Source organism: Geotrypetes seraphini, chromosome 2 (genome assembly GCF_902459505.1).
Source record: "Geotrypetes seraphini chromosome 2, aGeoSer1.1, whole genome shotgun sequence".
Classification (NCBI taxonomy): domain Eukaryota; kingdom Metazoa; phylum Chordata; class Amphibia; order Gymnophiona; family Dermophiidae; genus Geotrypetes; species Geotrypetes seraphini.
Window position 1 is genome coordinate 301,082,202 of NC_047085.1, and position 288,358 is coordinate 301,370,559.

Sequence of the window (288,358 nt, forward strand, 5' to 3'; positions counted from 1 at the left end):
GGCGTGTACGATGGGGGAATAGGGAAGGAGCAGGGGGGGTGGAGAAGAGGTTGGGTTAGGGGCACTACCACACCGGGCATCTCTCACCCTCGCTATACCACTAGATTTAATGCATTAATAACTCAAATTCAATTTTTAACACCTGCTAAAATATTTAATCATAATTAATGTGGCAGGCAGAACGCTGGTTCTTCCGGACCAAGAAACAGGAAGTTACATCAAACTGATATAATTGTCTTTTTCTGGGTCCAGCAGAGCCAGCTATAGACTACCCCTCCTCCCTCCCATGAAGCATTTGGTCTCACCTCATTCTACCGAGCTGCTTGACCAGCTTTGCACAGCTAGCCTAGTGCAGCACCTTGAGCATCTGCACATGTTTTAGGTCAGCCGGCTGGCTTCGATCTTCTCCAAAATAGGAAGTTCAGTGGGGATGGAAGTTGGCCGGCCTTGAGCATATGCAGATGCTCAGGTAATGCATCAGGTGGGCCGTGTAATGCCGGTGATGCAGTCCTAGTCACTGCCCTGTGGCTGCCTCTATGTGAATTCCTGCAGTTTTTCACCACCCTGGGCCATCCAGCATGCAGTGGAAAGTCCTACTGCATTTGTGTGCCTGCTCCGCTCCAGCCAACAGGTGATCCCTCTTGTTTCTTTTCTTTTTTTTATTAACTACTGTGGAAAAGAGAGGGCAGATGTAGATTGAAAGGGAACAGAGTGCAGAGAAGGAGAGGGTAGACATTGCATAAGAACATAAGAACATAAGCAATGCCTCTGCTGGGTCAGACCTGAGGTCCATCGTGCCCAGCAGTCCGCTCACGCGGTGGCCCAACAGGTCCAGGACCTGTGCAGTAATCCTCTATCTATACCCCTCTATCCCCTTTTCCAGCAGGAAATTGTCCAATCCTTCTTGAACCCCAGTACCGTACTCTGCCCTATTACGCTCTCTGGAAGCGCATTCCAGGTGTCCACCACACGTTGGGTAAAGAAGAACTTCCTAGCATTCGTTTTGAATCTGTCCCCTTTCAACTTTTCTGAATGCCCTCTTGTTCTTTTATTATTCGAAAGTTTGAAGAATCTGTCCCTCTCTACTCTCTCTATGCCCTTCATGATCTTGTAAGTCTCTATCATATCCCCTCTAAGTCTCCTCTTCTCCAGGGAAAAGAGACCCAGTTTCTCCAATCTCTCAGCGTATGAAAGGGTTTCCATCCCCTTTATCAGATGAGTCGCTCTCCTCTGAACTCTCTCGAGTAATGCCATGTCCTTCTTAAGGTACGGGGACCAATATTGCACGCAGTACTCCAGATGCGGACGCACCATCGCCCAATACAATGGCAGGATAACTTCTTTTGTTCTGGTTGTAATACCCTTCTTGATTATGCCTAGCATTCTGTTTGCCTTCTTAGCGGCCGCTGCGCTCTGTGCCGTCGGCTTCATTGTCATGTCCACCATTACCCCCAAGTCCCTTTCTTGGGTACTCTCATTTAATAACATCCCTCCCATCGTATAGTTGTACCTCGGGTTTCTGTTTCCCACATGTAATACTTTACATTTCTCAACTTTGAACTTCATCTGCCATCTCGTCGCCCATTCCCCTAGTTTGTTCAAGTCCCTTTGCAATTCTTCGCAGTCCTCTTTAGTCTGAGCTCCACTAAATAGTTTGGTGTCGTCCACAAATTTTATTATCTCACACTTCGTCCCTGTTTCTAGATCATTTATGAATATATTAAATAGTGGCCCAAGAACCGAGCCCTGCAGGACCCCGAGGAGAAAGTGCACAAAAGGAAAAGGCAGACATTGGGTGGGAGAGTGGGTAAAGGGCAGAAAAAGAGCAGGCAGATGTTTTTAGAGGATGTAGAAAGAGAGGACAGACACTTGCATATTCCATGTGTAGGTGATACCATATATTTGTTATAGGGAATGGAACAAAGATGGGAGATGGTGCCACAGAGGGGAGGGTGGAGATGAAAGGGAGAGATGCAAGACCTGGGGGGCAGAGAGTTGGGGCAAGACCTAGCGATTGGATTACTTGCTCAGTGATAGAAAGCAAATCTAAAATTCAGTGGTCATATTTTAAATGGCCATGTTAGTATTAAAGCAAAGTTGAAATTCATATGGGAACAAGCTAGCAAAGTTCCTGTGGGCAGAGCAAAACCAAAGAACAAAGACAGATTTATGGAGAATCTTGACACAGTGATGAACATACTTACCTGCAAGTGTGAAATAAAGAACTGTACTGATGAGGGATGCAATTTTGCCAGTGTCAATGGAATGCACATACTTTGTGATTGCAGTAGAGAGATGATTCCTGTGATTAAGTTAGCCTTCATAAAAGGCCAAACAGAGAAATTTGAGACTATTGGACCTCATCATGAACACATGTGTACTCATGTATGATATAAAATATGTGTGTATATTGCAACACCATCCCTACTGTGCCCAAACTACACTACTGAGAATGCCTTAGTACATGTATAAGTATACATCAGTTGTCTACAACTTTTCTTTACAGTAAAAGGCCACAGTGTGAATATACAAGAAAGTTCTGAGGGCCATGAAAAATATTTCAAGCTTACACATACAGTACTCCCCCAAAATTCGTGGGGGTTCTATTCTAAGAACACCCACGAATTTTGAAAATCTGCGAATATTGGATGTGGTGCTAAAATGTCTAAATATGCCCTCCAAATAAAATTTAAATAGAGTAGAATGTGTGTTCTCACCAATAATGATGAAGGTATGGACAGGAAAGCAGCAAAGCAGAGGATTTACAGCTCCTCGGATGGCGTCTCTTCTTCGGGCGCATCAGAAGTCATATCTTCTGATGGGTCTTCTTCTGGTGTGGTTTTGTGCTGGCTTTCCTTCATAGGTATGAGGAACATTGTGATGGGAAGTTGCTGTTGTTGTTTCTTCATGGTGGCAAGGAGGGTCTTGTATGTCTGAATGGAAGCATCAATGCCATTATTAACTTTGAGAGCCCGAACCATATAGGGATCCCATGCTTCAATCATCCCTTGCGACTCCCTTGCTGTCCTAATAATCTGGGACAGATGTTCTAATGTCAGACCCTGCTCTCCTCATCCTCAGGATCAGTCACTTCCCCCTCATCTTCGCTGGCAGACATTGTTAACTCTAACAAATCCTCATTCGTCAGGGGCTCAATGAGAATGTTGAACTCATCTTGAGTGATGTTGTCAAAACCTTCGCCACCTAGTATCCTTGCCAGTCTCACAGCCTTATCAACAGCTTCATGCTAAATTTCTTCTGGTGATAAGCCATTGTAGTCACGGACACACTCTGGCCACAGCTTTTCCAGCATGCGTTGAGGGTTGGATGACTGACAGGCATGTTGCAATTGTAAAGTTATGCCAGTAACTCTTTAATGTAAAATTATCATCTGTGTCCATTGAATCCACAAGGTGTTGGAGAGAATTTCTTATATAAAGAGCCTTGAAGACACGGATCATACCTTGGTCCAGAGGTTGGATTTGGGAGGTGGTGTTGACAGAGAGGAACACAATCTGGACTCCTTCATAATACAAATCCAAAGGGTGTCCGCCAGTATTATCTATAATGAGCAACACTTGGAAATCCATGCCTAAGTCATGGAGGTAATCCTTGGCTTGAGAGATGAAGCACTGGTGAAACTAGTTTGAAGCTAGGATTTTGGTAATCCAGGTCTTTGGGTTTTGCATCCAGTGGACTGGCAGCAGGTTTTTATTTTTGTTTTTGAGGGCTCTAGGGTTCGCTGATTTGTAGATGAGTCCTGGTTTCATCATGATGTAAGTTCTGGACGACATCTTCTTCCAGAACAAGCCTGTCTCATCCATGTTGAAAACTTGTTCTGGCTTATAGCCCTTCTCCTCTATGATGTTCCTAAAGGTCTTGGGGTACTTTTCAGTGGCTTCTTTGTCAGCAGATGCTGCCTCTCCATGTAGAGAAATACTTTTAATATTGAATCTTTTTTGAAAATGATCAAACCATCCTTTGCTGGCTTGAAAATCTTCAGGCTCTTGTGTTGTAGATGATCCGGGTAGCTGTTCTATGGCATCCGTTGCAAACTGCTAGTACAATTTCTTAGACTTTTCATGGATGATGTTACCATCCAAGGGGATGTTCTTTTTTCCTGCAGTCAGTGATCCACAAAGCCAAGGCAGATTCCATCCTAATGATAGTCTTATTTCTTACTGTTGTTACCTTTTTGGCAACATCACAGAAACTTACTGATACGGTGCTCCTGATTGCTGCCTCATTCTTTTTTATGTAGCGTACGGTGATTTCATTAATGCCATAATGGCGCGCTACTGCAGCATACATGTTTTGTTCTTGGAACATATCCAGCAACTCAACTTTCTCCTGGAGTATCTTACACTTCTTCTGGCACTTTGGTTCATTGCCATAGGCCTTTGAAGGTGCAGGAAGTTTGGGTGGCATCTTAGGGCTTTCACAGGTTTGTAAAAAAATCGAGATTAGCTACACTCTGAATGGCTATTTTCAAACCTCCCGCCAAACCTTTTCAATCATCCTGATTGGCCACTGTGCTTCAAGACATTTTGTATATGTAAATTTAGCTCGCAAGGGATGATTGAAGCATGGGATCCCTAGACAGTATGGTTCGGACTCTCAAAGTTAAGAAAAATGGCATTGATGCTGCAATTCAGACATGTACAGTAAAACCTTCCTTGCCACCATGAAGAAACAATGACCGTGTGGTACATGGGGAAGAACGAGGCAGCGATTGGAGATACAGTATTAGTAAGTTTGTGTAACGACAATAAGAGATAAGAAATAAGAATTACTGTTCAGTATATGGTTCTAAATTAATTCTCGTCAGGAAAATACAAGAAAAACCACGATTGAGTGAGGGAAATTTGCAGATGAAAAAACTGCGAATGACTGGGGGCGCGAAATCTGAAACCCGAATAAGCGGGGGAGTACTGTATTTCTAATTCAGTAAACCGTCTTAACCTGCTTGTTCAGGCTGGGTTTTAAACATTAAAAATTAATACTAATTTTGATTCTACAACACTTCATGGATATATTTTTTTTTAAACTCACCCTCCTACCAAACTTTCAGGAAATCAATCAAAACCTATCTCTTTGACAAATTTCTCTGACTCCCCCCCCCACCTTTTAACCCTGCCTTGTATCTCCGACATACCTCCAGATTCCCTGACCACTCCCTACTCGCTAAGCTATGCTGATTGACTTATTTGTAACATCACTGTATATGTACAGTCTCTTACTCTGTTAACCGCTCTGAACTGTTATGGTACTGCGGTATACAAAAATAAAGTTATTATTATTATTTATTTGGACTGTCAACAGTAGCACATTCCATAAAAGAAACACCTGAGAAACACACTTAAAAAGATTATTTGCAGTTACTATATCAAGTTGGCAAGATTGAAATGAATGCATTTAAAGGATTTGAAGAGCATTTCAGGGCTGAAATGGATGCTGCATGCGGTCCTGGATCCGTGCGTTGGAGACCACTGGTATACACTGTCTTGTTGGTTTTACCCCACAGTTTAGAAAAATGGACCTTTTCCAGGAAGAGAAATCTTTATAAAATTGCCCAGCCCTCCATAGTGCTGACTACTGCCTTTAAAAACGGCTTGCAGGTTTGTAACTATGCAATAAATTTAAAAAGCACTGCTGAGCTAAGGGGATGATGTCATTTCTAGAGTTGAATGCAGAGGAAATGAATAGCATTGGCAAGCAAACCTCAAAGAGCAGACAGTGAAAGAATAAACTGTCAGAAACTGACTGAAGATGCTTTCATAAAAACTATTAAAGTGACACAGGCTGAGGGGTTTTAGTATAAACAGACAGGTTCAAATCTTACCTCCACGATTGGCCACAATTGCTTAACTCCAAATCATACACAGACTAGTGAGGAGAGCATGTGAGAATGGCTCATGGAACTCTTGTGTCTCAAACTTAAAACACAGGAGGGCTTTGTTTATGGGATGAGAGCACTTGTGAAGATAGTGTAGTTTTAGGGATGGTGTAAATGGGATAATTGTGGAGGTAGGTGCAGGGAGAGGTAGGGTGAGGGGTAATTATGGAGTGTTTGAGGGGCAGGTAAAAAGTAGCTTGCATGGATTAGTACCCTATGTGAGGTGGAAGTAGTTTTGAAGGCTGGGTAGCTGGAGAGTGAAAAGGTAGGCGAGGTTGTTGGGAATAAGGGTGGTTTTGAAGGATTCAAAATATAGGGTCCAATATGGGTTATAAACCGGGACCTGACACGGTCTGCGTTTCGAAAACCCCTCCTTCCTCAGGGGTCCTAAAAGTATTAAAACCACATTCTAGGGAACCATATGGTATACAACTGGATAAAAAGATGCAATTTGGTGGACAGAAAAACGAGTCATGTAAGGACCCCTGAGGAAGGAGTGTTTTTCGAAACACGGACCGTGTCGTGTCCTGGTTTATAACCCATATCGGACCATATATCTTGTACATCATCTCTGCAGTTTTCTTCTTTGTTTGCTGCTTGGCATATTACTGCTGTTTTGTTAGATTTTTTTTGCTTGTGTTTGGTTTTGAAGGATGCCAGCTCATAACTGAATTCTGATGGAAGGAATTACATTCTTGGACTAGAAAGAGCCTCCTCTTTCTTCCCCTCTCTTCGCAATCTCCAACAGCCTAAGGTTCTGCTAAGCCAATTTTCACCTCAGAGTCTAGCCAATGACATGATTCCCCCACTCTCTTTCACAGATTTTACCATTGCAACTCTATAACTCCATTCCTTGAAAGCTCACTTTTCCATTGTGTCATCCCTTCCACAGAAGCTAGGGTAACCATAGCACATTCTCTTCCATTTCATATTTGAACTAGTATTTCAAGGAGGGTGAAGGTGTATGTGTGTGGGTGGGGGGGGGGGGGGTGGTCATCCTTCTTGGTCAATGGCTGTTTTTGTTCATGTCCTATTTATGGCCTCTTTTACATAGGCACGCTAAGGGCTGCGCTGCGCTAATGGCCCCGAAGCCCACAGAGAGATTTAAAGGGTTCGGAGCTGTTGCCGCGCAGCAGCCGCTAGCATGGCTTTGTAAAAGAGGCCGTTAGTGTGTATGTGTGGGGGGAGGGCGGGATTCCAGGGTAGCCTGCATGCTCTCAAAGTATTTCTGTTCAGTGTGGTTGATCTTCTTTTGAATGGTACCCGTCCTTTTAATTTTATTTATTTATTTATTTATTTATTTATTTATTTATTTATTTATTTATTTAGATTTATATCCCGTTCTCCCAGTAGCTCAGAACGGTCTACAAGTAAACATACACAGTAGAAGTAGTTAGGCAAATAAATGTGCAATAGGTTTAGATGCTTGGACATACAAGATTGTGCAGTATTTATCAGGCTACAGACAATTTTTCAGAGTACAGACAATTTATCAGAGTACAGACTAAGAGAGGACTATACTGAAATTTAGGAGAAGTTAAATAGGGGAGAGAAGAGAGAGGTGGGGTTTAAGGGGGGGTGTAGACTGAGGGAGACCTTTAGTTGAAGAGGAGGGTCTTTACCATTTTACGGAATGTCAATAAAGAGTTCTGTTGCCTGAATTGGGGGGGGAGTTTATTCCAGAGATGTGGGATGAAGTGGCTGTAGGATCGTTTGCGGGCAGTTTCTGAGAGGAGGGACCTTCCAGGGGGAATGCATAGGCGTATTTCCGATTTTGAGCGGAGGGTGCGAGTGGGGGTGTAGATGGGAAGCTTAGATTTTATGTAGGAGGGGGTGGTGGCATAAATTCTCTTGTGGGCTACTGCTAGGGCCTTGAAAGCACAGCGCTGGCTAATTGGGAGCCAGTGTTCAGCGCGGAGTGCTGGGGAGACGGGATCATGGTAGTTGAGGTTGTGTAGGAGGCGGATAGCTGCATTTTGGACACGTTGGAGGCGTTTGAGATTATTTTTGGTTAGTCCATTAAATAGGGAGTTACAGTAATCCATTCTGGAGAGGACATATGCGTAGAGGAGTTGGGCGAGGTCAGGTGTGGAGATGTAGGGTTTGATCCTTTTCAGTTGGCGGAGGTAGTAGAAGGAGGTGGAGATTACTTGGGATATGTGGGCAGATAGGGATAGGTGTCCATCTAAGGTTACTCCTAGGCTGCGTACCTGATCTGTTGCCGTTAGTAGAGTGGAGTCCCATGCTAGGGTAGGACGTGTGAATTTGGTGCTTTTTTTCCTGATCCATAAGAGTTCTGTTTTAGTGGCGTTTAGTTGAAGTTTGTTGTTTGACATCCAAGTTTTCATATCAGAGAGGCAATGTTGGAGGTTAGTAATTTGGGACGATCGGTTCTCGCCTAGTGGGAGGAGCAGCTGGATGTCATCTGCATAAGAGTGGATTTTAATGCTATATTTCTGCGCTATATCAATGACAGGCCTGATGTAGAGGTTGAATAGGAGGGGGGATAGAAGGGCGCCTTGAGGAACACCATATTTTATAGGCTTGGGGCGAGATTTGTGTGTTCCTAGTAGGACAGTCTGGGTCCTTTGATGGAGGAAGGAGGTGATCCATTGGAGGGCTGTGTCCTTGATTTTATGGAGTTCCTTTTCATGATAGGTTGTATCAAGATGAGCTTCGTCAGCAGGAAGCCTGAAGTCATAATGCCATTGTACAGAGCCATGGTGAGACCTCATCTGGAATACTGCGTGCAATTCTGGAGGCCACATTTCCGTAAAGATGTGCTCAGAATTGAATCGGTTCAGCGGATGGCCACCAGGATGGTCTCGGGGCTTAAGGGTCTCTCGTATGAAGAAAGACTGAACAAATTGCAGCTCTACATTCTCGAAGAGCGTAGGGAAAGGGGAGACATAATTGAGACATTTAAGTATATCACGGGACGTGTCGAGGTGGAAGATGATATCTTTCTTCTCAAAGGACCCTCGACCACAAGAGGGCATCCGCTCAAACTCAGGGGAGGGAAGTTTCGTGGAGACGCCAGGAAGTACTTCTTCACGGAAAGAGTGATTGAGCATTGGAACAAGCTTCCAGTGCAGGTGATCGAGGCCAGCAGCATCCCAGACTTTAAGAATAAATGGGATACCTATGTGGGATCCCTACGAGGGTCAAGTCAAGGAATAGGGTCGCTAGGGTATAGACTTGAAGGAGCGGGTCAGTAGAGTGGCAGTATGATTAAGGGGGTCAGTAGACTTAAAGGGGTGGGTCTTGATGGGCTATAGCCCTTATCTGCCGTCATCTTTCTATGTTTCTATGACTTTGTTATATTTTGTTTTAATGTATAACGCCTTCACCTGTGTCCTCAGATAAGACGGTATAAAAGTTTGTAATAAATGTAAACAACTTCACTCATATTTGAGAGTTCAACAAAGAGTTTCTTTTTATGCAAAACTTTCAATAATTAGATCATCACATGAATAATCAAACATGCTTATTTGTGTCTTCTTTGTTAAAGAACACTGGGGGGTTACTATTACTTTAGTCTTGTTTTGCGTGAAGAGGCAAGGCTCCAAATTTCAGAATAGTCAAAATGTATCCATTACGTCAGTCCCGTCCTTACAGAAGTTTCCGAATTGCAGGACTTGCTCCATATCCTCCTGAAGGGGCAGCTACACATTTTCTTCTTTATTGCATGTCAAATCACATAGTTTTGATATTACTCCATTCTCTACAGATTAATTCTTGGAGAAAGTGTCTCCTCACTTTTAGTTTTCTTTCTGTGACTGTATGTGGGGAAACAGCCTAGAATTCCTGGATGAAAACAATAACTCCTTCCCCTTCAGTCTCTGGGTTACAGATATATCTGTTTCTTAGTGTGGCTGGGTGAAGATTCAAAAGACATATCATAAAGGGGTAACTTCCCCCCTCAGTGTCCCTCGCATAACCACGCATTACAAGAAAGATGTGGCAGCTCTAGGTTTATCCCTTCACTGCAGAACTGGGATTAACATCCCTGCTCATGCTTACACTAATTTACTGCATAGGAATAGCATTTCTCTGCACATCTCTACAAAGTTGGGGCAGTCACCGTCGAGAGCTATACACTTAATCCATCGAGAGCTATACACTTAATCCAGTGATTTTCCATTTTTTTCATTCAGTCGGAAAAATATAGAACAAAAAAGTGGAAAATCACTGGACTAAGTGTATAGCCCTTGATGGAGAATTTTTTTTAGCGGTCCCTCGTATGTCTCACTCATTATAACTCAGGATCTCAGGTATTTTTCTCCTTTTAAAATGATCAGGTCTTAACTGTATCCTCAGCCAAGGAAAAGGGTCTGCAGACTCAACCACAGCAAACACAGGCTTCCTAATTATCCAGAACGCTAAAGAAGACCACAAAGGGATTCTACTAATATACAAGGAGCATTCTGGTTATATCAATCCAGGCCACATGCTAGTGTTGGGGTGAATTGCATGTTTTGACAGATCCATCCAATTGGCTCATCATTACCAAGCAGCTATATACAGCACATGTAATAGCCTACCATTTCATTCTTCACCCTCAACAATGTCATATAAGACCACCTATTGACCATCCACCATCATTTTGCTAAAGGGCTGTACCAGTCAATGTCCTTTTCCTAGATATTTCATCTACGGGAGCCCCAAATTTGTGCAGTATTTAATGTACTTAGTATTTAATGTTTGTGCAGTATTTAATGTACTCCCAAGAACTCCCGCACAAGGTAATTCAGTATAGTTTCTGGGCAATTGCAAGAAGAGCAACTGGTTCACTCAACATTTTGTATGTTGAGAAGGTATTGAAAATGAGGTGTAAAAGCAGGGGTGTTCATCTGGAATTAGGCAGACATTCTGGATTCATCTGTCCCCTCTCTAATGGACAGTTTTACCAGATGGTTGCAAATCATACAGAATAATTTGAGACCACCTTCTTCTCTTTTTGCCAGTGAAAGATTGGACATTCCCTTAAGACCTGCCAATAATGTAATCAGTCCTTAAGTACACATATTAACAAATAAATAAGAACAGTCATCTGTGCAAACAGGAACTAGTTTCTCACTACACTTTTAGGAAGTCAAAAAAAGGAACCTTTGCATGACTATCCTTTACCACAAAGCTTGGCCCGCCAACTTCCTGGTTACGACTCACTAGCCAATGAGAGGACAGGGACCGAACAGGGTATAGACTCAGTTGCTCTGGGTGATAAGCTTATTTTCATATCTCATGTGGGCTATGTTTAAGTTGTAAGAACTGGGGGAGGGGCAGCTGAAGGAGAGACTAAGGGCTGTGGTTCTCTGCTCACCATGGATGCTCTCATTTTCTGTAATTTATCAAACTGATTTTGAGGAGAAGGGAAGAAAAGAAGAGACAAAAAAAGTTTTGTCATTGTTAAGGAAGCAAGAACCCTACAATCAGTGTCAGCTGTACAAAGATTATAGAGCCCAGTTCTGTCAGGATGGAGTTCTGCCATATTGGTAAGTTACTGCTTTGCTTATATTTAGTGAGCTGTCAATGCTGCTATGAGCAGCAGTATATATTAAGACATGTTTCACTGTTTACATTACTTGTTTTTCTTGTCTTTTATGGCTCTAAAATGTTTTAGCTGGTTTGCAAAGTATTAATTCCCGGTAGATATATGTTAGAAATCCAGGGAAATATTTTTTTTCAACTAAATCTGGTTTATTATTTATTTAAAACATTTATAGTCCGCTTTAAACCAAAGAGGTTCACAATAAACACACAACAGTAAAAATAGGTGTTCTGTCTTAGTCTCGGTGTACTGGTGGGTCCTTTGTGCTCATGCGTTTGACATTACTCTGGGTGCCATTTGTCCCTGATTGTCACTGATAGGTTAATATTGCCATAGGTTTTCTGAACTCACACCCCTCTCCCACATTCTACTGTATTCTGGTATTTTTAATCCTTTCAATTTTCATAGGAATCCTTTTACTAAACTGTGGTAAGCGCTAGTGTATACTTACTACAGCTTAAAAGGGCATACCGCACAATCAATTAATGCATCCACATTACCGCACACTAACTGATTAGCAAAGGATTACTGTGGGAGCCCTTACTAACTACAAAACATGTGTTGGTAAGTGCCCTCGCAGTATTTTTTTTTAATTGCTGCACAGCAATGGCAACCTTAATGCATGGACATTATGAGGAGCCGCTGAAAAGTCCTCAGCCCAACCAAGAAGAGAATGATGTGGAGCCATGAAACTTACAAGTTATTCTACAATTTTCTTGACACTTTGTTTAAATGAGGCAAATGCATCTAGCAATTGGGCACAAGTATAGGGAAGCCAAGCCATTGTGACATCACCGAGGTTGGCTCTTAGGCACTGGTGGAATGAGGCATTATGACATCACAATATGAGGGGCCACTGAAAAGTTCTCAGCCCAACCAAGAAGAAAATGATGTGGAGCCATGAAACTTACAAGTTATTCCACACTTTTCTTGACACTTTTCGTTTCATTTCATATTATTGAAATGAAACGTGTCAAGAAAAGTGTGGCATAGCTTGCAAGTTTCATGGCTCCCCATCATTCTCTTCTTGGGTGGGCTGAAAACTTTTCAACGGCCCCTCATAATTGACGAAATAGAAAATTGGCCATTTTCCGACTGTAGTCTCAAGTTAGATAGATTTAGCCCCTTTGGGAGCAGTGGCATAGCGAGGGTAAGAAGCGCCCGGGGTGGTAGCGTCCCTCCCCTGCCCTCTTCACTACCCCCATGCTTCCACATGCTCCTTCCCCGCCCCCTCCTACTGCATGTGTACCACTTCCTTTCCACCATACCTCTGTAGCATTCCTGGTACGAGCAGCAACCCACAACCTGCTGCCGCACCAGCATCGGCTCTTTCTCTGATGTCACTTCTTAGATGTGGGTCCAGGAAGTAATGTCAGGGGAAGAGCCAACACTGGTGCAAAAGCAAGATGGGGTTGCTGCTCACATCAGAAACGTTAGAGGTACTAGGGAAGGGAAGCCGGGTGCTTGGGGGGGGGGGGCAGAGAGGAGGATGGGTACCCTTACCCCCCCCAGCTTCCCCCTTACTATGCTATGGTCTGGGAGTAAGTTCCAGAGCATGGGGGCTACTCCTAAGAAGGTTCGCTGGTGGGTATCATGTTGTACAAGTTCTTTTGATAAGGGTACAGATAGTGATACACTTTGAGAGGACCTTAAAGGTCTGAAAGGTGTATAAAGGGCTAAAACTGTTCATTAGGTACTGTGGTCCATTTTGTCAAAGGCCCCTGAAAACTTTTTTAAATTTGGTCCTTTAAGTTACTGGTAGCCAGTACAGTTACTGCTTTTTTTTTTCTTACTGCATTTCCCAAACATATTCTATACTTAGTTTAGGCTCTGTACTTGATACATTTCTAGGACAAAGATATTTGCAGACTGGTGAATAAAATTATTCAAATTATCTGTTTAAAAAACAAAACAAAAACCTACAAACACACACTAAACTCAGAAGTACTGAACTGCCTTTCTTAGAAATGGTCATGCGGTGCCCTTTCCATGTCTTTTTAGACAGATCCCCGCTGTACACAACAAATACATTGTCAACCTGATTTCATTGTTCATTAGCTTTGTATTATACCTTATGTAAGTTGTCTTCATGAGATTGCCAGTTTCTGGGAAAGGGCATAGAAAGCACATCGAGGATCTCCAGATATTAATGATAGTCAAAGTAAATGCCTGAAACAAACAAACCTGCTTGAGTGCACCATGATCACCAAACAGGTTTCTTTTGAACATGTTAACATTTATGAGCCCCAACTTGATATGAATCAGTGGGAAAACAAGTAATGAATTTACATAGAATTATAGTAACATAGTAGATGACGGCAGATAAAGACCTCAATGGTCCATCCAGTCTGCCCAACCTGATTCAATTTAAATATTTTTAATTAAATTTTTTCTTCTTAGCTTTTTCTGGGCAAGAATCCAAAGCTCTACCCGGTACTATGCTTGGGTTCCTACTGTCGAAATCTCCGTTAAAACCTATGCCAGCCCATCTACACCCTCCCAGCCATTGAAGCCCTCCCCAGCCCATCTTCCACCAAATGGCCATATACACACACAGACCGTGCAAGTCTGCCCAGTACTGGCCTTAATTCAATTGTTAATATTATTTTCTGATTCTAGATCCTCTGTGTTCATCCCACACTTCTTTGAACTCACTCATAGTTTTACTCTCCACCACCTCTCTCGGGAGATCATTCCAGGCATCCACTACCCTCAACGTAAAGTAGAATTCCTAACATTGCCTTTGAATCTACCACCCCTCAATCTCAAATTATGTCCTCTGGTTTTACCATTTTCCTTTCTCTGGAAAAGATTATGTTCTATGTTAATACCCTTCATAGAAACATAGAAACATAGAAAGTGACGGCAGAAAAAGGCCGAGGCCCATCGAGTCTGCCCACACCGCTGACCCACCCCCCCTATTTAATCACTCTCTGATGACCTTTCCCTCCTAGAGATCCGACATGAGCATCCCATCTGTTCTTAAAATCCGACACGCTGCTGGCCTCGATCACCTGCACTGGGAGCTTGTTCCAGCTGTCAACCACTCTTTCGGTGAAGAAGTATTTCCTGGTGTCGCCATGAAACTTCCCGCCCTTTATTTTCAGCGGGTGTCCTCTTGTGGCGGAGGGTCCTTTAAGAAGGAAAATATCATCTTCTCCCTCGATACGACCAGTGACATACTTAAACGTCTCAATCATGTCTCCTCTCTCCCTGCGTTCTTCGAGAGAGTATAGCTGCAATTCGTTCAGTCTTTCTTCGTATGATAGATCTTTAAGCCCCGAGACCATCCTGGTGGCCATCCGCTGTACCGACTCGACTCTCAGTACATCTTTACGGTAATGTGGCCTCCAGAATTGTACGCAGTACTCCAGATGAGGCCTCACCATGGTTCTGTACAAGGGCATTAGGACGTCGGGCTTCCGACTAACAAAGCTTCTCCGGATACAACCCAACATTTGCCTAGCCCTGGATGAGGCCTTCTCCACTTGATTGGCCGTTTTCATGTCTTCACTGATGATCACCCCCAAATCCCGTTCTGCTGTAGTCCTTGCTAAGGTTTTACCATTTAATGTGTACGTTCTGCACGGATTATTGTTGCCCAGGTGCATGACCTTGCATTTGTTAGCGTTGAAGCCAAGCTGCCAGGTCGAGGACCAATGTTCCAATAAAACCAGGTCTTGCGTCATGCTGTCGGACAGACTGCCGTTACCCACAATGTTACATAGTTTGGCATCATCGGCGAATAATGCTATTTTACCTTGAAGCCCCTGAGTCATGTCTCTTACGAATATGTTGAAAAGGATCGGGCCCAAGACCGAGCCCTGCGGCACCCCACTGGTCACTTCCGTCGTTTTAGAGATGGTACCATTAACCACCACCCTCTGAGTTCTTCCACTCAGCCAATCGTGGACCCATGCTGTAAATGTTTCACCTAATCCCATTGATTTCATCTTGCCCAATAGCCTGCGGTGGGGGACGCTATCAAAGGCTTTGCTGAAGTCCAAGTACACGACGTCCAGGGATTCTCCCATATCTAGTTTCCTTGTTACCCAGTCAAAGAAACTAATGAGATTGGATTGACAGGACCTACCCTTGGTGAATCCATGTTGGTGGGGATCGCGTAGTTCCTCCTCGTCTAGTATCATGTCTAATTTGCGTTTGATGAGTGTTTCCATGAGTTTACTCACTACCGATGTGAGACTTACCGGTCTGTAATTCGTAGCCTCTGTCCTACAACCCTTTTTGTGCAGAGGAACGACGTTAGCTGTTTTCCAGTCCAAGGGCACTATTCCCGTGCTCAGGGACAGATTGAAGAGTATTGATAACGGCTCCGCTAGGACGTCCCTGAGCTCTCTGAGCACCCTGGGATGTAGATTGTCCGGCCCCATTGCTTTGTTCACCTTAAGTCTTGATAATTCGTCGTAGACGTCTCCGGAAGTAAACTCTAAATCCCGAAACGGATCTTCTGAACTTTGCTTTACCTGCGACTGTGGACCTGACCCCGGTGCCTCACATGTGAAAACAGAGCAAAAATATTCATTTAGTAGTTCGGCTTTGTCTGAATCTGATTCTACATATTTCCCATCTGATTTCCTAAGGCGCACTATCCCATCAGTGTTTCTTTTTCTGTCACTAATATACCTGAAGAAGGATTTGTCGCCCTTCTTAATGTTCCTTGCTAGGTTTACCTCAGCTTGATGCTTGGCCTCTCTGACTGCCGCTTTCACTGCTGCAGCTTTGGCCATGTATTCCAATTTAGCCTCTCTTGTCTCTGAATGTTTGTAAGAAATGAATGCTGATTTCTTTTCTTTACAGAGATCTGAAATCTCTGCGGTGAACCATTGGGGTCTATTGTTTCTTCGCCGTTTGCTTGCTGATGTGATGTATCGGTTCGTTGCTACATGTATGGTAGATTTCAAGGTTGACCACATATTCTCCACATTATTGGCCACAGCTTGGCTTTGTAGTGTGTGATGGACGAAATCTCCCATGCGTTTGAAGTCAGCGCCTCGAAAGTTGAGTACTCTGGTTGACGTGCTTGATCTAGTGAAATCTTTCTTGAGGTTGAACCATATCATGTTGTGGTCACTGGAGGCTAACTTATCGCCTACCGAGACCTCTGATACGCTTTCTCCATTGGTGAGTACCAGGTCCAATATCGCCTGTGCCCTAGTGGGCTCTGATACCAGTTGTTTGAGTTGTGCTCCTTTAATTGTGGATAATAGCCTTCTACTGGCGCTGGTTGTCGCTGTGAGCGTGTTCCAATCTGCATCCGGCATGTTGAAGTCCCCTAGCAGTACTGTGTCCCCCCTTAGAGTGATATTCTCTATGTCATGGATTAATTCTATGTCTTTGTTTTCCAGCTGTCTTGGTGGTCTATAAATTACACCAAGATACAGACACTTTTCTTTGCCTCTGGCTAGGTTTACCCAGAGGGATTCTCCGGAGTACTTGACCTCCGTGATTCTCGTAGTTTTAATGTCCTCCCTAGTGTATAGTGCTACCCCTCCTCCTAACTTGCCCTCTCTGTCTCGACGAAGTAAGTTGTAACCCGGTATAGCCATATCCCACCCATGAGAGTCCGTGAACCAACTTTCGGAAATCGCCACCACATCTAGGTCAGCATTTATTATCTCGGTCTCCAGCTCAAGGATTTTATTGCCTAAACTGTGTGCATTGACATACATAGCTCTCCATGCCTTGTGATTGTTAGGACCCTGTGTTATTTTGCCCCCTAATGAATTGTTTGCAATGTGAGCATTTATTGCGGACTCAGAATTAATTGCAATGTGAGTACTTACCTCGGACTTGGTATTGTTAGTATTATTTGCAAAGTGAGCACTTACCTCAGACTCAGAAGTGGAGCTGTGACTCTCCTCCTCAGGATAGTTACCTACTGCACAGGAACCCTCCCCCAACTTACCTAGTTTAAAGCCCTTCTAAGCAGACGGGCTAGTCGGTGTCCGAAGACGTACTTACCCCTGCTGGTTAGATGAAGTCCGTCTGGTCCCTGAAGTCCCTGTAGTGCCTCTCCATGGTTCAGGAATCCGAAGTTCATCTCCCTGCACCATCCGTGTAGCCACTCGTTGGTCCTCTGGATGCGCTCATCTCTGGCTCTTCCCTTGCCTCTAACTGGGAGGATCGATGAGAAGACCACCTGTGCTCCCGTCTGCCTCAGCTTCTCACCCAGGGCTCCAAAGTCAATGGCTATATTCTCCGGGGTGTTCCTGGCTGTGTCGTTCGTTCCGACGTGGATAAGAAGCATGGGGAAGTGGTCCTGGGGCGTGAGTAGTCTATCTAGACAGGCGGTGACATCCCGGATCTTGGCTCCAGGCAGACAGCATACCTCCCTTGACTGTATATCTGGTCTACAGATTGGTCCCTCGGTGCCCCTCAGCATGGAGTCCCCAATGACCACAACTCTGCGTTTCTTCGGGGGGGGATGATCATAAGTCTCTGGATCTGGAGCTTCGGGTTGGACCTCATCCTGTTCCTCATTGGCAGTCCCATCCTGTAGTATCTGGAATCTGTTCTTCAGGGTGAGGTGGGGGGTAGATGTAAAACTGCCCTGTTGGTATAAAAAAGAAGAGGATGAAGAAATTGAAGAAGGGGGGATGGGTCTTCTATGCTTACCTGTGGAGGAGGTCACCAGCTGCCAGGAATCAGCATCTCCAGCCATTTCCTGTACCCCAACAGTCGGTTTCAAAGCTAAATGTTTAGGGGTCCTGAGAATGGACGTGTCATTCTCCTGCTCGGTGACCTGGGACAGTTCTTGGACGACTCCGTCAATGAAGGCCTCATCCTCTCGGATGCTTCTCAAGCGCTTCACCTCCTCCCTTAGGTTCATTAGTTCCTGTAGAAAGTCTCCGTCCAGCTGGTTCACCTCTTCCGTCTGTGAAGCTACTGAGGTGCACCTCAGGGGGATGGCCTCGGTCTGCACAGAGACCTCTTCCCACCGACCCGGGTTCTCCTCCATCTGTGTGCAGGCCGTTACCACCTCCCGGGTCTCCTCAGTGACTGGAGTTGTAGTCTTGATAGAAGTCTTGGTGCTTCTTGTTCTTCCTGCCATCTCCCAGTTGATTGAGGTCACTAGAGTCTGTTCCCTGCCCTCCTGTGACGTGTGGAGCTACCTGTTTGTGAATAATTTAGAAAGAGATTAGTATGGGAGGGATAAGAGATTTGGGTGTATCAGGGGGTTTGTTATTAGAGGAGCTTGTTTGTTAGATCAAAGGATTGGGATAAGTGTAGTGTTGGCTTGCTTGTTAGTCGGCTAGAAAGGCCTTCTTTTTACCCAAGGTGACCCGCTGTATGTAAGTAGGCTTTCCTGAAGGCTCTTCGCAAAGGCGCTCTCGCTAAGGCGAGCGCCTTTGCCGCTCGCCTTCACCGCGCGCCGAACGGCTGTGCGCCGTTGGCTCCTCCCCTTTTATGGGGGGAGTTAGTCAGGTGACGTCGGGGGGTAGGCGGAGCTAACTCTCGCCTCTTCCCCTCTCGGTCTGCTCCTCTACTCCGATCCTCTCGCTGCCTTTTCCTCCTCTCTCTCCGATTCCACTGCCTCCTCCGCTCTGCTTTCACTTCCTCCTCCGCTCCGTTTCTCCTGCCTGCAGTGTCCTCTCTCCAATTCTCGCCCTGCTAGCTCTCTCTCCGATTCTCTGCCCTGCTAGCTCTTTCTCTTATTCTCCGCCCTGCACCCGGCTTTTGCTGCCTCCTCCGCTGCACTCAGCCACGTGGTCACTAGGCTTAGCTTGCCCTGCAACTGCTTGGCTGGCCCAGCGTTGTAGATTCCTCCGTTGGCTCCTCCCCTTTTATGGGGGGAGTTAGTCAGGTGACGTCGGGGGGTAGGCGGAGCTAACTCTCGCCTCTTCCCCTCTCGGTCTGCTCCTCTACTCCGATCCTCTCGCTGCCTTTTCCTCCTCTCTCTCCGATTCCACTGCCTCCTCCGCTCTGCTTTCACTTCCTCCTCCGCTCCGTTTCTCCTGCCTGCAGTGTCCTCTCTCCAATTCTCGCCCTGCTAGCTCTCTCTCCGATTCTCTGCCCTGCTAGCTCTTTCTCTTATTCTCCGCCCTGCACCCGGCTTTTGCTGCCTCCTCCGCTGCACTCAGCCACGTGGTCACTAGGCTTAGCTTGCCCTGCAACTGCTTGGCATTTGAACGTCTGAATCATATTTCCCCAGTCTCTCCTTTCCTCTAAGGCAGTGTTTTTCAACCTTTTTGTGCCTGTGGACCGGCAGAAATAAAAGAATTATTCTGTGGACCGGCATCGGTCCGTGGACAGGCGGTTGAAGAACACGGGGCTAAGTCGTGGGCCAGACCCCCCCCATCTCTACCCAATCTCCACCCCAGACCCCGCCCCCATAATAGTACTAATGCACCTTGCACATCCTGTGCCTCATTTGGAAGCCTTCCCTCTGACGTTGCAACATCAGAGAGAAGGCTTTCGGTTCAGGCGCAGGACGCCCGTAGGAGCCACTGCCCATGGCTTTTTGCATTGAATCAATTAGGAAGAGGGAGCTGGCTCGAAGAAAATGCCGCATCGATCGCACCGTGGACCAGAGGTTGAAGAACACTGTTTTGGGCCTGATGCACGTGCTGGCCCTGTGGACCGTCAGGAAATTTCTGTGGACCGGCACTGGTCCATGGACCGGTGGTTGAAGAACACTGCTCTAGGGTATACATATTCAGGGCTTCCAGTCTTTCCTCATACGTCTTCTGGCGCAAGCCTGCTATCATTTTCGTCACCCTCCTCTGGACCGCTTCAAGTCTTCTTACGTCCTTCGCCAGATACGGTCTCCAAAACTGAACACAATACTCCAAGTGGGGCCTTACCAATGACCTGTACAGGGGCATCGACACCTTCTCCCTTCTACAGACTACGCCTCTCTTTATACAGCCCAGCATCCTTCTGGCAGCAGCCACTGCCTTGTAACACTGTTTTTTCACCTTTAGATCTTCAGACACTATCACCCCAAGGTCCCTCTCCCCGTCCATGCATATTATTAATCCCCAAATGCATTTCTCTGCATTTCTTTGCATTGCATTTTAGTTGCCAGGCATTAAACCATTCCTCTAACTTTTGCAGATCCTTTTTCATATTTTTCACTTCCTCTTCGGTGTCTACTCTGTTACAGATCTTGGTATCATCTGCAAAAAGGCACACTTTTCCTTCTAACCCTTCAGCAATCTCGCTCACAAACATATTGAACAGGATTGGCCCCAGCACCGAACACTGAGGGACTCCACTACTCACCTTTCCTTCCTCTGAGCAACTTCCAATAACCACCACCCTCTGGCGTCTGTCCAACAGCCAGTTTCTAACCCAGTTCACCACTTTGGGTCCTAACTTCAGCCCTTCAAGTTTGTTCAACAGCCTCCTATGAGGAACTGTATCAAAGGCTTTGCTGAAATCTAAATAAATTACATCTAGCATATGTCCTCCATCCAGCTCTCTGGTCACCCAATCAAAAAATTCAATCAGGTTCGTTTGGCACGATTTACCTTTTGTAAAGCCATGTTACCTCTGATCCTGTAACCCATTAGATTCAATGAAGTACACTATCCTTTCTTTCAGCAACACTTCCATTATTTTTCCAACAACTGAAGTGAGGCTCACCAGCCTGTAGTTTTCTGCTTCATCCCTGTGACCACTTTTATGAATAGGGACCACATCCGCTCTTCTCCAGTCCCCAGTCTAGAATCACTCCCATCTCCAGAGATTTGTTGAACAAGTCTTTAATAGGACTCGCCAGAACCTCTCTGAGCTCCCTTAGTATCCTGGGATGGATCCCGTCTGGTCCCATCGCTTTGTCCACCTTCAGTTTTTCAAGTTGCTCATAAACACTCTCCTCCGTGAACGGCGCAGAATCTACTCCATTTTCTCGTGTAACTTTGCCAGACAATCTCGGTCCTTCTCCAGGATTTTCTTCTGTGAACAATGGGTGCAATTTTAAAAGGGACTTGTGTACATATACAATAAAACCTTTTGAGTCTTTTGTGATCATTTTCAAAGCAGAGGACACTTCAAAAATGCATTAAAAAAGGTCCATCTGATAAAAACATCAAAATCCCAATTTGGAAAGTCAGAATTTCACATTGAAGCCTTTACAAACAGCAAGAGGGCCTGTTGTGGGTATGTTTTGAGAGGAACTAGGGAGAGCTCCAGTCATGGTACATGGGCCGATCATGCCACTGGGGCTTGTGCGCATCTGAGAAGCTGAAAGCTATGCCATCGGTAGTTTCACTACCAGCAGGGCCTCCCAAGGCAGACAGGTTTCAGCAGAGATGTCAAATTAATGATATTCTACCCATTTGAGCATCAGAATATGGGCAGTGTTGAAGGCAGAAGATCACGTTTGATGCGACAGCGGTGACAATATTGAATTTATATTGCGCAGAAGAAAGGCCCGGCAATCTACTTCTGTATTCTGTCACGAAAACTTGATGATGTTCATCAAGTCGCTAGAATGGAGAAAAATATCCATGTCTATAAAGAAAGATGCTTTTATCTAGATCTGTTTCAGTTACGTTCAAGTTACAAGAAGGTGTTCTATGTAGCTGACCGCTAGAGGGATTAAGGCATAATTCTCTCCCCTGAAAGTGAAACCTAAAAGGAAAACTAGGTACAAAGTCAGCTGTAGGTATTATGGCTTTTCTGAACAAAATAGCAAGCATGTCAAGAAGAGTAACCTAATTGTATGTGCAATGGACTGTAAACTAAGAGACACAGGTTCAAATACCAGTGCAATTCTATTACATTTTTTTTCTGGGATTCCCTCCAGGAACAGCAAAATACTTACTATACCTACAGATGTAAGACCGTGGTTCTTAAACCTGTCCTGGGGGAGCCCCCAGTCACTCAGGATTTCAAGATATCCCTAATGAATATGCATGAGGCAGATTTACAAATAATAGAGGTAGCATGCACTCATATCTGCCTCATGTATATTCATTAAGGATATATTGAAAATCCAATTGACTGGGGGTCCCCCAGGACAGATTTAAGAGCTACTGATATAAGCCACCTGCAAGCATGTAGGCTACTGAAGTGGTGCACAATAAGAAGGATTTTTTTTGTTCCTGGAGGTATTACAAATACATAATAAAAGACCTAAAGTGGGATTTGAACCTGGTTTCCTTGATGTACAGTCCATTACACTAATTAATAGGCTACTTCTCTACTCTGCAAGGACATCTTTGTGGCCATCTTCATAAAAACATGGTACACCGACAAATCCGCGCAAGACAATTGCGCTCCTGACAAATGCGCCCCGACAGTTGCGCGCAGGGACAAGTGCACGCACGATAATTGTGGTCTGTCAATGTCTCCCCATGATTGAATCTGCCATAAGTGGATATCTGGAAGGCCCTGATTTGCTCAGACTCCTCAGGGCCTTCCAGATATCCACTTATATAAAGGGTTCCCACAATCATGATGGAAACCTTACCCTAACACTAGATAGCAAGTGTAATGGGGGAGGGGGGTCTCCCCTCAAAAAAGAGGGTTACTTCGTAACCTCAAAAAGACAAAATGCTATCCACCATCGGGGTGCTTTTGATGGATAACCTCCTATTTAGTGCGCGCATTTGTCTTAGGCCTATGGGGCGTGGGACCTGATCTGAGGTTTACTGGCTTTGGAGGGAGAGAGGTGAATTGTGATTGGTGGGGGGGAGGGGGGGTAAGGGGGATTGGAGTAGATGAAGGTACCTACTTGTAGTTATACGTGTCCTAGATGAATATCAGCTGGGACCCGCATAAGGTCCAGTGGCTTCTATATGCCGAATTAGTCCAGGATTGTTCATATCAGTGCCCAGACATGGCTTGTCATTAAATATCCAGGGCTAATTCTGCCTGCAGCAGTTAGCATTTAAAAAGAATACTGTCTCAGGCAGAATATTGACCTGTTTATTTCCAGTTAAATTATTAGAATATGTCATCTTGAAATGTGCAGGCCTAATATCTTTATATTTTTACACAGCACAGAAAGAAATATATTTTTGTTTCCCTGTGTTACTTTGCATACAAACTTCTTGGAGTTTTAATTTCTAGTCAATGGTTCATATTCTGTATTTGAAGCTGTATTGTCCTAGTATTTAATTTCTATGTAGAGATCTTAGCAGTCTGCTTGTTCGGTTTTTCCAGCTGGAGGTATATTGGTATGTTGGTATGCTGCAGCAATATTATAAGTCTTAAGATTAGGGAGATCAATGCCATCCCTTTACGAAGAACCTTGCAACACTCTACAGAGGATGCAAATGCGTTGTCCTTACAAAAAAGCCTTCTTAGATCACCACCTTCAAGTGATATTCTAGGGGCTACCTTTTAAAGATAGGCTGTGGTTATTTAGTCCTGGCTCTTAGTGCTGCTTTATTATGGTAGGTTTTCTCTATAGGTCTAGAATGGGTGTTTTATAATATTTGGTTACTGGAGCTCTGAAAGATTCTCCCTTCTTCCAGTATCCTCTACCTTGAAAGGGATGTTGTTAGAGGGGCCTATCTTAACTTTTCTGCCTGGGGCCCATTCAGTCCTAGTTTCAAGTTTCAAGTTTAATATTTATTTGATTAATCGCCTTGTCAGTATTCAAGGCGATTTACACATGAATAAAAGTTATAGAATAAAAAGAATTTTAAAACAATTTAAAAACTGACTAGACACAGACGATAACTAGACAAACTGGAAACAAGAGGAAGGTAGGGGAAGAAGTTACAATGTAATTGAGCAGAGTGGGAAGCCAAAAATGGAAAACACAAAAGGATGGGATGAAAAATAGTTCAATGTGTGGAATGTGTGGAGAAAAGGCAGTTAGGTCCAAAATTTTATTGAATATTGATTAAAAGGAACCAATGATATTAGATTACAAAAGCATCGTTAAATAAGAAAGTTTTCAGTTTATTTTTAAATTTGTCTAGATTGATTTCTTCACGTAAATAGATGGGGAGAGAATTCCAAGTTTGGGGTGCTTTCACTGAGAAAATATACTGCCGGCGTGTATTTATTATTTTTAATGAGGGAATCATTAGTAAATGCTGTTGGTCTGATCTTAGGGTTCTATTGGAGGAATAAGGGATTAATAATTTATGAATAAAGGCTGGAGTTTTAAACAGAAGAGATTTAAATGTGAGCAAACAAAGTTTGTACGTTATTCTGTGGGCTACTGGAAGCCAGTGAGCTTCCTTAAGAAGAGGAGTTATATGGTCGAATTTTTTAGCTTTTGTAATAAGTCTGATGGCTGTATTCTGAATAATCTGCTTTCAGAACATGAAGGAATTCACTATAGCAGAGACAAGGCATTAGGGACAGTCGCATAGCATACTTCTGTTCTCATTGCAGCTTTACAAACTGTTACTTTGGCAATATTTATGACGTCATATGTTGAGAGCTATGATTTAAGATTAGGTGAAAGGATGGGGGCAGGAGCTGATTTCTCCAAGGAAAAGCCTCATAAGAGTGTTTTTGTCTAAACAGAGAATGTGAGCACTGTGAATACAGTCATGTCCTGGAAACACAAGCTGGTCTGTTACTGATTAAGGATTCCCGGAGGAGTTAGAAGCTCATTAATTGTTCAATGCATTGATAACAAGCCACTGGCGATATTCATACCGTTCCTTCTGCAGCAGAGCCGGCCGTCCTTGTCATCAATGACAACTCCATGGTAACAGAGAATTTAGTGCATTAATCACTTAGCAGCATTTCTGACATAAACTTTCTCAACCTTCACTGAAAGTGATTTACTGAACCCAGAGGGAAGATTCAGTCCTGTGGTGGCACACGTCACAATCCCCACAGAATGAGTGAACAGAGTGGTGCCAGAGGCAGGGACTTGGGGAAGAGTTGTTTGATGCCTTTATTGACAGAGTTTATAACAGTGGATGCAACGTCATGGAGGCCTGCATATAGAGGATTTAACAGATTTGACTCTAAAACTAGTTACACATCTTCATGCTGCAATGTAACAATGAATAATTGCTCCGTGTTTCTTTGATAGGATGTTCTCATTATTAATATTGATATCGAAGGATATGGTGATATATGAGCTGTACTAACGATGTCATAACTACAAGGCAGCAAAATACCTAACACCATTGCTGTTCTATGACATCATTCAGGACATACCTATACAGCTAGATTTATAATGTCCAGTGGTATCCACTCCTAATCTTCAAGAGTCACAGACAGTTCATTGCACACAGCAGAGGTAGTAGTAGTCTGTGACAGACACACTGCATACGCTGATGAAACATTCCCAGTGCTCAAGCCATCTCCTATGTTAGGAGATAAAACAGCTTATATTTCTTGTCTTAGTAAGCCTGCTAGTAACCTGATCCCCTCTAGGAACAAGGCTGGGGGGAGAGGAAGGAAAGAGAGAAGCTATGGGGAGTCAGAGTTCCTGCGTAAAACTTTCCCTGACTCAGGAGAATTCAGGTGGGGGAAGCGAAAGTTGCCCTTCATAAACACTGAGAAACATACAGGAGAATTTCTGAAATACCTGACATCTAATGGCCAAAGAAGATTGGGTAAATCAGGTCACACCCTTAGTAGCAAGGAACTTAAATTCAGCTCAGAGGCAGTGGCGTACCTAGCATATGTGACACCCGGGGCCCATCATTTTTTTTTTTATACCCGCACCCCCCCATCTATATGAAAAATATGATTTTTAGTAACAATCCAAATATTGCACAAGAGTGTACCTAGACAAAGGCAGCATCTTAAACACTGCAGTGAGCACTAGAAGACCAACACATACATTGTAAAACTGAACAAGCTAGATCCTACACAGTCAATTGATCCTGTACAGTCAATGCCAACAGAAAACCATGTCCTTTTCATACACACAGAACAGAGATACACCCTCACCCAATATGGAATAATCACAAACTAAAAATAGAAATATGTAGACAAAAGTTAAACTGAACTGCCAAGAAACCAGACTCTGCATACAATGCAACACCACAACACCACAGAAACAGTAACACATGTCCCCTAATACTGTAAAAAATATAAAGCCAGTAGATGTAAATTTGAAAAATCTGATACATAACAATCACCACTTTACAAATTAACAATAGAAATAAAACAAATAATGAGAAATAAGAAAGTAAAGCAACAAAAAAATCTTTCTTCCTTTTATCATTTCTCTTCTTTCTACTACTCTGTTGCCATGTCTAGGTGTCCAGTCCATTATTTTGCTGGCCCCTCCCACATCCAAAAGGTCCTTTTCTAGCTGTTTTTGACTTGGACAAATTTTTGGATGAGAATGGGGTAAAAAATAGATGACTTAGCAATCTGGGTGCTCAAACAGCTAGACGACTCTCGAAAAATAAAATATTTAGGACGTATTTTTCAAGAATGGACTTTAGACACTGCCGACATTGGGCGACTAGCGACTTAAGCCCAAAACGGACTTAGACGTTTCCTTCGATTATGCCCATATAAGTCAATTTTAGATACATCTAAATCCCAGTTTGATTATCGGCACTTGGACGACTTGTCTTACTGATCGTCCAAGTGCTGATTTAGGCCGGTTTTTAGACGTATAAGCCCCATAAGCATTAAGCACTATTCTATATAAGCCACACCCTTATATAGTTTATTATTTATATTCCGCCTTTGTACAAGGCGGATCACAAAAATAAATATATTATAAAATAAAAAAAAAACAAGCAACATACAAAACTAGTCAGAGAGCAATAATCAACAAACAGACATCAACAAAGGCTCATCATAGAAGAACGCCTTAAAGTAAGATGGTCTTAATATTAGTCAACGCCATAAAAGTCCACTGTGTCAGGACGCAGAGGCATATTTCATCTGGCAAAAAAGGTGTTGCTTCAACAATTTCTTAAATTGGGCCAGATCTTTCTGCTGAGGAACGCACTCTGGAAGTTTGCTCCACTCCACAGGTTCAGCACAAAAAAAACAACACCACTTTTTTTCTGATTGATTCATGTTGAAAAGTTTTATATGATGGAATTACTAGGTCAGAATGACCTGCAGAGCACAATTGCCTAGCAGGTACATATGGCACAAGACAATTCTGTAAATATGCAGGAGAAAGTTGATGCAAACTTAGATGTACCACCAATAACGGTTTGTATTTTACTCAATATTCCACTGTCAGCCAACACATCGAAATGAAATACAATATGCAGTTACATGCTCAAACCTACAAATCCCATACAATAAGCAAAACAATTGAATTCTGAACAACCTGCAGGGCTCAGAGACAAGATGATGGAATCCCCCAAAGCATGATGTTACAATAGTCCAAGCTAGCAAGGATAATAGCCTGCACCCCCTGTTTAAATTCAAACTTGAATAAATACATTTGTAACTTACTGAGCATTCACAGCTTAAAATAAACCTTCCTGACTATGTTCTGAACATGAGGGTGAAAAGTTAATTGAGAATCCAGAACCACCCCAAGATAGTTAATTTCTGCAGAGAAACAGAACATATTTTTTAAAACAGTCACACATTTTGGACGTTCCAATCACACATTGGAATAACTTGAAACATGAAACACATCCTTTGCTACAATCATAAGTTCAATTTTAGAAATATTCAACATCCTCTTATTAACAGTTAACCAATTCCTCACTTCTTCCAATACAACATTCAAACGAATGATAGCTTAAAATAAGGAATCTTCAATTAGGAAAAATAAATTGCAAGTCATCTGCATGAAGCCTTTAAGAACCATCCAGCTTTACCATTAATTTACACAAACGCAGCAGATACAAGTTAAACAGCACAGCAGAGAACGCAGATCTTTGCAGGACCCTTGTATTCACTTCTCTACGTCCAGAAAGACATCCCCCCCCCCACACACACATACACACTTCCTACATCCTATCTTTCAAAAAAGACACAAACCAATGCAACACTACTCCTCTTAGAATAGCGTATAGCGCCAATACTCACTCTTAATTTTAGGTGCCAGAGTTACACCTGCTGAAAAGCTAGTCTAAATGCTGATACCCAAGTTAGGCACACTGAGGCAAATTCTATGAGGCAGCTAAAGTTAAGGGCCTTAATAAATAGGCACCCAAGATTAGGTGCCTAACTTACCCCCCCTTTTACAAAATCGTAGCGCGGTTTTAGTGTCAGCCGCGGTGGTAACAAGCTCATAAGAACATAAGAATGGCCTTACTGGGTCAGACCAATGGTCCATCAAGCCCAGTCGCCCATTCTCATGGTGGCTAATCCAGTTCCCTAGTACCTAGCCAAAACCCAAGGAGTAGCAACATTCCATGCTACCGATCCAGGGCAAGCAGTGGCTTTCCCCATGTCTTTCTCAATAACAGAGTGTGGCCTTTTCCTCCAGGAACTTGTCCAAACCTTTCTTAAAACCAGCTACGCTATCCGCTCTTGCCACAACCTCTGGCAATGTGTTCCAGAGCTTAACTATTCTCTGAGTGAAAAAAAATTTCCTCCTATTGGTTTTAAAAGTATTTCCCTGTAATTCATTGAGTGTCCCCTAGTCTTTGTAATTAATTGGGTGATAGATGCCTATTGTCTTAGGCACAATTCTAGAAAAGGTAGGCACCTATCAATGTTTAATGCCACAGTAGGCGTGTTTAGGGGTGAAGAAGGACTTAGGTGCCTATAACAAAAACATAGAAACATGACGGCAGATAAAGGCCAAATGGCCCATCTAGTCTGCCCATCCACAGTAACCATTATCTCTTTCTCTCTCCGAGAGCTCCCACGTGCCTATCCCAGGCCCTCTTGAATTCAGACACAGTCTCTGTTTCCACCGCCTCTTCCGGGAGACTGTTCCACGCATCTACCACCCTTTCCGTAAAAAAAATACTACTACTATTAATTATTTTTATAGCGCTACCAGACATAGTAGCACTGTACAGAGTCACAAAGAAGAAGACAGTCCCTGCTCGAAAGAGTTACAATCTAAACAGACAAGACAGACAAACAGGATATCATGGATACAGATAAGGGGGAACGGTTAATCAGCTGGCTGGAGTAGGGTTAAGGATTGAAGGCTATATCAAAAAGATGGGTTTTCAGTCTGCTTTAAAACAAGGTAAGGTAAGGGGCTTGGCAGACAAACTCAAGTAATTTATTCCAGGCATAGGAGGCAGCTAGATAAAAGGAGCAAAGTCTGGAATTGGCAGTGGAGGAGAAGGGTACAGCTAAGAGCAGCTTATCTGAGGAAAGGAGTTCTCTGGGAGTTGTACAAGGAGAGTAAAGAGAGGAGAGATATTGAGGAACAGCAGAACGCCCATCCCTGCCAGGATCCTCTCTGTCCCCACCAATCACCGCAAGACACCATGTACAGAATTTCCCCCACTCTGTCTGATATTTAGTGGCATTTAGCCAGTCAGGAATGGCTCTTAGCTGACTAAATACTATTAAGCTGGCTAAGCGCCAATATGCAGCAGGAGATAGCTGGCTACCTTCTGCTGAATATCCTGGTCAGTGGTTAGGCAGGTCAGTGGCTATGTTGCATGACAGCTGATTCCTTCCAATAATTTTAACAGTGTTTGAAAAGCATACGCAGGACAACATTGGCATTCACACATAAGCAGTACATTTTCTAAAGTTGCTGTTTATCTGTGTACCGCAGTGTTCAGTACAAGGGTTTTTTGTTGTTGTTTTTTCCTACTTTCCCATTACCCAAGCTTGTGATAGAAAGAAGGAAGTGGATGGGAGGAAGAACCACATGCTTGACAGACAAGCCATTTCTCAATAACAAAGAGAATACATTTGGAAATGCCCACCTCCTTAAGGACACCTCAATGAAAGGTTTGATGGGGAGGAAGGAAGATATAAAAATGTCATTGACACATGCTGGTCAGCAGTGCTACAGCCCCATATGGGAAATGGCCCCAATTCAAAATATTACAATTATAAATCAAATTTTCAGACATATAAATGGTGCCTATCCCTCAAGGTATGGCTTTATAGCCAGAAAGACCGGCCTATAAAGCAGTTCTGTCTTTGGCTGCTATGCCTTAGCCAGCTAGGCAATGAATATTGGCTTGTCCGGCTAAGTTTTTGGTGGCTGATTTTAACCATGAAATTCATTGCTAGTAGCCGAATATGGCCCCGGCATTGAATATCTGAGTTTGCCACTGGCTGCGGAAGGTAGCTGGGCTACTTCCTGCGGTCTGAATATCAGCCTCACTGAGACCGCTATAAGTATGCGTGCAACTTTTCAGAACACCCTGACATTCACATGGCCACACCCATGAGTTACATGCTAGCAGAGTTAGGTACTATGACTTACAGCACGGCCAGATGTGCATACAGATTTTAACTTCAATAATTGTTTGTTTGTCCCCAACTATTGATTGTTACGAGCTCATTAACCATCTCAGCAATGTGCCAAAATTTTGGTGCGATATATAGAATCCAGGGGATAGTTTGTAATATGAGATAAATATGATGGAGATCTGACAGTTTAAGACATTTTTCGTAATATTTCAGGAGACAGGGATTTTGCAGATTTTTTAAAATTCAAATTTGTGTTTCCTTTTTAGCATATGCTATTTTCAACTCATGCAAATTATTTGAAGAAGTAACATTTGCTATTTGCAAACGATATTGACAAAAAAGCAAAATTAAATAAAAGGAAATATTGTTACCATTTTCCCCTGTTTGTTTTATATGAAATGACATACAAGCCCATTTTGTTGCATTTCTCATTTTGTTTCCAAGCAAACACTATCCTTCACTATGATCGATTTTATTTTAACTTGTATTAGAGCAGTGTCCACCCTATGAATCCATGCTCAGTTTGGATGATTAAAGCAGAAAGTTCTGAGTAAAAAAAAATGATCTGAGAAAATATTAACGTTTCGTCATGAGAAGGTCATGTCGCAGAATTCAGCTGTAATTTACCATTACTACTATTTATCATTTCTATAGCGCTGAAAGGCGTACGCAGTTCTACTAAAGATTTCTAATTTGGATGCTCAAGATTATTATAATTATTGGCTGACATGTAACATCTTTTTCAGTTAGATGCTCAAGAGTGATATAAATGACAATACTTTCTAGATAAGGGGGTGGGGTATGAGTTCAGATGAATTCCAAACTGCTTACAAACAGTCAAAAGAACACTAACCTCTGAATTCTATAAAAAAAATTAGCATGTTGCTTAACAGAATAATAATCCAATTAGTACCAGTAATGGGATCTTAGTAAGTAATTAGTTTTAATTAAAATTTACACATGCAAATGTAGCGTGGAGCCCAGTACAACAGGTAGACCAAATTGGGATGAATACGGTTTATTGAAAATGCTCCCAGGAGCAGTGCCCAACACGTTTCACCTGTGTGGCTTCTTCAGGGATCTATAGCTATATGATAAAACATATAAACATAAATACAACATAATTTGACTTAGAAACAGATTAAAAGATAAACCAAAAAATACCTGTCATAAAAAACTCAAAGGGAAAATATCAAGAACTATATCAGAAGATGGCTTATCTAGCTGAAGTTAAAAAACGATTTTGCTACCAAAAGTACCGGAAACTAAAGCTGGTGAAATAAAAGTTTTAAACGAGTGCAGCAGAAACCTTACAGAGTCCTGGGTTTGAATCAACCAGACTAACTTATGCAGGAAAACCAATGTACCAGGAGTCTGGTATCACACATACTAATAGGTAAAAGTTAGTTAAAAATACTCTCAAGGGAGTCACGTGATGACGCGCTGCTGAGCGGTGGCTCTCTGCCTGATTTCTGACCTGTCCCTGCTATTTATTACCTTTTCTAGCAGCATTTTGAGCTTTTTTCTGCTCTAATTACACTGCATCCAGAGCCGCTAACTCTTGGGAACTAGCAGGAGTGACGCTTACCGCAAGCTGGAGCTCCCGAGTGGTGTTATGCCCGCTAAGGCCCTGCTATAAACTAAGGCAGACCACGCTATCTCCAAAAATGGCATCGGAGGGAACCCCAGCGTGATCAACTATTACCCTGCAAGAGGAGACGATGCGGGATCTCACAAAACACATCTACCCTCATTGATGACAAACTCGCAAAATATCAGGCGTCCGTGGATGAGCTAAAGGACTGTATGGAATGGCACGGGTCTTGGCTTACCCAGCTGGATCAGAGTTTCGGCGCAGGAGTACCAGGGTAGCCAATGTGCTGACCTCCTGCGTGCTTTAGAAACCCAGTGCTCTACATTGCAGGCCAGTTTGGAGGATCAAGAGAACCGAGGGAGAAGAAACAACCTGCAGGTCCTTGGGCTGCCGGAGCGGGTCCAAGAGGCGGATCTATGGAGCATCATGGAGCACTGGCTGCCGACTCAGGTGGGCCTTATTATCCTGGGGACTAGAGCGGTGGTGGAGGGGTTCACCGCATTGGGGACTCATGACAGGGTGAGCCTAAACCTCGACCTGTGATAGCCCGGTTCTTGAATGCAGCGATCAAGGATCGTATCCTGGCCCTATACTGGAAGGCTGATTCGCTGGAGTACGGGGGTGTTAAATTACTCCTATTCAATGATTACTCGCTGGCGGTGGCTGTGAGTCGCCACGCCCTGGCTTCTTACTGTGCCGAACTGCGAATCCAAGGTGTCCGCTTCACTGTGCTGTTCCCAGGTAAGGTTTGTATCCATGTGGAATCTGGGCCTCATCTTTGTAACACCCTGGCGGAGTTCAAGACCTACACAGAGGGCCTGCGCGGTGCGGAGGCACCATGATACCCACTCGGTGGAGGCTGTGGGGCTGCGGATTGGCTATCTTCTGGACTGTGCTCTCTTAGTGCTATTTTATGAGCTGGCCTTTCCTTTTGCCTGTGTCTATCCTGGTTCCCTTTTTGCTGTGGGTACCGAGCTTCTTTTCCCTCAGGTGCCCTGGATTTCAGGATGGCTTGTGGCAAGGTGGGAAGTGAAAATAACATCCCCCTGTTCCACTTTGTTTCCATCCTCCCTTCAGAGACCATGTGTGCTGGCAGCGGACACTGATTGCCTAGCGGGGATGGATCTCTCTGACTTTGCTGATTTTTGGCATGGCGGGGACTGTCCCTGTCCTTAGGCCCGCTGATGTGGAGTGGAGTTGGCTCTTCAATATCGCTGGGAGCTGCTTGGGGGCATTTGAGCATGACATTCTAGGATGGCTCTGACACCCTGCTGACAAACACCTGACAGCCCCTTTGCAGTCAGTGTCCCCGTGAGTAACACGATGGATTGCTGTACTGTATCTATTATTTTCTCATCCTCCTCTTGATTATCTTAGGGGGTGGCTGCTTGTTTCCATGCCTGCATTGTGTTTTATTCCCACTGCCAGATTATGATGACCATGGTGTTTTCATGGGAGCAATTTTATTTTTTGCTGGTTTATGGTTGCTGCATATTCATGATGGATTACCTTCTGGGTATTTCTTTGGGTAGGGGTGATTGAGGGTGGGCATTTCTCTATTATCTTACTCTGGTTGGGGGGTGGGGGGTTGCTGGGAGATGTGTGGGGAGGAGTGTGGGAGAGTTTGCTTGGTGTATGGGGAGTATGTTTTTGTGGTGGGTTATGCTTGCAGTGGGGGGTTTGGTTGATTGTATGGTTCAAGGGGGAGACGGGGGGTGGGTGACCCTCAGCGACTGGGGTATTTCTTCTTTCTTTTCCTGGGGGCTAGGCTGGGAGGCCTCCTGGGAACTATGTATTCTGCTTATCTCTCTGCTTACTCTCTGTAGCTCTCATGGCTATGGCTGACCTGCTTATATTACTCTCAACGTGCATGGCCTCCACTCACCTATCAAACGCAAGAAGGTGCTGACCTTTCTGAAGTGGGAGAAGGCTTTGGTGGCCTTTTTGCAGGAGATGCACCTTACTTCTGGTGAGCACTCAAAACTGGTCAGGGATTGGGTGGGGTAGGCCGCATACTTCTTCATACAATTCTAGACAGCGGGGTGTTGCTATTCTTATCAAACAAGGGGTTGTGGCAGTCCCACATAGGATTATTACGGACCCTCCAGGATGGACCAGTGGTTTTGTGCAGTATCTATTGAAAAGGTTTAGGTCCCAATTCCTGCCCCATACTTTCTCTCTGTCTGTCATTTGTAAGACAGATGCACCTGGGGACATATCTTAAAGACCAGAAATCATCTTCCAAACATGTCCGCTTTATTGTCAGCTTTACATCCCTTTTATATCATTTTACATGAATCAGTGTTGTCAGCATGTGTCAGCATGTGACGTAAATACAAACCATATATGGACACAGGTCACATGAAACTTTAAAGAAATTTACAAGCATTTTTCTATCTAAAGACTGAAGTCCACAGGGTGCCTTGGTCAGCAGAGCTTCTTATCTAAAGCTGTTTGCAAATACAGCTTATGAAAACAATTGAATTCACTTCACAACAAGATAAGAACACATCTTTTCAAACATAAATGTCCTTGCAGTATTTCAGAGAAGGAAAAAACAAACAGGGTCTGGTTTTCTTACAGCTTTAAACAGCATATGGAAAACTACAAGACGTGTCCCTTCATCTATGGTCGGAACGTATATGCTCACTCCTTTTTTTCAGCAGTTTTAGCACATCTGTTGACCCTGCCCAATTATGAACTCATCATTGCAGGGGATTTTAATATTACCAGTGACCCCTCAGCAAATTACAAACCTCCCCAGGTGGTGTGGAGTGACAATGAAAGGATTGGCGTGAATTTTCTGATGGGTGAACTAGGCCTGGTCGATGTATGGAGGGTCTATCATCCGGGAGAAGTGGACTTTATCTTTTATTCAGAGGTGCATCACACTCATTCTAGTTTAGATTATATTTTGCTGCCATCCCAGTCTATTGGTCGGGTGGTGCGTTCCCATATTCTTGATGTTCCCTTCAGTAATCATGTCACCATCTCCCTCACCTTGAAATAGCAGGGGCCTGCCCATGATAGTATTTGGTGCCTTAATCCTACACTCTATTTGGACAAAACTTTTCACACATATCTCGCTGAGGAATGGAACCACTATTACTGCACTAATTCGGGCGGAGAGGTCTCGGACACTATTTTCTAGGAGGCAGCCAAGACATACCTCTGGGGGAGGATTATCACCTATACGGTCAAGCAGAGATGGCAGAGGGATGCGGCTTTGGTGTCTCTTACCCAGCAATTGTGCCTTAGTAAGAGTGCCTTTCTTACGCAGCCCTCGGAGGCCTCCCGTGCAGAATACTTTGGTCTGTGTAAACAAATTGACACCATCCTAACCGAGCGAGCTATGACTCATACTGATGTTTATAAGTTCCGGTTGTACCAGTGGGGCAATAAGGCGGTTAAATTATTGGCCAATTTGGTGAGGCCGTTTCGGAAGGCCACTCGCATTTCCCATATTAGGGAGGGTCACCACATTATTCACATGGAGGAGACAGCGATACAGGATCAATTTTTCAGTTTCTACAGAGATATTTATGAACCGGGCCCCTATGATCTGGATGCTCGAGATTCCTTTTTTCGCGATCTTGCTCTACCTCAGTTGTCGGCTTCTCATTTGCAACTGTTAAATGCACCTATCTCATGTGAAGATGTCCTTGCCACGGTGGGGAAGCTGAAGTTGGCAAAGGCTTCCAGACTTGACGGTATGCGGCCCGAGTTCTACAAAATCTTGAAACCTCAGATAGGGCCTGCGTTGGTTGCCACGTATGCCGACATGCAGACCACTAAACACATTCTCCCTGAACACAGCCATGTGCATCTCATGGTTTTCCCAAAACCGGGGAAGGACCCAGATTTGTTGGGGTCTTATTGCCCGATATCTTTATTAAATCAAGATATGAAGATTCTCACCGCGATTCTGGTGAGTCGGTTGTCTCAGATGGTTCCTTCCCTGGTCCATTCTAATCAAGTTGGTTTTGTACCGGGACGCTTTGCCTCTTCTAATATCTTATGGGCATTGGTGGCACTCTGGGAGGGTAGGGGCAGAGCGAGTGACGATCTCTTGGTTAGCCTGGATGCCGAGAAGGCTTTCGATAAGGTGACCTGGCCTAATCTTTTTTGGGTTGTGCAACAATTTGGTATCTCAGGGCTGTTCCATCAATGGATAGTTAGTCTCTACACAGCCCCCACAGCACAGTTGCTTATCAACAAATGCCGCACGGCTTCCTTCTCGCTGCATAGGGGTACGCGGCAGGGTTGCCCCCTATCTCCACTCTTATTCATTCTGCCCTTAGAGCCTCTGGCTCACAAAATTCAGACCAGTCCGGCCATCTCGGGCATTTGAGTGGACACTGAGGAATGCAAAATAACTCTTTTTGCGGATGATATGATATTGTTTGTGAGTAAGGCGCGGGAGACGATTCTCCATTTGACTAATCTTATTGGGGACTTTGGTGCTTTCTCGGGTCTTTGTATCAACTTCAGCAAATCAGAGGCTCTGCCTGTCACCTCCCTGTGTGTCTCGCATACTGACCCGACTTTCCCATTCCGTTGGGCTTGTGGGGAACTAAAGTATTTGGGAATTTTTCTTAGTGCGGACTGGCATATTGTTTACCGATGTAATATATTTGACAAGTTGAAGAGCTTATAAGATTATTGTACCCATTGGGGGGACTTGCCCCTTTCTTTGTCCAGTAAAATTACCCTTGTAAAAATGGTTCTGTTTCCCAAGATCCTCTATCCTCTCCAGATGATCCCTCTCTTGCTTAAGCCTGTGGATGCACGGTTTTACAAGTCATTTATTGGTTCCTTTATTTGGCATCATAAGAGAGCGCACATAGGATGGTGGAAGCTTACCCAAAGCTGAGATGGGGGGGGGGGGGGGTTGGCTTTGCCAGATCTTCAGTTATATAATGTAGCTGCCCTTGAGCTCTTTACCGCTGAGTCTCGCTTCGCTCCCGTGGGACTTTTTAACTCTTGGACGGCTCCTTACACTGCTTTGGCCTGCTTGACCTCCTCAGTGGAGGCGAGCCCACCTAAGAATCACTCATGGGCATCCTTTACAAAATTGCTTCTCTATCTTTTTAAACAGACACCTTACCCCCCGATTCTGTAACTGGTGCTCATGCCATCATCGCCAGTTACAGAATTACGCCTGCCTGATTGAGGGATCCGTTACCATCAGCTGATTGCAGCTTGAACATGTATAAATATATCTCAAGGTCAAGACTTACATGCTCCAAGTTTCAATCATCAATCCTCGAGACTTCCTTCTCCTCATTTTCAAGCTCTATAATTATAAATTTCAATTTTTAAATATTTCTTTCCCATAAAATTCTTCCAAAGGTGGATCCTTATTCAAAGATATATATAAATTATCCTCCACCCAGTATAGAAATAGAAATAACTTATCATAAATAGATGCATAAAATTCTATGCCCGACGGCACCCGTTTCACCTTTTATATTGGCTTTTTCAAGGGTTCAGTCATGACGCTGCATCTTTTTCTAGCTGTGTCACTCCTGATGTAGGCTGCAGAGGCAGACAGTAGTTCGCAGGTTGTTGTGAAAACTACCTTTAATGCTGGGGACTAGTGCTGCCTGTTTCAGGAAAAAAAATTTTGATTCGATTCAGCCTATTGAATTGGTTTTCCACCTTTTCTTAACTACCCTTTCATCCAGCATATCTCCCTCTTCCCCACCATGCCAGAATCCACCATCTCTCCCTTTCTTTTCCCATCTACCCTCCTATCCAGTATCTCTATTCCTCCCTCCACACCATCTCTTTTGTCCAACTTCTCTCCCTTTCTGTTCCTTCCCTCCCTAAATCCCATTGTCCATCATCTCTCTCCCTCTCCTCTATTTTTAGACCCATTATTTATTCCCCCTCCCAAAGTCCGGCATATGCACGTTTCTTTGAACCCCCCCTTCCCTCCCTCCCTCTGTGTACTTCTACACCAGGGCCCCCCTCCCCTGAAGACCTGCCTGTCCTCCCTGAAGGCCTGTGCCACCATCCCTGAAGGCCTGTCCCCCCCTTGAAGGCCTGCATCCCCGCCTGAAGACCTGTGCCACCATCCCTGAAGGTATGTCTCCCCCTTGAAGGCCTGCAACCCCCCCCCCCCCCCGGAAGGCCTGCGTGTTCCCCCTGGAGCACTGAGATAAAACATAAGATTACTGCGTCTCAATGGCCACGAATCTGGACTTGGAGGATGAGATGTACGGTGTCTGCATCTATGAGACAAACATGGTTTTTCTTGTTTGGACCCCTGTTCGATTACAGAAATTAGATAGTTCCAAGTCTAATAGATGCTGGCACTGTCATCTCGAAGTTGGGACGTTGGATCATCTATTGTGCTATTGTCCTCTGATACTTAAATTTTGGAGATCCATTTGGGATCAAGTGAACAAAATATTGGAAAATCCAGTGGCATTGACGTACGATACCATCCTATTTGGTACATTAATGAGGGCTAAAAGCCAAATATCTGCGCGGAACAACAAAACTTCTCTTTATAATGACAGCGGTTGCCATACAACTTATTTTGAGGAACTGGAAAAACTGGGATCGGCTAAATTATACTTTTTGGTGGGAATCTCTATGTCACACTTTTAAAATGGAACGTATGATGGCCATACAACAAGGACATTACAAGACGTTTATGAATATTTGGGAGCCATTGACAAAATTCTGTAAGGAATGATTGTTGATCTTGCCCTTTGATAATACATGTCCAGGGTTGGTGGGTAAGATATATTTTTTTAATTTGAGTGCAATTTTTGGATACGTAGACGGGGGTGATATATGTGTATGTCATAGAATATAGTTTTGATTGAATTTAAGTACTGTTATAGTGTAAAATGACTGTATATATATGTTGCACTTAATTTAGGCGTTAAAATGAATAAGGATAAATTAAAAAATAAAAAAATAAGAAATAATGGAGGGGCTATTTCTGACGGGAGGGGAGACAGGGTTTGGTTGATTCTTGCTTTGTATTATTTATGTTTATACAATGACAATTGTACAGAATATTGTTTCTTTTTATGCTTTAAGAAAATAAGTTCAATATCAAATGATAATTATTCGAGGCTTGTGCGGATGGAATCAGTCCAGGGCTGCCCAATTACGGTCCTCGAGATCTACAGGCAGGCTAGGTTTTCAGGATATCCAATGAAAATGCATGAGAGAGATTTGCATACTACGAAGGCAGCACAAGCAAATCTCTCTCATGCATTTGCATACTAAGAAGGCAGTGCAGGAAAATCTCTCTCATGCATATTCATTGTGGGTATCCTGAAAACCTGGCCTGCCTGTAGATCTCGAGGGGCGGAATTGGGCAGCCCTGCTGTAGTCTATAGCAAATTGTTTTCTTGTAGTTTGTAACGCAACCTTATTTATTTATTTCATGTTTTTGTATTATATAACACTGTTTGCAGCTGTTCTGCTCGAGCTGTTTTAATTATGCTATGGACTATAGTCATATTGATACTACTGTAAGGTGGAAAACTGTGGGGAGGGTGGTTCATTGTATAAAACTGGATGACCAGAGATGTAAATTTCCTTTTTTTTCCTGTTTGTTACACTGTCACCAATAAAAATTGTTGAAACATACTGCAAAATAAATAAATCAGAACAAAAGAGACCTTAGTAGTTTTTATCAAGTGACAAGTTGATGCCTGAAGAATCTGTCTAGTACTGCTGTCTTAAAGGAGAGACATTGTAAAAATATTTATCCAAGACTGTCTGAAAATTGGTTTGGTAGCAAAAAGGTGCAGAACTTGAGGGCTTTACTGTCATTCTAAAGTGGATCTGAGGTTTTAAAAATACTGTGCCATCCTCTGCCTATTTTCCAACATGTAGACTTCTTAAAAAAACAAACCAACATTTTGGGGCAGAATGAACTAAACTTCAGTGTGTGGATGGTGGAGAATAATTTTCAGTGATTTAATGGGTTAATAGCCTTCTGCTCACATTAATCCACCAGTACAGCTAAAAGTATACGTGTTGTTCTCCTAAAAGGCATGCTTGTAGACGCATTGAGGAAGTGTTTCCAGTGTGTTCAGGTCAGAGAAGAAGAGTTATGTGCGTAGATGGCATTTTCCAAACTTTGAGCATATTGTTTCAGCAAAATCTGTTGTTAGGTACCATCGATGCATGCTCGATTCCTGGTGACTTGATGAGTTACAGATCTAAAAAAAAAAAAAAATCGGTTTTATGCTAGTCAGGTAAGGTCCTCCAGTTTCATCCCCATGGTTCTTTTCAACATGTCCAGCCATCTGATTGCAGGTCACCTTCTTCGCCTGTTTCTTTTGATCTTTCCAAATATGATGTCATTCTCCAATGATCTTTCTCTTCTGACGGTGTGACCAAAATAAAAATTGGAACTTTATCATTTGATGGTGTGACCATAATCTGCCTTCAGAAAAAAAGAGGTGCAAGTTACTACAAAGCGAACTTATTCCAACATATACAAGAACACAATGCAGGACAAACCATAGAGAAAAGGACTTTATATAGTAAACAGGGTTTTTCAGTTAGTTATAGCATGGGACAGCAATCTCTTCAGTTATGGAATCATTAAGAATAGCAAGGGGGTACCAAAAATACTTTTTTTTTAAAAAAGCATCATAGGTATCAACATGCTTTTTCATAAAATAGGCTCCTACAATGATACCCAAAAGTGAATTAAGTCTCCTGCAGAAATGTATATATATTTTTTGGTAAATTTCATGACTGATTGGGATCTACTACATTGTAGTAATTCTTGATTTTGCTAGACGTCCCCTTGTTGGACGCCATTTGGGGACGTTTGGTCTGCTGGCTAATACCTTGTTACTTTTGCTGTTCCTAAACTGTTCATTTGTATGTGTGTACCTTATGTATGTATTAAGCATATTTTCTATAATTCTCATGTTTATACTATGGCTCTGGTCCAGCTTTGTACAAACTATGCCTCTGAGAGTGTCTATGCTTCATTTTAAAATGGTGGTGAGCATGGGAGTAGCCTATTGGATGCAGCAGTGGGCCAAGAGCCAGATTGCCTGGATCTCAAATCCCACTGGTGCCCCTTGTGGTTATGAGCATTCACAGCCTTCAGTTGCTCGTGGATTTTGATTTAGCTCACATCCTTATCAGGAGTAGCTCAGTTGTGAGTTACATTTAGGTACAGTAAATATTTCCCTGTCCCTAGCGGGCTTTCAGTTTGATGTGCTAATGCAGAAAGTCTCAGTTTATTGAAACTATTGCTGAAAAACAATTGTGGCATGCTATAACCCATGAATGAGCATGCAAATCACTGCTGTGTTAAAATCATAGTAGTGAAGTGCAGCATATTTCAAAATGACCCCCTAACTGTCTGCAATTGCCTCAGGCAATGAATGGAAGGGTGTCATATTTATAGCATTCAAAATGAAAAACCCAGAGGAAGAACACCTCTATACAATTACTTTTTTTAAAGTTCAATAAGTTTTTATTATATAGAATGAACAATACAAATATCAAATTATACAGCAGTATGACACCATATTAAATGATCCTCCAAAATCTTGTGAAACACACTGAAATCTTTAAGACTTGGCTAATACACAAGCCCACATGCAACCCAAAACAGGTTGTATAGAGAGGTAATTGGGGTCTCAAGCGCTCACAGCTATAAGCCTGTCAATCACATCAAGGCCAATAACTACAAAGTGAGCTATCATCAGTCCCTTACACTCTCTTCTCCAAAAATTTTCATAATTTAAATAATTTTAGTGGTTTAGTGATTTTAACTTATGCAATTACTCTCCCATTGTAATTATAATTGTGAAGTACTTAGCTTCAATGTACATTCTTAACCCGACGGAAGATCTCCATTTCGCTCCTATCAATTTTGAAAGGGCTTCATCAGGAAAAGCGCCAAAAGCCAACACTGTTTGCTCCAACGGTGCTGCAAAGCCAAACTGGCAAATTTAATGAAGAGTCTGAAAGTTTCAGCGACACGGCATAACAAAAAAAACCCTATACACATGCAATTTGTGCACTAATGGCCTCTTTTACAAAGCCGTGCTAGTGGCTGCCGCGCGGCTACAGCCCCGAAGCCCTTTAAATCTCTATGGGCTTTGGGCCATTAGCGTGGCTTTGTAAAAGAGGCCGTAAATTATATAATGTAAAATAAGGAAGTCAAACAGATTGAAATGGCAAATAATTATATATCAAAAGAGGCTCCCATAATTCAGTAAAAAAAACACACAGCATTAGTTCTTTCAGCTTCAACCCTCTCATATTTGGCAGTGAGACAGTGTTCCACCAAGTGTTGTACTCAGCTATAGAGGCATCCTTCCAGTGACTTAAAACAATTTTAATAGCCAAATTTAAAAGAATACGCAGGAGCTTTTCTATTGTGATCTATTATTCATTTATTGGCATAAAGTTTGGTCAACCATTTGTTCTTTATTGCATATTAGTGATACTCTGACCTTCGATATCATCCTGTTAGGTGCCTTTGCCCTTAAGCATATGTTGACAGTAGACCAATCAAAACTCAAGTTTCCAGTTTATTAAAATTTGATAAAATCGCTTATCTGGAATTACTAAGCGACTAACAATTCAATAATTATACAAAAAATTAAAACATGAATTAAACACTTAAAACTAACAATTCAATAATACAAAAAAATAAAACATGAAATGACATTGAAAACTAACAGGGGGACACAAGCAAAATAGGGGAGAAATACAATCTTTATAAGAAGAGAGACAAATAAGGTAAGTAAAATGGAGAAAAGGGGAAGAAAGAAGAAAAAAAGAGAAAGAAAAGAAGAAAAGCACTACGAATGAAAGAAGTAGAGAAATAGCACTACATATTAAAGTCTGTGGTGGAATTGCTAAAATAGTTAAAATACTGATGTCCTAGGATGAAAAGTTGCCAAAGAAAATTTTGCAATTATAGGCATCCTTAAAAAGGAAACTTTTAAGGTAACTTTAGGGACGAGCATATTGATCCTCCAATTGGATCTAAGCATTCATAATCAAATGACAAAAATTTTCCTCTCGCTACCTCTATTAAATTTTTAGAAGTAACTTTGGATCGTCATTTAACTTAAGAGAATCGTACAGAGTTATTGATTTAAAAATATTTTGATATAGTGTCGGTCAGATTAGTAGTGCAGACTTCTATTCTTTCAGTTCTGGAGTACTGTAATATTATCTACTTAGGTTCACACAAAAAGATTTGTCACAAACTGTGTTTAATACAAAATATGGCAGTCCATTTGATTTTTGGCCTAAGCAAATTCGATCATGTGAGTGCTTTTTATCATAAGCTACAATTTTTGCCATTTGAGGTGAGAATCCTATTTAAATTTGGATGTATCTGTTTCAGGCATTGCTTGGTTTAGCTCCTGAATATCTTTCTTCCCTGTTTAAAGTACATAACTCTAATAGGATTACCCAAAATAATAATTTGTTTATGTATCCTTCTTTAAAATCTGTTCAATACATGAGATTTCATGAACGAACGTTTGCTTTTCAAGCAGGAAAAAAGAATGCCTGGTTGAGCTCCCTTATTCCTTCAGCCAATTCTTATTATTCTTTTAGGAAGATATTAAAAACTAAGGGCCTGTTTTATAAAGCTACTCTAGCGGATGCTGCGCGGCAACGGCCCCGAAGCCCATAGAGATTTAAAGGGCTTCGGGGCTGTTGTCGCACGGCAGACGCTAGTGCGGCGTTGTTAAACAGGCTCTAAATTATTTGGATATAGTGTAATTTGAATACCTTTTAATTATTTCTACGATTTGTTAAGTCCGTGGAGGGGCATAATCAAAAGGGACGTCTAAGTCCGTTTACGTCCATCTCGCAAGTCGTCCAAAGTTAAAAAGAGCCAAAGACACATTTTCGAAAGATATGTCCAACTTTTTTTTTACTTTCGAAAATCGTCTAATTATACGTCCTGACGATCTGATCGTCCAAACCGCTAAATCGTCCATCTTTATACCACATTTCCGTTCAACTTTCCGTCCAAGTCCAAAACGCCTAGAACAAGCCCTGTTGGACGTGGGAGGGGTCTGCAAAGTGATGGACTGCACACCCAGACATGCCACCTAAATAGTGGGGTACCTTATAGGGCACTGCTCTGAACTTCACAAAAAGGGTGCCATAGCTTCTCCTCACTACAGCTCCCTTATAGATGACGGTGAGCCTCCCCAAACCACCTCCAGAATCCCTTAGACCCACTTATCTACCACCCCAATAGCCCATATGGCTGCAGGAGCCACTTATATGCCAGTAAAAAAAGGGTTTGGGGGTATATAGGGGAGTGCACATGTTTAAGTATCAATGCAGTGATTACAGGGGCTTATGGGCATGGGTCCTCTTCTCTATGGGTTTCTAACCCACCCCCAAGATGACTTAAGCTGCCTCTGGGCTGGACTAGGCTTTCCTATGCCAGGTGATGATGGTCTGGAGGCTGAAATTTAAAGTTGTGAATAAAATTTTTATGGGGGTGGGGGAGGTTGGTGATCACTGGGGTAGTGTGTGGGGGTCTATGTTATGTGTTTGAAGTGCTTGACTGGTGAGTTTAGGTGGGTTTTTGTGACTTAGATCATGTTTTGCGTGGTCTAAGTCACAACTTCCAAGTTCCATCTAAGCTCTGTTGTAAAACTTTCGGTTTTACGTGCTGTACGACTAAGTCTAAGCTGGCCCACGTCCCGCCCAACTCCCGCCCTCGACACACCTCCCAAAATGCCCCGTTTAGCTTTGGACGTCGAGCATCACTATAAAGGCCTAGGTCATTTTTAAATACGTCCAAAATCCGGTTTTATTATCGGCGCTTGGACGTTTTTGAGAAATGTTCATCCAAGTGCCGACTTAGGCCGGTTTATGGATGTTTTTCTCTTTCGATTATGAGCCCCACAGTTTTTATTCTATGTACTTTGACGGTTTTTAATAATTGTATGTATTACTGAATTGTTCAGTCTTCTTTTATGTTAACCGCCCAGAACTTAAGGTTGGGCGGTATATAAAAATAAAGTTTATTATTATTATTAAAGTGATCTATATTCCTATCTTCTCTTAAGTATAGTGGGAGGGCATTCCAAGACTGCGGAGCAATGACCGAGAATATGTTTTGCCTATGTGTACCTATAATCTTTAATGATGGTACTGTCAGAAGGTGTTGATCCATAGAACGAAGTGTGCATGTTGGAGTGTACGGAATTAATAGATTATTGAGGCTCCTTAAAGGATTGCGTATTCTTTTAAATTTGTCTATTAAAATTAAATATTAAAATTAAAATCCATGAGGTTTTTTGTACTGCGTATACTTTGTTGTCGTAGTATCCAGTGCTGTTTGCTGGATGCTCTGTTTTCTGCTTGTTTTGCTCGTGGTTGTCTGTTCATTTGCAATTGTTAATAAAGATAATTAAAAAAAAAAAAAAAAAAATTGTTTTAAGTCACCGCTACACTATTATGCACTCAGGATGATCCTGTCATGGTGTACTGCATTGAGCCTTTTGCACTTGCATGTGATAAGTATTGAACTCTGTGCGTTTTTCTGCCTTGTGCAACTCACACCGAGGACTTCCAAATCACTAAATTATTATTTATAGTGATATTATTGTGTGAGTGGATTCTGTATCACCCTCAGTGCTCACTTGAAGAACTATTATAATATTTATAACATTGACAGCAGTCATCGGCCTCGATCTGTATGTATAGTTGATCCTGTAAAGTCAGACGACCACCAAACCAACCTACAAATGTCGTAAACAGTTAATTTCTGTAATGAACAGTTAATTGTAGTATTTGTGAAATTGGTCAGCTAAATCAGAGTTTCCTGTACTGAAGAAATCTTATCTGCTTAATCTTCAAGTACTGAGTCAATAAGAGTAGATGACCTTATTTTCAGTATTGTATAGCAATTTCTCTATAAAAACAGAAGCTAAAGTTTCTTAGCTCAGTAGAATATTGTAATTGTATTTCCAAGTTGGTAATTTGTAAAATGTGACAGGCAAATTGCCAGTCAAGTATTTCTCCTCCAGAATTTTAATGTCACGCTCCATTGCTATTAATTTTCGTTTACGCTTTTTAGCCTTCCCTGCACTATAATTAATAACATCACCTCTCTGTGTTGCTTTGTAAGCATCCTCATTCCTTTTTAAAGATCCATCTCTGGTTATGAGCTACTTTGTTTGGATCCATGGCTAGTATGGCGTGGTGTACCCTAGATATATTATGCCTTGAAGCAGCAGTATAATGGAGGGGAATCCTGATGTCTTTTTAGATAAGCAATTTTATGCAATACTAACATTTAAATGATATAAATAGTGTGTGTGATTTTGGAACATGTTTAATGAATATCTGAAGATTTGAGTGAAGGTTTTATTTTATGTGAATGATGGATGATTGGTGACTTGAAGCAGAGCTATAGAGGGGCATAATAAAAACAAACAAACAAGTCCACTTTTGGCCTAAGCCCCAAAACACTGAAAGTAGCAGCAGGGAAATGTCCAATATAAAAAAAAAAAAAAGTCCAAAATGATGTTTTGGTTTTTTTTTAAAAAATAGAATAGCTTACCTCTACATTCAGCAGTTTAATTACCCAGACCACCACTACGTCTAATCTTAAAACACATTCCCACCCCCAAAAAAAATCGCCGAAGTCCTAAATGCCCCAAACAAGACCCTTTAAGCGAAGGAGGGACCAGTCCGCCTAAAAGCTGGATTTTGTAACCAGCATCTGTCAAAAACAACACTGGTTACAGAATCCTCCCACCCCCCAAATAATCATGGCAAGAGAGATGCATAATCGCAAACCCCACCAAACGGCCGCGTACAGCAGGAAGAATCCCAAGACCTCCTGCCAACACCTGCAAACACCCTCACCCAAACCTGTGATTGCGACAGGTGGGATCCTTAACCCTCCTGCCAACACCTGCGAACCCCCTGAGAGCACCATCAGGAGGGATCCCAGGCCCTCCTGCTTAAGATGGCCCCAACCCCCTTGAATCCTCCACCCCCGACAACACTGGAAGGAGGGATCCCAGGCCTTCCTGCCGAAGACAGCCACCATTCCCATCGAACCCCACCAAACCCCCCACCCCTGACAACACTGGCAGGAGGGATCCCAGGTCTTCCTGCCGAAGATGGCCCCCACTCTCAACAATGCCAGCAGGAGGGAGCCCAGGCCCTCCTGCTGAAGATGGCCCCCCACCCCCCCATGAATCCCTGTCTTCAGCAGGAAGGCCTAGGCTCCCTCCTGACAGTATTGTTGGGGGTGGAGGGTTCAGGTGGTTCATGGGGGTGGGGGCCATCTTTGGCAGGAGGGCCTAGGATCCCTCCTACCGGTATTGTCGGGGGGGGGGGTTCACAGAGGTTTGCGAGGGGTGGGGGGCCATCTTCGGCAGAAGGGCCTGGGATCCCTTCTGCCAGTATTGTCAGGGGGGAGGGGTTCGTGGGGTGGGGGGGCTATCTTCAGCAGGAGGGCCTGGGATCCCTCCTGCCAGTGTTGTCAGGGGATGGGGGTTCAGGTGGTTTGCGGGGGTGGGGGTCTGTCTTCAGCAGGAGGGCCTGGGCTCCCTCCTGCCTGTATTAATGGAGGTGGGGGGTTCTCAGGGTTGGGGGGCCGTCTTCAGCAGGAGGCCTGGGATCCTTCTTGCCGGTGTTGTTGAGGGGTGGGGGGTTTGGAGGCTGTGTCTTCGGCAGGAGGGCTTGGACTCCTTCCTGCCGGTATTGTTGGGAGTTCGGGGGTGTCAGCAGGAGGGCTTGGGAACCCTCCTGCCACGATTGAGGGTTCAGGTGGGGGTATCAGTAGGAGGGCTTGGGATCCCTCCTACTGGCTCGCTGCAGTTTAGGGTGGATCACGATCACAGCAGGAGAAATTAGGAATCTCTCCTGCTGCGATCGTTGCGGTGGGGGGGTGGGCAGGTTGCCGGGGCTGTTGAGTTGATCACAGCAGCTGCGATCAGCTCAGCAGCCCCTATTTTGAACATACCTGTTTTGACTTGGTCTAAGTGAGAACATACAAGTTCCTACTGGGTGATCTCCCTGGACTTTTAGTTATACTTGCACTACGACTAAGTCTAGGTCAGCCTACCTCCCGCTCACCTTTCACCCTTTCTCCTCCTCTAAAAACACCTCTTTTTGCCCTAGGTGTTCAGAGGCAGAGTAAAGGCCTAAGCTGGTTTTAGATACGTCTAAAACCAGCTTTGATAATTAGTGCTTGGACGATCTGTCTTTTTGATCATCCAAGTACCGATTTAGGCCTTGTTTTGAACGTTGTTGTTTTTTTTAATGAGCCCCATATAGTGTTTCAGTTCATTTCATAGTGTGGTCTTGGGAGGTTTACTTGAGCTTATCTGAGGCTTTTTTTTCCTTCACTTAACTGATAATGTTTTTGTATGCAAGATATCTTTATTATTACGGGAGAGTATTGTATTTTATATTTACAAGATGTAAGGATTTCCAGTCCTTCATGTTTTGTTGTACCCTAGATTTCCATCATTTCCCCTATATTATTTCATATATTTGCTTACTTTAGGGAAACTGATTCACAATTTTAAGGTCAGGCCAGTGGCGTACCTAGGGTATGTGGCACCCGGGGCCCATCATTTTTTGACACCCCCCCCCCATGTAAAAAATTTTTTTTTTTTTTTTTTTGCAATAACCATGAAATGGAATAAATGGTCAGAATAGAAACAGGCAGTGAAAATTTTCTTTTATTGAACCTCATATATGTAACCATTATTCCAAACATAACATAACATAAATTATGTCTAAATTGTCATGACATTAGAAGTACATATGGAGTAGTTGTAGGTGATGCTTGGGACAGTTCTGATTGTGTTAGTTCGGTTTTATGTGTTTTTTGAATAGAAGGGTTTTTATTTCTTTTTGAAGGTTTTGCAGTCTGTGGTTGATATCAATTGGTTGTAGAGTTGGGGGTCGAGTGTTGCAGCTCGAATGGCTAGGAGGTTGTCGAACAGTTTTTTTCTTTTGACGTTTTTGGTTGGAGGGTGTGTGAATGGTGCACAAGTTCTCCTATGTCTGTTTGAAGTGGATTGAATTATTTAGCTGAAGAAATTAGTTACCCCCCCATTCCACACACATTAATTCTCTTCCATTTTTGTTCCCATTATAAAAAACACTGATAAGTTCCCAGAAAAAAAATACATTAAAATAAGAAGTGAAAACAAAGGCCCCTACAGATGAGAACATAACATAAGAATAGCCTAACTGGGTCAGACCAATGGTCCATCATGCCCAGTAGCCCATTCTCATGGTAGCCAATCCAGGACACTAATACCTGGTCAAAACCCAAAGAGTAGCAACATTCCATGCTACCGATCCAGGGCAAGCAGACACTTCCCCCATGTCTTAATAACAGATTATGGACTTTTCCTCCAGGAATTTGTCCAAATCTTTCTTAAAACCAGCTACACTATCTGCTTTTACCATAACTTCTGGCCACTTCATTTTTAAGTTTAGATCTTTCCTTTCAAACAGAGACCTTGCTAGATGTCAAATACAGCACAAAGTAACTTCACATGGACTTAGCTGTGCAGGAAATGTGAATCTCCTCATACACCCACCATATAGTGCAAAAATGTGCAAAGGTCTGTTTTTTTCTTTCGATCACTACATAGCCTAATGCCACACAAGCAGCGCTGTTACAAACATATTCTGTAGGTCAATGCTAAGGATAACAAAGTTTCCTTCCTTGGACCAGAAGGAGATAAACCACTGGAAGAGATCCCAAAACAACACCTAAAGACCCACTCAGTGTGTGAATCAGTTGAGTGGAGTGGACTAACTGGGGGGTGGAAATGGGCCCGGAGTTTGCTCAGCAGAATTTCCCAGACCACCTCTTCTTCTCAACACATTGACACGCTGCCACCATCACCACTAGGAACACCTCACTGGGTAGGCCAGCTATGCTATAAACTTTATAAAACACATTATTATATTTTCTTATAAAGCACATATTTTAACTGACCTCTCTGACATCCTCAGCCTTTCCATTCACAAAAATAGAAGGAAGAAAAGTTCCCATTTCCTGCTGTCTCATGTCCCCGGCCTATACAATATTTTTTTTCTGCAGACCCTTCAAAAGTCTGACCAAATCCTCGTTTCACTTGCATTATAAAGTACTGAGGATGCCATCTCTCCCCAATCCCAGGTCCTAAAGTCTAAGACAGTAGCGCAAACTAATGCTGCCAGATACAGGAAAAAAAAATTTTGATTCGATTCAGCCCTATTGAATTGGTTTTTCAATTCGATTTTCCTGCCCAGTTGGGTGATTTTTTTCAAAACTCCTGGTGGGTTTTATAGCTTTTTCACCCCCTTTGGCTTCTCCTAACCACACTGGCGCTGTGGTGTAAATAAAATAAAGAAACAAAAAGAACTTTTCCTCTTTCTGTTAAATCCTAGCTCACGTTTGCAGTCCAACACCAGCTCTGGCAGGATACACATTTCAAATCTGACATGTTATAATCACAAAACAGAAAATAAAATTAATTTTTCTACCTTTTGTTGTCTGGTTATATTTCAAATCTTGTTGGTCCAAGGCTCTGGTTTTCATCTGATAACTTGCTTGCCAGGGTCTCCTTCTTTCTGCATGCTAACCATCCATCTGCCAACTCTGTCCTCCCTTTCCATTTCCCTTCCCTTCCCAGGAAGTCTGGTATCTTTCCTTTTTTCATCTCCCTCCACAGATCCACCTTTTCTTAAATACCCTTTCATCCGGCATCTCTCCCTCCTTCCCCACCATCCCAGAGTCCACCATCTCTCCCTTTCTTTTCCTAATTACCCTCCTATCCAGTATCTCTATCCCTCCTCCACACCATCCCTTGTGTCCAATTTCTCTCCCTTTCTGTTCCTTCCCTCCCTAAATCCCATGGTCCATCATCTCTCTCCCTCTCCTCTATTTTCAGACCCATTATTTCTTCCCCCCCCCCCCAAAGTTTGGCATATGCATGTCTCTTTGAACACCCCCTTCCCTCCGTGTACTTCTAAATCATGGTCCCCCCCCAAAGGCCTGTCCCCCCTTAAAGGTCTGCCTGTCCCACCTTGAAGGCCTGCACCCCCCTTGAAGGCCTGTCCCTTCCCCTTGTAGGCCTGTCCCCCCTTGAAGGCCTACCTGCCTGTCCCCCCCTTGAAGGTCTGCACCCCCCGAAGGCCTGCACCCCCCCGAAGGCCTGTCCCCCACTTGAAGGCCTGTCCCACCCCCTTGTAGCTTCTCCCCCCCCCCCCTTGTAGGCCTGTCCCCCCTTGAAGGCCTGCCTGCCTGCCTTTCCCCCCTTGAAGGCCTGTCCCCCCTTGAAGGCCTGCACCCCCTTGAAGGCCTGCACCACCCCCCTCGAAGGCCTGCACTCCCTTGAAGGTCTGCACCCCCCACCGAAGGCCTGTCCCCCACTTGAAGGCTTGTACCACCCCCTTGTAGCTTCTCCCCCCCCTTGTAGGCCTGTCCCCCCCTTGAAGGCCTGCCTGCCTGCCTTTCCCCCCCTTGAAGGCCTGCACCCCCTTGAAGGACTGCACCCCCCCCGAAGGCCTGCACTCCCTTGAAGGTCTGCACCCCCCCGAAGGCCTGTCCCCCCCTTGAAGGCCTGTCACCCCCTTGAAGGCCTGTCCCACCCCCTTGTAGGCCTGTCCCCCCCTTGTAGGCCTGTCCCCCCTTTAAGGCCTGCCTGCCTGCCTTTCCCCCCCTTGAAGGCCTATCTCCCCCTTGAAGGCCTGCACCCCCTTGAAGGCCTGCACCCCCCCCTGAAGGCCTGTCCCCCCCCCTTGTAGGCCTGTCCCCCCCCCTTGTAGGCCTGTCCCCCCCTTAAAGGCCTGCCTGGCTTTCCCCCCTTGAAGGCCTGTTCCCCCCCTTGAAGGCCTGCACCCCCTTGAAGGTCTGCACCCCCCCAAAGGCCTACACCCCCCCCCGAAGGCCTGCACCCCCCTGAGGGCCTGCCTGCCCCCCTTGAAGGCCTGCACCCCTTGAAGGTCTGCACCCCCCCCGAAGGCCTGTCCCCCCTTGAAGGCCTGCCTGCCTGCCTGTCACCCCCTCCCCCTTGAAAGCCTGCTTGCCTGCCCGCCCGCCCCACCCTGAAGGCCTGATGCCCCGACCCACCCCGAAGGACCGCTCGCCCCCCTGGCCTCCCCGCACCACCTATGAAGCAGCCGCAGCAGGATCGCGAAGTCAGCGTCAGCGATCCCTGCGCTGCTTCCTGCGCCATGGTCCCGCCCCTCCTCTGACGTCAGAGGAGGGGCGGGATCGCGGCGCAGGAAGCAGCGCAGGGATGCTGACGCTGACTTCGCGATCCTGCTGCGGGCTGCTTCACAGGTGGTGCAGGAAGGTCAGTGGGGCGAGCGGTCCTTCGGGGGTGGCGGGGGACTGAACGGCAAGGCCGGGAACACCCCCTTAGGGCTGGCACCCGGGGCGGCCCGCCCCCCCCCCCTGCCCCCCCCTAGGTACGCCACTGGGTCAGGCTTTTCATTTTATGTAGACAATATTCAACTTTACCTTCCATTGGATAGAAGATTGTTGGAAGCTTTGAGGAACTTGTCTGGCTATAATTAATTACACTAGGTACTATGTTAGTTTTGCACTTAGTATATGTTAATTTCCTATGTTAAAGCATGTTACGTGCAAAATCTAATGCACTTTAGTAAGAGAGCCCTTAAGTTTCCATGTTGGGAATGTGTGACTTCATATCTACTGTCCATTTATTTCATATGTAATCTGGCTTAGTTTACTTGCTGATAGTAGGCTTTATCTATATGCTCCTTTCAGACCTTCCTCAATTGACAAGGTCATCCTGGCCCCAGTATTTAAAGAATTTATGCTTCTGACTTTGAGAGTTATGTTCTTAAATTGGCCTCTTTAAATCTTTACTAGGGCTGAGTGCCTACTATAAATTTATGCTCAAGATTTCACAAAACTTTTAAAATTAGAATAGAAAATGAATGACAACAGGGGTGGATTTAGGATGGGGATAAAGGTAGTCTCATAGCAATGATTTTCAGCACTAGGCTTATAAATATTGGTAAATGAATGGCATGTCTAAATTTATAAGCAGAGGGCCTAATATTCAAAAGTGTTTGACCAGGCAGAAGGTTTTGCCCAGTTAAACCACGCTGAGTAATACATAGAAAACATTTAAAAACATCTAAGAAAAACAGAACTCACTATCACCAACTGAAATTACTACTACTACTAATAATAATAATCAAATTAATGACAATAGCTCATTAAGTATACAGGCTAGTAAGTCTGCCATTCGACACTACCTTTCTGATTCCCATTAATTTTGTGCCATTGACTTGTGCTCGAGTCCTAGTGATTTGATAAATTGCGGATCTAAAAAGAAATCATTTTTGTCCTAGTCCGGAAAGGTCTTCCAGTGTCATACCCAAGGTTGTTTTCAACATGTCCAGTCCTCTTTGCCTGATTCCTTTAATATTTCCAAATATGATGTCCTTCTCCAGTGATTTCTCTTTTCTGATGGTGTGACCAAAATAAGACAGTTGTAAGTTCATCATTTGGGCTTCAAGTGTCATAGCCGGTTTGATCTCTTCCAGAATCAATTTGTTAGTTCTGGTGGTCCATGGAACACCTAAAATCCTTCTCCAGCATGAAGTTTATTATTAAAAAATTTCACAATGAGTCAATCTTCTTTCTGTCTTGTTTCCATAGTGTCCAGCTGTCACATCCATAACTGACCACTGAGAAAATGAGTGCTTGGACAAGTCTGAACTTTGTTTGAAGTGTTACCTCCTTGCCTTTGAATACTTTGTACCTTAATATGCAGTTAATGCATGAAACCAGTTAATGCATGTTAACCTATGCGTTATTGCATTTTTCAAGGTTTGTTTCTCTCAAAGAGTGTGGCATGGGCAGAGGGTGGGCATGGAAGCTTTAGGCCATTAGTTTGTTATACAGTACTTACCATGCCTTAACTGGCTAACAAGAATTAATGTGGAACTACTTACTACTTTCTAAACAGGAGGCAGTAAGTGGACCCAAATTAACTCTCAGCAGGACCATTAATGCACAACTGCAAAGTAAAGAGTAGGAATGCTGCATAAAATTTGCAGCTACCATGTGGTAAAACCCTATGTTAAGCCGCAGCAACTGCAAGCCTTAGAAATTATCTTTCTGGATTTACAATGCTGGGGCAGTATCTGGCATTGAATATCTAGGTCAAGGTTTAACACCACAGACTTAACTGATGAAGCCATTTTTAACATCTGGCCGGCTGAGACCTAGTGGACAAAGGTAGACCCGCCTTTTAGGCAAGTCTATCTAGCTGCTAGTCTTAGCTGACCAGCCGCTGAATATTTGCAGAGACTGGCTATGTTGTTCAACATAGCTGGTCACTGCCCGATCCTGAAACTCGAATATTCAGTGGGAGATGACAGTATCTCCCATTGAATATCAGCAGCTATGCAGCTATGATGGGCCACTAAAAAGTTATCAGCCCAGCCAACAAAGTTGTGGCAGTCTCCATCAAGGGCTATACACTTAGGCCCTGATTCTGCAAAGTGCCTTCCCGATTTTAGGCAGCTGTAGGCGTCCTACAGCTGTGTAATCAGTCAATCAGGATGCATGTTTTTAAAAAAAATGCTCCCCAGGCAGGCCGCCTATATTGAAGGCGCCTCCGGGAGCCTAGGGAGGCCCGCAAGATGCTTAAGCTCGCCTAAAGGCTTTAGGTGAACCTAGGCGGCCCTACGCATCTCCCTAGTAGAGGAAGAGACGCTTAAAATGTAGGCCAGCAAAATGCTGGCCTACATTGTAAGTAGACGCAGCCGCTATACCTATCGCAGCAAGGGATCTCCCTGTCGTAATAAGTATAGCGGCCACGGCCACTTGTCCAGTCACCGGCAGGAGGATGCCGAACCCCTCCTGCCGGAACACCCCCCCAAACTCCCAATCGCCGGCAGGAGGGTGCTGAACCAATCACACCTTAGGGTTAGTGGGGATGGACGGATCCGCTATGCCTAAGGCCTGATTGGTCCAGGCTTCTAGAGCCTGGGCCAATCAGGCCTTAGACTTAGTGGGGATGGGCTGGGCCCGTTTCATTTCAATGAGGCGGGCCTGTCGGCTGGACGTCAGTAAGACCCATCCAGCCGGCCAACATTTAAAGGTTAGTTGGGGGGAGGTTAGTTGGGGGGAGGTTAGAGGAGTCATCGGGAGGGGAAGGTTGTTAGCATGGGGGGTCCGGAGGGGGTCCGGCTTTCCGTCAGGAGAGGTTGGGCACCCTCCTGCCAGCGATTGGGAGTTGGGGGGGTTCCGGCAGGAGGGGTTCGACACCCTCCTGCCGGTGATCTACAGTTTCGGGGGGCAGGGGCAGCTTTCCGGCAGGAGGGGTTCAGCACCCTCCTGCCGGCGATTGGACAGGCGGTCGCTATACTTATCCCTTACTGCGATAAGTGTAGTCTGTAACATGGAAGCCGGCTACAGAATTGGGGTTAGTGTAGGCCCGATTCTGTATAGGACACCTCTCCCGTGCGTCCTATACAGAATCAGGGCCCGGTCTCAGCAGCCACCTAAATGGCTTTTGAGAATTGCATATGGGTGTCCTATACAGAATTGTGTCTGTTTATTACCCTGCCTAACTACCCTGATTTTTTAACTTGCATCCATGTCACAGGCACCGTTTAGAGAATAATAATAATAATAACTTTATTCTTTTATTTATTTATTTATTTACATTTCAAATTAAATACAAGAATCCTCTTGTGACAGAAATACAGAGCACCATTATTAAGGACTATATATGATTATCATCAAAGAAAAAGTTTAGAAGAAAAAGGTAGACATAATAAATTACAAATCATATAAATATTAGAAGAATATTCAAAAACTCTTCCTTGGACCACACTATATCCCTGGAGAAACAAGTGGAAAAAGATAGAGAGATCTATTCCTATAAGAAAATTTATAAGAAATAAGGCTTTACGCAGTATAAACCGGCCTTCCCTTCTTTCTTTTACAGCTCTATTACTATTGCATTAATTTCTTTGCATCCAAAAAGGTTCGAAGCTGCTGCGGCTCAAAAAATACATATTTTGTACCAACATATTTTATCTGGCATTTACATGGGTAAGATAAGAAATTTGCTCCCATTTTTACAGCTTATTCCCTCAAAGCCAAGAATAACTTTCTGCGGTCTTGTGTTATTTATGTAATATCAGGGAATATTCTAATTTTTTGACCCATAAAAAGACTATGGGGAAATTGAAAAAAGGCCTTCATAATTAAATTCAGGTCCTGCTCAAAAACCAATGAAATGACCAAAGTTCCTCGATATTCGATTTCCTCCTGGGAATTTTCTAATAAATCAGTCAAATTATTCAGGTCAATTTGTTGTTCCATTTCTTGTTGTTTCTCTTATAAGTTCTCTCTCTTTTTTGGTAGAACTTTATTCTTTTATACCGTCAACACCATCAGTTCTAGGCGGTTTGCATTATAGAGAACTGAACCATCAGTGAAGAAATGTAATAGCATAAAAAGTACTCAAATACAATAATGTAACCATCAATCAGGTAATAAATTTATCAGATAGGTCTTAACTAATTTCCTGAATGAACAATAGGATTAGGCTTGGGAGATCATTTCACCTAACCAAGAATGTGATTTGCCTGCCTTAAAGGCAAGTGTCCTATCCAGGAACATCTTATATCAACTATGTTTTGGATTAGGGTAAGCAAAGAACCGAAAGCTTCGAGTGGACTTTTCAGATCTGTACAAATCAAAGTGAGAGGAAAGGTAAATTGGAGAAAATCCAAAAACCATTGAAGCAGATGCAAGGAAATTTGAATAGTACTCTTGCTTCAATGGGTAGCCAATGTAATTGATGATAGTAAGGGCTAACATGGTCTTGTTTTTTCAAGCCAAAAATTAATTGAACACCTGTATTTTAAATTAATATCAATCTTCTTAAGATTTTATTGTAAGATCCCAAATAGATTATATTATGATAATCAAGAATAGACAAGATTAACGCTTGTACTAACAATCTGAAAGAAATAGGGTCAAAATATTTTTTGATGGTCCACAACTTCTACAATATGTAGAAACATTTCTTGACTAATATATCTGTATGTTCAACCAGAGTTAAGTGACGATTTAAAGTAACTCACAGAATTTTGATGGAAGTGGCTATCGAGTATTCCTATCCATTAAGATGGAGTTTAGTATAAGTAATTTTATCTTTAGGACTAGCAAGAAAAAAATCTGTTTTTTTTTTCTATATTTAGTTTCAACATGAAATCTATAGTCCACTGCTCGATCTGATTCAAGATAAACGATATCTGATTTTTAATTTCAACAGTGAGAGAGGTGATAGGTATCAAGATAGTAATATCATCTGCATAAATATGAAATTGTACATTTAAACTCTGCAATAGGTTTCTAAGTGATACAATATAGATGTTGAACAGTGTGGGTGACAACGGTGATCATAGCAAGGGAATCACCCTGCTGCAATGAGCTGATAAAAGTTTGCAAGCCATCTGGATCCATAGATCAAGTATAATTACTGATGGTCACTTTCACAACAACTGGGTATAAGCATCCAAGTTCATGTAGGCCCAGTCTCAGCATTAATAAATGCTTCTTCCTTTACACTATATATAGCCTTAGACACATCAGCAATTTCTTCCTGCCACATGAGCATGAACAATTTTTTCCTGCCACAATGGAAAGGAGCCTTCAATCTAATTGCTGTCAAGATTTCTAGAATTTATTGATATAAGGGAAAGGGATTGGGACTTGTACACTGCCTTTTTGTAGTTTTACAACCACATTCAAAGCAGTTTGCATACAGGTACTTCAAACATTTTCCCTATCTGTCCCAGTGGGCTCACAATCTATCTAATATACCTGAGGCAGTGGAAGATTAAGTGACTTAGCCAGGGTCACAAGGAGCAGGTTTGAATTCACAAACTCAGGGTAATAAGGCTGTAGCTCTAACCACTATGCCACACTCTCCTTATTGATCAGAATCACAGTTGGCTTTGGAAACGTGGTCCCTACTGTTAATCCAGATGGTACTCTGTGGGCCCTTTCTAGCTCTAGTGGTTGTTAAAAAACTTATATTTAAGAGCTAAGGCAGTAAAGATTCCAAACATGAGATCATTGATGCCCTCTGAATTTTTGATTAAGCCAAGAATTCTGTTATTTTGTGTATTCTGATTTTAAATGTCTTCTAAGTCACTCTGCAAGCAGCAAACAGCAGTAAAGATTTTCTCTGCCAACTTTTTAATAGATTAAATTTTCATGTACTGCTCTGTACACAGTATGCTTTTGAGAGAGGTCAAATTGTGCCATGAAGTTCTGCAAGTCTGATTTTGTGCTATTCATTGTGTCCACTGAAGCTTTTATAAACATCAATGCACTGATCACTGCCAGTCCTTATGCCACCACCAGTAGCGTACCTAGCATATGTGACACCCGGGGCCCATCATTTTTTGACCCCCCCCCATCTATATGAAAAATATGATTTTTAGTAACAATCCACATATCACACAATATAGAGTGTACTTAGGAAAAGGCAGCATCTTAAACACTGCAGTGAGCACTAGAATACCAACACATACATTGTAAAACTAAACAAGCCAGATCCCGCACAGTCAATTGATCCTGCAGTCAATGGCAACTCAAAACTATGTTCTTTTCATACACACAGAACAGAGATACACCCTCGCCCAATATGGAATAATCACAAACTAAAAATAGAAATATGTAGACAAAAGTTAAACTAAACCGCCAAGAAACCAGACTCTGTGTACAATGCAACACCACAACACCACAAAAACAGTAACACATGTCCTCTAATTCTGTGCAAAATATAAAGACAGTAGATGTAAATTTGAAAAAACCGATACATAACAATCACCACTTTACAAATTAACAAATAAAAATAAAACAAATAATGAGAAATAAGAAAATACCATTTTATTGGACTAATCCAATTTTCAATTAGCTTTCAGAGGCCAAATCTTTCTTCAGAACAGTACTGTTATGGTATCCTGTCTTGACCTGAGGAAAAGGGTTTAGTCCAAAAAATAGCCTTATTTCTATTTCCTATTTATAAAATTTTATCAATACAGTTACAATACTACTTGATTCTAAGTAAAAAAATCATTCTACCTTTTGTCGTTTCTGCTTTAATCATCTTCTCTTTGCTCTCTTCTTTCTATACAGCGTTTGTCCTCTCTCCCTTCCATGCAACATTTGTCCTCTCTTTGCCCCTTCCACTCAGCTTGTGCCCTCTCTCTCTACCCCTTCCATCTACTGTCCACCCTCTCTCTGCCCCTTGCATCCACTGTCCACCCTTTCTCTGCCCCTTGCATCCACTGTCCACCCTCTCTCTGTTCCATATGGCATCTTCCCTCTTTCTATGTCCCTTCAATAAACTGTATATCCTGTGCCCTTTCTCTCCTTTGTACATGATTCATTTTGGCTTCACCCCCTCCCCTATGCTCTGGCATCTCTCTGTTCTCCTTTCTTTCCTTCCTTCCCATTCCACCCCATAGTCTGGCATCTCTATCTCCATCCCTTCTCTCCCCCCATGCCCTGGCATCTCTCTCCTCTCCTTCCATCTCCCCCTCCCACTCCATTATCTAGCATCTCTTCTCCTTCCTTTCTCTCCTTTCTTCCACCTGGTCTGGCATCTGCCTCCTCCCCCTCCCCCTGACATCTCTCCCCCCCCTCCATGGTCTGGTAGCTCCTTTCCTTTCCTCTCATGGTCTTGGCATCTCTTTCCTCTCCCTTCCCTGGTGTTCCTTATCCCCTCTCTCTCCCCAATTGGGTGCAGCAACAGCACTTCTCTTTTCTTCCCCTCCCCAATTGGGTGGTGCAGCATTTCTCTTCCCCCTCCCTGCCCCCCCTTTCTTTCTTTCTCCCTGCCCTCCCCCATGCCACCACCATTGGGAAACATGCTGCCACTGCCGCCGGGGAATAGACTGCCACTGCCGCCATTGGGAACAGGCCGGTGCCGAGTTCTCCCTGCTTTTCTTCCCCGTGGGGCCGACCAACTCTCGTCACCTGATTACAATTCTAATGTCAGAGAGGATGTTCCGGGCCAGCCAGGCAGCGATTGGCTGGCCCAGAACGTCCTCTCTGATGTCAGAACTGACGTCGGGTGGCAAGAGTTGGTCAGCCCCGCGGGGAAGAGAAGCAGGGAGAACTCGGCACCGGCTTGTTCCTGATGGTGGCGATAGCTTGGGAGAGGTCAGTGAGAAGGGAAGGGAAGCAGGTTGGGCACTCCTGCTGTAGACGAGCCGCAAGCCGCAGTTTGCGGATCACTGCCCTAGGGAGAACACTGGAGGGTGATCAGCTGTGCACCCCTTTGGGGTGTGCACCCGGGGCGGACCAACCCCCCTTGGTACGCCACTGGTCACCACCATTTGCTCTGAGCTAGGCATCTTTTCTTGTGAGTCTTCCACCTCAAAGTCAAAGAATGCTTGTATTATGAGTGATATTTGCAAGCTTTAGCTGTGGCCATTGTAGAAAGGGTCTTGTATTCTGCTGACAAGTTCAGGGGCTTTGGGCGAGTGGTTACAGCAAATGATATGCATGTGCTATCAAAGCTACAGACCTACACTGCCATTCTGGTCATGTTCCTAAGACATTCCTCCTCCTCAAAACGTTGGTATTATGTGTCAAACAAGAAACTCAAAAGAACTATATTGTATATAAATTAGCAAACCAAAAAACTTTAACAATGTAAATCCCTTAGGCAAGGGAAACCCTTGTGAGCTCCAGCAGAAATGTAGGAAAGCTGGAGGCTGTTGAAAAAGAAGCTGTGCCAATGCGAGTCCAGGCTAATAAGCCTATTTCAAAACCAAGACAGAGACAGGGAAAGCTGACATATCTAGGCAATACTTTAAGAAAGGAACACACACAGTCAGATTCCTATTTAGCTTTTTCTCTGCAAGTGCCCAACTTGCTAAAGTCAAGGCAGGGAATTCTTTTTGAGCAAGGAAAGGGTAAACTAGAGCTGGCTTACACTAAAGACACATACTGCACAAAGCAGAAAACTGGGTCAAACCAAATCACTGCACTCAGGAAGGTTCGGCCAGTCAGAGAGAAACACACAGCTGAGGCTAATCTTAATTACCCTAGTAAGCAGAAGCAAAGGGGGGAAAGCAAAGCAGGCACAAGCAACAGAGGTTGAAGGCAGAAGACAAACCATGTTGGCTTTGAGACTTGAATACAGCTGGAAAATAGAAACAAGGCAGACCAGATTTGAAGCCCAAGGTAGAATACCCTGAATCTGAGTGTCAGGAGGAATTCATGTCTGTCTATTCTGAAGAGACTATAGAAATAAATAGAGAAGAGCCTAAGGAATTTAGTGAAAGCTCTTCTGAATAATTCCCCATAGAAAGCATGATGGAGGATTGAAAGTGGTTTAAAAGAATAAAAGTTTATTGCCTAGAGAATTTGCTGTCCTGAAGAATATGCATGCAGGGCTAAAGCTGTGTTTGCTGAAGGCAGAGTGGAAATGTTTAAAAGATTGTGAGTCTACTTCTCTGGGGAATGACCAGATAGTATTAAAGCTGTGTTTATAATGGCTGGTGGAAAATGACTCATTAAGCAATAAGGCACAAGATAAGGATTAGTTCCTGATAACATTGATAGCCTCTAAAGCGGCCAAACAAAAATTGTGTTCCCCGAGAAGAATAAAAAGGAAGGTGAAATAAGGCTAAGCCTGCAAAAGCAATGTAGTGATACAGAACTTTAAAGATAGTAAAGCCTGAATGGGATTGGGTGGGATTACTACAACTGATCATTACAGGTGGTTTGGTCCAAAATCACTGAGCTCTGGCTCTGTGCAAGCTTAGTGCTGTTTCAGGTATATTTGCAATAAACTGTATGAATTAAAGGTGCGGCAAAAGTAGAAAGAATGTACTCGTCATTGCCTGAAGATGGATTCTTGTCTGGACTGACAGAGTTAAGCCAAGACCAATGTGATGCAATATGATAGCATAATAGAAAATCAGTTTGGATTTTGAGAATTTTGAAAGTGATGGATTATTGGAGTGAACTGTGGCAGTCATACAGTGGGATCAAGTTGAAGGGGAAGTTCCCACATTTTTGTTGTTGAACTTGAACTGTTTTGGAAGCACAAGCTTGACAATAATAAAAGTATTTGTTCCAGACAAAGTGTGACTGTAGAACTTAAACTTCTTATAGTACCCTATTCTCTGCCAACTCCAAATATCCACTCGGTTTGGCAAATGTGCTGGGAAATGAAGGCTTGCACTACCAACCAAGCCCACACTCAGTCACACTGTATATCAAATCCCATCCCCTTTCCCTATATGAATATTTACAGTTTTAAAATGGCAATATGTGTATGTTTGAACAATTTCATTATATAAGATCTTCTGATATACTACTGTTAGGTGTACCTTCTTGTAAACATCGGATTGGTTCTTTATTGTGATGCAATGATATATATCAAAGAAGCTCGTTTATGGAATACTTTACTGCTCAATTGACGAACTCTACCAGAATTATTGCAGTTATAGGAGACAGCTATAAAACTTATCTATTTAGAAAAGTTTATTCAGCATAAGGTGCTTATTGATATGGATCAGCAGTTCTGAACTAATTTATTGAAGTGTGATCAGGTTTTAGTGAATAATATTTGTTTTACTTTGTTTTTTCTTTCTGTTTTGTTTTATTGTATACGTTTTATCTTGGTACTACCCTCCCTCCTAGAATGAATAGATAGCAGGATAAATAAATAAAAAATAGAATATCGAGCAACCAGATGTACGCACAGCCCCTAATCTTAATCAATCAGGTTATCCGGGCATCTCTAGATCATGTCAAAATTTGGGCACAAATATTTGGACGCCCTTTATAAAATGCTGGGAATAGTTCAAAAGTCAAAAAGCAGTCACCAAGGCACCATTAAGGTCTCGTTTCAAACCGCAGCTGGCCCTGATAGTCAGCCTGCGGGAGGCAGCCCAGCAACTTCCTGCAGATTGCGGCAATCTCAGATATTCAATACTTAGGTCACAGTTCACCACCTCGGACTTTGCCACCTCGGACTTAACCAACTAAGCCTCTGTATCACTCTATGGTGCGACTTCACCTGGAGTACTACATTCAATTCTAGTCTCTTTATCTCAAGAAAGATGTAGCGATGCTAGAAAAGGTTCAAAGAAGAGTGACCAAGATGATAAAGGGGATGGAACTCCTCTCATATGAGGAAAGACTAACAAGGTTATGGCTCTTCAGCTGAGGGGAGATATGATTGAAGTCTATAAAATCCTGAGTGGAGTAGAATGGGTACAAGTGAATTGATTTTTCCGCGTCAAAAATTTCAAAGACTAGGGGACACTCAATGAAATTACAGGGAAATACTTTTAAAACAAATAGGAGGAAATATTTTTTTCACTCAGAGAATAGTTAAGCTCTGGAACGCATTGCCAGAGGTTGTGGTAAAAGCGGATAGCGTAGCTGGTTTTAAGAAAGGTTTGGACAAATTCCTAGAAGAAGAATCCATAGTCTTTTATTAAGGCATGGGGGAAGCCTCTGCTTGCCCTGGATTGGTAGCATGGAATGTTGCTACTCTTTGGGTTTTGGCCAGGTACTAGTGACCTGGAATTGGCCATCATGAGAATGGGCTACTGGGCTTGATGGACCATTGGTCTGACCCAGTAAGGCTATTCTTATGTTCTTATGACTGGCTAAGGGAAAGCAGCAAAATCAAAAATAACACAAACCCCACTGAAAAATCAAAAATGATAAACTACAAAAATGTGGGGTAGAATAATTCATATAAAAAATCATAAATCATTAAAACTCATTTATGGTGAGACCTCAGAAATTCATACCCCAACTCATTATAGGGCAGCCTGAGCTGATCTATTCGGGGAATTTATTTTCAATCACAGGTCAATCACAACCTCCAGCCTTAATGCAATGTTTTGTCATATTAAAACAAATATAAACATTATAAATATTTTATAAGCATTGTAAATGTGGAACTTAGCTTTGAACAGCAATGAAACTTCACAATCGTGATCTCCTATAACTAAACGTTTAACATCCAGTGACCGATTGGCAAAAAGTTCAGTTTAACCCGTGTCAGCATACAATCGTCCTTACTAGGACTTGTGTTCCGTAAAGACCACGGGAACTTCTGCTTGTAATGGCACTGGTACTCGTAGACACCAGGGCAAAATTAAAGTGCAGCAGCCAGGAGCCATTCCAGGCTGGCTAGGTCCTGCTGAATATCAGGGGGATTCTGCCCAATATTCAGTGCTATTTGGACAGCCAGGACTGACTCCTGGCCAGCCAAATTGCTCATATCTGACTATCCGCCAATATGCAGAGGGAAATGGCCGGCTATCTACTTCTACAACTACTATTTATCACTTATATAATGCTAAAAGATATACGCAGCACTGTACATTTTGACATTTAATAGATGGTCCCTGCTCAGAAGAGCTTACATGACATATAGGGTTAGGGATGCAGAACCCAAGGTGAGGGGAGTCAGGTGTTGAAAGCAATCTTGAAAAGGTAAGCTTTTAATTGGGCCTTGAACACTGCAAGAGATGGAGCCCGCTTGAGGGGTTCAGGCAGCTTGTTCCAAGCATACAGTGTAGCAAGGTAGAAGGGACGGAGTCTGGAGTTGGCGGAGGAAGAGAATGACACAGATAGAAGGGACTTAGTTGAACAGAGTTCATGGGGGGTGGGGAGAGACGTGAAGAGAGATAATGAGGGGCAGCTGAGTGAGTGCATTTGTAAGTCAGTAAAAGGAGTTTGAATTGAATTTGGAAATGGATGGGAAGCCAATGAAGTGACTTTAGGAGAAGGGTAATGTAAGTATAGCGACTCTCATGGAATAGGAGTCGTGCAGCCTAATTCGGGATGGATTGGAGGGGAGTGAGATGGCTAACAGGAAGGTCTGAGAGTAGCAAGTTGCAGTAGTCTAAGCGTGAGGTGATAAGATTGTGGATAAAGGTTTTGGTAGTGTGCTCAGAGAGGAAGGGTCAGATTTTGGTAATACTATAGAGGAAGAAGCAACAGGTTTTAGCAATATGTTGTATCTGGGTGGTGAAGGAGACAGAGGGGTTAATGATGACCTCGAGATTGTGAGCAGACAAAACATGGAGGATGAGAATGTTGTCCACAGAGACAGAGAACAGGGACAGCGGGAAGGTGGGTTTAGGCAGGAATATGAGCAGGTAGGTTTTAGACATATTCAGTTTTAGATAGTGGTGAGACATCCAGGTGTCAATGTCGGACAGGCAATCTAAGTCTCTGGTCTAGCTTTCAGTAGAGATATCTGGTGTGGAGAGGTAGATCTGGGAGTCATCAACATAGAGGTGATACTGGAAGCCGTGGGAGGAGATCAGCGCTCCAAGTGAGTAAGTGTAGATTGAGAAAAGGAGTGGTCCCAGGACAGAGCCATGAGGTACACCAATCGATAGTGGGATGGCTTTGGAGAAGGTACCATCATTGCATACACTGAAGGTGCGATGGGAGAGACAGTAAGAAAACCAGGAGAGAGATCCTTGGAATCCCATCCAGGACAGCATATCAAGGAGTAGGCGGTGATCAACAGTATCAAAGGTGGCAGATAGATCGAGGGGGTGCTGAAAAGTTCTCAGCCCAACCAACCAGCTTCCTAAATTCTGAGCATTATTTTGCCACTGTAGCTGAAAAGAGCATTATCTTATTTTGTTAAGTGCCAATTTGCTGAAACAAAATTTTATGGTTTTGACGTTGTTTCAGATCCATGTCATTCTCTTCTTAGTTGGGCTGAGAACTATTCAGCACCCTTTCATATGTCTCCAGCATGCAGATCTCCTGACACAAGCAGAGAAATTGTCAATTAAATTGAAATGAGACAGACATTAGCCCAGTTTGAGGTTGTCAGAAATTCTGCATATTCCCTTTCCAGAGCCACTGGTAGAAAATAAAGCAGATCTCTAGATGTATTGCTTGCCTAGAGTCTGTATCAGATTTCTCATAGTTCTAAAGCAGATTTTCCTGCAAATATTGATTTCCCTGAGAGAACAAATACAGAAGAAAAAGTGAAAGGATTGTTTACTAAAGTATATTAGAAATCCAAATGGATTTTAATGTGTGTTGTTGCATTCCCTGCTCTGTTCTTGCCCCTGGCAACACCTTCACGTCAAAATGAAATTTTATAAGTATCCCAATGAAACTCAGATTTTCCTTTATTTTCTTTCATTTGTTTTGTGTACCATTTGCAAACAGCATTTATTAATAATGACACTGACCAAATGATTGAAAAAAAATGGAAAAAAGAAAGCAAAATGAAACTCGACAGAAATAGTCAAAATGAGATGGAACCACACCAAGTTTTATTTGCTTTTCAACTACAATCCATCACATATAGTTTGAGAAAGAAAATAGCATAAAAATGTGAAAATCAAAAATAACTCATTGTTTTAAAGAAACCTTTTCACATTTCTGTGCTATATGATAGTCTTTCAAAGAGGGATTCAAGAACCATAAACAGTGGAAGACACATGAAGGAATTAAAAAAAAAAAAAAAAAAAAAATACATTTAACTCCATAAAATTCCCAGAGTTCGAATCCACAGTTAACCCTTACACAACATTCCTAGAATCCAGATAAAAAGCTGAGGAGCATTAAAGGGCAAATTCTATAAGAAGCGCCTAAAAGTTAGGCCTCCAAAATAGGCACCATTCAGCGCGATTCAAGTAAAATTGGGTGCTGTCTAGTGCAGTGATTCCCAACCCTGTCCTGGAGGAACACCAGGCCAATCGGGTTTTCAGGCTAGCCCTAATGAATATGCATGAGATAGATTTGCATATGATGGAAGTGATAGGCATGCAAATTTGCTTCATGCATATTCATTAGGGCTAGCCTGAAAACCCGATTGGCCTGGTGTTCCTCCAGGACAGGGTTGGGAACCAATGGTCTAGTGAATCACGCTGAGCGGCACCTATTTTGGAAGCGCCCAATAAATAGGCCAGCTCTAGGCACAACTAAAAGTTAGGCGCCCATGTGAGCGCTTAGGCACACTTAAGAGCAGTGATTCTGTAACAAGGCGCCTAACACAAAGCAACATCCACGCCTAACATGCAGAGCGCCTATTTTTTTGAAGGCCGCCTAACTGAATTCTGTATGCAACTTAATTGGTTTTGATTGGTGTGGTAAGTTATTTAAGTTTTTTTAAAATTGGTTTTTAATGGTGTGGTCAATTACCACACCAATCAAAAACAATTAAGTTGCATACAGAATTCAGTTAGGTGTTATTAGACATCCTCAATTAAGACACCAAGCGGCGCCTAATACAGGCACCATTTATAGAGTTTCCACCTTAAGGCATCGTTACCATGCTCAAACAGGCTGTGGCAGATACTTGATCAAAAGTGTTGTAGTATTTATGTTTATTTCTTCCTACTTACTCATGTGCTACTGATTTTTAAAAAATATTTTGGGGATGGAGAGTGGGCAGGTATGCATTAGCCAGCTAACGTGTTATAATTAAAGTGTGCTAACTGGCTAACTTAGGGTTAATGTGGGAGCACTTAGGGGGAAATTCTGTATAGGATGCCAGTTTCTGCAGCTACCTAAGAAGTGGCTGAGAATTGAACACCAGTGTCCTATACAGAATCACTTCTGCCCTAAAGCACAGATGTCCAACCTCACCTAACTTGACCAATTCTCCATGTCACAAGCGCCGGTTACAGAATTGTGTCTGATTCCCTTCCCATCAGCTGATTGCAGCAAGGGAATCCCCATGCTGTGATCAACTGAGCAGCTGTGGCAAGGAACCCATGACCCTCCCCAAACTCGGTCAGCAGGAAGGATACCAAATTCCACCCACCCCCACCCCCCAAAGTCTCACTCAATTAAAAATATATTTTTCTAAAATTCATGTTAGGATACATTGAAAGAAAGAGTAGAATGAGAAAAAAAGAAAACTCTGAATTGAATGACCACAAGTTCCTGTTTCCATGCAATACAATACAATGTCTTATATACCGCAGTTTTCTGCGAGGAATCTATGTGGTTTACAATAAGATTTAGCTCCAGTTCTTGAAGTTAAATTGATAGAAGGAGAGCTGTTTTTAGAGGAAGGGGTGACGGATAAGAAAGCAGTTATAGAGAAAAGATATATGTTTTTAGTTTTTTCTGGAATTCAAAGTAGGTGGTAGATTGTCTTAGGTGTGTTAGCAGTTTGTTCCAAATGAGAGGTCTTGGTATTCAAAGGTAACTTCAAATATGTTCTTCCGCCATACTTGTTGAGGTGATTGGGAAGGATTGTTTGTAGCGTTGTGATACGCGTAAGTTGAAGAAGGAGTATGGGACTTTGATAGCCGAAGTTAGTCCCTCCGAGTTTTCCCCTTGCAGGCTACCTTGAACTATTTTTCATTGGCAGCCAGTGCAGTTGTTCTAACAGCAAATTTGCCCTCTCGTATCAATTCCTTTTGAGAATTAGTCTTGCAGTCGTGTTTTGTAGTAGTTGTAGTCTCTTGCTTTCTTTTTCTGTAATGCCACAATATAGTGAGTTGCAATAGTCCAGGTATGGTATTAGGACAGAAACATAGAAACATAGAAAATGACAGCAGAAAAGGGCCACGGCTCACCTAGTCTGCCCACTCTGATGACCCACCCCCTAACTTCCTCCATGAAGAGATCCCACATGCCTATCACATTTTTTCTTAAAATCTGGCACGCTGCTGGCCTCAATTACCTGTAATGGAAGATTATTCCAGCGATCAACCACCCTTTCGGTGAAGAAATATTTTCTGGTGTCACCATGAAATTTCCCCCCCCCCTCTGATTTTCAACGGATGCCCTCTTGTCGCCATGGGCCCTTTAAGAAAAAAGATATCTTCTTCCACATCGATAAGGCCCGTGACATATTTGAACATCTTGATCATGTCTCCCCTCTCTCTGCGTTCCTTGAGTGAATATAGCTGCAACTTACCCAGCCGTTCCTCATATGAGAGATCCTTGAGTCCCGAGACCATCCTGGTGGCCATTCGCTGAACCGACTCAACTCTCAGCACATCTTTTTGGTAATGCAGCCTCCAGAATTATACACAGTATTCCAGATGGCGTCTTACCATGGATCTGTACAACGGCATTATGACCTCGGGCTTACGGCTGACGAAGCTTCTGCGGATACAATCCATGATTTGTCTAGCCTTGGATGAAGCTTTCTCCACTTGGTTGGCAGTCTTCATGTCTACACTAATGATCACTCCCAAGTCTCGTTCTGCTACAGTCCTTGCTAGAGTCTCACCATTTAGGGTGTAAATCCTGCATGGATTTTTGATGCCAAGGTGCATGACCTTACATTTCTTGGCATTGAAACTTAGTTGCCAAGTCTTTGACCAATTCTCCAGTAGAAGTAGGTCCTGGGTCATATTGTCGGGCACTGTGCTTTTGCCTATGTTGCATAGTTTGGCGTCATCGGTGAATAATGTAATTTTACCATGAAGCCCCTCTGCCAAGTCTCTTACGAAGATGTTAAACAGGATCGGGCCCAAGACTGAGCCCTATGGCACTCCGCTGATCACCTCCGTCGTTTCGGAAAGGGTACCGTTTACCACTACCCTCTGAAGTCTACCTCTAAGCCAGTCCTTAACCCATGCAGTTAATGTTTCACCTAATCCCATCGAACTCATCTTATTCAATAACCTGTGGTGTGGGACGCTATCGAATGCCTTGCTGAAGTCCAAGTACATGACGTCCAGGGACTCCCCTATATCAAACTTTCTTGTTACCCAGTCAAAGAAGCTGATCAGATTTTACCCTTTGTAAATCCATGTTTATGGGGATCTCGTAGATTCTCCTCGTTCAGGATCGTATCTAATTGGCGTTTGATTAGTGTTTCCATAAGTTTACTCACTATCGATGTGAGACTCACCGGTCTGTAGTTCGCAGCCTCCGTCCTGCATCCCTTTTTGTGGAGTGGAATGACATTACCATTTTCCAGTCCAACGGGACTCTTCCTGTACTTAGGGAAAGATTGAAGAGCGCGGATAACGGTTCCGCCAGGATGTCCCTCAACTCCCTGAGCACCCTGGGGTGTAGTTTGTCTGGTCTCATGGCTTTGTTCACCTTGAGTCTTGATAGCTCATAGTAGACACTGCTGGGCGTAAACTCGAAATTTCAAAATGGGTCTTCCGAGCTTTCCCTTGTTTGCAGCTGAGTGCCGGATCCCAGCGCCTCGCAAGTGAAGACTGAGGAGAAGTATTCATTTAAAAGTTTGGCTTTATCAGAGTCCGATTCTACATAGTTCCCGTCGGGTTTCCTAAGGCATACTATCCCATCTGTGTTTCTTTTTCTCTCACTAATATACCTGAAGAAGGATTTATCGCCCTTCTTGATGTTTTTTGCTAGATTCTCCTCCATACGGAGTTTGGCCTCTCTGACTGCTGTTTTGACTGCCTTTGACTTGGCCAGATAGTCCTCCTTAGATTCCTGCAATACAGTCCTGAAGCTGGTTTCAGTCAGTACTGGTCTTATTGTCCTCAGCTGTTTCATCTTAAAGAAGAATGTTTTCACTAGAGAGGTGATGTGTGTGTGTGTGTGTGTGTGTGTAAGATTAAGTTAGAGTCTAATGCGACTCCCAGGACTTTAGAGGAATTTTCTATCTTTAGTCTCTCATCTCTGGACAGCTGTATTTCTGTGCTAGGAAAGTCTCCTAACCATAATATTCTTGTTTTAGATTTCTTTAGCTTGAGGAAGTTTCTCATCATCCATATACTTAAGTCATCGATAGTATTTTTCAAGTAGTTTACAGTGCTACTGAAGGATTATTTTGCTGTAGAGAAAATTAATATATCGTCTGCATAAGAAAAGATGTGATCCTGCCAGGTTATTTCCCGGTGCTCTTAGATGTTAAATAGTGCAAGTTATAGGGATGAGCCTTGTTGATCAGTGGTTCCCAACCCTGTCCTGGAGGAACACCAGGCCAATCGGGTTTTCAGGCTAGCCCTAATGAATATGCATGGAGCAGATTTGCATGCCTGTCACTTCCATTATATGCAAATCTCTCTCATGCATATTCATTAGGGCTAGCCTGAAAATCCGATTGGCATGGTGGTCCTCCAGGACAGTATTGGGAAACATTGTTGTAGATCACTGCAGCTAGCCTTATACTTTTGGGATATTTTGCTGTCTTTCCAAACTTTATATGTTCTAATTTTTAAGAATTGTAAAAACCATTGTAGTACTACACCCTGTACTCCAAGTTAATTTAATTTGAGAAGTAGGAGAGAGTGGTCCACTGCATCAGATACTGCAGAGATGTCAAACTGTAGCAGTATACAATAGTCTCGGTTAACCAGGTCTCAGTTAACCGGGACTCTCACACAACCGGCAAAAAAATCACCTGTGTAAAAAAAAAAAAAAAAAGTTCCCCGAAGCACCAGCAGCGTCTTGAGCCACAAAGCCCTCATCCCTCCCTCAAGCCCCAAAGTGGCAGAAGCAGGCAGAAGTCCTGAGCCGTGAACTCCCTCGCTCCTTCTCTCTCTTCCTTACCCGAAGCACAGTGGTCAGCGGGAGACAGGCTGCTCATGGCCAGCCCTGGCAGGGCCTTTCCTCTGACGCATCGGAAGTGCCTCAAGAAGCCTGTGCCTCCTGCTGACAGCTGTGCTTTGTGTAAGAAAGAGAGAGAGGGAGGGAGTTTGTGGCTCAGAACTGCCGCCTACTTTTGCCACTTTGGGGCTTGAAGGAGGGAAAGAGGAAGGAGGGTTTTGCGGGTCAGGACTGCTGCCGCGCTGGTGCTTTGGAGAGGGAGGGAGGGGGGAATTAAGAGTGGTTTCTAACACAAGGTTTCTAACACACTCTCAATTAATCAGAAAAACAGATATCTGGTATCCACCAATCCCCATGAGTGCCAGATAACTGAGATTCTATTCTAGTTTGTTTGCCTTTGCCGAGTTGATATCTTATTTTAGATGTTACTTCAAGTAACAGGGATTCGGTGCTGTGCCTTGATCTGAAACCATGTTACAATTTGTGAAATTCATCAGTTTGGTCTAGTTGCGTACTTACACAGAATTCAATAGTTTGGCAGGCCACGGAATCTCCGCTACCAACCTGAAGTTTTTTTACTTTGGTCAGGTCAAGGTTTTCAGCTTTAGGTATAGGTGTCAACGTTATAGCTGATATTGTTTAGGATAAAGTGCACTTTATAAGCATCTGTTTACTAGGTTTGTCTGCCATAGCAGAAAGTTAGGGGCATGCCCACAAAGCAATCTATGGTAGCTGGGACTACATTTCAAGCGCCTATTGTGGCCCTAGGAAGACACCTAGGGCCACTTAAGCTCACCTAAGGTCATTTCTGGGAAAAACCATGCCCACACCCAGCCTTGGGAGAGCTTAAGCATCCGTACGCGTCTCCATCAACTGCAACAGACACCTACAGTGTAGGCAGCTTGCCTTGCGTTGTTTTTTTTTTTAGAAAACGTGCATCCAGATTGGTTATAAAGCAGTAGGATGCCTATTGCCACCTACAATTGGGACACCATTTATAGAATATGGCCCCAAATCAAAAGAGAAACACAAACACTTTCCAGGACCACTTGAATATTTCTGCTAATTTCCCGTGATGTCAGCCTGTGTTCTTGCCTTGAAGCTGAAAGGTCTGGATTAAAAATGAACTGTTATCCAGTTGAAACCGATAACTGCTTATCGGTCAGTTCAACGCACAGATGCATCTTATCTGCTCCCATCCCTTATAAACTAGAAAGGGAGGGATCATGACAAAGTGAAAATGATAGGGGTGAAAGGGCCAGAATGAAAAGTATTTCCCTTCCTTCTAGCCAGAGTAACTAAAACAGAAGCACTGGCACCATTTTCAAAATAATCAAATCACATTCTTCTTTTTTTTTTTTTTAATAAGAATTTTCATAACATATTCATGAAATAAGCATTACTCACATGACTATAACCAAGAAATACAAATATATTATCAAGGTCCAAATCTAGGGAGGGAGAGAGAAAGAAAGAGAGATAAGTATGGCTTACAAATAGACAACTATCTCATATTCAATAACTCCTGCCTCAAAACACCCACCCTACCAGGCAGGATAATAGGCAGACTCTTTTTGGGTGGGCCTGGTGGTGGATATTTCTTCTCCATCTGCTGCCCCTTTCCCTTTTCTCCCTTCCCTCAAATGGTATAAATTAATTCCTTGGCTGGCAAGGATCCCAAAGCTCCACCAGCTAAAGAGTCTTCTCCAGAGCATCCCCGAGCTGTCTAAACTTCAGGTCAGTTGGCAGCATGTCAGTGGAAGCATGTCACCAATTGCCTTGAGGTTTACACAGCCCAGAGAGGACTCTTTAGGTGGTGGGGCTTAGAGGAGAGAGGTTTTGAGGAAGACTACTACAAAAAGGAAAGAAGGGAAAATGGAAGGGATCTCCGAGGACACAAAGAAATAGGAGGAAGAGGGAGCTATTAAGAGAGGGGGACGAGGATGGTATTCAATGGGGGGAGGAATAGGAGGGGGCTACATTGAGAAAATAGGGGACTGGGAAGATGTGGTGGTGTTTGAAGAGGCTTGAAGAGGAAGGAGGATAGAATATGGAACAGAGGAGGGAAAGGGAAAAAGTGTGAATTATAGACCTCTATCAGAGAAACACACAGACATACAAATCCCCTATGCTACAGCACTTTCTCAATGCCTCAACACCTTCCTGCATGTACAACTTCACACATTGCCTATTAACCACTACATCCACCACACATAAGACTTCCCCTCCAACATATGCACCTCCTTCTCACTAGTCTGCGATACATTTTCATCTGTCCTTCTACAGGTATTACACACTTTCACCAATGTCTACCTCATACCCCCCCCCCACATACTCAAAGTTTCCCTGCAGTGTACCTTCCCATGCCCCATATACGAGTATTCTACAAACACGTATATGTTTATTAAAAACGTTCTATACCGCATAACAGCCTAAAAAAGGATCCAAGCGGTGTACAATATAATACATATTCAATAAGAAAGGAACTCCATTTAAAATAGGATAGAAAAGAGTAAAAGCAAAAGTTAAAAAAAAAAATTAGCATCTCCATCATAATAACAATTCTAATAAAAACAGTAAATCTTAATAAACTATAATTAATACATACAATTAAAAAATTTATCCATATCAAAAATTAATCATTATATTAGTACAAATTACAGATTACAGTCCCAAACTCAATTATTCAATTTGAGAAAGCCAATTGAAAAAAAATATGCTTTTAGGTGTCTTTTAAAATTTATATAAGATTCTTCTTTTCTCAAATCTATGGGCAGAGTATTCCATAACCATGGAATTAAATAGAAGAATACAAAATCTCAAGTTGACGCAAGATGTGCCTTCAAAATATGGGGAACACTACCCTGTTGTCATTTAGAGATCATAATAAATGTCTTAGGGCATAAAATAACACCAAGTTCGAGCGATATGAAGGCTGTAGCTGAAATAATGCTTTATGTGCCAACATCAAGATCTTAAATTTAATCCTAAATTCCACTGATAGCCAATGGAATTTTAAATACAAAGGTGTCACATGATCATGGATATATGCATGGCCTAATAATTTAATCGCAGTATTTTGCACTGTTTGTAAACGTTTCAGCTGTCCTGACCCAATACCTGCGTATACTAAATTACCATAATTACATTACATTACATTACATTAGTGATTTCTATTCCGCCATTACCTTGCGGTTCAAGGCGGATTACATTCCAACTAAAAAAACAGGAATTACATACAAATTAAAAGGAGTTGAATAAGCGATGACATTGAATTTTTTAAGGTAATAAACATTGGATAAAGAGTTACCAAAGGGAATTGGAGGTCTTTAGGAGGTAAGAATATGGTGAGATTATGGGTTTTAGAGAGCATTTGATAGGTAAAAGTGTTGTTAAGAGTAAGAGGTTTTAAGAGTGGGTGTGGTTAGGTATGAATATGGTGAGATTATGGGTTTTAGAGAGCATTTGATAGGTAAAAGTGTTGTTAAGAGTAAGAGGTTTTAAGAGTGGGTGTGGTTAGGACTGTTTCAGGGCTTTCTTGAAGAGTATAGTTTTTATTTGTTTTCTGAAAATCTTGTAGTCTGGGGTGGTTAACAGTAGGTTGGAGATTTGGTTATCCATTCTTGCAGCTTGAGTGGCTAGGAGGCCGTCGTATTGTTTTGACCGTTTTACTTCCTTGATCGGGGGAGGTGTGAAAGGGGAGTGCGTTTTTCTATGTCTGGTTGAGGTTGCTTGGATGAGGCGATTGTTTAGGTAGGCTGGGCTATTTCCATTTAGGGTTTTGAATATCATGCAGTAGAATTTAAATAGTGTTCTTTCTTGGATTGGTAGCCAGTGTGAGTTGATGTAGGCTTCTGTGATATGATCATGTTTCCTCAGTGAGTAGATGAGTCTCAGAGCAGTATTTTGGATTGTTTGTAGTTGCTTGGTCATCGTGGCAGGGCAGGGGAGGTAGAGGATGTTGCAGTAGTCTAGCAATCCTAGGATTAGGGATTGCACTATGAGCTGGAATTGTGATCTTTCAAAGAATTTCCGGACTTGTCTCAGGTTTCTCATTATTGCAAAGGATTTCTGTATGGTTTTATTTATTTGCAGTTGCATAGTGCAGCATCTGTCTATTGTCACTCCTAGTAGTTTTATGGTGGTTTGGATTGGGTAGTTGATTGAGTTAAGTTCTAAATTGGTTATGGTTGGGACTTTGTCATTTTCGAGGAGGATGAATTTGGTTTTATCTGGGTTGAGTTTTAGTTTGTGTTCTTTCATCCAGGTTGTAACTGTTTCTATTGTTTGGTGTATTATGTTTGTCATGGTGGTCTTTGGCTGATCATATGGTATGATGATGGTGATGTCATCCGCATAACTATAGGTGGTAATGCCTATGTTATCCAGGTATGCCCCGAGAGAGGCAGTGTATAGGTTGAAGAGAGTAGGGGATAATGGGGATCCCTGTGGTACGCCGCAAGGGTTTGACCAAGGATCTGATTTTTCTTTGTTTGATTTTACTCTGTAGGTTCTGGATTTTAGGAAGCCTTCAAACCAAGAATATACTGTATCTGAGATACCTATTGCATCCAAGATTTGGAGAAGGATGTTATGATCAACTAGGTCGAATGCTGCAGTTAGGTCCAGTTGTATGAGAAGCATTTTTTTTCCTGTGCTGAGGTGTTGTCTGGCTGTGTCCATAAGGGAGCCCAGGAGTGTCTCTGTGCTGAAGTTAGTTCTGAATCCTGATTGCATGGGGTGGAGTAGGTTATGGTCATCTAGATAGTTTGTGAGGAGTTTGGCTACTAGGCCTTCTGTAATTTTGACATATAGCGGTATAGAGGCAATGGGTCTGAAGTTGGATGGTTGGTCTGTTGGTCCTTTTGGGTCTTTTTGAATTGGGGTGATGATAATTTCGCTGAAGTCAGTAGGGAAAAAGCCATCTTTGAGTGTTGTTTGTATCCATTGCAGAAGTAGAGTACGGAATTTTATACTGGAGGTGGTAAGGAGATATGCTGGACAGTGGTTGAGGTCACAGGAGGCGTGGCTGTATTTTTTGTAGAGTTTATTGAATTCGGACCATTGTATGTTGGGGAATTGAGACCATGTTCTGTCCGCTGTAGTAGATTCTTTATCCGTGGGTTGGGTTGTGATTTCGTTTAGGTGGGATGGGGTAAAGTTGGGGGTGGCTCTGGCGTTAGTGATTTTGTTCTTGAAATGGTCTGCTAGAAGGGTGGCAGAGGGGGTTGGGTTGTTGTTGGTTATCGTGTAGGGTTTGGTGTCCGTTAGGTCTTTTAATATTTTGAATAGTTTTTTGGTATCTTGGGTTTCTGTGCCTATTAGGTTTGTGTAGTGAGTTTTTCTCTTGTCTTTTAGTAGGATTTTATATTGTTTGTTAGTTTTTTTCCAGGCGGTTTTCGTTTGATCTAGGTTTGTTTTTCTCCATTTTCTTTCTAATCTTCTGCATTGTCTTTTAAGTTGGAGCAGATCATTGTCAAACCATTGGTCTGATCTTCTACTGGTTCTAGTTTTGGTTTGTAGTGGGGCTAGTTCGTCCTGGGTGTTGGTGGCTAGAAAATTCCAGTGAGAGATGAAGTCTTTTGGGTCGCAGTCCTGGAGTGTTTCATCTATTTTTTTCCAGAATACAGTTGGCTCGATATGTTTGCGTGAGGTGTATGTTGTTTTTTGAGATTTAGGTGTGGTTTTGTTCTTGGTCCAGTTAATGCTGAATTTGTAAGTGTAGTGGTCTGACCAGAGGGATGGGGACCAGGTTCCATTGGGTGTTTGAATTACTGGGGTGGTTGATTGGTGGGTCATGAAGGCTGCAATGTCTAGTTGATGTCCTTTTTCATGAGTGGTTTGTGGGTCTAGGATTTGGAAGGATAAGGCATTGAGAAATGCTAGACAGTTTTTTGCTGGTGTGGATTTTGGGTCTTCTAGGTGGAGGTTTAGGTCTCCTAGGATAAGGTTATATTCTGCTGTTAAGGAGTTTTGGTAGATGAAGTTTTCAAATTCAGGTCTCGTTGTGGTCCAATTTCCCGGTGTTATGTAACAGAGCATGCATGCTAGTGAGTTTTTTAGTGTGGAGCTTGTGAGATGACAGGCAAGTAAGTCCATTTGTGTGGTGGATGTTTTTTCTTGTATATTTAGGGTTAGGGAGTCTTTGAATATTATTGCTAGTCCTCCTCCTCTTTTTTTCTCTCTGCAGGTCACTGTTATTTTGTACCCCTGCGGGCATACCTCTGTTATTCTGGGGTCTGTGTCTGAGGTTAGCCAGGTTTCTGTGAGGAAGAGACAGTCTAGGTTTTCGGTTTTTAACCAATTTTTTATATGTTCAGTTTTGGATCCTAAGGCTCTGATGTTTAGGTAGGCACACGTTAGAGTAGTGGTTTCTGTTTGATTCTTGTGGGTCGTTTCAGGGTAGATGAGTGTTTTGGGAGGAGGTTTAGGTTTGGTCTTGGGAGGAGTTGTTCTTTTTCTCCAGGTTGTGGTGATGGAATGTTGGGTGCTGGTCTGGTGGTTCGAGTTTCTTGTTAAGAAGGTTCTGCCGTTATGGAGTTGGAAATTGGTTACAGAGGAGCTTGTGGGTGTGGTGTATAAGTTGTTTGCTACTACTTTCCAGCTGGTGATGAGGAGGATTATTATTAGGGTGGCTTGAGTATGTGTTTGTGTGGATAGCTTCATCTTTAGTGGCAGTTGGTGGGGGTTTGGACTGATTCTAAAAGTCGTTTGTCCTGTTGTTATTGGTGAGGGAGATAGATCTTGTTGTTTTGTGGTAGATGGGTTATGTTGTATGTCTGGTCAAAAAAGATTGACCTGTTCAGGACTTCGGGGGGGGGGGGGGGGCAGCTCCCGGTTTCAGTGGGGCTGCTCTGAAGAGAAGAGGCTGTGTGAGCTGCTCTGCAGGGGGCTTCGGGGGGCGGAGTTGGACTCCCACGCGGCCCGAAGTTCCTTCCCTACGGCAGGGGTCTGTTTTTCGTTGGAGCAGCTCCCGGTTTCAGTGGGGCTGCTCTGAAGAGAAGAGGCTGTGTGAGCTGGGCTCTGTAAGAAACAAGTCCGCTGCTGCAGGGGGTGAAATCGGGTCCCTGGCTGGTTGGGGGAGGGGCGGAGCAGGGCTCCCACGCTTCCTCTCCTCTGCTGGGCTCTGTAAGAATAAAAGAATAAAAGTCCGCTGCTGCGGGGGTCCCTGGCTGGTCGGGGGGAGGGGCGGAGCAGGGCTCCCACGCTTCCTCTCCTCTGCTGGGCTCTGTAAGAACAAAAGTCCGCTGCTGCAGGGGAAATCGGGTCTTTTGCTGGTCGGGGGAGGGGCGGAGCAGGGCTCCCACGCTTCCTCTCCTCTGCTGGGCTCTGGAAGAATAAAAGTCCGCTGCTGCAGGGGAAATCGGGTCTTTTGCTGGTCGGGGGGAGGGGCGGAGCAGGGCTCCCACGCTTCCTCTCCTCTGCTGGGCTCTGTAGGAACAAAAGTCCGCTGCTGCAGGGGAAATCGGGTCTTTTGCTGGTCGGGGGAGGGGCGGAGCAGGGCTCCCACGCTTCCTCTCCTCTGCTGGGCTCTGGAAGAATAAAAGAATAAAAGTCCGCTGCTGCGGGGGTCCCTGGCTGGTCGGGGGGAGGGGCGGAGCAGGGCTCCCACGCTTCCTCTCCTCTGCTGGGCTCTGTAAGAACAAAAGTCCGCTGCTGCAGGGGAAATCGGGTCTTTTGCTGGTCGGGGGAGGGGCGGAGCAGGGCTCCCACGCTTCCTCTCCTCTGCTGGGCTCTGGAAGAATAAAAGTCCGCTGCTGCAGGGGAAATCGGGTCTTTTGCTGGTCGGGGGGAGGGGCGGAGCAGGGCTCCCACGCTTCCTCTCCTCTGCTGGGCTCTGTAGGAACAAAAGTCCGCTGCTGCAGGGGAAATCGGGTCTTTTGCTGGTCGGGGGAGGGGCGGAGCAGGGCTCCCACGCTTCCTCTCCTCTGCTGGGCTCTGGAAGAATAAAAGTCCGCTGCTGCAGGGGAAATCGGGTCTTTTGCTGGTCGGGGGAGGGGCGGAGCAGGGCTCCCACGCTTCCTCTCCTCTGCTGGGCTCTGGAAGAATAAAAGTCCGCTGCTGCAGGGGAAATCGGGTCTTTTGCTGGTCGGGGGAGGGGCGGAGCAGGGCTCCCACGCTTCCTCTCCTCTGCTGGGCTCTAACAATACAATACAATACAAAGGCATGAATTAACAATGATTTCTCATCTAAAAAATCTCTAATGGCTCTAAGCTGTTTTAATGCCCCAAATCCTTTAGCAACAACAGATAATACCTTCTCCTCAAAAGTTAAATGACAATTATATAGTCCCCATGTACTTGAAACTATTTACTAGCTTTATATCATAATTATTCAAAGAAATATCTATTTGAGGTGTTGTCTTATCTCCTGAGATACAGCAAACTATAGTTTTAGACATATTTAAAATCTGTATAGTGTGATACTTCCAGGATTGCATACAGAACTAGCGACCTAATTTTCCCATGCCTTTTTTCTACACAAATAAGAATGGGGAAACATGCCATTGTGTTTTACTATTAGGGCGTACTTTACAACCTAGGTCTCCCTTTGAAAAGAGAAGTGTTCTTTCTATTATTAACCACTGTAGTATTAGTTCTTCCTGTCTGAGCAACTGGTTTGTACAGTTTGTCAAATCTTGGTGAAAGGATGGTGAATGTCTGAGCCAAAACGGAGGAACTCCATTGTGGCCAGGGTTCCTCTCAGCCTAATTTCCAGTTCTTTAGGTGTTACTTCAGTCCATCCCATAGTTTGATGTTCACCTTTTCCTTCTTTTTAAATATATCTTTATTCATTTTGAAGCCAAAAATAAGTGCAACCTATTATATAATCATATTACACTATAATAAAACTTAAATTCAATCAAGATTGTAATCTATGACAAATGCATATATCACCCCCCCAATCAACATATTCAAAAATTGCACTCAAAATTAAAAATTAAAAATATTTTCACCTTTTCCATCTCTGCTATACTCTCCAGAATGTTTACTGTAGTTGTAGCTGGTAGTATTTTAACTGTCCAATATATATCTAAAAAACACAATATGCTGTGTAATAGTAATAAATATTCATTAATATAAGTGAAGTGCTCAGTCACCAACCGATCCGTGCATAAAGTACCATTAAAAGTACAAGCAGCCGGTTGTACAACAGGGACCATCATAGCACTCACAGTCCCTACACCTTCCTTATACAGTAATAATTGTCAAGAAGAAATGAAAAAACACTTATCTTCAAATAAGCAAAAAGAAGGTAGCAAACGCTTTATTCAAATCCAGCGCTCGTAACAGATATCCATCTCAATAAAGACTCCCCGAATTTGAAACTCCCATAGCCTCCCTTTGACTCGAGTTTCACAAAAAGCGTCATCAGGAAGGAGGCACTGTAAACAGAAAAAGTGCTACAGCTTAAAGATAAAAACTACAAACTAATGAAATATCCAACTACACTTTAAACACTACAATTCAACCAAAATTACCCTCATCCTTTTAGAAAATCATGTGGAATTATCATATGACACAGTATTATTTGGCATGGAAATGAAGGCAAAGAAACAAATTTCCTCTAATAATTATAAATTATTGCTCATTTTAAATATTCACCTAGAGCAGACAGAACAGGGTGACTCCAAAGATCTAATTTCCTTCATTTCTTCACTTGATTTATTTGTGCCGCCCCCAGAAAAGACCCATCAAAAAGGCCACCAGCTAGATATAGTCACTTTTTCCACCAAAGAACCAGCCAATCCCAAGATTCACTGGAACCAAGCCATATGGACCGACTCTCTATGGTCAGACCACCGTTTATGCAGTTTCCAATTCAGCTGGCAAGTAAGACGCTCCCTATCCGAACCCAAGGTGGCAAAAAGACCAAATAAAATGATAGCTAGCAGAGGTAGGGTGAACCCAATAGAATTCTGGTCACATTATGACTTAACTTCTAGCCCAGACTCAGTCTCCTTCTTGGCGGACTCTTGGACCAACAAGAGTGCACAGATATTAAACAAAATGGCCCCCACTAAACTAAGAAAAAGAAGAAACAAGAATCTGGATGGCTGGTACGATACCGAGTTAGGAAATATTTAACGGGAGTTACGGAAACTCGAAAGACAATGGTTGAAATCAGGGGACAGTGTGGGGAGGTCAAATTGGAGACTAAAATTAAACGAATACAAAAAACTAAAACAAAGAAGCGCTCTAACTTCTACGCCCAAAAAATTGGATCGCCGAACACCAACAGTAGAAATCTCTTTGAACTAGTCAGCAATCTCTATGACATACGGGCCCTATCTCATTCTACCCTTGATTCCCCACCATCTGCAGATGAACTGGCGGAATTTTTCAACAACAAAATCATCAATTTGAGATCAAATCTAGCAGGCTCCTCAACCAACCATTTGAACTTCCCGGTTGCCCAACACAAAGATGACCCTAGGGTAGATATGGCCTGGAATAACTTCACTACACCATCCTGGCAACATTTCTCCACATATTACACAAAATACGCCGTCTCCTACTGCAGATTAGATTGCTGTCCCCCAAACATTATGAAAGTCGCGACACTATTTCAAAGCCAAGTTATACAACTGGCTCTCATCTCTCTTACTAACCGGTACTTTCCCTGAGGATCTAGGCCAGATTTTGATCACCCTAATCGTAAAAAACCCTAGAGAACCTACCAAACAGACATCTAATTACAGACCAATTGCGAGCACTCCCTTTTTCGTCAAGTTAATGGAAGGACTGGTCAATCAGAAACTAGCACTGTATCTGGACAAATTTAGCATACTGCACAACAATCAGTCTGGTTTCCGCTCTGGATTCAGCACTGAAACTGTCATGGCATCATTACTGGACTTCCTCCACACTTTACTCAGTCAGGGTACCAGTGCTCTTATTCTGCAACTAGACCTGAGTAGTGCCTTCGATCTAGTTGACCATGCTATTCTGATTGACTGTCTGGAGTTAATTGGTCTTTGTAAACCATCTGATCGAAATACTTTACTAGAATATGGTAGCTATCACCCTACCAATCTGAAGGAAGGTATTCCTATAGGCCAATTCCTTAGAATCAGACGTTTATGTTCTGATGACAGGGAATTCAAAATTCAAGTGAGTATCTTCTTTGATAAATTTAAACAAAGAGGTTATCCGGATAAAATTCTAAAAAAAGCTTGGAAATGGGCATATTTTTGTCAACGGACATGGCTCTTAAAATCTTCTAGCAAGGAAACTAATAACCCTTTAGTTTGTGTTCTTCCTTTTTCTTCTAGGAGCCATCAAATTTGCAAAATCATAAGTAAACATTGGCCTATTCTGAAAATACATCCCCCCTTTTCAATAAATTCCTAAATTTGCATTTAGATGAAGGAGAAATATAGGTGAAATGTTGAATTCTAATTATGATTCAGTTGACAGAAGTACTGTGGTGCAATCCCCTGACAAACCTTTCAATCACTGTATTTATTGTTCTTTAATATGGTCTAAGGGACACATAATGATCCCCCATAAAAATAAGAAATTATTTTTGAGAACTCATACAGATTGCAATTCTATGGGTGTCATCTATTGTGTAATCTGCCCATGCGAGAAGTTATATATTGGGCACACCAAACGTAAAGTTAAGATCCGTATTGGGGAACATTTATCTAATATTAAACACAAGCAGACACAAGCCCCTTTGGTGGCTCATTGGGTTGATAGGGGGCATTCCATTCATGATGTTCAATACACTTCTAGATCAAATTAGTTTACCTAGAAGGTGGGATATTTCCCACAGACTTCTGATGAGGAATGTAGATTTATTTATGAATGGCAAACTTTGAGCCCCCTGGGAATGAATGAGGAAATCGAGTGGTTTCAGCTGTGATTGGTCAATGTGAGGGAGGGTTTTGGTTTCCTTGGCTCCCATGACACACTCTGATTGGTTGTGTGACTGATTGTAAGAAAATGAATGACTGTTGAGTGTCTATAAAGTTTTGCAAAATGAAGTCTCCTGTGTCTGCTCTGATCTCCAGTTTGGATAGGAGAATGCCTCCAGCCTGTAGCTGAGTAAGTTGTATTAAGATTTATATGAAGTTAAGGATTATGAATTTATGCTTAAATTGGATGAGGGTAATTTTGGTTGAACTGTAGTGTTTAAAGTGTAGTTGGATATTTCGTTAGTTTGTAGTTTTTATCTTTAAGCTGTAGCACTTTTTCTGTTTACAGTGCCCCCTTCCTGATGACGCTTTTTGCGAAACTCGAGTCGAAGGGAGGCTATGAGAGTTTCAAATTCGGGGAGTCTTTATTGAATAAAGCGTTTGCTTCCTTCTTTTTGCTTATTTGAAGATAAGTGTTTTTTCATTTCTTCTTGACAATTATTACTGTTTAAGGAAGGTGTAGGGACTGTGAGTGCTATGATGGTCCCTGTTGTATAACCGGTGCTTGTACTTTTAATGGTACTTTATGCACGGATCGGTTGATGACTGAGCACTTCACTTATATTAATGAATATTTATTACTATTACACAGCATATTGTGTTTTTTAGATATATATTGGTTCTATAACTTGTGGAGTATTTTCATGAAATTAACCTGTTAACACAAGTAATTACTATTTAACTCCTTAATATTATTGAGTATTTTAACTGTACCAGCATTCTACCCTAGTTCCTTTTAGGATTATTTAAGCTCTAATGCTTAAACCAATGGATCTCAAAATGTGGATCAGGAACCCAGATTTGGTCATATCATCAGTGGATGGGATCGTAGAATCAGAGCTCCTACCCCTATCTTTAGACCTCTACTGAGACCTATCCCAATAGTGGTACTCAACAGGGGGCCTGTTGCCTTCTGTGTGGTCTTCCTGTGAATGCACACTGTTACACAATCCTTGCTAACTGCTGCCACTGTTGCCATCATCACTGTTGATGCTGCTGCCTTTTTACTTTGCATAAACAGGACTGTACAGGTGGAGGGCCATAATCAAAAGAAACTTCTAAATCTGATTTGGATGTATGGTACTAGTTGCCCAAAGTTGACAGCGGCAAAATGTCCATTCTCAAAAAGTTTTTTGTTTTTTGTTTTTAAATCACGCTCTGTACATCCAGGTGTTTGATCGTCCAGACCGCTACTACATCAATCTTTGTAACACATTCTCAACAAAAAATTTGTCCAAGTCCCAAACGCCCAGAACAAGACCTTTTAGATGTGTGAGGGGCCAACATTGTGATGGACTGGCCACCCAGACATGGCAACAGAGCAGAGGGGATATGATAAAGACATTTAAATATCTCCATGAGGCTAATGCACAGGAGATGGGTCTTTTTCAAATGAAGGAAAACTTCAGAAGGAGAGGGCATAGGATGAAGTTAAGAGGTGATAGGCTCAGGAGTAATCTAAGGAAATACTTTTTTACAGAAAGGGTGATAGATGCATGAAATAGTCTCTCGAAGGAGATAGTGGAGATGAACACTGTATTTGAATTCAAGATAGCATGGGACAGGCATGTGAGATCTCTTAGGGAGAGGAGAAGATAGCGGATATGTAGATGGTGTCACACCTTCTGGGGCCGCAAGGAGACTGCAGGGGACCACTGACAAGTGGCAGCACGGACCCTGGTGTGACTCCCAAGGAGGAAGACCCTGCAAAACCAACATAGTTCTCTGGTTTAGAAAAAAACCAAAATGCTTCAGATAATTGCAATTCCTTTTAATCCACAGTTCAGGCAAAACAAACATCCACAGGCTTTCTGCACTGACTGCTACTCAGTTTTAATAGTTCATCAGTGAGTAATAAAAACAAAAACAAAATTATTTCACTGGCTTTGACTCCAATATGCAACAGTTCATAGTAACCAGCTTGTATTCCCAAAATCCAAGCACTTCTTCCAGGTAAGTAACACAAAGAGTTCAGAATAATCTCATGACCAGCTTTATATAGCTCCAAACAAGGAAAGAGAGAAAACCCCCCACAATTCCACTATTTCTTTATAGAGATCTGGGCTTTGGATAACTCAGTCCTTCTCTGTACCAGGCTCTTGCAGTTTCAAAACTATTGCCTCATTAGGCCATGGCATCTCTCCAATTCCTGGGAACTGGGACAGAATTGCTGGGTTCACTCTACCAAAAAACTTTTAACAAGCACCCACAAAATCCCTACCCAAGATATTCTGGAACTCACTTTGTTGCCATAATCTACCTCAGTTCAAAGGCAACAAAAGAAACCCTACCAACTTTCTCAATGCTCCGTCCCAGCTGGTGTACAGCAAATCAATCAGGGCTGTGCACAACTCTATTATTGCTCCAGTCCAGCGCCCACCCTGTGCAACAAAAAAAATACTTCTCCAATACAGTTCCTTGGTAACCGATTCATTTAGTACATTGTCCCACCAAAAATATCCAAGGAAAAAGGGCAGAGTAAATCACTGGCAAGAAACTGCCAAACTCACATCCATTGGTTCTGTGGCAGCTCCAGTCATTTCAAACGCTGCTTCCAGCTTTGGAGTACTCTGTGATTCAAGGCCTTCCCACTCCATTGGTTCCAGTTTGGCGCCTTGCCTGACCAGAAGAGTCCTATCTGCTAGGTCTTCCTGAGCTACCTGCTTCACACTCTTTGAGAGCTGTTTTAAACTGTTAAAGCCACTCCATAGCTTACGTGGCTGGGGCACAGGTTTGCATGCTCTCTGGCTTCCTCTCAGTTCACTGGGCGTATAGCAGCTTGGGAACTGACTCAACTTTCTATGGGAACTTGTTCTCCTGACAGGTTCTGGCTCAAGGATGGATTCTGGGTCAGAGTCAAGCTCATTTCCTTCAGGATAGGCAGCCCTGAGGCTTCACAGCAGGGGTGTCCAACCTGTGGCCCCGTGAAGTATTTTGTGCGGCCCCCGGTCAAAGGCGATGCAGTGTTTTCCTCTGCTGCCCCAGGGTGTTTACCGTCCTGCCGGCTCCCTCCTCTGTCTTGCTGCAGCATTTGCGTGTTTGTGCGGCCCCAGAAACATTTTTATCGGCCAATGCGACTCAGGGAAGCCAAAAGGTTGGACACCCATGCTCTACATTATATTCAGCTGGTTTCCTGCCTCTGGGAACTGGTTTAGTTCTAGACTTAACTTTCTCTAAGAATGGAATTGTCACAATGGGCAAACTGGATGGGCCAATCGGCCTTTATCTGCTGTCATGTTTCCATGTTTCTATTTTTTCAGATTGAAGAGAGTGTGATACAGTGGTTAGAGCTATAGTCTTAGCACCCTGAGGTTGTGGATTCAAACCCTGCACTGTTCCTTGTGACCCTGGACAAGTCATTTAATCCTCCACTGCCCCAGGTGCATTAGATAGACTGTGAGCCCACTGGAAAAGACAGGGAAAACCTAATTTGTAATCAGTTCTGAGCTTCTTTGGGAGGATGGACTAAAAAAAAAATCATATGAATGAATATACAAAACATATGAATTAAAGGTACAATCTATCTATACAATAAAAACATCAAATATTTTTTTCCTGAAACTTGTGCAACTGTCAGGGATGGGGATTGAGAATTGGAACTCTTTGTGCTGAGTATTACAAAAAATTAAATTTTCCTGTCAAAGGTGTCAGCAAGTTAAATCACTATTTAATGAAGAAGTGCTTCTATCAGATTGAATTAGGTATATTGCGGGTCAAGCACTTTATGTAGCAAGATAAATTACTTAACTTATTCATGAAAAATTATTCAAGAGAAATATTAGAAGACTGATAAGTCTATTGTCATGATTATGTTCCAGCCAGTAACCAAGTATTGAAAAGCTGTCTTTGTGCCTGTATTGCAGGCCTGATAAATTCAGTGAGGAACAAGACTGTGCACTTCCAGAACATATTAGAATATGGTTAATGAACTTATCATTCTTACTCAAAGAACTCCTGCATCACTCACTTTGATAAAGTTAGGGTTCAACAACAGTCAATGCATACATACTATGATGTGGTTCGAGTCACACACCTGCACTGGGCTAGTTATCTGGGAGAGCACAGATTTGTTAACACTTATATCACATTTTTTTTTTCTCAATTCTTTATTCATTTTCAAATTTACAATAATATTTTCAAATTTACAATAATATATTCAAACAAATTAACAATAATTATATCACTTAATAATCATCAATGATATGTTCTTAACTCCCACCCTTCCCACCCTTTCTTATCATATAATCAATAACTTATACAGTATGTAACATAAATTTACGCTTCCCTCCCACCTCACAATGGAACTTGTAAATTTAAGGGGAAAGAAAAAAAAAATAACTAACTAAATAAATAAAATGCCATCTAATCGGTATAGTACTTTGTACCACACATCCTGAAATTTCCTGAAAGAACCACTCTGTATTGCTATAAATCTCTCCATTTTATAAACCTGACATAAGGAATTCCACCAGAAATTATAATTTAATCTACTCCAATTTTTCCAATTATACATAATTTGTTGAATGGCAACCCCAGTCATTATAAGTATAATTTGTTATTATTTGTAGAAATCTGACTTTTTGCTCTCATTGCCATACCAACAGCACAGTATCATATGATAATGCCACTGGGTTGTCTAATAAACAATTAATTTGGTCCCAAATTGATTTCCAAAAATTCATAATAAATGGACAATAGAATAATAAATGATCTAATGTCCCTGCTTTGAGATGACAGTGCCAACATTTAGTAGACTTAGAGCTATCCAACTTTTGTAACCGACCAAGGGTTCATAATGCTCTATGTAACAGAAAAAATCCAAGTTTGTCTCATAGATGCCGACACTGTACATCTCATCCTCCAAGACCAAATTCGTGGCCATTGAGATGCAGTAATTTGATGCTTAATCTCAATGCTTCAAATGTCTCTCAGACCAGTGTTTGGTTTCTTTTTAATAAATCCAGTCAGCAATTTATACCACTGGGCGGCCTGGTGACCCAAGAAGTCTGCCTGAAAACATAAGAACTCCATACTATATTGATTACTAAGGTTTTTCCATTCAGGGAACCCCGCCTGAATAACACTTATTTCACATTTCAATTATTTGTCCTATTTAATAACAAAAAATGCCAATTGTTGGGACCAGTGACACATGTAAGTGGAAATAGCAGTTAAAGTATCTGGTTTAAGAAACGTCCATAGTCTGCTGTTAACAGAACAAACCTATTTAATTACCCCACCTTGAAATCTTACCAATACAAAAAGTTTTTAGATAGAATGTTATCATTCCAGACAACTAGGCTGAACACATGGCTTGGAAAGCCATTACTTGAGGCCACTACATAAGCAGACTTTAGAAAATCCCTGAAAACTTGACTGTTTAACAAATTCTAAATTCCCATACCCAACTCTTCCTCGCCATGACCCTTCCACCTCGCCCCCTAATTCCAAGGCCCGAAACTAATTATACTTTCCACCTTGAATCTCATGTACTGACATAATGTATCTTTATTGTAACCCACCTGTATCCCATACACTGACAAAATGCACCTTGATAGTAAACCGCTTGTATTGTAACCCACTTGCATCCCATGTACTGACAAAATGAATCTTTAATGTAAACCATTTGCATCCCATGTACTGACTAAACGTATCTTTATTGTAAACCGTTTCTATCCCATGTACTGTCAAATGTATCTTTATTGTAAACCGCTTCGAACTTCACGGTATAGCGGTATATAAGAAATAAATTATTATTATTATTATTAAAGACAGACATAGGGGAAGAAACTGCTTGCCCTGGATCGGTAGCATGGAATGCTGCTACTATTTGGGTTTTTGCCAGGTACTTGTGACTTGGATTGGCTTCCGTGAAGACGGGATACTGGGCTAGATGGATCACTGGTCTGACCCAGTAAGGCTGTTCTGATGTTTTTATGTTCTTAGTGTTCTATAACCTACACAAATATTTGATGCAAAACAATGGATGCCAGCTTATAGAATTGCCCTTATATGTTTAGGTTGAAACTTTGCTGAAATTACCCCCCCCCCCCTCCTTTTACAAAATGATAGCATGGATTTTAGCACTGGCCATGGCGGTAACAGCTCTGACGCTCATGGGGGGGGGTTAAGCATCTATTTGTCTTGTTTTTCTGTTTTAATTAGATTGTAAATTCTATTGATCAGGGATTGTCTCTTACATGTTTATGTACAGCGTTGCGTATACCTAGCAGTGCTATAGAAATGATAAGTAGTATTAGTATCTACAACAAGGATGCCCAAAAGATCGATCGCGATCGACCAGTAGATCGCAAAGGCAACGCAAGTTGATCCGCGATAGACTCACATTGCCTTTACGTTCTGTTCTCCCTGCTTCCCCGATGCCAGGCGCGTACAAGCGCCAGACCCACAGCCTTCCTCACCGACGTCAATTCTGACATCGAAGAGGAAGTTCTGGGTCAGCCAATTGCTGCCTGGCTGGCTCGGAACTTCCTCTCCGACGTCAGAATTGAAGTCGGGGGGAAGGCTTGTAGGCCCAGCGCTTGTATGTGCCTGACCTGGCATCAGGGAAACAGGGAGAAATCGATGGCAGTGGCTTGGGGGGGGGGGGAGCAGGGAGAGAGAAAAACAGAAAGAAAGGGGCAGGGAGAAAGATAGAGAGGAAAAAAAGGGGAGGGGGCAAGGAGAGAGAAAGAAAAAGTTAGACTCATGTAGGGACAGAGAGAGATGTGGGTTGGGGAATGGAATGAGGTCTGGAGGAGAGGAAGCATGCAGGAAGCAGAAAGAAAGAAAGGCACCATCACTCCCAATGACCTCAGCAGCACCACTCACTGCTCAATATACTTTCATAGCAGTAAGCTTTACGTGTGAGATCGTCATTTGTCGCTAATCTCTATTTGTATGATTTCTCCATTCTTTTCATATTTACTTAATACCACTTTATAAATATTTTATTTCAAATTTTCATCTGTTAAGAATACAGCTTATCTTTATAACTGTTCAGTTTTGCGGTCTGTGTAGGCTGGATCCAATATGTTTCACTAAATTCTTTGCTAAAGTCTTGTGAGCTGGATGTCATGGGACAGCTCAGGGAGGATCCTTGATAAAGCTGAAATAGTGAAACATGTTGGATCTGACCTCCCCAGACAGCAAAACTGAACATCTATAAAGATAAGTAAAATGCTGTACAGTATTCCCCCGCAAATTTGCATTTCGCGAATCGCGGACTCACTAATTTGCGGTAATCTCCGACCGCCTTTTCCTGTACTAAATTCAGACTATACCAATCAGGAGCTGTGTGTCAAAGCATCTCCTGATTGGTGTAGCCTGACTTTAGTAACGGTTGGAGCATACCGCGAGTGATTTTGCACCCTCTGGCGCCCCAGCTGCCCTCTCCTGCCTTTTAACTGTATTTGTGTTTTTTTAAAATTCACGGGGGTTCCTGGAACGGAACCCCTGCAAATTTCGTGGGAGTACTGTATTCTTAGCAGATGAAAATTTGAAATAAAGTATTTATAAAGTGACATTAAGTAAATATGAAAAGAATGGAGAAATAATATAGAAACCTAGAAACATGATGGCAGATAAAGGCCAAATGGCCCATCTAGCCTGCCCATCCATAGTAACCATTATCTCTTTCTCTCTCTGAGAGATCTTACATGCCTATCCCAGGCCCTCTTAAATTGCGACCATTGACGATCTGACAAGTAAAACTTACTGCTATGAAAGTATATTGAGCAGTAAGTGGTGCCGCTAAGGTCATTGGGGGTGATGGTGAAATTATGTTAATATTGTTTTAAGTTGGTGGTATTACTTGGATATTTGAAGATCGTATTCATTGTATTTTTTTTAGCCCATGTATAAGTGAAACAAATTTTAAAAAGTGCCTGTATTAAGAGCGGATTTTCTAAATGTAGGCACTAACACCCAGATTCTATATATCAGTGTCTCACAAAGTTTTCCAAGCCGTGGCGCACTAAACTCAGGGTTGTGGCTGGAGGGCCTCTGCACATGCTCAGACATTGATGTGATGATGTCACACGCATATAAATGTCATCACATCTGCGCATGTGCGGAGGCCCTCCAGACAGGGTCCTGAGCTTCTTAACCCTGAAATGACTATGCTGGTGGGGAGGTGCTGAGAGTAGGAGAGACACCTACGAGGAGGAGAGGCACCAGTGCCAGCTGACTCACACGACAAGCCTCTCACGACACACACGGAATCTGGCTACGACACACAGCTTGTGATACACTGCTACGTATGGTACCCAGATTTGGGTGCCCAAATTTATGCACGGGTCCCAAGATGCACATGAATGAGATGTGACTGCTATATCCACTGTCTGCACATAGCTATGTGGTCAGCCTCATTTAGTACAAGGCTATCTGTAACTGTGTTCAATAGCATTTCGTTTCCTCTTATTCTTTCAGGTGCTTCTGAGTTGAGTGGTGTGGAGAAGACTGAACTGGGGCAAATCCAGCAACACAAGAAGAATTTGCTTGATGATATTCAGGTAGAACAGTACTAGGGTTACCAAGTAATTTGAAATCATTTACCAAGATCGAACAATCTCTGGTTTATTATGAAAATGGGAACGTCGGGCATATTGACATAGGGGTGAAAATCAGGGTGGCTTGCCTAGCTTTTTCAGATAATCCAAACCCAACAAACATGTATTTAATTTTCTATACTGCTTACCCAGAACAGTTTACATTAATTTATTCAGGTACTCAATTATTTTTCCCGGTCTGTCCAATGGACTTACAATCTATCTAATGTACCTGGAGCAATAGGGGGGATTAAGTGACTTACCCAGGGTCACAAAGAGCAGAGTGGATTTGAACCCACAACCTTAGAGTGCTGAGGCTGTAGTTTTAATCACTGCACCATACTGTCCTTACTTTATTGCCTGAAGTCTTAGCCTTGACCTCGGCACTATGAATACCTTCTTCTCCCACCTTCCCCTGCAAAACTAACATTCATAGCACCCAGTACACTTCTCTTTTTGTCACAAGCCCATATCCTTTCTGCATCAATGCTTTCTTCGCTTCTTTACATCTTATTAATGCTTCCCTCACACCTCCTTCAGTCACTAGCATGATTGGTGCTGCATATCCCATCTGGGTTAACAAGAGTTCAGGAGCTTCAACCCATCAATCCTTTATTTTTCCTCATTTCCAGGGACACTGGCAAAGTACAGGTGCTATACAGTTGTATATTCAACAGCTTAAATACGTACTTGTTTAACTTTTCTTTTCTCCTGCTAACATCATAATGTGTGATTTAAATCAGGCTTCACACCATCTGTCTGGCTCTATGGTTCAGTCTCCACTTGAAGAGCATAGGCCCTGAGGGTCCAAGGAGGCACTTAAATACATATTTGAAATGTTGTTACAAGGGGAATGTTGTGCTTTTTTCTAGTTGCTTTGGTCATGTCCTAGCAGGCAACCACAGTCATGCAAGCTTGTCTTATACTATTGCTCATGCTATAGAAACACAAATGTATTCCATTGCATGCATGTAGCATGTAACTAACTCCCATGAATTTCTGTAGGACTTGGCCAGTCTTTTGCACCTCCACTGAAGGACAGATCCGGGCTGTGAGCTTGAATCTCAAGCTCTCTCGGTCATTTTCTCTTCTCCTAACTCATCCTTCAGAACTTATCTTTACATTTTCTTTTCCCCAATAGAAGCTGAAGAATGAGATTGCTGAAGTCATAGCCCAAATTGAAGAGTTTGAGCACTCAGAAGAGAGGTGAGTAACCTGCAATCCTTCTGCAAGGGTGGGTTAACAAACTTTGTTTCCAATATCAATTTGGTTAGCGTTCTTTAATGTTCTTCAAGCTCAGCTCTGAATGCTTTCTGATGTGTTCAATTTACATTTCATTCACAGCAAGAAAATCCAGAGAAACAAACAGCTGTGTGCTGGGAGGAAAAAATTTAATATGGATCCCCGGAAGGTACTGTAACATACACAAGAGGTGCAGAAAAGGGAAAGGATGAAAAAAAAAGGATAAGGGAAAGACAGAGAAGAGCAGGACAGAGAGTAAAGAGCAATGGAAAATGTGAAAAATAGTGATAACAATTGGGACGGAGGATGCCTCAGGGTCACAGAGAAGGTCTATCTGGGATGGCTCAGATGAGCCATTGCCACCAGATGTCCCAGAGAAGATAAGTTATCTTTTAATATTTATTACTGATTTATAAATGCATAAAATGATAACTGCTGGTAAGAGACGATGAAAGCTGTGATGGTCTCATCAGCAACCTGCATCGTGTTATATTGCTAGGTGGTTTGCTTGTGGGTCTGAGCTTTCATAAAAAAGCACTCATGAGTATTTTCTTTATTATATTTATATATTTAGGTGATTTTTTTTGTTGAGATCAGATTTTCCATAGCCATAGTTCTTGAAACCAAATCTAGTAGCAAGGACCAAAAAGTTCTAATGAAACTGAAACTCAGCGTCTGAAAGTGCTTAATTTACCTCTCTTGCTCGATCTCATCAGTGAGATCAAGAGAGCAAAACCACAAATGCTAAACACACCTAAGTTTAGCCTCCTCGCTTTAACCACACATCATATGGTAAATGAGACAAAATCTTCAGACCCAAACGCAAAGGATGTGCACCTCGTGTCGCCGGAAAGACCAGACAATAAACATCAAGCTGAATTAAGAAAAGAAACATAGAAACATAGAAAAAAGCAGCAGAAAAGGGCTATAGCCCACCAAGTCTGCCCATTCCAAGTATCCCCTCCCCTGAATTTACTCCCTTAAAGATCCCACGTGAGTATCCCATTTTCTCTTAAAATCCGTCACGCTGCTGGCCTTTATCACCTGGAGTGGGAGTCTGTTCCAATGATCCACTACTGTTTCGGTGAAGAAGTACTTCCTGGAGTCGCCATGAAACTTCCCTCCCCTGATTTTCAGCGGATGCCCTCTGGTGTGGAATGAGAGAGATGTTCTTTTATACTGGATGGTGGCTGACAACAAGAAAGAACCATGATGTGATGCTATTGCTCAGTTTTCTGTAAATTATAAGACATTTAAGTCGCTGCTAAAATCCCATTTCTTTAAGCAGGCTTTTAGTTTATGAATATCAGTATGCAGGTCTCTAGCTTGTTCTTTTTGTGACATTCTAGAATGAAAGTCAAGTGATTGTGATCATGCAGCTGGATGGCACGGTCTTTTTTATTATTTTAATGGAATCCCTTTATTATTGAATATTTTGAATTTTTAAACTGCTTTGATCTGACAACGGTGAACAGTATATCAAATCTCTTTAGATCAGGGGTCTCAAAGTCCCTCCTTGAGGGCCACAATCCAGTCGGGTTTTCAGGATTTCCTCAATTAATATGCATGAGATCTATGTGCATGCACTGCTTTCAATGCATATTCATTGGGGAAATCCTGAAAACTGGATTTTGAGATCCCTGCTTTAGATCCATCCAGCACTCACTAGGACAGGAGTGTCAAAGTCTCTCCTCGAGGGCCGCAATCCAGTCGGGTTTTGGGGATTTCTCCAACGAATATGCATGAGATCTATTTGCATGCACTGCTTTTATTGTATGCTAATATATCTCATGCATATTCATTGGGGAAATCCTGAAAACCCGATTGGATTGCAGCCCTCGAGGAGGGACTTTGACTCCCCTGCACTAGGGGATCCATCATGTGCAGTTATTGAATTGCTTGGTTCTTTCCCCTATTCTTTTCCTTTAAAGAGTTATCCATGACAACAAACTCCTGTATCCAAGCATGAAAACAAGATGCATACTACATTATTATGTTACAAAACACAGGTACTACAAAGGGCAGGATTAATTCGTCGAGGGCCCCTAGGCACACAAGTTCACTGGGCCCCCAGCCCTACCCATCCTGCGCCGTGACCCATTCCACCACGCCCCACCCCTACCCAACCCCACCATGCTCCCCCTGCCCGCCCCTGTTTATTTACCCATTTTCTTATATACTTTTTTATTTCCACTTTATTTCTTTTTAATTTTATTTTAAAATTCAAAACAAACAACAAAGATTACCGTACCTGTGCCAGTGTACAGTTTTTCTTCTATGCAACCTCTAAACATCTCTGAACAAATCCCCCCCCCCCTTCGTTCCAAGAGGAAGAGATCTTCAGCTGGCAGGGCTTTGGGAAGCCCACCAATTTATATTTTGCATTTGGGTAGGAGGCATGGGGCATGGTGGGAAGAAAATTTAGTGCCCACCATTTTATTGGACTAATACATTTCTCAATTAGCTTTCAGAGGTTAAAACCTCTTTCTTCAGGTCAGTAAACTATATTGCTGTTACAGTATCCCTGCCCTGACCTGAGGAAAGTAGTTATGGTCTCTGAAATAGTAAAAAAAATGTATTAAAATTAGTCCAATAAACAGGATTACCTTATTTCCATTTTCTATTAATAAACAATTATCAACACAGTTACAATAATACTTTATCCTAAAACATAAATAAATAAAACAAATAGAAATTATTTTCTATCTTTCTTGTCTGGTTTCTGCTTTCCTCTTCTAATCATTTTCTTCCTTCCATCCACTGTCTGTCCTCTCTCTGCCTCTTCCATATAGCATCTGCTCTCTTTCTATTCCTCTTTCAGAAACTGTCTGCCTCTCCCTTCCATTTCCCCCCTCCCCCAATTGGTGTGGCATCCATCTACTTCTCTCCACTCCCCTCATTGTGTGGCATCTTCCCCTCCATCTCTCCCTCCCTCCCAGCAGATTTTAGCATCTCTATCCTCCTTTCCTCCCCACAGATCTGTATCTGTCTCCTACCTCCTTTCTACCTCCTAGGTCTGGTATCTGTCTCCTCCCCTTCCCTTGCTCTGGCTTCTCTCTCTTTGCTCCCTTCTTCCTGGTCTTCCCTGGTCTTCCTTCTCAATTTATTTTCTGCCTCTGTCTAAATTCTGTCTTACTATTCAGTCCTCAATTTCCCTGTTTCATTGTGTCTACCTATAGCTTGCCACCTCTTTCCCTCACCCCTTCCAGTATTTAACTTTATCCTCTTCCCCCAATCCAGCATGCTCCCTCTTTCCTTTCTCCTCCCCAATTCCTTCCATCGTCTACTCCCCTCTCTCACCCCCCTTCATTCAATGTCTTTTCTGCCTCCCTCACACTTCCATTCAGCATCTGTCCCCCCTCTCTCTCGCCCCTTCCATCCATTGCCCTCTCTGCCCTTTCCATCCAGTGTCCGCCCTCTCTCTCTTCCATATGGCATCTTCCCTCTTTCTATGTCCCTTCAATAAACTGTCTGTCCTGTGCCCTTCTCTCCTTTGTACATGATTCATTTCAGCTTCATCCCCTCTCCATTTTTCTGTCTCCACCCCTTTCCCTATGCTTTGGCATCTCTCTTTTCTCCTCTCCTTCCTTCCTTCTTACTCAACCCCATTGCTTGACATCTCTCTCCTTTTCTTCTCTTCTATCGCTCTTTCTCCCTTCATGCTCTGGTATCTCCTCTCCTTCCTTTCCCTCTGGTCTGGCATCTGTCTCCGTAGTTTCCCTTTCCTACCCCCATGCCCTGGCATCTTTCTCCTCTCCTTTTTTTCTATCTCCCTCCCCCTGAAGAGCGCAGCAGTCAAGTTCCCCACAAGCTTGGTGGCAATCAACTGATTGCCGGCCGCCAAGGAACATCGGGAGGGAGATGCATCGGCATATGCGCGGGTTCCTGCAAATGCGCAAGGATGCCCCAAAGTAGGCTGCAAGCCTGGCTAAAGTGCAGGAGCACGCCAAAGACTCCTAAGCATCCGGGAAGAGCAGAGAAGGCCCAGGGATGCCAGAAGACAACGTTGGGTAGATGTTTGGACCCTAGCCTGGTGGGCACTGGGGTCCGGAAGAGTAATTGTGCCCCAATTGGGGCCCGAGTGTGTGTGGGGGTTTGCCAGCAGGCTTCGGGAGCGCGCCGGAAGGCTAGGCTCAGCCCAGCATCACAGAGGGTGTGTTTATTTGGTGAAAGGAAGCCGGCGCAATGTTCGGGCCCGCAGCCTGGGTTCAGTTCACTTGCAGGTGGTGGGAGGGAGCTGACTTTACCAGGCAGTTGGGGGCCCCATGCCCTGTTTGCTCCCCCACTAATTCCAGCTCTGGGACCCGCCTGATATTTTCGGGTCTGAGGCACATGCCTACTGGGCCTACCCTTTAATCCGGCCCTGGTACTACACTGAAATAAGTCCAAAAACAAGCTGAACTGGTTTGCTCAGAAGGGAAACTGTGAGGTCTCAGTACTCCTGGGAGAATTCTATGCAAAATTTCTGCAAATTCTACACACAATCCTGCAGTATTTAAAATCCTGCAGTATTTTAGCATATAATTTCCCTATCATAAGGCCTGAAATTGCCTCTTTGCCTTTTCCCTCCTCAGGATCCAGCTTTCCCCAGGTTGATCTTTCATTCCAACTGCTGTTCTCTCTTCCTCTGACTCCCAGCATAACCCCTTACTTTTGTCTACTCTTAAATTATCCTCCTATATGCAATACCCTACCTCTTATTCTCCCCTCCAGTCACACATCCCTACCTCTCATTCTTTTTCCTCCTTTCCCCAGTGCTCATTCTATCTCTCCCAGCCCTCCTATGGCACATCCTTAGCTCGATTTCCCACTCACACCAATAGTACATTTTCAATTTGTTCTGCCTCCAATTCCAGCCCCATGGCATAATCTAATCTTTCTTTGCCCTCTCCCATTCTCATGGTAGATCTTTAGCGTTCTCTACCCATCCAACCCCAAATACCCATGGTACATTCTGATTTGGATGCTCCCCCTTCCTCTCTTACTTTGCTCTGCTTTCTCTTCCCTATGGCACACTTTCCTTTCTCTGCCCCCTCCCACTCTTCCCATGCCATATTAAGTTTACATTAGCTATTCTTTCCTCCCTCACAGAGATCACACAGCAGGAAGGGGAAGAAGTGAACCTCTGCACACAGTGGCATAATAAGGGGGAATGGACCGCCCCAGGCATTGTCGGGGGTGCCAGCACCTTCCAACCCCCTTTCCATGCTTGTGCCCTACCTTCCCCGCCCCCATACCGCTTTAAAATCTTCACCAGCATAAAAAACTACTCTAGTCTGCAGCTCACTTCGGCCTGGCTCCCTCTGAAATCACTTTGGGGTTGTGAGTCCAGGAAGTGACATCAGAGGGAAAGCCAATGCCAGCGTGAGCAGCAGGCTGGAGAGGTTGTGATAAGAGCAGATAGCGTAACGGGTTTTAAGAAAGGTTCAGACAATTTCCTGGAGGAAAAGTCCATAGTCAGTTGTTGAGAAAGACATGGGGAAGCCACTGCTTGCCCTGGATTGGTAGCATGGAGTATTGCTACTCCTTGGGTTTTGGCCAGGTACTAGTGACCTAGATTGGCCACCATGAGAACAGGCTACTGGGCTTGATGGGCCATTGGTCTGAACCAGTAAGGCTATTCTTATATTCTTATGTTAAGTGTCCTCTCTAGCCTGGACATCTTTGCCGACTCAGCCTACCCTTGACTGCTTTGCTCTCAGACCTGTTCCAGAATTGCTGGTGTGTAGGGCCCTGGCTGAGGAGATTAACAAAAGAGTGCTTTTCTCCTCTCTGGGAGTTGATGTCACTTTCTCCCCAGCATCTAACTTACCGCCGTGTCCGGAAGATCTATGGGGTCAACCTGTCAACTCCACAGGGATGGAAGGCATCAATGTGATTACTTTCTGAGAGGAAGGAAAGCCCCAACAATCGAATGCCAAGGATTATATGCAAAGGAGCATTGATAAGTTCCAGTGTTTCTCTGACAATTCCCCTGGTAGAAATTTGGATGATCTTGAAAAAGCTGGATACTACTATAAAAAATATTCTTACAAAATAACCTAGATGGTGAAAACAGAATGTCTGGGCCAAGTAAAACAGGTTCAAAATGAATTAAATATACTAAAAGAAACAGTCCCTGAAGCTATAAAGGATAAGTTGGTGGTTTATTGAAAGATGGAACAGATAGAAAATTATAATAGACGGCTTAATCTTCGAATATTGAATTCTCCCAATTACGGTGGTCTAAGTAAGAGTCCTTTATATTTTTCTTATCTTCTTTAATTGTATACCTTTGTAATTTATATTTATAGATATGTTCTGGACTCTGTTTTTCTGTAGGCAAATTTATTGCTTGTTATGTAGTTCTAAAATTGAATAAATAAATAATAATAAAAAACACCTTAGTGCAATATTTATTTTATGTTATATTATGTTATGCATTTATAACCCGCCTTCTCTTGGTAAGGTCAGTAGCAAAGTCACAAATCAAGAATATAGTGAACAGCACTAGAATATTACATAAAAAATATATTATAGCACTAAAATTGCTAGATTAAGTATTTATGAAAAAGATATGTCATCAATTGTCTTCAAAAAAGATAAGAAGGTATTAGCCAGATAATAAGAAGAAAAGAATTCTAAATTTAAAAGACTAAAAACAGAATTATTTTACTCTTAGACCTGAAAATGATGGAAAACAATGTGCTTAGCCTATCAAAGCAATAATTGAACTAGGTATCCAGTGAACCTGGATTTAAAAAAAGGGACTGCATGATCACATTTTTTTCCATTTTAAAAATTAATCAAACTGCAGTGTTCTGCAATAACTGAAGTATTTTCTGATCTAATCAAAACATTTCAATTCCGCTTAACTGAAAATGGCTCTAGGTGCATTAAATAAAGGAGATCTGTGAGTGTGATTCACTCTGTACAAAATAAATTCAAGAATATTCCTACCAGTTATAGGGCAGTGATACTAGCTACTTGTTGGATAAACACAATGAAAACAAATAGAGGGGCATCTAAGTCTGAATTTGGACATTTTGAGAAAGATATCCAGAAATCCGGTAGAGAAAACGTGCATTCTCAAAACAGCAACACATCTATCTATTTTTTTTTTTTTGAGAATGACCTGGTCACTCCTCCCACGATATCCCCTAACCCCCCCCCCCCAAATCCCCTCCACATCCCCCAACATTCCTTGAACCATTGACATCCCCCGACACAGTTGTACCATTGGATGACAAATTGGCAGGAGGGAAGCACAATCTCTCCTGCCTATAGGGTCATGTGCTCAGAATAACAGGCATTAAAGCACAGACTCTGTTGAGTCTGCTTCAGCTCATGTATATGTGGATTTTTATATTGCATCGTCTCATTGATTGAATAAATGCCTGCATCATGAACATCCTCTCTACCGTTTCTTTTGCATTTGGTCATTCTACACCCATGACATGCCCCAACCAAAAATTATTTTTAAAGAATTAGTATGCCATTACTACATGCTAATGGCAAAACTAACAGAGGATATTTTACCACATCCCATATTAGCCTATTTTGCTTAGTAAAAGGCCTCCAAAGCTTGTATTAGAAATTAAAATGGACCTAAGAATAAAGTGCAGAGAGAAAGAAATAGGGCCAAGAAATATGTAAATTCAAATCATAAGGATCAATGCTAGTAATGCTGTTTTAAACTTGCCAAATTGTCAGGTCCATCTGAATTAAATGGGATAAGATATTGTATTCTAATTTTGAGTCCTGACTGCTACAGATTTGGTACCATCTACCCCTTTTCTTCTTTCTTTAGGGTATCGAGTTTCTCATTGAGAAAAACCTATTGTCAGACAGTGCTGTAGAGATTGCAGAATTCCTGTACAAAGGAGAGGGGCTCAGCAAGACAGCGATTGGAGATTACCTGGGTGAACGGTGAGATAAGTGACCTATTGAAGCAGGCATAAATGTCTGCAGTTTCATTGAAGTCATAATTGCTACAAGATTTGTTTTATCAATTTGCAGAGACACATGGTGAGTCATTTTTGAAAGAATATCCAAGTCAGAATTGCGATGTTCTGCTCATAACATCCAAAAAAATTCCATCCTTCTCATAGCCATTTTCGAACAGGAAAGATGTCAGTATTTCTTATTCAAAAATACACGAGGAAGGATGTCCTTGTGCTGAAAACATCCAAAATGAACCGTCAAAATCTGAACTCTAAAAAAGTAGGCACAAAAATGTCTGCCTAATATCATTTGTACCAAAATGGCCACACAGATTTCCCTGCAGAGCAGAGAGACAGCTTTGTGGTCAGTGCAGTGGACTTTAAACAACAGGACCCAGGTACTAATCCCACCTTAATTTCTTTATATGTTATTGTGAGCCTTCCAGGAATAGATAAAAACCTACTATACCTAAAGGTATACCACCAAAATAGCCATCATGCTTGCAGGCCTCTTATAAATTCAGTTAGAGTAGATATTTCTGTTCCAGGAAGGCTTACATATTTGTACAGAAATAAGAGTTATATGGGCATTACACCTGGATCTTGCTGTTCAAATTCCACTGCACTGACTTGCTTGATGCTTTGTTTGGAATGACCATAATACTTGAAGCTGTCATAGATCCTGGTATCAACTGTCACTTTCATAGGCTGCATCACGGCCTTCTCACGCCCGGGTGTTCCTTTGCTGCATCACTGATGATGTCATCAGCAATGTGGCACGGAATGCTGAAAATTAATATAAGACAGTGCCTTATTTTTGGGCAAACATGGTACTACTGGTACAAAATTTCCATTAACATAAATTGCATGGGTGAATGTGGGATTTGCCTTTCATCTGAATGAGTAAATGTATGGAGAACCTTTTAATTTATTGACATTGCAAGGGTAAAAACTATAAGTATCAAAGCTTTGTCCTTTCCAAAGAATTAAGGATTCCACTTCAAATGTGCCCTCAGTATGAATGCCCAGTCAATTTAGGACATTCAGGTTGAGATGTCCACAGTTCCCCTATTATTTTACCAAAGGCTTTGCTGAATGTGGAGCTTTCTGTAAAGTACGTATAAGGATAAGGACATCAGCAAATACTTGTGTATTTGCTGCCATTTTCAGCAGAAGCAGTTATTTCATATGCCTATATGTTCACATAAAAGCAATCTTCCACTTATACACTGTGTTTAAAAAAAGCTATATGAAGTTTGTTTTCTGCATAATTCAGTTAAAACTTGACCAATTTCAATAAAATTGGGCATCTATCATCCTGAATAAATTTGTGATATGTCTACACTCACACCAGCCACCTCATATAAATGATGTCACTTCACTAATTTGGTTTTTTAAACAATGTTTTCTTCTGTGCAAACTTGATCAGGCCCTTCTGCTTCCTGACCGGTGATGAACTGAGCACATTTCTTGCAATTTCTTTAAAACATATTCTGCACTTACCCTCTTCTACCTCTTCTGAAAACTCTTGCCCCAGTCTATGAGAGCAATAACCTTTATCCAGATACTGTTGACTGGAAACCATGGTAACTCTTTATGCTTAAAGTAGAATGGTGTTTGCACGTTATCATGATGACAATCGCTAGGTGGCAGTGATGTCATCTAGGTGAGGAGGGCCGGCATGAGTATAGGCCTATTGCAAATTTATTCAAGATGATATATCACTAATTATATTGCAAGTTAAGACAGAGTTATGTGGAAAACAAGCTTTGTATAATTTTTTAATTTTTTTGGGGGGTACAGTATAGATACTACCTCTTTGAGAAAGCTTTCAACTTAAATTGAGCGAGTCAAAAGATTTTAGAATCCACTGTTTTCTATAAGTCCTTTTTGTCCCCTATGTTTCTCCTTAAATTATATTTGATGTCCCTGTTTACTCTCTGTTTTATCATTTTCTGCTCCTTACGTATTGCTGTGTTATACCCCCCCATGTGTGCTTTTTTAAATTTAAATAATTTTTATTAACTTTTGAAGATGCCTTCATGGGCTGCTTGTACAAGCAGTGCATTTTTTTACCTGCGAGTGCCGGCTTCTTGTTCGTCCCATGAGGAAGGCACTTCCTGAGTGCCGAAACTTGGATCCCTGCTGGGACTATAGATTTTAAACTTTTCAAGTTAACAAACTATACCATTGGTTGTTTCAGACATCTCGTTTGCCTTTTTGTTTGTTTGCCATATATTGAGGCAAAATCGTTTTTGCTATAAGGGAAAATAGGGTAGGGCAAACATTTTCTGGCGATACACTATTAAGTGCATTAAACATGTGAGCCCGACAGGAAAATAAAAACAGCAGTCTCAGAAAATGTAAAAAAATAATCCATCAAGATACAGCTGAACAGACTACTTAGCTGGAAATCATGTGAAATCCAGAGATGATCGTCGCTCCAATCAAATACTGTCCAATGTTCTCAACATCTTTTTCGAATCAGTCAGCATTATGGGGTAAAGATTTGGAAAAATTGCTTTCACTTACTAGTACTTATGAGGAATTTAGGAGACATCTAAAAACATATTTGTTCTTGAAGCACTTAGGTAGCTGATTTGCAAAATCTTATACAATAACTGATCTTAAGGTTTTTAGTTACTAGTTTTTAACTTTGTAAGTTTTACTCAGTTTGTAGTATTTTTAACTATTGTAACCCGCATAGAACTGTACGGTCCTGCGGTATATAAACTTTTATAATTATTATTTAACCTGTGGTTTCAAAATCACTAGACAGGTCCAACCGGGCTCGGTTTGAACACATAACGCCCCTTAATCAGGAACCGCCAAATTTCAGCCGACTACACCTGATATACACACTGAGAACATTGTCGCTGACCGTTGGGCTACAGAGAGGGGGAGGAGCCAAAGAGGCCACAGGGACTTTAAGCTCAGAACACAACATCAATTGTGCACACAACTGGGGAAACATGTCATCAGATTATTCACCCCAGCCTGTTCACGTGGATTACAAAATATGAAACAGAAAAAATGCTGAGAAAACATGTGCAGAACAAGATAAGATGAAAATAAAAGATGAAAAAATAAAAATAAACAATAAAAATCCAAAACGGGAGGAGAACCTGAAAACCTGCAGAACAAAAATAGAATACATGCATGAGAAAAAATCTACATGTGCTATAGCTAGGGTTATTGAGTTGGTATGGTGAAGCAAGGCATCTTCCTTTTTCTGCTGCAATAAAAATGAGTAGAAAAACTATGAGAATTCAAGTATTTTATAATTTGCCAATTAAAGTGCACACCCTTTAAGAAAGTGCAGGCTGCTGGGCAACATAGAAATTTAGATTCCATCAAGGGCTCCTTTTACAAAGCCGTGCTAGGGCCTTAACGCGCGGAATAGCAGGCGGTAGATTTCCAGCTAGCGTGCACTAATCCAGTGTGTGCGATAAAACCACTAGCGCAGCTTTGTAAAAGCTTTGTAAATCTAAAACATGGCAGTGCACTTGATTTTTGATTTGAAGAAATCAGATCATATTACAGAGAACTCCATTGGCTTCCATTTGAGGCCCAAATACTATTAAATTTGGGACCCTTTGTTATAAAGCTTTATATGGGCAAGCACCTGAGTTATTTACTTTCTTTAAAGTGGATCATCCATTCCATATTACATCTTTATTCGTTTTTCCTCTTGTTCGAGGTTGCACTTACAAGAAGTTTTTACAGCGCTTGTTTACCTATCAGGCCATTAGTTGGGACAGGGAGTTATGTACTCTGTTTGCGCAGTTGTATTCGTATATACACTTCAGAAAACTACAAAAATTGATTTTATTTGTAAGGTTTCTAGGAAATTAAATAATGTTTATGATTATTAGCAAGTTTCTTATTTTTGTGAACCGCATCGATCCGAGAGGTTTTGCGGTCTAGAAATGAAATGTAATGTTTACAAACAGAGTATCTGCTAGTTTTAATCCCCTCTCATATTTTTATTCTATTATAAACCACTTAGATTTTAACTTTGGTTTTATATTGGCGGTATATCAAATAAATTGAACTTGAACTTATCCATACTATTGTGCATGTACAACCACTGCACATATGCGCATAGTAAGCCCTCTTTCAAAAGAGTACACAGTCAATGACTTTGATCCCATGGTGATAAAATGTCCAAAAATGAATATTCTTGGAAGTTACATGAAAAATGACCCAAAACAAAATGTTTTTGGCTGCCCATCCCTAGCGGTTCACAAACAAATATTGTAATGGAGGAAAAGAACTAATCTGAAGAGGAAGAGGAGAAGAGCAGGCCGACAAACCAAGACTAGGGCATCATCATGTCTAAAAGGTACCAAAAACCTATGTAAAAAAATATGAGTCTTCAGGGCAGACCTAAATTTGACACAGGATGATCCATCTTGGAGGGCTTGGGAAAGTTTGTTCCAAAGAGCTAGTGGTGAGAAAAAAGAAGGTAAAGCGTTTAATATAGGGCTTCCCCAACTGTGTATCATGACCCCAAATGGCACGCCTCAGTGAGGTCATGAATATTGCTGCTGGCATGACCATAGGGTTCCAGCCCAAAAAGATTGCACTGATCTACTGGAATTAAGATGAGAGGAGGCTACAGGAGGGACAACTAGCTGGTGCCCTGTGACCAAACATAAGATGTATAGGTAACTATATGAAGGGCCAGATAGGAGGGGCAGCCATGTGTCCAAGTCTGTACTTTAAACTACATTTAACAGAATATATAAATAAGCTGTAAATAAGTGATCTGGCTTTTCTATATCTTCCAAATTCTTCACTTTTGAATATTTAATGATAGTCATTGATTATTAATTAAACATTTTTGCAGCAAAGTTCAGTGCTGTTAAAATTTTTTTTATCTTGCATCAGTTAAGTTTCAAGTTTATTTAAAATTTGATTAATCACCTAATCATATATTAAAGGCGATGCACAATTCTAAAAACAATTTATGACATTATACAGGGAAACAAAAATTCCTTTAGCAAATACATGACTTACAAGACAGACAGGACCAGTACGAGAAATGGGATGGAAATACAATAATCGAAGGCAGATGAAACATTCAAGAAAAAATACAAAAGGAGGGGTATTTTGTTTTTTATTTTTTTAAAGAGAAAAATAAAGATAGATCTTTGACAGAGTTTTACAGTGTCTAGCAGTTAAAAGCATCTTTAAAAAGAAAACATTTCAACTGACTCTTAAATCTATCGATATTTCTTTCCTCTTTCAAATAGAATGGCATGGAAATCCACAATTGGGGGGCCATGACCCCAAAAATATATTGTCTTAAGTGAGGGAACAGTTAGTAGATGTTGGTCATTAGACCGGAGTATTCTAGCAGAGGCATAGGGAATTAGAATCCTATCAATGAAAGCAGGGGACTTATAGAGTTGAGCCTTTAGCTATGCACTCCCTGATTAATGCTCTGCTTATTTTCAGATTGGATTAAGGTAACATTGTTTATGCTGGCCTCGCTAACATTTCCTTAAAAAGACTTCAAAATCTTCAAAATTCTGCAATTCAATTATTGGGAAATGTGTTAATATACCGTATTTTCACGCAGATACCGCGCACCCGTGTAAAACGCGCACACGGGTATAGCGCGCGGGAAACCTAAATATATGTAAACAAATTTTTATATAGCACGCACACGCGTATACTGCGCATGCTGCTTGCCGCCCCGACTCTCCTGTCGCCGCCCTGACTCTCCTCTCGCCGCCCCGACTCTCCTCTCGCCGCCCTGCCCTCTGCCCCGAGTCTCCTCTGGTCCCGACTCTCCTTTCCAGCCCTGCCCCGAGTCTCCTCTGGACCCGACTCTCCTTTCCAGCCCTGCCCTGAATCTCCTCTGGTCCCGACTCTCCTTTCCAGCCCTGCCCTGAATCTCCTCTGGTCCCGACTCTCCTTTCCAGCTCTGCCCCGAGTCTCCTCTAGTCCCGACTCTCCTTTCCAGCCCCTCCCCCCTGCACGGAGAAGCTGCCTACCGTTGTTTCCCGATGCCAGTGAGCCCTGCTGCTTCCTCTGCCGCGGTCCCGCCCCTTGTCTGACATCAGAGAAAGGGCGGGACCGCCGGCAGAGGAAGCAGAGCAGCGCAGGGCTCAGAGAAGGGGCGGGACCGCCGGCAGAGGAAGCAGCAGGGCTCACTGGCATCGGGAAACAACGGTAGGCAGCTTCTCCAAGCGGGGGAGGGAGGCTGGGGGGGTGCGAGCGGTCCTTCGGGGTGGGGTGCGAGTGGTCCTTCGGGGTGATGAATCTGATGTCGGGGGGGGGAACTATGTAAAAAAAAATTTGTACAACGCGCTCACGCATATAACGCGCATGGTTATACTCGGTTTGTAAAATCGTGTATAACGCGCGCGTTATATGCGTGAAAATACGGTACTCTTGGTTCAGTTTCATTGGGTGCCAGTAAAACCTACTTTGATCAGATCCTATGTTATCTAGAATCATTAGCAATGCCTTACGTACCCAACAGCCCTCTCTGTTCTCTAGCAAATTTCAGGATGGTAATACCTCAACCTTCTAAAGTATATTGAGTTGCTACCCAAGAATCAGCCTTTTTTTTTTTTGACTGGCTCCTTATCTTTTGGAATTGGTTTCCATTAACTATCCATGCTGAGAATAGTTTAACAAGGTTTACGAGCAGCTGAAGACTCTTTTTTATTTTTTTAATTGCTTTAGACTGAGGTTGATGATGCTCTCCTCTCTGCTTAATATAACATTTATATATTTTTTTTTAATGTGTTTGTGGTAAGAATCTTTCCTATATATTATTTGGAGTTCCTTTCTGTTTTAACTTTATTTTTAATTTATTTACATTTTTTTATATACCGCTTCTATTCAAAATGGTTTACATTCAGATACTGTAAGGGCTCCTTTTACGAAGATGCGCTGGCGTTTTTAGCGCACGCACCAGATTAGTGCGTGCTAGCCGAAAAACTACCACCTGCAAAAGAGGAGGTGGTAGCAGCTAGTGCGTGCAGCATTTTAACGCACGCTATTCCATGTGTTAAGACCCTAACGCACCTTCGTAAAAGGAGCCCTAAGTATTTCTCCCTATCTGTCCTGGCAGGTTTACAATCTAACTAAAGTACCTGGGGCAACCCTCTGCAATCCTAATGGACTAAGCAGTATATCAAATTTCAATAAACTAAACTGAATTAAGCTAGCATAAGGTATGCACATTTATGGAATGACAAGTTTGTGGCCTGACGTGTCTTCTATTTATTTCCAATCCTAGGGGTACCAAGAATATTCAGGTTCTACAAGCATTTGTGGAGCAACATGAATTCTCAGATCTCAATCTTGTGCAAGCCCTACGGTGAGTCATAAGCTGTCTGTATCCTCAATATTTGATCCTCTGTTCAGTGTTCTGTTGTATTGTCAGCACAGACGGAAGGATACCAATCTGTTGTGCAACAAATTAAAAAGGGGAGCTAGTTATAAAATGCTGACATGCGTTAATGCAAGCTGTTTACCACAGCTCCCAAATTTGGCAACAGAGCTTGTTTACTAAGTATAAGGCCCATTTAGATGGAATGTAAAAATCAAAATTGATATGTCCGGGTCTGAATGTGTCCAATTCTAGTAGCATTTTAGAGAAAGACCTGCCAAAAATAGTTATTTTCTAAAATAAATGCAGGAATGTACGTGTCTGTGTCAGCTACATGTGGCAGGATCATCCATTTTAAATCTGTCAATCCAGAAAACATCCAGCAACTGAGCAGCTTACATGTGTAAGGGCTGACATTTACATGTGTCAAAGGCTATTTCAGAACTTACACATCTAAGTGCAAACACTTAGATGTTTATGATTGCTACTTTAGAAACCTATTTGTGTCCCCACGGTTACCAAGGCCTCTTCTCCCCCAGAATTAAACGAAAAGGAGGTGGTCTGGCACTCCTCCATAAATCATTCTTCGACGTCCAACTTCTAGAAAAGGGTAGCCATGCCTTCCTTGAATACATGCTCGCCTCTGTCAATGACGAGCTCCACCCACACCCACTAGGTATCCTGCTCTTATATCGGCCTCCTTCATCCCCCTGGAACAAATCATCTGACCTCGTCCTTGAGACCATTACAAACGCCTTCCTCAAATTCCAAAGATTACTAATCATTGGAGATATCAATCTTCACATAAACGATACCACCAACAAGGATGCAATCGATCTCAACAACTTCCTCACCTCTTTAGGCTTCCCCCCCCCGGCTCCCTCCCCAACCCATGAAAAAGGGCATGCGCTAGACATCATCAGCTTCATCGACCTCACCGTATACAAAACTTCGATCGACGACACCCGCTGGGAACCCGTCCCTTGGTCCGACCACTTCCTAGGGGCTTTCTGCCTCCCCGTTTTCATGTCCCTCCTCGACCCCCCTCCCCCTCATTCCTCCAATCCCATTACCTTCCGAAAAAAAATTACAAGCGATTTGTTCTGGGCCAAATTCCTCAACCTAATCCCAACCATCCCAAACCCTTCAAACCCTGAATCCAACTGGCACAATTGGACCACCCTCTCTGAGACCACCTACCACTCCCTTGCTCCTCTAACCACAAAATCTGTCTCCTACTCCCGCAAGGCCCCCTGGTATCTTCCCTACCACAGACAACTAAAGCAGAAATGTCGAACACTGGAACGTCAATGGAAAAAATCCAAATCCCCCACCGACAGACAGTCCTGGAGGGCTCTTATCAAGTTCTACAACACGGAATTTAAAAAATCAAGGAAGAACTACTACGGCAACAAAATCTCCAGATCCAACAACCAAAGTAACACTTTGTTCAACATTTGGCGTTCCTTATCCACTAAACATGATTCCTCCACATCCCCCTCTTCTCCATCTGCTAACGATCTAGCAAAATTCTTCAATCAGAAAGTGACTACCTTACGATGCTCCTTCCCCCCTACACCCGCCTACAACTCTCTGGTGCTCACTACCTCCAACCCTAATCTAACCGAGACCAATCACATCCCAGCCGATAGATTCTGGACCACCTTCGAGCTCGTTTCTGATTCCCAGGTCTCTAAACTCTGCCTCAAGTTAAAATCCTGCGCCTGTATTTTGGATCCTTTCCCCTCCTACTTATACGAGAACATTCCAGCACAGGCCATCTCATCTCTTACCAAACTTCTAAATTCCACCCTGCTCTCAGGCCTATTTACTACAGAAATGGGACACATTTCCCTATCCCCTCTTTTGAAAAAAGCTGATCTGGACCCCTCCACCCCTTCCAGCTATCGCCCAATAGCTAACATCCCTCTCCTGACCAAAATGCTGGAGTCCATCATAGCCACCCAACTCTCATCCTATCTTGAGAGATTCTCCATTCTCCTACCCTACCAACATGGATTCAGACCCAACTACAGCACTGAATCCCTCTTAGCCTCTTTAATTTCAAAAGTCCAACAACTCCACTCACGCAATAAGTTTGCTGTTCTTCTTCAATTTGACCTCTCCGCAGCTTTCGACATTGTCCACCATGACATACTAATCCTCCAACTTTCTGAAATTGGCATAAGTTCCACAGTCCTAGACTGGTTCTCAAAATTCTTACGTTCCCGCTCCTACCTCGTTAGCACGAATGGTACCTCATCCTCCCCTTGGAAACCGATCTGCGGAGTCCCTCAGGGTTCACCTCTATCCCCGATTCTTTTCAATGTTTACATGTCCTCCCTGAAACTCCTCCAACTATCCACCTCTGAAACACTTTACACCTACGCCGATGACATCCTTATACTTCTAGAGACCGACTCTAACCTCACCAACCTCTCTGATAACATCTCATCTTGTATAACAAATCTCCAATCCTGGGCCCTCACCGTTCAAATGAAGCTAAATGAGACCAAAACAAAACTACTTTGGCTCGGCCCGAAACTGGATCAGCTACCCTCCCACATCCCACTTCCCTCTGGCACCAACTTGCAGCTTGAGCACTCTAGCAAAGTTCTGGGAATCATCATCGACTCTACACTGTCCTTTAACGACCACATCAACTCCCTAGTAAAAAAATGCTTTTTCAATCTTCATATGCTAAGAAAAGTCAGATCCTGCTTTCACCAACAACACTTCGCTGTCCTAGTCCAATCCATCATCTTATCCAGACTCGATTACTGCAACTCCATCTACCTAAGCCTAACAAAGAAAAGTCTCCTCAGACTCCAACGGATTCAAAATACCGCGGCTAAACTAATCTTCACAAAGGGCAAATTCGACCATGTCTCCCCGCTTCTGTCTAAACTTCACTGGCTCCCAGTCACCCTCAGGGTTCGCTACAAGTGCTCCTGTCTCACCTTCAAATCTCTTCACGGCATCCTTCCTCCCCTCTTTCCACTATCCTGGCTCTCGAGTACTCACTCCACCAGATCCACTCAGAAATTTAAACTATCCTTCCCATCTCTAAATGGCATTTCCCATACAGGAAAACTTGGAACATCCCTCCTCTTCAGGATCACCGAGCTGTGGAACAGCTTCTCCGCCCATCTTCGGAGTTCGACCTCCCTCCAACACTTCAGAAAACATCTGAAAACCTGGCTCTTCTCCAAAATGTAACCACCCCCCCATCCCCCATTATTCAAAGCCCTCTTTCCTTCCTATCTAACAGCCCTTCCCATTGGAGTTCCTTTCTCTATTTTAATTCCTGTAAACCGTGTCGAGCTCCACTTCCGTGGAGATGACGCGGTATATAAACCTAAGGTTTAGTTTAGTTTAGTTTAGTAAATATTCCTAATTACACTTCAAAGTGCCTAATTTCTAAGCAATCTATTTTTCAGATAGTACATTTCTAAGTGCCTCTATGGTCTTCAGTTCCAGCCAACCACCAGCCAAATTATTTGAAGGCTTGTTTCTCTTTCTGGCTTTTATTCATCATCAGACCTTAGTTTTTTTTTTAAAAAGTGTTTGTGCTCTATACTCTATGGGGCTCATAATCAAAAGTCTAAAAAGTGGCTTAAATGGTTACTTGGACAATCAAAAAGCCTGATCGTCTAAGTACCCATAATCAAAGCTGGTTTTAGATGTATCTAAAACCAGCTTAGGCCTTTCCCCTGCTTCTAAACGCACAGAGATAAAAGAGGCGTTTTTAGAGGAGGGGAAAGGGCGGGCGGTGGGCAGGAGGTGGGCTGGCCTAGACCTAGGTGTGCAGCAGGTATAACCAAAACTTTAGGCAGGTTGCCTAATCGGCACTTATACGTTTTGACTTAGACCAAGTCAAAACAGGTATAAGTGCCGAAAATGGGCTGCTGAGCTGATTGTGGCTGGCGCGATCAGTTCAGCGGCCCAGCAACCTACCCCCCCCCCCACCGCAACCATTGCGGCAGGAGAGATGCCTCGTCTCCCATATCACGATGCGATCACCCCTCTACCCGAACTGCTGCGACCCGTGGCAGGAGAGATCCCAATCTCTTCTGCCATGGGTTGTGGCAGTTCGGGTAGAGGGGTGATCGCATTGGGGCAGGGGAGATGGCCAATCTCTCCTGCCGTGATACATCACCCCCCCCACACACACACTATCAGGGAAGGAGGAAGCCCAAGCCCTCCTGCCCCGCGATCTCTAATCCCCCCCCAAGTCCGATGGGGCCAGGAGGGAGCCCAAGCCCTCCTGGCCACGTGACCCCCACCCCCCACCCCGACCCATGTGCCTAAGGCCCTGCCCACAGGGGGAGCCTAAGGCTTCCTTGGCCTATTCTGGTTGGCCCAGGCGCCTCAGGCCCCACCTGTGGGTGGGATTTAAGCCATTCTGGAGCCGGCTGGCCTGCCAGACAGGCGGGCTTGGCACCCATCCGTCCGGCCAACGTTGACAAGGTATGGAGGGTGGGATTGGTGGTAGGGGGGTTGCGGGTCAGCGGGGGGGGGACAACGATTGGGGGTTTGGGGGGTGCGGTCATGGGGGGGCGATTCGAGGGCAGAAGGGCCTAGAATCCCTCCTGCCCAAATTTTAGTGGGGGTGTGGGCTAGAGGGTCCACCTGGGCAGGAGGGGTTGGGCTCCCTCCTGCCCGATCTTCTAGGAGGTGGGGGCTAGAGGGTCCACCTGGCCAGGAGGGCTTGGGCTCCCTCCTGGCCCCATCAGACTTGGAGGGGAATTGGAGATCACGGGGCAGGAAGGCTTGGGCTCCTTCCTGCCCCGAATGTAATCGGGGGGCCCGCGAGGCAGGAAGGCTTGGGCTCCCTCCTGCCCTGAACGTAATTGGGGGTTCGGAGATGAGCCGCGGGGCAGGAGGGCTTGGGCTCCCTCCTAGCCCCATCGGACTTGGTGGGGGGGGGGTTGGGGGTCACGGGGCAAGAGGGCTTGGGCTCCCTCTTGCCCTGATCTTCATTGGGGGTTCGGGAGTGCCGCAGGGCAAGAGGGCTTGGACTCCCTCTTGCCCTAATGTCGTCGGGGAGGTCGGGGGTGTCACGGGACAAGAGGACTTGAACTCCCTCTTGCCCCGATGTCGTGGGGGGAGGGTGGATTCTGTAACCGGTGTTGTTTTTGACAGACACCGGTTACAGAATCCAGCTTTTAGGCGAAGGATTTGCCTGGCTCCTCCTTTGCCTAAAAGCTCTTGTTTTGGACATTTGGGACTTAGACGTTTTTTTTTTATTATGCCCCTCCACGTTTTGTGCAAGTCAATAAGCTTTTCTTATACAACTTTAAAACTTTTGTACTTAGCTTTAGCTATTTCTTCATTCTTTTTTTGAATCTCGGGAAGGATCTTAAGGTTCAACCAGTTTAGCCCAAAGACTATTTCAAGAACGGGTCCCCTACAAATAAGAGGCAAGAGTTGGTAAATGCATCCGTTTCATTGTTCTAAAACTTTAAACTAATCCCTAAATATCTTAGCAGTTCTAGTTTTAGAAGTAAAATTACCCCTTTTATTTTGCTCCACAGCATCCCGACGTCTCACCTAGCCTTAGGCAAGCTTAGGCGGGCTTGCGGGCCTCCCTAGGCTCCCCGAGGTGGCTTCAATATAGGCGGCCTGCCTGGGGAGCTTTTTAAAAAAAAGTGCATCCCAATTAGCTGATTAGACAGCTGTAGGATGCCTACAGCTGCCTACCATCAGGACGCAGTTTACAGAATCTGGGCCTAAATGCTAAAAATGCCCATTATATTCTTATGCATGTCTTAGTAAATTGAATGTATAGCTAAATTGAATGTATGGCTTGGAAAATTTATGTTAGAGGTCTCTTTCTATCTTGATTTTAGAAAATTGTTAAAGACTCAACTCTTTGATAGGCTGGTATCTTAATGCATTCTGCTTCATTTTTTCAATCAAGTTCCTTATATTCTACTTGATGTATTTTATCTTTTCTATGTATTACTTCTGCCTTGCCAGTATTTTCTGCATTATATTGTAAATGCTTTCTGTCTTTATCTGTTTTTAAGCCCATTATTCTAATTTGTATTTTATCTGTATCCCATGTATTAGCTCACCTTGTTGTGAACCGCCTAGAACTTTTTTGGTATGGTGGTATATAATAATAAAATTATTATTATTAGTAGTAGTAGTATTTAGGAAAAGGAAATTGACATGTTCTAAAAAATTAATCTCTGTACTACTTGCTGGTTAAGCACATCTCACAGATGCTTAGAGGTCATTACACAATCCATGTTCCTAAAATCCTTCCCAGCCAAGTGTGAAAGAGCCTTTCAAAGTTCTTGGGCCTGTGGGAAATCCTCTTGCCAATTAAAGTCAAACAAAATCACACAACACATCAGTTGGGGTTGTTCCATGAGAAAAAAATATTTTGCAATTGTGATGTTGGATGCAGATGAATTATTTGGTAGCAGGTACCTTTATGTCTGGCTCAACCTCTACAGAAAATAAACAACTTTAGACTAAGATCCTCTGGTCTCCAAACTTTGTTCTGGAATTTCTCTAAATCTCTCTACCTGTTTCTCTCCTAAATACCTTAGTGCTTCTTCCTTGGCCTCACCACATTCCTAGACAGACAAAAAGAGAAGAAAGAAGAACATAAGAATAGCCTTACTGGGTCAGACCAATGGTCCATCAAGCTGAGTAGCCTGTCCTCACATTGGCCAATCCAGGTCACTAGTACCTGGCAAAAACGTGGAGGGGCATAATCAAAAAAAGCGTCTAAGTCACCTTTTGGCCTAAGTCCCTAAACGTTCAACCCAGAAGCAGGGAAAGTGTCCATAACCAAAACAAACGTCCATGTTTTTATTATGGCCTTCCTCTGCCTAAACGCCCAATCTCCACTATGTCTAAAGGTTGATCAGGATAATTGCACACAAGCGTACTTATAGCTATTCTAGGGTTGTAAAATGAAATGACAAAAATAATGATGCAAAATATTTTAATAAAATCCAAAATCTTATTTTTTATTGGTTATCAATATTAGATCATAAGTGTAATCAATTCATTATCAATTTATTATCATTTGCATCATGAGAATTATTACAGAAGCCAAAAGCTGGCCTTGCTCATAAAAAATTCCAACGTTTTACCAGTTACACATCCATATATATCCTAAATGACGACATTCCTTCGTTACAGTCCATCTGCAATATAATTGGTCCACATTATTTATTTCCATATAAGGCTAGCTTCATATAGGCGTGTCCTAAAATTACATTCTTATATCTAAAAAGTTACATTCTCACATTAAGCTTACATATTTTATAAAAAGAAGAAATACATAGACAAATATTGTAATATACTCACAAAGGCTATACAGCGTTAAATCCTTTCCTGTTAAAAATCAGTGTGTCTTTTCTATACTGTGATCTCTGTCTCACTAAGACTGAACAAAGAAAAGATGGAAAGAGCAGGTACCCCTCCCATCAAGATTCTACGAGTAGAAAAAAGTTGCTTAAGGTCAGAGGTCAAATACCATCTGTAGCCTTATCAGGATCTCTTCAGGATTTCAGATATATGAAAATCAAAATAAAATATACAATGATAACACATATGGTTTAGATTTGTCTTTCCCACAGCAAACTCAAGTCATGGCAAACTTAGGGCTCCCTGGTATGTGGATACCAGGTCAAAAGCCAACTCCTGTCTGCCTACATTTCCCTGAGGATTGGCCTAGTTCAGGCTGGTCACTCTTTAGCACAAAGAAGCTCTATAAACTTAAGCTTTTCCATCTGGTATGGTAGTTATCAATCACCAAATGTTTTAGCTTGCCTTCTGTGTCAGTCAAGCACATGAGACGTGTCAAATCAATATGTTAACTTAAAATTCCTGTCTTGAACTTTTGTATTTTTGATTATTACATTCCAGCTTATCCAATTTTCATATATTTAGCTACCAATATCACATTCTCACTTGCTCTTGGATTAGGCCCTATCTATCAACTAGTTTTTCTAACTAGTAAATCCTGGTGCAATGTGAGAAAGTGTAATAGCTGAATTTTTTTAATTTCATGTTTGCTCACTTTCATCACCCGTACCTGTCCAGGTAAACCAAGTTGGCCCTCCTCAGAACTACTTAAGGCATAGGACAAGGTCAAGGTACACCCACACCACGTCTACACATTTTAGCCATAATGAAACTAAACAATGTCTAAGCCACAAACGTCCAACAGAAGGGCTTTTAGGCGAAGGAGGAGCCAGTCCTTCACCTAAAAGCTGGATTCTGTAACCGGTGTCTGTCAAAAACAACACCGGTTACAGAATCCCCCCTCCCCAAAACCATCCAGGCAGGAGGGTGCCCAAGCCCTCCTGCCATGGCAAACTGCGACCCCCCCAACCGACAACATCGGGGCAAGAGGGAGCTCAAGCCCTCTTGCCCCAGCCAACCGCGGCACCCCCGACATATTGGGGCAAGAGGGAGCCTAAGGCTATTCTGATTGGCCCAGGCACCTTAGGCCCCACCTGTGGGCGGGCCTTTGGTATGGCTGGGCCAATCCGGCCTCATTCTTCCGGTGGCTGCCTGCCGGACAGGTGGGTTTGGGCACCCGTCTGTCCGGCCAACTTCAAACCAGATACAGGGAAGGGGGTGGGGGTGGGGGGTTCGTGGGGGTCAGCCGGGGGGGGTCACGGGTTGGCCGGGGGGGCGGTCGGGGGTTCTGGGGGGGCGGACATTGGGGGGAGGAGGGTTTGTCGAGGGCAGGAGGGCCTGGTATCCCTCCTGCCCGTAATGTAGTGGGGGGTGGGGGTAGGGGGTCGCCTGGGCCAGGAGGGCTTGGGCTCTCTCCTGGCCCAATCGAGTCGGGGGGGGGGGGGGGGGGTCGCAGTTGCAGCAGGGAAAGAGGGCTTGGGCTCCTTCTTGCCCCGATCGAGTCGGGGGGGGGGGGGGTCGCGGCTGCAGCAGGGCAAGAGGGCTTGGGCTTCCTCTTGCCCCGATATGTCAGGGTGCCATTCCCTCTTGCCCTGATTTTGGGGGGGGGGGGGAATGATGCATCGCGGCAAGAGAGATGCCTCATCTCCCCTACTGCGATGCCATCACTCCTCTACCCGAAGTGCCGCGGATCGCAGCAGTTCGGATAGAAGAGTGATGGCATCGTGGTAGGGAAGATGAGGCATCTCTCCTGCCACGATGGTTAGGTTGCCGGGCTGCTGAACTGATGGCGCCAGCGGCCATCAGCTCAGAGGCCCCTTTTTCGGCACTTAGACCTGGTTTTCTTTCATCAAACAAGTCTAAGTGCCGACTAAACTGTTTTGGTTATAGGTGTTGTACGCCTAGGTATAGGTCGGCCCACCTCCCACCCACTGCCCGCCCTTTCCCCTCCTCTAAACATGCATCTTTTCTCTCTGTGCGTTTAGAGGCAGGGGAAAGGCCTAAGCTGTTTTTAGATACGTCTAAAAACCAGCTTTGGTTATGGGTACTTGGACGATCAGGCTTTTTGATCGTCCAAGTAGCCATTTAGGCCACTTTTTAGACGATTTTTTTTTTTTTTTAATTATTACCCCCATAATCTTTGGAAAAGACCCTCTCACTGCGAGGTGTCTGAGATAAAGCACACACCTTTTTTAAAGTTCCACTTTTATTTAGTTTTTACCATATATACAAAAGAAAGCAAAATGTAAAGGTTTTTGTAGCATGAATACCATAAGAAGAGTAAAGAATTAGAATGGGCCCACTGTATTTGTTCTATGACATTTTCACTGGAAATGTCACTGGCCAACTGCTCATTGGCCTATAAATTCCATTTTGAATCTATGAGATGAGTAAACTCCTGGGAAGGGAAGAGTTGGTGCAGCTCCAAGGACAGGCAAACAGAAGAACACCTCGCTTTGGGCTATGTACAAATAAAACAGAAAGGCAACCAATGATCAAGTCTTTATTTGAATCAAATAGACCCAACAAGGATCCCAGTTTCGACATGTAAAAAAACCGCCTTCCTCAGTGCACACTTGTGTAGAAAAGCAGCAGCATTCAGAGCAGGTGGTTTTTATACACGCCAAAACTGGGATCCTTGTTGGGACTATTGATTCAAATAAGGACTTGATCATTGGTTGAAAAGATGCCTCCCTTGCCTTTCTGTTGTATTTGTGCAGCTCCAAGGATGCCATTCAACAGGCTAGGAGAAGATAGCAGAAATTTTTTTTCTGTGGTTTATGGGATTTCTTCCATTAGGCCTTGAAGGTATTGGAAGTAGAATTGTTTGCCCAATTATTTCTGAACCTTAGAGGATAGGGTGAACATTGGTTGGGTTTTAGGATCCCCTTTTTCAGGCATAGAGAGAAAGTATTGGTCTAAGCCCAGAATTTCATTATCTGGACTGGGAGGAAAGCAAATTGGTTCAAGTATTTGAATCCCCACACTTGCGCCTAGGACAATAAGAGTTAGCCTGGTTCTTAGGATCCCCTTTACAAAGACTCTAAAGCAGAAAGAGAACATCAGCCTGGGCCTTTATAGGCTCCATGGTTTCTCAGTTTGTCACTTTCATAAACAAAATTAAATTTCCCTACTAACAGAAATAAAATTGCCAGGATAAACTAAACTGTCTACATGTGGCATCTGTGTATTATGGAATCAGTTGGCATTTGTTGTTAAATTTGCCATCCTGCACATTCTTCTGCTGCCTTGATTACTCTGTCCCTTAATTTGTATTTCAGGCAGTTTCTGTGGAGCTTCAGGCTGCCAGGGGAGGCTCAGAAAATCGATCGAATGATGGAAACCTTTGCTACACGGTACTGTCAGTGCAACCCTGGAGTTTTCCAGTCAACAGGCAAGCAAATAGTTTCTACATTCATAAATCAGTCACCACCTTTTCCGTTAGAACGGTCCTTCCTAATCTTATTGTATCTATTTATTACCTTTAAAAGCAACCAAAATATTTCCAATACGCCTCTTGTTTATTTCACATTTACAAATCCTAGGCTACCTGCTCCATCTCTAGCACAAACTCAGCTAATAATCTTTTGGGGGTTTTTCATAATTCCTCATGCCTGCAGCATGATTTTATCTGCATTTCTACAGATTTAACTGCAATTTATGATGGTCTGGCTCAGGAACACTGTTTCCTAGAACTCAAATCCCTATAGGAGATAGATACCATGACTCATTTATATATTTATATCTGTTTGCATATGGTATATATTTACCTATTGCTGTATTACACTATAAAAAAATCTCATTTGTTAAAAGTATTGGACCACCAGAGTTGATATCTCTACTCTTCCCAGTGGGATTTCTTCACTTTATCTTCACATCAGTCTATTTTCATTCAAATATCACTCTCTTCGTACTCTAAATGATATATTATTTATATTGCTATACTTCTATACTCATTGAATAGATTTTTTTTTACTAGATCATTTCTTCAATAAGACAAGTATTTACTTATCTTTTATCACTGGATGGGATTACAGACTATTCAAAATGGTTTATGGTTTATGGGCCTAGGCTTTATGCAATATATCTTGGTGGTTTACAATGCAAAAATAAATTAAAAGTTTGAAAAAGAACTACAGTGATGACAGGACAGAACATAATCAGCCGAGTAATAATTAAGAAAAATAAAGCGAGCAGGAGGGAGAAAAGAAAGGGACAGCGGTGATTAAACCAGACAACTTATGTCTTATTAAGGTTTGAATTGTATGCTATGTTGGAAAGCCAAGTTTTTGACCCAGATTTAAAAGTTTTAAATTTTTTTTATTAACCAACCCAATGAAATAATAGTGAAACGATCAATATACATAGGAGATTTCCAAAGTTATACAATAGTATCCCCTTGTACACCCCCCCTTTGTTTCTCCCCCCCTCAAAATAAAAATCAGCAAGTCCAAAAAAAGTCCAACTGAGAACTCCAGAATACCCTGGTTCCATGAGTCATCTACAGAATTGCAGTATAGGTCAAAAACTACTCTCCGTCCTCCCTGACCCACACCATGGAAAGGTACAATGAATGGTATAGAAATGGAGAACAAGGCAGCCATGAAAGGAAGAAGAACAGGGATGCATTAACAGCATAAATATTCTACATCAAAGAGAGAAAAAAATATCATATGTGCAGAGGACATATACAGAGCAAACACCCCAAACCCACCCATCCAGAGAAGCTCCACTAAGACCAAAATGCTAACACGTAATTCAGGGCCCTGGACTCTTATGGGCCCCAAGAAACACTAGACAGGAGCTCCCCCCTCCCCCACAAACAGGAAACTACTACTCTGCAAACAAAACTCAATGATAACACAGACAAGAACAAAAAGAAGAAGAAAGAGAGGGAAAAAAGGGGGTGGGGTGGAATACCCCATATGTGGAGAGGAAGAGAATTCCAAAGGTAGGTGGCAGCAAAATAAAAAGTACAATGTCTACTAGTGGGCTTGTTTAGGATTTAGCAAGAGTAATCAGTGATCGTTTGTGGAACACAGAAGACAAACAGGGGTATAAGAAATAGTGTGAATTGCTAGACAATCCTGTGCATTTTGAACGTAGGAGATAATACCTTAAATATGATAAGCTGTTCGATAGGGATCCAATGGTATAGAAATATGAAAATATATCTTTTAGAGTACATAGAAATTCATATTTGACAGAAAATGGACTGATGATGAGATAAGGGGAATGCATTTTACTGGCAAGAGTAGGGATATCAGCTTTGGTGGATGCCTGGAATGCGCTCCCGAGAGAGGTGGTGGAGAGGAAAATGGTGACTGAGTTCAAAGAAGCGTGGGATGAACACAGAGGATCTAGAATCAGAAAATAATATTAAATATTGAACTAAGGCTAGTACTGGGCAGACTTGCACGGTCTGTGTCTGTATATGGCCATTTGGTGGAGGATGGGCTGGGGAGGGCTTCAATGGCTGGGAGGGTATAGATGGGCTGGAGTAGGTTTTAACGGAGATTTCGGCAGTAGGAACCCAAGCACAGTACCGGGTAGAGCTTTGGATTCTTGCCCAGAAATAGCTAAGAAGAAGAAAATTTACATTGAATCAGGTTGGGCAGACTGGATGGACCATTCCAGTCTTTATCTGCCGTCATCTACTATGTTACTATGTTACTTTTAACAAATAAGATTTTGTTAATGTAATACAGAGGTGCTTATATGAGGGATCTTAAAAAAGATTCTGCACTTTTATTTTTTAAACACTATTTATTAAATATTTCAAAAGCAAATTATACTTAAACACCCTGTTGCCTGACTGACTAGTCACATAACATTCTATGACATGCCCTCTTACCATTTTTCCCGCCCCAACTATTTCCCACAAAAATAAGAATGTGCGGAAACCTTTTGAAGAACCCTTGAATATGTTAAGGTATAGTACAAAATAATCCTTGCAATATTAAAAAATGGTGAAGATTAGCCAATTGAAAGCTATAAACCCAATCTATAATAATAAAACCCTAGAATGCGCATGCGCTGTCGAAAGTCCGTGAGTCCTGGTGGCGTGAGGTGTGCTTCTGTGCCAGTCCTCCACGGCGCCTGCGCTAGCTGGAGGCCGCCAGCGACTCCTCCCTCCCGCTGCCGGTCCTCTTCAAAGCGGCCTGCTGAGGTTCGCCAGCCACTGTAGAGAACCTTGCAGGCCGCTCTCCATCTTCCCGATGCAATGCAAGAAACGGTGAAGAAAACTATAAGAAAAAAAAACAAATCCAGGTAGGCGAAGGCGGGACAGAGGCTATGATCGGCAGCGGCTGCTGCTATTCCTCCAGCCGCCTAGCTCCTCTCCGCTGGCCCCGGCCGGCAACCCCCTCTACCCCGTCCTATCTGCTCCGGTGGGCCGCGCAGGAGAAGGAGCGGATGAAGCAAGAAAACTATAGGTAGGCGAAGGCGGGACAGAGGCTACGATCGGCAGCAGCTGCTGCTACTCCTCCAGCCGCCTAGCTCCTCTCCGCTGGCCCCGGCCAGCAGCCCCCTCTGCCCCATCCTCTCTGCTCCAGTGGCCTGCGCAGGAGAAGGAGCGGATGAAGCAAGAAAACTATAGGTAGGCGAAGGCGGGACAGAGGCTACGATCGGCAGCGGCTGCTGCTACTCCTCCAGCCACCTAGCTCCTCTCCGCCGGCCCCGGCCGGCAGCCCCCTCTGCCCCATCCTCTCTGCTCCAGTGGCCTGCGCAGGAGAAGGAGCGGATGAAGCAAGATCACAGCACAAGGGAGACCGTTCAAAGGGAAATGCAAGGGGGTTGAAAAAAGCGAAAGGTGGGACGGGAGGGGGAGGAAGCCTAAAATGAAAAAAAAAACCAAAAAACAAAAACCAACTTTATACAGGAAGAGGAGTCTCTAGCACCCGTTAATGTAACGGGCTTAAAGACTAGTTCTATATAATCTGCCTAAAAGACTGGTTCCAACTAGTACAGTGATAAGCACGATTCTGTGAGTTAGGTGCAGTGTATAGAATCGTGTTTAATGCTGCCTAAGCAAAATTAGGTGTCGCTAGATTTCCTAACTTTAGATGCACTCAATTTATGCCAGGGTTTTCTTTGCCTAAATACCTGTGTCTAAATTGGGTACCTAAGAACATCTAATTCACAAAGAGGTAACTTAAAAATATGCCCTTGATCTTCCCCTATTTATGCCCACTTTTAGGTAAGTGCTTTGGACTAGGCGCCTACGTTACTTTTTATAGAATCGTCTTTTTTTGAGTTAGGCACCTAACTTTCGATTAAGTCCAATTAAAGCCAATTATGAGATGTTACGAGACCATTATCGGCGCTGTTGAAGCCTATTAATCAATTAAGTTGGGTGCCTACATCGACTAGGCATGCCAATGTACACACCTAACATTATTATAATAATAATAATAATTTATTTCTTATATACCGCTATACCGTGAAGTTCGAAGCGGTTTACAATAAAGATACATTTGACAGTACATGGGATACAAGTGGGTTACAATAAAGATACTTTTAGTCAGTACATGGGATACAAGTGGGTTACAGTAAAGATATATTTTTTATGTGAATACATAGCTTAGTTTTGTGTTTAAATGTTTTTATCAATTTTAACAACCTAATACAATCATCATTTGGTAGCCTTAAAAATATAATAATTAAGGATCAAGAACAAAATGTCCCATTAAAGTACCATAATACTTTAGGTGGATTATATAGAATTTGCCAGTATATCTATATTTAAACATATTTATTTCATCATAATACAGATACCTGCTATGTCCTCTCATTCTCTGTTATAATGCTGAACACCAGCCTGCACAACCCAAATGTGAAGGATAAGCCCCCTCTTCAAAGGTTTATATCCATGAATCGAGGAATCAATGATGGCGGGGACCTGCCAGAGGACCTGCTGATGGTAAGAATTGCTGGTCTTCACAAGCCCTCCTCTGCAACTTCTCTTGAATTTTTGGGATCTACTTGGGATCTGGGTTGGCCACTGTTGGAAACAGGATACTGGGCTTGATAGACCTTCAGTCTGTCCCAGTAAGTTCAAAGTTTGGATTCTAAATGTATGCCCTTTTTCAGCCAAATTTAGGAGGCATTCATTCCTCTACTTAACAGGTATGGGAACTGAGGCATTAAGTTGTGGATGTAGTAAAGTGGAGAAAGTGATTTGAGAAAAGAGGTGGAGATTGATTGCATATAGAAATTGTGAAAGCAAATGCATTATGTTTGAATTAAGCTTCTATGGTAGAATTTTGGGGCAATGACTTCCAGTTTGTCAGTCTCCAAACTCGCCTCCCTCTACATGCTGCCAACATTCTCTGCACCTAAAAAATTAAAGTGCATCTGATTTTTCATTCTGGAAATACGGCACCTTTCAAACTCAACCCTAAGTAAGTCTTAAAATCAGATTTTGGATGCTAAGCAGGGTTATGACTGCTTACAGTTTGGAGACCACCTTCAAAAACCAGGTGCTGAGGTTTGCAAAAGTCAAAACCAAACCACAGGTGGGGGGAAATCATAAAAATCTTTTAAAAAGATAAGGTAATTACTACCCACCACCAATACATTTTCTCAGTTCTGGGAGGCTTGAACTTCAATGCATGTGGAAGAGTGTTCATGTGTGCATGCAAGTGTAATGTTAATAGATATTTCCATGTGTATCACTTATAAATTACTCTCTGCAATGTACAGAATCTCTATGACAGTATCAAGAGTGAACCGTTTAAAATTCCCGAGGATGATGGAAATGACCTCACTCACACATTCTTTAACCCAGAACAGGAAGGCTGGCTGCAGAAGCTAGGTAAGAAAAGGGAAAACAGAGAAATCCTATCTTCACTAACCTCTACTGCACTTCAAATGTTTTTTTTCTTAACACCCCCCCCCCCCCCCTACTTCCTGCAAAGATTCTCCTCAAAATCTACTCTGGCCTCTGAATCCCTCAAGCCCTGTCAACTCATCACTTGACTTGAGATCCTGAAAGGTCCTTCACTTTTCTCGCTGCATTTCTGTCCAATCTCTGTTATTTGCTGCCATGGCCTGAAAGAGTCCTCCAAATGCCCACATGGGCATTCCATGGAGATTTCCCTGGCTATGTTTATTTCTGTTATACTTTTAGATGGTGCCAACAGTGAACAGGACACTTCTATATACCAAATCCTTCATCTTAAAAATATACAATGACATATTGACTTAAGCATACATTGTAACAAAAGCTACCTACTGGATACAGTAGGTTGCTTGTAAGATATACAGTACAAACATTGAGATACATTTTAAATAGGAGTAATTTTACAAAACATTTTCCATATTGGAAAGCATGTTTTTCATACAGAAAATGACTAATGTAAAACTACAAATGACATTTTTTGCATGATCTATAGTATGGCCCGGATTCTATAAACTGCATCCCGATTGTAGGCAACTGTAGGCATCCTACAGCTGTCTAATCAACCAATTGGGATGCACGTTTTTAAAAAACAAATGCTCCCCAGGGAGGCCGCCTATTATTGAAGTCACCTCCAGGAGCCTAGGGAGGCCCGCAAGCCCACCTAAGTTCGCCTAAAGCTAGGCGTTAGCTTTAGGCGAACCTAGGCAGCCCTACGCGTCTCCCTAGTAGAGCGGGAGATGCTTACAATGTAGGCCAGAAAAATTCTGGCCTACATTGTAAGTAGACGCGGCTGCTATACTTATTGTGGCAAAGGATCTCCCTGCCACAATAAGTATAGAGGCCGTGGCCGCCAGTCTCGTCCTCCCTCCCCCCCCTCGAACAATCACGGCAGGAGAGAGCCCAACCCCTCCTGCCAGAAGGCCCCCCACACCCCGGACCCCCTGCTAACACCCACCCTCGGACCCTCCCTCACTAACCCCCTGTGGACCCCTCACTAACCATACTAGTTGACCGGCTAGCCGGGTCTTCCTACCATCCTTCTGGCAGGCCCGCCTCCATCGAAATTAAATGGGCCCACCCCACCCCGGCCCATCCCACACTTTCCTAAAGTGAATGTCCCAAGTGCGTAAGGCCCCTCCTATGGGCGGGGCCTTAGGTACATGAGCCATAGGTACATGGGCCACAGAAGGGGCCTTAGGTGCCTGGGCCAATCAGGCCTTAGGATAGTATGGTATGGGCCACGGAGGGGCGGGCCTGCCTCATTTCGATGGAGACAAGCCTGCCGGCTGGACTGTTGGAAGACCCGTCCGCCTGGCCAACTAGTACAGTTAGGGGGGGGGAGTCTGAGGGGGTTAGTGAGGGAGGGTCTGAGGAGGGATGTTAGAGGGGGTCCAGGGGGCCTTTGGGCAGGAGGGGTTGGCTCCCTCTTGCCAGCGCAATCATTAGGGGGTGGGTCATCTTCGTGCAGGAGGGGTTGGGCTCCCTTCTGCCTCCGCGATTGTCGGGAGGTGGGTTGTCTTCGGGCAGGAGGGGCTGGCGGCCGCTATACTTATCGCAACAGGGAGATCCCTTGCTGCGATAAGTATAGTGACTGCGTCTACAGTAACCCGGTTCTGTAACGGGCATCTTTAACATGGACATCGGTTACAGAAATGGGTTTATTTTAGGCGGGTCTAGGCCTGATTCTGTAGAAGACACCCATCCCGGGCGTACTATACAGAATGCCGGCCTATGTGCTCTTATGTTCAGTGGACCAAGGAGTTCCGTAAGTTAGATCGTCTTTTTGTCCTCTTAGCGGGTCTTCGTAAGAAGTACAGTGCTTCCAAGGCTACCATTGCATGCTGGTTCAAGGAGGCTATCACTTCAGCATACCTTCTCCAAAAGAAGCCTGTTTCGGAATTTCTCAAAGCTCATTACTCTCGGGGTCAGGAAGCTTCTTGGGCTGAATCTTCTCTTGTAACTCCAGTGGATATCTGTAAAGCTGTGGTTTGGTTTTCTCTTCAATCTTATGTTTGTCACTACCGTATGGATGTTCTGGTGCATCGGGATGTGGTGTTCAGGGAGTGTGACCCCTTCAGGGGTCCTACCCAGGATGGGTACTACTTTGGTATGTCCCATCCATTTCTGTGCTGGTCTAGAGGGACGCAAAAAGGAGAAATCAAGTCCTTATCTGCTAATTTTCTTTCTTTTAGTCCCTCCAGACCAGCACTTGTCGTTTAGTTCGGTGTTTTTTCTGCAGGAATTGGTTGTTTTTTGGTTGTTGGGGGAGTTTATAAGAGCAACGGCATTTGGTTTGGCTGGTTTACCTGGCAAACTGTGGGGCACTTTTGAAAGTTCTTGTTCTAATCAGTATCCAACAGTGTTTGGTCCTTTGTCTTTTCCATGTGAGTGTGGAGCTGGTATGTTATTATTCAGCGTAGTTGATTTCTGCTTGGCTATTCATCAAGACTGATTGTAATAGGGACTGCACAGCCCACTTGTACGGAAGTCAAAAATTAGTGTCTCAATCTCCACCTGCTGGCAGAGAAGCATAAACCCATCCGTTTCTGTGCCTGTCTTGAGGGTCTAAAAGAAAGAAAATTAGCAGGTAAGGACCTAATTTATCCTTCTATAATATATTTGGGCACACTGGACAACAAATTTTTCCAAAAGTTTTGCTTCCTTAAAATAAACTGCTAATTATGATACACCCCTTCAAAATAAACACAAATATAATTTCCAACTGACTGTATCAAAAAGGAATTTTGAGAAACATATTCTAATGCACAAAGTTTCTAATACACTGTGATAGTTCACTATGGCTAAAAGTGCTTTCCTGCTGATTTTCGCTTGTACTCAGTGTCTGGTACATCTTGTTACAGTGTCCAACAATAGTCAGCCAGCATTGATGGATTCCAGTTGCCCTGATATCTTTATTTTCCATAATGGCAATGTCCTGGTAAAATCTTTCACCATGTTTATCGCTGACTGCACCAAGATTTGCGAAGAAGAAGTCCAAGTGTGAATGTAGAAAATGCATCTTCAGTGACATGTTGCACTTCATGGTTTTGTATGCTCTAAGAAGTTTGTCAACCATCTGAATATAGTTTGGTGCTCTGTAACTGCCAAGAAAATTCTCAACAACATCCTTGAATGCTTTCCAGGCAATTTTATCTGGCCCAACTAACAGATTTTCAAATCTCTCGTCATCGATAACGTGTCTGATCTGTGGACCGACAAAAATACCTTCTTAAGTCTTGACGTCAGTTATTAATTATTAATTGCATTAGCCTGAAAGTATAACAAGAAATTGTAAAAATGTACTTTTGTTAAAATTGTACGTGATAGTAGTGTCTGGTCTGGTCTGGAGGTTTTAAACGAGGTTTTCATGATCAGCAGCTACAAATCTGTAAGATACACTTGAAAGTGTTGAAGAAGCAAAACCTTGTTGTCCAGTGTAATGCTATAGAATGCTATTTTAGCCTGGCATCCACATGCCTACATGCGAGGGATCTTCAAAAAGTTTCCGCAGTTTTAATTTTTTAAACAGTATTTATAAAATATCTCAAAAGCAAATTACATCACTTTTCCGCATAATCATCATGTTTTGTGACACATTTTCCTCAGCATCCTACTACTATCTTCTTATTGCCATCAGAAAAGAATGCTTTTGGTTGAGCGCGAAAATATGAAAGTGTGTAAACTTTTTTTAAGAACCCTCTTATATATGCCTATGCTTACACCAGCCATAGATCTGGCCTAACTGCAGTTGTGTACAGGATAACTGGCAGTGTTCTGTAAATAATAAGTGTAAATGGCAGCCTTGCCTAGGCCCCTCCCATGTGAACATCCTCTTTGCATTTACACTCTATGTCATTTACATGCAAAGGTTCTAGAACAGAGGTATCAAAGTCCCTCCTCGAGGGCCGCAATCCAGTCGGTTTTTCAGGATTTCCCCAATGAATATGCATGAGATCTATTAGCATACAAGGAAAGCAGTGCATGCAAATAGATCTCATGCATATTCATTGGGGAAATCCTGAAAACCCTACTGGATTGCTGCCCTCGAGGAGGGACTTTGACACCCATGTTCTAGAAGGTTAATGTTCAGCTGTTAGATGGTAAGTGTTTTGCTCACTGCTGATGCCATTATTCCTATATAGTCAAAGCCAGGACCTGTGGTGGGCATTTAGCTGGTTAAGTGCTGCTGAATATTAGCAGCTAGCCCCGACCAAATGATTAACCGAACAGCAGCCAGCTAAATTGCTTTGAATATAAGCACCCTAGTATTCTGTATATTTACTCATTCAAATGCTGCATAAAGCAAAGATACTTGCCTTAGCAGACATTTTCTGAGGACAACAGGCATATATTCTCACATGTGAGTGACATCATCCATGGAACTTAGTACAGACACTATCATGTGCACTATCATTTTAAATTATTATGGTAGTGCCCATACCGTGTATGTGCCGGTTCCTTTCCACCCGATGTTGGCAATGAGCCATGCTAGACATGGGCTTAGGGTACTGGAAAGGCCCATATAAGGATATGTTAGCCCATTTACTAGGGTAGCTTAGCAAAAAGATCCCTAAATATCTAGAAGGTAATTTTCAAAGTCCTTTATAGAAGTAAAACAGTGTTATGCCTGCAAAAAATTGGATTTTATAAAATTGGCCCTTTATATATAAGTTAAAGAATACACACAATGCTCCTATCCCTGAGGTCCCAAAAACAAGATTTAAAAAATGAATTTTGAATACAGTTTTAAAATTGGAGACCAGAATGATCTGTTATAGCCAGTGGCGTACTAAGGGGGGGGGCGGGAGGGGCGGTCCGCCCCGGGTGCCAGCCATGAGGGGGTGTTCCCGGCCTTGCCGTTCATTCCCCCCCCCACCACCCCCGAAGGACCGCTCGCCCCACTGACCTTCCTGCACCACCTGTGAAGCAGCCCGCAGCAGGATCGCGACTTCAGCGATACCTGAGCTGCTTGGGCGCTGCTTCCTGCGCCGCGTTCCCGCCCCTCCTCTGACATCAGAGGAGGGGCGGGAACGCGGCGCAGGAAGCAGCGCCTAAGCAGCGCAGAGATCGCTGACGTCGGATCCTGCTACGGCTGCTTCATAGGTGGTGCAGGAAGGTCAGTGGGGCGAGCGGTCCTTCGGGGGTGGGGGGGGGACTGAACGGCAAGGCCGGGAGCATAGGTAGTGCTGCTTCATAGTGGTGCGGGGAGGCCAGGGGGCGAGCGGTCCTTCGGGGTGGGGCGGGCAGGCAGGCAGGCTTTCAAGGAGGAGGGGGGTGACAGACAGGCAGGAAGGCCTTCAAGGGGGGACAGGCCTTCAAGGGGGGGGACAGGCCTTTGGGGGGGTGTGCAGACCTTCAAGGGGGAGGGACAGGCCTTCAAAGGGGGGCTGGCAGGCATTCAAGGGAGGGACAGGTCTACAAGGGGGTGGGACAGGCCTACAAGGGGGTGGGATAGGCCTTCAAGGGGGGGTGCAGGCCTTGAGGGGGTGCAGGTCTTCGGGGGGGTGCAGGCCTTCAAGGGGGGGACAGGCCTACAAGGGGGTGGGACAGGCCTTCAAGGGGGGTGCAGGCCTTCGGGGGGGTTCAGGCCTTCGGGGGGGTGCAGACCTTCAAGGGGGTGCAGTTCTTCAAGGGGGGACAGGCCTTCAGGGGGATGCAGGCCTTCGGGGGGGTGCAGACCTTCAAGGGGGGGACAGGCCTTCAAGGGGGGGACAGGAAGGCAGGCCTACAAGGGGGGGACAGGCCTACAAGGGGGGGAGGACAGGCCTTCGGGGTAGTGCAGGCCTTCAGGGGGGTGCAGACCTTCAAGGGGGTCAGGCCTTCAAGGGGGGGACAGGCCTTCAAGGGGGGGACAGGCAGGCAGGCCTTCAAGGGGGGGACAGGCCTTTAAGGAGGTGGGACAGGCCTTCAAGGGGGGTGCAGGCCTTCAAGGGGGGACAGGCCTTTGGGGGGGACCCTGGTTTAGAAGTACACGGAGGGAAGGGGGTGTTCAAAGAGACATGCATATGCCAAACTTTGGGGGGGAGGAAGAAATAATGGGTCTGAAAATAGAGGAAAGGGAGAGAGATGATGGACCATGGGATTTAGGGAGGGAAGGAACAGAAAGGGAGAGAAATTGGACACAAGGGATGGTGTGGAGGAGGGATAGAGATACTGGATAGGAGGGTAATTGGAAAAAGAAAGGGAGAGATGGTGGACTCGGGTGGTTGGGAAAGAGGGAGAGATGCCGGATGAAAGGGTAGTTAAGAAAAGATGGACCTGTGGAGGGAGATGAAAAAAAGGAAAGATACCAGACTTCCTGGGGAGGGAAGGGAAATGGAAAGGGAGGACAGAGTTGGCAAATGGATGGTTAGCATGCAGAAAGAAGGAGACCCCAAGTTATCAGAAGAAAACCAGAGCCTTGGACCAACAAGATTTGAAATATAACCAGACAACAAAAGGTAGAAAAATTAATTTTATTTTCTGTTTTGTGATTATAATATGTCAGATTTGAAATGTGTACCCTGCCAGAGCTGGTGTTGGACTGCAAACGTGAGCTAGGATTTAACAGAGAGAGGAAAAGTCCTTTTTGTTTCTTTATTTTATTTACACCACAGCGCCAGTGTGATTAGGAGAAGCCAAAGGGGGTGAAAAAGGATAAAACCCACCAGGAGTTTTGAAAAAAATCACCCAACTGGGCAGGAAAATCGAATTGAAAAACCAATTCAATAGGCTGAATCGAATCAAAATTTTTTTTCCTGAATCTGGCAGCATTAGTTTGCGCTACTGTCTTAGACTTTAGGACCTGGGATTGGGGAGAGATGGCATCCTCAGTACTTTATAATGCAAGTGAAACGAGGATTTGGTCAGACTTTTGAAGGGTCTGCAGAAAAAAAATATTGTATAGGCCGGGGACATGAGACAGCAGGAAATGGGAACTTTTCTTCCTTCTATTTTTGTGAATGGAAAGGCTGAGGATGTCAGAGAGTTCAGTTAAAATATGTGCTTTATAAGAAAATATAATAATGTGTTTTATAAAGTTTATAGCAGAGCTGGCCTACCCAGTGAGGTGTTCCTAGTGGTGGTGGTGGCAGCGTGTCAATGTGTTGAGAGGAAGAGGTGGTCTGGGAAATTCTACTGAGCAAACTCCGGGCCCATTTCCACCCCCCAGTTAGTCCACTCCACTCAACTGGTTCACACACTGAGTGGGTCTTTGGGTGTTGTTTTGGGATCTCTTCCAGTGGTTTATCTCCTTCTGGTCCAAGGAAGGAAACTTTGTTATCCTTAGCATTGACCTACAGAATATGTTTGTAACAGCGCTGCTTGTGTGGCATTAGGCTATGTAGTGATCGAAAGAAAAAAACAGACCTTTGCACATTTTTGCACTATATGGTGGGTGTATGAGGAGATTCACATTTCCTGCACAGCTAAGTCCATGTGAAGTTACCTTGTGCTGTATTTGACATCTAGCAAGGTCTCTGTTTGAAAGGAAAGATCTAAACTTAAAAATGAAGTGGCCAGAAGTTATGGTAAAAGCAGATAGTGTAGCTGGTTTTAAGAAAGATTTGGACAAATTCCTGGAGGAAAAGTCCATAATCTGTTATTAAGACATGGGAGAAGTGTCTGCTTGCCCTGGATCGGTAGCATGGAATGTTGCTACTCTTTGGGTTTTGACCAGGTATTAGTGTCCTGGATTGGCTACCATGAGAATGGGCTACTGGGCATGATGGACCATTGGTCTGACCCAGTTAGGCTATTCTTATGTTATGTTCTCATCTGTAGGGGCCTTTGTTTTCACTTCTTATTTTAATGTATTTTTTTTCTGGGAACTTATCAGTGTTTTTTATAATGGGAACAAAAATGGAAGAGAATTAATGTGTGTGGGATGAGGGGGTAACTAATTTCTTCAGCTAAATAATTCAATCCACCTCAACCAGACATAGGAGAACTCATGCACCATTCACACACCCTCCAACCAAAAACGTCAAAAGAAAAAAACTGTTCGACAACCTCCTAGCCATTCGAGCTGCAACACTCGACCCCCAACTCTACAACCAATTGACATCGACCACAGACTGCAAAACCTTCAAAAAGAAATAAAAACCCTTCTATTCAAAAAACACATAAAACCGAACTAACACAATCAGAACTGTCCCAAGCATCACCTGCAACTACTCCATATGTACTTCTGATGTCATGACAATTCAGACATAATTTATGTTATGTTATGTTTGGAATATAAGAAAATTTTCACTGCCTGTTTCTATTCTGACCATTTATTCCGTTTCATGGTCATTACAAAAAAATATTTTTTACATGGGGGGGGTGTCAAAAAATGATGGGCCCCGGGTGCAGTGGCGTACCTAGGGTATGTGGCACCCGGGGCCCATCATTTTTTGACACCCCCCCCCCCATGTAAAAAAATTTTTTTTTTTTTTTTTTTTGCAATAACCATGAAATGGAATAAATGGTCAGAATAGAAACAGGCAGTGAAAATTTTCTTTTATTGAACCTCATATATGTAACCATTATTCCAAACATAACAAAACATAAATTATGTCTAAATTGTCATGACATTAGAAGTACATATGGAGTAGTTGCAGGCAGTGGCGTACTTAGGGTATGTGGCACCCAGGGCCCATCATTTTTTGACACCCCCTCCATCTATATGAAAAATATGATTTTTAGTACCAATCTACATATCGCACCACAAGAGTGTACCTAGGAAAAGGCTGCATCTTAAACACTGCAGTGAGCACTAGAACACCAACACATACATTGTAAAACTAAACAAGCCAGATCCCGCACAGTCAATTGGTCCTGTAGTCAATGCCAACTGAAAACTATGTCTTTTTCATACACACAGAACAGAGATACACCCTCGCCCAAAATGGAATAATCACAAACTAAAAATAGAAATATGTAGACAAAAGTTAAACTGATCCGCCAAGAAACCAGACCCTGGATACAATGCAACATCACAAAAAACAGTAACACATGTCCTCTAATACAGTGCAAAATATAAAGACAGTAGATGTAAATTTGAAAAAACTGATACATAACAATCACCACTTTATAAATTAACAAATAAAAATAAAACAAATAATGAGATATAAAAAAATACAATTTTATTGGACTAATCCCCGTAAGCTCGGTCCCCATCCCCGCAAACCACCTGATTCCATCCACACAAGCCTTGAATTGTTTATATTAAAGTATAAAAAGAAACAATATTCTGTACAATTGTCAATTTATAAATCAGCGTCTTCTCCCCACTCTCTTCCCCATTTCCCTTCAGCATCCTCAGCCCACTCTCTCTCCACTTTCCTTCAGCGCACGCACATAAAAACAAGCAAGTAATTTTATATCATTTTCATTCTATTCATTCATAGAAATAAAAGTCTAGATAATGCCAGTCACATAACAAAACATGATTTTACAAAAATAATTCCCTGCAGTCAAGCCTGCAAGGATTATTAGATGTCTTTCAGCAGTTCCCCTCCCTCCCTCCCCCTTACCTTTGTGGCCAAGTCAAAATGATCTACCAACAATAAAATTTTAAAAACACAAAGCACGCTGTACGCAGAGAAAATGTTAATTATCATTTATATTCCGCGGGTTTTCAAAGAGGTCAAGGCAGATGACTTTATGCAATGTCACCTCAGTAACAACTATACAAAAATAGACAAATATTCCCCCTCCCTTTTTACTAAACTGCGATAGCGGTTTTTAGCGTAGGGAGCTGCGCTGAATGCCCCACGCTGCTCTCGACGCTCATAGGCTCCCTGCGCTAAAAAACTCTATTGCGGTTTAGTAAAAGGGGGCCATAGTGCAAAATATAGACAGCAGATATAAATTTTCAAAACGGACACATTTTGATCACTAAGTTGAAAATAAAATCATTTTTCCTACTTTTTTGTCTGGTGATTTCATGAGTCTCTGGTCCTTCTTCTGATCCTTCTTCTTTCTCTCTCCCCCTGGCCCCCCTCTTTATTTCTGCCTTTCTTTCTCTCTCCTCCTGGCCCCCCTCTTTCTTTCTGCCTTTCTTTCTCTCCCCCTTGACCCCCCTCTTTATTTCTGCCTTTCTTTCTCTCCCCTTGGTCCCCCTCTTTCTTTCTGCCTTTCTTTCTCTCTCCCCCTGGCCCTCCTCTTTCTTTCTGCCTTTCTTTCTCTCCCCCTTGACCCCCTCTTTATTTCTGCCTTTCTTTCTCTCCCCTTGGTCCCCCTTTTTATTTCTGCCTTTCTTTCTCTCCCCTTGGTCCCCCTCTTTCTTTCTGCCTTTCTTTCTCTCTCCCCCTGGCCCCCCCTCTTTATTTTTTCCTTTCTTTCTCTCTCCCCCTAGCCTGCACAAAGCCATCGTGCCGATTTCTCCACTTCCACGATTCTTTCCCTACCCTCACCCCCAAGCCAGCAGCCGATTTCTCCCTGCTCCTTCCCCGATGTCCTGATGTCCTGAACTTCATCGGGCAGCAGCAGCATTCACAATTCACTGATGTTGCCCGCTTCAGGCCTTCCTCTCTGTCGGGTCCTGTCTTCATGAAAACTGGAAGTAGGCAGGACCCGGCAGAGAACAAGGCCTGAAGCCGGCAACAGCAGCGAATTGTAAACGCTGCTGCTGCCCGAAGAAGGTAATGGAGCACCGAGGCAGTCCGCTTCTCCCCCCTCCCAGCCGAACCCCCGCTGACCCTCCTATCTCCCCCCCCCCCGTGAACCTTTCCGACCTTCCCAGCGAGAGCAGCAAACCTCCTTCGCGGCTTTCTCCTCCCTCTGCCGCGTTACTGATGACGTCATCAGTGATGCGGCAGAGGGAGGATAAAGCCGACGCTACTGGAGGGAGGTTTGCTGCTTTCGCTGGGAGGGTCAGAAAGGTTCACTTGGGGGGGGGAGAGAGATAGGATGGTCAGCGGGGTTTCGGCTGGGAGGGGGGAGAAGCGGTCTGCCTTGGTGCTCCAAGGCCTGGCGCCATTACCTTTTTCGATAATGGCGCCGATGCTGCTTTCGCTGGGAGGGTAGGAGCGCGATAGGGACCGGGCCAGCTGTGCACCCCCCCCCCCTAAGGCGGCACCCGGGAGGGACCTCCCCCTCGCCCCCCTTGGTACGCTACTGCCCTGGGGAAACAGCCTGCAACAAGATCGCGCGATGCCAGAGATCTTTGCCTGCTTCGGCTGTTTCCTCCGCCGCGGTCCCGCCCCTCCTCTGACATCAGAGGAGGGGCAGGACCGTGGCGGAGGAAACAGTCGAAGCAGGCAAAGATCTCTGGCATCGCGATCTTGCTGCAGGCTGTTTCCAGACGCGACACCCGGCGCAGGGGGGGGTAACTGGACCGGACCGGGAGCACCCCCTCAGGGCTTGGTACCCGGGGCGGACCGCCCCCCCCGCCCCCCCTTGGTACGCCACTGCCCGGGTGCCACATACCCTAGGTACGCCACTGGTTATAGCCTGACCATTTGTGTGTTTGTTCTTAATTGAATGGCTATCTTTCCTGTTTTAATTTACTGGTGTTCTTTTATTTTAGTTTTTAAAGACTGTTACTCCTTTACATCCATTTGGCTGGTATATGCAATATAAAACGTTTTAATAATCATAAACCATTTTTATTCACTGTAGCGGGATACATTACTGGGGGTAGATAGGAGTTTGGAAATAACACATGCTTTGAGAAATTTTCACAAAGTCTCTGCACAATTAGCAGGTATACATTTTTGCAGGTACCTTTGATGCCACAGAGTTTTAGAATAATTTTGAAAAAGCTTGCATTTTTATTTTTTATTTTTTAACAGGTGGCCGGGTGAAGACCTGGAAAAGACGCTGGTTCATATTGACTGACAACTGCCTATACTACTTTGAATATACCACGGTAAGAATGGGTGGCATGGGTAGGAGGGGAAAGCATACATGTCACAGAAAGAAATTTGAGACATGGAGAATCAGTGCTGTAACAGTGCAGTTTGTAGGCTTGAGGGAGAAATATGGAAAAATGGTTATGGGAAGCTAGATGTTATGGGAAAATATACCTGAAGAATTAGAGGGCTAGATTCACTAAGGCCACGGATCCGATCTGCATGCACAAATTTCCATCTAACATACCAACCTTAATTGTTAAATTTGACACCAATTGGCACCGAGTACCAATAATGCTATGGAGGGCCATTTTCGGAAAGGACATATAAGTCCGATTTGGGCATTTCCGCTAAATACTCAAAGTCGGAAGCACAGAAATGCCCATTTTCAAAAGCCAAACCACTAGAATTCCAAAAACTATGGGGCTCATAATCAAAACTTAAACATGTCTTAAAATCCACCCACGTTGGCACTTGAATGACCTAAAAGACAGGCAATCCAAGTGCCGATAACACTGGTCAACGAAAAAGAAGTTTTCCTTTGCTACTGAGAACTTAAGAAGTGTTCTTAGTTAATTTAATGATGCTGATTTCAGATCTGTAATTGAAATTCAGCTAGCACATCAGGTTTCTGAGATTTTTTTGACAGTTTGTCATATCGGCACTAACCAGAATGGTGTGACGATCACAGAAAAAAAGACATTTTGGTGTCCTGCCTTAAAAGATTCCATTGCTTCAGCCTTGAACCCAACAATTCTGCTTTTTCCTTTCACAATGACAAGTCTGTAATCAGATCATTAAGATCTTCTTGAGTTTGCAGGTTCATGCAACTCCTCCACAGCAGCAGAGGTATATTCTTCATCTGAACTTTCGGCACATTGCGCTGCAGATTTAGAAGGAGGAATTGGAACTGGATTCTCCGAGTCATGAGGAATGGGTTTAATTGCTGACGTGCAATCAGGATACACAATTTTTGATTTATTCCTCTTTGTGAATCCAGCAATTTTTGTCATGCAAAAATAACAATCCGAGTGATGATTTGTTGGCTCACTCCACACCATGGGTACAGCGAAAGGCATCTTCTTCCGTTTCTCATTCAGCCACTGTGTTAATCCAGAATAGCAGGCAGTGCAGCACACATGAGGTGCCCACTAGAGAATTAAACGGGGAAAAAATCTGTCCCCGTCACCGCCCCGTCCCTGGCCCACCATCCTCTGCACCGCCCCGTCACCATCACCGCCATCCCTTTCACCGCCCCGTCATCGCCACTGCCATCCCATTCACCGCCCCGTCACCGTCCCCGCTGCATCCATATAAGCCTTAGTACTGTAATATTTAGCTTATTCTGTTCTTATAAATCAAAGTTCCTGCTGCTGAACTAGAGAAAGAGATGTTCAGCTGGCAGGGCTTTGTTTATAAATTTTTATCAACACAACTAATATACTACTTTATCCTAAAGCAAAAAATAAATAAATAAATATAATTTTTTTTTCTACCTTTGTTGTCTGGTTTCTGCTTTCCACATCTTCTCATTCAATTCCTTCCATCCACTGTGTGTCTTCTCTCTGTGTCTTCCATTTGCTGTTACTGTGCCTCTCCCTTCACCCCCCCTCCCCATTGGTCTAGCACCCATCTTCTTCCCTCCACTCCCCCATAATCTGGCATCTGTCTTCTTCCCACTCTGTCTTCCACATTTCCTTTCAGGGTCTGTTCCTCTCCACCCTCCTTCAATGTCTGTCCTATTCCTTTCCACCACCACCCTTCCCTCCCTCCTTTACCATCTGTTCCTTTCTACCACCCTTCAGCTCCTCTCGCGTGGCCTATCTACCTTCCTCCTTCTTATTTTCGTGCCACGTTACAATGTAATTTGTACAAGCCACTGGAGCCTGCGAGCTCGGTCCCTGCCCCATCCCCACAAACCATCTTGCTTCTGTGCTCCTATTTTCCCGATTTCTAATATCTCCCCTATGTATCTGCCATTGCCCCCGCCCCTGTGTCCATATACTATCCCCATGGCATGTCCCCTTTATGTCTCTGTCCCTATGCCCCATGCACATAATTTCCCCTCTTTCTGTTACCTGCCTGTGTCCAGATTTCCCCTATCTTCCTCTTCCATACCAGTGTGTCTCTTCTTTTCAACCCCATCTAGCTTTTTTCCTTCTTTCTTCCCCCCTCCCCTGCTTCTAGCATTTGGCTCACCTGCCTGTCCTTCCCTTTCTTTCCTGCTGTGGGTTTTTATTTCCGTCTTCATCCCCTTGGCCCAGAATCCTTTTCCCTTTCACTCCCTCCATCCAGTTTGAGCCGGGAACACGGGCGATCGCACGATCCCCGCAGCCCCCACCCGCCTGCCCAATCGATCCTAGTGTTTAGCCAGCTTTCTCCCTTCTCCTCACCTTAGTTTGCAGGCTTTCTTTTTCGGCGACCTGCACACTTTCCCAAAGAGCTGCGCACGCGCGGCTGCTCAGTGTTCAATCTTCTGCTCTGCTGCAACTTCCTGTTTCCGATTGCGTCAGAGCAGAAGATCGAAACTGAGCAGCAGCGGGTGCCCAGCTCTTTGATAGCGTGTGGGTCGCTGAAAAAGAAAACCTACAAACTAAGGTGAGAAGGGAGAGAGCTGGCTAATCACTAGGATCGATTGGGCAGGCGGGTATGGGCTGCGGGGACCGCGCAATCCTTCATGCCTCACTGCGGGGACAAGACCATTCACCGCTCCACGGGGCGGTGAATGGCCTTGTCCCCGTCGCCGCAGCGACTGCTAGTTTTCGTTCCCCATTTTGGCGGGTTACCCGTGGCTAAACGCGGTGGCCGCGGGTAAACCGCCACCGTGTCATTCTCTAGTGCCCATGCTTTATCTTGGTTGCCAGCTTTACAACAAAAATAATGCTTGTATCCACTTTGAAGTCTGGACAGATTCTTTCGCTGATCTTGTGAAGTAAATTGTCCGCAGACATAACAGAAATTATCATGATGGTTAACACAACCTCGTCTGTTCATAATAATTATAATATCTTAGACAAAAACAAACAAAATATAAAAATTCATAGGTAGAAAAAGCAGCACAATCACTTTTTAGTATAAACTTTCAAATTACTGGTATATGTGATCGATAAGCTGTCCTAAAATGCTAGATTGTGTAAAATACCAATGCTTCACAGAAGCATTATGATGAAAATGATATAAACACAAATTGACGAATAACTTAAAAACAGGATGTGATGGACAAAAACTGTTTTCAGATTTAGAGTCATCATGTAGTCCTGGTTAAGGTACAGGTGACAGAACTCCAGTGGCAAAATTCTTGTTGACCAGTGTATTCAAACCAACTATCTGGACGTCCCGCAGGACTATTTATGCCTCTGAAAGCCACTGCGCACCCAGAGCTGAAAGGGGAGTATCTGGAGGAGTGGTTAGGGCAGTATGAGGGATGGGGATGGGGGATGGGGGCGGGATGGGGGCTGACCTAGACTTAGTTGTCCTGCAGGGATAATTGAATGTTTTACTAGACATCCTATACGAAACCTAATTGCTGTAAATTAGACAATGTAAAAACAGGTATAAGTGCCAAAAAGATATCCAAAGTGACCAGATAACCACTGCAGAGACAAAGTAAAATCCCCCACACACTTTCCCAGTATTCACTGATCCCCTCACACCTCCACAAAGATCAGAATAAAAAAAGTACATACCTGTCTCCAGAACATCAGCCTAGTAGAGCTGTCTACAGGTGTCTTAAGTAGCCTGGGAAGGGGGGGGAGCTAGTGAACCATAGAGAGGTCCATAAGCCACTGTAACCTCTATATTTATGGTGGCACATGTGTGACCACCAACTCCTCCCCGAAACCCCCCCCAACTCTACTACCATTTAGGTGCCACCTGTAGCGTTAAGGGTTATTGGAGTTCTAGACAGGTGGGTATAGTGGGCGGGTTGGGGGGGGGCTCAACATCTATATATATTTAAAACTGGATGTATCTGTGTGTATGTGTGTGTATGTTCCAGCATAACTCTGAAACGCATGGACAGATTTCAACCAAACTTGATATACATGTCACTTACTATCCAAGTTTCCAAGTTTATTATAAGATTTGATTAATCGCCTATTCTAGGTTCTAGGCGATGTACATCATAAATTACAGAGTTAGGGTACATATTTAAAACAACTTAAAACAAATCAAAATAACCTAAAACACATAACACGACTAAACATATACAATAGAACAATAAACATACGTGATGACAATAGGTAAGGTAATGGGAAGAAATACAATTCAATATAAAATAAACATTTAAGGATAAAAACAGTAGGGAGAGGTGCAGAAATTTGATATGGACTGCAAAAAAGATTCAATATAAAATGTAAAAAAAATCAATTAATCACTAAAAGCATCTTTAAAAAGAAATCCCTTAAGTTTGCTCTTAAATTTATCTAAAATTCTTTCTTTTCTTAAATAAATTGGCAAGGCGTATCTGTGAAAAAATACTGTGGGAAGGGGGTGACATGTAAAAATATTTGAAAAACACAGATATTAATGTCTAACTCATGGTTTTCAGGCTTGCTGATATGAATGACACTCTCAATGCCATTTAAGTCCAAGTTCAGCCCCATACAGTGGGCCATTGGGATACATAAATATCCGGGCAATGCCGGGTGATCTGCTAGTAACCTGGTGAGATGTTTATCTGGCACCCTTTTTGTGAAGTTCATAGCAATGCCCTGTAAGGTGCCCCACTACTCTGTTGCCATGTCTGGGTGCCAGTCCATTACAATATTGGCCCCTCCCACATCCAAATGGTCTTGTTCTGGGCGTTTGGGACTAGGACAAAATTTTTGTTGAAAATGTGGCATAAAGATAGATATCCAGATGGTCTGGATGAACAATAGCCTGAATGTTCAGATAGACATTTTTTGAAAAAAAAAAAAAAAAATTCTTGACGTATTTTTCAAAAATAGGCATTTTCCCACTTCCGACTTTGGGTGTCTAGCGCCTTATGCCCAAATCAGACTTAGACATTTGTTTTGATTATGCCCCTCTCTCTCTATTTTTTTTTAAATCATCTGCTTGGCCACCTAGGTCAACAGGATGTCCAACTAAGTTGAAAATGCCCAAATCCAGACCAAGTTTGGCACCTCCCACATCCAAATCCAGATAAGATTGCCCCTCCCACATTCAAATGGTTTTGTTCTGGGTGCTTGGGACTTGGATGAGGATGGAGTTCCTGCAGATCAGTGTTGGTTCAACTTGATAAGCCGAAGTGGCATGATTTCATTAAACTTTTCCAAAAATATGTGCAGTCTTATTACTGGTTAGATCCTTGTCCCCCAGATTTAATGAAGGTTGCTCCCTATGCACTTTAAATTGAAATTATTTGAGTGGATAATTGACTCTTTGAATGTGGGAAAATTTCCTTCAGGAGATGGCAATATAATCATCACTTCGATAATTAAAAATACTAAAGAATCTACCTCATTGCCATCTAATTATAGACCGATTGCATCAATTCCCTTCTTTGTAAAACTTATGGAAGGCTTGGTTCATATACAATTGACAAAATATTTAGAACAACATTTATTACTTCATAATAAACAATCTGGTTTTAGATCTCTATACAGCACTGAAACAGTGATAGTTACACTGCTGGATCACTTAAATAACTTAATAAGTAAAGGCAGTAGTGCACTGGTGCTCCAATTTGATCTGAGTAGTGCCTTTGACCTGGTAGACCATACCAATCTACTAACTTGTTTGGATGTCCCGGAGATTAGGACATCCAAGTGCCAACTTAGGCGGGTTTTTTTGGACATTCTAGTTTTTTGATTATGCCAGGGTACTATAACCAGCCACAAATGGTGCTCGAACTACAGGGACCTATAGCAAAGAGCAGATACAAAGAGTGTGTGGTCTTGGGCAGATAAGGGGCATGTCTTGCAGATGCACATGTAAGTTATCAAATTACTATCATTATCTGCACAGCTGCCAGCTTTAGGCCCCAGCATTTACACCAGCCTTTGGCACAAGTGCTCATGCCTAAAGTTAGGCACATGCATGCCAACTTACGCTCTGTTCTATAATGACAGTTTGGCATGTCATTGCTGTTACAAAATTAGTGTTTAGTGCTCATATTTTCCATGCCTAATTTTTGCCAAGCTTTCTTGAATCTACACTACAAGGTTCATAGACAGTAACGCGGAAGACAAAGGCGCGCGCCGACAACTGAGCGCAAGATGGAGGCGCGCGCCGAAGAAAAAGACTGTTTTTAGGGGCTGCGACGGGGGTTTTGTTGGGGAGCCCCCCCACTTTACTTAATACAGATCACGGCGGCGTTGTGGTGGGTTTGGGGGGTTGTAACCCCCCACATTTTATTGAAAACATAACTTTTTCCCTAAAAACAGGGAAAAAGTTAAGTTTTCAGTAAAATGTGGGGGGTTACAACCCCCCAAACCCCCCACAATGCCCCCACAACGTGACGCGATCTGTATAGCCCCTAAAACAGTCTTTTTCTTCGGCGCACGCCTCCGCACTGCGCTCAGTTGTCTGCTCGCGCCTTTGTCCCGGCGCGCTTTTGATCTGACACCCACTACAATGTAATCAGTCACAGCAGCTGCACTGGACTACTAAGACAAGGAGGTGGCATCATTGGTCCTGTGCATTGCACCTTTTTTTGCAGCTGTTCAGCAGGTATGGCATCTGAGAAAAGACGGTGTCTCATTGTTGCCCCTATTGGATTGCTGGCTTGAACCAAAGGCAGGCTTGCAGCGCCCGAAGATACAAAAGCAGTGAATAGCCACAACGAAGCCTGGAGTTTCAGGTTGGGGAGAGTGCTTGCTGGAGTCTGGGAGAGGGAGGATGGCAAGAAGAGGAGGAAGAATGTTACCAAAATCTGGGGATGAAGAGGGGGAGTTATTTTTAAACAATCACTTTCATATGACATGAATCATATATAGAGACTAAAGCACTCACTGGCGTTTACACATCTGTGATGGTTTAAACATATATTTACAGTATATTACTGTGTATCGGTCAGCCTGTCTGTTTATTCATCTATTTGTAACCATCTGTAGATGTGCAGACATTTAACTTCATCTTTATATTCAGTAGAACAATCCATATAGGTAATGACGCTAAATATGCATATCGGATGGTGGCTATGCCAGCTCTGAATGTGTGGTTTAAGCTTGCCATTCATCAGGCTTAAACTAACTATACAATATCATTTATTTAGATGGCAGCTGAATAATGCTGCTATTGAGGTAATTTTTTAACCACCCTTGCTGCACCTCTAAGCCAACCCCTTTGATGCTGATAGTGTCAGTCTGTTATGTGATTTGAACAGTCACACTTCAGTTGACTTCCAGTGTGAATTATGTAGGGTGACCTAGTCTAAACTGCAAGATTACTGAAGTGTGCCAAGCAGTCAGTCAGGTGTAAGTGGTCATCCGTGCCTGTCAGAGGGAACGCTGGTCTTACAGCAAAAGACACATGGCTGTAAATATGGAAAGCAACTACCTAGTATATATGTAAAAAAAAAAGCCCTTATGGTGAATACAAGTTAAACAGTTAGTATCAATTAAAACATGTTTCAATTATGTGCGAGGAGAGGGGATTAATCTGTTCATTAAATCTTTTTGAGGTTTCTCTATTGCCTCTGATGTCATGGCAATGGGGAGGTTGTCATGTACACCAGGGGTGTCCATACTTTTTTGGCTTGCGAGCTACTTTTAAAATGACCAAGTCAAAATGATCTACCAACAATAAAATTTTAAAAATCACAAAGCATACTGTACGCAGAGAAAATGTTAATTATAATTTATGTTTGGAGTTTTTTTCAAAGAGGTCAAGGCAGATGATTTAAAATATGCAATGTCACCTCAGTAACAACTATACAAAAATAGACACATATATCCCCCTCCCCTGTTACTAAACCACGATAGTGGTTTTTAGTGCAGGGAGCTGCGCTGAATGACCCGCGCTACTCCCGACGCTCATAGGCTCCCTGTGCTAAAAAACACTATTGCCGTTAAGTAAAAGGGGGCCATAGTGCAAAATATAGACAGCAGATATAAATTTGCAAAATGGACACAGTTTGATCACTAAATTGAAAATAAAATCATTTTTCCTACCTTTGTTGTCTGGTGATTTCATGAGTCTCTGGTTGCACTTCGTTCTGACTGTGCATCCAATATTTCTTCCTTTCTTTCTGCCTCCTGCATGCTTCCTCTCCTCCAGCCCTCATTCCATTCCCTAACCAACATCTCTCTCTGTCCCTCCATTAGTCCAACTTTTTCTTCCTCTCTCCCTGCTAGCCCCCTGCCACCTAACACACTCCATTCCCACCCCCCAAATTTTTCTTCCTCGCTCCATGTCCCCTCCTCCTCTTTATTTCTCTCTCTCTCTCTTTCTCTCACCCCTACTTTTTTTCTCTCTCCTTGCCCCCTTTTCTTTCTTTCTTTCTGTCTTTCTGTCTTTCTCCCTTGTCTCTCTCCAGAGAAGGCAGCACTGTTAGTTGGTCATTGGAGAACATCAGCCTATTTAGTTCCAGGAAGCATGAAGCTCTGTGTCTTTCTTTCTCTCTCCCTGCCCCCCCCCCCAAGCCACCATTTTTCTTTCTCTCTCCCTGCCCCCCAAGCCACTGTCTTTTTTTCTCTCTCCCTGCCCCCCCAAATCACCACTGCCTGCCCCCTCCCCCAGCCACCGACGATGACAATTTCTCCCTGCTTCCCCGATGCCGCAAAAGCCAGGCCCACAAGCCAGGCCACAAAAGGCAGGCGCAAATGCACTGGGCCGACAAGCCTCCTACCCTGATATCAATCATTGGCTGGCCCAGAACTTCCTCTCCGACGTCAGAATTGACGTCAGAGGAGGAGGCTTGTGGGTCCGGCACTTGTGCTGTGGCTGCACGTGCCTGGCCTTTGCAGCATCAGGGAAGCAGGGAGAACACTAAGGCAACGCAAGTCTATCACAGAGCCTAGGATGAGCTCCGCGATCGACTCGCGTTGCCCTTGCAAACTACTGGTCTATCGCAATCGACCTTTTGGGCACCCCTGATGTACACTATGCGCTGAGGGTTCAGAGAGGCAGTTGGAGTCAGAAGGGAAATGGATTGGGAGAAACAGTTTGTCTCTCTCTGGTTAATAGCTTTGAGGCGGATGGCAGAGAATTTCTCTAAGCAGCAGGCTACCTCTATGCATATAGCTCAGGGAATCAGTGTCCCAGAACCCTGAATATTCTGGTAAAGGGAGAATTTCTAGTGGTATTATTTACTCTCCTTTTACCTGATTGTGTCCTTCTGGCCTGTCCACTTTGCACATAACCAGCCACAGTGTATTATATGATGCCAGGGGCTGCACAAATGGCGCCCGAGCTACAGGGACTTATCCCAAAGAGCTTACATTAATTTTGGTGTATTTTGCTGCACTCCACTCTAGCCACTTTGGAGCACTTGTTTGCTGTGTCAGAGTGGCAGGGATTTGAAAATAAAATAAACACAAGAAAAGGTCTGAAATAGAAACTGGTTTGTGTGCTTTTGGATATTACTTTGAAAATGGCAATGCAAACTTTACTAAATTGGTGTTTAGGAGAGGGGACTGATTCTGCAAGGGCCTTTGTATTACAAGACGTTCCTTTGGCAATTAGTTCCCAGGAAATTCAACCTGTACTAGAGAGACACACAAAAGTAGAAGGTATAAAAATCCTAGGGAGCATGAGAGACTCCACACAGGAAAAATTACTAGTCCTGTGACACTTCCAACGGAAATTGTACCATTGTACCAAATACTGAGGCCACACTCTGGAAGATTCTGGCAGTGATGGAAGCTAGTGACTTCTCAGAACAGACAAAGAAGAAACTCCATGAATGTATAAATTAGCAAGATAGAACACTAGCTGACATTAAACCAATGCTCAGTCTCAGAGAAACTAGTTCTAGTGACATTGCCTCTATTATTCTAGCAATAGGAAAAGTGCTAGAAAATAACAAAAGGTTCAAAGAGAAAACACTGTGCCTGGAGGGGAAGATACCCAGATGTTGGAGGAATGGGAGTGCCCTGACATGGAAAAAAGAGGATGAATAGGCAAAAGCCTAAGGGGCCAAGTTCTATAGGTTTTTGAGGCTATAAAAGCTGAAAACCCCCAAGCCTCAGCTGAGGAGTGCCTAGATGCATTAGAAAGCACATTTGGTGCACTATCTGGGAATTTATCTGAGTACCAACCCCGTTACCTTTTACTCCATGTACGTTCTCCGCCATCTCGATAACATCAATAAACTGTGTCAGGCATGGCAGGATCTTCCTTTGGGTCTGTTGGGCCGTGTGGCCTTAGTAAAGATGGTCCTGCTTCCTAAATTACTTTATCCCCTCCAAATGTTGCTGCTTTGGCTTCGCCGCCAGGATGAGCTTCGTTTTATGTGTAAATATGTTTATTGAACAAGAACGGAAAAGCAGTATACAGAAAATCAAAACATTTTCCTCCATACCATCACAGTTCCCAATCCCCCCCCATCCCCCCCTCCCACCCCACCCAGGCAGCAGCAACTAGAACCAATTATAAGAACAAAAAAAAAAAAAAAACAACATCTCAAGCATCCCAGAGTTGTCTACGAACATAAGAGGTAAAGGTCAGACTAAAAGAATACCAACATTGATGAAAAAGTCTGCCTGCCTTGGCTGACATGTCCACAATGTCTCTGCGCTCCAGCAACATTTGCTGCAGCATTAATGCTCTCCACTGTTGAATAGTCGGGGGCTGAGAAGAAAGCCACTGCAACAGAACACACTTCCTCCCCAGCAGAATAGTCCTCTTGAGAAAAGCCGAACAGCCCGGCTTGGGCGGGTGAAAACGAATCTGTAGAGTAATGAGGAAACTCGGGTGGAGTCTCCAGGAGCACCCCCATAGCTGGGCCACAGCAGCGACCAATTGCAACCAAAAGGCAGACACCAATGGGCAAGTCCAAAACATATGTCCAAAAGATGCCATGGGTTGTTCGCATTTACCACAGCTATGCTCCGCACTAATCCCCATCACATGAGCTCTCTTGGGGGGATAAAAAGCTCGCAAGAGAAATTTATAATTGCGTTCCCATTCCATGGAAGATAATCGCAGGGCATTCCCCAAGCAAAGTCCCTTTCGAATCATGTCGGCAGTGATAGGCACCTGCAAATCCATCGTCCATTTCCTGGCCAAGGTCGGAAAATCAATATCTCCCAAGCAGTCCAGAAGCAACCCATGATACATTTTCAAGGGTATCAGGTCCTGTGCAGTCAGCCCAAGAACTTCATGTAGTTTAGTATAGTTCTCCTCACACAGCACCGCCGGTGTCAGGTTCCGCAGATAATGCTGCAATTGTCTGTATGCAAACCAATCAGCGGCGGTGAAGTGGAACTGTGTGGTCAGGTCTGTGAAGGAGACAGGAAGTCCCGTGTGTTGTACGGCCTGTGAGATGTACTGGAGCCCCATTGTAGTCCATCGGCGAAACGATCCAGAATCCAAGCCAGGTGAAAAATCACCATTGCCAGCAATGGGCAAGCAAGTCGTCACCCTGGAATTGATCTTCAACAGTCTGCATAGGGATTTCCAAGCCCTGCGCATGGCCGGCAGAAGTGGATGAGAGGTAAGCTGTGGCAAATCCGGCAAGTGGAGAGCATGTAATAAATAACTAAAATGGTATGGTGGAAAGCAATAACATTCAATCTCCGGCAGAGAAAAGTAGGTAGTAGCACAAAACCAATCATGGACATGTCTTAGCTGGCAAGCAAGGTTAAATCTAGAAACACTCAGGAGACCCAACCCCCCCTTCCTACGAGGTAACATCAACTTAGATAGAGAAATCCTAGCCCGCTTCCCCTGCCAGAGATAAGCATTAAGGTGGGAATTGTGTTGAGATACATGAGCGGGGGAAAGCATGACGGGGAGCATCTGTAAGACATAAAGCCATTGGGGTAGGATCATCATGTTGTAGAGGGCAATACGGCCCGAAAGGGACAAGGGAAAATGCCTCCAGTTAGAAAGAGTAGACTCCGTACGACGGAGCAGAGGTAAGATGTTCGCAGTGTACAGTCTATCCAAGTCCCGAGGTATAACCACCCCCAAGTAACGCAAGGAAGAGGAAGCCCATTGTAATGGAAAGTCCCCCAGCCAACCCTGACGTACGGCCTCCGAGGTGGGCAATGCCAGGGATTTCTGCTTGTTAAGGGTCAAGCCAGAGTAAAGGTGAAATTCGTCCAGGATGTCCAATGCACGAGATAGGGATCGGTGAGGGTCCCCCAGAGTGAGTAAAAGGTCATCCGCAAATGCCAACACCCGCAGCTGGGCAGAACCCTCAGACAACCCTACAATCTCATCATCTCTCTGGAGAGTACGCAACAAAGGGTCCAAATACAACAAGAAAAGCAGCGGAGAGAGCGGACATCCCTGTCGTGTCCCCCTACCCACGAGGAAACCATTGGAGCGCACCCCATTAACCATTATCGAGGCCGTGGGATCTGAGTAGAGCGGTCGGAGCAATGCCAAGAAACCGTCCGGAAGGCCGATATACTGTAATACTTGAAATAGATATTGCCACTGAACCTTATCAAAGGCCTTTGCCGCGTCCAATCCCACTAGCAAACCTGGACATTGGGTATGTTGTGCCCGCGAGAACGCCATCAACACTCTCCGAACATTTAAAACCGAGTGCCGCTCCCGAACAAAACCCACCTGCTCAGGCACTATGATGGAAGGCAACAAAGGTGCTAATCGATCTGCCAGCACTCGAGCTAAAATTTTTATGTCAACGTTCAGGAGCGAAATCGGCCGATAGGATTCGATCTCGGTGGGCGGTTTAGATGGCTTTGGAATCAATGTGATGAGAGCGTCATTCGCATAGCAGGGAAATGCACCGCAGGCGCGAACTGCCGAATAATAATTCAGCAGGGGCTCCCCCAGGACCGATGATAAGATCTTATAGAACTCCGGAGAATAGCCATCCGGTCCCGGAGCCGTGCAAGTCTTCAACGTTTGTATGGCTCGCAATATTTCTTGTGTGTGTAAGGGTCTTTCTAATCGAGATTTCTGAGCCGGCGATAATTTAGGCATCCCCGCATCTTCTAAGTAATCACTCACGTCGGGGCCCATATAGGGACCCGGGGAAGCACAAAAGGCCTCAAAATAATTTTTAAAGCAATCTGCAATTGCCTCTGCCGAGGTCAATATGTTCCCCGAGGTATCTCGGATCATAGGAATATATCGAGAACCCGACCAGCTCTTAGTTACAGATGCGAGCAACTTCCCCGCCTTGTTTCCATGCTTATGAAATCGAAACTTTCTATAAAACAACAGTTTTTTTGTGCGTTCATGGATAAGGGTATTCAGCTCAGCCAAGACCGTTTTATACATGTCAGTAGTGGCCACCGACGGGGAATTCAGCAGGTCACGTTTCAACTGCTGCGAATGACGCTCAAGTTGTACTATGCGATGTGCAATTCGTCTGGTCCTAGAGGCAACGTAAGCTATAATATCTCCCCGCATCACCGCTTTAGCAGCATCCCAAAATAGAATAGGTTGTTCTATGTGTTGCGCATTAAAAGAGCAATAATCCTCCCATTTGTGCATTAGAAATTCCCGAAAATGAAGGTCCTCATGCAGGTACGCAGGAAATCTCCAACCCATCCCCGAGTTCGCAGGGCCCCCCACCGCAACATCAAGCCAGATCATATGATGATCAGACACCTCAAGGGGACCAATGGTAGCCTCCGACACTCGAGCAAACAGCGTCTCAGATAAAAGCGTATAATCAATCCTGGAGAAAGAACCGTGGGCTCTGGACTGGTGAGTGTAATCTCTCTCCGTGGGGTGAAGCAACCGCCAAGGATCCACCAGTCCCAGAGCCCGACAGAGATAAGGGATTCCCCTGGTCTGCCTCCCGGACGGCGTCCCGGAACCTCCAGAGCGATCCACGCCCGGGTCCATCACCTGATTCAAGTCGCCCACTACTATCAGGGGACAGTCCGAGTCTTTCAAACAAATATTAACCAGGTTTTGAAAAAAGGAATGTTGATATTTGTTAGGGCCATATCCCACCAATAGCCGAAAGGGACCCCCGGGTCCCACCACCCTCACCAAAAGGTAACGGCCCAGCGAGTCACGCCTCAGAACCTGGACTGTACACTGCAAACCCCTCCTAAATAAAATCGCCACCCCCGCCCTTTTCCCAGGGGAAGAGGCGTAATGCAAGTCTCCAACCCAACCCCGGTGTAATTTCTGGTGTTCTACATCTGTAAGTCTGGTCTCTTGCAGGCAAGCTATGTCTGCCGAGTGATGTTTCAGTTGAGACAAAATTTTTGTGCGCTTGGCAGGAGAAGTAATGCCCGATATGTTCCAGGAAAGAATACGCAACCTCCGGTCACCCATCAGGGGCCAGCACCGGACTCACCACAGCTAGCAAAGGGTTCAGTAAATAGAGTCCTAGGGCGCCCAGCCCCACCCCAAGACTCACACACACACACCAGGCATACAGTCTCACCAATCTGAAAGAAAAATGACCCACGACAACCCTGAAAGAGAAAAACAAAGTAAACTAATAACATTGCTGCTGCCACCCAGGACCCCCCCTCCCCCCAAATCCCCCCAACAACCCCAAACTTCCCCCACATGTGGGAGCTAGAAGGTCACCAGAGATGCCCCGTCCAGGGCCGCCCCGCCCCGCTCCATCAGAATGTGCGCCCCCGAGGGCCCTAAAAAACCCCCGTCCCCCATTTTATTAACCAAAACAAGTAAATAACACAGACAAACCACATTGCATGAATAATGTCAGTTCAATCAGTCTGCTCCCCTGTCTGGGTTACCAAGAAGCTTGATAAATGCAGCCGCCTCATCCGGTGAATGGAAGGATTTCCAGATCCCATTACGCTGGATCCTCAAGAGAGCTGGGTAGTTGAATTGAAATCTTTGCTTGAGCTCCGATAGCTGTGCACACAGTGGATAGAAAGGTTTCCTCCTCTCCTGCAGGGCCATGGAGTAATCTTGGCTAATGCGAATCGGTGAGCCATCATATTTCAAAGAGTCTTTCTTGATTCTGTACTGTTGTAGTATCTCCACTTTGTGTCTGAAGTTCAGGAGCTTTAATATGACCACACGTGGTCTGGCTTCCAGGCCAGGGCGAGATCCCAAACGATGCGCTCTTTCAATGCGCACAGGCCCCGCAGCAGGAGAAATCGAGAGCTCCTCTTGCAGCCACCCCTCCAGCAATTCCGGCAGCGAGCGCTCCGAAAGCGTTTCTGGGACACCCATCAGGCGCAGGTTCGAGCGACGGGACCGGTTCTCCAGGTCGTCCAACTTGTCAGCCTGGGCCCGAACCTGCGCCTGCAATGCGAGGAGATCAGTGCTCTGGGAGGTACCTGCATCCTCTAGGGAGGAAACCCGCTGCTCCAGCTCTGTTGTGCGAGCTGACGCTGTTTCCAGGAGCGACTCGATGTTAGTTATCTGCGCCGTTAACGCCTCCAATTTCGGCCCCAAGACCTGGGCAAGGGCCTCCTTTATATCGCCCAACGCGGCTTCAGTAAGGCTCGACACCGCCGCCGCGGGGCTCGCCGCCATTTTGGCGTCACCAGGCCGTACCCGATCTCGGTCTTTGCGCGCCGATCGTGCCTGCATGAGCTCCCGGGACCGAGTTAAATATTTTTCCATGCACTAGCGCCGGCCCGATCAGCGGCTTGCGCGCAACGGGGGGGGGGTTCAAATGTCCGTTTTCAGCAAAAAATCGGCAGGGCAGCCCCGGAGCGAGCGAGGAGACGTCCTCACGCGCTCATGACACCACGTGACTCTGAGCTTCGTTTTAAATCCCTTAACTCTCAGTTCATCTGGAGGTCTAAGGCCCCTCTAGTGGCCCTGGCTAAATTGACTTTGGCTAAAGGGGCTGGTGGGTTGAATGTTCCTGATATATGACTGTATAACGTTGCTGCCGTACTGAGGTGGATCCATGAGGGTTACACGTGGCAGGATCGTTACTTCCCCCCAGGGTAGGTTGAGGGCTAGAGCCAACCCTTTCAATTCCTCAATTTATTACACTCAGCCAGAACATGCTGTTCGCTCCGGGGGTCGCTCTCGGTTTCTGATGCCTTTCCGGCAGGCTTGGCAGTGGTGGCGGTGCCGCCAGGGTGTACCATCTGTAGTTTCTCCTTACCTACTGTTTGAGGGCAATTCATGGTTCCTGCCTGGCTGGGGCCGGTTGGTGTTCCGGGAGTGGGCGCAGCGTGGCTGCCATTATATGGCGCAATTGCTGAACCTGTCTGAGGCTTCTTTTCCCTCCTTTCAACAAGTTTTTGTTCTCCTTTCTACAGCTTACATTACTGGTCCTATGCCAACCAGGAGATTGACAGGGGTTGGGACTCTGGGCCTCTGGACCAGATCTTTGCAGCTACCCCGCCTGTGCTCAACCGGTTGTCCCACTGGTATGGGGTTCTGCGGCTCTCCTCCCGGATTCCTGGGATATGCAAATTGTGGGAGCAGTGGGAGGGGGACCTGGGCCAGGGCATCTCAGATTCCCAATTCTTGGACTGCTTCCGGACCCTTTATCTCTTTTCTAAATCAGCAGACTATCAGGAAATGCAGTATAAAATTTTACACAGAGCTTATCTCACTAGGCATAGTGGGAGCACAGATTGGGCTGTGGAGTAGCGATCTTTGTGTCAAGTGCAAATGCAAGCCTAGAACCTATCTCTACTTGTTTCTTGAGTGCACTGAAATTTCTCTCTGACAGGAGCTCTTGGGCCTTCTTGATTCTGTTCTCCAAGATCCATAGAGTGGGATTATGGCACCCTCCTGGGCTTTCAAGGATTGCTACTGGGACAAGGCCTCGTTCCCTCTCAATGTAGATTCCTGTACAATGCCACATTGGTGACGAAAAATACTGATTCTGACCTACTGGACATCTGAGGACTCCTCACCCACTGCTCAATGGCGCGGTAATTTGAGAGAGATGGCTCAGTTTGAGATTCATTCTTATGATAAATCTCCCAAACTAGGCATGAGGCATTATGTTGCTTTACAGGGGAACTTGTTGGACCTCCTTCCTCCCTGAGGTCTTGCGTTTGCTCTCCTGGACCCTTTGGTTGGGGTGTTTTTTGCTTCTCTGCCTGTATTCCGAGGGTGGGGGGGGGGGGGGTTCTGTATGGGTGGTAGGCTTGGGATAGTTGTTGTGGTGGATATTGTGTGGCTGTTGTGCATGTGATGTGTGGCGTGGGGTGTGTGAGTTGCTGATTGACTGGAGAATCTTAACAGTTTGAAAAAGTTATGGCGGATGTCTCAGTTTGGCTTTGCCCTCGTGAGGCGGAGGTGGTCTGCTGTTTCTCCTTCTGATGGACTTTGACCTGCATCCACATGGACTTTCTTTTCTTTTGGGGAGACATCCTATTTGTTTTTCATCTTTTGTTATTCCTGTTCCTCATATATTGCCATTTTTAAGAGTGTACTTCTTTGTACGAGCCGTTTGCCATTCTCAATAAAAAAAAAAAAAAATATATATATATATATATATATATATATAAAAAAGTACATTCGGCACTGCAGAAAGTGGGCTTGACCTATATTTTGGATTTATAAACACAGGTCAAAAAGAGGGAGAAAAACTTTCAGATTATCTCTGGAGGCTAGAAGCTCTGCTTAGGAGAGTAGACAGGAAGGATGGCTTAGCACCCTCCAAAAAACCCTCTGGCTTTTTCAAAAGAGCCAATGGTATCTCTCTGCTCCAGGCAGTGGGAGGAGTCCACACAGTGTACATGACAACCTTCCCATTGCCATGACATCAGAGACAATAGAGAAACCTCAAAAAGATTCAGTGTACAGATTAATCCCCTCTCCTCACATATGGCTTAAAAATATCACAGAAAATATAAAAAGCCCAAGTTAAACAAACTGAATGCGTACTCTTAACAGTAGTAGTAGTCTGACAAATTTGTGTTTCTCCTTGTCTACCTTTCCTATACTCTCTTCTACTATCCTCTTCTCATAGCCCCTTTCTAGTAACTCTCCCCTTTCCCTTCCCCATCTCTTCCTCTCCCTCTTCCTTCCTCAGCCACACAATCTCATATTTCAAATGGGATCTTGTTGGTTCCTCGTTGGGAGGTGGAAGTGGAGCTTCTTGGCACAACAGCCTCAGTTTGCTACCGTGAGTGTCACACTCTCAGGAGCTGTGATATGTTTTGCCAGCAGGGATTAGGGACCTTCCTACTCATTATGCTATTTTCACTTCTTTTGATACCAGCAGAACTTGGGACCCCCAACAGCATACTAATAATTTAGTGTCCGTTGGCCCTTTTTCTCGTTTCACAGGATTGGTTCCCTGCCACATGGACTTTTTTCTCTGCCACTGTGATCCCTGCTGATCCTTGGGTGGCAGGGCTCAACCTCCCCTTGGTTCACTGTTCCTTCCCTGCTATTAGTTTTAGTCCATACCCATCTGTGTGTTTGTACATCTGCAGCTGGATACAAATAGATGGATAAACAGACAGGGTGACCGACACATAACAATATGTACTTTTCCTTTTTGGAAAAAGTGCCTAAAAATTAATCACACAAGAAACAGTGTAGGATGATGGGTTTTCAGGAATCTGGTTACAATCTCAAAGAGGCCTGCCACCTAGCATCATAGGAAAGGGAATTCTGTTTGAATATTTGGCATCTTTATCACTTGGAGTCTGCTTGCATTCATGACATTTTCAGTATTACATTTTGTTGAATTACTCAGCATTATCAAGCTTGACAGCTTTTCTATTCTGCCTTTGGGTGAAGCATTTGACATTTTAAGCATCTGAGTCAATCCGAAATCTGCAGCCAGAAAATTCCCTAAATTCTACTGAATTGTTCTACAGGCTTTAGGGGGAAAAAAATGAATGCTTTTATTATTAGTATTATTAGCATTCTTTAAGCTGCTTTCAGTCCCCAGATAAAACAGAAGTCAATTTAAAAATAAAGATAAGTCTTTCTTAAAGAAAACTAGTACAATGAAGGTGGCAAGTGTGTGGCACAGTGGTTAAAGCTACAGCCTCAGCACCCTGAGGTTGGGGGTTCAAACCCACGCTGCTCCTTGTGATCCTGGGCAAGTCACTTACCGTATTTTCGCGGATATAACGCGCACCATTGTAAAATGCGCACAGGGGTATAGCGCGCAGAAATCACGATGATATGTACAAAAACTTTTCTATACCGCGCTCAGGCATATAACGCGCATGCTGCCCGACTCTCCTTTCGCCCGCCCTGACTTTCCGTGCGCTGTCCCGACTCTCCGTTCACCCCCCCTGACTTCCGTGCACTGTCCTCCCTTGAAGTCCTGTCCCCCCTTGAAGGTCTGTCCCCATCCTGAAAGCCTGATGCCCCCCCCGACGTCCGATACATCCCCCCCCCCGGCAGGACCACTCGCACCCTCACCCCGAAGGACCGCCGACTCCCCAACAATATCGGGCCAGGAGGGAGCCCAAACCCTCCTGGCCACGGCGACCCCCTAACCCCACCCCGCACTACATTACGGGCAGGAGGGATCCCAGGCCCTCCTGCCCTTGACGCAAACCCCCTCCCCCCAACGACCGCCCCCCCCCAAGAACCTCCGCCCGTCCCCCAGCCGACCCGCGACCCCCCTGGCCGACCCCCACGACACCCCCACCCGCCTTCCCCGTACCTTTGTGTAGTTGGGCCAGAAGGGAGCCCAAACCCTCCTGGCCACGGCGACCCCCTAACCCCACCCCGCACTACATTACGGGCAGGAGGGATCCCAGGCCCTCCTGCCCTCGACGCAAACCCCCCTCCCCCCCAGCCGACCCGCGACCCCCCTGGCCGACCCCCACGACCCCCCCACCCCCCTTCCCCGTACCTTTGGAAGTTGGCCGGACAGACGGGAGCCAAACCCGCCTGTCCGGCAGGCAGCCAACGAAGGAATGAGGCCGGATTGGCCCATCCGTCCTAAAGCTCCGCCTACTGGTGGGGCCTAAGGCGCGTGGGCCAATCAGAATAGGCCCTGGAGCCTTAGGTCCCACCTGGGGGCGCGGCCTGAGACACATGGTCGGGTTTGGCCCATGTGCCTCAGGCCGCGCCCCCAGGTGGGACCTAAGGCTCCAGGGCCTATTCTGATTGGCCCACGCGCCTTAGGCCCCACCAGTAGGCGGAGCTTTAGGACGGATGGGCCAATCCGGCCTCATTCCTTCGTTGGCTGCCTGCCGGACAGGCGGGTTTGGCTCCCGTCTGTCCGGCCAACTTCCAAAGGTATGGGGAAGGGGGGTGGGGGGGTCGTGGGGGTCGGCCAGGGGGGGCGCGGGTCGGCTGGGGGGGAGGGGGGTTTGTGTCGAGGGCAGGAGGGCCTGGGATCCCTCCTGCCCGTAATGTAGTGCGGGGTGGGGTTAGGGGGTCGCCGTGGCCAGGAGGGTTTGGGCTCCCTTCTGGCCCAACTACACAAAGGTACGGGGAAGGCGGGTGGGGGTGTCGTGGGGGTCGGCCAGGGGGGTCGCGGGTCGGCTGGGGGACGGGCGGAGGTTCTTGGGGGGGGGGCGGTCGTTGGGGGGAGGGGGTTTGCGTCAAGGGCAGGAGGGCCTGGGATCCCTCCTGCCCGTAATGTAGTGCGGGGTGGGGTTAGGGGGTCGCCGTGGCCAGGAGGGTTTGGGCTCCCTCCTGGCCCGATATTGTTGGGGAGTCGGCGGTCCTTCGGGGTGAGGGTGCGAGTGGTCCTGCCGGGGGGGGGGGGGATGTATCGGACGTCGGGGAGTCGGCCGGGCAAGAGGGCTTGGGCTCCCTCTTGCTCCGATCGTGGATGCGGGTGCGGGTGGGAGCGCGTGCGAGCGGTCGTTCGGGGTGGGGGTGCGAGCGGTCCTGCTGGGGGGGTGAATCGGGCATCGGGCGGGGTGGGAACTATGTTTAAAAACTTTTGTATACCGCGCTCAGGCATATAACGCGCGAGGGGTATGCGCGGTACGTAAAATCACGTATAATGCGCGCGTTATATCCGCGAAAATACGGTAATCCCCCCATTGCCCCAGGTACATTAGATAGATTGTGAGCCCACCGGGACAGACAGGGAAAAATGCTTGAGTACCTGAATAAATTAATGTAAACCGTTCTGAGCTCCCTTGGGAGAACGGCAGTGGCGTACCTAGGGTATGTGGCACCCGGGGCCCATCATTTTTTGACACCCCCCCCCATTTATATGAAAAATATGATTTTTAGTACCAATCTACATATCGCACCACAAGAGTGTACCTAGGAAAAGGCTGCATCTTAAACACTGCAGTGAGCACTAGAACACCAACACATACATTGTAAAACTAAACAAGCCAGATCCCGCACAGTCAATTGGTCCTGTAGTCAATGCCAACTGAAAACTATGTCTTTTTCATACACACAGAACAGAGATACACCCTCGCCCAAAATGGAATAATCACAAACTAAAAATAGAAATATGTAAACAAAAGTTAAACTGATCCGCCATGAAACCAGACCCTGGATACAATGCAACACCACAAAAAACAGTAACACATGTCCTCTAATACAGTGCAAAATATAAAGACAGTAGATGTAAATTTGAAAAAACTGATACATAACAATCACCACTTTATAAATTAACAAATAAAAATAAAACAAATAATGAGAAATAAAAAAATACCATTTTATTGGACTAATCCCCGTAAGCTCGGTCCCCATCCCCGCAAACCACCTGATTCCATCCACACAAGCCTTGAATTGTTTATATTAAAGTATAAAAAGAAACAATATTCTGTACAATTGTCAATTTATAAATCAGCGTCTTTTCCCCACTTTCTTCCCCATTTCCCTTCAGCATCCTCAGCCCACTCTCTCTCCACTTTCCTTCAGCGCACGCACATAAAAACAAGCAAGTAATTTTATATCATTTTCATTCTATTCATTCATAGAAATTAAAGTCTAGATAATGCCAGTCACATAACAAAACATGATTTTACAAAAATAATTCCCTGCAGTCAAGCCTGCAAGGATTACTAGATGTCTTTCAGCAGTTCCCCTCCCTCCCCCTTACCTTTGTGGCCAAGTCAAAATGATCTACCAACAATAAAATTTTAAAAACACAAAGCACGCTGTACGAAGAGAAAATGTTAATTATCATTTATATTCCGCGGGTTTTCAAAGAGGTCAAGGCAGATGACTTTATGCAATGTCACCTCAGTAACAACTATACAAAAATAGACAAATATTCCCCCTCCCTTTTTACTAAACTGCGATTGCGGTTTTTAGCGTAGGGAGCTGCGCTGAATGCCCCACGCTGCTCTCGACGCTCATAGGCTCCCTGCACTAAAAAACTCTATTGCGGTTTAGTAAAAGGGGGCCATAGTGCAAAATATAGACAGCAGATATAAATTTTCAAAACGGACACATTTTGATCACTAAGTTGAAAATAAAATCATTTTTCCTACTTTTTTGTCTGGTGATTTCATGAGTCTCTGGTCCTTCTTCTTTCTCTCTCCCCCTGGCTCCCCTCTTTATTTCTGCCTTTCTTTCTCTCTCCTCCTGGCCCCCCTCTTTCTTTCTGCCTTTCTTTCTCTCCCCCTTGACCCCCTCTTTATTTCTGCCTTTCTTTCTCTCCCCTTGGTCCCCCTCTTTCTTTCTGCCTTTCTTTCTCTCTCCCCCTGACCCCTCTTTCTTTCTGCCTTTCTTTCTCTCTCCCCCTGGCCCCCTCTTTATTTTTTCCTTTCTTTCTCTCTCCCCCTAGCCCGCACAAAGCCATCGTGCCGATTTCTCCACTTCCACGATTCTTTCCCTACCCTCACCCCCAAGCCAGCAGCCGATTTCTCCCTGCTCCTTCCCCGATGTCCTGAACTTCATCGGGCAGCAGCAGCATTCACAATTCACTGCTGTTGCCCGCTTCAGGCCTTCCTCTCTGTCGGGTCCTGTCTTCATGAAAACTGGAAGTAGGCAGGACCCGGCAGAGAACAAGGCCTGAAGCCGGCAACAGCAGCGAATTGTAAACGCTGCTGCTGCCCGAAGAAGGTAATGGAGCACCGAGGCAGTCCGCTTCTCCCCCCTCCCAGCCGAACCCCCGCTGACCCTCCTATTTCTCCCCCCCGTGAACCTTTCCGACCTTCCCAGCGAGAGCAGCAAACCTCCTTCGCGGCTTTCTCCTCCCTCTGCCGCGTTACTGATGACGTCATCAGTGATGCGGCAGAGGGAGGATAAAGCCGACGCTATTGGAGGGAGGTTTGCTGCTTTCGCTGGGAGGGTCGGAAAGGTTCACTTGGGGGGGGGGGAGAGATAGGATGGTCAGCGGGGTTTCGGCTGGGAGGGGGGAGAAGAGGTCTGCCTTGGTGCTCCAAGGCCTGGCGCCATTACCTTTTTCGATAATGGCGCCGATGCTGCTTTCGCTGGGAGGGTAGGAGCGCGATAGGGACCGGGCCAGCTGTGCACCCCCCCCCCCTAAGGCGGCACCCGGGATGGACCTCCCCCTCGCCCCCCTTGGTACGCTACTGCCCTGGGGAAACAGCCTGCAACAAGATCGCGCGATGCCAGAGATCTTTGCCTGCTTCGGCTGTTTCCTCCGCCGCGGTCCCGCCCCTCCTCTGACATCAGAGGAGGGGCAGGACCGTGGCGGAGGAAACAGTCGAAGCAGGCAAAGATCTCTGGCATCGCGATCTTGCTGCAGGCTGTTTCCAGACGCGACACCCGGCGCAGGGGGGGGAACTGGACCGGACCGGGAGCACCCCCTCAGGGCTTGGTACCCGGGGCGGACCGCCCTCTCCGCCCCCCCCCTTGGTACGCCACTGGAGAACGGTATAGAAAATTGAATAAATAAATAAAATAAAAAGTATCAAACACTGATAACACAATCTTGTCCATACCACAATAAAATCTTGTACACATTAAGGTCATCCTGTTGGGGTGAAGGGACATATGCCAAGCCTCATTGTGGGGGTCTTATCCTTCCTATCTCTGGGGGGTCTTTTACTAAGCTGCGATAGCAGTTTTAGCGCACGCTAAATTGCCGCGTGCACTAGACACCAGTGCCAGCATTGAGCTGGCATTAAGTTCTAGCCGTGTAGCGTGGGTTTAGCGCACGCGGCAATTCTGCACATGCTAAAAATGCTATTGCAGCTTAGTAAGGAGCCTGTAATGTTAGCATCAGTAGTTTTCCTTGCCTCCCCATATCCCTGGCATCACCACATTTTCTTCCCCATTCTCCCCCCAGCTTGTAGAAAGGAATCAGTCGAGCAGCACTCCTTACTTTTGATGTGCTCTTCCTCTGCTAGCTTCCTCCTGAAGTCAAAACTCCAAGGGTTCCTATAATCTCCTGAGATGCTGGCCCCTAGCAGTTCCATTGTGAGCAAGAAACCAGTGAAGGAGAAGAGCTGGTAATTAGTGCTGCTCATTAATTCTCCACGCTGGCCGGAGGCCAAGTTGCAGCGCAGAGAAGAGAGACCAAGACTTCCCTGATAGTGACAGCAGTAGCCCATCTCCATCTTCTTTCTGTGAGTGTCTCTGAACTAGGGAGTGAAGGGAGTTGGGATAAGGACAGGAATTCCAGGAATGCTGAGCCTAAGATCTGGATATCCCTCAAATGCCCAATAGAGGGTGAAATCACGCAAATACAACCCACATACACCCTATAATTATTGCAAAATAGTACATTACTTCATATAAAATACTGAACAAGGTTATATAGACCTTCAACAATGGAGGTTCACTAGTAATAGTCTTTCTACAACCAGTTTGATGTATCATCAGTACTTCACAGGCAGCCTACCGAAGCACTTCATCATCAGACCTTGTTAAAAAGTTTTCTCTTTTTTTCCATTATATTTAAATAATTTTTATATTAAAAAATTGCAAATATAATTTGTATGAACAAAGTCATACTTATCTTAAAAAGAACACTAGACCATACTTCAATTAAACAAGTCTAAAAATGTCTTTGCACTTATACAGTATATAATTCAAAGCTTATTCTTATCTTCCTTACTCTTCACTAACAAAAATGGCACAGTGATGAATGGATTTATGGCTTAGACCTATGTTCCCATTGCTAATGATTCCCCAGCTACCGAATCCCTTATCATACCACCCACTCTTTAAATCCAGTGCCTCTCCCTTCCTCTTATCCTCCACGCTATTTGCTGGTCTAATGATCCAACACTTTTTCCCTTTCATTTGGTCATCCCCTCTCTTCTTGCATGCACCTCACCTATGTTGTAGCAGCAGGTCCCCCATAACCTTCCCTACCCTCACCCGTATCTTTGTCCTCCTTCTCTAGCTCTCTGCTGGGAACAGTAACCCCAACCCCGGTCCTCCCAACCAACTCCCACCCTATTCTTACAGTCCACCTTACTTCTATGGGCCAGCCCACAATATCACCAACCTTATTTTTGTTCCTCTCCTCCCCCCCCCTCCTCCCTGCTCTTCTCCTGTATTCTGTGGAATGTCCACTGTTTCTAAAAAGCTTGCCGACATCCAAGGCCTCACCACCTCTCGATCTCTCCACCTCCTCGCACTAACAGAGACCTGGATCTGCCCTGATGACTCTACTTTGGCAGCTGCCCTGTGCCATGGAGGCTACCTTTCCTCCAACATGCCTCAACCAGTTGGTCAAGGAGGAGGCGTTGGGTTGCTTCTTTCACCCTCTTGCAGATTTCAACCCCTTCTCCCACCATAATCTCAATGCTCTCTCTCCTTTGAAGTCTTGCTTCCCAAGCTCTCCGAGTAGCAGTCATCTACCGACCCCCACCCCCAATACGTGCCACTCTTCTTTCCTCACTGACTTTGACTCCTGGCTCTCTTTCTTTCTCGAACCGTCATCCCCTTCCCTAATTCTCGGCAACTTCAACATCTATGTCAATGACCCCTCTAACTCCTATGCTTCCAGGTTCCTTGCCCTAACATCCTCATTCAGTCTCCAGCTGTGCTCCACCACCCCTATACATTAGAATGGATGCCACCTAGATCTAATCCTTTCCTCCAACTGCTTGACCACCAAATTCTGCAATACCACCCTTCCACTCTTTGACCATCAGTGCTGGGTAGTAATTAGTTACAGTAACACTAGTTATTATAATTAGTAGATAACTTTCAGTGTAACTAGTTACCTTTTGATATGATTGATAAAAGTAAGTAAGTAGTTACTTTATTGTAGCAACTATTAACAGAAATTACAAGTTACTTTTGAGTTACTGTTTACATAGCTTGCAGAACTCATTAAGCTTACAATTCAACTCATTTTTTTTGCCTCGGCACAGTGCATTACAATAACTACCCATGTACTGGCTATACGTGGGGAAAGCCAGCCAAACGGGCTCTACTGAACTGAAAGAGTTGCTTCATAAAGAGCTGAACTGTTTTTGCTTACTTAAAGGGACTAATTTGCAAACTCATTTGCATGAAAGCTGGCTGTGGCCTAACCCTCAGTAAGCCCACAATGGAGAAAATGATAATCACAACACAAGCTCATTTGAGCAAACAATCATCAATAATTTTTTTTTATTATTTGTAGAGTCAGTACGTTAGTAGAGTATGTTACAAACTTTGTCTGCACCTTCTAAGCATGTGTATATTAATAGAAAATTGGAAATTCATCCAGAGAAATTCATGTAGAGAAATGATCTTAGCATGTGAGAATGACCCACATAAGGACATACTAAGGCCACTTTTTGCTTTATCTTTGTAAAATACATTAATAAATAAAACAGATCTAAGAACGGAGGAATAACAATAAAAAGTGAAGAAGTAGAGCCAGGAAATTTGAAACTGATGTTCAGAAAAATCTAGTAATTATTGTTGCTTAAAAGGCAATATAAGCCAGACAAAAATGACACTGTTTTCTCTTTTGCTTGCTCTTGTGCCAGGATAAAGAGCCACGTGGGATAATACCCCTGGAAAATTTATCAGTACAAAAAGTGAATGACCCTAAAAAGCCGGTGAGTGTAATCAAGGCATGTGATGTGCATGACATGTTAAAGAAAAACAAAACACTTCCTTGTTTACTGCCTTCATCATTATACTACTCTGAAAACATGAAAAAAACCCAAAACCCTGCAAACAGATGTTCAGTTACACAGAAGTCAGATGGCATAGTCACTCCCCAGAAGAAGAAAGATAGAATTTAGAACCTGCTAGAAACCCAGCCTCCTGCAAGCTGAAGAAAAGTGGCAGAATTTTCAGTAATAGATAAGTTATGAAGATGGGAAAAGAGAAAAGATTAGCTTGGAAAAAGGGACATGCCCCGCAACCAAAGTGAATTGCCTGTGTAAGTATTTGACCAGTGTTTTCTGTCAAATATAGCTATAGTGGTGTAATGGTCATTTGAGTGGATGGATGGTGAGTGAGTTAAATAGTTAATTTGTTTTTATTGTTTCACTGATTTCTTTATTTTACTAATTTGTTTAACTTCCTTAATCGTTTTTCCTCTACGTCTTCCAGCATGTTCCTGTTGTATATACCGTATTTTCATGCATATAACGCGCGCGTTATACACGATTTTACAAATCGAGCATAACCATGTGCGTTATATGTGTGAGCACGTTATACAATTTTTTTTTATTGCGATCCGGCATCCCCCCTGCGAACCGGCATCCTCCCCCCCGCTCGCGTCACCCCCCCTCCCCAGCGATCCTACATCCCCCCAGCACCGCAAAGACATATAGCTATAGTGGTGTTCTCCTAGGACAAGCAGGATGAGTCAGCCACATATGGGTGTTGTCCCAACAGCTCCCAATTTACGGATAAGCTCTCCAATAGCTCAGAGAGATTTTTTTTTTTTTTTTTTCTCTGAGCACGTGCAGTGCCCGGGCACCACTGGGCATGCCCGAGCCCTACCCATTTCCCCCCTTCTTCCCCCTAATCCCCAGTCTTTAGTTTCCGCCCGTTCCCATCGGTCGGATTTTTCCACAGCTCTCCATTTTTCTACAATCAAAACTTGTTCTACTTACCATCTTGAAGATGCCAGAAACATCATAGAAATGTCCAGGCTGCAGGAAAAGGATGAGCACACTGGACCCTCACGACCTGTGCGTTCGCTGCTTGGGCACAGCACACGAGGAACAGTGTTGCATGCACTGCGTCCGTCTGTCTCCACGGGCACGCAAGCTAAGGAAGAGGGCACTGAGAGACTTCTTGAAGAGAAGTGAGGCCCGAGAATCTTCCTCCAGCAGCCATCCTCATCGGAGTGTAGCAGCGGGGGATCCACAGAAGAATCCAGTGAGGAGCCTCCAGGACGTCCTGGCTCAGTCAACCCCCCCGACTGCAACTTGCCCGGTCGAGAAATCTCTCCCGGAGGTCCTGCATGCTGTCGCTAGCCGTCGGCCCCTGCAGGAAGCCGATCGGGGTTCGCCATCCGGCCCCCCCCTCCCGAAGTCATTGGGAACACCATCGGCCTCTGCCCGAACGGGCACATCGCTGGGGGCGCCTCCCAATCTCGCACTTACCCCCACGTGTGGACCGGAAGAGAAGCCATCTCCCTGCTCCTCCACAGCCCGATCCAGCGTGAAGCCACGCCCCCCAGCAACGAGGGAGCAGCAAATGGAAAGGGAGCCCGGGGAGAAACCAGCCTGCAGGCAGCCACGCCTCCCACCAATGGAGGAGCAGCCAGCTACCGGCCTAACACGCCCCCTAGCAACGGAGGAGCCAATCCCCGATCAGCCATGCCTCCAAGCAGCAGAAGATCGCCGCCCAGGTCCGCCCCTTATGCACAACCAGCCAACCAGCAGCCAGACCCGCCTCCAGGAGGAGAGAACTCGTCGGGGAACCCCTCCTGACATCAGCAGGCAGGGAGACTGCAGGGGCATGCCTCCCCGATCAACTCAGGATGCCGGCTCAGCTACAAGCAGCCTGAGAACGGGGCACAACGAGGCACGCTGCAGGGAGAGGAATCGGCACTCCCCCCACCAGCACACTCGGCATCGGGATGCTTCCCGATCTCCCCGGGGGGAGTCCTATCGCCGCCACCACCACCAGCGCAGCCGCAGCAGGGGTGACAGAAGGCACAATCACCATTCTCCTGCAGGACACAGATCCAGAGGGAGAGGCAGCAGGCGACCATACAGCACACCATCTCCCTCCAGCCCTTCTGCATCCTCACCACTGACCAAGCGACGCAAGGACTGCACGGAGGGAATGCCCCACCTGGAGCGTCAGACGACCGGCCAGGGGGTCGAGCGTCAGACAACCGGCCAGGGGGCTGACCATCAACAACTGGTCCAGCTTCTGACCCAGCTTCTCGCTCAGCAGGGGACCCCCCAGACACTGCAGCAGCCCAGCACCCAGATGAGCAGCGCCCAAGCTCTACAAGTTAACAGAGCCGCTGACATCGACACGGGGGACGAATCCGATGACAGCTTCTTGAGCGCCTACAACTCGGACCGATCCCCTGCGCCATCTCAAACACAGATGACAGCGAAGCCCCCGGCACAAGCACCGGAGGACCTAGCCTATCCCAAGTTTATCCAGAAACTCGCTGTCCTCCTTGGGATCCATGTGGGGGGACCACCAGAACCCACGCCAGAGGATGACGGCCTCCTGCAATCACTGGACTATCCCAAACAGCCAGTAGCGATCCCAGTTCATACGAACCTTCTTGACTGCAGAGACAAGATTTGGCGGACCCCCTCCTCAGGGCCTCCCACATCTAAGAAACTGAGCGCGAAGTACCAGGTCCTCCCGGTCCCAGGTTTTGACAAACCGCAGCTGCCACACAACTCCATCGTGGTAAGCTCAGCGCTCAAGAGACACAAGACGGCGCGATCGGCCTGTGAAGGACCTGAAAACCCTAGATTCCATGGGGAGAAAGACCTTCGAGGGCGCGATGCTTAACGCACGAATCGCCGCACACCAGTTCCAGATGATGCTGTACCAGGAGGCCATACAAAAAAAGATAAAACAGGCTCTACAGCTCGCCTCCCAGCCGGTACAGGACTCTCTCTCATCCCTCCTCCATGACCAAGGGGAATGCAACAAGCACCTCTTCAAGGCGGTTTTTGACGTCTTCGAGACATCCAGCCACATCGGGGGAACGGCTATCCTAGCACGGCGCTTGGCCTGGATCCGTGCATCGGCGCTCCGCGAGGACCTCCACGAGCCCCTTGCAGATGCCCCATGCACAGGAGAACACCTGTTTGGCGACAAGGTCAAAGAGACAGTCGACAGCATTAAAAACGACTGCACCACCCTTCAAACCCTCGCTTCTGACGGACTAGAACGTTGGGCCCCTCCACGAAGACAGCAAAGGAATCGCAAGCCCTTCACTGCCAACAGACGCCACTCCGCAGCACCACGCTGGCAGCAGTCTGGGAATCTACGCTCCCAGCCATATAGAAACTCCTACGTGGACAAGCGTCGCCCAAGGGACAGGGGCAATCAAAGGCAGACTGCCCCCCAAAGCAAAAGCAGAATCTTTGACTACCCCCCCGAACCAGCAGGGGCCAGTGGGGGGCAGGATCAGATTGTTTGTGAGTGCCTGGTCCAGAATCACCACCGACCAGTGGGTCCTCAACATCATCAAACGGGGATACCGCATACGGTTCGACTCCCGCCCTCCAGAAAAACCACCGCAGCGGGCGGGACACCCAACTTCAGACGAGCCTGTTCTCCTGCGACTAGCAGAGGACCTGCTTCGGGCAGATGCAATAGAGGCGGTGCCACCAGAGGAGATCAACATGGGGTTTTACTCCAGGTATTTTCTCGTGCCAAAGAAGGACAAGGGCAAACGCCCAATCCTGGACCTCCGTCATCTCAACAAGTGCATACACAAAGAACGCTTCCGGATGCACTCCCTGGGCACAGTCCTGCCCCTGATACAGCCCAACGACTGGCTAGCCTCGCTGGACCTACAGGACGCCTATACTCATGTGCCTATCCATCCAGCCCACAGGAAGTATCTTCGCTTCAAGATCAAAGAGAGACACTTCCAGTACAAAGCCCTACCCTTTGGACTCTCGACAGCCCCAAGAGTGTTCACAAAGTGCGTGGCCGTGGCAGCGGCACATCTTCGCCTGCAGGGAATATGCGTCCTTCCCTATCTCGACGACTGGCTGATAGTGGCCCACTCACCAGTGGAGGTCCATGCAGCCCTGACAACCACCATAACCCTCCTCCAAGAACTGGGATTCCTCATCAACTACAAGAAATCCCACCTGATACCCACCCAGAGAATATCATTCATCGGGGCAGTCATCGATACCACACAGACCAAGGCCTTTCTACCGGCCGGCCGGATCGACACCTTGACATCTCTGGCCCAGCGCATCTCTGCCAGCAGCTCATCATCAGCACGCTCCTTTCTGCGTCTCCTGGGCCACATGGCGGCCGCAGTCTTTGTTGTCCAACACACCAAACTACACATGAGACCCCTGCAATGGCACCTCAGACGTCACTGGAACCAGCATACCCAACCACTGACCACCAAGATTCCCATTCGCCAACCCATACACAAGACGCTGCAGTGGTGGATGTCCCGAGAAAATTTAGCGAAGGGGAAACCATTCAGACCACCACCCCACCAGCTGGTGGTCACCACGGATGCCTCCAAACATGGATGGGGGGGCACACCTTCTCCATCTTCGCACAGGAGACACATGGTCTGCCCAGGTGTCCTCACTCCATATCAACCTACTGGAGCTCAGGGCCATAGGGAATGCCCTCGAAACCTTCAATCAATGGGTGACAGGCAGGACAGTCCTCATCCAACCAGGTGGCCATGTACTACATCAACAAGCAGGGGGGCACAGGGTCAGCCTCGCTCTGCAAGGAAGCCTGCCGCATTTGGGAGTTCGCCATCGCCATTCAGTGCCCCATCCAGGCAAGCTACCTCCCGGGGGAGCAGAACGACCTGGCCGACAGTCTCAGCCGCCAGCTGGACCCCTACGAGTGGTCTCTCAACCCAGCAGTGACGAAGAAGATCTTCAGCACCTGGGGCACACCGAGCATCGACCTGTTTGCGACAGAACTGAACACAAAATGCACAATCATTTGCTCAAAGAGACCGACCCAGCGCCGTCTCAGTCCCGACGGCCTGTCCCTGAATTGGAACCACGGACTCTTATACGCCTATCCACCAACACCTCTCATACCCAAGGTCCTGCAGAAGATCCTCCAGGACAGAGCAACGGTGATCATGATTGCCCCGTTCTGGCCCCGGCAATCATGGTTCCCGTTCCTGCAACGGATAGCGGTTCACCCATCTCTCCGCCTCCCGATCAGCGCAGATCTCATAACACAGCACGGGAGCGCCACCCTCCATCACAACCTGCGCTCCCTAGCCCTGACCGCATGGATGTTGAGAGGATGAACCTACCACAAGACGTGGAGCACATTCTCATGGCAGCCAGAAGACCTTCAACCCGAAAATGCTACGGATTGAAATGGAGAAGGTTCCGCCACTGGTGCACGAACACACAGCGAGACCCTTACAACTGCCCCATACCGGACATCCTGCAGTACCTACTAAGCCTATCTCAGATGGGCCTAAAACCTACTTCCATCAAGGTCCACCTAAGCGCGATCACGGCATACCACGCTGGCTGGGACAACTCACCGGTGTCGGGACACCCGGTATTCGCAAGATTCATGAAGGGACTGTCCAATCTGCACCCACCGGTCAGACCACCACCGCCCGGATGGGACCTGAACTTGGTGCTGCATCAGCTCACCCTCGATCCCTTCGAACCCTTGGGGGAGGCAGACCCCAGATTCCTGGCTTGGAAAACCCTCTTCCTGACCGCCATTGCATCGGCCAGACGTATCAGCGAGATCCAGGCCCTGGTCCATCACCCCCCCTACACATTGATCCACGAGGACAGGGTGGTGCTCAGAACCCACCCCCGATTCTTGCCGAAGGTGGCGTCAGCGTTCCACATCAACCAGTCTATCATCCTCCCCGCACTCTACATTCACCCACAGGGGGGCTCGCAGCCACTACAGCGACACCCCTTGGACTGTGTACGGACCCTGACCACCTATATTAACAGGACACAACAGACCAGACAAGCCTCACAACTGTTCGTCTCCTACGACCATAACAGGCCAGGATGGCCGGTCACCAAACGCACGCTCTCGCGCTGGATATCCCAGTGCATCTCTTTCACCTACGGAAGAGCGCAGCGTGAACCGCCAGTGGGAGCCCACGCCCACCAGCTCAGAGCCGTAGCCACCACTCTGGCTCATCTACACCATACACCAATAGAGGACATCTGCAATGCAGCCACTTGGTCCTCCTTGCACACCTTTACCAAGCACTACTGCCTCGACATAGCATTCCACGCCCCGAATGCATTCGGCCACACAGTCTTGCAAGCGGCCCTCCCCTCCCGGGAGGGACACCAACCATTACCACTGCCTTGACAAGCACTGATCAAGTAGGGGGGCACAGATACTGATTAAGTGCCAGCCAGTACTACATGTCTAGACTAGAGGTTCAATATGCAAGTACTAATTGTTACACGCAATTACGAATTGTTACCGTTTACATGCTATTACGAATTGTTACTGTTGACCAGTTACTTTTTCTCACTGTTCCTTGACGGTTATTGACCAGTTGCACTGTTCGGCAAGTATTATTGCCCAGTTAACACAGCACTTTATTAAAGAAACCGGTTTGCACAACTGAGCCTGCTTTGCCTGATTACCCTGCCCGGCTCGGCCTCCACAGCCAGGCGAGGGATGCACAGAGCGCTAAATCGCAGGTCCATTCGGTACATCCCTCGGCTAGGGAGTCACCCATATGTGGCTGACTCATCCTGCTTGTCCTAGGAGAAAGTGTAGTTACTTACCTGTAACGTAGGTTCTCCGTGGACAGCAGGATAGTCAGCCACACAACCCACCCGCCTCCCCATATGGCCGACCCGGCCACAGCTAGGAACATCCTGGGGATTAGGGGGAAGAAGGGGGGAAATGGGTAGGGCTCGGGCATGCCCAGTGGTGCCCGGGCACTGCACGTGCTCAGAGAAAAAAAAAAAATCTCTCTGAGCTATTGGAGAGCTTATCCGTAAATTGAGAGCTGTTGGGACAACACCCATATGTGGCTGACTATCCTGCTGTCCACGGAGAACCTACGTTACAGGTAAGTAACTACACTTAATGGTCATTTGAGTGGATGGATGGTGAGTGAGTTAAAGAGTTAATTTGTTTTTATTGTTTCACTGATTTCTTTATTTTACTAATTTGTTTAACTTCCTTAATCGTTTTTCCTCTACGTCTTCCAGCATGTTCCTGTTGTATATACCGTATTTTCATGCATATAACGCGCGCGTTATACACGATTTTACAAATCGAGCATAACCATGTGCGTTATATGTGTGAGCACGTTATACAATTTTTTTTTTTATTGCGATCCGGCATCCCCCCTGCGAACCGGCATCCTCCCCCCCGCTCGCGTCACCCCCCCTCCCCAGCGATCCTACATCCCCCCAGCACCGCAAAGACATCGCTTACCCCGAATGGGCACTGGCACCAGCACCAATGCACAGGATGTGCCAGTGCCAGTGCCCGAAGATCGTCCCTCGCTTGGGCTGGGCTGGGCTGGGCTTTGAGCATGTGCTGGTGCCGGTGCCCAATCGGGGTAAGCAATGTCTTTGCGGTGCTGGGGGGGATGTAGGATCGTGGGGGGGGGAGGATGCTGGTTCGCAGGGCCAGAAGAGGGAGTAAGCGGGGGTGGCGGGAGGAGGTTTTAGCAGCATGTGCGGTATACGCGTGTGCGTGCTATATAGAATTTTTTTAACATAAATGCGTTGTTACCACGCACTATACGCGTATGCGTGTTATACACGTATGCGCGTTATATGCGTGAAAATGCGGTAACTATGTTACATGCCTGACTGTTTCCTTCTACTTCATACTCATGATGTAACTTAGCAGCATTCATGCAGTCTCTCTTGTTGTAAACCGTCTTGAACTGAAAGGTATGATGGGATATAAATAAAGCTATTATTATTATATACAAGAGGACCTGTTCATCAAACATATTAGTGTAAAATATCTAGAGTTACCATATGGCTCCAGAAAAAGGAAGACGGATTGAGACATCTGGGTTTCACTTCTATTGAAAGCAATAGCAGTAAGGAGGACAGATTAAGACATCTATGTGCTATTTCAACTGAAAGCAATGGAAGTAAAACCTGGATGAATCTGTCCTTTTTCTGGAGCTATATGGTAACCCTAAAATATCTCCTCTTCCTGCTTCTCAAGTTCCCTGAAGAAAATTATGTTGAACCATGTCCTCTGTCAAAACCCCCACCCACCACCTACTCCCTACTCAGCTCATAGGACCCTATGATCACAAGCCCACATCCAGATGCCCATAGCACCCCTGATACAATATCTCAAGGCAAGATATGGTCTTCAGGAACAAAAGCAATGCCCTAAATTGTGTCAGCTGAGCACTGAGTCAACTAACATCATCTAGAATTATGACACCAGCTGGCTGAAGGAGTGATTGGGCATTGTTCTTGTCCTTAAAGACTACATCTTGCAGTGGAGTAAAGGTAGAAGATTGGAGGCTAGGTATCCAAAGTTGTGCAAAGTCAGCTAGGAAAGTGTTTAGATGAAACATAGAAAATGATGGTAGATAAAGACCTTATGGCCTATCCAGTCTGCTCGTCTGTGTCATCTACTATCCCTTCCTCTTAAAGATCCTATGTACTTGTCCCAAGCATTCTTGAATTCTCCACCACCTCCATTGGGAGATCATTCTATGAATTTACCACCCTCTCTGTGAAAATATATTTCTCATTAAAGTGCAGACAAAACCTTGCTATCACTTTGACCCACTGTTGTAAAATTACAACATAGAAATAACCAGCTCTAAATCTCTTAAAATCAGTATATTCAATGATGTCATAAAATCTGCATGATCTACACATATTAATGATCACATAAAAAAATATTTCAAGCTTTTTACTTACTTTAGTCCTGATGTATCCCGTCCAAAACAACAAGATGATATACTCCAAAGCAGGCAACAGGGTTGTATGACTTCATGGCCAGATAAACAGACCTATTTACACATTCAACCATCCAATGGTGTTGCAGAACTGAACAATAGGTTCTATTAGTAATGTACATGAAGTTTTAAAAAGAAAAAAAATGGGGGAGGGTTTATTTTGTAGCCTTAAATGTGATGTTGTAATATTACAACACTGGTTCTCAGGGGGTTAAGCTTTGCAACCCTTTCCTCTCCCTCAGAGAAACCTTGTGCTTGTTCCATGCTTTCTTGAAGTCAGATACTATCCTCATTTCCACCATCTCCACCACAAGAGTGCAGTTCCTTGATATTCACTGCAGTTTCTTGTGACTGGGGAATTCACTTACCCTCCCTCCCCCCCTTTGACAAAACCGCAAAAGTGTTTCTTAGCACAGGCCGGCACGCTGAATGCTCTGCGCAGCTCCCAACGTGAACACAAACTCTATGAGTGTTGAGATACTTTGCATTTCTTCCAAAGTATTTATTTTTAAAATTTCTATACCGGTTTTTCCCAAAACAGTTTCCAAAAAGTTACATACATAAAATATTATAAAAATCAGAACAAGAGAGGAGCAAAAACAGACAGATTCAATGTTTAGAACATAAGAACATAAGAATTGCCACTGCTGGGTCAGACCAGTGGTCCATCGTGCCCAGCAGTCCTTTCACGTGGTGGCCCTTAGGTCAAAGACCAGTGCCCTAACTGAGTCCAGCCTTACCTGCGTACATTCTGGTTCAGCAGGAACTTGTCTAACTTTGTCTTGAATCCCTGGAGGGTGTTTTCCCCTAAAACAGCCTCCGGAAGAGCGTTCCAGTTTTCCACCACTCTCTGGGTGAAGAAGAACCTCCTTATCTTTGTACGGAATCTATTTCCTTTTAACTTTAGAGAGTGCCCTCTCGTTCTCTCTATCTTGGAGAGGGTGAACAACTTTATCTACTAAGTCTATTCCCTATATTATCTTGAATGTTTCAATCATTTCCCCTCTCAGTCTCCTCTTTTCAAGGGAGAAGAGGCCCAGTTTCTCTAATCTCTCACTGTACGGCAACTCCTCCAGCCCCTTAACCATTTTAGTTGCTCTTCTTTGGACCCTTTCGAATAGTACCGTGTCCTTCTTCATGTACGGTCGGCAACCAGTGCTGGATGCAGAATTCCAGGTGAGGGCGTACTATGGCCCTGTTCATGATCCCTTTCTTAATCATTCCCAGCATTCTGTTCGCCCTTTTCAGCGCCGCTGCACATTGCGTGGACGGCTTCATTGAATTGTCAACCAGTACTCCCAAGTCTTTCCTGGGGGGTCTCTCCAAGTACTTCATGGACATCCTGTATTCGTGTATAAGATTTTTGTTACCGACATGCATCACCTTACACTTATCCATAGGCATCTGGTATGAGAGGCTTATAGAGCCAGCCCCAACCATGACCGCCATTTTCCTCCTGTCACCAACTCTGCTGCTGCTGGCCAGTTGAGAAGTAACAGCAAAACACAAGAGAGCTTTGGGGCCAAATCCTGTATTCATGCAGCTGCCAGGTTTGTCAGTCCCATCTCCCTCTGATACCACTTTGTCTTTAAAGAATAGAGGGTGAGAGCAGCAGAGTTAGAAAGTGCACATATACATGATGCCTGTTCCATGACTGCTCCTGGAATGCAGCAGCCACTTAGGTGCTGGGAGAGCAAGGGTAGAGGAAACAGAAGATGCTGGGGGGAAGGGCGAAGGGAGAAGGAAGATGTTGATAGAAGCAAATACAGACAGGGGAGACACTGGATGGAAGGAAAAAGAGAGAGAGGGAAAACTCTGAATGGAATGGGGAGGGAGGGGGAGATGTTTGGTGGAAAGGGTACAGATGAGACATGCTGGATGGAAGGGGAAAGAGGGGAGACACTCCATGAAAGATGTGAGAGAGATGGGAAAAGCTGGATGGAAGCAGGGAGAGAGAGAATGGAGAAGCTGAATGACGGGACAAAAGTATCATGCTGGATGGAAGGGGGAAGCAGCTAGTAGATTTGCACCAGACACCCCATAAAGGGGTTATGTCCTGCTGTGTTCAATAATGCCCCCAACTGTCCCTTTACTTCTATCCTAAAGATTTTAACTTGCCTCTTCACACTCCATTTCATCCACCCCACCCCATCTTAACCTCCCCAAACAGCTGAGTCACCGACTGCCTATGATGCTGGTCTTGAGCTGTACGCAATATTCTAAATGAGATCTCACCAGAGACTTGTGTCTATTCCTCTCACTATGCAGTCATGCAGCCTTCTGGCTTTTGCTGTCACCTTTTTTACCTGTTTGGCCACCTTCAGGTCACCAGATCTAGCTCTTCATTTGTGCACTGCAGTACTTCACCCCCAGTACTGTACTTCTTCCTGGGATCTTTTAGCTCAAAATGAATGACCCTACTTTTTTTTTTTAGCATTAGATTTTATGTACCCAGTTCTAAAACATTTGTTATATTTTGCAACCTCCCTCTTCATGCTATCTATACCCCTACCTCTGCAAATCTTTCCTGCAGACCTTCTAAAATATCACTTACAAAAATGTTGAAAAGAACCAGAACAAAGTCTAATCCCTTTGGCGCTAAACCCCTGTACTACATGCAAATAGAGACCACAATAAGCAGTGAGCACACACTAATCATTATTAGCATTTGCTCTTTGAAAATAGTGGGCAATGTTCACAATAAGCAGGCTTTAGCTGCTACCTGGCCAAATACAGAAACAGCTAGGACACAAGCCTCGCACAAGAGCCTGTTGTTATTAATGGGATTGATATTCAAAGCAATTAAACCTGCCATAAATGGTTCCTGGCTAGTAAAATTGCCTGTTTGGGCTTAACCACTAAATTTTCAGTGGCATTTAACTGTTTAGTGTTGCTGAAAATAACTGATTAGCACCTAGAGAAAAACCAGCTAATATAGGGGACCTTCTGGGAGTGGAGTCAGTAGTTGGTTGGTTAAGTGCTGGTATTTAGCATTTAACCAGCCAATGTAATGTCATAAATTGGACTGCATAAAAGCCAGTCCTATCTTTATGCAATAACTTATACCCAGTTAATTGCTGAATTTCACACATACCCCCTCCCCATTTTAAAAAAGCCACGGTAGCGGCTGCTACGCAGCAAACGTTGACACCCATTAAATTCCAATAGGTATCAGAGCGATTACCGCATCTTTGTAAAAGGAGCCCTTAACCAGCTATGCATTAACTTGATCCAGAAAACCAGAAATTCAATGCCAGAGCCTGGACATGGACAAGAATTGAATTTTCAGGCATAACGAGAAGCAGTTGGCAAAATGCTGACAGCCACTGGCTGAACAGAAACCCCAATTTTTTTTTTTTTTTTTTGGGGGGGTTATTCTAATTGTACCTTCATGTGAGCTTTTATGGAAAGTGCAGTTATAAACTAGGAGGGTACAGAGGTCACTATTCAAAACAATTTCTCTGGAAACCTCATAGCTTGCTCAAACATATCGGTGATGCAGAAAGACGAATAAGTGTTTTGAGAATGGGGCCTACATTTAACTTGATAGCTGAAATATTTAATGCTTTCTGATTAACTTTATGCAGTTGACTCAGACAACATAAATTGCTGATATATAAGTAACCATAAAATCAGGAAAAGCCCTGATCACCTTTCCTATTACTACTGTTTATTTTTTCTGTAGTGCTACCAGATGTACACAGTGCTGTACATTAAACACACTCCCTTAATGTAATAAAAAAATATATATATAGGGAGCCAACAGTTTCCTCCCAACCCTCAAAATATTAAAGATAAATGTAGCAGGGAGTGTTTTCCCTTCAATTCCCATAATATAAACTGAAAATAAAATGGATAAAGGGCGCTTCTTCCTGACTACCCTCCCCCCTCAATTCTCCCCTTGCACTCTTTTATCCTCAATGTTGAGTTCCAGAAGTGTTCAAAGAAGCCCAGTGGGAGGACAAGAGGCTTTTACCTCCTCACACTGGAGAGAATACTAAGGGCTCTTTTTACAAAAGTGCGCTAGCGTTTTTAGCGTACGCACTGGATTAGCATGCGCTATAGCCGAAAAACTACCGCCTGCTCAAGAGGAGGCAGTAGCAGCTAGCGCGCGTGGCATTTTAGCACGCCCTAACACACCTTTGTAAAAGGAGTCCTAAGTGCTGGTACATAGTGGCGGATCGAGGGTATGTGACACCCAGGGCTGATCATTTTTTAACTCCCCCCACCCCATATAAAAAATATTTTGTTTTGTAATTTTATTTATTTATTTTTATAATCACATCCTTCCCAGAGAGCACAAAATGGGTTACAGTTAACATTCACAGTGTTAATTTCTCTAACCCCACACCGGCACTATGGTGTAAACAAAATAAACAAAAAAAGTTTTTCCTCTCGTTTAGGTCCTAGCTCAGGCTTGCTGTCTAACACCAGCTCTGACAGGATACACATTTCAAGTCTGAAATATTGTAATCACAAAATAGAAAATAAAATTATTTTTTCTGCCCTTTGTTGGCTGGTTATTTTATTATTCCAATCATGTTGGTCCCAGGCTCTGGTTTCTGTTTGCCTTCTGTTAAGTCGCTGTCCAACTGACATTTTCTTCTTTCTCCATGCGCACCATCCATCTTCCATTTCTGTACCTTCCCTTCCACTGTCATATTCAACATTTCTGTTTCTTTCCCACTGTCTACCATCTCTCTCTCTCTCTCTCCCTGCCTTGTGCCCTGGGTCAAACCTCTCTATTCCCTTCCATGCAGCATCAATCTCTTCCTCCCCTCCAATGTGACACTAATTTTTTAAAAAGAGTTCCAGAGGTGATCTGGGAAATTATAGACCAGTGAGTCTGATGTCAGTAGAGACTATTATAAAGAACAAAATGACAGAACATATGCGTATGCATGGATTAATGAGATAAGTCAACATGGTTTTAGTCAAAGGAAATCTTGCCTCACCAATCTACTGCAATTATTTTGAAGGGATAAATGAACATGTGGATAAAGGTGAACTGGTTGATATTGTGTATTTGGATTTTCAAAAGGCATTTGACAAAGTACCTCATGAAAGATTTCTGATGAAATTAGAAAGTCATGGGAAGTAATGTCCTTTTATGGACTGAGAACTGTTTGAAAGACAGAAAACAGAGTGGGTTACATGGTCAATATTTTCAATGGTGAAGGGTAAATAGTGGGGTTCTCTAATGTCATTTCAATTTTCTTAGTCCAAGTTATCCAGAGGTGTAAATCCACTATGAATAGCTCATAAACTTAATTCCTTTTAGTTACTATCTAAGGGGCTGAGCCTTAGATCCCCTTGTGTTGTATATGTTTCACAAACACACTCGAAAGGGAATTAACCTCACTGGCTCATGCTCCCCTCCTGCCCTGTTGTTAACCAAAAACACTTTTAGTTCTTAAACTTGTGGTTTTTAAATAAGGACTTAACTTTTAGATCCCGGGCAGGGTGTTGTTGAAAATAGGCAGTGAAATCATTGTTTTTCAATATTTCCTGCTGTCTCTGCGCTAGTCCCTTCACCAACGTTAAGCTAGCTGTCCGTTTGCCCTCAGGCTGCGTCAGGGCTGTGGACCAGTGTAATGTCTAAAAGAAAATGAGCAATAGCAGGAGAAGCTGTACATAGCATACTTAACATTTCTCTAAATAACATTCAAACTTACTGCGGTTCTATGATTCACAAGCTCACCACTAAACCACTAAGAACTAAAAGTGTTTTTGATTAACAACAGGGCAGGAGGGGAGCATGAGCCAGTGAGGTTAATTCCCTTTCTAGTGTGCTTGTGAAACATATACAACAGACGGATATCTGAGGCTCAGCCCCTTAGATAGTAGCTAAAAGGAATTAAGTTTATGAGCTATTCATAGTGGATTTACACCTCTGGATAACTTGGACTAAGAAAATTGAAATGACATTTGAGAAAGGTATTTTTTGAAATTAATATATGTTCTTTCTCATCCTGTATATAATTTTGGTAAATAGTGGGGTTCCCCAGGGGTCTGTGCTGGGACTTCTACTTTTAAAGATATTTATCAAGGATCTAGAGATGGGAATAACTAGTGTGATAATTAAATTTGCTGATGACACACGGCACCTAGACACACACGACCTGATGCGAGCCAGTCAACATGGGTTCAGGAAAGGGAAATCATGTTTGACGAACCTACTTCAATTTTTTGAGACAGTGAACAGACAAATTGATAGTGGAGAACCGGTGGATATTGTATACTTGGACTTTCAGAAAGTGTTTGACAAGGTTCCACATGTAAGACTTCTCAGGAAATTACAAGGCCATGGAATAGAGGGAGATATACTAAGATGGATAGGCAAATGGCTAGAGAACAGAAAACAGAGACTGGGCATAAATGGGAAGTTCTCAGAATGGGAAAAAGTGACTAAGGTGTACCCCAGGGCTCGGTACTTGGACCCATCTTATTTAATATTTTCATAAATGACCTGGAAGAAGGAACATCAAGTGAAATCATCAAGTTTGCAGACGACACAAAACTATGCCGGGCAATCAGATCGCAGAAGGACAGCGAGGAACTTCAGAGCGACTTGAATCAATTGGAGAAGTGGGCAGATAAATGGCAGATGAATTTTAATGTGGAAAAATGCAAAGTGATGCATTTAGCCAGAAAAAATAAAGATCACAAGCATAGTATGTCAGGTGTAACTCTGGGAAAGACCAAACAGGAAAAGGACCTGGGTGTACTGATAGATAGGACCCTGAAACCGTCGGCGCAATGTGCGGTGGTGGTGAAGAAAGCAAATAGAATGCTAGGCATGATAAAGAAGGGAATTACAAGTAGATCAGAGAAAGTTATAATACCGCTCTACAGAGCCATGGTCAGACCACACCTGGAATACTGCATCCAGCATTGGTCTCCATACCTAAAGAAGGATATAAAACTGCTAGAGAGGGTGCAGAGACGAACAACGAAGCTAGTGAAAGGTATGGAGAACCTGGACTACGAGGAACTACTTAGGAGACTGGGGTTGTTCTCCTTTGAGAAGAGGAGACTGCGAGGGGATCTGATCGAGACTTTCAAAATACTGAAAGGATTCGACAAAATGGAGCAGGGAAAGCAGTTATTTACAATGTCTAATGTGACACGGAGAAGAGGACATAGACTGAAGCTGAGGGGGGACAGGTCCAGGATGAATATCAGGAAGTTCTGTTTCACACAGCGAGTGGTGGACACCTGGAATGCTCTCCCAGAGGAAGTAATTGCAGAATCCACTGTTCTAGGATTTAAGGGTAAACTAGATGCACATCTCCTTAAGAGTGGCATAGTGATATGGATAAGGGTAAATTAAATGCACATCTCCCTTGAGAAGTAACTATATCAGCCAGTATTCTTTACATTGATTTATAATATACAACCCTTAACTTGCTGTCAATGTCTTTTCAATCTCTAAAAGTCTTTTTCATTATCATTTTCATTTTTAGGGCGTCAGACATTCCAACTATTCGCTTCTATTTTAGCGATATAGAACTGTTTTGGCTATGTCTGTAGCTGTAACTTCTTCATTCGCCCAATTTAAAAAAATTTTTAGTTTTTTTTAGTTTTTTTCTTCTTATACAGTGCTCATGCTTATACTTTATACTTGCATAAATATTTTAGTCTTTAAAGTGAAATAACTTATCTTAAAAATGCGTTGTTTTCTTTGATGTGATCGGGTCAGGGACTTGTCAAATCGACATGTTTCGCCCCCAAGGCTTTCTCAAGATTAAGTCCCCTGCACAAACAAAAGAAGACAGTTTCACTCATGACCCTTATATTTTTCTTATTCTTTGGGTAGACATAGAAAATGAGATAACAATAATCATATGCTCACCCTTTTATTTTATCTGACCATCCCGATACTAAAGTGCTTCTGATCTTATCAAGATGGCCGCGGCGTCTTTTGGTCGGCTATAAATACCTCCCCTATTTACAGCTAATTACAATTTACAGCTAATTACAATGTTGGTAGGGTGGAGTTTTTAGATCTTACAATAGTTTCAACGCATGATGGGTTTACAACAACCATTTATCGAAAACCAGTTTCAAGGAACACTCTTTTGAAATTCCATAGCCATCACCCATACAAACTGAAATATAATTTGCCAGTGGGCCAATTTTTGAGACTCCGGCGGCTCTGTTCTGATGAACAAGATTTTTTACATCAATCAAGACAATTAGAACACAGAATAAAATCAAGGGGATATCCCAACAGAGCCATACGAAAAGCTTTCCTTAGAGCGAAGTATGCCAACCGTGACTTACTGCTAGGTCCCCCTTCCTCTACTCAAGAAGAAGAAGGGGATGAAGAGACCACAGGACTAGATGTGAATAACTCAAGAATGGTATGTGTGTTACCTTTTACAAATGGATCAAAGTATATCATTAACAGCATGAAGAAATACTGGCACATATTAAGAATGACCCCTAACGTTTTTGAAGAATTCCCCAGAATAACGTATAATCGTGGAAAAAATATAGGAGAACGCTTGGCACGTCATCGCTACCACGTGGAGGACAGGGAAACTCAAACTATTCATGGCCATCAGAAATGCCATAAGTGCCAATGGTGTAACACCACAATTGAAGGGCTGGAATGGCAACCTCCGCAAAAACACACTTGTATCAAGGCTGACACAAATACTTCATGTAAGACACAGAATGTGGTCTATATAATCCAATGTCCATGTGATCTTATCTACGTAGGCAGGACTAGCCGTCAGGTTCACATCCGCCTTAATGAACACAAATCAAGAATAGTGAACAAAGTGATGGAGGCTCCGTTAGTCCAACATTGGGAAACCCATGCTCATGACATCAGAGATATAAAATGGCGCATTATAGCTCATGTAAAAGTTGGGTGGGAGGGTGGAAATTTTAAAAACAGATTAAACTGGCTTGAACAAAAATGGATATACAGTTTGAATACAGTGGAGCCGGGGGGCTTAAATCAAGAGGTAGAATGGGGTTCTTTGATATAATGTAGGTATCCTCTATTCGCTGAAGCAATGACGTCATTCAATAGGGGAGGTATTTATAGCCGACCAAAAGACGCCGCGGCCATCTTGATAAGATCAGAAGCACTTTAGTATCGGGATGGTCAGATAAAATAAAAGGGTGAGCATATGATTATTGTTATCTCATTTTCTATGTCTACCCAAAGAATAAGAAAAATATAAGGGTCATGAGTGAAACTGTCTTCTTTTGTTTGTGCAGGGGACTTAATCTTGAGAAAGCCTTGGGGGCGAAACATGTTGATTTGACAAGTCCCTGACCCGATCACATCAAAGAAAACAACGCATTTTTAAGATAAGTTATTTCACTTTAAAGACTAAAATATTTATGCAAGTATAAAGTATAAGCATGAGCACTGTATAAGAAGAAAAAAACTAAAAAAAAACAAAAAATTTTTTTAAATTGGGCGAATGAAGAAGTTACAGCTACAGACATAGCCAAAACAGTTCTATATCGCTAAAATAGAAGCGAATAGTTGGAATGTCTGACGCCCTAAAAATGAAAATGATAATGAAAAAGACTTTTAGAGATTGAAAAGACATTGACAGCAAGTTAAGGGTTGTACATCTCCCTTGAGAAGCATACAGTGATATGGGGACTAAAACTATGCCAGGGTACACCTGGCGGGGCCTCCGCGTGTGCAGATCACTGGACTTGATGAACCCAGGGTCTGATCTGGAGATGGCAATTCTTATGTTCTTATGTTATGTTAAATCGCATGAGGATTGTGAAAAATTGCAAGAGGACCTTGTGAGACTGGAAAACTGGGTGTCAAAATGACAGATGATGATTAATGTGAGCAAGTGCAAAGTGATGCATGTAGGAAAAAGGAACCTGAACTATGTGCTATGTGATGCTGGGTTCTGTGTTAGGAGTCACTGCCCAGGAAAAGGATACAGGTGTCATTGTTGAGGATACATTGAAACCCTCAGCTCAATATGCATTGGCTGCTACAAAAGCAAATAGAATGTTATGAGGAAAGGAATGGAAAACAAAGATGAAAATGTTATAATGCCCTTGTGTTGCTCTATGGTATGACCGCACCTTGAATACTGTGTTCAGTTCTGGTCATCATATCTCAAAAAAGATATAGCGGAATTAGAAAAGGTACAGAGAAGAATCACAGAAATTATAAAAGGGATGGGACGACTTCCCTGTGAGGAAAGGCTAAAGCGGCTAAGGCTCTTCAACTTGGAGAAGACACAGCTCAGGAGTGATATGATAGAGATCTATAAAATAATCAGTAGAGTGGAAAGGTTAAATGTGAATCGCTTGTTCACTCTTTCCAAAAATATTAGGACTAGAGGACATGCGATGAAGCTACTAAGTAGTAGGTTTATAACAAACCAGAGAAAATATTTCTTCATACAACAAGTAATTAAAATTTGAAATTCATTGCCGGAAAATGTGGTGAAATCAGTTAGCTTAGCAGGGTTAAAAAAAAAAAAAAAAAGTTTGGATAATTTCTTAAAAGAGAAGTCCATAGGCCATTATTGAAATGGTTTGGGCAAATACACAGCTTATTCCTAGGATAAGCAGCATAAAATCTGTTTTACTATTTGGTATCTAACTAGGTACTTGGGACCTCGGTTGGCCACTGTTGGAAACAGGATACTGGACCTTCAGTCTGCCCCAGTGCGGCAATTCTTATGTTCATTATCATATGCAACATTTCTTTCTCTCTCCCCATGCACCATCCTCTTTCCTATGTCCAACATTTCTTCTTCTCTCTTTTCCATGCATTTCTCCCTCCCCTCCATCATATGCAGGATTTCTCCATCTCACCCCTTTCAACCTCTTTGTTGCATCTCCCATCCTCTTCTCCAGCCCTTGTCCAACAATTATTCCTCTCCTCCATGTGCTGCAGCTTTCCATCCCTCCCTCCTATCTCCCTGTGCAACAACTCCGGACCCGACCCACCTTACTCCATCTTACCGTGAGATTTTTAGCAGCCTCCTCCATCAGGGCTTCTCTCTGCCACTTCATCAGTGACACGGCAGAGGGAAGGCCCCAGCGGTCCATAAGAAACCCGCTCAGAGCATTATGTCATTGTCGGCAGCCTTAACTCACTGCTCTGCCGGCAGAGTTAAGTTGAGTTCCATGAAGGCAGGACCTGGCAGAGAGGAATACTCGACATCAGCAGAGCAGTGAAGTTCCCAGACCATGATGCCAATCCCAGGAGCACCACCTTATGGTCTGCACCCGAAGCCTACCCCACCCCCACCCCCTTTGGTATGCCACTGCTGGTACAACACACTATCACTACATGCAAGTACTGGTTGGTATCTTCACTGACATACCACATCTGTTCATAGACCAGAGGAAATGCCCTGTCAAACATTGAAAAGAAGGCTTAAAGAACTTGTCCTCCCCCTCCAATGTTGATATATAAAAAAGTACTCTAACTATATAAGCAGAAACTCTACTGTTTGAACATTAAGATAATCTCCATTAGAAACGGGGCTGGTTGAACTGTTCTTCTGGATGCCACTGTAATATAGGGCTCATCTATATGCTACCATTCTTACCAAGGTAGCAGAATTAGGTGTTGTAAATGTGATCAGGGTAACATTGCATACTAGTCTTGAAAGCTTGCTCTGCAGTTCTATAGCTTCCTCTGATGGAGATTTTAGAAAATATGTGAAATATAATTGCCACCAAACTATTTTACACCACTGGGGACAGGGAAAAATGGTTGAGTACCTAAATAAACTCATGTAAGCTGTTATGAGTTCCCCTGGGAGAATGGTATAAATAAATTGCACACAGGGATTTTAACGTCTGCATATATTACAGAAATCCCATGCGTGTAATGGGATAAAACTGGGACAAGGTTAACCTGACCAACAGGAAATCTGAGATTAGAACACACCTATTTGTTTTTTGATTTTTCACTGCCTTACCCCTTATTAAATCTGACCTATTCCACAGAATTGTTTTGAGCTGTTCAGTGATAGTGGCAATGGTCAGAAGATTAAAGCCTGCAAGACAGATGGCGATGGCAAACTAGTAGAAGGAAAGCATCAATCCTACAGAATGTCAGCTAACAGCTCTGAAGAACGAGACCTGTGGATGAATGCAATCAGGTAAGTAGCATTTGAGACATGGGAACCAGGACAAAAGATAACATAGCATAATAACAAATTTCTAGACCGCATAACCTTTAGTTCAATGTGGTCAACAAAAGATTATGCTATAGGAAAATACAGAGGTAATGTGACGCACAGAAATTTAGTTAGCCAAAAATTTGGAGAAAAGAAAAGTCTTCAAAAGTTTTCTGTGATGTTTATAAGATATAGATCTAATCAGTAATGGATGGAAATCGTTGTCAAAAGAAGCAGCTTGATAGGAAAGACAATGCCCATGTTTCTTACTTTTACAGCCCTTTGCTGAGGGAAACGTAAATAGGGCATGAGATTTTCTACTCCTCTCATGTTTCACGATAACAAATCGATCAACAAAATATGATGGGGCAACACCAAAAGCAACTTTACAATATAAACATCCCAACTTGAAAATCACCCGGGCCTCCATTGGGAGCCAATGCAACTCACGATAGTAAGGAGTTACATGATCGTACTTCTTCAGGCCATAAATCATTCTTACAGCTGTATTTTGAACCAATGTCAGTCTAGCCAAATTTTTCTTAGTACTTGTCAAATATACAATATTACAATAATCTAAAATACTCAAAAGTAATGTCTGAATAAGAGTGTAAAGGGAAGGGATTAAGACTTGTATACCCCCTTTTTGCAGTTTTACAACCACATTCAAAGTGGTTTACTTACAGTTATTTCAAGTATTTTCCCTATCTGTCCCAGCAGGCTCACAATCTATCTAATGTACCTGGGACAGTGGAAGATTACGTGACTTGCCCAGGGACACAAGGAGCAGCATGGGGTTTGAACCCACAACCTCAGGTTGCTCAAGCAGGGGAAAGAGGAAGGGAAGGGATCACCACCCTACAGAATAACAATATCCATTCTCACAAGGTGATGTCTCCAAGTGGGTTAATTTTGCACACACAAGAAAGGGTAACTTTGTAATAGAACACCTATGTGAAAAAAACTTCAAAAAGATGCTTATTTTAACTGTATTTTTTATGGGAACTTATTTTTATAAAGTCTCCTGCACATTTAAATCACTTGGCTAATTGTCGATATTCAGTGGCACTTAATCAAATACTGCCACTGAATATAGCCACAAACCAATCATTTTGGACCTGGGTCATTCAGGAGTGTTACAGAGTAGAGACAAGGGGGAGACAGGAGTTATAAAGGTTATGGCACCCACACAGCTAACCGGGCATGTAGGACAGCGTAAAAAGCAGTCCTAAACTTTTGTGGTTAGCTATGCAAGTGCTGGCATAATTTCCGGGACCTGCATAATTTCCGGGACCAACCAGCAAGCTCCTGTCCCCCCTACCCCAGCGAGGTTCAAACCCTTCATCTACTCACACCTGCCTCAAGACATGGCCTAGCACTAAATATCTGGGACTAATTCTGCTCGTAGTAGTCAGCATTAAAAAACGCTAACCACCACGGCTGAATATAGGGTTAACAAAGACAAGAAAAGAAAATCTAACAAATATGCAGTAAAAATGCAGTAAAGCAAAGACAAAGAAAGGTACTGCAGAGAAATGTACAAGATACAGGCAAAATTTATTTTGAACAAACAGATTGTTACGTACAAATGGACCACGTTTTACTGAATATAGGGTTACCAGACATCCAGATTTTCCCAGAAGTGTCCTCCTTTTGAGGACATGTCCGGGGGTCCAGATGGCTTTTCAAATCCCGGCGCTTTGTCCGGGTTTTGAAAAACCTCCCTCAAAATCGCCGTCAGGCAGGGGCTAGGGTGGGATTGGGGGCGGGACTGGACCATAATGGTGCGGAGAAGGGTGGAACTGGGCAGGCCTGGTGGTAGGTCTAAGGCAGGGATCTCAAAGTCCCTCCTTGAGGGCTGCAATCCAGTCAGGTTTTCAGGATTTCCCCAATGAGTAAGCATTGAAAGCAATGCATGCACATAGATCTCATGCATATTCATTGGGGAAATCCTGAAAACCTGACTGGATTGCAGCCCTCAAGGAGGGACTTTGAGACCCTTGGTCTAAGGAATCCGGATTATCCGAATGGAAAATCTGGTAACCCTAGCTGAATATCAACCAGAAGGTTCCCAGATCCAGCTCTGATAGAGCACAAATGCCCAGGGATAAACTTATACCTGCTTCTTCAGAGCAAGTGCAAATTTGTATATGTATTCTATATGCAGACATGCCTGTTTCATAAAGCACACATGAACATTGCAACTCCACCTCTGCACTGTCCAAACAACATCTCTGAGAATATATATAGGTAGATGTGTTTAAAGAAAGTGCACAGTTTCCTTGTGTGCTCTTTTTACACGCGTCTGCCCTTTTCTGCATGCACAATAGGCTTTAAGTGTGAAAAAGGCTTTATAACATTATCCCAAAAATGAGAACCCAACTCCTATGCAAAGGTATGTTGAAAATTATCTATAGCCCATGGTGATTAGATAAGCAAATACACAGAAGGAAACTAGGAGAAGGTCTGATGTGGAGGGGCATTTTCAATATGTCGAAATCTGAATGCCACTATGAATTCAGCTAATGCTGGAAGTAGCATCTAAAACTGAATATGGCTAAAATAGAGCTGCTCATCTTCCAGCCTAAACCCCCCTTATTATCCGTCTCTGTGGACAACACTCTCATTCTTCCTGTTTTGTCTGCTTGTAATCTTGGGGTCATCTTTGACTTTTCTCTATCTTTCTCTGTCTTTCCCTAAAACTTGCCACTTCTTCCTCTATAATATTACCAAAATTCAACACTTCCTCCCTGAGCACACTACAAAAACACATATCCATACCCTCATCACCTCGCGCTTATGCTCCTGCAACTCACTACTCTCAGGCCTTCCACTTAGCCATCTCACTCCCTTCCAATCCATCCAGAATTCGGCTGCACGACTTATATTCCAGGAGAGCTGCTATACTCATGTTACCCCTCTCCTAAAGTCACTTCATTGGCTTCCCATTCATTTCCGAATACAATTCAAACTCCTCTTACTGACCTACAAATGCACTCACTCAGCTGCCCCTCACTTTCTCTCTTCATGTATCTCCCCCTTTGACCCCTTCCCCCCCCCCCCGTGATCTCCCTCCTAGCTGTGCTCTTTTCTTCAACTGCCAACTCCAGGCTCCATCCCTTCTGCCTTGCTGCACCATATGCCTGGAACAAACTGCCCAAATCCCTACAGCGGGATCCGTCTCAGGCAGTGTTCAAGCCCACCTCTTTGAGAGTGCTTTTCACTCCTAACTCCTCTCACCTTAGATTCTACATCCCCAACCCTATATGTCATGTTTGTCTGTCCAAGTTAGGTGGTAAGCTCTTCCAAGCAGGGACCGTCTATAAATGTTAAAATGTACAGTGCTACATACGCCTTTCAGCACTATATAAGTGAATCATGCCTATATAGGCACTTTAGGCCACCTACTACTACTACTACTTATCATTTATATAGCAAGTATCACCTATATGTCACTACAATAGGTTTTTGGTGGACTCACACTCTCCATCATAAGTGTACTACCTAGATTGGGATATGGCTCTGCAACCCCTTCTAGGCAGTCCAGTGGCGTACCTAGCATATGTGACACCCAGGGCCCATCATTTTTTGACACCCCCCCCATCTATATGAAAAATATATTTTTTAGTAACAATCCACATATTGCACAACAAGAGTGTACCTAGTAAAAGGTATCATCTTAAACACTGCAGTGCAGAACACCAACACATACATTATAAAACTAAACAAGCCAGATCCTGCACAGTCAATTGATCCTGCAGTCAATGCCAACTGAAAACTATGTCCTTTTCATACACACAGAACAGAGATACACCCTCGCCCAATATGGAATAATCACAAACTAAAAATAGAAATATGTAGACAAAAGTTAAACTGAACCGCCAAGAAACCAGACTCTGCATACAATGCAACACCACAACACCACAAAAACAATGACACATGTCCCCTAATACTGTGCAAAATATAAAGACAGTAGATGTAAATTTGAAAAAACTGATACATAACAATCACCACTTTACAAATTAACAAATAAAAATAAAACAAATAATGAGAAATAAGAAAATACCATTTTATTGGACTAATCCATTTTCAATTAGCTTTCAGAGGCCAAATCTTTCTTCAGAACAGTACAGTATACTGCTGTTATGCTATTCTGTCCTGAGGAAAGGTGTGTAGTCCAATAAATTGCCATGGAAGTGAGCCTTGATGATGTACACAGGCAGATAGAAAAACTTAAAACTGACAAACCCCCGGGTCCGCACGGAATCCATCCCAGGGTTCTGAAGGAATTAAAGGAGGAGATAGCGGAACTACTGCAGCAAATTTGCAACCTATCCTTGAAAACAGGCATGATCCCGGAGGATTGGAAGATAGCCAATGTCATGCCCATCTTTAAAAAGGGGTCAAGAGGTGACCCAGGAAACTACAGACCAGTGAGTTTGACCTCGGTTCCGGGGAAACTGGCGGAAGCACTGATTAAAGAACACATCGATGAACATTTGGAAAGAAACAAACTTTTGATAACAACCCAACATGGTTTCTGCAGGGGGAGATCGTGCCTAACGAACTCATTGCACTTCTTCGAAGGAAATAACAAACGGATGGACAGAGGAGACCCCATAGACATCATATACCTTGATTTCCAAAAAGCCTTTGATAAGGTGCCTCACGAACGTCTACTCCGGAAACTGAAGAACCATGGAGTGGACGGAGACGTACATAGATGGATCAGAAACTGGTTGGCGGGTAGGAAACAGAGGGTAGGGGTGAATGGCCACTACTCGGACTGGATGAGGGTCACGAGTGGTGTTCCGCAGGGCTCAGTGCTTGGGCCGCTGCTATTTAATATATTCATAAATGATCTAGAAACAGGCACGAAATGTGAGATAATAAAATTTGCAGACGATACAAAACTATTTAGTGGAGCTGGGACTAAAGAGGAATGCGAAGAATTGCAAAGGGACTTGAACAAATTGGGGGAATGGGCGGCGAGATGGCAGATGAAGTTCAACGTTGAGAAATGTAAAGTATTGCATGTTGGAAACAGAAACCCGAGGTACAACTATACGATGGGAGGGATATTATTGAATGAGAGTAACCAAGAAAGGGACTTGGGGGTAATGGTGGACATGACAATGAAGCCGACGGCACAGTGCGCAGCGGCCGCTAAGAAAGCAAATAGAATGCTAGGCATAATCAAGAAGGATATTACAACAAGGACAAAAGAAGTTATCCTGCCATTGTATCGGGCGATGGTGCGCCTGCATCTGGAATACTGCGTCCAATATTGGTCTCCGTACCTTAGGAAGGATATGGCGTTACTTGAGCAGACTGCTGGGCATGATGGACCTCAGGTCTGACCCAGCATAGGCATTGCTTATGTTCTTATGTTCCATTTCCTATTTATAAAATTTTATCAATACAGTTACAATACTACTTGATTCTAAGTAAAGCAACAAAAAAAATCTTTCTACCTTTTGTTGTTTCTGCTTTAATCATCTTCTCTCTCTTCTTTCTATACAGCGCTTGTCCTCTCTCCCTTCCATGCAACATCTGCCCTCTCTTTGCCCCTTCCACCCAGCTTATGCCCTCTCTCTCTACCCCTTCCATCTACTGCCCACACTCCCTCTGCCCCTTCCATCTACCGTCCACCCTCTCTCTCTTCCATATGGCATCTTCCCTTTTTCTATGTCGCTTCAATAAACTGTATATCCGGGGTCCCTTCTCTCCTTTGCACATGATTCATTTCAGCTTCACCCCTTCTCCATTTTTCTGTCTCCACCCCCTCCCCTCTGCTTTGGCATCTCTCTCTTTCTCTTCTCCTTTCCTTCCTTCCTTCCTTCCCACTCCACACCATGGTGTGGTATCTCTATCTCTATCTCTATCTCCTTCCCTTCCCTACCCCCATGCCATGGCATCTCTTCCTCCCCCTCCATGGTCTGGTATCTCCTTTCCTTTCCATCCCTCTCATGGACTTGGCATCTCTGGTTCCTCTCCCTTGTCTTCCTTCTCCCTTCTTCCATCTCTCTCCCCAATTGGGTGCAGCAGCAGCAGCATTTTTCTCACCCCTTCCCTGTGCAGCAGTAGCATTTCTCCCCCTTCCCTGTGCAGCAGCAGCATTTCTCCCCCCTTCCCTGTGCAACATTTCTTTCACCCCCTTCCCTGCCCAGCATGTCTGGCCAGTTCCCCTGCTCAAAGCAGCAGGCGTCTACACCTCACACGATCCGCGGCTGCATTGGAAGCCTTCTCTCTGACATCGTGACGTCAGAGGGAACACTTCTGACGCAGTCGCGGATTGCATGAGGAGCCGATACCCGTGGCTTTGAGCAGGGGAGCCGGCCAGAAGTGAAACAACCACTGGAGGGAGCACAAGCTGGGACGGACACCACTGTTTACAGAAGGGATGCCCACACTTTTTGGGCTTGCGAGTTACTTTTAAAATGACCAAGTCAAAATGATCTACCAATAATAAAATTTAAAAACAACACAAAGCACACTGTACGCAGAGAAAATGTTAATTATCATTTATATTTGAGGGGGTTTTAAAGAGGTCAAGGCAGATGGCTCTATGCAATGTCACTTCAGTAACAACTATACAAAAATAGACAAATACCCCCACCCTTTTTACTAAACCGCGATAGTGGTTTTTAGCACAGGGAGCTGTGCTGAATGCCCCGCGCTGCTCTCGACGCTCATAGGCTCCCTGCGCTAAAAACCGCTATTGCGGTTTAGCAAAATATAGACAGCAGATATAAATTCTCAAAACGGACACATTTTGATTACTAAATTGAAAATAAAATCATTTTTCCTACCTTTTTGTCTGGTGATTTCATAAGTCTCTGATCCTTTTTCTGGTCCTTCTTCTTTCTCCTCCTGGCCCCCCCCCTCTTTCTTTCTCTCTCCTCCTGGCCCCCTCTTTATTTCCACCTTTCTTTCTCTCTCCCCCTGGCCCCCCTCTTTATTTCTGCCTTTCTTTCTCTCTCCCCCTGGCCCCCCTCTTTATTTCTGCCTTTCTTTCTCTCTCCCCCTGGCCCCCCTCTTTATTTCTACCTTTCTTTCTCTCTCCCCCTAGCCCCCACAAAGCCATCGTGCCGATTTCTCCACTTCCACGATTCTTTCCTTACCCCCACCCCCAAGCCAGCAGCTGATTTCTCCCTGCTCCTTCCCCAAGCCAGGCCTGACGTGTACAAGCATTGGGCCTACAAGATTTCACTTCCGGCGTCAGTTCTAACAGGGAGGAAGTTGCCGGCCAGCCAGCCAGCGATTGACTGGCCCAGAACTTACCCTCTGACGTTAGAATTGACACCGGAGGTGAAGCATTGTGGGCCCAATGCTTTTTTCCCCGCCCACCAGCCCACCTCACCTTTTGTCTCCATCTACCAGTTGCTGGCCGGCCGGCCGAGTTAAGGAATGACTGCGGGGGAGCCGGTGCCGGGATGCGGTGGTGAGATGGAGCAGCGGCAGAATAGGGAAGGTGGCCGGCTGTGCACCCCCTTGGGGCGTGCACCCGGGGCAGACCGCCCTCGCCCCCCCTTAATACGCCACTGAGGCAGTCTATTGCACTGACCACCATGCTACTCCAGAAACCTGCTTGCTGTTCTTATAGGATTATCCATAAGATCTGAAGCTGTCATACAGGCAGGTATGCACTGTTTCATTCACAAATTTGGATGATGGGAGGGGATCAGTGGCTACTGGGGAAGTGTGTGGGGTCATGCCTTCATCCCTTTAGTGGTCATCTGCTCAGTTTATGCACCCTTTTGGCACTTATTCATTGTTTAAAATAGATCTAGCCCCCAATGTTCAAATGGTGCCCTGGACACTTTCTATTATTGCAGAAAAATGTCCAATTCATAAGACCGCCCTAGTTCTGCCCCATTACACCTCTAATATGCTCCCTTGAGATTTAGACAAACTAGTGCTCAACAGCGTAGAAATCCATCAAGAAAATAAGTTTGGAAATAGTGAATTGTAAGGGTTTCATAAGAAAAACAACCATCTACTCCTCTATGCCATTTTTTACAAACTTTTTCTCTTTTGAGTATGAGCCCTATAGTGACTTTTAAGAAAAAGTGCTCAGCCAGGCATTTGGACCAGCTAATTGAGGTGGTCATTTTTGTCATGGGGTGGTTTTGTTGGTGTCTTTACCTGGAACTGGCACCTGTCCTTTATTCCTTCTCTTGTCTGTATGCTTTTAGTTTAACATGGTATAGATTATTTGATTTGAATTGTATGTTTTTACACTATGTATGGATTTATCATAATCCCTTTAACCTTTCAATTATCTGCAGTTACTCTGTTTATATTCCTCAATGAGTGTGTGGCACAGTGCTGAGCTAAAGCCTCAGCATCATGAGGTTGTGGGTTCAAATCCAATGTTGCTCCTTGTGACCCTGGGCAAGTCACTTAATCCCCACATTGGCCTCAGGTCCATTAGTTACAATGTGAGCCTGCTGGGACATACAGGGAAAAATGCTTGAGTACCTGACTGTAAACCACTTAGGTTATAAGTGGTATATAAATACTAAATGATAACATAAAATACATTTTATTGGTTGATAACTGGATGAGAGATTTCAAACTAAATTTGAATCCAGATAAGACTAATTTTTTTTTTTTCTCTCCACATAATTGTGAAGAAACTAGTATGACCCTAAATAGAATCACATATCCCATAGTATCTATCATCAAAATATTAGGCATTCATTTGGATAGGAATCTATCTATGATTAATTAAATTGATGCATTGGTGAAAAAATGTTTCTTCACGCTTTGGAAACTTAGGCCGTCTTTTATAAAGTGTGGGACCGGGATCCTGGCGAGACCTAGTAGCTCCGCAGAATCCTAGTCTTGGCGCGAGCATAAAGGTGGTGGAACACAGCTTGCCTGGTGTCTCCCATAAATTGCACACCAAAATGGCCTGGTTTGTCCAAATATTACACTTTTATTGAACATCAATGAAAGTTCCAAACAAAAAGGTCAAAACTTGGCATCAATAAAAAACCAAACATTCCAGTTTTCCCTGCTGCTTCCTCTTTTCTCATACACGCAAGTTCTAATCCCAGCAACCGGCTGTGCTTTCAGAAATAAGTTCAAACAATAATAAACACAAAATACAGTTCATCCTATATGCCCCCTTCAAGGTAAGATAGAACAGTTCATGCCTCTGATAATGGTTTAGGATATAAGGCCTTTTAAACAGTATTGGCACTAAATTATGTTTGTGGTAACCTTGAACGCAATTCCCCCTTAGTAGGAGGCAGAGAGTGCCCGGTTCTCCTACAGGTGTTTGCCATCTTTCCAATCATAGAAGATCAAGGTAAATTCTGTAGCTCCAGCACAGGTTCAAAACAGTGTACAAAAATACTTTCAAAACACAAAACTTCAAAAAGGAAAAAAAACCCTTCACAAAGGAAAAGAAAATCAGGCTTTCCAATACACTACTCCCATTCCATGGGGTGCTCTTCCCCATGAGACATAACATTGTTCTCCAGCCAGTTCCATATCACAAAACCTCCGACTGTACTTCAGGATTTTCCATTTCCCAATCCTCGTGAGAACCTTCCTGTGTTGGCCATAAGTTAGCTGCTCCAGCTGACTTCCTTCTCAGCTTTTCCTCAGCTTCCAGTCCATCTGCCTCTCCCCTCCTTCTGACAAGGGAAGCTCAGAAAAAGGGAGACTGGGCCAGCAACCACGCCCCCTAACAGCAAGTAGGTCATGCTAAATTCTTAAAGAGCCCTGTCCTTCTAGTTCTGCCTGAGCTCTGTGAACTTTTATAAGGGGCAGGCTCACTCTTGACATTGTGCACAGGATTTCCACTATACCCGGATGTTTCTTCCACTTGTCACTGGAACTTTAGTGATACTTACAAGAGCTTTTCCCTTGGCTTTATTAGGCCTAGCCGGATCCCTGTCACAAAAGGCGCGCAAAGCGTCTTAGCGCAGTTTTAGCTAAATCAACGCGTGCACTAACCACTGATGCATCCATAGGATAACATGCACGCATTTAGGGTGTGTGTAGCATGCGCTAAAAAGCTTAGCGCACCTTTGTAAAAGAGGGGGTGTTAGAGTGATTAGATCGTATTTTGATGACAAATCATGCAGATTATTAATTCAGTCCCTTGGTCTGAGTACTCTGGACTATTGCAATTTTGTTCATCTGGTTGGTAATCATAAAAATCTGGTTCGACTCTGATTACCGTATTTTCACTCATATACTGCGCACCCGTGTAAAACGCGCACATGGGTATAGCGCGCTGGAAACTGTAATTTATGTAAATAAATTTTTATATACCGCGCACACCCGTATACCGCGCATGCCGCCCCGACTCTCCCGTCGCCGCCCGACTCACCTTTCGCCCGCCCTGACTCTCCTCTGGCCACCCCGACTCTCCTTTTGCCCGCCCCGACTCTCCTCTGGCCACCCCGACTCTCCTTTCGCCCGCCCCGACTCTCCTTTTGCCCGCCCCGACTCTCCTCTACCCCTTGAAGTCCTGTCCCCACCCTGAAAGCCTGATGCCCCCCCAGACGTCCGATTCAGCCCCCCACAGGACCGCTCGCACCCCCACCCTGAAGGACCGCTCGCACGCACTCGCACCCACACCCGCACCCCCACCCCAAAGGACCGCTCGCACCCCCACAACCTCCCGACCCCCCCCATCATGAAGAAGCTCCTACCGTTGTCTTGCTGCTTCCTCTGCCGGCGGTCCCAGCCCTTCTGTGAGCCCTGCGTCTGCACTGCTTCCTCTTCCGGCGAAAGGGCGGGACCGCCGGAAGAGGAAGCAGCGCAGACGCAGGGCTCACAGAAGGGCCGGGACTGCCGGCAGAGGAAGCAGCAGGACAACGGTAGGAGCTTCTCCATGATGGGGGGGGGTCGGGAGGCTGTGGGGGTGCGAGCGGTCCTTCGGGGTGGGGGTGCGGGTGCGACGTGCGTGCGAGCGGTTCCTTCGGGGTGGGGGTGGCGAGCGGTCCTGCGGGGTGAATCGGACGTCGGGGGGGGGGGAACTATGTAAAAAAAAAGTTGTTGTAAAACGCGCTCATGCGTTATAACGCGCATGGTTATGCACGGTTTGTAAAATCGTGTATAACGCACGGCATTATATGCGTGAAAATACGGTAATATTGAACACAGCAATCCCATCTGATTTTTAAATGGAAAAATTGGACCAATATAACTCCCTACTTTAGGGATGCTGCACTGGCTCCCTATGGAAGCTACAGTGCAATTTAAGTTTGGTTGTCTGCGTTACAAAACAATATCTGGCATGGCTCCATCCTATCTAATTCATCTTTTCCCATCATAGACGTTCTACTCGAATAGCTACACTTTTTGACTTTCCATCACCCAAAGGTTGCTGCTATAAAAGATATCATAATAAGCAGCCACTTGGAATGCTGACTTTCATCAGTTATTCTTTACATCTACATCATATCAAAACTTCAGGAAATTGTTAAAATCCTACCTATTTAGAAAATTTGTGAAAGACTGAATTTGTATTTTTATTCTGTGTTTGTAGCAGTTCTTTACTTTGTTAAAATGCATAGATATGAAGGGTAATGCAATATGCAAATGTTATGTTATGTTATGTTATATTACTTCAAAATGAATGGGGATGCCTAACACAATATAGATTACCCCTCCCTTGACACAATGTAGGAGTTTGTGGGTGCTCAGCACCTGCTGGTACCCAGACTTGGTTCCCATTTAAGGATTGTTGTAACTTGCATAGATTTATTAAGTGGAATATAAAGGTATATAAGCAATTAAATATGTCTTACTACTTTTTACCCTTCCCTCAGAGCCAGCATCTCTCGGGACCCTTTTTACGACCTTGTTTCAGCCCGCAAGAAAAAGATTGCCTCTAAAAAGTGATTTGCAGGATGGATCTATTTTCTCTGAAACTGTACTTCTGGAAAAATGTGCTTCTGGAATGTAATTCTGGAAGAATTCTCCCTGAGCAAAACTATCCATCAGACTTTTGTTATGTTTTATTAGTGTTTCAACTGCAGGCACTTCCCTGAACCAAAGACAGACCTTTCCTGGAACTCTGTGGAAACTTTTGATAGACACTTTCAGTCTGTCCAAATCTGAAAATCTGGGCCCATGACCTCAGGATCCTAACATAACTGAAAATTCTCCAGAAAGGAGAATTTTACTTACTCAAGGAGAAGCACCTGAACAAAAGACTGGCTATGGGCAAGAGGACTTAAAAGAATATGTTATACAGATGTAACCACTTAGTTCACACTGCTTGCCTCTCTGGTGGTTAATTGAGGTACTGGACCATCTAGCATGTATTCTAAATAATTTCTTTGAGCGAAGACAGCCCCCCTTGCAACCTGAAATCCTTCAGCCATTAGGAAGAATAACGGTAATCTCCCAGTGTTTTGTGACATGAAAAAATCCACTACAGTAACACTATTTTTGTTTCTGAATTTATGAACCCTCAAAACTTGAACATGACACTTGGGCACCAGGCACTGCCCCAATTCGTATGTTCCCCACACTGTCATTCAATGGTTTATTCTTTCTCCATCATCTTTTGATCACAGATAGAATCCATATGTTTCTCACACTTTCTACTTGTCTAACTTTGTTTTTATAGCAAGCACATATATGCAGAGGCATACTAAGGGGGAGGCAGTCCACCCTGGGTACAGTTCATAGGGGTTGTTCCGATCCCTTCCCTATGCCATAGCCTAAAATCTTCGGGTTGTTGGCAGTGTCGGTCAATTGAACATACTGCCTTCATAGGCCCAGAAGCTTTCCCTCTGCAGCATCCTGCCTCTTCGGAGACAGGAAGTTGAAGCAGGGGCAAAGCTTCTGGGGCTGCCAAAGTCAGTGTGTTCAGCTGATTGACACTACCAGCAGCCTGAAGATTGCAAGTAACAGTCAAGGACTGAGAAAAAAGAGAGAGAGAAAGAGATACCCATCCTATGAGGGGAGGGGAGGGAATGTTACACCTGATTGGAGGGGAAAGAAGGGGAGATAGCTGCCAAATCGGGAGGGAGCCCCTGAAATGGATCTATGGAATCCTATGAGTGCTAATCCCTCCCATGAAGAGTGTGGGGCTGAAGCTCCAATGGCGGTGAAATGTCGACCCATACTGAAATTGACAAACTAGGGTGTTGTTACCATTTTGTCTGGATATCTGTGTGTTTCTCGTTTTTTTTTTCAGGGGGAGGGAGGTACTTGGAGCCCTACTTATTTTGTGGACTAGTTGTATTTATTTATTACATACACTCTCCTTGGAATATAAATTCTATTCATGATAGTGTGCTTGTTTTAGATTTTGTTTAGGCACTAAGGTTACATAAATATATCTTCCTTTATTATTATTATTTTTTTAAAAATTTAATGTATTACAAATAAAAAGAAGAAAAGAAAACCAAGGGAATTAACTAAGGATGCCTAATATGTACATGTCATGAAACCAAATCACAACAGAAACTAGTCCAAGTGTTGTTAAAATCTGATTGTTCTTTCTGCCTCACTGACTTTTATCTTCTAGGGTCAGATGTGCTTGTTTGGTCAGAAACACTTTTGCCTTTGCAAACTTGATCCAAATCTGCTTTGCCTATCCACACAGGAGGGTGGAAAGAGGTGTGTGGGGGGGGGAGAGAAATGTCACACCTGATTGGGGGGATGGTGGGGTAAAGGAAAAAGTCACCAAACTTGGAAGAAGGAGGAAGGAATACCAGGGAAGGGAAGGCAGAGGAGAGAGAGAGATGTCATAGAGATGGGAGGGAAGGGAAAGGAAGCAGAGGAAAGGAAAGAGAGATGCCAAACCACAGGAGGAGAGGAGACAGAGGGATGGAAGGGATAGAAATAGATGCCAGACCATAGGGAGGGAGAAAGAAGGGAGGGAGAGATGGAAGGAAAGGGCAAAACACTGGATTGAAGGAGTAGAGAGAGAGGGGCAGAAGTTACTGCTTATGGGGGTCCTTTTACTAAGGCACACTAGCCGATTTAATGTGTGCTAAATGCTAACACGTCCATATATTCTATGTCTTATACACTAGTCTTTAAGCCCGTTACATTAACGGGTGCTAGAATATATGTATGTCTGTCTTTCTCTGCCCCTCTCTCTCTACTCCTTCAATCCAGTGTTTGCCCTTTCCTTCCATCTCTCCCTCCCTTCTTTCTCCCTCCCCATGGTGCAGTAAAATTGTTCTATTGGCCAAGAGTAACATTTTGTATTAATTAACAATATCCCTGGGACTGGATTTTTGATATGGATTAATATCACAGCTTTCTCAGTAGTTACTCCAATGCAAGTTACATTCTGGAACAGTAAGTATCTTTTGCTGTCTCCTGGAGGGCTTACAATGTAATAGAACTAGCTTCCACCTATATATCTAAACAGTTAACAATTCAAAAGAAGCTAGACTATATACCTAAAATTACATAAAATTAAATTAAAGGGGAAACTTACAATTTAATTACTAATACATATCTTCAAAAAGTTTAAAGGCCTCCTTTTACATTTTTTTTTTAGATTAGAGGCACAACAGACGCGCTCGTAGAGGATAAGATGTTACTGATTCAGCCATAGGTGTAAATTCAAGATGCGCTTTATTGATTATAGCACTCGCGAAGACTCTCAACACTGACCTGTGTTTTCGGTGTCATGCCTTTGTCAAGAGTCACCAAGGCTTATTACTCTGTCACATGATTAGAGCATTCAACACAGTTCAATGCAAGGAGCAAACAGAGCAGTAACTGGTGTCCAAAGCAAAGCTGGCAGTGTCGAGTCTTTGAGTCTTTGCAGTACTATAATCAAGTGTATCTTGAATTTGACATCCATGGTTGAACCATTGACATCTTATCCTCTGTTGTGTTGTGTTCTTCTCGTCGGTGAGGCCGCCTTGGCTTTTTTCTTCAGTTGTTAAAAAATGATCAGCCTTGGGTGTCATATACACTAGGTATGCCACTGCATAAATGCTATACTGATTTCTGCAATTCCACACAACTCCTGCTTTAAAATAGATATGAGTCCATGCCCTGCTTGGAACAGATGCGTACATTTCATTTTAAAATTAAAGTACTATATTACTAACTGTGGCTACATTATTGTCACTTGGGGGCTTATTGAGCCATGTTTTATATCTGAGCTGAAGATGGCAACTGTAATACTGTACATTTGCTTGGTCCTTATTTCATCTCTTATTACTGGACCTAGAAGCCTGTCTCCATGAATTGTCCTCTCCACTTGCGAAATGTGAAAGCAGAACAAACCAGTGCATTCTGAGCATTTTAAAATCAATATGGTGTAAATGTTTTTGCCCATTTCTTACTGCATTCCGAGCATAAAGGTATTCCTTTAGAGCCTGACCCCCAATGATTGAACCACCTGTCCTTACAGGACCTGTCCAACAACAGTGCTGCACGGGAGACACAGATTCAATTCCTAAACCTGGCCTCTGTTCCTCAGCCCAAATGGGACTAGGGATGATTGAAAAACAACACTCTCAGTTCTTGGGGAGTAAAGAGTTTCAGCCATTATTATAGTTAAATTGATGTTCAGGTTTAAGGTGCATGCGTACCAGGCCCAAAGGAAGCCGTGGTCGATGATGCCTGACTGAAGGTTGTTGCTCTGATGCTTGGGCCAGACAGGATTGTGATCAAAAGTGTGAAGAATGATAATTGGAAGTTCATGCTATAGCTCTAATAGAGACTGGTTGCAACTGAATTGGAAGCCCAAAGGAGCCAGAAGGAAAACTGAGTTAAAGAAAATAACTTCTTAGGGAGGGAATTTGCTTTGTGATAATCATACCTTTAAACTCATACTGTAAAATTATATGACTTTGACTTTTAGCCAGTTTAGATTGTTCAGTTTCACATTTGTATTTAATTTATTGAAATAATACAAAGACTGTAAAATGATTATTCTGACTGCTCACACTGGAACATGATTTCCTACTGGCCTGTCTCTTCAGTGGCTGAAAATCATGTAAAATATGCAAACTTTGCAGCATAATAAGATGTGATGAGTACATTCACTGCAGCATTTGAGATAATCTCAAACTGAGTGTAAGAGTTAGAACAAGTGCACTGGACAACAATCATTTCAGGTACCAAATAAAATCATCTGAAGCAAAATTAAGCAAAAAATAACTTTCTCTTCTTTTGTTTAGTATATATTATTCAATATGGAAAACATGCAGAACGATGCTATACTGGTCAATCGTTAACGACACGATCCAGTTCACATAGACATAAGACTGGATACATAAATCTGGCTTCAGCTTTATCTTTTCAAGGTGACTTCTAGCAGAACAGAGCTACTGAAAATGTTGTAGACATTAGCAGGAACCCATGACAGAATGTTCTATGTATTAAAGTTTTTTTCTGAGTGCACCATGATGTACAAGGTTACATATCTTCAGTGTTGGAAATACAGCTGGATCTTTTTATTCAAATCCAATGTATTTTTACAATTGTTAAAATCTGTAATAAGAAAAGAAATGTGTTGCTTTCAGAGTACTAATATATTGACATTGAGTTCTTTCTTTGCCATTATAGACCACTTCATTGATTTTTATCATTTTATTTTTTTTAAGAATTTGAACTCACACCTTTACAAATATAAATGGTGTATGAACACATTCCAGTTTCAGGACATCAATAGAACCAGCTGACTTATTTCTGGTTAAGAGTTTTGTGATGCTTTGATTGGGTACCAAGAGACTGAGATACATGATCACTTGATGCTATCTGACCAATCACAATGTGTTTGTTAATAGTAATATTGCATTATAAATTAACAGAGTAATACTCAGTGACACAGTAAATCATGGCAGAAAAAGACCTTCACAGTCCATTCAGTTTGCCCAGCAAGGTGACCAAAGCTTCACCCATCATTCCATTCAGACCCAAATCACCCATGTTTAAATGCTGATTGTGAAATCACCTCCATGCCAACCATATAGACTGCCAATCATGATGGGGATGATTTTTTTTGCTGACGGTATTCAACTTATCTGTCAAGATGTCTTTCCTTCCTTCCTAAGTTACACAATTCCCCCACTTGTATGTGACAGTAAAGTTATCAACACACTGGAGATGTCAACCGTCACCTGTTTCTCACCGCATAAGGGATACAGACCATACAAATTTGTCCGGCATTAGCCCATGATAGTTTTGGCCACTCTATTTTGACTCTCACCATGTGCAGGACATAGACTGTACAAGTTTGTCTGGCATTGGCCTCTGTTCACCCTTGCTGTATTTGGCCACACTTTGTCTCTCACCATTTGTGGGGACATACCATTCAAAGCTGTCTGACATTGGCCTTAGCTCCTACTATTCTTGCCAAAATTAACACTTCAACAGCCATGTTGTGTTTCCATCTTCATTCTATTTAAGCATCTCCTGTTTCTATCTCTCACATTTTTTTTAATTCATCCAAATTTTTAGACTGTACCACCTCTCTCAGAAGGGCATTCCATACATCCACCAACCTCTCTGTGAAAAAATATTTCCTGACATTACTTCTGAGTCTACTTTCATGCACACTCCATTCATTTCCTCTAGTTATATGGCCCCTATTCTCTGAAAGAGGTTTGTTTTAATTAATACCTTTCAAATTCTTAAAGATCTGTATCAAATTACCTCTCTCTCTTCTATTTTTTCCAGCATATATATATTCAAGTCCTCAAGTCTCTTTCGCTCAGGGTAAGAGCTCTTTAGTTTATGATTTACTCCAGTCATAATGGTTTTGTTTTCTTTGTTTGACTGAAACCTAGTTAAACGAGGGTGATGATTCCTATGTGGTCTTCATGGAATTCATTATTTACCCCAACATTGTAATGAAAGAGGAGACCATGGTGTGACAATTCTTATAATTTGACATTATTGATTAGAGAAATTCCCTCAGATTTCTTGACTACTGGAACTCTTTTGTGTAAAATGTGCCAGTACCACATTTATATTTTACTTTTATATTATCCCTCTTTTCAACCCCAGGCTGAATGGGATGGCATTCATTAATTATTAATTCTGCTTCTAGGTTTCCCAATCATTGTGTCTTGTAAGAATAATAGTCATAATAACAATCCCATTCCTTTAAAGGCAAAATAATATTTTATTCTGTATGTATAGTTTGGAGTTCTCTCAATTAATATTAGCACAGCTACTTAAAAGGGGTCATAGCTTAGATCTCTGTTCTTCTAAACAGATGTCTGCTTTTGGTTGGGATATCAAAATAATAGCCCTTTTATTGTAAAGATCATTTTTTGATATCTGCCAATTTAAATGGGTTAGCTTTCCCACAGGCTATTGTTAGTAACAGGGCTTAGTAAGATCAGGATCTTAAGGACATCGGTGATGCTACATTTATTATTGAATGTCACCTTTCCAATGACTTTTCTCTTTCTGTCTGTGAACAGCTTTGCATAAATTGGTTCTTCTTAGTTCCTCTGCTTCTTCTAGCTGCAGTAATTCCTCAAGGTATCTTCACGGATAGGAGTTTCAGAAACAGCGAACTAATTATGGGAATAGATATGGAGAAAATCTAGAAGCATGTTTGACGTACCATTCTATGGGGAAAACTTTAGGGCTTATTCTGATTTGATAAAAACTGCAGAGCAACAATATTTTTCATGGCAAGTAGTTAAGAATATGTGCCCTACAAAATTTCTTTTGAATTGTTCATGAGTTCCTGGGATGCTCTGCTAATAAAGCTGATCCTATTACCGTACCTTCCCCTGATCAGTTTGCTCTGTCTTTTCTTAAAAGAAAAGGTACAAAACTTGAAATTGTCCTTTTTAATATCTTATTTTATCTTAATTAAAACTTGATATACCGCTGGGTGCTGGGCCAGCATTAGGGGAGGGCAAACAGCTCCAGGGGGGCCGCACGGACCCGGCATCTCTTCCCTTTGTCGGGCCATCTCTCTCCCCCTCACCTTCATGGACGTTTTTCCAAACCAAAGTTTTCTCTCTCACAGGAGCCCTGACGTGGCAACCGTTCTCATTAGTTGCATGCGGCTGCCCCTGAAGCTTCTCCTCTGATGCAACTTCCTGTATCCACTGGATTGCATCAGAGGAGAAGCTTCGGGGCAGCCCTGTGCAACATATTACATCTTCTGGTAATGCATTCCAGAGCTTATCTATTCTCTGAGTGAAAAAAATATTTTTCCTATTGGTTTTAAAAGTATTTTCCTGTAATTTCATCAAGTGTTCCCTAGTCTTTGTACAATATAAAATTATATTATGACCTAGCTAAATGACTGCAAAAACTAGTGAGTTTTAAGAACTTTCTTAAACTCATTGATGGTAAGAACATAAGAAGAATTGCCATACTGGGACAAATCAAAAGTCCATCAAGTCCAATATCCTGTTTCCAACAGGTCCCAAATACCTAGCTAAGTTAAAAGGGGATAGATTCTGTACAAACGTAAGGAAGTTCTTCTTCACCCAGAGTCTGTTATAAGGGAAAACACCCTCCAGGGATTCAAGACAAGGTTGGACAAGTTCCTGCTGAACCAGAACAAACGCAGGTGAGGCTGGTCTCGGTTAGGGCACAGGTCTTTGACCTAGGGGCCGCCGCGTGAGTGGACTGCTGGGTGCAATGGACCACTGGTGTGACCCAGCAGCGGTAATTCTTATGTTTTTATGTTCTTATATAGCAAAACAGTAGTAAGATTTCTAATGTGACACAGAAGGTCATTCCAGAGCTTTCCTTCATCACACCATTCCAGTTCAGAATTATCTGCGGTTCCTCTCTTTTCATAGTGGAAATTTATTCCCTTTTCTCTTCTTCAGTTAGAGAAGTTCTTAGCATGATCCTCTCTATTTCTGAAGTGGATCCAGTTCCTTCAAGCCTCGTGCCCATTGATGATCAGTCTTTCTATAAGTAAATTTCCTCTGCAATGGAAGATGGCTATAGTTTGGCCCAACATTAAGAAATTAAATTTAGATGTTTCTGTCTCTAGTATTAAACCTTCCATTCATGTCCAAATTTTTAGAATGCACCCAATTTTTTAGAATTTCACCCATCTGCAGAATTATGTGAACCAGAAGAACTTGCTTCACCCCAATCTAGATTCAGAGAACAAGATGCTGAGAAACTACATTAGTATCTATTCATAGTGAGATTCATAATTTTCTTAATAGGAGTAAAATTGCTTACTAATTTCTGTAGATCTCATAGTTTTGATTTGGTAGATCATATTACTATCCTGTTTATAGGACTGCCTTCAGGGTTTTATTCTTTCTTACCAGATAGATTCTTACCATATTTTCCCTCCATAAGACACACTTTTTCCACCCCCAAAAAGTGGGTGGGAAAGTGGGTGCATCTTATGGAGCGAATACACCTCCCCTGGTACCTTTTTTAACTGGCAGTGGGCCTTTCTCATTGCAGAATAGCGCATAATGCAGGAGCGCGACCTTTGCGCTTCCTGCTTGGTCCTGCGCCACTCCGAGATTGGCTGTAGTCAGTTTGTGCTGCTGTTTATTTATATGTAGCGACTTAACCGATAAGTTGCCCTTAGTTCCACCGCAGCCGTGAAGTGCAGTGGCAGGAGGAAGCAGTGCTGGTCAGGCTGCCGAAGAGAGGCGGCAGCGGCAAGGAGTGTCCTTCTCAGAAGGTGAGCGAGCGCCAGGCCCAGGAGCTGCTGCTTCTCCTGCAGAAGGTGAGCGCTTCGCCCGCCCTCCCTCTTCCCTCTGGCCTAGGAGCATCGTATGCACCTGGATGACTCTGCGATCGGGAGAACTGCGGAGGCCCAGTCAGTAGCCTGAATGGGCTGCGGAGTTTGTGCTTGCGGCTTCATTAGTGTTTGCTGTTAAACCAGTTTAGGCTTCCTCCCTCTTTTATGTCAGTTTCATGAGGCTTTTAGTGGCGCTAGCTCAATGTTTATACCAGTACACACCTTCTTCTCATATTTAGAAGTGCATTTATCCTCTTGTGAGGAAAAAAATTGACCCTATTGGTTTTCTGAAGAGATGGAATAAGGCACTGCTAAGGGTTGTACTGCAATCTCTTGTTGTCCATAACAATTACTAGTCTCTGTATGGAGTGAGGCACAATCTTATCCTTTTCAACCAAGCAATAAGGTCTGGACAAGATCATGGAGGAAAAATTCATAGTCTGTTATTAAGATAAACATGGAGGAAAGCCACTGCTTGCCTTGGGAATGGTAACATGGAATCTTGTTACTCTTTGGGTTTTTCCAAGGTACTGGTGACCTGGATTGGCCACTGTGGAAAGAGGATACTGGGCTAGATGGACCATTGGTCTGACCCAGTAAGGCTATTCTTATATTCAGTACCCCTTTTAATGTACTTTTGTATCATTATGGTTCAGGTGAGGTCTCTATTTCAATTCATTCAATATTGTTCATTCAGTCCAATAAACAGGCTCACCAGACACACCTATGTGTAGAGGAGGAAAAACCAAGAAAAAAAAATTCTGAACCAAATTATTTTTTCTTGGTTTTTCCTACTCTATAGGTGGGTGCGTCTTATGGTCAGGTGCTTCTTATGGAGTGAAAAATACGGTATTTTTTTTGTTTGTTTGTTTCTACCCCTTCCTCTTCTTCAAGTATATTTTCTTTATCTTTCAGGGTCCCCAGGGTTCAGATTCATCACCTCTTTTATTTTAAAACTTTGACCTGCCTAATTTAGTCCCCAAGGGTTGGTGCTCATTTTTTTGCAGATGACATTCAACTGATTTTTTTTTTTGTTTGACTCAGGTAATTTGGATCTAACTGCTTGTAATAATTAACTTGACCAAATGTTTTCTTGGCTTGAGATTTGAGACACACCATCTGCAAATGAAAAAAATCTAAAGCCATATGGGTTACTGGGCAACTTTTTTTACAGAAGTCTTGCCTCTACTATTAGGTCACTGCCTGCTTCTTGACGCCTCCCTTAAAATCTTAGATTGTTTCCTTGATCCCCAGCTTTCTTTTTCATCTGAAATATTACCTACGAGGGGCTGCTGAAAATTTCTCAGCCCATCCAAGAAGAAAATAATGTTGCGCTATGAAAATTTACACGTTGTTCCAAACTTTTCTTGACGTTTTTTTGTTTCATTTCATATCATTGAAAAGTATCAAGAAAAGAGTGGGATAATTTGTAAGTTTCAAGGCTCCACGTGATTCTTTTCTTGGTTGAGCTGAGAACTTTTCAGTGGCCCCTCATATAGTTAGATCTCACATTTTGCAGTTAGGACTTAGTCATTTTATTTGGTGTTTTTCTGGAAAAATCAACTTTGCCTTCATTAATGCTTTAACTAATTAGATTCTGATTGGATTACTATAATGTAACAGGAGATTCTACCTCCTCACGGTAGACCAAAGGAAAACAAAAGAGGAAACCTGTGGTGCTCAGTCTTTCTATTCACTCAAGACCCAACACGCATGTGTTTCAGCCATAAGGCCTGCCTCAGGGGTCTTCTCCTCAGTGTGGAGCACTATTTTGCAAATGGTCTCTTATAATGTCAAACCAAAATCTAAATAATTGATGAGTAATTCAATGGGATGACTTTAAAAAGCCAATCAGCTGTGCATAAGAATAATTCCTTGTCTGCACCTGATCAAGTGAGTGAATAAAAAGATTGAGCACCACAGGTCTCCTCTTTTTTTTTCCTTTACTATAATGCAATTCATAATGGTCTTCCAAATTCATCTATGCATTGGCTGCACTTGACTTAGAATACAAAGGAGTGCTGAAAAGTTCTCAGCCCACCCAAGAAGAGAATGACATGTATATAGTTCATTCAATAATCTGAAACAATGTTAACACATATGAACTGGGATGACCGAAGGTCCTTGAAGCCCAGTACACTTCTCCTGCCTTATTTGTGGGGGTTAGGTGCAGAGCCGGTCCGCAAATAGGGAAAAATTGCGAATAATTTTTGGGGCTGGCTCTAATCCACCCCCGCCTCCCTCTTGCATCCCCTACCTTACCTGGTGGTCTAGCAGTGACACGGGGCAGGAGTGATCTTCCTATGCTTCTGCCCTATGCAAAGCCGTCATCAAAATGGTTGCTATGAGTTTCCATTGTAGTCTCGAGACTTCAATGGGTACTCATGGCAGCCATTTTGATGATGGCCCTGCACGAGGCAGGAGCATAGGAAGATCGCTTCTGCCCTGCGTCATCACTAGACCACCAGGTAAGGTCTGGAGATGTTCAGGCAGACTGTAAAAAGAAGAAAATAAAAAATTGCAAATAACCGAATTCGTGAGTAGGGAAACTACGAATCCAGAGGGAGAGCTGTATCCTGTTTCCAACAGTGGCCAATCCAGGTCCCACGTACCTAGCAAGATTCAAAGTAGTAAAACAAATTTTTTACTGTTTATCCTATGAATAAGCAGTGGATTTCCCCATGCCATCTCAATAATAGCCTATTTCATTTATGTGCCCATATTGTGAAACATTACTGGTAAAAATATTCTTTTATAACCTGATTTCACCATACACAGTGTTTCATTTAAACATCAAATTATATCTACAAACGTATGTGGCAGCTGGCTTCTATTCTGTCCGATGAGAGCCTCATTTCAATTTCTGCCTCAGGGACGTACAGAGCTCAAGCAAGCTATTTTACGCCAATTAATCTTCAGATCACCAGTTGCAAAATTACAGAGCTTCACAGTGGCACTTACAAGCGGGCATATAAATGAAATTCAACTTTTTTTTTTGGAATGGACACTGAGACATTATAAAGATAACTTTGTTTAGCACTTTTTGAGGGTGCATTTCCAACATGAGAGAACACGTGTGATGTAACTAGAGCATTAGCAATTTGGGGATTTCCCTGACATGCAGCTGTTTTGAGCAATAATATCTGCCAAAGTTACTCTCTCATCATATAATTAATTATTTTAAGGTTTATTATTCATCACAGAGTCCATTCATTATTTGTTTGTGTTATAGGAGTTTTGTGTTTTAGATTTGTGACTTTTACTCCTAGGAGAACGTTTTGTGAGGTAGTAGTTTATTAGTACTGACATGCATATATGTACACATATCCATGAAAGCACCAGCAGGAAGCCTAAACATTAGTCTGCAAATACCTGCTTAAATGATACATAGATTACTTGCAGTGGCATAGTGAGGGTAGATGGCGCCTGGGATGGTGGCACCCCCTGCCTCTACTTCACCCATGCTCCTTCCCACCTCACACTGCACATGTGCCCTCCCTTCCCTGTGTACCTCTACTTCTTCACCAGCACGAGCTGCATTGTCAATCTGCTGCCTGCACTGGCCTCGGCTTTCTCTCTGACATCACTTCCTGGTCTCACATCTAGGAAGTGACTTCATAGGAAGAGCTGAGGCCAGCGCGAGCAGCAGGTAGGAGATGTTGCTTACATTAATGAAGAGTCAAAGAGGTACCTGGGGTGGGGAGGGGGTTAAGAGGAGGGAGGTGCCAGCACCACCTCCAAGACACCTCTGTCCCCTCTTATTATGCCACTGATTACTTGCAAGGGGCTGTCCACATGTGTGGGACATAGGGCTGCCAATTGCAGTATTCTGTTGCCCCTGTACAAGTCATTGGTGAAGCCCCACTTGGAGTATTGTGTTTATTTTTGAAGGCCCTATCTGGCTAAGGATTTAAAAAGACTTGAAAGTCCAGAGGAAGGTAAAGAAAATAGTATGGGACTGAATTAAAAGGCATACGAGAAGAGACTAGAAGACTTGAAGGAGAGGAAGGACAAAGGAGATATAATACAGACATTTAAATACTTGAAAGATATTAATATAGAAACTAATATTTTCCAGGAAAGGGAAAATGATAAAACTAGAGGACATGAATTGAGGATGCGGGATGGTAGACTTAGGAAAAATATCAGGAAATTATTTATCTCAGAAAGGGTGGTTGATGCCTGGAATACCCTCCTGAGGGAGGTGGTGGAGATGAAAATGGTGATGGAATTCAGAAAGGCGTGGAATGAACAGAGAGGATCTCTAATTAGAAAATGAATAATATATTAAAAAAAAAAAAAATCATAAATAGTTGCACATGTGTTTGATGTGTCTAGTAGTCCTTAGATGGCAACTCCGGCCGTAAAGAATTAAGGCAGGTACTAGGCAGACTTGTGCCCTATGTATGGTAATTCGGTTTAGGATGGGCTGGAGAGGGCTTCGATGGAAACTTCAGGAATTTGGACACACATCAAAAAACAGAGACACGTGTTTCACGCTGCTGAACAAACCAGTTATTAAACTGCATCTTATTAGCAACAAGCAACTCAATTTCATTGATTTATTGTCTTTGTACAACGATGTCACATTGCTTCTGCTGTCAATGGTTTCTAGAGATACTTCTTGATATCTTTTCCATTTAAACACACACTCCTAAGGCAGGCCTTTCCAGCCGAAACACAATCGTGTTGACTCTCCATATACAATAAATCACTGAGCACCCCCAGTCACCTTTGCTGTTTTCTTTGCTTTCCAATTTGAGAAGGTGTTATCTCCTGTTTCTTTGTAATCCACAGTTAGGCCAGCTTTAGGGCTGGTGTAACTGTGGGCACCTAAATTTAAGGTGACGGGACTAAATCACGTGAGACAACGGCGTGCCGACAACTGAGCGCAGACAACTGAGCGCAAGGTTGACGACGCGCCGAAGAAAACACTATTTTAAAGGGCTCGGACGGGAGGTGTGGGGGGAACCCCCCCCCCACTTTACTTAACAGACATTGCGCTGGCGTTGTGGGAGGTTTGGGGGGGTTTAACCCCCCACATTAAAACTGAACTTTTTCCCTAAAAAACAGGCAAAAAGTTCGGTTTCAAGTATAATGAGGGGGGTTACAACCCCCCCAAACCCCCCACAATGCCAGCGCGATGTCTGTTAAGTAAAATAGGGGGGTTCCCCACCAACACCCCCCATCGGAACCCTTTAAAATAGTGCTTTTCTTCGGCGCGCCATCAACCTTGCGCTCAGTTGTCTGCGCGCCGTTGTCTCGCGCAATTTTGTCTATGAACCAAATTTAAGGCACATTGATACTGGGTCATGCCCATATTTTATAATGGAATCTGGGTAGCCAGATGCCATTGGAGTATAGGCTTTCATTGCATAGCATTGAGGAACCTATGAGGCACCACTTAACGTGGATAGTGCTTCTGAATATCTTTAAAGACTGTCTCTGCACTGTGCAAAGAGTACAGGTCCTGGAATTTATCTGGATAAGGGCAATATTCAGTCTGATATCCAGACAAACAGAGAGAAGACTGATGATCTTGTGGCTGTGAAAAACTATTGTTTCACATTGACTGCAGATACTCTTTGACATCACATTTCCCCCCCCCCCTCCTGAAGCCACCCTAGGCAACTATCTAATTTGCCTAATGGTTAAGCCGGTCCTGCTTGCACATTATCTGGAGTGCTATTGTTTAAGCCAATGGAATGGCCCCCAGAAAAATTCTTTAATAAAGCCTGAAACTTCAGCAAATACAGTATTTCTAGATGTGATTATAAAAGAAACATTAAAAAATGAATTAATAGAAGAACAGACCCTATTAAGGATTGGAATTCCTATTGCCTGTAATTTCTGTAAATGCAAATAGATGCAAATTTCCTGCTGAGAGACCTGCTGACTTCTTGCACCTAGGGTGAATATGATGAATGAAACCAAGCACTGTGGCTAATACAGATTTTATAGATGAGACATCCTCCTTCTTACTGCCTTACCTATTTATTGCTTTATTTTTGTAATTCCAAATTATAGTGAAACGCCTTTCTATAAAAAATGCTCCAGGCACATTTACAATATGCCAGAAACACATAACAATAATAATAAATACTGTGGTTAAAAACATGCAGTAATATACTAAACAGATCATAAAACCCTAGGAGAAGTAATAAGACAGCCCATTGATACCAGCAGAGAAATTAAGATTTTATAAGATAAAAACCATATTTAAATAAAACAAAGATGTAGTCTAATGAGAATCCATTCTGTTTTCCGTAGCAGAAAGCATAATTAAAATAAGAAAATGTATAAAAGTACAATAAAATCCAATCATATAATAATTCAGGTTATGAAAACTAATGAGTAAATATGAAAATAAAATCCTGGAACAGGCCTACGAGAGAATATCAAGGAAATGCATCAATTAACCAAATGTCTGCATAAACTATCATGTCTTAATTGTAGTTCTAAATCTTTAGTATTCTCTAGCTAAATGATCCTCTGTAGGGAGTCATTCCACAGGCTGAGTTTGTTAAATAGAATGTTTTCTTTTGACTCACTGGAAAATTTGCTTATGATTGTGAAGGAATTAGGAGAGAAGCATTTTTCCTTGAATCGAACAGTTAAGCTAACATGTATGGTATAAAGTTATCTTCGCGCAAACAAAAGGTTGACCCTTGGTACTTCACAGAAACAGAAGTCTGACAAGAACAAAAACACTGTGGAGAAGATGATGTTCAAGATGCAGGCTTTATTAAAAGTACAGTCCAATAATCCACATGAAGAAATACCTAGGACCCAAATCATTGGGGACTATGGACACAACACGGTCCATGTTTCGACAAAACTGTCTTCTCGGGGTCCCTGAATGTCCTGATACAAAAACTCCTGGATCAAAGTTTTGCCCAGGATTGTTTTTAGCCTTTGATCTAGGAGTTTTTGTATCAGGACCTTCTGGGACCCCTGAGGAAGACAGTTTTGTCGAAACACGGACCGTGTTGGGTCCGTAGTCCCCAATGATTTGGGTCCTAAATATTTCTTCATGTGGATTTTTGGACTGTACTTTTAATAAAGCCTGCATCTTGAACATCATCTTCTCCACAATGTTTTTGTTCTTGGATAAAGTTATCTTCTAAAAGTAGTGAGCCAGATTCTCATAAATCTTCAGTGGACGTAGAATTTCACAGGTGACTAAAGAATTCTGCCCCTATTGTGACAAGGATTGGTCCTATCATTAGGCAAAACTAGGTGGATGTCTGAGGCTGCAGCTTCAGTGGAAACAATACAATAGATCTCATAGCCTGCAAATCAAAAGGGGAAGGCCATAGGAAGGGTCACAAACAGGTCAGGGGCATTCTAAAAATCTGCATGCAGTATTATAGAATAGCACCATTTGCGACACCAAATGCCATGAGTTTTAGCTGGTGTAAATGCTAGCATCCAAATATGGGCGTGGAAATTGGTGCTATGCACTATTCTATAGAGGGTACTCAGCTTGGAGCACCCTTTATAAAATAGCATTTAGATGCAAATGTTTTTGGGTGTCAGTTTCTGAGTGCCTTCTTTATCAGTGCTTTGACCCCATTTAAGTGGTGCAAGGGGCATCCGAGGTCTTTATTCCCTGTACTTAAATCATGCTTTCAATCTTAATTGAATAATTTAATATTCACATGATGATTTAGGTCTCCTTTTACTAAGGTGCGCTAGCGTTTTAAGCACATGTACAAAATTACCGCGCACTACACTGCACGGTATGCTTCTGGAATAACGCCAGCTCAATGCTGGCGTTAAGGTCTAGCGTGTACGGCAGTTTAGCGAGCAGTATTCCACGCGTTAAGGCCCTAATGCACCTTAGTAAAAGGAGCACTTAGTCTCCATCAGAAGGTATATCTTACCAATGACATTCCATTCCAGTAAAGGTCAAAAAGGATATTTCCACATTATTCGGCCGATGGAAGGAGAAATTTGAGAAATCATACAGGCAAAGATTAAACCAATAGCCCCTTTTATTCCACTATTGTAAGTGTAGGAACCCATGGGATTTGGCGCAGACTTTGTGCATAAGAAAATTCTGCCAGGTTTCTCCAATGAAAAGTAAAAAAAAGAGAAGTTGATGATCTCACTGGCTGGTACTCTTCAGTGAGATGCAAGATCATGTCCCAGCCCCTAATTGGTGAATGCTGGAGAATTAGAACGAGTTTTAGTCCTGGAGGGAAAGTTAGGAAAATATATAAATGGAACTCCCAACTTTGAATTTTATTTGTTGGCTTCTGCATCTTGATCCCCGATGTTTGTGATAGGAAGAACCCTTCAGCAAGATGTCTTTAGCCTTTTTAGGCCCAGAACCCTAGCAACACATTTAAACTATTTCTTTTTCAGACATGACTCAGAAGTGTCACACTGACCTCTGACCTGCTGTTTTCTTGCTTATGGTGTGAGTCTGGAAATCAGGGATCCACCTCATTTCCTTTGGGTTGATACTGGAAGGAGAAAAAAAGAGAGTACTTTTGTCTTATCTGTGCTGTACCACCAGCATCTTTTAACATCAACCGAAATAATCAGCTGGGAGAAGATAATTTTTATAATCCCTGACAAAACCCCAGTGCTAATTGTGAATACCACCTCTTGCCTCTCAATTACTCAAAGGTGACAGAAATCTAAATCATCTCCACTTGTCCCCACCGGAGTCTAACTCATCCCTGCTCATCCCAACTATGATTCATTCCATTCCCAAGTAATTTCATTCTCACCCATACCCATAACTAGGGTTACCAGATGTCTGGATTTACTTCGACATATCTTCTTTTTAGAGGACTGTCCTACCCATAACCTTCAGAAGTAGTTTGGAGCTGAATGAACAGGTGACTCCTGAAGATAAAATGTGCTGATGATTTCTCTCTCTTTTTTTTTTTTTTACCTTAACTGTTATAGTTATTACTATAAAAAACAAAAGGAATTGAGCCCAAAATATCCACAAAGAAGAAAATCCAGAGAAAACCAAAAAAACTCTGTGGAGTGACGATGTTCCTAAATGGACTTTATTTGAAAGTATCAAATGCAAGCAGTGTCTCACTTCCGGTTCACCACACAATTGGACCCCTGAAGAAGACTTTTTGTCGAAACGCGGACTGTGTTGGGTCCTGTATCCCTAGCGGACTAGGTCCTTTAAGGCTTTTATGTGGATGATTTACTTTTATGTGGATGGAATTATTTTATGTGGATGATTTTAGTGTACCTTTGGAACTTTGATACTTTCAAATAAAGTCCATTTAGGAACATCGTCACTCCACAGAGTTTTTTTGGTTTTCTATAGTTATTACTATAGCAATATAGGTAAAATTGTCATGCCAATAAAGTTATCTGACTCTGTGTTCCTTTTGTCAGTGCATGTCTGCTGTAGTTTCCTTTCCTGTTGGAAGTTGCTAAGCTACAGCAACTTCCTCCTCTTCCTGCAGTCTATTGAACAGACTACAGAGGGAGATGGGGGGGGGGGGGGGAGCGGGGGTCAGCCAAAAGGTTGCAGGGATAGGCAGAAACAGTAGCTAGGATATAGAAACACTTTCTTTCTGTTTTCCTATAGCTCTACAGCATGGAGCTTGCTGCCCCACATCTAGAGACTTTCAAGGAAAAATATTGTGGGTGCTCATGCACCCACAGCACCCCCAAAACCAGCACCTATGAGATAGGGACTGTCACTGAATATCACGGTCTAATTTATCCAGAAGTGACTAGCTGAAGGAGTGCTGAAAGGTTCTCAGCCCAACCAAGAAGAGAATGACTTGAATATGGTTCAATCAATGATCTGAAACAATGTGAAAACATTGAATTTAATTTCTGCAAATTGGCACTTAACGAAAGAAAATAACACTCTTTTCAGCTACAATGGCAAAATAACTCTCTGAATTTAGGAAGTTGGTTGGTTGGGTGGAGAACTTTTCAGCACTCCCTTGTAAAGAAATGTTAACCACTGCTTGCTGACTATTAAGCGGCTAATTATCTGAATTTAACTCGCATTCAGCTATTGCTTAAAATACATGAGCTGAATCCAAATGCCCTTTCAAGTTTCTTTATTTTTGATATACCGTTTATCATACAGGTATCTAAACGGTTTACAATAAAATGAACTGTATATAAAAAATAAATATTAAAAAACTTATCTAAACTAAGAAAATGGGGAACATTTACGTATAGACAAATATGATACATTAGGAGAGAATGGGAGGGAGAGATTAATAAATACATTGAGGTAAAAATTAAAAAAAAGAGGAAAATGTACAGAATGAATATTATTTTCTCCCTTTGTTCATACACGTCCAAGGTGGGGTGGGGGGAGGGAATATTTTATGATTTATTATGCTTAAGTTCAATTGTTGGGTATAAGGGGGAGGGATATTTGATGTGAGTTAAACGTTGATGTTAAGGTATAAAATGATTGTATCTTATGTTACACTTGTTGACAGTTTTAAAAATGAATAAAGATTTATTAAAAAAAATAAAATAAAATAAAGATCTCCAATTAGGCCATGCAGTTTCTTCTCCATTGTAAGGACTTTTCTACCAGCAATTATGAGTAAATTAATCATTCTGCTGTACCAAAATAAAAGGGAAAGGGAAGTACAGTTAGGTTGGGGAGGTTGCTTCAAGAGAAGTGTTTTGTTTGTCTTAGGATTTATGCAAAGGAAGATCAATTTTCATAGATAATGGAATTTACAGGGTGAAGGCATCTTTAAAGAGGAACATTTTAAGTTTGAATTTAATTTATCTAAAGAGTTTTCCTAACGAAGCTCAGTGGGAAGGGCATTCCACAGTGCGGAAGCTGTGACAGAGAAGATGAATTTGCGAGTGGTGTCATAAAAGAGTTCTCGTACTGGAGGGATGGTGAACAGTTTATACAAGTTTCAAGTTTATTTAAAAATCTGATTTAATCGCAAAATCTTAACCCAATGCAATTTACAATTAACAATAAAATCAGAGTAAATAAAAACACATTAATTGTACCAGACAATAATACAACTTTTGGCCAACCAAACACAACAGGAAAAAAGGAGAAAAAAAAAAAAAGGATTAAATACAATTTGTAAATAAAATAAAAAGGGCATGGGTAAAGAAACAATAGGATGGGAACAGGTTACCCGCTCAATTTTCACTTAACAGCATTATTAGTCCACCAAAGAGTATCCTGATTATATAGAGTTCGAATAACTCAGTTAAAGGCGAATAACTCAGTTAAACCTTTTCAGGTTTTGATTGCTACATCGAAGGGTCCTGCAAGATGCATACGGGATTAAAAGTTTATCAATGAAAGATGGTTGATGGGAGTTTTTTGTTTTGAAAGCAAGAAGTAATATTTTAGAGGTGAAGCGGTGTGTGATGGGCAACCAATGTGCTTTGCAGAGAAGAGGAGTAACATGATCGTATTTTTTTTTGAATTGTAGATAAGTTTAACAGCAGTGTTTTGGGTTAATTGGAGGCGACAGATTTACTTCTGTATTACTCCTTGGTAGAGAGCATTACAGTAATCTAGGGTCGAGATGTCGATGGAATGAATCAGTACAGTATATTGATTGAAGGGGGGTCGAGAAGGGAGGAAATAGAATGAATGAGTCATAACTTGTGGAAGCATTTTTGTGTTACAGCACTGATTTGTTGTTGGAATGTAAGATCTTTATCCAGGATAATGCTGAGAAATGTTACTTTACTGTCCATTTGGATGGGAGAGGAATCAATGCTAATGGTGGTACAGAGATGTTCATCTGTGGAGGTCATAAAAAGAATGCCTATAGTTTTAGAGATGTTTAGTGCATGTTTATTTTGTTGAAGCTGAGAACTAATTTGGTCAGATTTGAAGTTGATCTCACAAATTTCTTCAGGGGATGTGGAGTTTAGTGGATGAAGTAGTTGAATGTCATCGGCATTGAAAAGGATTCCCAATTCCTGCCCCATACTTTCTCTGTCTCTGTCATATGTAAGTCAGGTACCTGGGGACACATCTTAAAGACCAGAAACCATCTTTCAAATATGTCCGTCTTTTATTATGAGTTTCACATATTTATACGAATCAGGTTTGTCAGCATGTGTCAGCATGTGACGTAAGGTCACATGAAACTTTAAACACATCAGCATTTTTCCTATCTAGAGATTGAAGTCCAAAAGGTAAGAAAAAGCCTTGACCAGCAGAGCTTCTTAACTAAAGCTGTCTGTAAATACGGCTTAACAAAACAATTGAATTCACTTCACTACAACTCTGTTTAAACATTCATGTCAAAGAAAGAAAGACAAACATAGATGTCCTTATACCATCTTCAAAGAAGGGAAAGATAAACAGGGCCTACCTTTGCATCTTTAAACAACATATGCCTAAGGACACTTACTAAAGTTCTGATACGTGTCCGTTCAATTCCCCTCTTACGTCATGTAAATGACGTCACAAATACACAGCATGAGCTGGAAGGGAGTGATACTCTAGGTATGTCTCTCAAGGAGGGGTCTTTTAGGAGCTGTAATACGAATAACACAGTACATGAGCAGTCAAGACAAGAGTGCAAATAATAAGAGATTATGCATTCAACTAAAGTGCTGATCCCAAAAATTAGATAAATCAGAGTTACATTTGAACTCAGCAAAGAGGTCTGCTAATTTCTGAATGTCCATAGTAGGACCTATATTGTCAGAAAGAAAAGTACAACAGCATAAAATACTGAGGAGAATTTAACAGAATTCTCAGCTAGAATCATATCTAGGGCCATATGATTTTGAGAACCATCTGAGAAGTGGAGCCTAATTGATCAGTAATACCTTGCAAGGCGTCCCTAGAATAGTTCACAAAGCGTTGCTGATTATAATAATTTTAACTAATCCGATCAACATTCTTATTAATAGTAATAAAGGGAATAAGGAACTCAAACCCAGCCTTAACCTGAGCTCGGGCCTTAAATTCATCTGGGACCCCTCTTGGGACCCCTATAGCATCTATGTATACATGTGATCAGATTTATATCAAGACAGAAAAGAGGAAAAACCATGTGAATAGGAAGGATGCCTTTCAGAAACAATATGCAGAAGCATAGTAACCTTAACTAAAGTGCACTGGCCTATCTACTGGCTGGGTAGCTTAACAGGGAGCCAAAAGTCTCCATAAAGCCAGTAAATATCAAATCTGATGCAGCAACAATGGGGCATACCTATGAGCCAAGACAAAACAATAACCTGGGGGTAAATTACCTACAAAACTACCCTGTGTCAGATTAGAAACATGACATGTGTAATTGCCCTTATAGATAGTAACGGCAATATCAAGCTTTTGCTGTCCTGGCAACAAAGGGTATTTAGAACACTGCAGTGCACAAAGAGGATAGGTAAATAACCCAAAAAGGCATGGTTGGATACCAGGAGGGAGGTCCAGATGTACGGTTCCTAGATGGGGTCTAGCTTGAGCACATATGTAACAATTACTCTTATTATGTTGATCAGCAGTGAATTTCATCCATTCTAACCAAAGGTTACGTTCTGAAAACCCTACCTCAACAGCCACAATATCTTCAAAAGTGGGATTGGCAATAGCCATCATGTCAGTAAGTTTATTGAATGTAGGGGCCAGTGAGTTAGTATTTTTTGGGGCCCCCACAAAATGGCGGGAGAGGATGAGTGGAGGTAGATAGATCCCGTAAGAAAACTGATGATAGCTAGACCCACCCTTAAACCACATGTCCATAATGTACATACCTTCATCAGTAGGTCTAGGGTTGTCAATAGTAAGAGAAAGCTTAATAATTTGTGCAGGAACACTTTTCCTATAACAGTGTCCAACCTTATGAAGGGTCATACAAGTAAGCAGTGATTTACCATTTTGGTCCACTGTTTTTCAGAGTATTTTCTAGTTTATAAGCCCAGTCAGTATTAATATTCCACCCTACCACTCCCCAGAATGCACACTTAACCCCCCAACGTGAGTTAGTAACATATATATATATATGTCCTTAGTTTTAGGAATCTCTGAGGACCAATGGCACAGCCTTGGGATATCAATTGATGAACAGTCCACAATGTCACAATACTCAAAGGAGAAGGTGGCAACTTGCACACTGCTGGAATTATACCAAAGGGTAGCATCGGTCTTTTCTGGATTCCAATTAAAGGACAGCCTTTGCGAGGGAGTAGTCCAGCTTGACGTCGTGTTCGCAAAGAGGTGTCGGGGGTGCTGTTTACAGCAGGAGTGTCATTTACAGATGGGTATGGGCAGAAAGTGTCGTGAACCCAGAACATATCATCCCTGTAGACCCAGTTAGAAATGATCCATACAGGGAGAAAAACTAGCAGCAGCGGTGCCAGTAAGAGAATGATAAAGTTGGTAGAATGCTGCAATGAGATCATCATGTTGTTCTACTGGAGGAGGTGAAATCTGCGCAGGGAAGACTTGCTTCTGGGGTTTTAGGTTAACCCTCTTCAAGCGACTTGCGTGGATCCAAACAGGAAACTCCTCAGTGAGTGCAGCGGGCCTGGTCACAGCGATCACAGTAGTGGGAAGGCCAAAGGGGAAATCCGTCTGCTTCCGATCCTTGGAAAGCTGCTGGATAATCACCAGGCTGGAAAAAATGGGTAGGAATCTGTGGAGAGAAAGGAGAAGTGCAAGACACGTTTCTTTGAACAAGCCCTAATATTTCAATTAGCTTTTGGACGTATTCCTCCTGTATCAAGGGAAAATCTACCCATGGGGCGGGGAAAGGTCATCCCGTGAGAACCTCAAAGGGAGAGCTGCCAGATGTCTGTGCATACAGAAAGAGATACTTGAAAAGAAATGCTTGGAAAGCATTCCAAATATCATTCAGCAGCTGTACTCCAGTGTGATCCAAATAAGAGATAGAAAACAAGAGAAACCATGTTGCCTGTACTGAATGTGGCAACATGCACAATACCAATTCATTCACTTAGCATAGCCATGGCAAAAGAGAGACAATACTCACTTACTTAAGGTTCTTAATTGAACAATCCAAAAGGATATGTTTTTTCGTGCTTCATATAACTATTATGCACTTCAGAGAGACCATACTGATGTACTGAATGTATTCAGAAATGTATATTGAATGGATCATATGTAGGGAACACCACAAAATAAACGCTGTATAAAGTAAAACTTTTTCTTATAACCCCTAACTAAACTATATTCAGAATATAAAAGCTAAAAGTAAAAGAACATTGCGCAGTTAGGCTAGTAAGAAGTGGAAAAAGAGCTCTAGAAATGGCCAATATTATGTATCCTGGGGTACCCACTAAACTAAAACAAGTAGACATAACACAGACAAAACATAAAGTTTTTTAAACGTGGAGCTATTTCTCCATCTGTCAAGTGTGCAGGGCTGAATTTAACTCTGCAAATAAACACATTGATATAAAAAAAACCAAAACTACAAATAATGTATATCATAACCATCTCATATTTGGAAAAAGGCATAAAGCTAATGTCTCTTTGGAGCGTCTCTATCTCTGCAGTGATAAAGAGGACCCGTGGAAAACATTAGAAATATCTGTGCCAAAACGGATCTGGGATGGCTATGTATAAATCCGGAAAAAACATTTTAAATTAGCAACATCCTAATTTCAGCTAAAACAATAGAAAGGAATTGTATTTTCCAATTTATTTTCAATTCACAACCGTGCCAGCTGTAATTATCGAGCTATATATATCTGTATCAAGGAGCAAAAGGTCAAGAATGAAGATATCACTAGCAAGAAGTTAAAATGTCGAGCGAGCACTACGATAACCAATACCATGATATTGAGCAATGAATAAGGAAGAGCTAGCAGCTGGTATCCAGGGTTTCCCCTCTTTGCACCAAAGTCCGTCCAGAAGGGCGGCTTTGGGCACCTGCCAAATGCCAGGCATCAAATTCAGAGGAAGCTGTGAAAAAAGAGAGGAAGAGAATCCTGTTCACCCGTGAGACCCAAAAGCCTATTTAAAAGAAGGGCTTGAACATCGTGAAAAGTATGAAGGGTAATGGGGTGACCTAGGATCAGAAAAGTAACCATCTCTACCACCATAGCACAAGCAGCCAGGGAACTTGAACAGGAGTGACTATAAAAAAAGGCAACAGAGCGTAATTTACCGCCATGTTCTCCCTTCATGGTGTTACAATAGTCCCAAACAAAGAGATAAAACATGTGGGCATAAGCAGGAAAACCCAAACTTGAGCTAGAAACCAAAGCACATCTTAAATGTCCAACATTTCATAAGTCCATCTGATAAGAGCAGTCATTTCAGAAACCAGGGTCTGTCTCAAAATCTGGTCATAGAAGGAACAAGCAGAGATCCATTGGCGGCAGTGACCAATCATAGCAAGAAAAGTAAGCATGTCTTTCTTGGTAGCTGGGCGGGGCCGACCCAGAATAGCAGCAATGCAGAAAGTGCAGATTTTCCTCTGACCATGAGACAGGACAAAACCCAGGTATTTCACTTCAGATGTACACCAGTGCAGTTTATTTCATGACACCTTGTGACCACACACAGACAACCATTATATCAGCCTGACAGGTCTCCTGAATTATGGAACACAAAAGTTGTACAAAATAAGAATAGGACCATGAGGGGCAGTGCATGACTTGTAGAATAGCCCGAAGGACATTCCACACTAGGTATACTGTTGCTTAAAGGTGAAGGCAAAAAAAAAGAGCTGAAAAGCCTCACCAAAGGGACTAAAATAAAACATTCTTTAGGATAATGACAGAAAAAAAAATCATTGGCTGCCGGTGGAATGGTGGAAGAAACATAAGTGCAATGAGAATTACCAAAACATTAACAGCCCGAAAATCTAGGACGAAACAGGGAATGCCATCAGCTTTGGCAACAAGAGCGATGGGCGTATTATAAGAAGAGATGGTGGTTTTGATAATGCCGGAGAAAAGTCAAGAGACGAGCAGTGGAATCTCACCTTACTGCTTTATAAAACCAAGAATGAGTAACTTCAAAGAAGCACTATAGGGGGTCAGTGGAAGCCCAAACAGAGAAGTCTGGGGGAAGGGACAAAAACATTCATGCACAGACCCTGATAATGAAAGCAAAGAACAGATTAGCTTTGCTCTGCACAAGAAAGAAAACCTCTAAAACGGAATTTTTTCTTTTTCTTGTTTCTTTTTTTTTTTTGATCCAGTACAGAACACAAAGGGCAGCCGTAGAAGAAACGCACAAAATTAGGGCTTGTGTACAAACTACAAGGGAAAGATCTTAGACTGATTCAAACAGCGCTTTCAATTCATTCCACATAACAGCATGTCCTACCTCAGTAGTAAACATTGGTGACACAGAAAGATGGGAGCTGAAGGAAAAATGTCATACACACACACAGCCGTACAAGTCTCATTTGTCTAGGAGTAACCTAAGTGCCTTATGACTCATTACAAAGCCAATATAACAATGCAAAAATATTCGCTTATCTTACCTTATAAGCGAGGTACAGTAATAAGAGACAATAAAATCTTATACTCTATAAAAGTTTTAACCTTACAAATGACAGAGTGGGCAGGGGGGTTCTATAAATAATTTCATTCTTTCCGAAAGAATGGCAGCTGCTTATATATATGAGGGGCGCTTACCAAAAGTACCCCGAGATTTTTCCCAAAAAAACTCCATAATAGAACCCAAAGCTTGAACTTAAAATAAAGGGTTGGGTACAGGTCACCACTACCCAGTGAGTATTAAAGAACAGAAAAAATTCAGAAATACTCACAAAATACCGGTGATATCATCTGCCCATCCCGGACGAGCCCCCAACTGAAAAGGATTCCCAATTCCTGCCCCATACTTTCTCTGTCTCTGTCATATGTAAGTCAGGTACCTGGGGACACATCTTAAAGACCAGAAACCATCTTTCAAATATGTCCGTCTTTTATTATGAGTTTCACATATTTATACGAATCAGGTTTGTCAGCATGTGTCAGCATGTGACGTAAGGTCACATGAAACTTTAAACACATCAGCATTTTTCCTATCTAGAGATTGAAGTCCAAAAGGTAAGAAAAAGCCTTGACCAGCAGAGCTTCTTAACTAAAGCTGTCTGTAAATACGGCTTAACAAAACAATTGAATTCACTTCACTACAACTCTGTTTAAACATTCATGTCAAAGAAAGAAAGACAAACATAGATGTCCTTATACCATCTTCAAAGAAGGGAAAGATAAACAGGGCCTACCTTTGCATCTTTAAACAACATATGCCTAAGGACACTTACTAAAGTTCTGATACGTGTCCGTTCAGGCATAAATAAAACTGTAAAGCCTATAGATTGAGCTAGAGTAAGTAGAGGGGTCAAGAAAATATTAAAGAGTAAGGGAGAGAGAATCGAGCCCTGGGGAACCCCATAGGTTTGGGCAATTGTAGAGGAGATAGAGTTGTTGAAACTAACTTTGTAGTATTGATTATTCAGATAAGAACAGAACCATTATAGGGCAGTGCCTGATATGCCGAGGGTTTCTAGTCTATTGAGGAGAAGAGGATAATCAATAGTATCAAAAGCAGATGTAAGATCTAGCGAGATCAGAATTAAGGGTTTACAGTGATCTTTGAAATAGAGAATTGAGGTAGTCAAGCCGACGAGAGATAGTTTAGTAGAATAGTTTTTTCGAAACCCTGTTTGATAAGGATGAAGAGCGTTAGTTTTTTCTGCAAAGTTGGAAAGTTGGTTAAAAATCAGTTTCTCAGTTATTTTTGCCAGGAGTGGTAAATTAGCGATAGGGCGATAATTATTAATTTGATTATCTGAGATGTTTAATTGTTTGAGTTTCAGATAAACAACAGTGGATTTCCATGAAGAAGGTACGAGGCCTGAGGATAAGCTTTTCTTGATCATTTCTAGTAGGAATGGTCCAAAGATTGAGAAGTATTTTTTTAGGACAGTAGGAGGTAAGCTTTCAAGAGAATTGTCCGGCAGATTAAGACTGTGTGTTACTATTTTCAGTTCGTCAATTGTGGGCAGTTGAAAGTGTCTGCTAAAGAGCTGAACAGGAGAGAGAAATCAGGGGTATGTGGAATTGTGGTCAGGGATGGGGGGGCAGCTGAGTTTTGTACTAACAGATTTGAGTTTGTCTTCAAAGTGTTCAGCAAGAGCTTGAGTGGAGGGATGATTTTGGTTGGTAGTGTGTCTTCTGGCATAAGGATAAAGAGAACAATGGAGTATAGAGCAGATGAATTCTTGGTAAGTGCATTGTGTTTAGTATAAAATTCTTTCTTTGCTGTCTGTAATGATTTTTTATAGAAGGTGGCTAGTTCTTGTATTTTCTTAGTTTGGAAGATGACTGTTTCTTTCTCCATAGATGTTCTGATGAGCGTAGTTGAAGACAGATTAAAGATAAGTCATGATTGTACCATGGCTTTTTTTTTTTTTGGAAGAAGAAGAAGATATTTTCTGAGAATGGGTAGGAGTTAGAGAGTCTAGCATTAATTGGGTTTTGGAGGACCAGATTTTAGACTGTTCTTCTAAAGCAAGCTGGAAGAATTTATCTATTTGAATATCTAATGTAGAGGTAATGCCACTAATGGTAATTTTACTGTAGTCGCAGGTATTATATGTTTGAGGAATTGATTGGTGGTCATGGATGCATTGTGGCAAATTAGTACTAATTAGAGAATGATCAGTCCAAGGAAGGGGAATGTTTTTAGATTTTTAAATTCACGAGAAAGCAATTTTGGGGCGAAGATCATATCAATGGTATGACCAGCAGAGTGTGTGGGAGTGTGAATTAGAGGTGTTAGTAGGATGTCAGAAGTGAGCGAGAGAAAATCATAGGTAAGAGGATTGTTAGGGGCATCAAAATGAAGATTGAAGTTGCTTAAGATAACTGGATTTTCATGAGAAATACAAAAGTCAAAGAAGATAGACTGGAGGGCTGACAATAGGTCTCTGGAAACAGGGGGTGGTAAGTATCATAGTTGAAAGTCTAGAGAGTAGGGATTAGAGAGGGTGAATTGAAGGATCTCAGCGAACGAACAGGCGGAGTTGGATGTTTCAAAGTTAAGTGGGAGGGAGGAGTGCTAGATTATGGCGACACCGCCTCCAGTCTTATATTTGCGATAAAAAGATTTGAAAACAAAGTTATTTGGACAGGCTTGGTGCAAGTATGCATCCTCCCCGATAACCAAATTTCAGCAAGGTGAAGAATATGGAATTGGTGTTGCAGGATAAGGTCATGTATTAGATGGTGTTTGATTTTTTTTCTTTATTTTTATTGAAACTTTAAATATAACAAACAAGCAAAATAAACTTGCAACAGGATTGGAAAATTAACACCCTAAGTCACAATGACTATTCCAGGTTGAAACATATTAAAGGAAATAAGAAAAATCAAGCTATTTAGTCCACAAATAAGATCCATGAACAAGGAAAACTATTCAATAAATATCTTTACCCCAGACAGCTGGTTCGTTATACTGCAGACATAGCCATTGAACCAATAGTTACCCCTCCCCCTTCTCTAGCTACTATAAATTCTAGCAATGCTTTGGTTCATAAAATAGAAACTTTTTCCCTTGAAATGAAACACAGCATTTAATGGGAAACTTGAAAATAAATGATGCCCCCAAGGCAAGTTTCCCTTAGGCGGTAAGAGAGGAAATCTTTTCTTTTCTTCTGTGTCTCTTTAGATATATCAGGAAAAATTCTTATGTTGAACCAAGGAAAGTGTCCTTCATGTGCCGAAAGTAAGAACGAAAGATTAAATCCCTATCAAACTCCAGGGGCAAAAGTCACTATAACGGTAATCTCTGCTACTACATCCACGGAGATTTCCAGAAAGTTTGTCAGGTCTAATTTATTCTCTTGTATCTCTGGTTCTCCTGTTGGAGTGGAAGCTGTTTGTCTCTGAATACCCATGAAAATACTCTGGACTTTTGTTATTGGTGGTAAACCTTCTTCCAGAATTAACAAAATCTCCTTCAGGTATTTCCTCACCATTTCCAAAGGAGAAATCACCAGAGATTTGGGAAAATTTAATAATCTCAGATTATTTCTTCTCTGTTTGTTCTCCATATACAGTGCTCCCCCACAAATTTGCGGTCGGCGGTTCATGGTCCCAGTCATTCATAGTATTTTCTGACTGCGATTGACCGGGCAGGAGAGGGTAGCCGGAGCGCAGGCGAGTGAACGAAATCACTCGCTATATGCTCCAACCGCCTCTTCCTGTACTAAAGTCGGGCCTTATCAATCAGGAGCTGCGTGTCAAAGCCTCTCCAGCTGCCCTCTCCTGTCTCCCCTGCCTAAAAACCGTATTCGCAGTTTTTCAAATTTCACGGAATTCCTGGAACGTAACCACCATTAATTTTGGGGGAGTACTGTACTCTAACTTTTTCTGGATAACGATTCTTTCTTTAATAATCTCAATCTCCAATGATTTTATTTCAGAAATTTTCTCCTTGTGCATTAACCTGGGAGCTAATAGTAGCACAGTCAGAACGCACAATATTAACAACTTTTCTTAGGTTGTCGGGGTTGGGCCCATGTGCCTCAGGCCGCGCCCCCAGGTGGGACCTAAGGCTCCAGGGCCTATTCTGATTGGCCCACGCGCCTTAGGCCCCACCAGTAGGCGGAGCTTTAGGATGGATGGGCCAATCCGGCCTCATTCCTTCGTTGGCTGCCTGCCGGACAGGCGGGTTTGGCTCCCGTCTGTCCGGCCAACTACCAAAGGTACGGGGAAGGGGGGTGGGGGGGTCGTGGGGGTCGCCAGGGGGGTCGCGGGTCGGCTGGGGGGGCGGTCGGAGGTTCTTGGGGGGGGCGGTCATTGGGGGGGAGGGGGGTTTGCGTCGAGGGCAGGAGGGCCTGGGATCCCTCCTGCCCGTAATGTAGTGCGGGGTGGGGTTAGGGGGTCGCCGTGGCCAGGAGGGTTTGGCTCCCTTCTGGCCCAACTACCAAAGGTACGGGGAAGGGGGGTGGGGGGGTCGCCAGGGGGGTCGCGGGTCGGCTGGGGGGGCGGTCAGAGGTTCTTGGGGGGGGGCGGTCGTTGGGGGGAGGGGGGTTTGCGTCGAGGGCAGGAGGGCCTGGGATCCCTCCTGCCCGTAATGTAGTGCGGGGTGGGGTTAGGGGGTCGCCGTGGCCAGGAGGATTTGGGCTCCCTCCTGGCCCGATATTGTTGGGGAGTCGGCGGTCCTTCGTGGGGGAGGGATGTATCGGACGTCGGGGGGGGGCATCAGGCTTTCAGGATGGGGACAGACCTTCAAGGGGGGACAGTGCACGGAAGTCAGGGGGGGTGAACGGAGAGTCGGGACAGCGCACGGAAAGTCAGGGCGGGCGAAAGGAGCGTCGGGCAGCATGCGCGGTATACCCGTGAGCGCGGTATACCAAAGTTTTTGTACATATCATCGTGATTTCTGCGCGCTATACCCGTGTGCGCGTTTTATACGGGTGTGCGTTATTTGCGTGAAAATACGGTAATTGCAGGACATAATTCCACTCTTCCAACATTCGACAAGTTTGGGTGTTTTCCTAACAGTAACCTCTTGTTTAACCGTAACAGATTTAGCATTAAAGGAATTAGTCCAGAGTAAATCAAAATAACAAATAAAATGGTCTGACCATATAGTGGGACAACACAATGGATTCTTTAAAAATATATTTGCAGGGAATTCAGATTTCAAAGAAAGGGAAACTAAATCTAAATCTTTTTCATGAGATTTATAAAAGGATGGACTGGTATAACCTAACGAATCTAGAAAAAATTTAAATTCCCTAGTATCTATATTGTCCTCATCCTCAAGATGTAAATTAGTATCCCTTAACGACAGGCAATGTGAAACAGATATTGAATTATATAAAACAGACTCATAAAAAATAATCTCTAACACCTGACCAACAGCCTGGCAGGATATAGAATAAAATAAAACTGAGTCAGCTAAATTCTGCTTACTTAATTTTCATGTATTTCCAATCTGTTAGTAATTCTAGTCTCTTGCACCTTAAAATCAAAGCTATCATGCAGATCAGATTTTGCTTTTTTCTGATCTGAAGAAGGGTTACCTTCAAAAGCTCATCATAAAATGCATTGAGTTAGTCCAATAAAAAAGGTATCATCGTATATCCTTTGTTTTATTTCTTTGATGTGCCAATGGAAATTATCTGTTTTAGGATGGGACAGAAACACTAACAATGAAAATATTCTGGAATGTAAGGGAATGGGATGGCATTTACTGCATGCTGCTTCCTGACACTCCAGTGGCTTATACTGAAACTGGATTAGGGAATGACTTTTCTTTTTTCCTCTTTGGATTTTAACTTTGAGATGGAAGAGTTTGTGATATAAATTGCTCACCTGGATATGCTGAAAGTAAAGCAAAGTGTGCCTAGGAAAGAGTACCCTTCGGTCTATTGGAATATGTCCGGCTAAGCTCAAAATCAGACTTACGATTTTTAGATTCTTTTTTTTTTTAATTTAAAATATTTTTATTGAAATTTTATCAGAGGAAAAAACCCACAACAAACAAAACAGTCATGATAGATGCCAATGTATGACTGCCTAACTGTGTAAAGGGAAATTACAAACATCATCATTGAATATATAACAAGGCAATCGTACAGGGCATTCCCGTAGGAGACATTGGAGTAACCTGGAGAGGAAAAACATCTTGCCGTAAGTAAAAACACTGCGTAACAATAATAGAGTGTGCATTCCTATCATGTTATTTTTTTAATTTTTGTTAGATACTGATATTAGATTATCTGAGGAGAGTAAATAGAGGAAATGCCAACTGAATGTTTTTGATGGAGTCAATTCTCCCATTGATTTTTAGATTTTGGACAGGGTGCTTATGCTTGACCTCTCATTACTCTGAGTGATTGTCAGCCAGCTTAATCTCTTTCAAGTTGTAGCCCAGGCTGGACTCTGATTCTTGAACAGGTTTCTTTAATATCAAACCTGAAAACAAGGAATAAATACACTCACAGTTCTGCATATCTTAAAGCAGTCCTTCTCTCACAGAATCCACACTTCTACTGGCACATCTTAGACATAAGGAAAGCCAGAAATGTGTTTCAATCACCCTGTGCTAGGGATAATACTGTACTTCAGCTTCTCTTATAAGCTGCATCTGTTAACAAACTCAAGTTAGGAGGCTGGCAAATCCAAAGTGTAGAAACAGACTGGGGAAGCAATACCTTCTCTATGCTGTCTCTACAGCACATGGTGGCTACAGATGGAACTTCTTTCTTCACAAAAGAGAAATAAAGACTACAGTCATAAGCTTCCCTAATACACTCTAGGTCAGGGGTGCCCACACTTTTTAGGCTTGCGAGCTACTTTTAAAATAACCAAGTTAAAATGATCTACCAACAATAAAATTTTAAAAACAAAAAGCATACTGTTTGCGGAGAAAATGTTAATTATCATTTCTATTCAGGGGGTGTTCAAATAGGTCAAGGCAGATACTTTAAAGTATGCAATGTCTCCTCAGTAACAACTATACAAAAATAGACAAATATACCCCCTACCCTTTTACTAAACTGTGATAGCGTTTTTTTGCACAAGGAGCTGCGCTGAATGCCCCATGCTACTCCTGACATTCATAGGCTCCCTGCGCTAAAAAAAACGCTATTGTGGTTAAGTAAAAGGGGGCCATAGTGCAAAATATAGACAGCAGATATAAATTCGGACACATTTTGATCACTAAATTTAAAATAAAAAATTTTTTCCTACCTTTTGTGTCTGGTGATTTCATGAGTCTCTGGTTGCACTTCCTTCTTCTGACTTTAAATCCAATATTTCTTTCTTTCTGCCATTCTTTTTTTTTTTGCCTCATGTATACTTTCTCTCCTCCAGTCCTCATTCCATTCCCAACCAACATCTCTCTCTGTTCCTCCATGAGTCCAACTTTTTCTTCCTCTCTCCCTGCCCCTTCCCCTTTCTTTTTTTCTCTCCCTGACCCCTCTCATTCTTTCTGTCTGTCTTTATCTCTCCCTGCCCCCCCCCAAGCCACCGCCGCTGATTTTTCCCTGCTTCCCTGACGCCAGGCCAGGCGTGTACAAGCAGCAGGCCCACAAGCCTTTCTACCCAGTGATTGGCTGGCTCGGAACTTCCTCTCCAATGTCAGAATTGACATCTGGTTGGGGGGTCAGGGGGGAAGGCTGTGGACCCGGCGCTTATACGCGCCTGGCCTGGAGTCGGGGAAGCAGGGAGAACAGAATGCAAAGGCAACGTATTGCGGAGCCCGGGATGGGCTCCGCGATCGACCCGCATTGCCTTTGCGATCTATTGGTCGATTGCGATCAACCTTTTGGGCACCCCTGCTCTAGGTATTTGACTTAAAGACACATACTCTCACTGTTTACATTTCTAAAATAAATCCTCTGTGCTGTAGCCATGCACACTAAGAGCCATGGTTCCACTTACTAAGCCCACAACAGTGTACACTATTTACTTCTTAAACAGCACTCTGTTCACATGAATATTGGGACAGAATAGGGTTACCAGATTTCCTCTTAAAAAAATGAAGACACTTTGCCCCATCCTGTTTGCCCCCAGCCACATCCTTTTCTGTCCCCGACCCTGACCCATTCTGCATCCTGCCCTGTTCTGCCCCCAGCATTTGTGACAAACCAAGCACCCGTGTTGATTTTGCACCTAAAACTGCCAAGAGGATCCTGTGCAGAAGAGCTGACCAGATTAGCTCTAGTGACCAACTTGAGTCTGACCTCCCTTATCCATGTTATAAAAGCATTGGTGATCTGGATCAGGAGCAGGCAGAATAATAGCATTTGTACCCTGTCAGTACATCAGCTAGAGCAGCTAAAGCCAAGGTAGCTGTACCTATGAGACTAAGGCAAAGCAGACAGGGGAAGCCTGCAGTGGAACCAAAGCCCATTCCCCTCTACAGGCTGAAGGGTAGTGGCTTTGTGCTGATTAAAGGTAGGCTGAAGCAAGCAGTAAGGGGGGAATAGAGTGATGTGGCAGAAATATTCCAGCAGCATGAAGCAAGGCAGCAGCCTTGGAGAGAACAGGCAGACTCTGGGGTCTCAGATTGGCCCATGCAGGAGGTAGAGGAAAGTTGCCCTACTTCTAACCAGGGCAGGATTAATTTGTCGAGGGCCTCTAGGCACACAAGTACACTGGGCCCCCTGCCATGCCCCATGTATCTACTTCTTTATTTCCACTTTATTTCTTTTATTTTAAAATTCAAAACAAACTATACCTTTGTGACCACTGAGGTCAGAATAAAGACCATTCTTGACTTTGAGAGATTCTGCCTGAGTTTGGTGTTTGAAGGGTTGAAGCCAGTACTTACCTTTGCTCCCCGGCCTAGGCTGTTAGCTAGGGCCAAGTAGAAGACCTGAAAATACCCCAGGTAGTAGGAGACACGTCAGATCATAGCTGTTGTTACTTTTCATCTCCGCCCTGAGGAGTGTTTGTGACACACTGTCCCATTCTGCCCTGATACCACTCCCACACAAATCTTGTGTTTCCTTCCCCGAGTTCCAAGCCGTGATGACATCATGCTCATATGCATTGCGTCAACATCCGCACATGTGCAGAGGCCATCCAGACGCAGACCCAAGCTCAGAGCCTTCTTGGGGCTATGACACCAATAATGCTTCACAGCATTCATTCCTACCAGTCCTAATATACATAAACAAATCCCTTAGATGCCAGGCTGTCTGTGCAGCACACCAGAGAAATAGAAAGAAATATGTTTCTTCCTGAACAGTGCAAAATATAGACAGTATTTCAATCACTAAATTAAAAATAAAATCACTTTTCCAACCTTTGTTGTCTGGTGATTTTATTTTCTACTCATCTTTTCCCAGTTTCTGGTTGCACTTCCTTCTGTCTGTGCTCTTAACTATGGGCCTTCTTAATCATTTGCTTTTTTTCTCTCCTTCTTCATTTTCTGCCCTACATCCATCTTTCAAAATAGAACAAGGATCGAACTAAGGAGCATTACCTGCTCCTTATGCGCGCGCCTTTGCGGTGTGTGCTGCAAGAGGGAGGTTTAAATCTGACATGTACCGGGATTTGAGGTGAGGAGTCCAAATGCGCTGCTAGTGCGCAGTGGCAGATCAGAGAGAGGCTAAAGATCTGAAAAAAAATAAAATGTAAGGCAAACCAAACATTAAACTGGGGATAAAATAATACAAAACAAAGTAATACAATAACAACTAAGCTGGAATAGAAACAAAGTAGCAAGCAGTGCTGGTGGTAATGCTAATTGACTGTGAATTCAACTAGGTTTTGTCTTGAACCCTTTGACCTCACACGCTCCAGAAAATGTCACTCCTTGCCTTTACCTTCTCTCCTAGATCTCTGGGAAAAAGCACCAGGGTTCCCTCCATGGCAGGGCAGTCGCACTCCAGAACATCTTACATCTTCAGATTCCTTTGGTGGAGGAAGGCAAGTGGCACATCCCTATGCTCAGTTTTATACTTCCCTTCAATTGCAAATAACACCAATACCATGATCTCCCAGAGTAGCCCACCCTCTTATTACCTTTGAGTGGCATCACTTTGGAACAGAGACCCCAAATATTTTCTCTATTTCAAAGAAAAAAACACTTCCGGCTCACCAAACAATTGTTTCCCCACGTATTCACCTTTATAGGACCCCCAGGGACCCCTGAAGAAGACTTTTTGTCGAAACGCGGACCGTGTTGGGTCCTGTATCCCTAGCGGACTAGGTCCTTTAAGGCTTTTATGTGGATTAAATTATTTTATGTGGATGATTTCAGTGTACCTTTGGAACTTTGACACTTTCAAATAAAGTTCATTTAGGAGCATTGTCACTCCACAAAGCTTTTTTGGTTTTCTCTATGTTTAAGAGGCACATCTAGGCAGTCTGCTACACTGATATTAACGTTGTTTTCATTACAATATACCATCTTCAAATAAAGGATCACATAATAATGAAACCCAACACCCCACAATCCCTTACCTCAAGTGTTCATGTATGTTAAATCCATGAAATATTTGTGACCCTTTAAAATGGCTAGATAAATCCACATAGATAGTACACCTCTCAGAGGAAGAGAGACAGAAAAGAGCAGTATTACAATAACTTGAATTGGTTATGACAACTTACCCAGTAAATCAACACTGGCTTCTAGCAGGCAGCACTTTGCAAGATTTCAGACACTAAGGAAATGTATAATTTAAAATATTTTTATTCAGAAATAGTTTGTGCTATATCTTGCAAAGAACAGCATGGTCCATTATAGATAAGTACACGTCTCAGAAAATGAAATGGTAATACATATCAACAATATTGAATCTCCCCAGTGAACAATTCAGCTTCTTGTCCAGTTTTCTCACTAACATCTTTCCTCAAGCTGAATGCTTTTTTTTCTTATTTTCTTTGATTTGCATCGTGAACTCCAGCGGCGGGAGCCAGCCCACGCCGCCAGAGAAGGAGATCGTCGGACCTGCAAACAGGCCACTCAAGCCCTGATCCGCCTCCTCCCCATTGCCAGATGGGAGAGGAGACTTTTTTCAGCTTTGTTTTCTTATTTTCTTTGATTTGCATCGTGAACTCCAGCGGCGGGAGCCAGCCCACGCCGTCAGAGAAGGAGATCGTCGGACCTGCAAACAGGCCACTCAAGCCCCGATCCGCCTCCTCCCCATAGCCAGACGGGAGAGGAGACTTTTTTCAGCTTTTTTTTCTTATTTTCTTTGATTTGCATCGTGAACTGCAGCGGCGGGAGCCAGCCCACGCCGCCAGAGAAGGAGATCGTCGGACCTGCATACAGGCCACTCAAGCCCCGATCCGCCTCCTCCCCATTGCTAGACAGGAGAGGAGACTTTTTTCAGCTTTTTTTTTCTTATTTTCTTTGATTTGCATCGTGAACTCCAGCGGTGGGAGCTAGCCCACTCCGCCAGAGAAGGAGATCGTCGGACCTGCAAACAGGCCACTCAAGCCCCGATCCGCCTCCTCCCCATTGCCAGACGGGAGAGGAGACTTTTTTCAGCTTTTTTTTTCTTATTTTCTTTGATTTGCATCGTGAACTCCAGCGGCGGGAGCCAGCCCACGCCGCCAGAGAAGGAGATCGTCGGACCTGCAAACAGGCCACTCAAGCCCCGATCCGCCTCCTCCCCATTGCCAGACGGGAGAGGAGACTTTTTTCAGCTTTTTTTTCTTATTTTCTTTGATTTGCATCGTGAACTTCAGCGGCGGGAGCCAGCCCACGCCGCCAGAGAAGGAGATCGTCGGACCTGCAAACAGGCCACTCAAGCCCCGATCCGCCTCCTCCCCATTGCCAGACGGGAGAGGAGACTTTTTTCAGCTTTGTTTTCTTATTTTCTTTGATTTGCATCGTGAACTCCAGCGGCGGGAGCCAGCCCACGCCACCAGAGAAGGAGATCGTCGGACCTGCATACAGGCCACTCAAGCCCCGATCCGCCTCCTCCCCATTGCCAGACGGGAGAGGAGACTTTTTTCAGCTTTTTTTTCTTATTTTCTTTGATTTGCATCGTGAACTCCAGCGGCGGGAGCCAGCCCACGCCGCCAGAGAAGGAGATCGTCGGACCTGCAAACAGGCCACTCAAGCCCCGATCCGCCTCCTCCCCATTGCCAGACGGGAGAGGAGACTTTTTTCAGTTTTTTGTTTTTTTTCTTATTTTCTTTGATTCACATCATGATCTCCAGCGGCGGGAGCTTTTGCCCACCGAGCCAGCCCAGCCCGCAGCAGCGAGGCGCGCTTGTGAGCCCTGCTCCGCCCCTCCCCCGAGTCAGGGATTTTCTTTCTTTAAAGAATCGCTACTTCGGGAGCCATAGCCAGAGATTAAACACAAAGGCGATTACCTTCTCCAGAGAGGAGAGCGAACAGAAACTCTCCTTTCCCTTCCGTGACAGAATAATATTAAAAAAAAAAAAAATCTTCTCGAGATCACCAACACCATTACCACAGCTCAAACCAGAGACATACCATAACCAAAGAATCTTCCACTCCACAAACAAAATGGAAAATCACACATACAAAATCACACTTGCCCTCCTAATACTTTCACTACTCATTTCCAACTGGCAAACCACAGGATATCACCTATCACCCATCCCAATTCTGACAGCAACCTACAGACAACCACAACCACACAGAAAAATCCACACCACGAGAACCCTAACATCCTGCCCACTGACCAGCCAAGACCACATTCCCACCGTCTGGGGAAAAAGACCTCCACCAAAGCACAAGACTACTACTCGAAAACAACTAACACCACCAAAAAATATCCTCTACCTTAATTGCAATCCTAATTCCAACACAAAATATACCTCGTTAACCTGTGCCTACATGAACATAAGATCAATTAGTCCAAAAGCAAATCTAATCAAAGACTGGCTGACTAAAGAACAACTAAGCTGTCTCTTCCTAGCCGAAACCTGGCTAACATCCAACTCGGACCCATGCATAACCGAATTCTGCCCCAAAGGGTACAAATTAGAGCTGGTTTGTCGAGAAAACAAACGAGGGGGAGGACTAGCTATTCTAGTAAAAAACAACCTCAACCTAAAAGTTCTACACAAACACTCAACCCCTCACTTAGACCTTCTTGCATGCCAACTCTCCGACAACACACTCACAGGCACCTTGAACTGTCTGCTAAGCTACATCACTCCAGGAAAATGGAACACCTCAAAACTTGAACTCGAAGAATTCTTATTCCAGAACTCTCTAACCTCCACATACAATTTGCTCCTAGGAGACATCAATCTCCACCTCGAGGACCACACATCCAAACAAGTAGACCATAGAAACATAGAAACATAGAAATAGACTGCAGATAAGGGCCACGGCCCATCAAGTCTGCCCACTCCAATGACCCTCCCTATCTATCTTTGTGGATAGATCCCACATGTTTGTCCCATTTGGCCTTAAAATCTGGCACGCTTCTGGCCTCAATAACCTGAAGTGGAAGACTATTCCAGCGATCAACCACCCTTTCGGTGAAGAAGAACTTCCTAGTGTCACCGTGCAGTTTCCCGCCCCTGATTTTCCACTGATGCCCCCTTGTTGCCGCGGGACCCTTGAAAAAGAAGATATCCTCGTCCACCTCGATGCGACCTGTGAGGTACTTGAATGTCTCGATCATATTTCCCTCTCTCTACGTTCCTCTAGTGAGTAGAGCTGCAACTTCCCTAACCGCTCCTCGTATGGGAGCTCCTTGAGTCCTGAGACCATCCTGGTGGTCATTCTCTGGACTGATTCCAGTCTCAGCATATCCTTGCGGTATTGCGGCTTCCAAAATTGCACACAGTACTCCAGGTGCGGTCTCACCATGGATCTATACAGTGGCATAATGACTTCAGGTTTATGGCTGACGAACTCCTGCGTATGCAACCTATGATTTGCCTTGCTTTGGATGAAGCTTGCTCAACTTGATTTGCAGACTTCATGTCTTCCCTGACAATCACCCCTAAGTCTCTTTCTGCTTCAGTTTTTGTCAAGATCTCGCCATTTAGGGTGTAAATCTTGCATGGATTTTGGCTTCCCAGGTGCATGACTTTGCATTTTTTGGCATTGAAACTGAGTTGCCAGGACCTAGACCAGTGCTCCAGTAGAAGTAGGTCATGCATCATATCATCTGCCATTGAATTATTGTCTGTTGTGCTCTTGTTCACTACATTGCTTAGCTTGGCATCATCGGCGAATAATGTTATTCTTCCTTGGAGCCCTTCTGTCAAGTCTCTTATGTAGATGTTGAACAAGATCGGGCCCAGGACAGAGCCCTGTGGCACTCCACTTATCACCTCTGACATTTCGGAGGGGGTGCCATTCACCACTACCCTCTGAAGCCTACCTCCAAGCCAGTACCCAACCCAATTTGTCAATGTGTCACCCAAACCTAAAGAACTCATCTTGCTTAGCAACCTGCGGTGTGGTACGCTATCAAATGCTTTGCTGAAATCCAGGTAGACGATGTCCAGGGACTCACCAGAATCCAGCTTCCTCGTCACCCAGTCAAAGAAGCTGATCAGGTTGGATTGGCAGGATCTCCCCTTAGTAAATCCATGTTGGCGGGGATCCCGTAGTTTCTCCTCGTCCATGATTCTATCCAATTGGTGTTTGATTAGGGTTTCCATTAGTTTGCTCACTATTGATGTGAGACTCACTGGTCTGTAATTTGCCATCTCCATCTTGGAGCCTTTCTTGTGGAGTGGGATGACGTTAGCTGTCTTCCAGTCCATCGGGACGTTACCTGTACTAAGGGAGAGATTGAAGAGCGCGGATAGCGGTTCCGCTAGGACATCACCCAACTCCCTGAGCACCCTTGGGTGTAGGTTGTCAGGCCCCATTGCCTTGTTGACCTTGATTTTTGACAGCTCGCAATAGACGCTGCTGGGTGTAAACTTGAAATTACTAAACGAGTCAACTGATTTAACCCTTGTCTGTGGCTGAGGGCCGATTCCCGGCGCCTCGCGGGTGAAGACTGAGCAGAAGTATTTATTTAACAGTTGGGCTTTTTCCGAGTCCGTTTCTACAAAGTCTCCGTCTGGTTTTCTGAGACGTACTATCCCGCCCGAGTTCTTATTTCTGTCACTGATATACCTGAAGAAAGATTTATCTCCTTTCTAGATGTTCTTTGCTAGAGACTCCTCCATGCGGAATTTGGCCTCCCTAACTGCTGCTTTGACGGCCCTTGACTTGGCCAGATATTTTACTCTAGAGTCCTGGGTCCCTGATTGTTTGTAAGAGATGAATGCTTTTTTCTTCTCTTTGATGATGTCCGAGATCTCCGTAGAGAACCACTGTGGCTTGTTGTTCCTACTCCGTTTGCTTACTGATTTAACATAGCAGTTTGTTGCTTCCTGTATGGTGGCTTTCAGAGTTGACCACATTTCTTTCACGCTGACGGTGTCTGCTTGGCTTTGTAGTGCCTGGTGAACGAAGTCTCCCATGTCTTAGAAGTTTGTCTCCCATGTCTTAGAAGTTTGTGTCTTTGAATTTGAGAACCTTGGTCATTGTGGTAGATTTCGTGAAACCTTTCCTGAGATTGAACCATATCATATTGTGGTCACTGGAGGCCAAAGTTTCACCCACCGAGACCTCTGTGATACTTTCCCCGTTGGTAAGTACTAGGTCCAGTATTGCCTGATCCCTTGTTGGTTCAGATACCAGTTGCCTGAGTCTTGCTCCATTCAAAGAGTTTAATAGCTTCCTGCTGTTGCCGGAAGCAGAGGAAAGTGTGACCCAATCCACATCAGGCATGTTGAAGTCACCTACCAATACTGTAACACCCCGCAAGGTGATATTCTCTATATCTCTGATTAATTCCTTATCTAGGTCATCTTGATGTCTTGGGGGTCTGTATACTACGCCAAGATACAGGCATTTGTCCTTCCCTCTGGCCAAATTTACCCAAAGGGATTCCCCAGTGTACTGTACATCTGTGATTCTGGTGACCTTAATTTCCTCTCTAGTATATAATGCTACACCACCTCCCATTTTACCCTCCCTGTCCCGGCGAAGCAAGTTGTAACCTGGTATGACCATGTCCCACCCGTGGGAGTCTGTGAAACAGGTCTCAGATATCGCCACTACATCCAGGTCGGCATTCCTCATTTCTGTTTCCAAGTCTAGGATCTTATTTCCCAGACTGTGGGCGTTGACGTACATAGCCCTCCACGTTGTGTGTTTGTTGTATCTCATTGGGGACGATCCCTCTTTATCAACTAGGACCCCATTAGCATTATTCGCATGTCTCTTGCACTTCCTAGCATTATTCGCCTGTCTCTTACACTCCATAGACCCAGAGCTAAAGCTTGAACCTGTCTCGGACTCCCCATGACTATAGTGTGCTCCTATCTCAGACTCTGTAATGTGTGTACCCTGTGCGGGTATTCCTGTTTGGGCTTTTCGAGCTCCTTTAGTGCAATTTGCAACGTGTGCACTCTCTCTGGTCCCAGAATTATAATGTGTACTCCCTCTAGACCCAGAATTGCTATGTATCCTCCCCCTAGACCCAAAATTGTAATGTGTCCCAGAAATATAGTATTTACTTAGCTCAGTCTCAAAAGAGTATTGGTAGCTTAGCTCGTCAGGTGGGTTGTTTGTGCCCGTACCCTCCCCCAACTTACCTAGTTTAAAGCCCTGTGTAGTAGGCGGGCTAGACGGTGTCCAAGGACGTTCTTCCCCCTCCTGGTCAGATGTAACCCGTCTGGTCCCAGCAGTCCTTGCAGTGCCTCTCCGTGGTGTAGGTATACTCTCATACCTCGACGCCCTATCCTACCAGATCCTCAATCCTGAACCCATGCACGAAAAAGGCCACCAACTTGATATAGCAGCATTCACGTCTCATAACCTCCACACCCCAAAAATTCATATCACCAATGGTACCTGGCATCCCTCTCTTTGGTCAGACCACCACAAATACACTTTCACCATCAACTGGCCTCAAAATAACACAAAATCCAAGCCACAAAAAACAACCTTCAAATCTAGACAGAAAATTGAACCTGCCACATTCTGGGATAAAGTGGACCCTGTAATCGCCCCCACCGACCCTACTGACTTCGTAAATCACTGGCGCACCCTAAATGAAACAACCTTGAACGAGTTAGCCCCTGAAAAAACTAAACATAAAACCTGCAGACCCTCAGACAAGTGGTTCGACTCCGAACTCCTCCTACAAAAAAGGCATTGCAGACAACTTGAAAGATCTTGGAGAAAAAAGAAAAATGATCAAACCAAATCCGCTTGGAGAACCCAAATCAAACTATATAACATCAAACTTAAGGAAAAGCGCAAAACATACTACACTAAACTAATTGGCACAAACACCTCTGACACAAAAACACTCTTCAACTTAGTAAAAAAACTTACGGACACAAACCCATTCCTTGCCACTCAAGGCAATAAACCACCAACAGCTTCCCAACTAGCAGACCATTTCAAACACAAGATCATTACAATTAGAACTACCTTCAACAACTCAACTACCAAACTCTACGAGATAATAACCCCCACAACGGAAGAAGCCATATCTGCAGACAGAACATGGACCACCTTCCCAACCCTACAATGGCCTGATTTGAACCGACTATACAAAAAATACAGCCACACCTCATGCGACTTGAACTACTGCCCATCGTATCTGCTTACAAATGCCTCCCTTAAATTCAAAACCAGCCTCATGCAATGGATACAAAGCACTCTCATAGAAGGTCAATTCCCACAAGATCTTGGAGAGATTATAATCACACCCCTACTGAAAGACCAAAAAGGCCCTATAGAAGCTCCTACCAACTATAGACCTATCGCTTCGATCCCATTATATGTCAAACTGATTGAAGGACTTGTGGCTCAATACCTCACCAACTACCTAGTTGACCATAATATACTTCATTCCTCTCAATCAGGATTTAGATCTCACCACAGCACGGAAACACTACTAGCAACACTACTAGACATAGCCCGACAATACCTCAGTAAAGGACACAGGATCCTAATTATCCAACTAGATCTTTCCGCCGCCTTCGATCGAGTTGATCACACCATATTACTCCAGATACTTGATGCAATCGGGATCTCAGGGGTGGTTTACAACTGGTTCCAAGGATTCCTTAAAACAAGAACGTACAGAGTTAAGGCAAACAACACGAAATCTAACCCATGGTCAAATCCATGCGGAGTCCCGCAGGGGTCTCCACTATCGCCCATTCTATTCAATCTCTTCATCTCCTCCCTCAGTACCACTTTAGACAACCTAAATGTAACATCATTCAGCTACGCAGATGACATAACTATTCTCCTCCCCTTCGAAACCCAAGACCACACCTCAACAGGACACCTGGAAATAATTCTGGATGAAGTAGAAAAATGGATGACAAACCGCAAACTGAAACGAAACTCGGACAAAACCAAATTCCTAATGCTTGAAACAGACAAAAACCCATCCATAACAGACCTAGAAATTAAAGCAACCAAATACCCAATCCAGACCTCACTCAGAATCCTGGGAGTGCTGATAGACAGATGCTGCACTATGCAGACTCAAATCAACAAAACTACCCAAAAAGCATTCTTCACAATGCGCAACTTAAGAAAAATAAGGAAATTCTTTGACAAAGAACACTACAGGATCATTGTACAATCCCTGGTACTAGGTCTTGTGGACTACTGCAATATCCTATATCTACCATGCCCCACAAACATGATCAAAAAACTTCAAACCGTTCAGAACACAGCTCTTAGACTAATCTACTCACTCGGAAAATTTGACCACATCACCAATGCCTACCTAGACTCACATTGGCTACCAATTCGAGCCAGAATTTAATTCAAATTATACTGTCTACTCTTCAAAGTAATTAACGGTACTGCACCTACCTATCTAAATGATCGCCTAAACCGTAACCTTCCACCCAGAACAAGAAGAACACTGACATCATTCTCATACCCACCACTCAAGGGTACTCATCGCAAAAAGCTTTATGATAGCCTCCTGGCAACACATGCAGCAAAACTCGAACCTTCCATCACCAGATTGTTAACCACAACATCCGACCTCAAGACATTCCGTAAAGAAATCAAAACACTGCTGTTCAAAAAGTATATACAATCTACCTAATCTCCCTCACCTCATCCCCCCAAAAATCATAACACTGCTGTTCAAAACATCTTCCGATGTTATTAAGTCTTTACCATCATTCTGTTATTAAGTCTATATCCTCAATCTGTATTCTCCAATGTCATGTACCCTCCTGGAAATGTCCAATTCTCTTCTTATGTAATCCGCTTTGAACCGCAAGGTACAAGCGGAATAAAAATCACTAATGTAATGTAATGTAATGTATGAATACCGAGGTACTAAATCAACTCAACATTAACACATTTAAGTTTCAAGTTACTCTAAGTACTTATTTAAATTATTATTTTTTTTAATTCTTTATTGATTTTTAATGAAAAATAGTGCCATACAAATGAAAGAACAAAAGATATTCCACATATTCCACTATTATCTATACAGGTAACATAAATAGCATTCAATAATTTCATTTTCCTGCATATAATAATATCATAATATATCCTAATTTACAATACAAATAAAGAATAAAGTTACCCAAATATCACTATCAATATTTATTCCCCTCTCTCCAACCCCCCACCCCCCTGGATGTGTAAAGATAAATAAACCAAAGAAAAGAAGAGATATGATGAAAATACATTATTATGTTAATTTTATTAAATACCTCACTAAAACCCTTACATTCTGCGTTAATTAGTTCGTATATGTATGTAGTACACACATTCACCCACCAAAATGTATAATTAATTCTATCATGGTTTTTCCAATTACTCTTAATCAATTGAATGGCTATACTTGTTAGGATCATAAATAGATGACTCTTATATTTATCTAGAGTGGGTTTCACATGTAAAATTGTTCCACAAATTATAGCCTCATATGACATTGGAACATTTGAATCTAGTACTAAATTTATTTGCCCCCAAATTGATTTCCAATATATTAATATAAACGGACAAAAATACAACAGATGATCCAAAGTCCCTATACCAGTATGACAATGCCAGCATCTATTATACTTAGAACTATCTATTTTATTTAATTGAACTGGGGTCCAGAAAATCCTATGTAACAAAAATAACCATGTTTGTCTCATAGATGCTGACGCTGTACATTTCAATCTCCAAGTCCAAATTTGTGGCCAACGAGACACAGAAATATACTGTTTTATCTATTTTTATGTCTTTATTACTTATTTAAATTCTCATAGAATGGCGTTCATTACAACTTAATAAAATCCCATATTGTTATTACAGGTTCTATTTCTGAGAATAACCCTTTTCTGCTAACTCCTTAGAAAACTGTCTAAACTGTTTCTGCTTCTGGTGCGTTCAACAATAATCTGACAATTCTTTTACCCCAAATGCACATACTTACATTTCTGTAACCTTTATGTCATAATTTTCAACTGTAAAATAATGAGCCCAGGGGCCTTGTTTATTTTAACATAGTCTGTGGAACTGCTTCAGTGATTTATTTATTTATTCATATGTGCACAAGTAAATCAAAGCGGATTTACAAGTTAGAAATTGAAATAGGAAGGGAATTTCAAAATGAAATGATAGAACAAACAGTCAAGATACATGCAGCCACAGTCAATCACTCAGGATCACAAAAAATGATAAACTGCTGTAATCAGGTGTCAATATCCAAAAGGCTTACTGAAACAGATAAGCCTTCAACCTTTTTCTAAATGTAAGATAAGAAGCCTCAAAGCACAATAAAACCGACTGGGCTGGCCGATCAACCCAAGAAGCGACTGCTGGAGTCCAGTAGAAAACGTCTTTCTGACTCTCTAGCTCCATAAGAAGTCTTCCTCTGCCCCTATCTGTCTCCTGCCTGCTCTCCCCGAATGCCATCCTTCTCTGACCCATGTCTTCTTCCTGCTCAACCCGATCTTCCAGCCCTGCTCTCTGCCCTGATCTGTGGGAAGAGGTTTGCAGCACTGGGGGAATAAAAACATGTGGCTCCTGTCCCTGCTCTGCTCTCTGCCCTGATCTTCCAGCCCTAATTTCTGCCCCGAGCTCCTATTCTGTGCCGCCTTCCCTGCAGTGTGAGCCTGCAGGTTTAATGCACGGTCTCAGAAAATAATCCAAAAATTGCGAGGTTTGAGGACTGAATTTATAGTGGACATGATGGGTCGCCCAGGAGGGTTTATCAGAGTCTTATGAATCTTCAGAAGTGAATATATTTTTGGTGTCACTGGGGAAGTTTCTAAAAGAAATTGAATTTCCTTAGTGGTCAGCATTTTTCTTTTTCTTCCTTCTTCTACCAACAGTTTTATATCGAGCTTAAGTTGTTCCACCGGATCCTCCTCAATTATCATATATGCATTTTTATCCTGAAGCTGTTGACTATTTCAATATGGTAGTCTTTCCGATTCTGTATGTTAATAACCCCGCCTTTATCAGCATGAGTTATAAGAATATTCGTATTTTGTTGAAGTTCTCGTAAGGCTGTAGATTCCTGTCTCTCAAGATTAAATCTTCGTTGATGTTTAGAATAATGATTCTCTAATTTCTTTAAATCATTAAGTACTAGATCTCGATAGGTCATCAGGAGGGTTTTAAAACTCCAGCGTGCCTTTGTTTCATGTTAGAGAGATTGATTCCCTTGGGTTCTCATCAAAGAAAACACTCAACTGTAGTTTACGGAAAAATATTAAAAAATGCTAGTCTCATACGGAAAGGATCATATGGTGAAGAGGGGACAAAACCTAAGCCTAGATTCAAGACTCGGGATTCAACTTTTGAAAGGGTGGTAGTAGATAGATTAATTATTGTTGACACTGGTTCATTCTTGTTCATACATTCGGTCCCTGTTGATCTCGAGGTTTGTGAAAAGACTTGCCTCGCCCTTTTGACTGTTCAGTTACTTTAGAAGTCACTTGACCTTCATTGCCATTGTACATTTGAGGACTCACTCCCATCATCACTACTCATATCAGATGTCCCAGATGAACCATCAAAGGCCACTTTCTTGGTACTGGGTTTATTCATAGTTTTAGATTTATTCATATTTCCTATCTTCTTCATCCAAGTGTAAACCTTGTCTTGTTGGTAATCTCGTTCATCTCTTTTGAACTTTTTAATTTTTGTAGCTTTCACCTCTTCCTTTAGTTTAGATATGGTATCATCTAGATCTTACCTTCTCTGTGAGTTATCCTCTATTCCTTGCTGTTCTTGTGCAATGTTATCTTCAATAGTCTTAATTTGATCTTTCAATTCAACTTCCACCTGAGCAATAGTTTCAACCAACAGGATCATTAAATCACGACTACATCTATTTAATATTGCAGTCCATTTATCCATAAAACATTTATCCATCGAAAATGTTTTAGGCTCTTTCAAGATTCAAAGCCCTCTTGGGATCATAGATCTTCTTAAATATTGGATGAGGGTACTTTCATGCAGTTCTGCTCGAATGAGCCTCTTCCATGTCATTTCTAGATTGGATCATGTATTAGACTGTAAATTCTCTCCAATGTCATCCAATAGACTAGGTCTTAATAAGATCTGTTGAAATTTTTCTTCTGAAATACGAATATTCTTATAACTCTGATAAACCCTCCGGGGCAACCCATCATGTCCACTATAAATTCAGTACTCGAATCTCACTCACAATTTTTGGATTATTTTCTGAGATTATTTGCTAAAAATTCTTCTTATTTAAAAGATTCAGCACATTTGCTAAGAATTATAGAAGAACTAGGAAAGATACCTGATGTCACCTTTTTGGTGACATTGGATATCACCTCCCTGTATACACAAATACCTCAGACAGCTGCTTTTGAAATTATCAGGGATACATTAGAGAATAAAGATCTGGGACGTTTTCAGAGTGATTGGCTATTAGAACTAGCAAAATTGGTTATTGGTCAGAATTATTTCTGGTATAATGAGAAATTCTGTAAACAGACTCAAGGAGTTGCCATGGGGGACACACTTTATCCCCCTCAGTGGCTAGTCTCTATGTCTCTAAATTTGAATCTGAACTGATATATCCATCACTAATGTTCCCGAAAATTAAGATCTGGAAATGATATTTAGATAATATCCTTATCCTTTGGAGGAGTTCACAAGAAGAATTGGATATATTTTTGGAATAGATTAACATTCTTAATCCCCACCTGAAATTTAAGATGAGAGGCCAAACTCCGGATGGAAGAGAATCTAGCAGAGAACATTAAAAAAGGGGATAAATCCTTCTTCAGGTATATCAGTGACAGAAAAAGGAATACAAATGGGATTGTGTGCCTTAAGAAACTAGACGGGAACTATGTAGAATCGGACTCTGATAAAGCCAAACTACTAAATGAATACTTCTGCTCAGTCTTTACCTGTGAGGCATCGGGATCCAGTCCACAGCTGCAGACAAAGGAAAGCTTGGAAGACCCGTTTCGAGACTTTGAGTTTACGTCCAGCAGCGTCTACTACAAACTTTCAAGACTCAAAGTGAACAAAGCCATGGGACCAGTATTGAGGTAGAAGAGGATATCTTTTTTCTTAAAGAATCTACAGCGACAAGAGGACATCCACTGAAACTCAGGGGTGGGAGATTTCATAGTGACACCAGGAAGTACTTCTTCACTGAAAGGGTGGTTGATCATTGGAATAGTCTTCCACTGCAGGTAATTCAGGCCAGCAGCACGCTGGACTTTAAGAGAAAATAGGATAAGCATGTGGGATCACTTCAGGGAAGAATTTAGGGGGTGAGTCATTAGAGTCGGCAGACTTGTTGGGCCGTGGCCCTTTTCTGCCATCATCTTCTATGTTTCTATGTTTCTATACCATCCAAATAATCTTGCCTACTTAGATATGTGGCTCAGTAAGAAAGAAGATGGGAAGCTTACTAGTACCTTGTATCGAAAAGAAGTAGAAAGGAATAATTTTCTGCACTTCTCAAGTGACCACCCCTACTTCCTAAAATATAATATCCCGATTAGCCAATTTCTACATATACGGAGGTTGTGTACAGATGCATTAGAATATGAAATTCAGGCAAAACTTTTAGCTGTAAATTTTAAAGAACGAGAGTATCCAGCTAAAGCTATTAGGAAGGCATATTTAAGAGCTAAATATGCAAATCGTGCCCTATTGATTCAAGAAAAACAGACTGGACAACAAGAGGAAGACCTCATTTGTGTACTTCCTTTTTCAGATTTGAGTGGTTCCTTTTTTAATATTCTTAAAAGACACTGGGGAGTACTTCAACTACATCCAATATTTCAATCACCTCCTATTGTGTCCTTTAAAAGGGGAAGAATGATTGGTAAAATACTGGCACTGCATAAATTTGAAATTAAAAGTGATGATCATGACACTGGCCACACTTATGTTGAGTGTGGACAGTGTCAATGGTGTGCTCAAACTATGACGGGCCCCTTCTGGATAGATCCAAGTACATAGAAAACCTATTAGGCTAATTCCTTGACTTCATTCCCTAGTACGTCTGTGATATTTTTAATAAAATGCCCCTGTGATCTTCTTTATGTGGGGCGTACAAGTAGAAAGATATCAGTTCATCTAACAGAGCACAAGTCAAAGATTAATACAGGGAGTATAGAGATCCCTTAGTTCAGCACTGGCAGGACAAAAAGCATAAGATAGTTGACTTTAAATGGCGAGTTATCGATCAAGTGAAATTAGGGTGGGAGGGTGAAAATTCGGTTGAGAAACTTAACTTCAAAGAACAAAAATGGATCTTTACTCTTGATACAGTGAAACCTAGGGGTCTGAATGCTAGTTAGAATGGATGAGGCTGGTGTAATATGAGCGTGCGATCTATCCACGTCATTAGAGGGCTTTTCCCTCCTGATTGGCCACGTAAAGATGCTTACTTCATCACGTTATTTTGAAAGTGTATAAGGAATAGGACGCTGCAGCCATGTCTTCCTGCATGAACTTTGAAATGCGGGAGGCATCGCTCCGGACAACTTAAAGGTTAATTTTAAAAGTTGGTTATAAGGCTTTTTTGGATTTTCTAATCTAAATAGAGATGTATATGAGATACTGATTTGTATTTATTTATCTATAGGGAGAATTCTTGATACAACCATCTGACGAAACATAGGTCTATGTCGGAGTATATACTCCCAAGACGCGTTTTTTTGCACGTTAAGATGAGTACTTTTACTTACTAAAATTATTTATAAAGATTGCACTTTAAGCACTTTGACTGCTGTCTGCATCTTAGTATTACTGAGTTGTGTATTTAAAACTTGTTAAGGTATTAGGGATATTAGATTAATATAAAAAGCCTTTAGACAATATAGTGTATTGTGTGCTTTATTTAGCGTTTGCTTCTCAGCAAATAATGAAATGGAATTAAAATTCTAATGAAAACGCTGCTTCTGTTATCCTAATTAAGAATAATTGACTATAAATATATTTATTTCTTTATTACTTGGATTTATTAACTGACTTTTTCATGAACAGATTCACCCAAAGTGGTTTACAATACATTAAATAGTAACCGGGTACTCTTAAGTATTTTCCCTATCTGTTCCAGCAGACTCACAATCTAACTTAAGACTATAAATAAAGAAATGAACTAAGGGTGGGAATGAAGACTGAATTAGGCCCTGCTCTGGTCTTCTAGAGGCTATCTGTTAATGCTGTAGGAAATGAAGAAAGTTCAAGTTTAAAACTATTAGAAAAGGCTTTTATACTATGGAAACTGGCTAATAAATACAGTTTGATATTTTTTTAATTCAAACTGTCTTTATCAATAAACCTAGGGCTCCTTTTACTAAGGTGTGCTAGCATTTTTAGCGCGCGCACAAGATTAGTGCTAGCTGAAAAATTACCGCCTGCTTAAAAGAAGTCAGTAGCGACTAGCGTGTGCAGCATTTTAGTGCGCGCTAAGCGGGCGCTAAAACTGCTAGCACGCCTTTGTAAAAGGAGCCCATAATGTTAACTCACCCAGAGAAAAGTCCTCTTCTCTTAGAACATCTCAGAAAGCTTATTGCTTCCAAGATTTTGCATACCTTTGCTATGATGCCTGTTCTTTTCCTCGCCCAGTTCTATAAGACCATGGATCAGATGCTACTAAAATATCTTTGCTGGAGACAACAACATTGCTTAGCCCTGAAGACATTACGCAGGCCCAAACGCCTGAGTAGTGTAAATGTTCCCAATTTCTATCAATATCATATAGCTTTTATTTTGCAACAAATTTATTGTCTCTTTTACAAAGCCGCGCTAGCGGTTGTGCTGCGCTAATGGCCCCGAAACCCATAGAGATTTAAAGGGCTTCGGGGCTGTTGCTGCGCAGCAGCCACTAGCGTGGCTTTGTAAAAGAGGCCTGCTTTATTCGAGCTTCCATAATATAGCGCCTGTTGAGAAAACAAATTTTTCCTAGCCAACTGTGAGGAAATCTCACTGTATTTATATTTAGCTTACAAAAGTGCCTGCAGAGTAGTTTGCTCCCATTTCAAGGCCAATTGTGACTCCAAATCCTTAATATTTAGTACCAAATTAGAAAATTCCATTTTAAGCTGTTTCTTAATGTGTGCTGAATACAAAATGATTTGCCCTCTCATAGTAGCTTTGAAAGCATCCCACAATGTTTCTAAAGAGATTTCCTCTGAGGTATTAAGTTGAAAATATTCATTCATTTTATATTGAAATTCCTCAAGAAAGTTTGAATCTGCAAGCAATGTATTAATGAATCTCCAAACAGGTCTACTACCATCTTGTTCAGCAAATTTAAATTCAGTCCAAACTCCAGCGTGATCTGATAAAATAATTGGGTCTATGCTGGCGTTTGTAACCTGCTGAGTTAATTGATCTGAAACAAAAATATAATCTATTCTTGAGAATGATTTTTGTACATGGGAGCAGAAAGAAAATTTCCGAGCATTAAAATGAAGGATCCACCATATATCTTTCATGCCACAGGACTCTACTAAATTATCTAAGCCCATTGATTTTATCAGCTTACTGGGTTGTTTGTCAAACAATGGGTCCATAACAGCATTAAAGTACCCAGCTTCTATTAAATTAGAAGAAGCCAGTGGCAGAATCAACTGTTGAAGAGTTTTGGAAAATTCAGGCTGATTTGAATTAGGGGCGTAAGTATTAAAAAGCACCAGAATATCTTTCCCTGAGCTCAAGTGCACCTGAATCCATCTTCCCATGGGATCTGCTGATATTACTCTTAATGCAGCTGAGCACTTTCTATTTACTAGGATACCCACCCAGCCTTCTTCCCACTGCAGGAGCGACAAAACTATACTTGACCCACCCCTCTTCCAACTTGGTCGATTTGCTAGCAGATAAATGTGTTTCCTGAATAAAATGTATATCCATCCTCCAACTTTTTAAAAGTTGAAGATTTTTTCCTTTTTACAGGATAGTTAAGTCTATTAACATTCAAAGAAAATAGTTTTAAAGCCATTTTAAGTGATTATACCATTCAAACAAATATTTACTGAATTTCCCTTTGAACACATAAATAAATATAATTGTCCCCCACATCCAGGCCCCCATTCTAAACACCCTCCACCCCCTCCTTAAACCCTCCCTTAAAATATCTCTTAAACTTGGAAGCATGCATAATAACTAGCAACTGCCACCCTCCCCTAGACACTCTAAATTGGATTGTAAATTCTTTTGGAGAGCTCATGTCAATATAGTTTAAATGGAAACAAGGTCTAACTGGCAACTCCCCACTTTCATATCTCATGGGTTCCATTCTCCCCATTTAGTTACACTTGAATTTATTTATTTACACTTGAATTTACTTATTTTATCTTCTCACAGCTTGATGTCATGCAATGCATTGCCAGAGGAATATGTTACCAAAGGATTTGGTAAGAGTGGTTAATGTAGTTGGTTTTAACAAAGGCTTGGACAAGTTCCTAGAAGAAAAGTCCATAAACTGCAGTTGAGTCAGACATGGGAGATGCCAATGCTTACACTGGATCAGTGGCATGGAATGCTGCTACTATATTGGTTTTTGCCAGGTACTTGTGACTTGGATTGGCCTCCATGAAGACAGGATACTGGGCTAGATAGACCATTGGTCTAATCCAGTAAGGCTAATGTTCGTATGTTCAGGTCACACTGCAGTGTTTTTTTATTTTTATTTTAAATGAATACATTGCTCAGAAGACTTATATGAAGACCTTAGGTGCACAAATGATTTGGGAATCTGAAACTCAATTGTCATGTTCACCTGATGACTGGAGAACCTTTAGGCTGAAAACTCACTCACTGCATCTTTTACTTAGTCCTTATATTTTTTGGCACACAGGGCATGCTGAACTCCCATTAAGCTTGTAAAGCTGGAGCCCTCTACATCTAGTTTATACTGGCACTGTAAGGTGCAACCTGAGACACTGGAGCATATTTTATTATTCTGCTCTGTTGTTCAATCATTTTAGCAGAGCATTTGGGATAGCAGTTTTCAGGCTCAAGGATATGTTATCCTATTCAATTATTTTTTTGGAAAGCATATGCTCTCTTAGATATTGCAAACTTCCTAGCATCACCTGTTTAACATCTTGTTGGCTATGGCCTGTCACAGCATCTTGTGTGCCTGGACAGATTCTTCCTTTCTAAATATTGCTTTTTGGTATGTCTTACTACTAAATATGAATTTATAGCTACTGGATAACAAAGAAATGTGGTTCTCATTGGATGCATTTATGCAAGATGTATAAGGCTACCATTTGTGGCAACTTCCAGTTTTCTGATTACGAGCTCTTTGTCTACTTTTGTAGCTCTATATTTTTTGTTTTACTGCTCTTATGTTCTTTTCCTGTTGCTTGGTTGTAATGTTCTATGTAAAACCCAATAAAACAGTTTGAACTTTTATGGTATAACGATTTTTATTGGTTTTCAAAATAAAGTACAAACAAGCACTCAGGGCAAGGCTCCAGGCCAACAATTCTCATACAGAACTGGAACAACAATCAAGAATAAACAGCTGAGAACCCCACCCCACCCCATCTGTAGCATGGAGCATCATCCAGAATGCAGAACAACGAAACTAAAATAACGTCAAGATAGTGGACCACATCCCACATAGTATTGATCCTAAAGTCAAACAAATCAAAAGACACAATAGTGCACTGCATCAGCAATACCAATATGCAAAAGGAAAACCAACATCTCAATGAACCAAACTAGAATGCCCCCCATCCCCACCCCCAATCTACCCAATCCCATCCCAAAGCGGTACCTCAGCAAAGAACTCGGAAGACTACAGACTCTTCTAGTCCTCTGAGAAACAGCTCCCACATTCCCAAGAAACGGGAGGTCAAGTAAATCCAACTCAGGTAAAACAAAGAAAGAAAGGAAATAAAATCTCCTCGCACAACCTCAAGAAAGAGAATTTAGGACCTCACTGCAAGCCCTTGGGGCTAAGGATTGAATGTAGGGATTCCAGATCTGGAGGAATTGTCTTTTGCGCTTATAGCTGGCAAAGGTTACTCTCCGCTCGAAAAGCAAAAGTATATGAAGTCTATTTCTCCAAGTCCATAAAGAGGGAGTCACATCAGTGGTCCATACCGATAGGATTATCTTTTTCTCCAAAACTCCAACCTGCCTCATAAACTGTTGCTGTCCCCGCAAGGAAAGCCAAAATGCATCATCAAGCAGAAGGCCTGCTGCAGATAATGGTATAAGACAATCAAAAAGGGACTCCACATAGCAGGCCACTGGTCTTCAAAACTGCTTAACTTTTGGACACAAGCAAAAGTCATGAATAAACAAATGGATATAGAAACATAGAAACATGATGGCAGATAAAGGTCAAATGGGCCATCTAGTCTGCCCATCTGCAGTAATCATTATCTCTCTCTCTCTGAGAGATCCCACATGCCTATTCCAGGACCTCTTGAATTCAGACACAGTCTCTTTTTCCACCACCTCTTCCGGGAGACATGATGAGTACATTTCTGACAATCGGGTGATGGTACATACCCTGAATGATGGCGCTGGCTCTGTATATAGTATGCCCGATGGAGTACTCAATATTGACACTCTCATAAGTCTACATTAACTGATATGCTCGGAGTTTAAACTTTTAAAAAACATCATTTATATCTTCTGATCCAGACATTCTTCCCCTCATTCTATGACAAGTTGCTTAAATTTAAAAGCCATTAGGTGCTTATATTTATAGGATACTGCCATCTACAGGTAGATAACAGTAGTACCCTTAAGCGCTGTTCTAATTACGTGCTTTAATGGCATAGCATGTATTGTAATTGTTGGAGGGGTATGCATAGGGAGAGGGCTATGGGCGAGGCTAAGGCAGGGCCAACATTTACATGGGCAGCTTACAGAATTTTGTAAATTGTACATATAAATGTCTTGACTAGGCTCTTTTATTTTAGGTGGGAAATTACATTTTAAAATAATATGGCCCCCTTTTATCAAGCTGCCTGAGGGTTTTTTTTTAATATCGCTGACCACTGCAGTAAAAGCTCTGATGCTCTTAGAATTCCTATGAGCGTCTGAGCTTTTACCGCAGTTGTCTGCGATAAAAAGCCCTTACACAGTTTGATAAAATTGAGGTCTATGTTAGCACCTATACCTTCCCTTTTACAAAACTATGGAAGCAGTTTTTAGTGCAGGCTGGCATGCTGAATGCTCTGCACTGTTCCCAACGCTCATAGGAATTCTAAGAGTGTTGGGAGCAGCACAGAACATTCAGTGTGCCAGCCTGCGCTAAAATCCTATTCCACGGTTTTGTAAAAGGGGGGGATATTATAATACTTTAATTCATTGGAAACTTGAACAGATTGAAAATTATAATCGGCGGTTAAATCTTCGCTTTCTGAACTTTCCTCTTGCTCCAGGTGTTTTACCTATGGATTTCCTTAAGAGATATCTAAATGAGAACTTAAAAATACCTTTAAACAATATTCCTCCAATTAATACAATTTATTATTTGCCAAACAGAAAAATTTTACAAAAGGAATCAGGAAAAAAGAATGGTCAAGATCTTCAGATTGATTTTGAAAATGTGTCTTTACTTCTTGAACAAACTTTAACAGCTGACACGGAGAGAGCTACTCTTTTAGGCCCTGATTCTGTATAGGACGCCCAGGAGAGGTGTCCTATACAGAATCAGTCCTACACTAAACCCCGATTCTGTAACCGGCGTCCATGGTACAGACGCCGGTTAGAGAATCGGGTTAAATTAGACACAGTCGCTACACTTATCACTTGCAAGGGATCTCTCCCTGCTGCAATAAGTATAGCGGCCGCGGCCGCCTGTCCCATCGCCGGCAGGAGGATGCCAACTCCTCCTGTCGGAACCCCGAACCCCACCTCCCCCACAAACTGGTAATCACCGACAGGAGGATGCCCAACTCCTCCTGTTGGAACCCCGAACCCCACCTCCCCCCCAAACTGGTAATTGCCGATAGGAGGTTGCCCAACTCCTCCTATCGGAACCCCGAACCCCCCCTCCCCTCCAAACTGGTAATCGCCGACAGGAGGATGCCCAACTCCTCCTGTTGGAACCCCGAACCCCGGATCCCCCCTCCCCCCAAACTGGTAATCGCCGACAGGAGGATGCCCAACTCCTCCTGTCGGAACCCCGGAACCTCCCTCCCCCCCAAACTGGTAATCGCCGGCAGGAGGATGCCCAACTCCTCCTGCCGGAAAGCCTAGCCTGGGCCAATCAGGCCTTAGGATTAGTGGGATGGGCAGACTTGCGATGCCTAAGGCCTGATTGGTCCAGACTTCTAGAGCCTGGGCCAATCATGCCTTAGATTTAGCGGGGATGGGCCGGGAAGGGGCGGGCCCATCTCATTTCCACGAGGCGGGCCTGTGGGCTGGACAGCAGCAAGACCCGTCCAGCCGACCAATATTTAAAGGTTAGTTGGGGGAGGGAGATTAGTTGGGGGGTGGGGGTCATCGGGTTTTCCGGCAGGAGGAGTTGGGCATCTTCCTGCCGGCGATTACCAGTTTAGGGGGGGTCTGGGGTTCCGATAGGAGGAGTTAGGCATCCTCCTGTCGGCAATTACCAGTTTGGGGGGGATGGGGGATCCGGGGTTCGGGTCCGGGGTTCCGGCAAGAGGAGTTGGGCATCCTCCTGCCGGCGATGGGACAGGTGGCCGCGGCCGCTATACTTATTACAGCAGGGAGATCCCTTGCCGCGATCAGTATAGCGGCCACGTCTACTTACAATGTAGACCAGCATTTTGCTGGCCTACATTTTAAGCGTCTCTTCCTCTACTAGGGAGACGCGTAGGGCCGCCTAGGTTCGCCTAAGGCCCTTAGTCGAGCTTAGGCATCATGCGGGCCTCCCTAAACTCCCGGAGGCACCTTCAATATAGGCGGCCTGCCTGGGGAGCATTTTTTTAAAAAACGTGCATCCCGATTGGCTGATTAGACAGCTGTAGGACGCCTACAGCAGCCTAAAATCGGGACGCACTTTGTAGAATCAGGGACTTAGTGTCTTTTGTTTTTGAACAGGATGCAAATGAGTTTTCTAGTTAAGTTTCAGGGTTGTTGTTTTTTTTGCCTTCATCAGTGGAGTACCAAGAAGATGGATGCCAGACCAATGGGGGATGAAGGGAGAGATGGAAGGGGGAGGCATAAAGTTTCTGGAAGGGGAATAGAATGAGAAAAGATGCCATATAGTAGGTGCAGAGAGAGGGTAGACAGTGGATGAAAGGAAGAGAGTGACAAGAAGATGAGGAAAGCATAAACCAGAGAAGACAAAGTAGAAAAAAATTATATTTATTTATTTATTTTTGTTTGTTTTAGAGGAGATGCATTGCTGTTTCTCTAGTGTTGCATTGTATGCAGAGTCCAGCTTCTTGGTGTTTCAGTTTAACCTTTGTCTATGTATTTTTATTCTATTTCCTCATTTACAAAACTGTAGAGCATTTTTTAGCGTTGGCATCTGAGTTGTTACCACCATGGCTAAAAACCATGTAAAAGGGGGAAGGGTTAGTTTGTGAATACATACTAGGGGAAGGTGTTTTCTGTGTTCTGTGTGTTCAAAAAGACATGATTTTCTGTTAGGATTGACTGTGTAGGATTGATCTGTACTAGTCTGGCTTGTTTAGTTTTACAATAGGTTTATTGATGTACTGTTCACTGCTGATGGGCAGACTGGATGGACCATTCGGGTCTTTATCTGCTGTCATCTACTATGTTACCATGTTACTATGATGACGCTAAACTATGCAACGTTGGGGGCAGGGCAACAGAACCTGACAGCACAACCAGGCCCAACACTATGGAGCAGGATCTACTTTTACTGGAACAATGGTCCAGTACTTGTCAACTAAACTTTAATGCCAAAAAATGTAAGGTAATGCATCTTGGAAGCGGAAATCTATGCAGAACATACACCTTGAACAGTGAAAACTTAACAAGAACTGTTGCAGAAAGGGACTTGGGAGTACTCATTCGGGAAGATATGAAAGCTGCCAATCAGATGGAAAAAGCTTCAGCAAAGGCTAGACAAATGCTGGGTTGCATCAGAAGGAGCTTTATCAGCTGAAAGCCTGAAGTCATACTGCCGTTATACAGATCCATGGTGAGACCGCACCTGGAGTACTGTGTCCAGTTTTGGAGGCCACATTATCAAAAGGATGTGAAGAGAAAGGAGTCGATCCAGACAGTGGCGTACCTAGGGTATGTGGCACCCGGGGCCCATCATTTTTTGACACCCCCCCCCCCCTCATGTAAAATTTTTTTTTTTTTTTTTTGCAATAACCATGAAATGGAATAAATGGTCAGAATAGAAACAGGCAGTGAAAATTTTCTTTTTTTTTTTTTTCCAAAGTATTTTTATTGAGAATGGCAAAAGGTCCAGACAAGCAACCATGGTCTGTACAGAAACTTATACATTATCAAAAAGAACACAGAATGAGAGTAACAGCAACAACAAGCATGAACAAGCCTCTCCCAAGAGAAAATTGCCAATGAGAGGCATAGCAATACACAACAAAAGGCCAAAACTTGGGGCAAGCAAACAAATCCCACCCCAGAACCCACAAGAATAATAAGCCGGACTAGACCCTCAGCCATATTTTATAATGAAAAAAACCCCCACAAGCAACAACACCCAGACCGCTCACCAGACACACCAATCCGCACAACAAGCACCCAAGAAACACCCAGCCACCACCCAGACAAAACTACCAGACACACCTACCCCACCAAGCCCAGACCCAACCCCCCCTCCCCAGAGAGTGCAAGCGCAAAGTGGACCGTGAAAAGGGCAGCTGCAGAAGTGGAAAGCCCCAGATAAGTAGGTTAGCTAAAGAAAGCCCACAGATAGAAGAAATCAGGATAACAGAAGTTCCAACAAATGCTCCCACAGAAAATTTTCTTTTATTGAACCTCATTTATGTAACCATTATTCCAAACATAACATAACATAAATTATGTCTGAATTGTCATGACATCAGAAGTACATATGGAGTAGTTGCAGGTGATGCTTGGGACAGTTCTGATTATGTTAGTTTGGTTTTATGTGTTTTTTTAATAGAAGGGTTTTTATTTCTTTTTTTAAGGTTTTGTAGTTTGTGGTCGAGGTCAATAGGTTGTAGAGTTGGGGGTCAAGTGTTGCAGCTCGAATGGCTAGGAGGTTGTCGAACAGTTTTTTTCTTTTGACGTTTTTGGTTGGAGGGTGTGTGAATGGTGCGTGAGTTCTCCTATGTCTGTTTGAAGTGGATTGAATTATTTAGCTGAAGAAATTAGTTACCCCCCCCCATTCCACACACATTAATTCTCTTCCATTTTTGTTCCCATTATAAAAAAACACTGATAAGTTCCCAGGAAAAAAATACATTAAAATAAGAAGTGAAAACAAAGGCCCCTACAGATGAGAACATAACATAAGAATAGCCTAACTGGGTCACACCAATGGTCCATCATGCCCAGTAGCCCATTCTCATGGTAGCCAATAGTGCTGCCCGATTCAGAGAAAAATATTTCATTCGATCCGATTCACCCTGTTGAATCGATTTTTCGATTAGATTCACTGTTAATGACACCGCTTTTTAAGTTTAAACAAAGTATAACAATAAATTTCACAACAACAATAAATTTCACAAAGTACTTAAAAAAAAAAAAATCACATTTTTCCATTAAAGCAGTTCTGGAGACATTTGCTTGAACAGTCTTTTTTCCCAGTCCATAAGCAAGCAATATGAAAAAGATTTCCTTAATTATCTACTCAAACATTTTTGCTATTTACTTTCATTGTACCTATACTATTATTCAGTAGAAAAAATGGACTTAACTGTGCAGGAAATGAATCTCCTCATACACCCACCATATAGTGCAAAAATGTGCAAAGGTCTGTTTTTTTCTTTCGATCACTACATAGCCTAATGCCACACAAGCAGCGCTGTTACAAACATATTCTGAAGGTCAATGCTAAGGTTGACAAAGTTTCCTTCCTTGGACCAGAAGGAGATACTGACAAACCACTGGAAGACATTCTAAAACAACTACCCAGAAATAACACCCAAAGACCCACTCAGTGTGTGAACCAGTTGAGTGGAGTGGACTAACTGGGGGTGGAAATGGGCCCAGAGTTTGCTCAGCAGAATTTCCCAGACTACCTCTTCCTCTCAACACACTGACATGCTACCACCACCACCAACACTAGGAACACCTCACCGAGTATGCCAGCAATGCTTATAAACTTTATAAAACACATTATTATATTTTCTTATAAAGCATATATTTTAACTGAACTCAGCCTTGCCATTCACAAAAATAGAAAAGTTCCCATTTCAAGCTGTCTCATGTACACTTTTCAAATCTAACATATTGTAATCACAAAACAGAAAATAAAATTATTTTTTCTACCTTTTGTTCTCTGATCAATATTCAAATCTTGTTGGTCCCAGGCTCTTGTTGTCTTGCTTGCCAGGGTCTCCTTTCTCCGTGCTAACCATCCGTCTGCCATCTCTGTTCTCCCCTTCCGTTTCCCTTCCCTCTCCCGGAGATCTGGCATCTTTCCTTTTTTTTGTCTCCATCCACAGATTCACCTTTTCTCAACTCCCCACCACCCCAGGATCCACCATCTCTCCCTTTCTGTTCCCAACTATCCTCCTATCCAGTATCTCTATCCCCCCTCCACACCATCCCCTGTTTCCAAGTTCTCTCCCTTTCTGTTCCTTCCCTCCCTCAATCCCATTATGCACCATCTCTCTCCCACTCCTCTGTTTTTAGACCCATTATTTCTAACCCCCAAAGTCTGGCATATGCATGTATCTTTGAACCCCCCCTTCCCTCTCTCCCTCTGTGTACTTTTACACCAGGACCCCCCTCCCCCGAAGGTCTGTCCCCCCTCCGAAGGGCTACACCCCACCCCTGAAGACCTGCACCCCCCGAAGGACTTTACCTCCCACCCGAAGGTCTGTCCCCCTCTGAAGGCCTAAACCCCACCCCTGAAGGACTGCACCCCCCCCCCGAAGGCCTGCACTCCCTTGAAGGTCTGCACCCCCCCGAAGGCCTGTCCCCCCCTTGAAGGCCTGTCCCACCCCCTTGTAGGCCTGTCCCCCCTTTAAGGCCTGCCTGCCTGCCTTTCCCCCCCTTGAAGGCCTGTCTCCCCCCCGAAGGCCTGCACTCCCTTGAAGGTCTGCACCCCCCCGAAGGCCTGTCCCCCCCTTGAAGGCCTGTCCCACCCCCTTGTAGGCCTGTCCCCCCTTTAAGGCCTGCCTGCCTGCCTTTCCCCCCCTTGAAGGCCTGTCTCCCCCTTGAAGGCCTGCACCCCCCTTGAAGGCCTGCACCCCCCCTTGAAGGCCTGCACCCCCCCTTGAAGGCCTGTCCCCCCTCTTGTAGGCCTGTCCCCCCCTTGTAGGCCTGTCCCCCCCCTTGTAGGCCTGTCCCCCCCTTGAAGGCCTGCCTGCCTTTCCCCCCTTGAAGGCCTTTCCCCCCTTGAAGGCCTGCACCCCCCCTTGAAGGCCTGCACCCCCCCTTGAAGGCCTGTCCCCCCCCTTGTAGGCCTGTCCCCCCCCTTGTAGGCCTGTCCCCCCCCTTGTAGGCCTGTCCCCCCCTTGAAGGCCTGCCTGCCTTTCCCCCCTTGAAGGCCTGCCCCCCCTTGAAGGTCTGCACCCCCCCAAAGGCCTACACCCCCCCCCCCCGAAGGTCTGCACCCCCCTGAAGGCCTGCCTGCCCCCCTTGAAGGCCTGCACCCCTTGAAGGTCTGCACCCCCCCAAAGGCCTACACCCCCCCCGAAGGTCTGCACCCCCCTGAAGGCCTGCCTGCCCCCCTTGAAGGCCTGCACCCCTTGAATGTCTGCACCCCCCCCCGAAGGCCTGTCCCCCCTTGAAGGCCTGCCTGCCTGCCTGTCACCCCCCTCCCCCTTGAAAGCCTGCTTGCCTGCCCGCCCGCCCCACCCTGAAGGCCTGATGCCCCGACCCACCCCGAAGGACCGCTAGCCCCCCTGGCCTCCCCGCACCACCTATGAACAGCCGCAGCAGGATCGCGAAGTCAGCGTCGGGTACCAGCCCTAAGGGGGTGTTCCCGGCCTTGCCGTTCAGTCCCCCGCCACCCCCGAAGGACCGCTCGCCCCCCTGGCCTCCCCGCACCACCTATGAACAGCCGCAGCAGGATCGCGAAGTCAGCGTCAGCGATCCCTGCTGCTTCCTGCGCCACGGTCCCGCCCCTCCTCTGACGTCAGAGGAGGGGCGGGATCGCGTCGTAGGAAGCAGCGCAGGGATGCTGACGCTGACTTCGCGATCCTGCTGCGGCTGTTCATAGGTGGTGCGGGGAGGCCAGGGGGGCGAGCGGTCCTTCGGGGGTGGCGGGGGACTGAACGGCAAGGCCGGGAACACCCCCTTAGGGCTGGTACCCGGGGCGGCCCGCCCCCCCCCGCCCCCCCCCTAGGTACGCCACTGGATCCAGAGAATGGCCACTAGGATGGTCTCAGGACTTAAAGATCTTCCATATGAAGAACGTCTGAGTAGACTGCGCTTATATTCTCTCGAAGAGCACAGAGATAGGGGGGACATGATAGAAACATTCAAATACATCATGGGCCGCATTGAAGTGGAGGAAGAAATCTTTTTTCTTAAGGGTCTCACGGCGACAAGAGGGCATCCGCTAAAACTTAAGGGGGGAAGATTTCATGGTGACACCAGGAAGTACTTCTTCACTGAAAGGGTGATTGATCGATGGAATGGTCTTCCACGCCAGGTGGTCGAGGACAGTAGTGTGCTCGACATCAAGAGACGATGGGTCAAACAGGAGGATTCTCAATGGAGGGAGGGTTCTTGAGTGGGCAGACTTGTTGGGCCGCCGGCCCTTTTCTGCTGTCACTCTATGTTTCTATGTATGTATTATGCTGCCTTTTCCTAGGTACACTCTTGTCTGATGTGTGGATTGTTACTAAAAATCATGTGTTTCATACAGATGGGGGAGGTGTCAAAAAATGATGGGCCCCGGGTGTCACATAAGAACATAAGAACATAAGAACATAAGAAATGCCTGCACCGGATCAGACCCGGGGTCCATCTAGTCCGGCGTTCCGCACACGCGGAGGCCCAGCCAGGCACACCCTGGCGAATACAATGTCACTCGTATCCCTCAATGTCTTCTGCAAGAAGATGTGCGTCCAATTTTCCCTTAAATCCTAGAACGGTGGTTTCCTCCACCAGCTCTTTCGGGAGAGAGTTCCAGGCGTTCACCACTCGCTGTGTGAAGCAGAACTTTCTGACGTTTGTCTTGGCCGTGTCCCCTCTCAGCTTCAGGCCATGACCTCTGGTCCGAGACTGGGTTACATTTGCCAATGTGAATAACGCTGTTTCTTGCTCACCATCCTTTCCCCCTGTTGGTGAGTGAGCTTGCTCCATTATGTCAATTCCTTTTAGCAATTTAAAAGTCTCTATCAGATCCCCTCTCAGTCTTCTCTTCTCAAGGGTGAATAGTCCCAGTTTTCTGAGGCGATCTTTGTAGCTCAAGTTCTCCATACCTTTTACTAGCTTCGTCGCTCTCCTCTGCACCCTCTCCAGTAGTGTTATATCCTTCTTCAGGTATGGAGACCAGTGTTGGACACAGTATTCCAGGTGTGGTCTGACCATTGCTCTATAAAGCGGCATTATGACCTCCCTTGATCTACTCGTGATTCCTTTCTTTATCATGCCTAACATCCTGTTAGCTTTCTTTGCCGCCGCTGCACATTGAGCCGATGGCTTCAGGGTTCTATCTATCAGTACTCCCAGGTCTTTTTCTTGATCGCTCTTCCCCAATGTTATACCTAACAGTTTGTACCCATGCTCCTTGTTTTTACTGCCCAGGTGCATCACTTTGCATTTTTCTACATTAAAACTTATCTGCCAATTTTCTGCCCATCTCTCAAGTTGCTTCAAATCTCTCTGGAGTTCTTCGCTGTCTTTTTGTGACCTGATTGCTCGGCATAGTTTTGTGTCATCTGCAAACTTGATGATAGCACTGGTCGTTTCTTCTTCCAGGTCATTTACGAAGATATTGAATAAGATAGGCCCAAGAACTGAGCCCTGAGGCACACCGCTAGTTACTTTCTTCCAGTCTGAGTACTTCCCATTTATGCCCACCCATTTATGCCATTTGATGGCCTCCGCTGGCAAAAATTATCTTGGGGCAGCCATCGGCCGAAGACGGAGCCTCATATGCTAGGTACGCCATTGGCCTTCATATCTTTATTACTTTTTTCATATCTTTATTACTTTATTACTAATCTGTGGTTTCTTCTTTCATATTTGTTGAAGGTCTGTTTGTGTCTTGCATGTGTGACCGGGATGTGGTCTTCTGCTAGCATGTAGTTTCTGTGTAGGAATCTTGTAGCAGTCCATTGCTCTGTTTCCTCACTAGTGTTTTAAGGAAACTTTACTGAGAACAATTATTTCTGTTTGCCAAACTCTAGTAGGGTTCACTCGATCTATATTTTGTTTGGCTCCTTGACAATCTCTCTGAACACATCTATTAATCTCTTTCTCTCTCATAAATTACCTGAAACAATTTTCTGCTCAATCTCCTTGTTATCAAAAAAAATAGATAATAGCATTGTAGGTTAATAGTAAATAGATTACCAACAGAGCTTAACTTTAAAGTTAAACAGGAACAAAGAGAACAAAGGAGGTCTTTGAGATTATTATTGCTGTTGCTCAGCAGCCACTGATAATGACATTATCTTCTTTATCAGTGGGCTAATATTAGGTTTTCAATGAACATTCTGGAAGGAGATAAATCTCTTATCCTATTACAATTTCAGAAAATATTCCTTTAGCAGCTGTCAGATTTTTTTTCCCATCTTCTCATCCTGTTAAGTTTTTTTAGCAACCACCACCTCATATTTTGAAGTAAATACACATTATTCCACCTAAACATTATGGGGGTAATAATAATAAAAAAAAACCGTCTAAAAAGTGTCCTAAATGGCTACTTGGATGATCAAAAAGCCTGATCGTCCAAGTACCCATAACCAAAGCTGGTTTTTAGACGTATCTAAAACTTAGATACTTAGGCCTTTTCCCTGCCTCTAAACGCACAGAGAGAAAAGAGGTGTGTTTAGAGGAGGGGAAAGGGCGGGCAGTGGGCAGGAGGTGGGACGACCTACACCTAGGCGTACAACACCTATAACAAAACAGTTTAGTCGGCATTTAGACCTGTTTGACTTAGACGAAAGAAAACCAGGTCTAAGTGCCAAAAAATGGGCTGCAGAGCTGATGGCCGCTGGCGCCATCAGTTCAGCGGCCCAGCAACCTAACCATCGCGGCGGGAGAGATGCCTCATCTCCCCTACTGCGATGCCATCACTCCTCTATCCGAACTGCTGCGACCCACGGCAGTTTCGGTAGAGGAGTGATGGCATCAGGGTAGGGGAGATGAGGCATCTGCCGCGATGGATCACTCCCCCCCAACATCGGGGCAAGAGGGAGCCCAAGCCCTCTTGCCCTGCGGCAGCCGCGACCTCTCCGACTTGATCGGGGCAAGAGGGAGCCAAAGCCCTCTTGCCCCGCAGCAGCCGCGACCCCCCTGACTCGATCGGGGCAAGAGGGAGCCCAAGCCGGGCCATGTGGCTAAGGCCCCGCCCACAGGAGGGGCCTACAGCTCCTGGGCCTATTCTGATTGGCCCAGGTGCCTTAGGCCCCACCAGTAGGCAGGGCTTTGTTACGGCTGGGCCAATCCGGCCCCATTCTTCTGTAGGCTGCCTGCCGGACGGACGGGTTTGGCACCCGTCTGTCTGGCCAACGTAAAAAAGGTACGGGAAAGGGGGTGGTGGTGGGGGGGTCTTGGGGTCGGCCGGGGGATCGTGGGTCGGCTTGGGGGGGCGATCGGGGGTTCTGGGGGTGTGGATGTTGGGGGGAGGGGGGTTCGTCAAGGGCAGGAGGGCCTGGGATCCCTCCTGCCCATAATGTAGTGTGGGGTGGGGGTAGGGGGGGTCGCCTGGGCTAGGAGGGTTTGTATCTCTCCTGGCCTGATTGTGTCGGAGGGGGGTCTAGGCTGCCGTGGGGCAAGAGGGCTTGGGCTCCCTCTTGCCCCGATCGTGTTAGGGGGGTCTAGGCTGCTGCAGGGCAAGAGGGCTTGGACTTCCTCTTGCCCCGATCATGCCGGGTGGGAGGGGTTTGGTGGTATGACATGGCAGGAGGGCTTGGGCACCCTCATGCCTGGATCGTTGTGGGGGGGGGGGGATTCTGTAACCGGTGTTGTTTTTGACAGACACTGGTTACAGAATCCAGCTTTTAGGCGAAGGACTGGCTCCTCCTTTGCCTAAAAGCCCTTCTGTTGGACGTTTGGGGCTTAGGCGTTTTTTTGTTTCATTATGGCAAAAATGTGTAGACGTGGTGAGGGTGTACATTTAGATGTAGAGGAGATTGGGCGATTAGGCAGAGGAAGGCCATAATCAAAACATGGATGTTTGTTTTGGTTATGGACACTTTCCCTGCTTCTGGGTTTAACGTTTAGGGACTTAGGCCAAAAGGGGACTTAGACGCTTTTTTTGATTATGTCCCTCCACGTGCTCCTTTTACAAAGGTGCAATAGCGTTTTTAACGCACACACCTGATTAGCACACGCTAAAGCGCACGCTAGCCGAAAATCTACCGCCTGCTCTAAAGGAGGCAGTAGTGGCTAGCGCGTGGGGCAATTTAGCGCTCGCTATTTCACTTGTTAAGGCCCTAACCCGCCTTTGTAAAAGGAGCCCTATATTATTCTGTGTGTTTTTCTTTCAGTTGCCTAGAATCTATTAAAATATCTAATCAACACGTTCCAGTCACTTGAGGGACTCCCAGGTGTAGATATATGGACATTCAATTATCATGTGCCTTAATATCCCTTTGTACCACAGCAGTGCTAACATTTATGAGTGTTTGAGCCACCCTGCTCTATTCCTTTAGTTTATGAGGTCTATAACTTCCTTCGTATATTCAATTTCTTTGTACGAGTGTATTTTAAACCTTATATCCTCCAGACTAACATACTTGTACTGGATATAGAGGAAATTTTAAAACAAGGCACCACCCTTATAGAATACTAACATAACCCAACATCAGCACACCTAAATACCCCCCCCCCCTTTTAAATTAATTAATTAATTTATAACTTTCAAATACAATTCACAAGAATAACTCTTGCTAAGTGAATCACAGGAAAGAAAAATTATTCAAAGTAAAAATCATATACTATCCATATCTTAATATCCTTTCTTAGACCACAATAATAATAGGGATAGTCATCGTATATATCAGGAGAAATTAATTATATAATCAGTTGGGGAAAAAGCTTAGCATGAATCAACGACTAAATTAATCTAAATAATCCCCTTTCCAATCATTCCTTGACAATTTTCTTGATATCTAGAAACTGTTTCAAATGTTCTGGAGAATAAAATGTATATTTAACACCCAAGTACCTAACCAGGCACTTACAGGGATACACATGAAGAAATGTAGCTCCCAAATTAATTGTCTCTTGACATAATAAAAGAAAATCCTTTCTTTGCTCCTGAGTAGTTTTAGAAACATCAGGATACAACCATATCTTCTGACCTCCAAATAACTTCTGAGAATTCTTTAAATATAATTCTCAAGAAGTCAAGTTCATCATATACAGCAATACTATTAAAATAGAAACTGAAATATAAGATACCAGAGATGTGCATTTCCAATGGCTAACATACAGTATTCCAATTAATAAATTCAAAATGAAATGTTAACGCGTTAGCGGTTAATGCATGCGTTGATGTAGTGCACCCTTGTAAAAGAGAGCCTAAAACTCACCAATTTACTATTCTCTCAAAAAATCATCAAGAAGTATACCCTTGTGAAGAAAAAAAAGTATGAAACATGTTAGCATTGTGAAAATGTACAGTCAAACCTTGGTTTGCGAGTAACCCGGTTTGCGAGTGTTTTGCAAGATGAGCAAAACATTCTCGCAAAACGTGTCTCGCAAACCGAGTGTTGACTCGATTTGCGAGCACACCCCCCCCCCCGATAACCGGCATCGCTCCCCCCCACCGCTTGCAAAGGCCCCCCCACGAACCGGCACCCCCCCCCCCCCGCGCGAACCGGCACCCCCGAGAGGGAGAATTAGAAGTCCTTGAGCATGTGCAGATGCATGCTCAAGGCCGGCAGAAGCAGGAAGATCTTCTAGTGGCACCGGCACGTCCTGTGGGCTGCATGCCAGTGCCAGATGGGGGGTAAGTTTAAGTTGTTCGGGTGGGGGTTGCCAGTTCGCGCGGGGGGGATGCCGGTTCGTGCGGAGGGGGTCTTTGCGAGTGGGGGGAGAGCAGCGCCGCTGGCCTCGGGGGGGGAACGTATCAAAGCGAGTTTCCATTATTTCCTAAGGGGAAACTCGCTTTGATATACGAGTATTTTGGTTTACGAACATTCTTCTGGAACGAATTATGCTCGTAAACCAAGGTTCCACTGTATTTAATTCATCACACTATTCAGGGCTATTAGGGAAGAGGTATAGTTATTACAATGCAGATAGTAAGCAAACTTTGCAGTCAAGTAAAGGATATCTAGAGAAAGCAAACAAAAGTTGCAATATATCATTCTCATCTATTCTTTCTGTTTTGGTATTTGAGCTAATGGCAATAACTCTTTGCCCAGGTGCAAGCTGGAGTGCTGAATCCAGTTTTAAGAGACTTTTTCTGGCCTCTGGGAAACACAAGGGGAGTCATTAGCCACTCTGGGGACCTAAAATCAGGAGAAAAGGGGGAAAATGTTAGAAAGACATCTGTGGCAAAAGTAAAAAGCAGAAGTTGTGGGAGAATATGTCACAGCACAGTCTGAAAATAACACCAAGAATGAACAGAAGCACAAACACTGTTGGACTCCTAAAAAGAAGAGGCAGCTGCATCTGAACCTTTTTTAATAATAAGGATGCCTAACAATTAGGCACCCATGACACACATGAGCAATAGTTATCCCACTGGCAATAGTTATCAAATGAGTTCTTACACTGAATATGACTCTAAAAAGAATTACTTTTAGCTCTATGAGTAAAAGCACTGTTTCTATCTTCCCAACATCCTAGGTTCCACTCTCGGGTATGGTTAACACATCTTCATGTAACTTGCATATCCATTTTCCTGGCATCAAAGTTTCAAACAGCATGGGTGTTTTTTCAACAAACACACCTGGAACCAATTTTTATCATCACTAATCATCACAGGGCTAAAGGCCCTGTGGAATGGAGAGAGTTGTGGCAGATATCAGGGGGACAAAAAGTTAAAGGAGAATCACCGTAAGCAATAACACAGAATGGGAGTCCAAAAGAAGAAATCAGCTAGCAATATATCAATATAAGTATCTAGCAATATATCATTCTCATCTGGATTTGGTATCTAAGCTGCTAGCAAGGAGTTCTTTGCATAGGTGCAGCATATTCACATGGAAAGATGAAAAATGTTAGAAAGACATCAATTGCAAATTACTATAGCTGCTAATGGTCCTGTAAAATGTAGAGAGTTGTGGCAGATATAGGAAATAAAAAGTTAAAAGTTAATCAGGAAAGGTGAGGTCTCAGAAATTAGCATAAGCAATAACACAGAATAGGAGTCCTAAAAGAGAAAACTCTGCTGTGATGGACCTTCTTATACTAAGCATGCCTAAGTGGCATCTGAAGTCATTAGGACTTCCCGCCAGAAAATATTCAAACTGATTGGGCGTGCTTTGGGTGTGGTTGGGCCAAACACACCTGTACTAACTTTTAACCATTTCCTTCACTTCTCAAAGCTTTGACAAGAAACCATTCATCATCTGCTTAGTCTATACAGGCTTCTGTTACCAAATTCTAAAAGGAATTCCCTCTGTAACTCTGTGCTTCAGAGCACTGCTTTTATCTTCCAAACGTCAGGGGTTCAAGTCCTGAGTATGGTTAGCAAAAATGTAATAGTCATTTTTCTACCAGAAAACCTTCAAAATGTTTGGTATTCTTTGGCCATTCCTTTGCTTAAACATATTTGGGTGGACCTTTAAAATGATCTACAGCAATTCTCAGATGTCTAAAGCAGCCTGTTCTCTCATCCTAAACCCCCTCCCCAGCTTATTAAATCTATTCGGTGGGGAAAAAAGAGGGAAAAACATATTCTAGAACTCTATGTAGAAAATATCATTTTGGAAGCCCAAAGCACTCCTAAGTTTCGCCCATAGAAAGTTGCGTTCAGCCCAAGCAGAAACCACATAGACCATCTTTTTATTCGCCTATAATTTCCACAATGTTTAGACGCGGTCTGCTGCCCAACAAGTGTCTATCTTGAGCCTATCCCTAACCACACCCAGTGTGACAAACCCAAGTCCATTTCAGGTTTTGTCTATGACAAACACAAGTCCATTCCAGGTTTTGTCCCAGAGATAGGGAGAAATACACTAAACCCCTATGCAAGAGAGCTGACCAAGTAGAATCACAGACTACAGACCTAGCTGACTACTGCTGGGACAGAGAGTTGGCAACAGATGAGGTATGGCAGGGAAAAGACAGACAGGCTGCCCACAGTTTAAACATGTCCCTCACCCTGCCAGGAAAATATTACCTTTCCAGTCGCCTGTCCCTGTAAAAAACAAGGGCTGAAAGGAACCTGCACTTAGCCAAATGGAACCAGCTAGTGTGTGGAAGGCCTTCCCCCACATAGGTTCAGGGGGAGTGGCTCTCCAAGCTGCTCCTCTCCTTGTGCTGCTGCTGCTATAATGTAGAAGTGGATTGCATGTCTCTAGCCAATGACTCCAGTACTCCCATGCTCCTATTAGTTATGTAAATATAACACCTCCACTAAAAACAGTTAAAAAACACTCTCCATTCAATATTTATATTCAAACGTTTTGGTTCAAAAATGGTATGGAGCTTCTACCAAAAGATGTATGAGAAGAGACTGGAAGAACTGAGTATACCCTAGAGCAGCAGCGTGTCTCAAACTTTTTTAGCTCCAGCACACTAAATGGAGCAAATGTTTTTCAAGGCACATTATAATTGAAATTATAAAATTGCAAAACCAACAAAAAAAAAATTAAATTTGAGAGTTATTTATTTAAAGTTCTTTAAGCTATGTATTGGTAATTATAACAGTGAAACAGAAGTAGACAGAATAGAATTGCTAATCAATATGATGGATGAGCTTTTCTTTGAGTACAAATTAACTTAAAACGTGGCTCAAAAGTTGACAAGCAAACACATATTTCATCATCCACCATCTGCAGTCAATCTTGTTTTCAATTTGATTTCTGTCAGAGCTGAAAATCCAAGTTCGCAAAGATAAGAAGATTCAAACGGTAACAAAGCCTTGATTGCTTTGTTGCTCAAGTCAGGATAACTACTGCATAAAAAATAAAACTAAAATTACTTGACATTAGTTTTCAAGGACCAATCACATCAAAAAATGACGCAAGCAGACGCTCATAACATTGGCAGACTCTTGTGTACAAATCACCTATTCTAGTGTATACTTATGAAGAAAATTTTTACAAATATAGTAAAATTCTGGAATCTCTCGTGGAACGCCTGGAATCTCTTTGGGGCATATCACTGTGCCGTGGCACACAGTTTGAGAGACACTGTGCTAAAGAAAAGAAGGGACAGAGGAGATATACAGACATTTAAATACTTGAAAGGTATTACAGTAGTGTAACATTGGGAGAATTTCAATATGCTCCTAATTGATTTTCTGTGCCTGTGTGCCTAGTTCCTATGCAGCCTTTGTCTGTCATACTTTCCAAGCCAATGAAAGCAGGCTGCCTGTAAATTAAGCTTGCATCTTGTTTCAATTTTTATCAAGCAACCCCTAGAGCTACTACCATAGGTTGCCTTTTGTGAACTTTTGGCCTGTTTTTTTTTTTTTTTCTGTGAGCTTCAAGATTTATTTAAAATTTGATTAAACACTTTAATAAAAATTTCTAAACGATATATATTGATTAAAATGAGGGACATGTAAAAATGTACATATCTGGACATTCACCAAAACTAGACTGACTAGAAACATAAGAACATAAGAACATAAGCATTGCCTCCGCCGGGTCAGACCAGGAATTGGAAAAGAGGGAAGAATTACAATTTTATAGTAAAGGGTACTTTTAAGGGATGAATAAAAGGAGGGTTGAGTAAAAAAAAGGAAAAAGTATGCTTGGAAACTGAAACCTTCTTTCACCAGAATCTTCTAGAGTCAAGGAAAGAGAATGGAAATGAAGGAGGAGTTTATTATTGGGGGATGTTCTGGGTGGCAGCAGTGAATACCTCCAGAATAATTTAAGCTCCTACTGTTCCTGCCAAAATTATCATTGGTATTCTTCCGCTTCAACTTTCCATCTCATAGGGAGAGAGCCTATTTTTATTCATGCCAAGCCTGTCACTGTTTCTCTGAAGTTTTAAGAATCAGCCTACTGTATTCCCATGGGAAGGCAAAGACAGGCACTTGTTTATGGAAAAAGGATTCAGGAGTTCTTGGGATCAGAACCAGAACAAAAATGGCACTGTGTGGTGGTATGGAGAACCACTACACCCAAGAGAAATCTAAGTGAAGGAGAAATAGATTTATTTAACCAGTGCATTTGCATCCAGGATTCTGCCCTTTACCTGCAAAGGGACTAGTTACATCTCAGGAAGAGGGGGTTTCATTTATTGTTGCAGAAAAACTGAATGTAGGTAGCAGATCACGTACATCTGACTACTGGGATTGTCATCAAGCTGGCTGTGTTTTCATTCTATCTACTATATTATTAACTGTAACTGAAGGAACAGTATCTAATAACAATTATTTTGTATGCTGGAAAGAAGGAAGAGAACACTCTTTTCGGCAATGGTGGCAAATCAACGCTCAGAATCTAGGAAGTTGGTTGGTTGGGCTGAGAACTTTTCAGCACCTCCTCATAAACACTGGCTTAAAACATAACAAAACTTAAATGGCTACATGTGTATTAATGTGTTGAGAGGTGCTTAGATGGCAACTCCAACTGTGAAGAACTAAGGCCAGTACCAGGCAGATTTGAACAGTCTGGGCCTAATTGTCTTTAGGAAACTGATCTCGGTGGACGCCTAAGAGACAGCTGCCAGTCGCGTGTCAATCATTCATTAGCGTCCCAAAGAGAATAGTATCTGCATTGCTGAACAGAAACCTTAAATGTAGGGCAGCATTTTGCAGGCCAACATTTAAGGCAGTAGTCTCAAACTCAAACCCTTTGCAAGGCCACATTTTGGATTTGTAGGTACTTGGAGGGCCTCAGAAAAAAATAGTTAATTTCATTAAAGAAATGACAATTTTGCATGAGGTAAAACTCTTTATAGTTTATAAATATTTCTTTTTGGCTAAGTCTTAATAATAATATTGTAATTTATAGCTAAAGAGACATATGATCAAGAAACTGTTTTATTATACTTTTGTGATTATGATAAACATACCGAGGTCATCAAAATAGTACCTGACGGGCCACGAGTTTGAGACCACTGATTTAAGGTGTCTATCTCATGCCTATGGAAAAGTGTAGGGTCGCTTAAGCACGCCTAAGGCCACTTCTGGGCAAACCAATGCCCACACCCCACCTTGGGTGTTCTTAAACTGGATTAGTAGGACACTTACCGCTGCCTACCATCGGGACACATGTTTGCAGAATCAGGTCCTTTGTGTCCCGTATTTAGCAATCCAGTTTAGAATGGACTGGAGTGGCTTCAACAGCAACCTTTACAGTCTGTGCCCAAAAAATGACAAGATAGATTCAGATAGACTGGAGTGGACTTTGATGACATCTCCAGTATTTGGAATGACAGACTTTTACAGTCTATGGTCCACAAAAGCCATGATCAATTATTTTATATAACAAAAATATCCAAAAAATCAAGAAAAGGATGCCCAAAATAAATCACAAAAAATTGCACCCTCCAAAATACAGGACAGAAAAGTCACCTTTCTTTACAAAAAGGGAGAAAAGACCTAAACTAAACTAAACTAAACTAAACCTTAAGTTTATATACCGCGTCATCTCCACGGAAGTGGAGCTCAACACGGTTTACAGGGATTAAAAACAAAGAGGAGGAACTACAATGGAAGGAGAGAGAGGTAAGGTGAACAAGGACGGAAGAGGGTACTTAGAATAATGGAGAGGGAGGGTGTAGTTACATTTTGGAGAAAAGCCAGGTTTTCAGATGTTTTCTGAAATGTTGGAGGGAGGTCGAACTCCGAAGATGAGCCGTAAAGCTGTTCCACAGCTCGGTGATCCTGAAGAGGAGGGATGTACCATGTTTTCCTGTATGGGAGATGCCAATTAGAGAAGGGAAGGATAGTTTGAATTTCTGAGTGGATCTGGTGGAGTGAGTGCTCGAGAGCCAAGATAGAGGGAAGAGGGGAGGAAGGATGCCGTGAAGAGATTTGAAGGTAAGACAGGCGCATTTGTAGCGAACCCTGAGGAAGACTGGGAGCCAGTGGAGCTTAGACAGAAGCGGGGAGACGTGGTCAAATTTGCCTTTTGCGAAGATTAGTTTAGCTGCGGTGTTCTGAATCCGCTGAAGTCTGAGAAGATGTTTCTTTGTTAGGCTTAGATAGATGGAGTTGCAGTAATCGAGTCGGGATAGAATGATGGATTGGACAAGGACGGCGAAATGTTGTTGGTGGAAGCAGGAGCTAACTTTTCTTAGCATATGGAGATTGAAAAAGCATTTTTTTACTAGGGAGTTGATGTGGTCGTTAAAGGACAATGTAGAGTCAATGATGATTCCCAGAACTTTGCTGGAGTGCTCAAGCTGCAGATTGGTGCCAGAGGAAAGTAGGATGTGGGAGGGTAGCTGATCCAGTTTCGGGCTCTATGGAAAAAAGCTATCAGTCAAAACATTCTTCCAAAATATCCAACAGGGGCCCCTGTTTCGCAACAAAATGCTTCGTCAGGGATTTGAGCGATCACACACCCGCTTCCACTCGGGTGTGTGATCGCTCAAATCCCTGACGAAGCATTTTGTTGCGAAACAGGGGCCCCTGTTGGATATTTTGGAAGAATGTTTTGACTGATAGCTTTTTTCCATAGAGCAGTTTTTCCTGCTTGCTTTACTCCAGGACTACACCTGAATATTGAAGTGCTCAGATAAGTGACTTCTATTTTTGACAATTGTTGTTTGAAGAAAAGTTTTTAAAAAAATATATAAAACTATAAGAAAATATATAAAACTATTAGAAAATTAGAATAGAGGTTCACTTACTAATTGGGAGTTTTTCTGACCAAGGATGTGTCTGCTAGGATTAAATTCTGTTTAAAACTAGCCTGTCTATATGGGAAGCTTAAAGAGCCCCTATTAGACACTGAGGTCTTTTCTCCCTTTTTGTAAAGAAAGGTGACTTTTCTGTCCTGTATTTTGGAGGGTGCAATTTTTTGTCAATTATTTTATATCACATTCATTGTTGTTTAATCATGACTTATGACTGTTAGGCAGACTAGATGGACTGCTCAGGGCTTTATCTCTGTGTTCCTGATACTATAATTCTGCTCTAAACAGATCAAACATTTGCTGTAACCACCTCTCCTCACATTAGCTGGAATATGATCAATCACAAAACTTCTGAGGCTATTGAAGTTGTGCCCTTATCCAACCCTGTGAACAAAATAACCTACATTCTTTCTCTTAAGACTGAATATATGTTCATTTAGCTAGTCTTCAATGTTGTGAAAAAATACTGAATACAGCAACAGCATTTTGAGGACATTGTGTCATTAAGAACATAAGAATTACCATACTGGGACAGACCAAAGGTCCATCAAGCCCAGTATTCTGTCTCCAACAATGGTCCCAAGTCCCAATGATCCCAGGTCCCAAGTACCTAGCTAGATCCCAAGTAGTAAAATAGATTTTATGCTGCTTATCCTAGGAATAAGCAGGAGGTTTCTCCAAGCCATCTCAATAATGGGCTATGCATTTTTCTTTTAGGAAATTATCCAAACCTTTTTTATACCCTGCTAAGCTAATTAATTTCACCACATTCTCTGGCAAAAAAATTCCAGAGTTTAAAGTAAGATAAGCCATTGATGATTATTGTTTGGTATCTGTTGTGGCTCTCAATGTTTTTCATCCATTGTTTTTCAGAAGCCTTGGTTACTAAATCCCAAGGCAGTTTTTTGCGAAACAATGGTAAATGTAGGTTGGGAGCTCTTCAATATGATAAGTGCTCCCTTGAATTTATTCAGTTTAGCAAATATGAGTGTTTTGAAAAATTGAATAATTGAAATATTGCCATGGAGGTTTTTTGACACATAGGTTATTTTCTGTGTCACTAATAGTGAGCTTGACTAGCGTTTGTGACCTGTAATCTGAAGTTATTCCCTCCATTTTTGTGAAAGGTGTGTTCACCATTGATAATATCTAGTATAACAAGATACCACAGATTCTATTTGAATGTGTCACACTATTGACACTCTAGTGAGGAATTTTTTTGTGTTGTAGTTCAATCAAGACTCTACTCCTTCATATTGTGGCAGTGCCAGGAATAAGCCTAGCACTGGCAACCCAGCTCTCGCCCCAGGCGCATGTCTGAGCGCTCCCCGGAGGACTCCCGCTGGATAATCCCAGTAGACTGCTAACTTTGGAGAGTTCACAATTTGTCCTTTTATTACCCAGTTCTCGGCACTGGGTCTTTAAACAGCCCCCCCCCCCCCCTTTGCCGGAGGATATTTGAAACAAATAATACATAAGCAATGCTTCTCCTTTAGAGAGAGTCCAAACTGCCCTTCAGGCAAATAAACCAAAAAGATACAAAAACGCTTTCTTTCAGGCTTTAGCCGTTGTGTCTGAGGATACTTTAGGGAGCTTTTCCCCACCTGACCCACCTGAAGTATAATGCCACCATTACCCTTGTACTCATGGGGTAGGGGCTGGGGAACCGTCCACCCTTTGGCTTACTGGTTTAAAGTCCCCACCCAAAAGTTCCCCTATTCAGGGCTATGTAAAGTCAGGTTACTGAATTCCCCTTCAGGTTTTTCCCCTGAGGTTAATTAGTGTTCTCACCTCTTTCACTCTTTCTGCTCGGCTTATCTCTGGGCCTTTAAGTCACACAGGGCACCTCCTCCTCCCACTTTCACAATCACACTTCCTTACAGTCCTGCCTAAGGGATGAGGAATGCTGCACTGAGAGACTTAACTTTCATTCCACTCCCCCAGTCATTACCTCACTGACTGTAGTTAGATAGGAGGTCCCAGGCTGCCAAATTGCAATCCATTTCGCTTCCTTCAGAGTCCTCTCCCTCTATATCCATTGGGGACTCCCCGCTCTCTGAGGCTGGATAGGAATTCCCCTCAGAGGCAGCTACCGGCCAGCCCTGCTCTGGAAGCCTTTCTCTTCCCCTGAGCCTCTGCCTGGGAACCAGGGGTTTGTTAAATCGAGAGAGCTGTGTGACAGTGTGTTCTCTAGCCCTGGGCTGTGAGAAAAAGCTCCTAGCCGTTTCCTTCCTGCTCTGCACGGCTCGTCTCTCTCCCCCAGTACCTGCGTTCCCCCAAGTGTTCCCAGCTGTGTTGATTTTATGCTGCAGGCTCGTGCTCACTCCCCCTCTAGGTTCGTCTTGCCTGTCAGCTTCACCCCTTTCCTTAAACCTTCCTGGTTTTCTTTACCAGAGGCTTTACTGGAGAACTGCCCAAGGAATTATAAAAGGGATTATAGTGCCCTAAATCAGGTATTGTGGTTTCTGACCTTCTCTCTTTGCCTTGCCCTGCCTGCTGGCTCTTTACAATAGGAACAGGGTTAATGGGCAGCTTCCTGGGCTTAGGAATAGGAACAGCCTTCTGCATGGCAGGGTTGAAACCCGGGTTTAAACCAGTGACAGGAGCTTCCCTGTCACAATATATATATATTTGTTTTTAACATGCTAGAAATATCCCATACAGATAGCCCACAGATGTTGCACTTACTGTGCAGTAGTGTTTTTATTTAACATGTGATAAATACAAAACTTTACCACTTTTTAGTAAGGGTCCTCAAGTGAGCAGTCAGAAAGTATGAAAGCATGCATGAATTTATTTATTTAGTTTCATTAATTGCTTTTTCATAAAGAGAATCACCTGCATTATTAATACTATTGGATAAATATTCAGCTCAGATTCATATTTTCCCTTTAAAAAGAGCAGATAACTGATCTGAGTCCATAAAAATATGAATATTTTCCTAAATAGTGTATGAGTATGCATGACATTTTAAATAACCTATGTAATCAAACAATGTCTTTCAAACACTTATTCTATAGAAAAGACAATACCCAATAAGATATAGAGATATATTTTTAAAGCCCTTAAAAAGTTCAATGATAGAGTTACAAAAGTTCTACAGGTTAATTCCTTTGAAAATGAGCCTCTTTATGAGCTGGTGTTAGTTCTAGCCGCGTAGCGTGCGGTAATATCCTGTGTCCGCTAAAAACGCTAGCACACCTTAGTAAAAGGAGCCCTTTGTCTTCATAGTCAAATTATCTTTTAAAAATGAGCAGAGAGTGCTTTGGAGAAATACAAAATGACTCTCAAGAGTCTGAGTTCTTCAAATTGTATAATTTTTCTGAACTTGCTGCAAAGAATGAACTTCAGCTTTATCAATCAAAACTCTTATACCACTCTCAAAAGGGCTGCTGGGATTGTTTATAGAATGATATTCCCCAGGAAAAAAAAATAATGCTTCATTTTGTATTAATGATGATCTTATTGGTTCATTTTCTTGTGTATCCCATTTCATTGTTTTCATTTTCAATCATGCTACAAGAATGCTACAAAGAATGTAGAGACTGATTTCAAGGTGCAGAGTCTTTTCTAAAGTGCCTGCAAGACAGTGCATTTATTTACTGTTGCATTCAGTAAGAGCAGTTATTTTAAAAAAGATATACATGAGAAAAAAACCAGAGATAATTGGGCAACTTACCTTATTATATGCATATACAGGTAGTCATTGACTTACGACCACAATTGGTTCTGACTGCTAGGTCGTAAGTGAATCATAATAATAATAATTATTATTATTTTATTTTTTATATACCGCCTAACCAAAAAATGGTTCTAGGTGGTTTACAACAAATAATAACTAGTCATACAGTGAAGAGTACAATTTAAAAGGAAAATACAATTCTAAGCAATGTACAATAAATAGAAACTGATCCTACAGTGGAGAATATGATTTGAAAGAAAAGTACAATTTAAAAGAATGGCTCTAAGTGGCTTACAACAAATAAGAATCGATCGCACAATAAAAATGCAATTTAAAAGGTGATACCTTACATAAAAGAAGCATAGAATTTTTAAAAGAGAAAACCAGTTAGGATACTAATTTTTCAAATAGTTGGGTCTTCAATAATTTTCTAAAATCAAGATAAGAAGAAGATCCTAACATAATTTTACCGAACCAACCTTTCAATTTAGCAGCTTGAAAAGAGAGAGTTCTCTCCAGAAATCTTTTATAACGACATAATTTAACAGAAGGAAATGTAAATAAACAAACTCTGCATGTGACCTTATTTGGGTGGTTCAGAGAAAAATGGGAGATAAGGTATCCAGGTGACAAGCCAAAAATAGATTTTTAACAGATAAAAGCAAACTTAAACAAAACTCTGGCCTCAATCGGAAGCCAGTGAAGTTTCATGTAATATGGTATAATATGCTCCCATTTTTTCAATCCAAAAATAAATCGAACTGCGGTGTTTTGAACCACTCTCAATTTTTTCTAAATTTTCTTAATATCACCCAAATAGATGACATTACAATAATCAAGGATATTTAAAATGGATGATTGCACTAACAGACAGAATGAAGCTTCATCAAAGTATTTCTTAATAGTGCGAAGTTTCCAGAGCACAGCAAAGCATTTTTTCAATAATAGATCAGTATGATGTTCTAAAATATCTATAATCACTTCCAATATTTTTATAGATTGTTCTATAGTATAGTCGAGGCCATTCAAGTGTATCGATGTATCTTTCATCTTATCATTGGGGGTTGCAAGAAAAAATTTATTTTTTTCTGGATTTAGTTTCAATTTAAAAGCAATCATCCAACATTCAATCTGATTCATGATGGTCACTAAAAAATTTGTGATCTCGACTGTCAGACAAGTAAGTAGTGGTATAATTATTGTAATGTCATCCTCATAAATGTAAAATTTAAGATTTAAATTATACCAAAGGTTTCCCAGTAAAGCCAAATAGATATTAAACAAAGTGGGGGATAAAGGCGAACCTTGTGGAAGCCCACATTGGTTTTTCCAACAATAAGAAAAAGATTCATCCTTGAACACCTGTTACCCCCAAATCCTCAAAACCAGTTTAAGACCTTTCCCGAGATACCAATGGATTCTAAGCAGTCAATAAGAATAGTATGATCCACCAGATCAAAAGCACTGCTCAGATCTAACTGCAAAATCAAAGCACTTGTACCTTGACTGAACAACAAATGAAGATTATCCAGCAGAGGTCATGACAGTTTAAGTACTGTAACCTGACCGAAACCCAGACTGGCTATCTTATAATATATTAAACTTATCCAAGTAAGTAGTTAGTTCTGAGTTAACCAGACCCTCCAACAATTTAGTACACAAAGGGATACTGGCAATAGGCCTGTAGTTGGAAAGTAAGATAGAAGATTCTTTAGGATTTTTAATAATCGGTGTGATCAAAATCTGACTCAATTCCTCAGGTAAAGTCCCATTAGATAATAAAAAGTTAGCCCAATTAAATAATTTGACCTTAAAAGTAACAGGGGCAACTTTCATGACATTCGGAGGACAGCTGTCATGCCTACAATATGAGTTGACATACTTAGTATAGAACTTACAGAAGATTTGCCAGTTGAAAGCTGTAAAATTATTCCAATACATGTCAAATCTAGGGTCCACTAAACACTGAAGGACTGGAAAATAGTAATGATTGTTAATGGGAACTACTAGAGAAGTTCTCAAATTTTTTATTTTCATATTGAAAAAGTCAGCCAAGTCCCAAGCAGTAGCAAGATTTTTTATACACTTAAGAATGTTATACTGTTTCCAATAGTTACATAGTGATAGTTCAGGGTCGGCATCTATAGCAGCTATGGCTTGGGCGAAAGTGGTTCTGAGATAGTTTGCCTTCAAAGTAGCATTCGCCCCTTGGTCCATCGGTTGAATAAGTGGTGTAGTGTTCGGGGGCAAAAATAACACTTTCACATTGGGATAGAGATCAGCTAAGTGATGTGGATGTCCAGGCGTATTATCAAGCAACAGTAAAATTTTGAAGGGGATTTCATTCTCCAAACAGTACTCACGCACTTGAGGAATAAAACAATTACTGTACCAATCCTCAAATAAAGTCTGGTTCATCCAGGCATTACGGCTTGATCTATAATAAACTGGCAAAGTGTGCTTGTTCACATTCTTAAATGCTCATGGATTTTCAGAATGGTAAATTAATAAGGGCTTCAGCTTGAACCCATTGATATTCCCTCCAAGCAGTAGAGTCTATCCTTGTGTGCTTTAAATCTTGGCAAGCTTTTGGCTTCTTTGTGGATGTAAGTGCATCCTGGCATCCATTTCCAATATAGCCCTGTTTCATCCACATTAAAAATTTGCTCTGCCAGGTAACCCTCCACCTTCATTATTTCTTCTAAACTAACAACAAACTTTTTAGTTCCTTCCTCATCCACACTCACTGCTTCTCCAGTCACCCGAATATTATGCAACTGGAATTTATTTTTAAACCTCTTAAACCAACCAGTGCTTGCCACAAATTCTTGACTATAGTCTTCTCCAGCGCATTCCTTTAAAGTCCCAAACAGACTTCTAGCCTTTGACTGTACTGTAAAGAGGCTTAAGGGCATCTGCTTTTGAATATGATCTTCCATCCAAATGTTTAACAATTTCTCCATTTCATGGATGGGCCCATGTACGTTGCTTCATAATCACTGTTGACCGCAAAAATGCAGAACCTTTCACAGCTTCACAAATTCTATTTTTGTACTTTATAATAGTCGACACAGTAGAGTGTAATAACTTTATATCACATGCGATCGCATTCACTTTCTTTCCTCCTTCATACTGTTTTATTATCATCATTTTGGTGTCCAGATCTATGGCCTTTCTTTCCTTTTTGGAATGGAAAGAGATAATTTCCTCTTCGTTGTCATTTTAACAGTATGAAATCGCCAAAACAACAAGGCACAAACTCACATGGGGCAAAACCCCTGCATATGTTATCACGCTGCATAGCGAGACTTCGGAGAGCGGAAGTTGCATTGTAAGGTCAAACAGTTGTAACTTGGATAGGTTGTAAGTCGACGACTACCTGTATATAACACACACATGCATATAACTTATGAAAATTGTGAGTTTATGTAAAGATAAACTGGTATAAAGCACCAACACATAAAGGCAGAAATTCTATATATGGTTAGGCATTACTTCTGTGCCAAACTGTGCCATGAAAAAGCATTCTAATGAATGCAAAGCACTAAAACTGGGCAACTGAAATTTTTTTCATTTTGTATAGTATCACAAAAAAAATTCAGTGAGGAGAAAGTCCAAAGGTGATGAAAGTTGGAACCAACACTTTATTTTAATACCAACTCAGGGTGTATATGAAAAAAAAAATGCATAGGAAGAGCTGATATGGCCATGTTTCAGCAAACAATGCCTGCGTCAGGGGTCAAACTTCACATACCACAACTGTAAAAGCAAAAATAAAGGACCATCTGAATCTATGAGCAGAACATACAGAATGCTGTCACTACATAACAATAGAGAAAGAGATAATGGTTACTGCGGATGGGCACAGCTTGGTCAACATCCAGAAGAATCCTTAACAGAATTCAACTAAACCTGCCATCCACAAAGTATCTCTACTACAAGAAAATCTTCCATTCTATGGTAACTTATCTGGGAGTAAAAACCTGGAATTACCTCCTAGAAGCAATCAGGAAAGAGACAAACTACACATCATTCAGGAAAATCCTGAAGACTAACCATTTTTGACAACTAACTGATTTAGCTTCCGTCTATCCCCTCCCCTTCCATCTAGGCCCCCTCTTATAGTTCCTCGCCCCCTCCCTTCCTCTTCGTCTTCCCTCTGATCTGTTGCCTTGAGCTTGTATAGATTTGTGCGACTCACAAATGGAAGATTAGATTAGATGGGCCATCATGTTTCTATGTTTCAACTTCTACAAATTAATAATACATAAGCCCATATTTGATAGTTTATAAAGTGAAATACAAGCCACAAATAATGATGTGCAAAATCACAAATATGAAATACCAAATCTCAATCATAAATTTTAAAAGTGTTATTCAAGGGGACTAGGAATAAATCACTTCTCTGAAAAAAAAAAAAAAAGTGGCTGCTTGGCAGAGGTTCCATTCCAAATAACTCTTCATCAGGAGCAGTTCCACAATAAATTTCGGTAAATAGCTGTACATAAACCATCGGTCGGTGTTCTTCAGCTGTTAAAGAGTGATGATGAACTCAGGCAATGTACTCCAGTGAATCTAATAAGAGAGAACATAATGATGTCAGACACAAAACTTTATTGTTCATACAGAAAATTCAAAGAACACAGACCATTCAACATCATCATTCAAACCATGAGGTTTAAAAGCATGCAAGGTGAATATTCAATACTGTTCTCATGACACATGATACACATTTTTGTTCCCTTGAAATTGATCAGAAATCCACTCAATAATAAACCAAGTAAGGTCCTTTTTCTATACAATGAGCATACATAGGAGCAGTTAACAATTGGGTATTAATTCTGCTGCAATGCTCCAAAAGTAATATTAGGGTGAGGTTTGTTTTTTTTTTTTTTTTATAATATCTCTATAGTATTTTACCTTCCCTTTTTTTGATTATGGACAAACTGGTATTATTTATTTATTTATTTATTCATTCATTCATTTCTTTAGTCCGTCCTCCTAAAAGAGCCCAGAATGGGTTACAGGAATTATTTATATTTCTCCACCAAGAAAAGGTCTAATGGTTGATATGCACTGGAATCAATGTAATGCTCCAGATTGGCAAAAATTCAGCATGGTTTACTCTAAATATGTAAAATCAAATTGCCTATTAGACAATTGTCTTCCCAACATCATGAAAACTGCTCCTTTTTCCTATAAATCTGATTTATTTAAGTGGATTACTTCATTATTGAACAATGGCATGTTCCCAGAGGAGTTAGGTCATATCCTTGTTATGCACATCATAAAAATACTCTAGAGCAGGAGTGCCCACACTTTTTGGGCTTGCGAGCTACTTTTAAAATGACCAAGTCAAAATGATCTACCAACAATAAAATTTTAAAAAAACACAACGCACACTGTACGCATAGAAAATGTTAATTATCATTCCTATTCCAGGGTTTTTCAAAGAGGTCAAAGCAGATGACTCTATGCACTATCACCTCAGTAACAACCATACAAAAATAGACAAATATACCCCCCTCCCTTTTTACTAAACCACGATAGCAGTTTTTAGAGCGCAGGGAGCTGCGCTGAATGCCCAGCGCTGCTCTCGACGCTCATAGGCTCCCTGCGCTAAAAAACTCTATTGCAGTTTAGTAAAAGGGGACCTTAGTGTAAAATATAGACAGCAGATATAAATTCAGACACATTTTGATCACTAAATTTAAAATAAAATCATTTTTCCTACCTTGTCTGGTGATTTCATGAGTCTCTGGTTGAACTTTCTTCTTCTGACTGTGCATCCAATCTTTCTTCCCTTCTTTTAGCCTGTATGCTTCCTCTCCTCCAGACCTCATTCCCTCACCCAACTTTTCCTTCCTCTCTCCCTGCCCTTTCTTTCTCTCTGCCTTCCTTTCTTTTTTTTCTGTTTCTCTTCTTTCCTTCTGTCTCCCTGCCGGCCCATTTTCTTTCTTTCTCCCTGCCCTCCCCCAAGCTACTGCCACTGCTATTGCCATCGGGGACCAGGACCCAAACCGCCACCAATAATAGGCCCCAAACCGCCACCAATAACAGGCCCGAAAGCCGACCCGCCCCAAGCTCTCCCTGCTTCGGCCGACCAGCATTCCTCTCCCCGACGTCAATTCTGCCGTCGGGGAGAGGAAGGCTGATTGGCCCAAGATCGCGATCGAACCTATTGGGGGAAATGCTGCCGGGTCCTGCCTTTGCAGAAACAGAAAGTAGGCAGGACCCGGCAGCAAGAAGAGCAAATGCTTCACTAACCTGTCTCCCGCCTTAGCCCATAGCGAACGCTTGCTTCAGGGCTCTCAACATGTGCGTGCCGTCTTCCCTTCTCCCCCCCCCCACAGACATAACTTCCGGTTTCAGAGGGGAGAGAAGGGAAGCCGACACACACACGTTAGAGCCACGGAGCATAAGTTCGCTACGGGCTGAAATCTCCAAGCCGTTTTTTGTTTTTTGTTTTTTTAATGTTCAGCAGCGGCGGCAGCAGCAGATGACAGCTGGGCAGACCGCCCAGCTAAAAGGCCCTAGAGAGAACACTGGAGAGGAAGGCTGATCGGCCCGGTAGATCAGGACGGCAACACGAGTCTATCACGGAGCCCGGGATGGGCTCCACGATCGACTCGCGTTGCCTTCCTGAGCTACTGGTCGATCGCGATCGACGTGTTGGGCACCCCTGCTCTAGAGTATATCATTACTATAACGAACTACAGACCTATTGCCGATATTTCTCTCATCATTAAATTAATGGAAAGGCTGGTTTTCGGTTAGGCTTTTACCGCTTATTCAGCTTGGGTAAAAGTGCATTGATCTTGCAACTTGATTTAAGCAGTTCCTTTGACCTAGTGGATCATGAGATCCTTCTCAAGATGATTGGATTCAATTAGTCTTTCAGAGAATGTATTGAATTGGTTCCAGGGTTTTTTTTGTAGAAAAGATCATATCAAGTATATAGAGAAGGCAATTATTCTCATCCTTGGAGCAACCCATGTGTAGTTCCTCAGGGTTCGTCATTGTCACCCTCACTTTTAACATCTATCTTGCCTCACTGGGAAACTTGTTATACAGTTTAAATTTGAAATTCTATATCTATGCTGACGATATTACTATCATTATTCTTATTACTACACTTACCACAGAGATAAAGAAACATATCTCATCTGCTCTAACTCAGGTTGAACAATGGACAATCGATTTTAAATTAAAACTCAATTCTGAAAAAAACAAAAGTATTTTTGGCTAATCCAAATGACAAAAATCAAAGAGATGGCATTGCAACTTAATGGACAGGATTATCCTATAAATGCCTCTATTAAAATACTTGGAGTCACTGTAGATCACCATCTAACCTTTGATGATCACATTGACTAATTGGTCAAAAAATGTTTTTTCGTACTATGGATGCTCCGTACCATCAAAAAATACTTTGATTCAATATCCTTTAGATTATTAGTTCAATCTATGATACTAAACCCCTCTTCTATTAAACTCTTTGAGCATCGGGAGCAGCGCGGGCCATTCAGCGCAGCTCCCCATGCTAGAAACTGCTAGCGCAGTTTAATAGAAGAGGCCCTAAGTATCCTTGATTACTGTACTATACTATAATATACTGTACTATCCTTGATTACTGTAATATACCTAGGATCTTATAAGAGAATCAAAAGATTGAGCATTATTTAGAATTCAGCTGTCTGTCTAATTTTTGGCCTGAAAAAACAAAATGAATTATGTCAGCCCCTATTATAAGCAATTCCATTGGCTGTCAGTGGATGCAAGAATTATGTTCAAATTTGCCTGCATCTGTTTTAAAACCTTAACTGGCTTGGCTCCAATTTACCTTTCCTCTCATTTTGAGCTGGCTCATACCACCAAAGTTTCATAGATCTTATTTGCTTATCCTACACTGAAATCTTGCCGTTATTAGAGATTCTTGGATAGGACACTCTCATTTCAAGCTGGTAAAATGAATGCTTGGCTAAGCAAGATCATCTCAAAAGCCTTCTCTTATCACTCCTTTAGAAAATTAGTAAAAACTTATCTTTTTGATAAATTTGTTACTTTATAACCTTTTGTATTTCCCTATAGTTTGTACTTTGCTGGTTGTCAGTTGCCTCTTTTGTGAACTGCTTAGAACTGTTATGGTGTTGCGGTATATTTATTTATTCATTTAAGCATTTATATACCACTTATAGTCTAAGTGGTTTGCATTCAGGTACTCAAGCATTTTTCCCTATCTGTCCCAGCAGGCTCACACTCTATCTAACGTACCTGGGGCAATATAAAAATAAAGTTATTATTATTATTATTTATGAGTTCTAAGGCTGTGCCGGTAACTTTGGGGTAGTATGCAAAGTTGCAGTTAAAGCAGGCCATTCAGGAGGAGTTCCCTGATTGGAAAAATCTTAAAAATCAGTATAGTTTGCCGTTCCTGTGCTTCCAGATGGATTTCCTGGGTCACCAGGCCGCTCAGTGGTATAAATTAATATCTGGATTTTTGAATAAGAAACCAAAACTGGTCTTTGTGACATTTGGAGCATTGCGATAAAACATCAGATTACTGCGTCTCAATGGACACGAACCTGGACTTGGAGGATGAGATGTACGGTGTCTGCATCTATGAGACAAACTTGGTTTTTTTTGTTACATAGAGCAGTTTGGACCCCAATTCGGTTACAAAAATTATATAGTTCCAAGTCTAATAGATGTTGGCACAGTCATCTTGAACCTGGGACATTAGATCATTTATTATTTTATTGTCCCTTGATACTTCAGTTTTGGAGATCCATTTGGGATCAGGTAAACAAAAGTAATGGAAAATCCAGTGGCACTAACATATAACACTGTGCTATTTGGCACTGTGATGAGAGCTAAAAGCCAAATATCATCTCACAATAATAAACTTTTATTTATTATGACAGGGAGTGCCATTCAGCTTATTTTAAGAAATTGGAAAAACTGAGACAGACTGAACTATACCTTTTGGTAGGAGTTTATATGTCATATTTTTAAGATGGAACAAAGTATGGCTATACATCAGGGACATTATAAGAAGTTTCTGAAGATTTGGGAGCCATTGACAAAATTGTACAAAAAGTGATTAGTGATTATGCCCTTTGGTCATACATGGGTGGGTGGTTGGGAGGGTGGGTTGGAATGTATTTTTTAAGTTCTCAATTTGAGTGTATTTTTTGAATATAATTGGGGGAGGGGTGATATATCTATTTGTCATAAATTATAATTGTAAATGTATTTAAGTGCTTTTATAGAGTTATATGATGATTGTATTATATCATGCACTTAATCATGGCTTTAAAATGAATTAAGAAATTTAAAAAAAAAAAAGTTGAAGTCACCTAGAATGATGATCTGTTTGTGGGACATGACCAGTTCGCTAATGATAGCTAGTAGCTCGCCAAGAGCAGACATAGTGGAGTATGGAGCACAGTAGACTAGGATGAACATAAGCTTTTTGTCATGTCCTATTGAGAAGATGAGGCATTCACAGTCTTGTAGAATCATGGAGTTTATATGATGTAGGTTCAATTTGGATTGGTAGCTACCCCTTCTTCCCTTTTACCTTTGCAAGATAACACTTATATTTCAAGATAACACTCAACAGTCATGTTGAAGTGTAGAATAGTAGAATAGTAGCTGGAAAGCAATACACACAAATACGCACAGTCTACGCAACAAAAATCAGGATCTGCAACCCTGATGTTAGAGGCAGACTTGGATATTGTTGCTATCACAGAAACATAGGGCTCCTTTTACTATGCTGCAATAGCGGTTTTAGTATATGCTTAGCGCTAAATTACCACGCACACTAGATGCTAATGCCAGCATTGAGCCGGCATTAGTTCTAGTCACGTTGCATGGGTTTATCACGCGCTAAAATTCTGTGTGCGCTATAAACGCTATCGCAGCTTAGTATAAGGAGCCCATAGTTCAGCGATTCCCTTGGATGGGATGCCAACATACTGGGCTATAATCTTTTTAGGAAGGACAGAGATGGTCGAAAAGGTGGAGGAGTAGTTCTCTACATAGACAGATATCCAAGCAACTGAAATGCAGGGGGCCTGGAGAAAGGAAGAAGCAATATGGATTGTTTTGAAAAGAGAAGATGGAACATCTATCCACTTGGGTGGTGTCTACAGACCTCCAACTCAATCGCAGCAAATTGACAAAGATCTGATTATTGATATACAAGAGTTGGGAAAGAAAGGGGAGGTGCTGTTGCTGGGTGATTTCAACCTGCTGGATGAGGACTGGAAAGATCCGTCTGCGGAATCAGAAAGAAGTAGGGAGATCATGGATGCCATTCAAGGGGCTCTGCTCAGACATATGGTGACAGAACCCATGAGGGAAAAAAGCGATACTGGATCTGATGCTCACAAATGGAGAAAGTGTCTCTAATATCCAAGTAGGGAAGTAGCAAGCATCATATGGTTTAGTTTGATATAGCAGCCAAAGTGGAGAATGGCCACACAAAACTCAAAGTCTTGGATTTCAAACGTATGGACTTTAGTAGCATGGGAGAGCACCTGAAGAAAGAGCTGATTGGATGGGAAGACATACTGTAAGAGAAGTGGAAAAACAGTGGTCCAAGTTGAAAAGTGCAATAGAAAGAGCTACTGACCTTTATGTGAAGAAAATAAATAAAAATAAGAGAAAAAGGAAACCGATATGATTCTTCAAACTAGTGGCAAAAGAATTGGTGTTTGTGAAATATTTAAAAAAAACCTCAAGAAGAGGAGTACAGAAAGGAATATCAGATGAAACTGAAAGAATTTTAGTTGCCAGATGTTAAACCATTCTTCTAACTTTTGCAGATCCTTTTTTATGTTTTCTACTCCCTCCACTCTGTTACAAATCTTGGTATCATCCGCAAAAAGGCTAACCTTACCTTCTAACCCTTCAGCAATGTCACTCATAAACATATTGAACAGAATCGGTCCCAGCACCAATCCCTGAAGCATACCACTACTCGCCTTTCCCTCCTCCGAGCAAATTCCATTAACCACCACCCTCTGGCATTCGTCCGTCAACCAGCTTCTA

At 43.3% G+C, this 288,358-nt stretch overlaps 1 protein-coding gene across 3 annotated transcripts; it reads left to right on the plus strand.

Annotated features, from left to right (window-relative positions):
* Positions 1–11,171: 11,171 nt before the first annotated feature.
* CYTH4 (cytohesin 4) lies at positions 11,172–198,283 on the plus strand. Of its 3 annotated transcripts, none has more exons than XM_033929891.1 (13): positions 11,172–11,391; positions 92,115–92,197; positions 93,375–93,439; positions 93,578–93,644; positions 101,265–101,383; positions 108,659–108,739; positions 119,425–119,537; positions 123,916–124,064; positions 124,847–124,958; positions 136,805–136,881; positions 163,672–163,743; positions 184,722–184,876; positions 196,693–198,283. In XM_033929891.1, exons 1-13 carry the CDS (start codon positions 11,373–11,375, stop codon positions 196,763–196,765), a joined length of 1,185 nt encoding a protein of 394 aa, XP_033785782.1. In that variant the 5' UTR covers positions 11,172–11,372; the 3' UTR covers positions 196,766–198,283. The 3 variants fall into 3 exon arrangements, with proteins under 3 accessions (XP_033785782.1, XP_033785781.1, XP_033785783.1); XM_033929890.1 differs by lacking the exon at positions 11,172–11,391 and adding an exon at positions 61,420–61,501; XM_033929892.1 differs by lacking the exons at positions 11,172–11,391; positions 196,693–198,283 and adding an exon at positions 61,420–61,501 and having other exon boundaries at positions 184,722–184,880.
* Positions 198,284–288,358: the final 90,075 nt, after the last annotated feature.

Coding starts and splice junctions, on each gene's coding strand:
- CYTH4 (XM_033929890.1), top strand. CDS start 61,435: ATGTTGGCTTTGAGACTTGAATACAGCTGGAAAATAGAAACAAGGCAG. Junction 124,065..124,846: donor TGCCAGAGGACCTGCTGATG/GTAAGAATTGCT, acceptor TGCAATGTACAG/AATCTCTATGACAGTATCAA. Junction 163,744..184,721: donor TGAATGACCCTAAAAAGCCG/GTGAGTGTAATC, acceptor CCTATTCCACAG/AATTGTTTTGAGCTGTTCAG.